Source organism: Lathamus discolor, chromosome 1 (genome assembly GCF_037157495.1).
Source record: "Lathamus discolor isolate bLatDis1 chromosome 1, bLatDis1.hap1, whole genome shotgun sequence".
NCBI lineage: Eukaryota > Metazoa > Chordata > Aves > Psittaciformes > Psittacidae > Lathamus > Lathamus discolor.
In genome coordinates this window covers 50,370,379-50,648,069 of record NC_088884.1, presented here as the reverse complement: position 1 = coordinate 50,648,069, position 277,691 = coordinate 50,370,379, and the positions used below count along the sequence as shown (strand labels likewise).

At 43.0% G+C, this 277,691-nt stretch overlaps 5 protein-coding genes and 1 long non-coding RNA gene across 19 annotated transcripts; 2 read left to right on the top strand and 4 right to left on the bottom strand.

Annotated features, from left to right (window-relative positions):
• Positions 1-86,491: 86,491 nt before the first annotated feature.
• Positions 86,492-170,577, bottom strand: CRADD (CASP2 and RIPK1 domain containing adaptor with death domain). 2 transcript variants are annotated; one of them, XM_065670338.1, is made up of 3 exons: positions 170,392-170,577; positions 166,282-166,587; positions 86,492-87,009 (listed from the first exon to the last, which is right to left on the bottom strand). In XM_065670338.1, exons 2-3 carry the CDS (start codon positions 166,577-166,579, stop codon positions 86,714-86,716), a joined length of 594 nt encoding a protein of 197 aa, XP_065526410.1. In that variant the 5' UTR covers positions 166,580-166,587; positions 170,392-170,577; the 3' UTR covers positions 86,492-86,713. The 2 variants fall into 2 exon arrangements, with proteins under 2 accessions (XP_065526410.1, XP_065526415.1); XM_065670343.1 differs by lacking the exon at positions 170,392-170,577 and adding an exon at positions 166,975-167,064.
• LOC136009942 (uncharacterized) lies at positions 170,154-174,817 on the top strand. Its single transcript, XR_010610702.1, has 3 exons — positions 170,154-170,650; positions 172,624-172,789; positions 174,232-174,817. It is a non-coding gene; the product is annotated as an uncharacterized LOC136009942 (long non-coding RNA).
• SOCS2 (suppressor of cytokine signaling 2) lies at positions 174,659-185,707 on the bottom strand. Of its 6 annotated transcripts, none has more exons than XM_065670327.1 (4): positions 185,689-185,701; positions 184,731-184,876; positions 182,975-183,264; positions 174,659-181,959 (listed from the first exon to the last, which is right to left on the bottom strand). In XM_065670327.1, exons 3-4 carry the CDS (start codon positions 183,117-183,119, stop codon positions 181,511-181,513), a joined length of 594 nt encoding a protein of 197 aa, XP_065526399.1. In that variant the 5' UTR covers positions 183,120-183,264; positions 184,731-184,876; positions 185,689-185,701; the 3' UTR covers positions 174,659-181,510. The 6 variants fall into 6 exon arrangements, with proteins under 6 accessions (XP_065526399.1, XP_065526371.1, XP_065526381.1 ...); XM_065670299.1 differs by having other exon boundaries at positions 185,036-185,693; XM_065670309.1 differs by having other exon boundaries at positions 184,731-184,873; positions 185,036-185,693.
• A 16,072-nt stretch (positions 185,708-201,779) lies between these two features.
• MRPL42 (mitochondrial ribosomal protein L42) lies at positions 201,780-209,171 on the bottom strand. Of its 4 annotated transcripts, none has more exons than XM_065670354.1 (7): positions 209,066-209,171; positions 207,915-207,990; positions 207,372-207,556; positions 205,521-205,584; positions 204,513-204,597; positions 203,145-203,308; positions 201,780-201,895 (listed from the first exon to the last, which is right to left on the bottom strand). In XM_065670354.1, the coding sequence occupies exons 3-7, from the start codon at positions 207,451-207,453 to the stop codon at positions 201,850-201,852; spliced, it is 441 nt and encodes a 146-aa protein (XP_065526426.1). In that variant the 5' UTR covers positions 207,454-207,556; positions 207,915-207,990; positions 209,066-209,171; the 3' UTR covers positions 201,780-201,849. The 4 variants fall into 4 exon arrangements, with proteins under 4 accessions (XP_065526426.1, XP_065526444.1, XP_065526434.1 ...); XM_065670372.1 differs by having other exon boundaries at positions 207,372-207,534; XM_065670362.1 differs by lacking the exon at positions 209,066-209,171 and adding an exon at positions 208,841-208,908.
• Positions 209,172-223,310: 14,139 nt separating this feature from the next.
• On the top strand, positions 223,311-244,829 carry UBE2N (ubiquitin conjugating enzyme E2 N). Its single transcript, XM_065670269.1, has 4 exons — positions 223,311-223,636; positions 240,127-240,373; positions 240,561-240,701; positions 241,314-244,829. Exons 1-4 carry the CDS (start codon positions 223,607-223,609, stop codon positions 241,352-241,354), a joined length of 459 nt encoding a protein of 152 aa, XP_065526341.1. The 5' UTR covers positions 223,311-223,606; the 3' UTR covers positions 241,355-244,829.
• Positions 244,830-248,069: 3,240 nt separating this feature from the next.
• NUDT4 (nudix hydrolase 4) lies at positions 248,070-277,193 on the bottom strand. 5 transcript variants are annotated; one of them, XR_010610680.1, is made up of 6 exons: positions 276,825-277,187; positions 263,318-263,428; positions 256,051-256,095; positions 253,566-253,653; positions 251,467-251,726; positions 248,070-250,191 (listed from the first exon to the last, which is right to left on the bottom strand). XR_010610680.1 is itself a non-coding variant. In XM_065670246.1 (5 exons), exons 1-5 carry the CDS (start codon positions 276,921-276,923, stop codon positions 251,524-251,526), a joined length of 405 nt encoding a protein of 134 aa, XP_065526318.1. In that variant the 5' UTR covers positions 276,924-277,193; the 3' UTR covers positions 248,070-251,523. The 5 variants fall into 5 exon arrangements, 4 of the variants coding, with proteins under 4 accessions (XP_065526318.1, XP_065526293.1, XP_065526308.1 ...); XM_065670246.1 differs by having other exon boundaries at positions 248,070-251,585; positions 276,825-277,193; XM_065670221.1 differs by having other exon boundaries at positions 248,070-251,726; positions 276,825-277,186.
• Positions 277,194-277,691: the final 498 nt, after the last annotated feature.

The following is a 277,691-nucleotide window of genomic DNA, read 5'->3' as shown; positions in this document are numbered from 1 at the left end:
GCTGACTAAGCAGTCTGTTTCTCAGGCTTGATGTCTAAAATAATCCATATGTACATCATGGACTGACTGATTTAGTTAAATAGGTGAGGCCAAGCTTGTTCTAGTTGTCAAGAACAGCAACACTTCCTAAGGCTGCAGACTTCTCCGTCTGCCAGAGCAGTGTTCTGCTTCAAATTTTGCTTATTCTAGGACCTGGGAAGGCTGAACTGCATACAGCTCATGTAACAAGAAAACAGTATAGTTGTATGGGGTAGCAGGTACTAATACAATGAGGTGGGGTAGGATGGGATAGGAGTCTGCGCCCTCCCTGTCCCAGGGACAGCCATTGGAGTCCAATTCTGCAGGCTCTTCCCTGCCTGCATCACTTTTCTGTTTCTGTTCTTTCCTCCCTCTTCCTAGGAAAGCAGTACCTTGGACCGAAGCCTCATCTTGCAGTGTTTAATTTTGCTCATGCTTCTGGAAGCCACTGAAGCAGCTTTGCATTGAGAATTAATGCATGAAGTTTTTCTCATGAGTGGCCCAGTTCTTGAAGTGGCAAGGTATTCTCAATTCCTTTCAAAGCCCCTGAAGTAAATAGGAGCTCCTCTCTTCAACCCCTTCTTCCAGAGATACTCATTAGGATTCCGGAAGAGTTGAGCTTCTACGGTTGTTATGGAAATAGAAAGGGAGGCTACAGGTTTATTTTATAATGCTTCGGAGTATAGTATTTGTTATTAATACAGCAGACCAGAAAACAGTGCGATCAGTTCATGATGGAACTGATTCTACGATAAACTGTCTGCCTGTTAACATTGCACTTTATGGAGCGTTGCTGCCTAACTGGCACTCCAACCAAAATATCTAAGAAAGCCAGGGAACCAAATTGAGCTTCCTTCACCATCCAAAGTGAGCTTTATATATTTCAGCGGGGCGTAAGAGATCTGAAGTTAGAATGTGAATCACAGTAGGACTTGGTTCTACACATACAGTTTAAAGAGCTCTCATTTAGATCTTCATCAGTGTTAGGCAGAACACATCCTGAATTAACTTACGATTGCTTTCCAACTGCAGTTCATCTGCCTGCTTCCCTTGTCCTTATTTCTCATCTGCTTGCTAAATTCCTGTGAATTTATGACTCTATGGAGAATGACAAAATATTACTCAGTAAATGAGATTTTCGTTTTATGTTTCCTTTATTTAGCTTAACTTTGGTATTTTCCCTGTTTTGAAGCTCCAAGCCCAATTAAGTTTTGATTTGATTTATTTATTTAATGCATGTGGTTACTTTAGCTTGGTTCTGAAATGTTTTTTTTCTCAAAGGGTAAATAACTTTTTGTCCACAAAGTAATACTAGGTAGCATGAATGTTAGCATACATTTCTCCTCAGTGTAATATTTGAAATAACTGCTTTTCTCATTATATACTTAAGAAAATTTTATACTGTAACTAAATGTTGACAAAATAAAAAAGAAATACCGGGCAGTTTTTCAAAAAGCTTTGCTGAGATGGATTCCCTTCCTGGCAGAGTAAGTGCATTTGAATGCTAAAACTGACTTTGCAGATTTGGATTTCAGTTCTGCTTTTCAGTTTTGTTTGTATGCATCATTTAATCTAAAAGTCACTGACCTGTCTGCATTTTTTCTGGTGGTCTTCACCATGAGGAAATGGCAAATTCAAGAACAGGCATTTTTGTGACCCTCGAGAGGAAATTCTGGTTGCTATTGCAAATACTGAGCAATTAACTGTGAAAGGTCTGCAAATAATGCAATTGGAGGTAGAGGGCGTTGATCTGAATTCATGAACGTACTACCCATGTATTTGTCTATGTTAAAATATTCACAGGTACTAATGCTTTCTGTATTGTGGGAGGGAGAAGGAAAGAAAGAAATAAGGGAGGCAGAGAGGAAGAAACAAAGGAAAGAAGAAGGTTTTAATCTTATCTCCATTCTAAACGCTATTAAATTTTGGATAAGAAATCAGGAAACCACAATTATATATGCAGAACACATTTTTTGAATCACATTATGTTTCCTTTCTTTTCAAATGTGATGGTTTTGAGATACAATAGCAATGTGACAGAAGAAGAACTGGGGAATACACACAAAGGAAAAATATACTTTGCTCTTCTCTACATTGAAAGATGTTCATAATGTAAATTAAAGTGGCACTGAGAAGGTTGATTTTTTTATCAAGAAATATAAGCAGGAAACCTGAGTTCTAGATAGGCTGTGCCACAAAATTCCTGTATAACACTGGACAAAACAAATCCTTCACTAAGCCCCATGTTTGTCTCCTCTACTCATGAAAGCAGTAAAATGACTTACCTTCCAAGGAAGCTCTGGGAATCCACACAAGTAAAGGCATTGTATGCATGGGAAGTGAGATTATAGGATTACAGGAAGGCACACTTGTCATACAGGTAGTATAACTGAAAATAATGTTTTTCTCATCCTCAGCTTAGCTTTCAGAAGTGGTATATATCAACAGCTATGTTTTACCCAGGATGTATTTTCTTTTTATTTTATTTATTACAAAAGTTTGTCTCATGGCATTCAGCGAAACAATATCTCCATGAATTAAATAAGAGGAATGGGAGTTGGACAATATTAATCTCCTTTTCTTTCCTTCGCAACCAGTAGGATTCATGGGTAGTGCTGTCTGAGTTGTACCATGCTGAAGCAGAATGGTGTGACTGGATGGTACTGGCCAAACCATGGTAATATGCCTGAAACTTGTATTTGCTGGTGTATTTGCTTCTACCATTTGGATGCACACAAAGAGTACCCAGCACAGGGAGCTTTTCCTATAGTCACTTGGGGATGGGTTTAGTGTGTCAGTGTATCTTGCAGTTCAAGAACATTCAAAGCAATGCAGAATCAGGAAGGCACAAAGGTGTCTCAGAACCATGGTAGGTCCCTCCATCCTTTGTAAGTATGCACATTGTTTCATTCTTCTGGTGCTGCCTGTCTATAAAGGCAAAAAGCCCCAGTTGAAGTAAAAGGTGCCATGGTGTGAGCAAAGAAAAGCTTTGTGGGTGTGGCAAGAGGGAATGTGGATGAACTATGAGGATAATGCTAGGGATTACTGAGGGAAAGGAGCTGAACCATGGAAAGGATGTGAGGCAGCTGAGAGGAAGGGAGCAGTGCCTTTTTAGATAAGAGAGAGCAGAATGTAGCTAAGTCTCAAGAGAAGGCTTGAGGACTATGTTGTTATGACTCTTTGGGGATCTGTGTGGGGTGGCACCAGTGATATGTCTGTGGGCACCAGGGATAATGTTGATTTGCTGGAGTCCCACTGATGTGTTGAGCTACTTGCCCAAGATGATGCTCCTTTCTGATGAAACGCTGGGGCTATGTGCAAAGCCTTCTCTAACCTAGCAGAGTGCTCCAAATGCTGGTTAATGCTTCCCTTGAATGGACCAGCATGTTATAACTGAAAGATTCAGGCTCCAGTTAACTGGGGCTGGGAATTTAGAGGTGAGTTCTGACCATCAGAACATGGGTCTTGAAAAAGTTTCTAACAAGAGCAGTGCCTACAGAGAGCAGCAATACTTCTAGAGTGGAATTTCATTACTTCATTGTGGGGGTATATGACATGGAAACCTGCAGGAATTTTATGACCCAAAAGGCTCCTTTCAGTGCTTCATTCTTATGTCAAACTGGCCAGGAAGGGTGGTGCCTGATGTAACTCAAATGCCTTTAAAAGTGACCCAAACTCCAGACCTGGCTGTTTCTTCAGGCAGTGATAATACACAGTGGAGGGCCCTAAGATCTAGAGGAGGTCTGAAGAGCAATTCTGATCAAATGAGAAAAGGTCAAATACTGTATAAAGTGGCCCTCACTATATGAACCAAAACACAAAACAGAAACTTCCACACAAAGTCAGTTCCTCAGCATGAAACGAACACTCACTGAATAAAACAGGAACAAATTTAATCTGCTGCATCTAACTGTGCCAGCAGAAAAAGGAAACTATCAAGAACCTGTCCCAAACTCCTCTTCATTTTTCCCCTTTGCACCTTTACACCTGCAGAAGAGATAACTATATGAAGGGCTACTAAATCATTTCAAATAAAATCTGTTAGGTCAGCACATTTGCTGCTTAAGCTGTCTAAACCAGCCCATCCTATTTGAATAAGACAGCTGTAGGAGAGTTTGTGCAGGTTTTTCTGCTGGCAGATCTGAAGAGAAGATAAATTCAAGCAGAGGGTTGTGGTGGTAAACAGCTGGATATGGGCCAAGAAGTAATAAAGGAAATGGTGACTGACCCCCCCAGGAGTCTAGGTATGTCTCTGTTACCGTCTTGTTGATGTGAACTGAGGCTGTGGGATGTGTGCATCCCTTTCACAGATGCCCTGAGTGTTTCTTAGTTTACCTTTTTATTAAAGACTCATCAGCTGTCATTAAAAGCTTCTAGCACAAAACTACCATCTCCTGTCTTGCATCAGCACAGCCATTTGCAGAGTCGCTGTCTGCCTAATTCCTAAATGTTTTCCTATTTATGGCACCCTTCTCATATGCAATTTTGTCCTCACCCTATTTGTTTTTTGCAAACATTTAATGGATATATGAACACTTTTTAATGGATAAGTTTAGCAAAGGCTTTTAAAAAGAGCTTTTCATATCTGAATTCAAGAAATTTTCACCTAATAGGATTTGAAAAGCAAGCCTGTGTCATTCCACTAATAAGAACCTTCAAGTTGCAGAAAAGTTAAAATGCATGCTAAAATTTGTATATCAGATTTAATTCTAATTAAACTTAGAATACCCAGAATTGAAAAAAAAACAACCCAACCAAGTACTCAAAGCTGGGGAACAAGATGCTGTGATCTTCCTCAAGGACAAGCAAAATGAATGACTGCTTTAAAGAATAGCCATCTCAGCTTTAATTACAGAACTGGTGCAGGAGCTGTCATAGCATTATTGCATATTTATATGTTCCAGGATTAGAACAGGTTCTGAATGGATAAAGTACTATTTCTTTTCACCATTCTTTTCTCTGATTTCCCAAAATGATACTTATTTCTTGCAATCCCACTGCAGATGTGAGTAAACACACTTCCTGTTATTTATAACTCCAGCTTTTGGTTGTGGTTGTTAGTCTGGTCACAGCCAGTGTTTCATAATCTGACATAAAGAGACTTGAGAATTGAATCAAATTACAGATATATGTGACTGTAGCAGATAAATAGGAATGTTCGTTAACTTTAAGAGAGCGGTAGTAAAGGCTTAATTATATATAGTTTCCAAAGTATTAAAATTAACTTTCCACTAGTCCTGACAGTCACTTACAGTATGAAATATTGCTTTTGTTTACCGTTAGACCCACTTGCATGAGTTGAATCTAAGCTCAGATAGTTTTCCAAGTCTACCCTTCAGCACTGTAACACTGATGTTGCGTCCTTTCTAGTATGTGGACTGAAAGATGACAGCATACCAAACCTGCTTTGCCAGGGCAGTTTGTGTAAAAGCTGCTCCACAATCTCTCATGTGCCAGAAATTCCAGTTTCTTCCATGCATCTTTCCTCCTTTGGCTTGGGAGTCCTACCATCCTACAGCCCTATCATCCTAGAGCAAAGCCGCTAACTGTAGGAGAGATCCCATCTGAAACACCAACAGCAGCATCCTGTTGTTACCAAGAGCACAGGCCTCCGTATACCCAGTTCAGCACATAAAAATACTTACCTATGTTAGAGAAAAGTCAAACATGGCTGAAGAAAATAATATTGGATTTTTCTTTTGTAAGTAAAGATGTAAACAATGCACTGGTGCTAGATAGGTTAGTACAGATAAATGTATGGAAATGAAAGTGATTTTGGAATAAAACCCAAAATGTTTTTCCACGTATGTATTCATTTAAGGGACTGTGTAATTAAGCACCTATTTACATATGTATCTATTTCTCTTTGCATACTGACCTGTATCTTTTGAAATACTGTCGGTGAGAGAAAGAAAAATAACTGTATTGTTTCCCAAAGTTAAAGTTCTATGCAGTTATGCTGTGAAATGAATGGCTTGTCAGGGAAAAAATAACTTTGCAATTTGCTGTGTGTAGGAAGGCAATGAAAGATGTTAACTCTGCTCAGGAGGTAACGTGAAAACTATGCTGGTGTGCAGACCAGTCTTGATCTTTCACTGCTGGCGCTTGACCTTTTCCTCCCTGACTCCATGGCTGGTTTCCATGAGCAAATCTTCAAGGTAAAAGCTGACCCAAATTTAACTCCTTAATTGTCATTCTGGCAATTGTTTTTCATGTATCTCTGTCTCACTTCCCCCTTTGTGCTGAAGAGACTTTTGCATGGAAACAGGACGTTTAGAGGCAGACGAGCCAGCGCAATGCTGCAGTGCCTGCAGGCTGTGATCTACAAGCTGATATTTTTTTTTCTTCTATGGTCATCTGAGAGGAATCAAAAAGAACAGAGTGAAAGACGAGCTTGGCACGTAAAAATGCCCAATTCCTATAGAGAATATTTTTCAAAGTTGTCTGAGTAGGAACGATCTTTTAATGATGATTTTTTAAAAGACCATTATCAACATAAAAGCTGTACTTAGTTTGCTTTTGCATTGGTTTTAATGGAAGTCTGATTAATTAAGTTGGCCAAATTAATTAAGCTAATGAAATTAACCAAAAGAACTTTCAGTTTTGTGTCCAGAAGCTACAAAGATAGTTTCCATCAAATAATCTCCTCGTTGTTCTCACTCTTAGCTGATACAAGGACCCAAGATATATGCTATCTTTGCCACCAGGGAGCAGTGGAATTAAGCATTTTAATTACAACAATAATTGTTTTTAATTAGTTACGTGCAGTAAATGCCAGAGCTTGCACCCTTTCCTTGAATGCTTTTGAATAGAGGTGTCTCTGAAGGAAACAGGGACCGACATTTAATATGAATTTTCTTGAAATTGTTTCTTTTTTTCCTAATATTTCCTTTCACTGTGCTCATTCTGAAAAGGGTCTGATAGAGTTGTCAGTTTCTCAGCTTGCACAAAAAGCCTTTGAATCATTGTCTTAAAAAAATTGTATCTGCAGCTATGTCTGGATTCAAAAACACAGTTCAAGAGCTAGATCTGGTACAGAAGTGTGTGGTGGCCAGACAGTGGCTCAAAGAGCAAAGCAATAAACTTGCTTTTACACCGGGAAGAGCTGTAAGAAATACAATCTTTGCAGTACTGCTATGGATTAACATTTGCCAGCCCAGATGTCTCTTCGTTTAGAAGAGTAGTATTAAATGAAGTCTCTCCCTTTTCCAGTTACTTTGAGTCTCTTAATCCAAGCTAAGGAAAATACTTTCCAAAACTGATCCATAGGTGATGCAGCTCAGCAAAAAGTCAACATTTAACAGCTATGTTCAAAAAGTCTCCAGGGGTCATTGTTTGCAATGAGTGTTGGCAACTGCAAGGCTGGGAGGGGGTTCAAATATTTTGGAGGACAGGATTATAATTCAGAATGATCTTTACAAATTGGAGAAGTAGCCTGGGGGGGAAATAGAATGAAATTCAATAAAGGAAAAGAAAACCCCACATGATTTATTTGGCTGTAAAACGCAGGGCTGGAAAGATGATGCAAGTTCCTTGAAAGTAGAACATTCCACATGTAACTGAAACAACCAGTGTCACAGGCACAAGACTGGGACAAACAAGGAAACCCACAGTTCTATAAAAAAGGATCCATGGGCTACGCTAACACAAGCTAGAAGAGAAGTCAACAGCATCATGCTTTTATACAAAATCACAGGGAGACAAAACTTCTGTATAAGCAGAAATATTGCCTGTAAGAGCATGAGGCAATCCTTCTGCACAGCAAGGCTGCCGTTGATGTGTTGCCTCTGCTTTTGGGCATCACCCTTCCAAGAGGGAGGAGAACCAGTGGAAAGCAATGAAAACCAGAATAGGCCTTTGAAGACAAGACTGAATTAATTAGAATTGTTTTGAATTAATTTTTCTCCAGAGGAAAAGAGGAAAGGGTAAACTGAGAAGGGTTGCAGTGATCTTCAGATATGCAACAGGAAAGGAAACTGCTTGTTCCCCTTGTCTGCGGTTGATTGCGTGACAGGAAAACTACAATGAGTAAGGGTCAGATTTGACATTAAGAAATGTCAGGAAAGTGAAGTCTCAAAGGGTCAATTGCTGGGCAGTACTTAGGAATGTAAACCTAGGTTAGGAATGACAGGCAGAGTCGCTCTTGCCTGGGTAGATCCACAACATCCCACCAAATCTGACTCTGTCTTGCTGAAAATAACTGGCCTTGAGCAGACATGAATAATTAATAATTGGAAGAGGGAGACGGCTGTGTATGTATGTATAGGGATGACACCATTTATTGGGGAAGATGTGTTATGCATTCATGTTTCATATCCTCATCCCGAACTTGGGCCAGTAACATTCTGTATGATGATAAGATGGCATTTGCTTCTCTCTCTCATTCTTTAGCAGTTCCCTGTATTTATCATTGCTTCTCCCCCTTCAAACTATTTTCTGGTTGTAGGGAGAGTGGGGAAAGGGGCTCTCACTCTCTCATGCTATTGGAACATCCTGCATTTTACAGGGATTACGAAAAATCTCTTGCAAGTCCACCTGGGGATGTTGACTTCTCTATTACCACTGTGAGAATAGGGAAGGTCCCTTGTTGTATGACAGCTGCAGGGGCCACTAAGCTTGAGTAAGGCAAAATAAGGTCAAGATTTTGCAGGCAGGGCATTTTATAATATTGCCTGGGAAAACTGATGAGAAAATATTTCACTAATGCATATTTATTAAAGGTAGAAGAATTATCTCAGATATGAAAGGCAGCAGTTGCTGAGGCATGAAAAAGGGACATGGATCCTCTTTTATGTCTTGTATTAATCAGTACTTTTTCAATTGACCACAACTAATCTGAAGATATTTTTGTGTATTTAATGGACTTAAGGCAGGATAAGGATACATTTGCTACAAGGAAGCAGCACTATTCTTGGGGTACTGGGTTTTTTTTTAGTTGGGTTCTTTTTGGGGGGGGGGGGCGGGGGTTGGGGATTTGTTTTTTTTTTTAGTTGTTAGGATTGTAATCAATGAGCAGGTCTGTTCATGTCGGTCAGACATCTCTAGATACCGAAAATTTCAGCCACCACCAGAGGTCATACAATAGGGCTCAACGGTACTTAAAAGATCTTTCAGTCCATCCTTCCTCTCATAATGGAGAAACAGCTACAAGTAAATAAATCTCAAGAGATTTTTCTCTCTCGTCTTTTAAGAGTCATCAATGGTGAAGAGTTCTCTGCCTCCCAAGACAGGCTATTCCTGTGCTTACAGGCAGAATCTAAATGGATAAGCTGAACCAGGTCTTCTCTGGCTATTTCAGAGACTATCACTAAGGGTTTCTTGTCCCATCCTGCTGTCTGAGGTGTCTGCCCAGCAGATGGAGAGTGAAAACAGAGAAAGCTCACAGTCCAGCCTGTGAAAGTACCCATGAAGGTGAGTGGTTAGAGATGGGGATGTTTCCAGCCCTTTGCTCCTTCCTGACTCCAGCACATTCCACTTAGAAGCAAGCATTTGTATTGTAGGATATTCTCTCAGCCAGTGGTTCCCAAAGGAGGAGCAAGGCACCAAAGTGAGGATCACATCTGTAACTGGTCGAGCAGTAGGCATCTTTCTCTCCAGTGCTTCAAATCTGGCATGGTAGGAGGGAGACTGGCAACTAGGAGAAACAGCTAGAACAGAAACCAGGTTGGAAGCTCTCCCACCAGGCTTACATCTTGGTGCAGCAGAGACAGAACAACGTAACACCTGCTGGTGCATGGTTTTAGAGCTCTCTGTGGTGAGTGTGCTTGGCAGCTTCCCCTTAAGATTCACAGATGGCTTTGCGAGGGCCGCAGTGATCTGTAGTTACGACCACAAGCCGGCAGGCCAGGTCTGGGCTGTGGTGAGCCTTCAGCGAGTTCTCACTGCCTCTCTGCATCGGCCAGCTTTTTCTGTTTTCAAACAGTGCATGGCTCTTTATGCTGCTCCTTCCCAGCTTTCCACATGTCGGGTTATCTCTCCGAATGAGCTGCCATGGGTAGCCACAAACTTGTAACTGCCTGCACCTCACGAAACCTGTGTTTATTATCTCGAGTGAAGGGGGTGTTGCTGGTTTTCATGTTGGTACTGATCTTACATTGCCTAGAAACTGCTATTTTACTTTTATGTGGTGCACTAGAAGCTCTGGCTAAGTATTTAGAAATACATTTACTACTGTAGCAAGATGTTTCTAGCTCTTACTGTCAGAGTAGGTGCCCTCTTGGACAAGCACCCACAGGGTGCCCACCACAGGGTTCAGCCCTGAGGGGTCCTGAAAGGGTCTTGGGGCTCAATTTGAAACCCATGTCTCAAGGAAGTCCATGAGAGTTTTGCCAGCTGCAGGGAAGATACATCAGCAAGAGCCTTCCTACACACACGTAAGGGACACTTAGCACATCTCCAGTTAACACAGATCGCAGCCAGTGCCATTGCAGCTCAGTTGTCCTGTTACCCTGACTGGTGGGTGAAGTCTGCAGGGGAGCATGAGCGTCAGCTGCTCTCGCGCCTAGGTGGGACAGATACATTCAGTGGGCTGGTATTTCAGTCCCAGTGTTTCCTCAACAAACACTGATTCATGAGGTGTTAACACTGCACAACTTCATGTCAGCCTTTAAATCATGAGCAACATGGACCACTGGATAATGAACTCTTGGTATTGATAGATATTCTGGGTCTGTTTATTTGTTTTCCTACAAAATACGTGCACACAAACACATATATAATTATACACAGACACGTGTAAATAGAAATTCCCTGTCAAAGATGGAATATTACAGCGTGTGCTATAGCATAGACTATATATAGCCAGGAGCTCACTGCAGATATTTTGCTTCCTATGTGCAATTATAAGAATCACGTTCCTTCCCACAAATCATTATATAACTCTCCCATGGCAACTGCAGCAGTTGAACAGGAAAAGAATGCTAGGAAAAGATGTATATATTTAGCTGTTTCAGTGAAAAAGGGCGTATTACAAGGGTAATTAGATACTCAATACCTAACTCTTTCAGTACTCACGAGAGAGGCTGGAAGCTGTTTCCCCTTGCTAGGATCTCCCTGGGCCTAGATGAAAGCATTTTATCTGGTGGACTCGAATACATTGGAATTGGTGTTGGGAAATCTCCGGGCTATTAAAAGTTGCAGTCTATATTTTGGCCACAGGGTGCCGCTACCAATTCAGTTGACAAACCCAGTTTCCCCAGCGAACTTTAACAGCATGCCTTGTCGTAACTCGGCCTGTGACACTAGTTTTTGTGGGGCTGCCTGTTGTCCAAAGGTTCATACAGTAACCCTTTTCTCGCAGTCGCCAATGGGCTTCAGTTCAGCTGCAGTCAAGATGTTTCCTCACAAAAGAACAGCTTTTTATTAAAGTGCACAAGTGAAAGGTGAGCAGAATTAATAATAAAAAGGACCTAAAAGAGAACTTTAAGAGGTATTTCATAAACATCACATGTTTATACAGGGTTAAAAAACCTGATTCTTGTAATAAGACTTGAGATGAATCTGCTGAAAATAAGCTGTGCATCTCTGCTGTTATACAAACTCATAAAAAGTATTAGTGAAACAAGATGATCAATTAATCCTGTGGCAAACTTCAAACATCTCCTCCACCATCATTAGAAATATGCTGTTTCAGATTCTTTTTTAATCAACTACAGATTTTTTCAGACTCCTTCCTCATGTTGTCCTTGGTATTTTAGTGATCTCTGTTCTGTTGGGAACTAGTGGATGTAAATGGAATACCATCAAGGTAGTCTAATGGTACATTCAGACCTGAGAACGTTTATTTGCAGTCCTCAGTGGTTAGAAAAATGCACATTTTCTAACATGTGAAAGGCATACATCTCAACAGGTATAACTACCTAGTGAGAACCTTATCAGCATTTTGCAGCATCGTCAGGTAAAGGAAGAAGATGTGCTGCCGTCAAGTCATCTCTCCAACAACATCTGGGCAGATGCCAGCTGAAAACCACTGACAGAGCTCTCAGTTGGGTCTCCTCTGAGAGACAATGACAAAAGGAGGGGAGGATGTGGGGGGAATCTTGTGCTGGGTGGCCAGAGAAGAAGAGGGGATTGGTAGTAGCAGCAGCACTAAGGACAAGTGGCAGGAAAGAAAGGGGCAACATTTTGGGGGTGGAAGGAAAAGCATATAATATCGATTTTCTCCAGTGAGCCTTTCTTACAAAACAGTTGGGAGCCACTGGCAATTCATGGTTCTGCAGGTGATAGAGACCATGTTCTCTTCCTGGAAATCATCATTTTTTTCCTGGAAATTGTGACTTCTTGAACGCTGCTGGCATCTGGCCAAGTCAGATATAATTTCACTGATCCTCTGCCTGAAATCAATTCATAATAATGCAGCATGGTGAGAGCCTGACAAATAACCTCACAGTGCTGTTGTTGATTGCAGAAAAGATTTCATATTTTTAACAGAAATTTGCCTCTATTCACAGCCGGTTGCTTTCACTTGCCTGATATTAGCTCACGCAACAGTGAGTTTCAGGCATGCGTTTCAATGTCAAGCCTTTGAAAAGAATTTCACATTTTTCTGTAAGCTATATATCACCTTGTTTCATTTCCCTGTGTTCTGCAAGATCCTGGATTTAAGAAAGTAAATAATAGAAATTAAGGGCGACTTCATGCCATTTCCGTGCAAGGTACAGGACTAATGTTCCCACAGGAAAATGGTCTGCTCAATTCCCTAAATGTGAGCTCAGTAAAAATCCCCAGATTCTCATTAAATGGCTGGAATGTGTCAGACTGTAGAAATCAAAACACTCTGCTGAAATCGTTCAGAGAAACCTCTGGCAGTCTCCTGCCTGATGTATGCATGAATGCGCGCATGTATGTCGGCATATACGTACTCCTGCCCTACTCCATGGCAGCTCAGCTGCTGCATTGCTCTTGGTATTGGATCCGAGAGGTCCATGGCTGTTACCTCCTTTTGGAGAACATGGAACAGTTTGGTATCTGTTCCCCGAAAGGAGGAAAACACCTTCCAAAACACCAAATCCTCTTCTAAACAAATTCATGTTGGTCTGGCAAGTCCAATCACCATCTTAAAACTCTTTTTTTCTCCCTAGAGAGGTGCTGCAATGGGGTTTTATTTGCATGAACTATTTACTCACAGCTTAGCTATTGCCACATGAAGTCATTATTGTCGTCCAAGAAGTTGTGTCCTGAGGGAACAGATGGCCCCCAAGACCTCATATGCTGGGGGAAGCAGCTCTTTTTGAAGCTCTAATGGCTGCTCCAGGGCTCTGTGTCTGCCTTGTAAGGCCTTTTGTGCAAGGGACTGTTTTCAGTGGTGGCCAAGATAGGGGCTGGGAGAGCACTGGCTGTTACTGGAAAAAAAGAACAAATACTCGACTCTATTTGCCAATGTAATTTGTGTTGTGTTTTCCCAGACTGATAACCATGTTCCCTTCTTAATAAAGATCCCTCTGCATCATTTCTTACCTGCCTGCTTGCAGCAGGTGTAAAGGCAGGCCAGGCCAGTGCCTTTAGCTTTTGCACAGATCTTGGGACGTGGGCTTAAGTTGCTGAGCCACTTGGCAGATGATTGACAATTGCATTCACAGCAGTGGGAAAGAACAATATTTATTTAAAGAATTAAGCTAATGAAGAATACGGCAGGAGGGTGGGTGAGAAGGGAGTAACACAACCCAGCTGCCACAGGGCCTGCCAGCAGATAGCTGTAGATAAACCACAGATACTTGTGTTAAACAAAGACAACAGTTTTTGTCCTTCAGTGTTTTTTCTACTTAGAGCACTGGTCAAACTCGACTTTGCTTTTTTAAAGAGATCTGACAGAAGCAAAAGTTCGAGTACATGGAAGGAGGCCTGACACAGTTATCCTTTTTATTGGTGCCCCATACTCCTTTTTATTGATGCCCCGTACAGACAAGCTGGCAGGAGTAGGAATCTGAGATTTCCTGAAGAAAAGGAAAAGATAATAAAAAAATAGCAGCAGGATCGTCTGTAGTGAAGACTGGAGAATAAAACAGTGAGAGATCTACTAAACTCCTCAGCAGGAGGAAGAGCCTGCCCTCCTTCACGTGGACAGCTGAACAAACACTCTGCCTTTGCTGCGATCCGAAGATACAGCTCCTGAGCCTCCTTCCCACTATTAGCTTTCTAAACACAGCACAGCAACAGCAGGCTTCAGCTGAAGCTTGCACAACTCTTGCAAAAAATCAGTGCTATTGCTTCTTGGCTAAAGCCAGTTTGGATATTCCTGAAATGCATTGCAGGAATCAGAGTTTGACTGCCTTCTGGAGAGCTTGTTCTGACTCGAAGCCTACAAAAGCTCAAGCCTGCACAATAATCTGAATGCTTCAGACTCTCTTATTCCATGTGGATGGTCCCAAAATCGGGACCTGAACATAACTGCCGTTTCAATTACTGGCTTTGGGGGAACAAAGAAGGGGCTCATTTTACTACAGTGAGACTGGCAAGATGATCTCTTTCCCAGCCCTAAGCTCCCACTGGTCCAATAATAACCAATAACTGGGATTTCCATCACTTGCATCCTCTGGGAGATGCTTATATATCACTGATTCATATTGCAAGTTTCCTTGTTGTGCGACTGCCGTAAGCCTGGCAAATCAAAGAGCACTGACAGCTTACTGAAGGAAGGGATACTGAGCAGAGCTGGACAGGAATTTTTCAACAAAACAACTGTCAACACCAAAACATTTAAAGGAAACAATAGGAGTGCCAGAGAAAGTTTAACGAGAAAAGTATTTCAGAGAGAGATGCATCCACTTCCAATTGATGGGTACGCCGTGGGAAGCGACATTATTTGGCAAGCAGGAATCTACCACTCGTTGAATCTGCTCCTGGGTGTCTCCCTTTGCCTTGACCCACTGGAGCTGCCACCTGGAGCATAAACTGTGGACATACTCCCTTTAAAGCCGGTATGCCAGATGGCATCCTCTCTTCCCAAATTAGAGATGAAGTGCGTTGGCAGAAACTCCTTGTGAAGCAGGAAATGTCTTCACAATGCTTCCTGCTCCCTTCCCAGATCTCCTCTCTGCCTCACCGCTGCCGGAATTGGCAGCTCCCAGCTCCCACTGCCATCAGAACCCAGAGCGCCTTAGTTTTCTGAAGTCACAGAAATGACTCTGTATAGCTGAGCCCTCTGTTCTCACCGTTTAATTTCCACTGTTTCAAAACCCTGTTTGATTCTGTGCTACAAAGGCAGTCTCTAATGCAGGTCTAATTTTATGTGATACAGTTATCCTTAGAAGTAAACTGTTTTGACAGTACCTAGAAGCAAAAAGCTCCACCTCTTAAAATATTCTTTTGATAAGCATCTTCCTCAGTTTTGAATTATTTGCAGGAAGGTTCCACAATGAGATATTTGGGACCAAAAGATTGTGTTTGGCAAAAATGAGCTAAGTAGATGTAAAGTAGATGTAGCATTTCAGTTGTCTGGCAGTGACATAATCACGCTTCTAGCCCAGAACAGCTCACCTGATTTCTAGAGGAATGATTTGACAGGAGCTGCTGGCCTATTCCCTTGTGGAAAGACCACCTTTCATGTATTAACCAAAGCACTCGCAACAGGTGTAAACAACTTTCCATTAGAGGTAAAGTTCCTGATACATTAGACAACATCACACTTTAACCTTCCAAGATCTAATTTAATTCCTAGGATCAATAGCTCATGTTACTAATATATTTTGCCAAAACCCTGGGATCATGTCCTACATATTATAGTAATCCTTTCCAGAAGAATTTCAATTTGTAAATAATGAAGAGCTCGTACAACTCCTTCTGTTAGCAGCACTGCCGGGCCTTTTGCCAGTTTGTAAGCTGAAGAATTTTGGTGTTTAGTGCTCCCATCTGTTCAGAAAGCCTGAGGGTGAGTAGTTATCAAAAGCAATATGTGGGCTTTTTTGTTCCATGTCTGAGATTTTATGACATACTTTGTCACAAAACAGGCCACTGGGGAGAAGAGATTTCCCTCCTCCTGAGTCTCTCAGCTTGGGGAACCTCTGAAGTCCCACATACTTGCTATTTGACCAATCTTGATCTGAACAGACCAAAATTCGCACAAATATCTAATAATTCCCATCCTGATACCTCCAACAGAAATACGGCCAAGTGTTTCACAGTTATGAAAGAATTAAAATCTCAGGCATGTGTATACTCAGCGCAGAGGAATTCGATAAACACAGCTCTGTTTGAACAAGGGCTTTGAAGGTAGCCCTGCTGTCAAGGTATAAGGAACCTTTTGTTCCCCAAATAAACACTTCAGATGTGCCCTTCTGCTGCATCATGGTTTGGAAGGTGAGGACTCCTCTCCCCATGGGGATGGCAGGATGCAGGGAGTGGGGACACAGGGCTCCGGGAGACCTGCCTGCTGCAGGGGGACTGCCTGCTGGTGTGAGCCTGTCTGATCCACCCTGTGAAACAGCATTCTTGTTGCCTTTCAGCTGGGATGCCTCAACCCTCCTGGTTTGAATGCACTCCAGCATAAAGGTTATTTTCCACAAGTGACCATTTCACTAGAAGTCGCTCAGGACACCTAAGGGCAGGTGGTTTGGCACCTACGAGCTCTCTACATGCTGTGTCAGTGGGCTCTTTGCCATCTGTCCGCTGTCCCACCATAGGGACACCCTGCTCTCCTGCCAAAGGTGCTCTTTGCTTCTTCCCCTGGCACAAGTGGGGTAGCATTCACATTGCATCTTCTGCAATCTCTGTCTGTAGAACCTGCACGAAAATAAAGGTTGTCATTGACCTCTCTGTCTGGCAGCACAGGAGATGGTGGAGATGTTGGTGGGGTGGCTCCAGGGCTGGTGGCACCCACTGCAGAAAGCGGGTGGGAATTATCACCCGCTTTGTAGAAACCTCTTCCTTGTTCATCAAATCAAGTTACCAGTGATCCTGAACTCCAGTGTGATTCCAGGGTATAGATGGAGCAATTCCTCCCTTTGCTTTGTATTTCTTTAGGATGAATTAAGAAACTGACCTCCTGAATTAAACAAAATTAACGAAAAGCTCCAAGGGGCCTTAAATTACAAGTAGATCTCTAACTTTTATTTGAAGCCTACATTTTGTGGGCACCAGCTTCTTTGGGGTTTGCTCTCGGCCTGCTTTAACTCAGAAGACTCACTGTCAAGATAATCATAAGCAGGATCCTACATGTTTACTTAAGTTTCTGATCTGTTTGTTGTAAACGTTAAGTGTTGTGAATGTTGTAAATGTTGATAGTTTTTGTTAGGTTCGTCCACTAAAAAACTGGCAGCTTTATGTAGTTTTAGCATAGCAGAAACCAGACAAAATCCAAATGAACTCTATTACCAAAATGAAAAACAGTACTAAAACCTCAGAATTCAAACATGATTTGCATTTGGAGAAGGCTGGCACGGCAGGCACAAGGTGAAAAAGAAATGTCAAAACGCGAGCCTGAGAAGGAGCTCCTAAGAACCATTTTTAAACACCCTTTTATCTTGAAACCAGCCAGCTTCCATATTTATTAGATATAGTCTATATAACTTAGTGGTAACTCAGAGTACTACATTCCACTGGTTTCACATAACTTTGCATTCATTTACTTTGCAGTATCATTACAATTATGAAGCGACCTCCACACAACCCTGCACAAGTCTATTGAACATCTGAAAGTCAGGCCAGCTAGTCTCATTAAAAAAACATCATCAGTTAAAAGTGTCAGAGCTGCTTTTCTTTTCCTTATTCACAATGCGTTCCAGCCTTAACAAATGGCACAGCAAGAGGTTTATTACCCTCCTGCTCTGCTAAGGAACAACAGGAGTCTTCCCTATTGATGCAGATCATCTAAAAAACATCTTGCTTTGTATGTGTTATCAGATCTTCTAATGCACCACAGCTAATTAAGCCTTTGTCTCCCAGACCCTAGATCTTTTCTTACTGCTGTCCTCCAGTTTCAGTTTTAGTTGGCTTGTGTACATGGAACTGAATAAGCCTGGTTTTGTTAAGTATCCTGGCTTAAGAGGGATTGTTTGGAAAATGATAAGTAGACTTTAAAATCAATACCTGAGCAAGATTTAGTCACTTATTCCTCTTTTCATTAAAGTAAGAAGCCCACATTTGAAATATCTTTGAAAGCCAAGGCCTTAAGGGCAGGAAATTGTACATTTAGGGTTTTATCCTCAAGCAAGTAGAAATCATTATAACTCCAACCATGCATGCTGCTGGGATAATGAGCAACACTACAGCCAGCAGCCAGTGGCTAAGCCATCCCCAAGAAGGAGAGGCTGCTGCTGCTGCTGGTCCCCATCCAAAAGGAAGTGCTTGGCACCTCTGGGGAGCCTGAGCAGTGGCCGCTCTGGCACCATGGCAGGTTACAGATGCTCGGCATTTGGCGAGGAGAGGTGGAGCACAGGCAAAGTCACCATGCTCTGCTGGGACCAGCAGCCCCTGGAGCCCATCGGCTAGCTGAGAATGCTGGGGAGAGCTCCCACACAATGTCTTCTACAAAGTGATGCTCTTGACATCCTCTGTGAGTGCAAAGGGCAGGGTCCAACAGATAAGGCATTGCCTTTGGCTCCTTGGCACTGCTGGGAAAGGGGGCAGGAGAGCAATCAGTTCAGCTTACTGCATGGCTGATTTAGCCAGCAGGCTGCCTGGGAGAGCAAACACATGCAGCGCTGGCATGGCAAGGTGTCAATAGGACATTTCATTTGCTTGCTTGTTTTTTGTTTGTTTTCAGAGAACCTCCTTTCCCCCTTTCTCCACAGGACTTCAGCATGGACAGAAAGCACGTCTGTAGAGCAGTGCAATGTGTCGTGAAAGGCCTTACAGAAATACACATCTCTGTGAGTGCAGTGATTAAGGATGTGAGCACGGCATGTCTTGTGGGAAAGGGGAGGGATCTGGAGGTGCAGCTCCAGAAAGAGTCTCTTTCAGCAGCCAAGAAAGCTTATCAGTATTGACCGGAAGCATTAAGCTTGTATCAATAGATTTACAGTTTAGAAAGTTTGACTTCCTGGAAATCAATTGAACATTTCTTTTCCAAATACCAGCACAGTACATCCTCATCAAGGATCCAATGGATGAATTGGCAGTGCTTGCCATCTGTGAGACCTGGATTCAAATTCTCTGTGAGACCTGTTGGCATTCAAAAAACCTAAAGTTTTCGGTGTGTTGTTTTTCCATCTGAAGATGAGCCACAGGAACTCTAAATTTATGTAGTTGAATACTAAATTAAATGCACATGATTTATTTGTCTTTGGTGCCTAATGTGTCAGCTTTAAACTTTACAGTTAACAGCTGCAAGGAGGCACAAAGCTGGAGTTCGTATTTCCCAGCCACTGCCCAGACAGCTGCAAGCTCAAACTCTGGGATATCTGTTTTCAAGAAGTTTCTTCGAAGTCTTGAGAACTGGCCTGATCCTTTCATCTTAAGTGGATGCTGAGCCGTGGTGGAGGGTGCAATGGGCTGTCCTGGGTTCAGTGAACTTCCACAGGGAATGGCAGAGTTCTCAGGGATCAGCTCATCCAGACATATGAATAGTATCTCCTAAGGTGGGTGTGGGTTTCAGATGTCATATTTAAGTCAAAGTTTTATCTGTAAGGCTCCTGGAAAGCTCCAGATTAAAACCCAGCCACAACAAATCTTTCTGAGCTGGCTGGAGCTTCCTATGCAAGGTACTACAATGTGCCAAAAATTCGCTTTTAAAGACCCTAAGGAAAGGGAATTCAACACACAGAACAAATTAATGACACCATTTTAGAGCAGATTTTTAAAGCAGCTATTAAAGGGTCACTGCCAATTAGAAAACGACTAGAGATTTATTGGAAAACTAGGGCAATTTCTTAAAACTGCTTTCAGATTTCACCTTCTAACCAGGTTTTGTGGTTGAAGCATCATATTTCGCATTGTTTTAAGAAACAGTTCCCTGAGCAGAAGACCTGATGAGCTCTGGTTACTTGTGCCTCAGTGACTAATGATACTCTTGCGACTCACACTGATGGAAGCATTTCCTATGGCTGGAAGTTTCCCTTCTCCTCCTGGGTGGCTTCCTTCAGTGTCTAGTAACAGAGCTCAGAGCTCACAGTAACAACACTATTTTAGGTCTTTCTCCTCCACCCAGTCACAGAAGGTCAGAAAAACCTGTAAGAATTCGATGTATTTAAGAATCCTACATCTCTTTGATACGGCTGCAACCGGCCAAAAGTCATTGAGAAGGACAAGGAGAAAGATGGACAGATCCCCAGGCCCTGTAATCAGGTGAACAGCCAGATATCTTTAGGAAATTCAACTGAAAATAAATTCTCTGTAAGCTCTTGCTGTATGGCTGGCCTGCCCAAGCCACAGAATATCCTCATTAAAGGACTACATCAGGAAACAGGAAAAGTGGCTGAAAGTCATGTCCAAGGTCCAAAACACACCATATAACACATGATTATTTTCCCCCAGTGTAGTCATCCTGAGTGTTGCTCGTCACTACTGTAAGTTTGGAAGGACAGCCTTGCGATCACCCTATCATCTCCTTCTCTGTTGTTTTGCTAAGGTTCCCTTTCTCTTCCTTTTCTTTAGGGCTCACACACACCTCTATAAAAGCTATAAATGTCTGTGTGAACGTCACATAGGTGACATGCTAGTAAATTCTTGGTGTCAAGTTACTATTTCCAGCATTGCTAAGAATCCACACTACATCTATATACATATACATATACATATACATATACATATACATATACATATACATATACATATACATATACATATACATATACATATACATATACATATACATATACATAAATAAGTATATATGTGTGTGTTTGGTAACTGTTCCTTTAAGGTGCCAGAAATGAGACAGACAGGGTTCAGTTTAGGCAACGTAGTAGGCTGTGTGTAGGCAGTGAGAAGCAACCTTAGAATATGAATCCTGGCTCAGCTTTGATGTAATCTCCACTGAAGTTGAGGGAGTTGCTCTGGATTTACGGTGCTATTTATGAGAGCAGAGCTTGGCACAGAGCCCTGTGGCTCAGCCTTTATAATACATATAAAATATCATCTAATTGTGCTTGCTTCTACAAGATTAACCCAGCTGGTGAGATTTCTGCATGTAAATAGCTATGAAATACATTGTGTAATCCCCGTGACTGATGTTTTTAAACACGTTTTGGGCAGTGCTGTGGTGGCTGTCTACACCAGATTCATTACCCACCGGAGGGCTGACGGTATCAGCAGAGATGCTGGTTTGCAATGCCTCCTGCATGGTGAAATCAAGCCAAAATGAACCACTTCAAAGCGAGGATGTGTGGAAGGCAAAAATTTCTGACTCACTCTCCCCTGAAGGAGAAGGTGTAATGCTGGCTCTTCTCCCACGTGCCTTCCTCTCCCCACCTTTCTTTATTGATACATTAACAAGCTTCCTGACATAAAGATAGGAATTTGTGTAACTCTACAAGTTCAACAGCTCTTGCTACTCATTCTGCAAGTAACTGAGAAGTCTCTTTGTAACATCACAGCTGCATGCTGTGAACGCGATCACAGATTAGGTTGACATGTGAAGATTTATGGCTAATGCAAAGATGGATGTTTTTAATGGGAGAGTTTACTGTGATCTTAATCTGTGCTGGTTTGTTCCCAGTTAATTTTGCATGGAGTCCCCAGCTCATGTGAAATCAGAATCGCAGCTGAATGAAAAGAAGTCACATAAGACTATGCCCTTTTCTCTTAGATTAACCTACGTTTTGAAAGCCACAAGTCTGGCCTCTTGCTTCTAAAAAACCATAGGAAGCATGCTGCAGATGCAAACAAACAAGACCATGTGAGCCTGTGATGAAAGCTGTGTTTATAACACCAGCCCAGCAACAGGTGAGCTCCATAACAAATTTGGTTAGAACTGAGAAGCCCAATTAAGCAGCAGCTGAACAAAGAACAAAAACCTCAGCTTTGTACTCATAGTGGTCTACAGAGAAAGAGTGAAGAATCCACCCAGCTCCTACCAAAATTAAAGACATATTTATAAACAGAATTGTTTCTAACAAGAAGACAAATCTCATCCTTGTGTAACTGTCCTGCGGTCAGTGGAGAACCCCAAGGGAATAATTAAAATCAGAATGTTCATTAAAGTCTTCTATGATGTGCCAGCTGGTCTTAAATGGGGAAGCACGTTAATGGCTTCTCAGCGAACATGTTGCAAGATCAGCTTCTTTTATTCAGCGATTCTTCTGTTTGGAAACTGTTGATTTATTTCTTTATAGAAATAATATTCCCCCGTACTGCTGGAAAAAAATATAATAATTGAAATCTAATACTCTTTGTATGGATTCTGAATCTTTAATTTGTGCTGGCACTGTTCTGGCACTTCCGGAACCTATGTTTTTCTCTTCGTTATAATGTGCAGAAAAATTCTTGATCTGTAGAAAATGATAAGGGTGTTTTAAGTCATTGATTAAGAAAGTTCACTGTTTTGATTAACTGTGTCTAGACAAAAAAGTCAGAATAAAATGTGGTCTTAGTCACAGTTCACTTAATCCTTTAAGCCAGGCTTTCAATGCAAGAGAGTTTATGTTTATACATTTAAAATTATTTTGAAAAGTGCTTTGCACTTTCAGTGAAAATTGCAGTGTTTCTTTAAACAATTCTCCCCAGCAAAATGTTTTGTACAGTTTGTTTTAATTTAACCCAGAAGATCATCCATAACTTCTACAGAAATCCATTAAAATTATTTTAGTAAAGAAATTTGGTCATTTGAAGGAATATTCTCACAGCTTCTGTTATTGGTTTTAGCAGCTTTAAGATATAGCTCATTATAAAAGTGTTGTATATCGATAATCCTGTGTGTGTGATTTTTCTTCTGATTTTCTTTACCTTTTAAAGAAATTAGCTTTGTTTATGACACCCTCCCAGTTCCTTCAGCTTCCAACAAAAAAAATTACTCCTGTAAAAAAAACCTTCAAATGTATTTCCATTTTAATATGTTACAGTAGCTTGCTATTTATTTTAAATCTGAGTGAATGGTGCTACATAATATTTCCTGAATTTCATCCTTAAATCTTAGATTTTTTTCTAACTCAAAGTAGAATATGAACATGAAATACAGTGAAGCTCTATGCAAAAGGGTAAAATACAAGTACCAGTGTAGGGAAAAAAGCAGCAATTGTAAAACTGAGATTTTACTCCTCCAAAACCTGAAAATTGCAACTTATTTTTCTATCTATTATCCATCTTTTTGGAAGGCATGAATAAGTCTTTAGAAAATACAGTTATTGGAAGATGTGGGCTTGTTGCATGAGGCACCACTGTAATATATGGCAGAGATATAAGAAGGATTGTAGAAGAGGGGACACCCTGCTGTACATTTGTAGACCTATTTTGTGGCACAACAAAAGATCTCTATAGAAACATTATATCCCACAACACAGTTCCTGGAAGTTTAAGAACTGGCTGCAAACCCTTATAGCTGGTTTATTACGTAAAATCATAATGACTTACTACTGACTATTAATTTTAAACTGTAAGAAGCTCTGTTTTAGGAATGTCTTGACTGGACTTCCAGGGGTTTATTTGTACAGACAGAAAGCAAGCTTCTCAACTTCAGCCAAATCCAGAAACGTCTTAGACTTGAGAGTTCAGGCCTTGCTCTTCAAAGCTGAGTATTTTACATGCAAAACCTTTTCAATATGCTGGTGGTTACATTCCTGATGGTTTGATGCAGACAGCCATCCATTTTCCTCCGTGCAGAGCCTCTCTCATTTTCGGAGTGGCAGGGTATGATAGGCAGCAGTCAAAAAGGCCTTGATCCAGTTACCAGAGATGGGAATCTTTTGTGCCACCAGTTTTGGCTGGATTTGATCAGAAGCAAAAACATTTTCAAGACCATTCAACCTTGGCATAACTTCGTTTTTCCTAACCTGTGTACTGCCAGCCTCAGAGGGAGAAGACCTGAAGACCAGTCCTTTGATGGTGCCTCTGTGGTGTTCCAGCATGGATAACATATTGTCCAGTGTCCTGTGCTTCATGGGCACCAGCATTGCTTTCCCTCTGTCAGCAGTGCAAAGACAGCAGCCACCATGCTGACACAGTGCCGACACAACTGTCCACAACTGCAACAAAAGATGTGTAAAGGGGTCACTAGAATGAATGCCCTGGAGGAGACATGGAAGGCAACATTAGGCAACACTCCACCTTCTGAAGCATGTCTTGGGGTATCTCATCTCTTAACCTCCCCCATCTCTTTCTTCCTCTTGCTTCTCACTTTTCCCATATTATCTATGCTTGTCAGATCCTCTGAGATGCCATGGGAATAGATACCTCTTTCATCTCTACATAGGCTGGTTTTATTGCTCCTGCAATCTTATAGTGTGTGAGGAAAGATTGTGAGCAGGAAAAGAGGAATACAAAATTAAGCCAAACCTCACTCATGTCACAGCATGTATCCACATCTTGGAGCCAGATATGGTGCAGGAGAGAACAAGTCAAGGAATGGCCCTCTCCTCCTTATAAACCACTGAGATGCAAATCTGAACACAGAGATACGCATGAAAGTATTTATATGAGTCCATGAAGTTAAAACAGCTGTTGGAAGCTTCATATCTAGTACAACAGCTTCTTCATCAATAGGGCAGCACCAGCACCTTGACAACACCAGAAAACCATAATGATGAGCTTGCACTGCTGCTTCCCTCAGCATCATTTTGAACTTCAATTTCCATTGACATAACTCTAATTTCTCCTTCCTAATTGGCAACCTCTCCATATCCCTTTCTTGTATTTTAGGACTAACTGTAGGTCGTGCTCCTTTACCTATTCCACCAACGTTTACATTGTACTCATTAAAAGAACACGCAATAAGCAAGAAACAACAATTTCCCTGCTACTCCTCCCTCACTCCCCCTGCCCCAGTCACTCAGTGAATTATATGGTAATTGTTTATTGGAAATGACCTCATAGTTTCCTAATTTTGTGGGGTGATCTGAAGAATAATTCTTTTACAACCACAACACATAAATGCCTTGGAAGTATTCAGCTGGAACCTACAACCACAGATGATTCCTGTGCAGTTGGCAGCTAAAATGTAGCCCACATTTGTAAGTGACAAATTATGGGATAATAATAACCTTTGCGGAGTTAGATATCCCAGAACGCATGATGCCAAGAGACAATAAAAATGGTTATGTAGGGATGGTATGGAGAGCTACTGTTTATATGAAGTGACTGTATATTCAGAAGAAAACCAAAATAAAACAGGATACTTCTGTGCTAACATTTTACAAGTAAATACTCACACAACAAGTCTATTTTTGACATTTTAGAAGTATGCATAGATTTTGCTAGCACAATCACCTCTGACTGCCCTCTTCCTCTCAACTTCCTACCTCTCTTGTTGAATGATGGGTAATGTGCTGATTTTTATCAGGAAAAACGATCTCTGGCATTTCATAAACGTTTCAAAAGGCCAGTTTTTTTGGGGGGGTTTGGGGTTTTTTTGCCACCTTTGGTTTCTTTCACCACCTTTTTCTTCATTTTTTGGTACATGGCCATGAGGTTTATTTGCTTTAGAACAGGCCCTGAATGAATGTTTTGCTGTGGAGATCTTCTAACACATTAAATTTCTGACTATTTTATAATGACACACTGAAAAGGCTGCACCATTTTGAAGACAACACTTTAGTCAATTCTTTTTTTACATCAGATTCTGTTCATCAGCCCTCAGCATCCGTCCCTGATTCCTGGTTTACTGGGCTGTGATAAGCACAGCTCTATTCTGTAAGGCATTATCACATGAGCAAGCTTTTGGCAAATAAGAGACAAAACCCTTTTTTCAATTAAATGAAAAATAGATTATTTCAGATCACAGTTTTGCAAAATACGGACAAACTTCTTGTTTTATGGATAGTAGCTTTTGACTCAAATGCAATCTGATTAGAGATTGCATCGTTATTGTCCCTTTGGAGCTTGGCTTTGAGGTTCTTCTGAAAAAGAGGTTTTCTGCAAGTGGACGATCTTTTTTCTGAAAAAGTCTTTAAATCACAAGCCTCTTTCAAGAAAACAGATCCTTCCCTCTGTTTACTCACTCTACTTATGCAGTCTACATTGGATATATAAATTTATCTATAATATTAGCAATTTTAAGTGAATAAGTAATAAAGCAAAGACTATAATTTTAAGTGAATGTGTACTTTGATTACTCAAGGGCACCTAAACCGTTTGAGCCTTGCATAGCTGTTCCTGAAGGACTCATTTAATGAGCTTCCATCATGTTTCTACCTTGCATATCCATCAGTTATGCCAGCAAAATCACTGAATTCAGAGTGAGATGTGGTAGCTTGAAATAACCCAGACCATATGTTCAATAGTAAGAGAAAGCACAGTAACATAGGTATTCTGTCCTATAGAAAAGCTTTTCATTAATAGCTTTTTTTCTAAGATTAAAATACAGCTAAAGGGGAGGAATGCTGTTCACAGAAAGTTTGTATTTCAGGTATTTTGCATGGATCTGTAAATAGTGCTTTTAAGATGTCTCACTTTCAAATCCAGCAAAGCTCTTAACATGGGCTTATATTAAGCATGTAAGCAATGTGCCTTAAGGTCAATAGAGCTGTTCTTACAGCAGAACAGTGAGTACCTGGTTGGGTGTTTTGTTCAGCTCTAAACCCCTAATCTTAACTTTTCCCTACCTGAAATTAACACTTATAATATTTAAAACACAAATATTTTTAACATAAACAGCACAAAGAGGAAGTAGCAGTATTCATAAAAGCTGTGCAGTTCTTACAAGCAATAGATGTTGAAATCACTGTGAATAACAAAGCAGGATGTTTTGATGGTCAGTTAAAGGTGAACCTAATACTTTTACAGTTTGTGTAAAACATAATTGCTGTAGCCTAAAAAAGCAGAGAGTACTGCAACTTTCATTAAATATAGCTGTCACACCTCATAGCATCGACCTCTTAAATCTCTGTAATGAGCAGCAGGCATTTCAATAAAGTCAGAAATAACTATGACTTTATGAAGTATTGCTGCTTCATGCATATATCCATTTTCAGCAGTTAAAGACACTATCAACAGTCCCTTTTTCTACTTACTGACTCTGATTTACTGGCTGACTTTGTTATTTCCTTTGTGTGGTTTATAGGACATAATTACTTCAAATGGAAAAGAGAGAACGTCTAATAGAAATTTTGCTGCAGACAGTTTCTGCTTTATATTTATTTAGTTCACCAGTCTCTAACATCAAGGAAGATGTACTGGCTTGCAGAGGGAATAAAAATGGCAGAACTGTGATGAAAATAAGCAATAAATAGTGAAAGATATATTACCAAATCATTCATTATTTCAGCCATGTAGTTTCTGTAGTATAAAGTCAAAACAGAAATTAAGCCATCATTTGCAAAATGCATCAAAGGCCCTTGTGACTGTCGGAACTCAGCACAGGATTTATACTCCTTTTAAAGCAAAGGGTCTCTTTGAGAAACAATGATTCAACCATCCAGCTCCAAAAAGGAGTGCTTTGGGGTTTTTTTAAGGTTATTTAACCCCATTTTCAAGATGCCTCCATCAATTTCAAAATGAAAATAGTCTTGAAATGAGGAGTCCAGATGTTTTCTGTTGAAAATGTTTAAATTAAGCTACCCCCACTACCAAAATCAGAATTTTCTTTGCCGCTCATGTCGCATATGTAGGAGACACAATGCTGCGTAAAGCCCGATTTACAAATTGACTCCACCTCATTTATGTATTACATAGACCATTTTACAATTCAAGTGCATATTATTTGACAACACTTAATTGGGAAGTGTAGGCATCTGAACACGAGTTACTACATCTTGAATCTTCTCTTGATGAAGTGGTTCAGCAGCAACATCAAAAGCAGGGTGAGGAGGATGAAAGAGAAATTGTCCCGGTTTTTGTCTGGAAGATGGGCACCAGAGAGCAGCAGTTCCCAGGAGTTGGAGAGTTGTCAGCCAGCAGAGCAGCTCCCGCTGCAATCATTTGTTGTGGGAAACGAAGCTGCAACTTGTGTTCTTCAAACAGGCTCTCTTAGTTAAAAAATGAGATTTTTGTGTTATTAACAACTGTGATCGTTTTAAGGACTAAAATTCTTAGTGTACTGGAGCCAGCTCATGACACCTTTCCCCCATTCCTATATTGTAGATTTCTGAATCTGTGAAGCTTCAATGTTTGAAAGGGAAATTGATACTCCATACGTTAGATAAAATGCAAGGGAATCGAAAACTGCCTGGTGAATGACTGTGGCACTTATCTTTTAATCCTGTTTCTTCATCAGTAGCAGTTTGGGCTTACGTTATTAGTTTTCCTCCTTCCTACAGCACACTCTTGTTTTCTCCTCAAACCTGCTATCTGTGCATTTCCCTGGATTGAGGGATTACTACCTTTTAACACAACAGACTTTAGTCCTGGAGAATTATCAGCTCTTTTAAGCCATTTGGAAGTATGAACCTTGCACTTCTGAGCTATTCTGAGTTTCTCCATGCACCTGAGCATCAGCACAACCATCAGTCCATCTCCCTCTTGCCTCAGCACAGCCAAATACTAAAGTGAACAAAAGCCCACAGGGAATTTAAAGACGACACCCTGGGTCAGAACAAGGGTCCATCTATCCTACCTGGCTACAGCAGATGCAGGGAGAGTCTATGAAAAACAGGCCAAATATAACCCTTACATTGTTATATTTTCCCAGTTTCTGGAAATCAGAGATTAGGGACTTGCTGAGCAGAGCCACTTTTCAACAGCCACAGATCTAACTCCATGTAGCCACCCCATTTTATTTTGAGCCTGTTTAGGTGCTAAACTTCTATGGCATCTTATGGCACTTAGATAATTTAAAGTGTGATACGTGGAAAAGTACTTTTTGTTTGTTTTAGATATGCTGTTTAGGCTTTCTGCTCAATGATCCTAGTTCTTGCAACAGGAAAGACAGAATTGTTCCCTCCTCTTCCGTGTCATTCAGGATTTGTGTACATCTCAGGTATGTCCTGTTTTGTCCTTCTTTTCAGTGTTAGCAGTCTTCATATATTAAGATCCATTTCACACAGAAGCTTCTGATCATTTTTGTTACCTTTCTTGCTTTTCTAATTCTTCTGCATTCCTTATGAGACAGAGACCAAGACAGAAGCCAACCCCATCTGTAAGCTGTTACAGCATTATTAGCACCATTATTAGCTTTTTTTTCTTAGCCCATCCCTAACCTGCTCACCTTTTTGACAGCGGAGGGTTGTCAAGGAGGTTATCTTTGGAGGACCATGTAAGTTCCCCCACATCTCCGAAACAAAATCAGCTAAATTTGAATCTGATCATTGTCTAAGTGCACTTAGGACTACGTTCCCACAGTGTATTACAGTGTATTTACCAATATCTTCCATTTTATCTTCCATTTTATCACCTATTCAGCATGATGAAACCTTTTGAAGTTCTCCAGTCTGCTTTGGTTTTGATTGTCCCCACTACTTCCAAAACACCAGCAGACTTTCTCCTCTAACTGCTGTTCAGCTTTTCCAGGTGATTTGTGGCCATTCCCAGCCACATCCCCCTGGGATTCCCTGAGTTATTGCTCCAGGAAGAATAGTGACCATTTATTCCTGCCTGCTGTTCCATCTCCTTTGAGCAGTTATTAATGCACAGCAATCTCCCCCTGACATTAGGCTTCTGTAAGATTGTTTGGGAAGGGATATTATAGAAAGGTTTAGGAATCCAAAGGTCATTTTTTTGCTGAAGCTGCTCTTGTCTACATATGCAGTGATCCTTTCAAAGAACTGTACAGCATTTGCGAGGCATGATTTCTTTATTTATGAATGCTGCTCACTATCTCCAGTAAGTTGTATATATTCACGTCTACTAATTCTGCTCATTATTATAACTTCCATCAGTCTGCCTCAGCAGGACGTAACATTTACCATTCTTTGGTTTCCTGGCTCCCCTCCGGAGATTATTTTAGAAATTGAGGCCACATTTGCCACCTTCCATTACTCTGGAACCGGGGCCAATGTAAGCGATAGGTTACACACTGCTGCGAAAAGTTCAGCAACTTTATGTCTGAATTCCCTTAGATCCCTCAAGTGATTGTTACCTGCTCCTGGCAGTGTGTTGCTACTCGCTTTCTTGATTTGCTCAAAAACCTCTCTATTGACAGTTCAATTTGACACAACCCCTCGGCCTCACTCCTGCAAATAAAGACTTTGTTGTACAAACTTCCTTAAGCCTCTCTGTGCTGAATCCTGACACAAAAAAATCCTTGGGAGATTTTCCTTTTTCCTTTCCTTTTCCTTTTCCTTTTCATTTTTCTTTTCTTTTTCTTTTTGTTTTTCTTTTTTCCTTTCCTTTTTCCTTCTTTTGTCTTTAATCCTTCCTACATTATTTCTTTTTTCTTTGTTTTTTCTTTGCTGTGGCTTTATTCCTCTGAGTATCTATTCTGTACCTTGTTTATCTGTCCAGCTCTGAGGGCCTTCCTGCTTCTGATATATTTGAAAAAGGCTTTTAATAGTTTTCATGCCATTTGCTTGTTGATTCTCAAGATCATTTAAAGATGGCCACTTAAACTCTTGCATTTAACTACCAAAATATACTTTCTTGTCCATTTTCAGCTTGGATTTTTCAATTCCAGGCAGCGTCTTTACTCCAATGTTTAATCAGAAAGGCTATTATAGCTGGGTTTGAATTTCTTTTGTAGGTGATTTATGCTTACTCAAAGTCTCTGACAAGATGCCTATAAAAAAAACCCATCGTTTAAAAGCTTCATTGGTTTTATTAATCACACTTCTTAAAGTGCCAGGATAATATAATGACACTTATTTCCTATGACAGCAGTGAACTTTGGTAGCGTAGTCACTACAGAGTAACTTTTCTATGACTGTATCTATAACTGTATCTATCTTCTATAATGCCCACAAGATGCTTTTTTCTTGTACATCTCTAGTATTCATCTAGACTTGTTGTTTGGGTTTGGTTTGGTTTTGGGTTTTTTTCACTTTTATTGAGAAAACACAGTCATTTCTGATGTCTTTAACTTTTGTCTCTGTATGGTGCTTGTAAAAACATTCCTCCATTGTCATGGGGTTAAGCAATGACTGAAATTTTCCATTATTGTTCTGTTTCCGATCCTGGAGGCTGTGATCACCACTGTGCTCCACTGATGTAAACTGTTACCCCAGTATTAATTTATAACTCACAATTTCAATCCACAGTGATACCCTAGGACTTGTTGATGTGAATGACTTAATCATGTTATTTGACTGCCAAAGCTTTCTTTGACACAGATACTCTTTCTTCACCAGCAGACAGCTATACTTTCAAACATAATCTTTACCTCAGTGTTACACTCATTTCCTTCCTTTCCTCCTAGTCCCCAAACAATCTCATATAACAATATCTTCATTTAGATCCAAGCATTTTCACCCATTTGTCTCTGGTTTTAGACCATTAATTTTTGCCTATAGATGTTATACATTTTTTTCTCTTATTCTCATTGTATGCTCTATTTGATTCTAACTTTATTTGGTTTTCAATATTGCCCAATGATTTTTCTGACTTCTTTTACATATTCTTTTCCCAAAAGACAGAGTTTTTCTCTCTTTCCCTCTGGAAAATGAATCATCCTAGATTGGGTATGATTGATTGTTCATTTTTCATCATTCTAAGTTTCCTAAATGTCTTTTCACTTGCAAAATAAAGTACTGAATTGTGTTAGGCTGATACCACTGAGACTCTATTTACAAACTGGTCTGTTCAAATAAAGGTAGAAATTGTGTTCTGTGATAAAATATCCTTGTTCTTTCCTGACTATTTGGTTGCTGAAACTAATTTGGTAACAATTCAAATGTTCTCCATGACCACTGTATGACCTTATTTAATAAAATATGAACTGCTTAGTAAAAGGCAACCCAATTAATAGCAATCACAGAGTTGAACTCCATTGGAAATGCACGCATCTTTTAGAAATTTTAAGAATGCAAGTACATGAGGGCAGGAAGAGCCGACGTAAATTACACCTGATACCACATTCATTTGGACAGCACAATCTCTTACTTTTCTTTTTTCACCCCAGAGAATCATGCTACCTAATAGAACTCCTCCTATTTTACAGATTGCCTTGAAAGCTTCACTGACTTCAGCAGAGTAGTTCCTCTTTCTGACCTGTCAATTGATCTGCTCCAGAGTAAGCAGGGTCTTCACCAGCACAGAGTCCTGCTTGACTCCAGGATCCTGGGGGAAGGTGGGCTTCTGGATTCAGATGAGTGTCACAAGGCTGTGTTGGTAAGAGCTCGTCTCAGTGCTGTTAATCTTCCTGGTGGGAGTAACTTCTCATGTTGTTTTCATAGTGCCTCTGTTCAGAAACACGAAAATTATACATAACTGCAATTTCACTGTTAATTTTCAATTGTATTCGTAACGACAAACAATGCTCAGTATGTATATGTGTAAATATATATATACACGCATATACATTTGTGGATGTAAAACATACGTGAACATGCATACATATATTTGCTGGCCCTCACACAGAGAAAACCACTAATTATTCCTTTGAAAAGGAGAACAGAAAAAGAAATAAACTTTTTCTGGACCCTTCATACTGATTCTGAAGAAAGTTTCCAGATGTCAATTTTCTTGTAACAGTTTATTTAATCTGTTCCTGTATTTAGCTCATTTTTGGCTAATCTTGCACAAATTGCGTGTACTATAAGTATATAAACACATATATATTAATTTTCCTATGTATTGTTAAGGTCAATACTTTCAGTCAATACAGCTTTCTAATGTAAAGATAAATCAGACGATGTGTATGTTTAGAGAGCTGAAGGAATGTTTTGTTTTAAAGACAATAATAACTGTTAGTGCAATACCTTAAACACGAATGTTGAAGCTCGTGGTGGGTGAACCTAGTTGTTGCATGCCTCAGGAAGGAAGAAAAATGCTGCAAAATCTTCTGTGGAAGCAGAGCTAGCTGGTAAGGAGGGGAAAAGAAGTCCAGGAAGCCAGTGCAAGACTGACAATAGAGAAGTATAAGTCACTGCATCTATAAGATTGAACTCTTATGGGCTTTGTAGCCAAAGAGATATTCTTATCTTGCTCAGCTTGCACTTGTTTAGTTGTCCTTACGTGATCCAAGTGTGAAAGTGAGTCACAAGGTTGTGGTAAGGCTGAGAAGTTTGCACAGAATTATTGTCAGCAACAGACAGGCAAAAAGCTTCTCAAGGTCCTAAGAGTCTTTGGATATAGCAGCAGGCAACAAGCTGACAAAAGCTGAAACTAAAAAAAAAAAAAAAAAAAAAAAATTGAAATTTTATATATTAAAAATATTAAAAATAAATGCATTTTAATGGGTTTAGATGCATTTAAAAAAACATCATGACCTGTATTAACTCCTGATCTTATGCTATTAAAACCTTTAGGTTACATAAGGAATACTATTTAGCCAGCATATATTTACTTAGATGAAATTTCCATGAAAGTAATTTTACTTATGAAATCACTGGGTGAGCTCTCTGAGGTGGAAACAGAATTTGCTAAAGTATTAGATTTCATCAGTCTGTAGTGTCTTCTGCTGGAAGGATATTTTCTTCTACCATAAGGTGTGTTCAGTAGCTGCTTCAATAATGTAATAGAATTTGAGAATCCAGCTGAGATTTGAAAAAATCAAGGTTTCATCTTTCAATTTACTTTCAAAAATGAGTAGTGGAGGGTGATATCTATTAGTTCAAAAATGCTGAAGAGCATGCTGATCAGAAAACATCAATTCATTTTCTATGAATTATACATTATAATTTTGTTGCAAATGTGTAGCATGATCTAATTAAAACTTTTCTTGTTCATTCAGCCATGTATTTAATGTGTGTATAGTATATTGCCTTGGCTACCAAAAAGGAAACACCAGTTACAGTCATGGGCTACTTTTATTAACAAACCAACATAGTTTAATAGCTACCAAACAGTGAGAAACAGCCTTTAGGAAAATAAATCAAAATCCAAATATAAGTAGAAAGCCAAGATCAAATTCAACAGGATTATTTGATTGATTCGTATTAAGTTATTTCAAATCATCTGGTGCTGTGCTGGCATGGGCAGCACAAGACACACCCTGTTGGCCAAGGACCTGGCCCCAGGACAGGTTCAGAGAGAGCTGATGTGCCCTGTGACAGGCTGAGCGCTGGAGAGCCTGTCTGGGACTGGGGTTTCCCTGCTTGACATGCTGGCCAGCAAAGCTTCTGAGTTTCTCTGTGTAACCCCTGCTAGCCCAGAAATAACCAGAAGATAGATGGTCAAGTCAAGAGCTGAGTTAAAGATTGTGTAGCCTTTAAAGATTCTTAGGTATTAGAAAAGTTAACTTGGGACTTCATTTTAGAACAAATGCATTCAAGACACAGATTGTATTTTATGGGATTATTGGATTCTATATTGACTTCAAAAGAGTAAGTTGGTGCATTTTATTATAGACAGCTGGCTTCACAGACTGACAGTGTGACTTGAAAGCCAAGGAGACCAGCGGTTGCCTAAATGTGTCTGCCCAGTCCCTCACAAAAGCTTTCCTTCTGACCTGCCAATCATTTAAGGGGGGATTCTTCAGCTTTGACTAAAACATGCCTTCTTCAAAGCCTTGCACTTCTGATACCAAGACATCAAGAGATGCTAACTCCATCATGCCCATGTCAGTCTGGTCCACTGTTAAACAATCTCCTTGGTCAAAATCTGTATTTTGTATTTTGCTTGAGTTTATATGGCTTCAGCTTCCAGCCACTGAACTTGTGAAGTTTCCCATTTGAGCAGAGAGCACTTTCATAGCTAGCATTTGCATCTTCTGAAAACATTTATATGCTTTGATAAATTATTTATACATGATTTCCTGTCTAATTGTCTCTTGCTAGTAGAAGCTCTGTTACAGCAGGTAGGACAGACACCGATACTTTTGTACCTCAGATAAGGATGCAAACCCCATGCTCACACATGTAGATGAGAAGCCAGACTGTTGTTTTTGATAAAACATATATTAAAGAACATAACTTTTTATTATTGCTTCCTATGCTCAAATGGAAATATTATATCAAAAGGAGAAGAGCCCAGGTGCCGTTAGGGAAGTGCATCTCCCAGGACACCTGATGCCTCTGCCTCAGACCCAGACTTGTTGCTTTACCTCTCGTTTCTGAAACCACAGATAAGAAACTTGTTCAAACAGATTGGCAGAGTCTATTTATTGTACTTTTATAAACTTCCCCCTTTTGAGCTTTTTAAATACAGCAGAATTTCATAAAAAGCCTCTACTAGTTCCTCAGTCACTAAAGAGTGTTTTCTGTGCCTGGAAAGCTCCTGCAGGATCTCAGTCCCTGAGACACTGTGGTTTAGTTTGGGGCAGTTTGATTGCTCTGCTCCCCAAAGTAGAACTCTCTCTCTGCAAAGCCATCTGAATTTGCACCAATCACACACACAGCTTGGCATTGCAGCCTTTTAGGAAAGCACATCTTAGGGCACTGAGGGACCAGGGTGAGACCCAATTGGCTGGAAGACCAAGATGTGGAAGTGTTGTAGAGGAAGGAGGTATCTATGCTGGCCTTGCTGTGATGCTGGAAGCTGGATTTAGTGGCTCCTTGAATGTCACTGAAGGTCCTGCTCCCCCTGCTGGAGACAATCACAGTTTTGGCTAGCAGATACCTTGTTTGGGTCTCATGACCCAAACATACATATATACATATATGTATATGTATATACAAATACATGTATATGTATTGCATATACATGCAATACATGATAATTCAGTATTATCATCCCATGCCAATACTTCTGAAGGATAGTCAGGAGGAGTCGCTGCTTTGAAGCACAAAAGGATGTGCTCCAGTCCCCCAGAATTTGACCTACATTTTTTTCTACTCAGTCCAAGGGTTAAGAATCATAAAAGTGCAGAAAACAAAAGGTTCTGGCATTTTTGTCCCTTAACTTCATTCTTGTACCCCATAATAATTTGAAATCCCCCTGTTTTTCCTCAAGAGTGAAAGAGGATGGCCAGTGGCAATGGAGAGGTTATTTAGGGAGAAAGTATAGAGTGGTCTGTTTTCTGGTACCCTCCAGCATCCCCAATTGTTATACTAGGGCTACTACAGGGTACCTCCCTCCCTATTTATTGTTGCTTTTATGGCTGCACCATAAACCACTTTTAACCATTTAAGTTGCCCTTTTCTGACTCTTTTATGTCTTTTTCCAAGGGGAATGTTTTCAAATCTATTAAGAGGGAAGGTGTCTCAGTACGCTTTCTTCGACATCTGCCATGGATGTTTTTAGTTTTCCTTATGAGTGACTAATTGCTTGAAAATGAATGGGGTACTCATAATGCCATGTACTTTCAAATTACTGGGTTTTATTTCCCTGCAGCATCTCCTTGACTCTAGCCAAGTCTATAATCTTATCTACAGTATTGATTTCGGTAGCATCCCTCAGTACAGTGTGTCCAAACTAAGCAGAGGGTAAGTAGCATACAGAACAATCTTTGAAGAATGAGTCACCAAATAGAAAGTTATCCTGGTCAATGCATTATCAAGGTACTGACAGTTCAGCCTTTTTTCTTAGTGCAAGCCGTAGAAATCTGCCTTGTCCTTAATGACTCTGGCTCCTGGACAATATATTAATGTTCCTTAGACAGAGAGGCTAGCCAATGTTCAGGATTTGCAAGGAGAATTGATTTCAGAAGCTCTCTGGGATTGTACTGATTATTTACAAAGAATGCAATCTTTTGCACAAAACCTGTTTCTGCAAGTGCAGTAAAAACAAATATCTGGCAGTTTCCTTGCTCACCATTTCCAAGATGACTCTTCCAGGGATACACTTTCTGCCTATGCTTTCTCTTTAGGACATGCCTTCACTGGTTCTTATTTGCTGGCTTTCTCTTGCTTACTGCAGCTTTTTTGCTTGTGATATAACTGATGCATCCTGGGCTTGTGATCAGTTGTCAGAGAATCTCTCAATTTTTGGTAGTGTCTTAGCTTCTGCTTCAGCTTTGCAGTGACGGCTAGCCATTTCCTTGGGCAATGGCTTCAGCTATCTTGATATTGGAAGGTGTTTAACTCTTCCTTCTTACAGCCTAAGGCATCTGCATGGGTTTATAGGGGTCTGGGGTCTGTGCTGACCGACTACTACCATCCACCATAGTAATATTGTCTAAAGTCTGACACATAGCATGACACTGTTTGTTAAATTGCACAAAAACTGAAGTCTACAAGCTGCTGTGACATTCTCATCTTATCTTCATTTCTTCTTATTTGATTCATTTAAAACTCCATTGTCACCGTATCTATTAAAAGACGAAGCCAGGAGATGGCCCAGTTTCCAAATGCCATTATCACATAGGAGGGATTTATAGCTCTCATGTCCTGACAAGTAAAATGCAGTCATGCAGCTGCATTAGTAATCCCAGCTCATGGCTGGGAGCAGGAAGTTTTTTGTGTTGCACATATGTATAAGAAGGAGCTTCTGCCTGTGATTTAAACATTTTCCAGGAAACAGACATGGCACTGAGCTTCAAATGCAGTTAACGACTTGTTGGAAGCTCACTGGAGTATGGACAGGCTCATTAAAGACAGAATACATCTTGCCTATTTTAGATTTCTCCAGTGCAGGCATCCACAGCTGAGAGAGCTGCTTGAGGAAATCGTGCTTGAGAAAGGATGACTCACCTGGTCTCCTTGAGACATTGCTTTTGTATGCAGCGAATATAGCCTGGAAGTTCATGTAAGATGTTCATCAACTATAAAGGGAATGCAGATCCTGGTGTCAGCTTCTGATACCCATGTTAGGGATGTCCGCATCTGGTCAAACAAACCCTAATCTCACAATAGCTGAGATTGTTTAGGCCGTGCATTGTTAATCTCACCAAAGCTTCTCCAGCCATGGTTTGAAGGGAGGAAGGTCCAGATCTCTTCCACCTCAGCTAATGGAAGGTAAATATATGGGGGGGGGAGTTAAATGTGAACACTTTCCAAACTCTGATCTCAGCTACCAAAAGTGTCAGGAGGGTTTGTTGCTGTTCAGGCCTGGGCTCTTGAGCACAGGCTGGAGAAGTAGGACAGGGTGAGAACAGAGTCCCTGGCCACGGAGTGGTGGCAATGACATCTCCTTCCCTGGGGAAGTTGGTTTGAGGGGTGGCAGCAGAGAAGCCTGGAGGAAACGGGGCTATCCTCTGCTCAGGAGCAGGTCTCTAGGTGTGGTGAGGCAGCGGTGAGCACCTCCGAGCTCCAGGGGTCCCAATGGAAGCTTTCTGGGACTCCCTGTAAATGAAGCCTCTGTCTGTTTTGCTCTGTTCTACTCCATTACGCTTCTTTTATTACAGCCTCATTACATGGAAATTGAGCGTTAAACTAGCACGAAACCACTGGAGCAGAGTGAGGAATCAGGATCCTCCCATTTTTACGCATATAGTTATTCCATGAGCCAAAGTGTGGGTTTCAGATTCTAAAGCTTTTGGCCTTAGGCTTTATGTGTACGTTGCTGTGGCATAACTATAGGTTTGATGCTGTCTCACTAAGCAGTATATTGGCAAACACAGCAAAATTGCTTGACTCTGGGAAGAGCCTATGGCAGGAGTAGAGAAAAACCCCATATAGTGTCTGATGATTCCTCTTGCGGCTGCAGAGGCTGCACCTTGTCTCATAGGTAGCTGCCAGCCCTGTCCAGAGGAAGAGGAAGAGAAGAGAAAAAGAAAGTGAGGAGGAGCGCAACAGTCCCAGGCATGACCAGGGGCATTAGTACATGGCATCCCACAGCCAGCTCCTGGGAGAACCAAGGATGCGGGTGCAAGGCCATTCCCATGGGAGAGAACTGACACTGCCTCCCGATTTCTCTGAGCCTCCTGGAGCCCAAGCACTGGAAGCTTTTGCTCCCTTCAGACCCCGAGCATTGGAGATTTGCATTTATGCAATGCAGAAAAGGAAGATAATGGCATAGGCAGTGGTGCAAGAACATGCTCCCGGGGTGGCTTTGTAGCAATGAGGAGGGTGGAGGGAAGGGCCAAGGGAAGCCACTTGGTCTGCTCATGCCTGAGGCTAGCCCTTGATGGGCAGGCACCAAAGCAGACACCTCATGAACAAGTGCCAGCAGAAACGTTCAGCGGGTTTGTTGCCTGAGGAGAGGAACATCTTTCTCAGGACATCCTGCCAGTTTCCACGGTTGGTGTTCTATGCCACCACAAATGCCCGGGGCGGGAGAATATCGTTGTGCCCTAGGTTAATTTTAATTGACATTTGAATGAAAAATCCTCCATTCCGTACCTCACTGATCCCTTTGCTATTTGATTCCACAGAGTACGTCTAAAATTAGGCCTTTGAAAGTACTTCATAGCAGGGCTTGCAAATGGTATATTTTCCTAAGCCTGCTGCTCTCAAGGCTAACGTTTTGCCATCTTATGACTTGGCTCGTAGCCGGAATTGCATCTGCGTAAAGTTGGGACACAAAGGCTCAATAGTACACTGCAACTTCAATAACACAGGAGCTGAAAAAAATCCATTAAAGCATATCAGGTTCATTTAAACAAAGAGCATTATTATTTAACCCTTAGACTTGCACTAGTCAGAACGTGGGAAATGAGCCCTCAGCAGTCCAGGATCTATCCAGCTTTCAGTGTAGCATTATTCCCTCCTGAGGATTCCTTGAGACACCAGCAGGGGCATTTTGACACATAGCATGTCATCTCAGTTCAGCACTGCATGGGTGTGCAGGACCTGCTGTCACTGTGTGCACTGGGGAGGGGGGAAACTGCTTTCTCCTTCACTGCTAACAGCCTGAGCACCCCACTTTGCCAGCATCTTCACATGTCAGCTAATTTTTTGTGGAATCTTTTGTCAATGACTGACCATTACATAAAAATAAAAAGTAGTTAACTAAACCATCTGTTCAAATAAGTTTTGTGTAGTCGAATATTTGGCTTCAGATCACATTTCAGTGGGGCATTCCCTGAAGGGCATCTTAAAATAGAGCCAGGCTATTAAAAGAAACAGAGTTCTATTTTTGTCATGGGTTTTCTAATTTTAGTTCCTACTGTGGGCTCCAGGGCTCTTGTGGGACTTGGACCAGCGATGGGGTTGATACTAGACATGCAATCTGCTTCCTCTGGTTTGGAGCTTGTTTACTTGAAGAAGCTGGTAGTGTGTGTCCTATGGGTGAATGTAAAGAGCAGCAGCACTCTCTCCTTGGACATTCATTGTGTGCGCATCTAAATCACACAGCTTTGTGCAGCTTATGCTGATCTCTTTGGTATCAGATTACACACGCTGTGAAAACCATTTGCAGCAAGGAGCAAGGTTCTTGCTATTTCTCACTCTGTGATATTCCTGCCTGTCCTTTGTCCTGCTTTTCTTGCGTGCATCACACAACAATGTCCTGTGAGATGCTATGTTAGCTCTCTCCAAGCCTGCCCATTTAGGGCCTCGCTCTGCTCCCTGCATTTTAGTTGCTTTTTACTGTGGCACAATTCTTGTCGTTCTTTCTGATAATTTTGTCTTTGAGTTTCTCCACATCCTGTCATTATGTGATCTCTTGAAGCCACAATACTCACCCCTGTTATTTTCTTTCCCTCTAAGAGCTTGTCTTTGTCCACCGTCTCAGCTAAGATAGCCACGATAATGATTTGGTGTTTACAATAACTAAAATAAGTGAAGACTGTAGAGGATTTAGGCATACCAGTGCCATGATTTCACTACCAAATCATTGATGGAAGCAGTGTGGTTTGAAAGATAAAGGCTGGCTGGAAAGGCAGGACAGTTACCCCCCGTTCTCGTGAGACCCAGGGTAATCGCTTAGCTCAGTCTCCTCGAGTTCTCCCAGTTGTAGGATGAAGCTGATGGGGTGCCGCTACACTGTAAGTGGCAGATAATTATTAGAATTGATTGCTTGATTTCAGGCCATGACATTTCACCTCTCTGGAGACAGAGGTCAAGGAGGAGGCTCATGAGAAGGAAATTCTGCATTGCTTGAAGGCATAGATAGCATTTCCATTACTAATGGAGAAGTGTGTAAAATAAAGGCTATAAAATTAAAACAAACAAACAAAAAACCACATTGGTTTGAATTGTTCTTGTGGGTTTACTTTGTTAGCTAGAAACCCACTCAGGTTTGCAGGTGCAACTTCTGTCATGTCTTGTATCACTCAGAAGGAAGGCCAGGCTTTTGACTATTTCTCTTTACTACCTCTAGCCCTTCACTGGACTTTTAGAAGATGTCTCTAGCCCACATGGGCTCTGTGTATGGACTACAGTCTGGAGGAGGCCTTACCTGCCTCTGGGCACTCCCAGGTTGGAATCCTGACAGTGCTTCTTGGTTTGCCAAGGCAGAGCTGCCCCTTGCATCCATCTCTTTTGGCTCTGAGGCTTGCACTGGAGGTGCAGACCTCTGCCTGACATTTCCTGTAGGGATCTCAGGTCCCTGCTCCCCCGAGGGCGAGTGCCACCAACACAAATGTGCCACTGCTTTCATGCCTGTCCCACCACCAGCACCAGCCCTCCACGTCTCTGTGCACTTGCAGACTGACTGACTTACACACGGGCAACTTCACACTAGTGCTTCTGGTGTGAGGACAAGGTCATGTCAAAGAGCTAAGATACTCCAGCAAGAGGGGGCCTGCAATGCTGGGAAAATCAGGCATCCTTTAACTGGCAGGGTGCTGGCGTGCAGAAGTCCTTCTGTTGTTTCCTCACGTGGAGCATGCCACATCTGCTGGTCTGATCCACCATGCTCCTGCTACATCACACCATGTGCTTCCCCATCCCAGCATCTCCAAGCTCCTGTCAGGGCTGATACACTGAGAGTAAGACACCCACAGAGGGTCAATAGATGAAAACTCACAAGATGGGAAAGACTGCACCATTTCAGGCATCCTATGTAAGGGTTCTTGGCATGTGGTCCTGCAGCTACAAAAGCAGTGCCCTGGCCTAGGACTAGGGGGAGATGACCTCTCTTCAGGGAGGTGTCATGGCTGGCTGGCCCTCAACCAAGCATATGCATGGAGAGGAAGAGGAGGTTGAGAGCTGCTGGAAACACCTTGCTGTAGGACACAGAAGTCTCTGCCTGCCAACCTGACCTGTGTTTGGGACACTGCAGAGATGACCAAGGGCTGTCTGGCCTCAGGCTATTACCCTAGCTGCTCTTCCACATAGGCACCAATGTTACTACAAGGGACTTCAAGCATATCAGGAGAGACTACATGGATTTCAGGATGCTGGCTAAGGCGTGGGGCCCTAGGTTGTCTCTTCTCAGTCTGGTTGGTGAAGAGGAACTACAACATCATTAGAGTAACAAGGACGTGCTGAGACAGCTCACACAACTGGAGTCCTCATCGCATGTGGATACCAGATCTTCACAGGCAGGGAGACAAGGTGGTGTGGATGAATGTATGTGATGAAGCCGCTCTGATATTTGGAGATCCTCAATGGGTTAGACATTAGGCTGAGTGAGAGCTTGTAGGTCAGGAGAAGGGTGAGTAATCAGTAATGGTGAGAGTCTGGTGAGAGTTTGTTAATGACCACCTAATCAGTGTGAGGAAGAAGATGAGGCCTTCTTTAAACAATTTAAAGATATTTCCGGATCATATACTCTGTCTCTTATGGGAGATTTTAACTTCCCTGATGTATGCTGAAAGAACACTAGAAAGGGATGCAGGCAAACCAGGAAGTTTCCGGAAATTGTCTGGGCCAACTGCTTGACACAGGTACTAGATAAGCCAGCCTGGGATCACACACACACACACCCTGGGCCTGCTATTCATAAAGCATTCACACTGGTTGGGAGAGTGATAGTCAATGGCAGGCTTGCTTGTGGAGACCCTGAAATAGTGGACTTAAAGATATCAAAGAGAATGAAGAAGACAAGTAGGAGACTACCGACCAAGCAGCAAAACAGTCTTCAGTGTCTCCAGCTCTGAAGGGCAAACAAAGTTCAGGAACACTGTTAAGTCTCTACTGACATCCTCTTCTAAGCACAAAACCATCCCAATGTGCAGGAAAACAAGCAGATATTTCAGGAAACTGGTTTGACTCATCAGGAAACTCATGACTGAGCTACAATGCAAAGGCTGGATGTAGGGAAAAACTTTTTCTCCATCAGGACAGTCAAGCAGGAGCTGCCCAGAGAGGCTGTGCAATTTTAATCCTTGAATATTTTAAGGTCCCAGGTGGATGAAATCTTGAGCAACATGATTTAATCTCAGACCTAATCCCACTTTGATCAGAGGGTTGGGCTTGCAGCCTGAGTGGTTCTCTCATTACATGAAATAGTTAACTTGGTAAGACTAGCTGATTCTTTATCAGTCTCAGTATGACCATTGAAGCCCAGTGAATTTACAGCATAACACCACTGAGTAAGTGTGAGCCTTTTAATGTGCACATTCTGGAAGGCATCAGCTTTGGAAAGAAAAGGTTCGATCTTGCAGATACTAATAACACTACCAAAGAATGTTGGAGTGACATACAAATACATCTACTCAATCTCTGTCTTTATACAGATGTAGTTGTAACACCTACCAATAGCTTAAAGTGATATTTAGGTTTAAAAATACAGTCACAGCATCACTGACGTTATGAACAGAAACTGAACAAAGCTGTTATTACTGCCCTCAGCTTTCTGTGTTGAAAATCAGGGCTTCTTTTTCCAGGAATAGCCCTTCATGGAGTAGTGAATATTGTTTATTTTTCAAGGATAATGGGCTAAAGCTTTGTATCAATCCAATCTTTTTAATATTTGGAGATCGGCTTATCTTACTGGGGAGGCTGCCAAAAGTGATTACAGCTCCAAAACCTCTGCATTCAAACAGGGATTTTATCAAATCACACACATCTGGAAAAAGGCCAAGAAAAACAGTGACCAGAGAGAGTGGAAATTGTGTCTCAAAAATGGGATGAGAAACTGTGGAATAATTATTCAAAAGCTATGTGGACTTACATGAACATCTGCCAGGTGACCAAAATTGCCATCTGAATAAGGCATTATCCACAGTTAGACCAGATTTAGCTAAACAAGCCATTCCACTGGGCATAATTGCACGTTTTTCCGCTCTTATAGCTTTTCTATCAAGTGTGGATACCCCAAGAGCACTGTAAATTCATACCCTGTCTTAATGCACACTAGCCTCCCTTTTTAAACAAGCCCTTAGAAACAGAGGTACCTCCACCAGTATGAACGGAGTAATGCTTGTTTAAACGCTACAAGATGAGGAAGAAGTTCAGTGGTCACCGCAAACAAATGTGAGTAAATACACCACTGGCTGTTGGAGTAGACTTTTAGTAATGAAGGCATCCATTACATTTGTTTAGCCAAAAACACAGAAATATATCCATAGACATCCACTTCATATATCAGTATGCACCCTCCACAGTCTATGAGAGCACTGTGTGCAAAAATAGTCTCTTAAGCATGACTGAAAGCTCTTTTTCCACTAATGTGAGAAAAGGGAAAAAAGATACTTGACTTTTTCCATCCCACTTGTGTTCCACAAAACAGCTGTCCACAGTTATAAGCGTTAGGCACCCAGAACACCTGGGGTCTTCCAAGGGACATTAATCACAGCCTGTCGAGAGGAGAAGCATAAGAACACCAGCGTCAGGAGGACTGGCTCCACAGGTGGGGCCAAGGGAGCACTCTTTGAAGGTGGCATGAGACCGCTGCTCCAGTGTGCTTTTTGCTAATGCTCCAGGAGGAAATCTGCACCAGCCAGAATTCCTCCAAGGATTCAGGGGCAGCAGGGGCTGTAAAAAACATGTTAGTTGGTTTCAGGCCACAGTCTGCATCTGCACAGCAAGATGCTGTTTGCTGTTTGATTCAGGATCTCTACTCCCTTTGCACATTTCAACACAGTCTGTGAGCCTGCAGAGTGAACCCTAACTGCAGATGTAGCTGGAAAAGATTGCCTTTTGAACTAACATTTCTCTTTTGTTAATTCTTTCTAGAGTGTATTGCCTGGAGTAAAGAGTTTACAAGACCCAGGCTTTCAATTAATTTTGATTACATCACAAATCATAAATTGTGATGGTGCTCAGGTCATCTATTTCATTTGCCAGTATAGCATTTCATGAATAGAGGATATAGGCTGTTTTTCAGTCGCTTGTTCACTTTAAAGGCAGTATTTGTTATACGCATCAAAAAAACAGTTCCTGTGATATTTTGGTTTCACGTAAGCCCCTGTAGATTGCAACAAGTGATCAAACTGGGACTGTGCACATAATGTTATGCAAATGCACGTAAGTGCGCATCAGGACAACCAACTAACAAGAAAGAGAGAAACAAAATGATGTGCTTTATATGCATGCGGCATGTCTACACAGATCAGTGCAGACAGATGTGTTCTCCTCTGCAGGGCATGTTAGCATGGGCACAGAGCTGCAGGAAAGTGCCTCAATGATTTCCAGAGCAGAACTGGCTCTCGCTCATTCGATCAGCTCAGAGCATGGCAGATGAGCATACTTGTCTGGGCCTATCCATGTAGGCATGCCCAGACTCACCTCCAGACTTTCAAAATATCCCTTGAATGGAAAGGAGCTTTTCCAGTTAGGACCTAAAATAGGTATTCGTTGGGATAACATGCATACTTGCTAAAGCATTTGAAGTGGAGAAAGACAAAAATTACAGTAGAAACCAAAATTAGATGATGATGAAACAGGTTGTTAAAGCAGAGGTCACTTAGCGTGATACCATGGCAGATCTCCAGCCCAGGGTCAGGTTTTTATTTCCAAAATGAAGAGGTACATGAAATATAAAGAATAAAATGAGGCAGAGCTCAAAGAAGAGTTCAAAAGGAGGAGAAAAGGCAAAAATTATTTCTGAGTTTTACGGACTGAGCTTTCTTTTGGGTACCTTGGATGGCACTGGTAGTGTTCTTCTCCTTTTCAGCTCTCTGACCTTTAGAAGTGTAAAGTCATCATGGACACTAGCATGATCATTGATCAATTTTACCTTAAGCCATCTAATCAGAGCCTTGGACCCGTGGTCTGTCCAACCAAAGTCAGTGCAGAGGGCAAATCACTTCCAGAGGCTGCATTTAGGATGGTGAAAAATGAAATTTAGGACAAATGACATGAACAACACCCCACAGTTGGTGCCCATTTCCTTCAACTGGCTGTAGCAGACGAGTAGCTTAGTCTAAATCACCTTAAGTCAAGGGAGATGAATCTCAAAGGGAAGAAGAAAAGTAGATAATGTTCATGGAGGATCCTGCACACACTGGGTCCACCTTCATCTCCAGTATAAGATTAAGAGTATCTCAGAGATCAACGAGGGTCAACATAACCACAACTTTTTTGGCTGAAAGGCTTTAAATTAATATCCTCAATTAAAGCAGAACTTGTAGGTAGCACTGTTGGAAAAGGCAGACTCACTTTTCACCAGCTCCCCGTCATGCAGTTCACATTCCTTGTCTAAATAAGTATCTAAAGCTATTGAGGTACTTCAAAGGCACCATATCTTATGCTGCTGCTAACACTCAGAGGCTTAATAGAAAATTGCAACTTGTATCATGTGTTTCCTATCTTATAGGTCAAATTACCCAAAAAACACCCACCCAAAAAACAAAAACACCTTTGCTCCTTTTCAAAGTCTTAATTTAAGCTTTTTCCATTACCTGGTTGAGTAATGATTAAAGGTCAGATTCACCTCTAGTCTTGCTTTATCAAACACAATCCGCCTGTAATGTAATCCAAGACATGCTGGTATTTGTAGTGCTGCATATTTTATAATTCTTGGTAAACAAAAGTGATGCTGGTTCTGTTTCTTACCACTTACCTGAGCATCTGGCTGGAAGAGTGGCAGATGTCGCCTTGACCCTATGATCCCTACGCAGGCTCTGAGCAAGGGCTGGACCCAAGTGTCCAATGTTTGAACATATGAGGATGAATGCACACCACAGACTTGTTTACATCAGTGCTGCTCCAACAAATGATCTCCTGATGTTAGATAAAGTGAGCAGTAATAAGCATGCTTAAAACAAAGGCTTTAATAGTGTGGTAGAGGGGCTATCCTTTCCCCTTCACCCCATAGGTTAGATAAAAAAAGTCAGTGCTATACTCTCAGGTAAGAAAAATCCAGTAAGATTGGCTTGATAAAGAGAATAGTGTAGAGAGGAAGGAAATTTGCTTTATACCATAAAGATGGTAAGTATTAGAATGCCTGGATGAAAAAGCCAATAAAATACAACCATAAGACAGGGAAATCACATCTGCAGCAGCAGAAGCTAATTATGCTGCTTGGCTGCAAAGACCTGAAGGCACCACTGTGCCTTGGGGATGAGCAGTCCAGGTCTGCGTTATGGCTCATTGTGTTTGTTATTGGTAAAGGCTGGCCATGATTAATCCCAGTCCTTGTCCACGGCTTTAACCAAGATTCTTCACTGTGCTCTTTCAAATGAAGTAAATGCTCAGCAATGAACCACCTCTCCACAGCAGGATCCAGTGGCTCTCTACCCTTGTTCCCAGAGCAACCTCTGTGAAAAGTCACCCACAAGATAACATCATGGCAACCAGGAGTATTTTAGTTGGGGACCAGTTGTGATTAGGAGATGGCTATCAGCTGAAAATCCATCAGTATTAGAATAACTAATGTTAATGTATTCCACTTGGGCTAGACCAGCCATGCTGGAGATCACTGCAGCTAAAAAAAGTAAAATGAGAAGCCTGAAGCAGTTGTGTTTCTCCAGGATCTTTTTTTTAAATGAGTGTTTCATTTATAAAGTCCAGATTTTAGTATCCTGGACAGCCACAAGACGACTAGGCCTACCTCAAACTGATCAAAATGGAATTTTTCCATTGGGTTCAGTGTTCAGTTGACTATCCAAACATCTGTTTTGTGGTTCATTCAACCTTATACGTCAATATGATGTTAATCTCCTTTATACAGAAATGCTGAAGCAGTGCCAATGATTTAACTTCCTAGGAAGACGGAAGATCCTTTCTCAAGCTGTAAATCCTTCTGGCCTGTGCCCAAAGTGAAAAATGTAAATCACCAGAGTGGAAACATGGCAAACATGATTTTCTGTCTAAACAAGGGCAGCCTTAACTTTGGAAGTTAATCAGGCTCTTTCTTAGAAACACCTTCAATGACAATGAAGGCAAATCTCCTAGAAAATTACTTTGGAAATTAAACAGCCTCTTCCTTACATATTTTTTCCAGTAATTTTCTGGGAGATTTGTCTTTGTTACCATTGTAGGTAGTTCTAAGTCAGGAAAAATCTTTTCTTCAAAAACAGAGCCAGCAAAAGCATTTGTTAATGTATTGCAAGCTTTCTCTAAGCTATTTTCTAAATAGTCCCATTCTTTTCTTTCCCTGAAAGCAAATTGTTAGTCCATGCAGAGGTGGGCTGATGGAGGGTGTAGGGGCAAGGAGATTTATAGGCACCATTCCTGCCCCGATAGCCAGACTGTCCAGCTTAGGAAGCAACCACTTGCACCTAGATCCAGTCCTGCAGACACAAGTCACTCACAGTGAGACAAAAAGCCCTTTTTTGTTAGAAAAAGATGAAGACCTTACCAAGAACAATCCTGTCTTAACATTCTTATTGTTCGCTTTCAAACTCAATGAAATTTCCTTCCCGCATCTGCAGCCCCTTCTTTCTACTGCCTTTTAGTATACATTCTATGAGGTCCTTACACTACAGCACAATTCCGAATAAATGATAAATTTAACTGTCCATGGCACCATCTTTCTTCTTTGTTCCCTGTAACTTTCTCCAATAAAATAATCTAGGAAAACCCCAGTTTCCTTTGGCTCGAACTTCTTTACCTCTGACAACTGTCATGGGCAGCTTTTGTCACTCATGACATAATGTGATGCTAAATCAGAGTTGGACAGTCTGGAGTAAGCACTGACAGACGTGGGACAGGGTCCAAGAGAAGTCTGGAGGGGCTTTGAAAATGCAGCAAGACCTATGCAGAGTTTTTTGGGGAAAATGGGATACCTCATGGGAGCAGAAATGAAGGAAGCATGGCAGTGGCATCTGCAGGGGAGAGGTGCAGGATAGGAATGGAGGAAGGGAACAGACAGTGAGCTGAGGAGAGGCGAGGGATGTGAGCAGGAGGGCAAGATAGGAGTGCAGGGAAGATGTGGATACAGAAGGGAATGTGGGGAGCACTTGATGCCATAAAGCAGCAGCTTCTGCAGAAAGGTTTGCAAGTCCAGAAGGGTAAACAGAAGTAGATGAACAACGCGGGAAGTGGGATTGTAAGTAAAAAGCTTGGAAATTGCTGCCAAAATGTGATTGAAGTTTACAGGAAAGCAGCTCCTTCTGATTCAGTTTGGAAACCTTGTGTTGTCCACAAATTCTGGCAGCAAATGCTTCAGGGAGAGGTGTAAGAGCACTAAGTGTGGCAGAGGTAAATCAGGACGTGCTCGAGTTGGGAAGAAGAGCCCAATGGCATTTCTCTGATAACTACCTATGGTAAGAAACATGCCACACAGACTTGATTTGGGGACTCAGAAACCTTCCTTAGCTCCCACACAAGAGTTTTCACCTTGGGAGAGTAAGCCATTTTAGCACCTCATGAGTCACTGTATTGTTAGAGACTGGCCTGAGTTTTGGGGAACGAGATTAATCATCTCTCTTCGGCACTGTTTTCAGTCCACATCCTATCTGGAAATGTTCTCTATGTGCAACCATGCCCCATGTGGCTTTTTCAATTTTACGTTTCAGCTAAAAACAGTTCCCATGGCAATAAATGGCCTAATTATAAGTCTGTGGAAGAAAAGGCTTCCTTTTATCTCTCTCAAATTTCTTACTTTTCACATGTCAGTGACCTATCATTACAAGGGAGAAAGAACTACCCACATCTTCTACCTAACATAAACAACCCAGTTCTCCGTTGTACTTCCGCGGCCATCAAGTCACAGAGTAAATAGAAAAGGAGAAGATTTGCACAGGCAAGAGCGCAACAGGATTTTGCAACATCAGGAAGGTCAGATGAATGCAGCTTTTTCTTAGCAACTGATAGAACCACCCAAAACACAAGACTCAGTATTAATGAGGTTAACTCCTACACAGGAATTTCCTAGAAGAGAAAAAAAAGCGGACAGAGACAGTCTGCAAGATCCTGTGATGTATCATGAGCAGCATTATTGATGCAGAGGGTGGAGAAAGCAACTACAAGAGAGGATCTTCTTCATTTGCTTCTATGTAAGAACATGGAAGTGAAGGTGATCTGTACCAGTGTGACGTGATACAACATATCCTATAACTATTAGGAACCCAGGGAGATGAAAGACCAGAATAAAGAGACTTAAGAAAGAAGTGCTCTAAATATTCAGAGATCTAGCAGGCAAGATCAATACACAAAACCGATGGAACAGAGAAAGGACTGAGGGAAGGTGAAGAGTCCCGGAACATTTGCAGTAAGGGCAAAAGTGTGATCTAACCTAGTGAGGAGGACATCAAGAATTGGGTGTCATTGGCAAATTAGCATAAACCACCAGTCTAAAAAAAGATCAACATAGTTCTCATCGTTACAAGGGAAGAAGGGAATTACAAAGCAATCATATCTTCTTCTATTTGTAGAAAAAAGGCAGAACAAGAAAAAAAGAATTTGAGGCATCTGGAAGATAAAACACAGACAAATGGTACCTATGTCTCTGTCATGTCAAATTAACATCATTTATACCCTTGGGCAGGACAACAGGTCTTGTTGGTTAGAAATAGGAAGTTAATGGCACATATCTTTAGTTTATTAAGGTTTTCAACATGCCATGCATGACATTCCCATAAATAAGCAGGGGAAAAAGGAGTACATAAATGTTAGGAAGTACTGTAAGGGGGTCAACCCATCTGCTCAGAGAGTGATGATCAACAACTCATTCTCTAACTCACAAAAGGTGTCTGCTGCGTTTCAGCGGTGTCTGTACTGTGTCCAGCACTATTCAAGATTTTCAACAGCTACATGAAAGAGCAGGCATATGCTTTTTAATTACATAGATGACTAAACTGGGAGAAGCTGCAGTGATGACAGAGGACAAGATGGGAAGGTGGAACCACCTTGACATATTGAAGAAATGGCTTGGAAGAAATAGGGTGCAACTGAAAAAAGGGTAAGTGGAAAGTTTTAATAATTAAATAGGAATAGCAAGCTCCAGAATCATAAAAGGAGAATGACCAATTAATGCAGGGTAATACAGCTTGAGAGTATATAGTAGTCTGCAAAGTCACTATTTGTCAAGAATTCAGACACAGAATAGGCGGCAGCTGTGTTATGATGGATAAAAACCACCACTCTGTGAAATACGATGTAATTTATTTGCTATATGTGGTGCTCATGAGGTTGTGTTCCATTTAGGTCACAGAGATTCGAGAGGAATTTGTCCTCTAGGAGCTGGTAGTGTAAAGGGCTGGAGGAATTTGGCTTAGTGTGGAGGAGACTCCTATGAGAGATTATGAGTCCTGAAATATCTCATGATGACACACGTAAGTTACTAAACATAAAAATAATTCTTTAAATATGTAAAAGCTAGGTCATAGGAAAGGAATAAACTGTTCTCGGTGTCTGGTGGGGGTTGGATTAAGAGCCATGTCAGGCACCACAGCAAAGAAGACAGGTTACTCGTCAGGAAAGGTTTTGCAATAGTAGGACTGTGCAGCACTGGAGCTGAGTGGCAAGGGCCTCCATCACTGGAGCTTTCCCAAAAGGATCAGGTAAGCATATGCCAAGAATGTCACGTGATAAATTAATCTTTCTCTGCTTCCTTCTTTGAATCACCTATCATTTTGTTACCTTACAACCCACCCTGATTTCCGAATGGTTGCAAACATATTGAATAACACAGGCACCAGGACAGGATTTTCTGCATTTCACTGTTTTGTCATTGGGAAAACAAACCCACTGCTTTCTGTCTCCTGCACAACGCTTGGACCGTGATAGTGCTTTGACTCTTACTTTTTCACTGTTTAACTGCTGGGTCCCTAAAGATCCCTATAGAAATCCAGAAAACTTACTCTGCTTCCAGACATTCTATTGCTCTAGTTTCAATGATATTTTCAACCAGTTCCGAGGTCCAAGTGCAGCACCACCAGACTCTCCCTTGTGCATGTGTAAATACTGGATCAGCTTGCCACTTGAAGTCCTCAGGCATACAAAAAGCTTGCTTTCTTTCAGCCCATCAAACTCCTTGAGCAGTGGAGCACCTTCCCAATCTCGGATACACTGTCTGAATACAGCAACTTGCCACTTTTTTGGCTTGCTCTAACATCTCAGTTATGATCTCAGTTTGTTCAGCAGCTTCATCTGATCCTTAGGAACAGGTCCAACATCATCAATGGTAAAAAAACCCAGAAGATAACAGTACTTCCAAAAAATAACTTTGTCTTCCTTTAGTTGCTTCCTTTGGTCTCTGGTGCTCTCACAGCCGCATGGATTCTTTCCTATGACTGTCACTTACGCTAGACTTAAGAAAACATCTTTTTATCTGTACTTTTTTTTTAGCTGTATCCCTTTGAAGCCTATGTTGATCCTTCTGATTTCCTGATATTTTATCACCTACCATAATTTATAATCCTGTTTATTGCCCTCAGTAGGGTCAGATTTCTAAATGTTGAAGGACTGGCTCAAATTACTTCTTAAATCCTGCCACTTGACATTCCTCTGCCCTGTCTGGATCCCTTTTATTCAACCCTATGCATGCCTTCTGACACTAAACAACTGGTTTGTGTAGGCAACTTTCTGGGGATTCTTTTATTTTATTTTAATGCCTTTTAAACTAACCTGTTCACCTTGTTTTTTAATGCTTACCAGAACCATGTCGCTTACCATGTTTTCCCTTTGTGAGTTTAATTATATGGTTGTCTTTAATTATTTAATATTCAGCTACTGTAATTTGCTTTGAATTAACTCCTGTGTGTTAATTAAGACTGAATGAGGAATACCTTTCCCTCTGATGTGCAAGCTCCTGACCTAGTTACTCAGAAACCCACACTTGCATCCGAGAAACTGTCTCTCTGGGGTTGCTGCAAGCTGTCCAAGCTGTGGACAGCTGCAGAACTCCCCTACCACTGACTTTTCCCTGTGGCTGGACTCACTTCTCTCTGCGCTCTCTTTCCTTTCATCTGCAGATGTGCAGCTTTGCCATGATCAATCTGGCAATGCCATTTTTCTTTGCATTCATGATGACATTAGAAGCTTCCTCTTTCTGTCCGAAGGCTCTTGGCAATTTGTCAGTAACTCCTGCTGAGTTGTGTCTGCGCTGTCCACAATTACTAATCCACCTCCTGGCCAGTGAGGCTTCTAGACCTCGGGCAGCAAGGGCAGACTGGCCACAGCGTGCTGCTGGACAGGAGGAAACCCCTGCTTCTCACATGAGCTCTGGAAAAACTTCCATTTCCCACATCTGTCTTGCAGAGGCAAGGAGACCCTGCCTCGCAGGAGGAACAAGGAGCTCTGTGGCAGGGCCCAGCCCTGGCACACGGGTGAGGAAGGACAACAGCTCGACTCACAGCGTTTCTCTTGGCCAGCAAAGAGTTCTTCAGGGAAACAGTTCACTGCTGTCAGTGATGCTGGGGCTGCCTGTGCTGGTGTGCCTCCGTTTCAAGCAGATGTGTCTCGTTAAGGGGAGAATACAGGCAACTGTTAATACATTTCTTTTGAAGACTTCTCATTTGGGGAGTTAATCTCACTAAATGCATCTGCAGCAGCCTGCAAACATCTGCTCAAGAAACTGCTGCAATGCAGTGGTGCCTTCCCCCTGGTCAGCTGCCACCAGGGCATTGTCTGTTATGCACCATCCGCAATGCATGCGTCTCTTTGGCATGAACTGATGAGGAGGATGCGCTGGGTGCACGGACACATAAACCCTCCAGTCATTGGGTTACACATTACACAGCTGTTTAAATTGTTGCAAGGCTTTCCCTTGGTGGTTCTTTTATATGGTTTATATGGTGTGAAGGGAGCATTACTCTTGAAGGGACTTAAAGATCTTGGCCCGGTTTGTCTGTGGTCTTTAAAGATCCCCTGACGCTTTTTGCGAGAGCTGCAGAATTAATCTCACTGTGCTGCTTAAATTTCAGCAGGGAGAATTATATTTTGCTTTGCTATCCTTTCTGCGCTCTGCTTTGTAGATCCGGGCTTTATTAATACCTTTTATAGCATTTTAAACACGTGCTGTGTGTGGCACTGTGTATGGAAATCTGAGGGGTTAAACTCTTGGGAAAATCAGATCCTGAACAGTTTATGTGCTGGGAGAAGGTCATGATAACAGGCAAGAGGCAGTGCTGGCAGCTAACATATGGGCATTGTGAATATTGAATAAGAAAGTACATCAAGCTAGAGCGCTGCTAAGAACATAATTTTTAAATCCAATATAATTTGATAATTATCCAAAATAATTTTGAAATCCAACATGATTTTCAAAATACTTTTTTATTTTTTTTAAAAAAAGTATATTCTTCAAAAGGTTTTTTCTTCGACATTCTGATGGAGTTCAGGGGATAACAGACCTCAAATCTGATGTAAGTACAGAATACGGTGACTAGATGTCATGAAACAACTTGGTTTATGTCAGTGTAAACAGAAGCAGAATTTGTGCTGCAGCAGCATCCACATGGCAGACTGCATTAGCTGGTTGGTTGTCTCACACTCAGATTCTTTCCCAACATAAGAAATGCCAAATTCGTGGAAATAATTTGGCTTTGCTTCACATGTACATAGTATCCATTAAATAAAAGGTGACGAAATGAGGGGAAATTAAAAGGACAGAGTTATTCAAAGGTTCAGGAACTAAAACAGGCAATGAGAAAGAAATGGCTGCAAAGGTGGGATTTTAAACCCTCAATTGATTTCTAATAGCAGTCATAGGACACGCCTGAAGGTTTCCTACAGTAAATAACAGCTGAAGACAGAAAGACTATCACCACCACAGACTGCATCTGTCCCCAAAATGGGCTTTCTACCACAAGCGGTGGTGCCTTCCTGACTCTAGGTGCTGTCAGTGCCAGTCTGAACAGCCCCACACTCTAGCTGCTGCCTGTGCCAGTCCTAACAACCACATTGTGCCACAAATAGCACATCCCAGAGGAGGTTTCCTTGCAGGCATGCCAGCCAGTGAGCCCTGAGGGGGCTGCCATCCACCTCTCCTGCCTCACAGGCCCCCAGCACAGGCTGTGTCCCCGGCCAGACTCTGCTGTCCTCCTGACCCCCTCTCCACTGCCTCCTGCAAGCCTGAGTTTGGGGAGCACATCCCCAAAGCGCCTCCCTTTACTGCAGCAGACAATGCAGGGAGGCATAGGAGATGGATTGTGCAGAAGCCTGCGTGCCAAACAACGGTGCATGGGAACCCGGATACACCGAGCACAGCCACGAGCATTAAGTGCTCTTCTGAAAAACACCAGCAAAGAGCCCTAAATTCAAACAGCACGCTCCCTCCGCCTCAGGAGAGACTGTGGTGAGAGCAGAAGTGGAACGCCAGAAATGTTATTGCTTCGTGTCTAATAAGCAATAAATGGATTTTATTATTTGAGCTAAATCATAACCCCCATGCTAGCTTTCAGAGCTGCTGCAATCCAAGATAGCCAGTATATTAGATAATATTGTGTCATGGGGAAATAATGGCTTCCTGAGGTTCAAACTGCCAAATCGCACCCAATCGCTATTGTTCAAAACTTGCGTGAGTGTTGTAAGTGTACCAGATGACACAGGGAAGCTATGTCGATGTGCTGTAGTCAAATATCATCAAGTATTAGTAATTGCACAGTGGGGCCATTCTGATTTTATAGAAGCTGGAATCAAGTCTGGAGCTGTATACCCTGATTTCTCTTTGGTTTAACATGGGCCATGACATATGTCATTAGCTGCTTCTTTTCCAGGCTGCACGGAGGAAGCCTTCAATCTAGGCAACAGGTTAGAACTCTAACATGATGCCGCTACAGGAGAAACAAACTTTGAAGTGAAGAAGCCTACTCTTTGGCATGGGTTTCAGGCTAAAAGCTGTTCTATATTTGTAATCTAAGCACACATGACAAAAAATTACTCTAATACTTGTCCTACAGACCACGGACAACATACATACAGAGGCCATGTGGTTTGCTCAGGCTGACATGCGAACGGGGAAGGGAGCTGTGTATGCAGCTTCAAGACTGTATTTTCCTGCAAGAACCAAATGAAATCTAGAGAAACAAATGCAGACATGCTTGTTCCCAAATTTGCTTTGCAGCTCCAGCTTCCTGACGTGCAACATCTGACATGCAACAAGAGGTACGTAATCGCTGGCACCTAATAGAGGGGAAGAGGGTTTGCAGCAGACTTATTTGAGCAACAGAACGCATTTCCACCCAGCGTGAAAGAGAAAACATACCAGTTCCCAAGGACTCAAAAGGAAATAAGGGATTATTCCAACATTTAGGAAACTTCCTTCGTTCACTGGAAAGATTTCATAGCTACAAACTTGACGCCTTCTTAGAGTCTTGCAAATCTCATAAGACTTATGTTCAGACACATGGGCCAACTCCTACTTTTGCACAAACTCAGCTTGCCAGGAGCAAGATGGCTCCTCCGGCTCACACACCAGCAGCCCAGGAGCCTGTGGGGGCAGTGACCAGCAAGGCACCCCAAAATTTAATGTTCCAGCACTGCTGGACATACCCAGTGACAGTGCCCGTGTACCAGTGCCCGGGCTAAAATCGGCACTGAGGTTTTCCATGTGACAAACCATTAGCTCCCTTTTCATTTGCAGTTTAAAGCATTCAGTTGTTCTCTGCAAGAACCAGGCACTGCTCACAGTCTGCTGGAGAAGACTCCAGGGACACCTTATTATGACCTTTCAGTACTTAAAAGGGGCCCGTAAGAGGGATGGGGAGAGCCTTTTTAAGAGGGTCTGCTGTGACAGGATGAGGGATGATGGTGTTAAACTAAAAGAGGGGAGATTCAGACCCAACATGGGGAAGAAATTCTTTGCTATGAGGGTGGTAAAATACTGGAACAAGCTGCCCAAAGAGGTACCGGATGTGACATCCCTGGAGACACCCAAGGCCAGGCTGGATGTGGTTCTGAGTGACCTGATCTAGTTGAAGATATCCCTGCTCATTGCAGGGGGGTTCAACTGGAGGACCTTTGAAGGTCCCTTCCACCCCAAGCAATTCTATGATTCTGTGATTCTTATTTTACTCTGTGAAAGCACGGGAGTACTTCCTTAGTACTCCCAGCACTAAAAGCAAGTCTGTTCCCCAGGTCTAAGGATCGATGGGATGCTTCCCTTGTCAGGGCAGGCAGCCCAGGACAGGTCTGGTTCTGGGCTAAATCTGTTGCCCTGCCACAATCAAAAACCCCCGGCTTACCACTTTGGATACTTCCGAACAGATTTTCCTTTAGCTTTATTCTAACAACTAAGACATTAATGACTCCTCCAGTGTGCTCTGTAGGAGTTAGAAGACAGCTTTAGAAGCATACTCAGACTGTGCGTTCAGTCCTTCCAACCTTTGCATTGTTCGGTTTTGCTAAATGCGTTTTCAAGTAAATGCTAAATGCAATTAATTTTCATTTTCTCACAAGCACCTCAGGCAGACAAGTGGAGTGCTTGTAACCTTTCCATTGTACACAAACCAGGGGCTATTAAAACTTTATTATCGTGTGTTTCGAAAAGCGCAGATGATTTCTCCATCTCCCCAAAACTGAAACATTTATCCACAGCTTTCAACAAAACCCGATTCGTGCCCTTCACTGCAGTTGAAAAATATTTGCTCCTAATGAATATAAATGAAATGTAATTGTGAGGAGAAAATGGGTTCTTGCATGCCTGCTCTCTCCTCCATGCATACAAATACGCACAGAGGGTTCGGAAACTGAGCAGCCAGATTTCTTTTAAATAGTTTCATTTGCATTTTCTCGAGCTTTTGTGAATGCTGATAGAAATTCTATAAACCTTTTGTACAAGAAAAGTCAAGATCAAAATGATGGTACCTACCCCAACATACTCATGCTCCAAATACTAATAGCTATGGTTTTGCATACCCTGTGCTTTGTAATCAAAGAAGAGAGCTGGCCTTTGTAATTTTGACTCATGGGAGCGTTCGGCTGTCTGTTGACAGTTGTAGCAGCTAATCCCAAATAATTCTACTACAGACAGGTTTTTCGCATTTGCCCCATAATGTGGCCATTAATGTTACTGTCTACAAAGCTTACTCCTACTAGAATTTAATTGATATTAGCAGAGCTGTACATCATTGTAAGGAAGTAAAATAATGAACTCTGCACTGCAGAGGACTGGGAAGAGCACACATAATCCAATAACGATAAAGTGTCCAAATGACTAATGGCAGAAATCATTATCTATCCTAAGGTTTCCTTATCCGGTGGAAATGAAGGATATCTGTGTGATTTTACACAGGAACAACTCTCCCAGACTCTTGTAGCACGGCCTGGCAGAGCTCATTGCAGCATCAGTAGAGGGGCAGCTGTGCTGGGGAGACAGACCTGGCCTGTGAGCCTGGGCTTGAAGATTAGAGGTGCTGTTGGGGGGAAGAGTTAACCAGCTGCTCTTCGAGGCAGTACCTGTCCTGGGACATATTAATGTTTCTAAACTTGTAAAGTGACTACACATCCCTTTTTTTCAGCATTTGCCTTTGGCTTAAAGTGAAAACCAAACATGAAGCAATGCTCTCCCCCTCTCCAGTGTAGTCGAGATTTATTTCATATGTAGACCAAAATCCTGGGGCATTAAAGACCTTGGACACTGTGGTTAGTAGTAAACCTTGATGCACAGTTTATCTGGTTTGCAGTCATCACCCCGCAGTGCCGTGCTCAGTGACGGGCGCTGGGGACCAGGATTTTTGCCATGCTGGCAGTGCCCCAGCCTGCTGGGTGACAGGGTGGCCATCCACAGTGGTTGAATGAGCTACGGTTTGGCAATGTGTTCTCTGCTCTCCACAGCTTGGGTGAAGCCATCAGCCAGAGCAGCACTGGTGGGTTGGAGAAGTCAGGTGCTGCAGGGACAGTGGGGGCATCTGACCCACCCAAACCTACCTGCCCCCTTCAGATATCCAGCACTCCAGCTGTGCTCCAGCAGCCTGCATGTGGGACTAAGAACCAGCCGCATTTTTGGCTTGCTTTTACTAATTCATCACAAGGTCCTCCAGGTAGTGATTTGCCCCAGGTTATCTGTCCCTGCATGACCAAAACACCCCCTTTGGCCACCCCTTCCCTGCCTTGCAGCTCTGAAAAGGGTTCTGCAGTTCAGATGGTCAGAAGGCTCAATGATGAAAAGCCATTAGTGTTACTCATCCTTCTTCCAGGCTTGGCTGACCTGACAACCTGAAGAGAGCAATAAGTTACAGGAGTTTTTAATACTTTGGCTTATGTGTGAAGGGCGTCCTGGGTTACTTTTCACTAAGTTTGCCTTAAAAACGCTCTTTATATGCTGCCTGCCCCAACAGACAGGCAGCATAAAGGCAGGAATGGGTAATGGCCATGCTGTCCTGTGCCTTTCTTCCACCTCCCCTTGCAAATACCCATCCTCCCTCTGGTCTCTTCTTGCTGGCAGGCATTATCATTTTTACAACACAAAATTAAGAGCCTTTCTATTAATATACCTTGTGAAGAGTCAGGTTCAAAATCTCTTGCTGTGTTTCACAGCATGTTTTGTAGCAGGATTAGATATGGCCATGCAGTAACAGCGCAGCTAATAAGTTATGACTTAAGGGCAAATTTTTACTAGAACACCTGTCTTAGTGATTTGTCACAGCTCAGGGCAATCTGCCCTTCCTGGCCCACAAGGGCTTCAGGCCATCAGTATTACAGCCTTACAGCTTTACCTCTGTGGGCTGCAGTGTTTCCATTTTCAGACTGCATCTGACCTTTCTGTTTAGCTTCAAATCATTGCTGGGCTTAAGGGTCATTATAAAAATCAGTAGAGCACCTGGGAACCCGAGAACTTACATCTACTCATGTTCTTACTATTTGTATGTCTACGTACCCTTGATGGATTTCCAACTTCTGCACCCACCTGTGGGAGATGGAGGAACATCCGAGCTCAAAATTTAGAGTTGCATCTCAGAAGCAGAGATCTTCAATAAGCAATCCGAAGCTGGTAATTGCAGCAAACCCCCTAAAGACTGGGCATAGTTACACTGATATCAAAGTGATAAGAATGGGCTGTGTTGCTGCAGGCTCAACTAAACTAAGGTTTCCTGGCTGGACTCTGTCCCTGCAAAATCTTGATCAAAACTGTAGGAGATGCAATTTCTGAAGGATTTCAGGTGTGTAATCTCTTTCAACACAAATGCAAATTAAAGGTATTTAGATACTGACCACTTACAGATTTTAAAGCCTATTAGACTCTTGCACACCATTAAGGAGCTGGTTATAGGATTATTTTAGGTTGATTTCCTTTAAAGTCAATGGGACTGAAGTGGTGCTGAGGATTTTGCTGTAGCCTTTCTGATGGATGGTGAAAATCTGCATGCTGTTTTCAGCAGCAGCTGCCCATTATCTAGCCCTCTTGGAATGAAAACGTTGTTAGGTTCACTGTCATCAGCGCTACCTGATTCATTGGCTTGCCAAAAACCGAACAATGCTCACCGTCAGCATGAATGAAAAAGATGAAAAGTCTTCAGGAGCAGATGCAGTTTCAACACCATTCAGAGATCTGAGCATGCTTTATGCTCAAGTACCAGCACAGAGAGTGCACCAGGAGACATACTCACTGCCATTCCCAGTTCCTCTGAGAGGGTGTGTGCCCAGGAAGAACAGGGACACGGCATTCTGTCACATCCATGTCCCCACATCCAGGGTCTCCAGCTAGCCCTTGAGCACATGAGCTGTTGCAGGTGGCCACCCAGATACACCTCAGGTGCCACATGGCCATGCTTGAGCTGCCCCCTCTGCTCAGAGCGATGTCCTATGGCATGTGTGGCCACGGCTCTGAGCAGGGGCAACCACCCCAAGCACCATCCCCACCAGCTTCCACCATTGCACCCTACTACACAGTTGGGGTGCTGCCTCCTCTCCACACTACAGGGCAGGATCAAGGGTGGACCTTTTGGAAAATGTGTGAATAACAGCCCCTGTACTCCTCCAAATAAACGCTGTACAGGCAGAACCTTTCACTTTGGGGGAGACCAGCCCTAGAAACACAACCTCGCTGGTCCTCACTGCTCTCCCTAGCACAGCAATCACAGTTTAGGATGGCAGCTGGACTGGAAGGCAGTTAAACACTTACCATATTGTGTGAGGTGGGGTTAGACTGTAAAGATGATCTCTGAACGAGTGCACATGGCAAGTTTATATCATCAAAAGAGCGCTTCTGGCATGCAGACCTGCTGCAGAGGGTAGGCAGAGCTTCCATGTGCTTCCCAGAAAACCACACATGCAACTGTGAGAGGTGCACAGTTTCACTGACTAATGGGCAGAGCTCATAAATTAAGCCGTGTACAGAAGTGGATGAGCTTTAGCTACTGAGAAATGGATGGTGGATGCCGAGCATCCATGTGGGTCCAGATGGGTTTGGAGCTGTTGGAGCCCTAAAAGGTGATGGGACTCGGGCTTCCTGAGAGGGATGGGGCTGCTCTTGCTATGACAAACAGCCTATCTGTGGGCTAGGAAGGGAAAAGGCAGGATGGCACCCACGGCTTGAGAAAAGCTCAGCGGTGGAAAACCACACACCATTTTTTTGCTGGGGAAAGAGGCAGCAGGGCTGTTTTGGGGCCAGGAGCAGGCAGCTGCTTCAGGATGCCACCTGCTTTGCCTCACTAGCATGAGCTTTAAACAGAGGAGCTTGTCTGGTGAAAGCATCAGTTTTTCCCCACTTCCTAAAGGGATAAAAAAGTTCATTGTGTTTTTGCATAACTGATGGTGTTATCTGAGAGGATAACTGTAGTAATAGCAAACATTCCTGTTTTCCACATAGCCAGCAGGTTTTGGGTATGAATGGGGAATTCTTGTTCAAGCAGTTACTCCTGATGGGTTCCATCTCCTTCCCTGAGGCAGGGCGCACTGTATGCCACACCAGCTTGGGACCTCTGTGTCTCCTAAATGCAGTGCTCGTTTCAAGACTCTTCCAAAGATCAGCAAGACCACAAGGCAGTGGTAGTGATCCCCACCTTCTCCTATGTTAGTATTTAACCAGTGTGGATTATTTAATTGTGGTGAGGACTGTACAGAAAAGTTTAGAGACCGCCCTACACATGAGCTACAAAACCATCAATATGGGCTTTTCCCCCAAACACTCAGGTTGTTCCTCAAGCCCTCTCTCAGACCTTTCGACCTCCGCAGACACAACCAAGGGGTATCACTTTGCCACCAGCCCAGCCTGGGTGGAAGCAGAGTCAGTAGGAAAGGCGGTTGGAAAGGCAGCAGGGCAACAAGTCCTCTGTGCCAGCAGTCACAGTGTGTATTAGGTTGCACGCCTGCTCCAGCCCAAGTTTATCAGATGAGCAGGTGCAGACAGATTCTGGCTCCTCTGCCAGTGTGCTGCAGGTGTGAACCAACTCAGGATCAATCCTGTGTTAGCACAGTGATGACCGCAGCATATTAAGCTAGCAGGAGCACAGTGACACACCATTATGGTAGCAGGGCTTCGGGATGAGGACATGCTTGCATCTGTTTGCCCCTGACTGCGAAGACACGCACTGGGGGGGGGGGGCATTCTGTGGGGTGAACTTTGCTTTTCTAAGGTTTCTTGTTCTCTTGTGTTATGTCCTGACAGCTTTCACGGGATCACAGCAGGTTTCCCTCCGCCGCCCGCAGCCTTGGGCAGGCGCAGCCAGCTTGCCAGGCTGGATCACCTGGTTGTTATTTTTTCCACTAGCTACCTTTTTCCTTGTACGATTGCAAAAGCAGGATGGGAGCATGAACTTTTGGCTTCTTGCTTGATAAGGCTGTCAAAACTGCTGTGTTCCCTTCCCGGTGGCTGGGAGCACAGGCAGGCTCCTTGCTGAGCACGTGGGAACAGGCAGTGAGCACTATAAAGAGCCTTTGTGCACGGCAGCTTCACATCTTCACTGGCATAAGCATTGCCCTATATTATCAGCTGTACAGGTGTCTGCAAAGTTGGTTAGGACCCTTGAAAGTACAAAGGCTTCTAGACAACTGTTCTGACTCTGCAAAGTCGTTGCAGCCTACACCTTACCTGGGGAAAGGGTCAACCTTTGGTGAAAGCGACCAGGTGGCTACAGCCCAGCGTGTTCCCCTGCATGGATCTGTTCCCTCTGCATGGTCTGCATGGATCTGAAGGGTCTATCCATACATACGGCTATGGGGAGGGAAGATGCATCGCCTGTTTGGCAGGAGGAAGGACTGTGAGCAAGTGAGACACAAAGAGCCATCTGCACAGAGAGCTTGCAAAAACTTCCTACCACCGTCCTGGCATGTGTGTTTTGTTTGCGAAGGGAGCAGTTATTGCTCTTTCCTTGTGTGTTGTCCCTGTCTATCCTGTTTTAATTTATCCATAACAAAGCAAAGAAAGACTCAATTGTGCAGTGTTTCCTGTGCTAGGTACCTGCTTCTGTGAGTAAAGGTGCGGATTTTGTGATTTGTAAGTAAGCAGAAACTCAACAAGTGTGAGCAACGGAAGAAAGAAACACAGAACCCTGTTGCTGGGCACTTGCAAGGTAAGAGAAGGAGAGGAACAGCTATTCTGGCTGTCAGCAGTTTGAAGTGGGAAGATACCATCTTCTTTGGCCACAAAACGCAAGGGGTCTGGGGATGGAAACCAGAACATACCCCATGTATTTTTCAGATAGGGCGTCTGTGATTTTCTGCTCCCGTTCAAGGTAAGATGTGTGCACCACTCAATAATACAGTTTCACAGAAAATCCCTCTGGCAATGGGGTCCCCCGAAAATCAAGCAGCAACAGCTTCAGGACTCACAGGAGTCTCCTTCAGCAGCCATCTCATCACAACATCTTCCACATCAAGCAGTAGATGATGGAGGCAGGCAGAGAGGCTCCAGCCCCAGCAATGTGCCTGGACAGGCGCTTGGTGCTGGGCCCCTGGGCAGGACGTGTGCTCCCCATGCTGCTCACCTTGCTCCAGTACTGCCCACAGCCACTTTGTGCAGAGGGTGGGTGGGTGGCCAGGGTGAGACATCACACCACAGCACTTCTTGGGCCCTTATGCTGTCCCAAACCACCAAGGGCTGTAAAGCATGCTGAAAGCTTGAAGTCATTGTCCCAGGTTTTACCCCTGAAGCCTCCTCTGTGATCTGGTCTCATTCCAGACTCAGACCTTGTCATGTGTGAGGTAACAAACACTGAAATGAGTCTCAGATTGAAGCACTTTTTTCTTGTTGACAGCATTCAAATCTCTCTGGGTTTAGGCCAAGCTTGGCGTGGGGTTTTTTAAAAAACACCTTTTTATTATTAGCACATCCCTGCAATTCTTTCTAAGAAACTTCAAACGGAAAGTCCTCATGCGCATGTGCAAGACAACTGCGTTGCAAAATTACCCTTCAAGCCAACCACATAAAAAAAACAGAAAAAGAAGGGATACCAGGAAGACAAAAATGAGTCCTTGTTACACAAACAGGCACGAAGTTGCCATTTGTGCTGCAGTCCTTGGCTCTTACGTGAACCCAGCATGCTCCAGCAGCGGTTTCAACCCAAGTTCTATTTGATTAGGAAGCTTGAATTAAGTGGCTTCTACTTCAAAAGCAGCCTACCAGACCAAACTGGGGGATTCTGATTAAGGCACTTCCTGATGAGGAACAGTAAAGGGCACTGGGGACAGCAGCCGTTTAATGGGTTAGATACCAGGTGAGGGCCAGGTCTATGAAGGGGCATTGGCTGGAGGTGCCCTGGTCTTGCCCTTGCCCTCCGCCATGCAGGCAGAAGTGTTTTGGTGAAGGAGTCCTGGCCACACCTGCTGCTGTTCTTGCTGGCTCACGTGCAGCGCAGGCAAGTCTGGTCTTGAGAGCAGCCCTACAGCAGCTCACACCAGCCAAGGCAGACAAAACTGCGATGGCCCGGAAAGGGGCAACAGTACAGGTAGAAGTGTCCTCTTCAGCAGAAGTAAGGGAAACTGCTGGTGTGCGTGAAGGAGACCTTTCTGGCACGTGGAACTAGAGCAAGGACTTCATGAATGTCGCAGACTGCGTGAAGATGGGTAAAAACTTATACCCATGGTGTAACAGGATAGGGTATGCAGGTAATTTCCTGCCAATGGTAGCTAGGCAGAGGTGTCTGGAAGATGATAGCAGACTGTGCTAACAGGAGGTGAATAGATTGTCCTCTGACTCAATGGTAAGGCCTATGGGTCGTTGCAGCTTGGTGGGGAGCAGGTGAGGAGTGGAAGATTAGTGTAAAGGTTTTTAGAGACACATGTTGTTCCAGGTGCATCAGAGTGGAGGACACGCCACTTCCTTGGGGATTTGTGTTCTCTGTCCCTTCCGTCCTCCACCTTTGTCCTCTTACACTACAGCAAATCTAGTTCGCATCTTCAAGTTCCGATTACTGCCCGTGCTACACGACTTTCAATTCCTCCAACACCTCCTGGATTACTCACTTCACACATACCCTTCTCCCCTCTCTGTATCAACTACTGCCAATGTCTCTCAGTTGCGACGTGGGCAGAAGGCAGCACGTACTATGCTGTATAGAGTTATGAAGATTAGCTAAAATAATTGCTCCACTGTATAGAAGCTTTCCTCTCAGAAAGGCCATGAATTTGGGTCTCCTTCATTTTCACAGCTGCCTGCTATCCCAAGACTCAAGGTCCCTTCCAATCCTAACCATTCTATGATTCTATGACTTGCAGGATCTTTGAGATTTCTCTGTCAAATATGGTGGGATCTAGTCAACCTGGTCAAATCTATGAAGAAGGGCCTGACAGACACATAGGGACAGAGCAGTTCCACAAATGAAATTATTTTAGGAAAAAAGAGCTAGACATAAAATGAGATAAAATGAAGACCTTGGTTCCCTTTGCAATCCGTCATTTATTGTTTTCTGCAGGGAAGATTCTGATAAAGGATTGAATTCCAATCAGAGGCGTAGGCACAATGAAAGAATTAGACTACTCCTTTAAAGGATGTGAAAAAACACACTGGCTTAGCCCAGCAGACTTGTACAAGGAAACAATTTTCACATCTGTGCTAAAATAACAATGATACAGTCCAGCTTTTTAGTATACATCAGATGAGGATCTCAAAGTGTTTGGAGCTCAGCGAGCAATCCTACCCCCACTTAAAATGCACTATCTTTTGAGAGATACACAATAGTTGTTCTGCACAAGAGCTGGCAGGAAATACGGAAGACATCCATATCGCACCTTTCCTAAGTGGGGATTGATTAATATACTAAAGGTAATGTCTTAGACAGTCAAGAGAAAGGCTTGGGACATGGGTGTTATGCTTTGTGGGTTGCCTCTCATGACCTAGCTAGATATGCCTATACATCATTTTGAATCACAGAATCATAGAATAGTAAGGGTTGGAAAAGACCTTCAGATCATCTGGTTCCAACCCCCCTGCCATGGGCAGGGACACCTCACACTAAACCATGTCACCCAAGGCTTCATCCAGCCTGGCCTTGAACAGGGCCAGGGATAGAGCACTCACAACCTCCCTGGGCAACCCATTCCAGTGCCTCACCACCCTTACAGTAAAGAACTTCCTCCTTATATCCAATTTAAACTTCCTCTGTTTAAGTTTTAACCCATTCCCCCTTGTCCTATCACTACAGTCCCTAATGAAAAGTCCCTCCCCAGCGTCTTTATAAGCTCCCTTCAGATACTGGAAGGCTGCTATGAGGTCTCCACGCAGCCTTCTCTTCTCCAGGCTGAACAGCCCCAACTTCCTCAGCCTGTCTTCATACGGGAGGTGCTCCAGTCCCCTGATCATCCTCGTGGCCCTCCTCCGGACTTGTTCCAACAGTTCCATGTCCTTTTTATGCTGAGGACACCAGAACTGCACACAATACTCCAGGTGAGGTCTCACAAGAGCAGAGTAGAGGGACAGGATCACCTCCTTCGCCTTGCTGGTCACGCTCCTTTTGATGCAGCCCAGGATACAGTTGGCTTTCTGGGCTGTGAGTGCACACTGAAGCCAGCTCATGTTAAGTTTCTCATCAAATTTAGACTGCACACAGCAATCCCATGCTGCTCATGAGGATTTGGCAATTTCATGTCACCAGATGGTAGAACTGAGGACTGAAAGCCAGGGTATGTTGGTGGTGACCACTTCTGTCTCCCAGGATGGCTGTTTCATCACCCATGGGACACAAGCTGTTGATGTCAGTGCAGTTCTCAGAGAATAAGTGATCAAATTACCAATGCTGTCACCAAGGTTAGGAGAATTAGCTCCCTTGCTGATTGCTTCAGAAATTAGCCCAAGGGTTGTCTCGACCCTTTCCCCACTTACAATCTCATCAGCTTAAATCTAAACCAGACCAAAACCTGGAGACTCCTGGAGGGCAGGTGTTCCTGTGTCCTTAGGAAGTGGCTGCTGAAAGAATTTGGAAGTATAACGGCAAGCAGCCACCAATGCTGATATTCACCAGCGCAGTCTCAGCCTTGCTCCAGCTATATCTGAATGGGTACTCCTCCTGATCTCTTGTGCAACTCTCACAGCTCCCTTTTGCCTCGTGCTGCCCTGCTCAGAGACCCCTCACACATGCCCAGCAAAGGGCGGATGTTCGGCCCAACTTGGACCTGCACTGGGGAACACAGAGCCTCCTCAATCCTGCCTGCCCTGGAGAACTGCAGAGAGAGGTGGAGCAGGGCTCTGCCAAGGTGAGGATCCGTGCTCCAGCACAATACCCACCCTCAGCCTCTAGGTATCACTGCTCCTGCCCTGCATGATCCAGTATGCCATGTGCACCCAACAGCTGCCTACAGCTCCTGTTGGTGGTAGTGAGAGGGGTTGTAGGCAGTTTCAATCAGCATAGTCTTCTCAAAAAAGAGTGCAGGACTCTTTACACACTCATGGGTTAAGTTACTGGCCTACTTTGATCATGCTTTTCCAAAATAATTGTATTACTGTTGAAGAAATTTTCCTGTAACAGCTTAATTTTGTACTCATGGCTGTGGCATGTAAATGACAGCCTCCACAATAAATTTCAGTAGCTGTGCAAACCCCATTAAGCTTTTTGTCCATCAAAGGGCTTATTTCCTTTTGTCACTGGCACAGGCACATAGATGATTGTCTTAATAGAGCTGAGATCTATCTATACACCTTGCAGCACCCATGCTTTGATAGGCTTTTAGGTTTCCAGTTGTTTTCTTTATTTACCATCACTGGTCTCCAAACCCATCTAAGCTCCTGGTTATACTCTTCCAAAATTTATCCCAGTTCATAGTGCCACACATAAATCTCTGTATTATCTAAATAATATCTGCACTCGATACCCAATGGCACCTTGAGCACTCAGTGCTTGAAGTGTTTGCAAGTGCTCTGCTTTATTCTGTGTCCAGCTGAAACTGTTTGCACATAGTAACTAAAGGAGTTTCTGAGTGTCTCTGGGAAAGCTGTCCTTCAAAACAACAGTCCCCTATGCTGCAAGGCAACTGTTCATTAACACCATTTCGTTGCTTATGGAATGAGAACGGAACCCGGTGGGGAACCAGAGGGGTAAAAATCTCTGTGTGTTTAAAATCTCTGTGTTCATGCCTAACTCCTGCTCTTGCATCACCTTTCATCTCTCTGATTTTCATGAGCAGGTGCTAAAGCTGAAGGCTGGGTCCACAATAGATAGCCAGCAACTGTGCTACACAAGAGGAAGGGGTGGGGGCAAGACTTGGAGACCCCTCAGAAACCTCCTTACTAGGAAAACTAGAAGAGCAAGATCTAAATGCAGCCCCTGTTAGCAGACACCATGGTGTGTGAGTTAGTCACACAGAAGGACACTGGCACGTCAGCCAGCAGATACTCACAGTTCAGTTTGTTCATTTAGTAAGGAAAGGACCTCAGGCCCTCTTTTAGAAGAACAATAAATTCAATGATAATAATATTTTAAACCCCCCAGAACCAGACTGGCAAAGCTAGCAATGCAATGGAGTGAAAACTGTCAGCTGTGACAAATCACCGCTGCACAACACCCATTGATGAAAAGCTGTCCTTGTAGATAAATTCCTTTATAGATCCCTGACACACTGATGTTTTCCACCGCCCCATTTTAGACATGAGTTTAATGGCATTCCTCCCTCCCGGTGCCCTCTGCCTTGTGCTGAAAGTGTCTGCATGTAAACGGGACTGAGCATCAAGCTCCGGGGCTCTTTGGAATCGCTACAACAAACTGCAAATGATTCGACCCGATGGTATGAAGTGAATAATCCCTGCAAGCGGCATGGTGTGCTAGCCTGTTTGCTGCATTAGTCAGACACACGCTCCAGCTCTGCAGAGCGCTGCCAAAAATCCTGACCACACCCAGCAAGAAACATGAAAATATTCCTCCCAGGAAAACAGAAAGCTTTTTTTAGCCGATTCTGAGAGGAGCTGGTGGCCAGCTCGCTGCATGTGACACAGAAAGAGAGGGAGAAAAGCCCCCAGCAGCATGACCCTCCTTCCTCACAAAGGAGCTGTAAATCATTCAAAGGGCTGTTTCATTACCGGGCCACTACAAAAACGCAGACAAATGCTGGGTGTGCGTGAGCGTATGTAAGTGCATGTGTGAATTTAGGAGTAGGCATGTGCAGGGTCCTAGACAAGCGCACTGCACATCATTAATGTCCCCTCTGAGGGTTTCAGAACATAAGAATGCAAGGGGGAAAAGAAGAAGAAAGATCCCTGTTAGGTCAAACATAGACCGGGCCAGCCTGGTGTCCTGACTCGGAGAGCTGCCAGTAACAGATGCGTTGGAAGGAATATAAGCAAGCAAATATAGAGAGATCCCACACTTCCAGCAGTCCAGCAGGCACTATGGGGACTTTCTAAGTTGGAGGCTACATCTGGAGCCTGGTTTTAATAGCTGCAGAGACGCTTACTGCTCAGGTGGTCTCTGCGAGCTGGGGAGCTCTGCTCTGTAACCAGCAACTGAGGAATGGCCCCAGGAGGCTGACCTGGGCTGCTGCAGGAAGAACCGCCACCTGCCCCCACTTCTTCTCCAGGGAGCCCCCACTTTGGGGCATAGCCAGCCCTTTGCTGAGACAGCCAACAAAGGTTATGACAGTTAATATGAATTGTGGTGATGGACTCCCCAATTCCGTTCAGAGAGGCTATTACACTGCTGTTAGACTGCAACAAAATGTGGCCACTACTCATCTAGGCTGGTTTGAATTAATGACCTAGAAATTAAAGACTCTATATCCTATTAACAGTCTGCCAAGCCATGCCAGATCATAGAATCATGGAATGGTTTGGGTTGGAAAGGACCTTAAGATCACCCAGTTCCAACCCCCCTGCCGTGTGCAGGGACACCTCACACTAAACCATCCCACCCAAGGTTTTGTCCAACCTGGCCTTGAACACCGCCAGGGATGGAGCACTCACAACCTCCCTGGGCAACCCATTCCAGTGCCTCACCACCCTTAAAAGAAAGAAATGATATCCCATTACTTTGGTTTATTTCTGACCCATCAGAAAAGACCCAGTACAAATCCATCTGGAGCTGATCCAAGGCAACTCCAAAAGGTACCTCTGCGATCTCTCTCACATGGCAGAGCAGAGTCTGCCTGTTTTACCCAGCAGCGGGGAAATGTTCATTTCCACAGGGTTTTGTTCACCCAGAAACATGTTGATGGAAAGTGACCGGTGAGATGTGAAGAGGGACGTGGACCCCCAAAAGCCATCTGCTGCACTGGTACCACATGGTGACATGTTAATGCAAGACAATTACCTTACATTTCAGCTCTGGTCCTTGTGTGACCCAGGTTTGTTCTTTGCTGGCTCCAGCTGGCAAAGGAGGGCTGGGTTTGGCATTGGCGGAGGTGCAGGTCAGGGCATGTGCTGTGGGGACAGGCTGCAACAGGTACCCCATTGCCTGCAACTTGCAACCACTCTCCCTGCCAGCTGGTTGGAGCTGGTGGGACCCCCCAGCTGTCACAGAGCCACCACAACAGGACTTCCCAGAGCACATTCCAACCCCTTCTCCACCCCATCACCCATGCGAATGTTGGTGTTGGTAGGGAAGCCCCAGCGATATATTCAGGCTATTGTGTTAATTCCAGCATCAGAGCGATAAGCGAATAATATCACACTGGGAGTGAGTTATAATTGTGGGAGCGTGTGCTAGTGTGGGCAGCTTACGCTAGCCATTGCCTACGGAATAGCCCATGCAGGTTGTGTGCCAGCTGACAGCCCAGTCACATGCGGCACTGCAGGTTTTCCTGTCTGCTTACTGCTGGAGACTGCGAGTGAGGATAAACATATCAGTGAGCTGAGACAGCCGCGGAAAATAAAGTCACTCCTTCCCTCCCTGTCCTTCCTACCTGATGTGAAAGGAGGAGGAGAAGGTGGAAAAAACACAGCCCTGACCCACACCCCCCGCCTCCCCACTGCATCAACATCACCACCTCGGTGTCTGTCTGCAACCTTGATCCAGTCCAGGCTTTCTGCAGATCCCTACTGGAAGAAAGCCATTTGTCTTGAGTGTATTTCCAAGAAACAGTTGACAGGCTTGGCACAGCTATTCCTGGAAATGTTCAATAGGTCATCTTCTGGAAGAGAGTGCTGACTGATGGAATTGAACAGATCTTGTTCTGCATGCTGCTTGCTCCCTCTCTTGCGATGGCGTGGTGTTCACCTTCACACCGTGCCCGGCCCCCCCATCCCAATACCTTGGCATCCCCCCTGCCCCAGCCTCAGTGCTGCACCAGCCGTGCTCTCACTGAATGGCCTGCAGGATTCAGCGTGCTGCAAGCTGTGGCTGTCCTGCACTGCCAGGACAATTGCTGCCTGAAGGTGAATGACCCCAGACTACAAACGATGTTTCTGGCCCTTTGCACATACACATTGGAGCAGTGGGAATCCTGTGCACGTACACACACACATGCGGCAGCCGGGATCGTGGCAATACAGGCTGCCCAACCAGGCTATCTCTGCTCGTCCCTGGCCATCCCTCTGAGCTGAGGCATAAACCAGAGACAGGCTTTTAGCTTTGGCAGCGTGTTGCTGTTTGCCAGCAGCAAAGAAGTGCAGGGTGAAGTAATGTTAACAGAAAGTGGCTTAAGGTGAGGCACGCTGGGGAGGAAAAACACCCAAGATCCACGCTGGGTGGTTCCTTCTTCGGCACTTCTGCTGCCTTTAACCTGTTCCTGGTTGCAATTGCCCTGGCGAGGTCTGTTTCCTTGGCTGATTTGGGGACGGATCCTGGCACCTCTTGCTAACTGAGAAAAAGGTCTTGGACAGTGATCACTGCCCAGCCTGAGCCAGGGCAGGTCAGGATGCCTCGCTGGCACTCCCACGCAGGGCAAGGTAGTGCTGCCTTGTGCCAGGACAGCCGCAGTGGCGGATATGTGAGCAGGGGAAATGATCTGGCATACTAGGTTCTCTTTACCAGTTTCAGTATGCAAAGGGTGCTAGGGGTTGTGTCCTCAGGGCACCAGACAGGGAGGAAAGCTGCTCCATTTTAGTAAAGCACACAGATTTGCTCCCATCAAAGTGCCATAGCCTGGCTCTGCAGCATCCCATCCCAGCCTGGCTGCAGATGAGAGCTCAGGCCACCTTCTGTGTCTTAGCTCCAGGGTCAGGCTTGCCCTTCTACCCACAACAGACACTTTCTCCCCATGTCCAGAGAGATTTAGCATGGCTGGTTGGGTTTAATTCCGGCTTAGATAGCTCCTTATCATGTTAAAGGGTCTTTGTCTCTGTACCAGCAGAGGCCAGCAGGTATATGCCAACACCACCAGCAGCAGACACATAACGCTTCCTGCCTGTCCCACGAGAGGAGCACGATTGTAATGTCTGTCCCTAGCAGCATGACATGGATAAGGGCCTGAGGGACACCTGAGGTGCTTAGCTGGGATGTGGTACAATGAGCCGCCTCTGTGGGTGGGCTGTGGTGATTCTGCAGGTTAAATGCTGTCTGCCCTGAGTCCCATGAACTTTTGCTTTCTCTTTTGCAGCCTGTGAATGCAGCTGCTCACTAAAATCACTTTTAAACTATGCTCTACAGGTCCTGTGTTGTCCCCCTTCAACTCTCCCCACTAATGATGTACTCGCTCTCTGCCAGGAATTAAATTTCATCCATATCTGTAAAAACATCGAGACAAAACACACTCGTCTCAGACAGTTGCCAGAGCTGGCACCAGACCCGCTGGGTCCCCAGGCTCCAAAGAACCTTCCCTTTCCCCGTCTCACATTGTGGATGCATTGCACTGCTGCTTGATTTCCCCCTTATTGCCTCCTCCTTGATTCCCAGTAGCCTGGAGTTCATCTTCTCTACTGAGTGCACCCTCAGCAAGTTTGCTGATGACACAAAACTGGGAGGAGTGGCTGACACACCAGAGGACTGTGCTGCCATTCAGCGAGACCTGGACAGGCTGGAGAGTTGGGCGGGGAGAAACTTGATGAAATTTAACAAGGGCAAGTGTAGAGTCTTGCATCTGGGGAAGAACAACCCCATGTACCAGTACAGGTTGGGGGTTGACCTGCTGGAAAGTAGTGAAGGGGAAAGGGACCTGGGGGTCCTGGTGGATAGGAGGATGACCATGAGCCAGCAATGTGCTCTTGTGGCCAAGAAGGCAAATGGCATCTTAGGGTGCATTAGAAAGGGAGTGGTTAGTATGTCAAGAGAGGTTCTCCTCCCCCTCTACTCAGCCTTGGTGAGGCCGCATCTGGAATATTGCGTCCAGTTCTGGGCCCCTCTGTTCAAGAAGGACAGGGAATTGCTTGAAGGAGTCCAGCGCAGAGCCACAAAGATGATTAAGGGAGTGGAACATCTCCCTTATGAGGAGAGGCTGAGGGAGCTGGGTCTCTTTAGCTTGCAAAAGAGGAGACTGAGGGGTGACCTCATCAATGTTTACAAATATGTAAAGGGTAGGTGTCAGGATGATGGAGCTAGGCTTTTTTCAGTGATATCCAGTGATAGGACAAGGGGCAATGGGTGTAAACTGGAACATAGGAAGTTCCACGTTAACATCAGGAAGAACTTCTTTACTGTAAGAGTGACAGAGCACTGGAACAGGTTGCCCAGGGGGGTTGTGGAGTCTCCTACACTGGAGATATTCAAGGCCCGCCTGGACAAGTTCCTGTGTGATGTACTGTAGGTTACCCTGCTCTTGCAGGGGGGTTGGACTAGATGATCTTTTGAGGTCCCTTCCAACCCTTGGGATTCTGTGATTCTGTGATTCTGTTTAGCATACAACTGCAGAGGTATTTTAGGACAGGAAAAAGAAGGACTGGAAGGTATCCCTTGTGCTTTCAATGCAAACAGAGGTGAGCACACAGCGGACACTTGACCCCTGCACGTCTGGAGCAAGCACACTCCTCATATCTTCCCACTGGCTCTTAGATTTCGCAAGTCTTCCCCATTTGAAAAATTGGAAGTATTTTTTGGAAGGAGAAAGTAAAATCCCTGCCCCTCTTCATTGATGAGTGGAGAGGTCTGAAGAGGGGCTACATGAGCTCACAGCTGCCAGGACACCCAGGCCACTGGCTCCAAAGTGGAAGCCTTCAAGGAGGACCCTGGCACTCGTGGCGGCTCACCCCACTCCAGACACAGGAACCAACCATGAAGTTTAACCCAGAACAAGGACTCTGCCCAGGGCTGAAGGAAGGTAAAAAGTTCAAAGGTCATTTTAGAGAAACTGTCAAAGGAAGAGAGTTGTAACCCTTCAGAGCAGAGAACGGGAACACACCTTCACTCTTCAGGATTTACCTCCAAAGCATGGGACTGAGGAATGCTTCTTCCATAGACACCTTCTTACACGTGGGTGCAGTTACCTGCTGCAGCACATTGGGGTGAGAGCTGTGCCCATGGCTTTCCTCCCTCCTTCCCTTGCACCATCACCCATGGGCCCTCTCATCCTCTGAAGATAACCCCAGGCACACACACACCGTAGACCTACTGCTGTATGTCTCTAAATTGAGCTCTCTGTGGGATGCACCTGCTATGTAACCCTGACAGAGCTGTGTTTCCCAAAATCTATGCCTCCTATTCCTTCTTTGAGGCATTAATGAAGACCTCAAATCATCATTTGTTACTGACTTAATTACTGGTTGTCACCAACCAGCAAGTATTTCAAAGAGCTGACAGTGGGAAACACCCTGTCATGTGCAGTACACAGGATGAGCTCTTGAAAATAAGATGTCTAAAATAAGTAAGAGTCATTCATAGTGACACTTCTGTGGGTCCTTGCTTCCTAGTGGGTGGACACGCAGAAAAATGTGCAACAAATCTTTTATCCAGCATTTATTCATTCATTCATTCATTCATTCATTCATTTATTCATTCATTCATTCATTCATTCAGAAAAAGCTTCTCAGAGATTTTGTTTAATTTTCAGAGCCTCATGGATGCTGGTGGGACTGGTTGCTGTGCCTTCCCTGGGGCCTGGGGCTTCCACCCCAATGGGGGAGGCTGTTGCTCTGTGATCCCCGGGCTAGCTCAGTGTAGAACAGTGGAGGACCTCCTGGCGCTGGAGGGCTTTGCAGGGCTGTGTCAGGCTGAAGAACACAGGTTTCACCCGGCCTTCAGGAGACCACTTTCTTTAGTGTGAGACTTGCCAAGTCTGCAGGAAAAGCCACCTATGGGTAAACACAAGTAGGCTGGGATGAGAGTGGGGAAGGGGTGCAGCAGAAGGGGACAAGTTGTGGGGTTTTGAGCAGCTGTGGGAGAACTCACGCACCTCTGGCTGAGAATGAAAATCCTAGCTTAAAGTTTGGGATAGGATTCACATGGAAGATAGATAAATCTTTTAAATCACACAGTGTTTATTAATAGAATGTGCTCTCCTTCCCGAACCTAGATAGCCTACAGCTTGCTGTTGCTAACAGGCAGCTAACAGTCAGTGTGGCATTGTCATTTTCTGTTCAGAGTGATGGGGTTTTAGCAGCTATTTAGAAACATCTCTTCCCCTTTCCTTGCCTGTGTATCTCCCCTTGGTCTGGCCAGCTTGTGGCTGATAATTCTCAGTGACTCACCGATAAAGCCTATTAAAAAGAACCCCTAAGCAGTGACGCACCAGATGTGCAGGGAAATTTTAAAACCATGCTATGACTTTTTAGGAATACATGCAATTAATATTAAACAGATGCCTGACGTTTCCTGCACAGCTGTTTCTCTATTACGTGTCATGACTTTTAATGGCACCGAGGTGAGGCGCACAGACACGAGGAAATGCAAGACTGTTCCAAACTCAAGCTTTTAAAATTCTAGCAACAAAGAGCAGGGTGGGGAAGAAAGCAAAACCACCAAACCTCTCACAAAGCGTGAAATGGAACGGTTTCGCTCGGGTGCTTCACAAAGCAGTCAAGTATCTCAGTCAAGGCAACATAGCTATCTCCTGATTGGTAGTTTATCACCTTTAGTAGGCACCCTCCTCTTTACAGGCTTCCTCTGATGTGCCTGGTTTTGTAGCAGAGACCCACTCTGCGTTTATACACAGCTAAGACTAGAATTGGATTACAAGGCTGCATTTTGTTCCAGAATCCCTCTTGCTGTGTGTGAACTGTTCATACAAACTGAGTAGGTCTTTTTCCAGGGAAGCTTTTCTACCAAGTTTCAATTTCCTTTCATTGGATACCTGAGCCGTTTATTACCCCCTGAATGGCCCCCCTGAAACTCACGTTGTCAGGACCTCCATGGCTGGTGATGTGGCAGCATTACCTCAGGGACCATCAGCATTGGCAGCCAGAACCATCAGGAGCTGAAAACACCTTGTCTCAAAAATCAGGACTCTGGGGTGGGATTGATTTCATCTGACACAAGGGAAGGTTTTCATCTCAAGGAATGAACAGCTGAGCTAGGCATCAATTTTAGCCACTGGGATGTGAATTCATCTCATCCTAGCAAAACCACGAGGAAAGGTAGATGAAATGTACCCAAAAGATGCCTGCTTCTCTCCCTGCACTATAAAAGGATGTGACAGGGATCACTTCTGATGTAGGTGTCTCTACAGTAAAGTTGGATGGATCCTTCTCTGGCTTTAAATGCTAAATGGTTGGCCAAAGCAAGTCGCCCACATTCCCTTGACAGCCAGTGGAGAAGAGATCCCTCTAGAAGATGTCCTCCACACCGGCCTGACAGGTGGCCCGAGCTGCCTGCCAGTGGTGCCCACCTTCATTCTGCTGTTCATGGGAGAAGCATAGGATACGTGCCTAATCTTTACCTGGTGAAAGCTAGAAGGGACGAAGTCAGGTCTCCGTCTCATAGGGTTATTTTGCTTAAGGATCACACCCTCATCCACAACCTCAGTAAGGATTCGGCTCATCTTTTGGCTGGCATGGTGCAAACACGTCAGTGCTTTCGTGTTTCCTCTGGTACCTTTTCTGGCTCCAGGGTTAAGCAGAGGGTTAAGCAGTTAAAGTGAAACAAGAAAGCCTCTGGATGCTAAGCACCTCCACCCGGGCACCCTACAGGCCCTTACCCAGCCGTTGGGTGCAGTACCCCTTCCACCCATTGCCCTCCCCCCCATGCATGGGGATCTCCTTCAGGCCCCATATTCCTCCAGCAGCAGCTGCTGTCACCCCCTGTATCCCTTTGGAGGCTTGTTATAGTTCTGATATTTGTTCTTTTGCTATTCATCGTACCTTCTGTGGGGAGTCACAGCCAGTTTATCAGCTACCAGAAGCATGCTTTCTGAGCTGAAAAGCAATTTCCTTTCCTCCTCTTATTGCAGGAGCCTAAGAAGGGTTTGATTTATGCCATCAGTTTTAGATTTAAAAATCTTCAGCTTCACCTAGGTACATTTCCTGGAGATCGGCAATGCTTACTATACTAAGCATCTAGTAATGCTTAACAGATGAGCAATTCTGTTATGCCATATGATCATCTCTTGCACACGAGGTCTGGATTTTTCCTGCCATGTTAGTTATAACCACTGTCAAATGGTGCCATTCATCTTTCCCTCTTTTTCTTACCAAGCTTATGTCCCCAGGAGAGTTCACAGCAGCGAACATGGCAAATCTGTGTTGCTGCTTCTGATCAGCTGCACTTCTGGCTTACTTTTACGCAGCACTCCTATTTTGTTGCTGTAATGGCCCTTAGGAAACATGTTTGACAACATGCTCAAGTACAGGAGAACACTATGGCAGTATTTGAGAAATGGTGGCTTTTTAATGACAAACACTGCTGTTTGCCAGGGGAAGTGGCATCCACCACTGCATTGCTAGCTCAGACACAGCAGGCCACACTCATCATTGCTGGATTTCTGCTGGGCTCATCAGGAGTGTGAGCCACCGTGGTCCATCCTGAGGGCCCATGGAAGCCCACGCTGAGGATGTCCATGGTGGGGGATGCAGCACGGGACTGCCTGTGAGCATGGGTCGAGCTCACCTTGGACATGTGGTGAGGGGGCAAACAGGAACATGGACCTCAGTTTTGAGCTTAGCACTCACTCATTCCTCTTCTTGGAAGAGGAACAGGCTGGCCAGAGAGATGGCAGGTGCCCCATCCCTAGAAACATTCAAGTCAGGCTGGATGGGGCTCTGAGCAACCTGATCTAGTTGAAGACGTCCCTGCTCGTTGCACTGGATGGCTTTTAAGGGCCTCTTCTATCCAAACTATTCTGATTCTGTGATTCCATGATTCTATGATTCCATGCTCAAGATGCTTTTTTTATAACACTTCAGAGAACAACCTGCATTTCTGAGACACTTGAGAGAGGTTTTGAAGCAGCCGATGCTTCTGTTGACTTATTTTGGTTCCCAGGGAACCAGTTATTAAAGTTGCCAGTTTCTTGAAGCAAGGCTGTGTATTGACTCACAGTCCTGGACCAGAGCCCCTTGCAGCTCAGAGCAGCAGGCAGGTTTCTCCAGCTGATGGAGCCTGACCTTCCCGTGACACCCTCCAGCTCCACCAAAATGGGACCAAACAGCTTGGGCAGTTAAACATGTCCCCAAACTGAGGCCCAAAAACCAACAGAAGACTTTGGATGGAGCGGCCAAGCCTCATCCTCCAGTCAAGCATGCTCCATGTCCCAGCACTGACCCAGAGCTCATGTCCCTGGCTCACTGCAGGGATGTGGTGGTGGCCGTGCACCCCTTGGGCACCGCTGGGTGAGTGGCAGCTGTGGCCAGAAGTGGTTACTGTCAGCCATGGCTAGCCAGGCGCCTGCTGGTGCTTGTTCTCGATGGCAACTTAGCTTCAGTCGCATGGCCTGTTACGATGCCAGGATGCACACCTCATGGGATTAGCTTTTGGAAATCGCAGCTGCGTGCCCTGTGAGCAATGTCCCTTCTAGGAAAGAACATGAACGCTGGAGCCAGCCCGTCAGCTGGGTTTCAGGGTGAAATCTGATGTGCCACTTGGGTCTGCCTGCGAAAAGGAAAAAAAGAGAGAAAGGAAAACCCTACCTGCTGTGGCATCTGCTGGCGTCAGAAGACACGTCTCCTGCCACGTGCGGCCTCATGGCAGGGATGGGAAGCCAGCAGGCAGGGACCTGGGTCACTGCCAAGGATGGGCAATGGTGGGAGCGAGCCCTTCAGGAGCTCCAGAGCTCATTCCTTCCTTTCCCAACCTCTTTACTCTTGCCCTCATGCACACGTGCCCCCCTCTGACCTGTCTGCTGTTCCCTGTCTGCTATACCCCTGTCTGCGCCAGGTTCCCTGAAGGCTGACTCACCAGAACCCCAAGCTGACATGGAAGCGGAGAAACCGACAACCCCTGAGATGGAGCTCAGTCTGCAGCTGGAACAGAAAAATCACAGTCCTCAAATTCACAACAAACCGGTCAGCCAGACTCAGGGCTTTGTTTCCAGTCCCAGGTTTTCTTCCCATCTTTGCTATTACTCTTGCCAGCTTCTGTGATGTGGCTCTTGCTTTAGGGAGCCAGTTTCAGGAGGGGTTTTGTTTTGCTGTTTTGTTTTTTTGTTTCTGAGAGCTGCTGGGTGAGAAAACCTGTGTGTATCACAAGGAGGAAACCCTGTGGATGCTTCCCCGAGGCCTGTGTTGACACGCTTTGCAGCACAGCTCCTCAGAGGTCTTCTCTGCTGCGCAAAGGTTTCAGTGCTGCACCCTGCTCGCCATGCAATGGCCGCTTGCTCATGCAGCAAACCTCAAGTGTGCATTAAATGAATAATCTCAGGCTCACTGCACCTTCATCGCACTCTGTTCATCAGAAATCTGCATCACTCTGCAAGTTGCAGCCTGAAGTGGTTTCTCAAACATGGCAAAGTCAGGACCAGCAATGGAGAGGAAGAATATGTAATTATTGAGGCTCGTTTCACATTAAGACATCAGACGCAACGGCAGAGCGAACCCAGTGCGAGGCAAGCGGAATGCCTTCGGAAGGCTTGAATTCCCAGGTCCCTGCGTGGCTTATTTGTTAATCCTGAGATTTTTCTCAGAAGTCTCTTTTATCCAGAACAGGGGTGTGTGCTGTTTGCACACTGCTTCTTGGAAATTACTGGGAGGCAACTTACCGGGAGGTAGCTCTAGATGGGAATCTGAACAAAAGGTGTTGCTTAAGCATTTTGAAGAGTAATTGAGCACTTGCTATGCAGTTTGCTTAATAACCTGAAAGACAGATCCTTATCCAGAGTCTCCACATGCTCTGGTTACTCAATTGCTTATTTAAATAAGCCTAGCAAATGTGCCTATAAAATCACCCAATAAAAGGCAGCATCTCTGAGGTGAGCCTGCTTAGATAGTTGAAAATTATATTTTCCTGTTAGTATGTCTTTATATACTTTCTTTACAGGGCTGTTGGGTGACCAGTAGGTTTCAAGGGCAATGGCTGTGCCATGCATCCCCAGCGCCATCCCCGTTAAGGTGCCATGAAGGCAAATACGGTTGTTAGTTCATCCCAATTGGCCTCAGCCAAGTGTGAACACTCCCTGACCCTTCCTTGATTTCACATGGTGAAGCTGGGAAGTATCACCCTCCTGGCAGAGAAAGTATCACTGAAAAAGTCAAAAGGAACACCAGAGGAGTGCCCACATCTGCTTCCTAGGGAATGGTGTTCAGCGTGCATGCAAAAAACTCCACCCCATCCTAGTTTGCGAGGGTAATCCTTCAGGATAATCCAAGCTTAATGGTGCAAAGATGCAAGATTAGACTCAATACCAATAAAACAGCTAACAATTGAAACCACAGTGAACATGCAGGTGTCCCAGGTGCTAGGAGAATTTAAGAATTTCAGAATTCAGAAGGGCTAATACTGAGCCCCATGCCTGAGCTGCATGCCACGGGGCAAACTCATGTTACAGCTACTGAATGCCCAAGTGCAAGCATACCAATCACAGGTCAAAATTCACTCTATCAGCACTGAAATCAAACCAGGACCAGCTCTGAATTTAAGAAAAAACAGGTATTCTTAACCAGAAAATAACTCTGGTAATACATTTTCAACTACACATAGATGGGAGCAGTGCTCCAAGCTAAGCTGCTGTCCTGCCCTGCCCTGCCTTAAGCCTGGTCATGGAGGGGACTCTGTCATGCAGAAACAGGACTTCGGGCAGTTAAATATTATGCCTGGACACACATTCCTCAGGAAGGGCTATGATAGCACTCACAAAAAGAGTAACAACTAGCCAGCCAGTGAAAACAGCCTCTGAGTGTGTGCTGTTAAGGACGTCTCTGTGCGTCCCCTGTGTGTGAATGAGCTTGCTGCTGGTGGGGAGAGGTCTGGGTCACAACCCAGGAAGCTGGTGGCTTCTCTGCACATGCCATGTGAACATTAATGTCAGCTCTGGCCAAGCATATTATCCACTTTACCCTCCCTGGGCAGAGAGCAGTTCAACTACTTAGTTCATTCAATCCCCTCTGCCCTTTTCTAAGACTGATAGCAAGGGCTGGTGCTGTGTAGATCAGATGTGAAAATTGTGAAGACAGAGTAAAGAAAATGCACAGGCTGCCATTAGGTTGCTTTGCTTTTGGATCAATAGTGGCTTTGGATCCTTGATCTTGAGGTGGAAAACACTATGAATGTATAAGCAATCTCCTGAGCCATCAAATCCCACCTCTTAATGGGACTGTTCACATTCCAGAACTCAAAATGATCTTGGTTTTGGAGACCTACCGATATCTTTTGTTGAATGGCTCCACTCCTCTTTTTTTCCCTTTCTCATTATGCTTACTTTGAAGCGAATAGTGCAAAGTAGCACTTGAGGCAGTGAAAAGAGGACCCCATAACCTAGAATGCTTACTACACCCACAAAAAACCCTTCCCTTTTTATTGTCCCAAATCCATAAAGCCTGCTTTTCAAAGGGAGGTAGTAAAAGTACCACACTTCAGCAGGTTCCAATTAAAGAAGGCCTAATCCAAAGCGCATTGAAGTTAACAAGAGACTTTTTGTCTCTTTGCTGTTGGGGCTTGGACCAGACATCAGTGTCAGAAATGGTATCTGCAACATGTGCAGGCATTTTAAAGCAGTCCCTGCTGCAGGAGTGCTGGGAGTCTTCCTGAGCCATTATCAGCTCTTCTGATCATCCAGCTCTCCCCAACAGCTTCAAAGGGAAATTGCAATTTGTCTTTTTCCACAACCAAAATGCCAGGTTCAGAAGTGAATTCTGCTAAAGCACATACTTCTTTTTTTTAATCTGGAAAGATATTTTGAAAGATTATTTCCATTTCCAGTGAATGTTCCTTTTTCTCAGGAAATCCGTTAAAAAAGACAGTGTATTCAGGCCAAAAAAAAAGCCAAATCACTGGACTTATTTTTAGGTCTATTTATCAGGTGACAGAAAGACACCTTAAAAGTCAAAATTCTTTTCACTTAGTGAAATCTGGACAAAGCTTTTGAACATTCGTTGCAAGTACACAAAGCTTTCTGGAACTGCGGTTTCAGCTCTACTACTACGCCTTGACATTAGTCTGTAGCTATGAATATGGAAGCTTAGAAAGAGATTACTTCTCAGAGACTGTTTTTATTTCCAGTAAGAAACAAAACTGGCAGCATACCACATTAGCATCAGATGAGTGTGCCTTTGATGTTCTTCGAATATAATACAACTTTGTTTATTTTCCCAGCCTTTTGCAGAATGTTTTATTCCATAGATCAACAACTGTCATAATAGATGACTCAAGATGGAAATTTCCCCCGCATCATCTGGGTGAAGCAGCTCAAAGATGACTGCATTTTCGTTTTACTGTACACTCCAGCCACTCTTCAGTGCCCTGTAAAGCCTCCTTGACCTGATTGTGCCTTGAGGAGATCCCTCCTTTGTGAACATCCATGCCACTTTATATAGGTGGGGAGAAAGAGTGCTCTTAGGCCTTGCCTGTTGCTATGCTAAGAGTCCACCTCTACTTGCAGAGTTCAACAGAGCTTTTGTAAAGCATACTTACCACTTAGGAGAGTTAATGGGATCTCCAAGTCCCCTTTACAGACCAAGGAAGAAAAATCAGTGGCTACTTTTTCCAAAGACTAGAAGTTAAGCCATCCATTTCGTGGAAGGTCCAGCAGGGGCCACCTTTAAGCTTTCTTCTCTAGGGGCTCCTAAACACTGTCACAACTAAGTAGATGGCAATTATACCATTTTCACTAGAAAGGCATTTTCAACATCAGTTAAGAAACCTAAACACATCAGAGAGCAGTTGTTGCTGGCTAACCTTTGCCCCTGAGACCACACGCTAGCCTGAAGCCTAGAGTGGCCACACGCCCCACTGCAAGTGATGAGCAGTGGGAGAGGGATGAGTCCTTGCTGGGGGCTGCTCCTGGCTGTCAGCTTGCCCTGTGCACCAGTCCTGGGGGCATGGTGGGCAGGGAGGACAGGAGCCCCTGTGCAAGCCCCCTGTCATCACCCAAACCCAGTGGCGCAAGGGAGTTGAGGCCAAGGCAGAGATGGGGAAACTCGTTCACTGAGTTGCCTCACTCCTGAACAATACTCAAGTTGCAGGCTTGTCTGTGAGTGAGATTTAAATAAATAACATTTGCTCCCAAATTAGCCAGAGAAGAATAAACATTTTAAGACCTTTTGGCTGTCCTAAGAGAGAATAAGAGGCCTTGCTATACATCTGAAGAATTAAATTGTCTTAATTACATCCTTGTGCAAAATAAAGCATTACATACAGAAGAAAAATATTTCTAAGTGGATGGAAAAATCCACTGGGTTAAAGGAATACTACTGTCAAGTTAAATGTGTGCCTGCATTTGTGTGGTGCAAAAAACAAGCTTTAATAAAACTGAAGAGTCTAATAGGAACATTTCTATGAATTTAAAAATAACAGCAATGGAAACAATCTCATAAAATAAGTAAACCTCTCCCTTCAATATTTGCAACTCAAGTATTACAACATTAATTTTGGGCCTGGGAATGTGAAAGTAACCATAAATTATGAATTAAGTGCTTTGTTCTACAATACGAGAGGCCCAGGTTTTAAATTCCTTGTCGAGTCGCAGCTCCTATAATTTCAGTACCACTGCTGGGAGGCAGAATTTAGCCCACTGGAAGACAAATTTCAGTGGAGAAATTACGTGATATGACGCTCACCCACCAGGTTTCCAGTGGCCCATAGGAGATACACAGAAGGATACCTGACCTGTAGGGAAGTCTTCTTTGACATGACACTTCATACCTACGGCAGGCTGTTTTCTTAACCATTAAAAAAGACTCTAAATCTATTAAGATGGCATTGATGAAGAACATGAAATGCAATGTTTACCCAAAGAAGAAGGTACCAGGGCCCCATGAGTGTGCCCATCATACTGTTTTACCACCCAGACTGGTTGCCTTCCTGGAGCTCTGTGCTCATGCTGGGTTGAATGGGGATGACTCCCTTGGAGACCAGTCTGTCTTTGGACTTGGTTCATGCTGGCTCAGAACAAGATAAGATATTTGCATTTATGTCACTGGGAGCCTGCTTCCTCCTCTAAATCATGTTTTCAGTAGCTTCTCCTGTTCCCCATCTCCAGCTTTTGCTCCTCCAAACTGCTGCCAGGGACACTGCTTTGCACCAGTTCCCTAAAACGCAAAACATGTTTAATGATGGCATCAAAGCATCAAGAAACAGAAAATTAAATATATTCCAAGGCCTAAAGTGATTTGCATTGTTTACTTGGCATCTGTTGATAGACTTAAACTCTGTAAGGAGCCATAATAGGATATGATTAGTTAAGATCTGAGTAAGGTATAACAGGATCATGATTTACTGAAGGCCATAACTATATACAGACGATTCAAACCAAAATACCACTAGACTGCTTCAGGACCTGCAGGTGCTGACCTTGCTAGGATGTTTTCTATTTCTATGCTCCTGAAAAAAAACAAGGCAGACAGGATTTCCTTAAAACCTCTTTGTCTTTCCTAATTGCCCAGATGTCCTCCAAAATCTGCATATAAGAATAATTAAAAAAAAAAAAAGAAAAAAAGAAGAAGAAAAAAAAAAGCAGCAATAATTCTTACCCCAATTAAGACTTTTGATGAGGCAGCTCTTCAATCATATGAGGCAGATCTTGGAACATCCTACAAGATGTTACTTGGCAATGACTCCGTAGTCTACTGTAACTTGCTCATAAATACAACTGGAAACCCTGTATCCAAACTTTGTTCCTCATTTACCGTGCAGCAAACTGCTCAGGGAGTTAAAACATATTCTGCCTGTTATCATCAGGCCTCAGAGAGTAGCTGGTCACTCTCATCGCCTTCAGATACATACCCTGTGGCCTTATCCCCCTTTACCTGGTCAGCAAAACCTCAGTGGTGTCTTCCAGTAGGAAGAAAATCTTTCAGACAGAAGAGGAAGAGAAAAGCCAAGGCTTTACTGTTCCTCTGGATAAAATCTAATTCTCACAGGTGGTACAATTACATCTGGCAAAGAACTGGGGACAGGAGACACAGTTATGTCTCCTACTAGATTCAGAAAACCTCGTAGAACTCAACTGAGCCTAAGCTGAAGGGAGAGCAGTGGGGAGCTCATCTTGACCAGAAAGGACCTGCAAGCTTCCCTGCCCTGTTGGGCATGTGGTGGCCAGAGGAAGATGACTCTCAATACTTGACCTAAAACTTTTGTGAAACAAGACTGCCCGGATCCAGAGCATAGTGCAAGACTCAGCAGGCCCCAGGCTGTCTCCCAGGTTATTAGTGGAGACAAACATGGACAACTGAAAGGTTGTCTCATTTTTCAGGCCTCTTTTCACTCTGTTTGCCTGTTTCTGCTGATCTTCTGGTCACTTTTCTACTGTGTGTCTTCCCTGAGAACTCCCCAGCTGTCTATGCCAAGAGATGGCATAAATGAACAGTGCCAACCTCCTTGCAGATACACCCATTAAATAATAACAGGAGAAACCCTCTTGGCACACCAGTTTCAAAGGCAGACTAAGGTGGCAGCCATTTACCCTAGAAAGAAACTCCATGTGCTAAAGCTTTTATAAATGTGAAATTAGCCTCTTGCAATAACTGTTGTAAAATTGTTAAATTAGTAACAGTGATCATTCTCATTTCTTGCTGGGGTATCAGGAAACCAGCACAGAATAGCAGCAAAAAGGACTCCTCCAGCAAATAAGTTAAACCAAGTGTTGCCCCTTCAATGAAACCAGAAACCTTGCTGAGCTCACTGCAGGGGCGCCTGCTTACAAGCAGTTTAAGTGTCACCCTATATCCCCACTGGAAAAGTATAAAAGTGAACAGGAAAGAGTGATCAATTTTTTAATGCTTGCTAAAAATTAATCTGGCATGAAAAGAATTACAAGCCACAAGATGCCACAGGAAACTGGAATGTTTAAGCTTAATAAAACCTTAGTTCCCAACCCATTTTCTTCCAGTTTAAGGCATCAGATCTTCAACATGCATTTCCATGAACTCTCTTTATCTAATTTAACGAAGTACTTGAAAGCTCCCGATCAATAGCAAGGTTTCACTCAAGCATATACTGTATCACAGAAGGATCCACCTCTTCTGCCATCAGACTGGCTTGCAGACTTTGGATTGTTGCTTTTTTCCCCAAGCGCTGTCTCCACAGGACAAATGCAGCTACAATCTGTGACTGCAGGTTGTGGGGGTGATTGACTTTACATCGATAGATGTCAGTATGCGACAAACCCAAACACAGAACTATATGCTCCCATTCGGGCCCCAGTCTCCTCGCAAGCTTGTTCAGCTGCTGATCTGTCGGTGAAGTCTTCAAAATAAATGGTGCAATTTCAGTGATATCTGTAAAGAAAAGAAAATGCATACACATGTCAGTAGGTGATGCTGCAAATATTAATGTAAGGCCTTGAAAAAGGAGGGCATAAGCAAAGCTGAGGTGAAAGGATTAATTAAAGAAACGGCTTATATACTCACCTAGAAAAATTAATGACATACTCAACTAGAAGATTAATTAGAGGAAAGCTAATGCTCAGTGGCCCATACTAGGGAGCCTATCCTGACATTCAAATATCAGAATTCTACTCCAAAGCCAAGACTTCCAAAAGTAATTACAGATTTCAGGGTAGTGAACACGAAAGATTTTCAAGGAACACGTCTCCAGCAGCCATCGCCATCTGAAAATTAATCTGCTTGCACCAATATGATATAGCGGCGAATGACGAATGTGGGACCAGTAATACCATATTACTTCTATTCTGGGTCTCTGTTTATACACTTTGAAAATAACTTTTGATGCCTTAGTTACTAGGTATTATCCTATTTATTTTTTCTGTTTTGTTTTGCTGAGGGTTGCTCCCAGGAAATTCTTCAGTCTCCTAAGATGCTACTTGCCCTTTGCGACAGGAAACTCACCTTCAGGAGACCAGCTTCAGGTCTTTTCTTATACCTGAATGAACCCATAAGCATGATCCAGGTGAACCCAAATGAACAGGGCATCAACGTTGTTCCCAGTACCAATTATGCTTCATTCCATTTATAGCAACATTCCTGAAAACAGGCATTTTTGTGCTACAGCTCCATTCATCTGGCCTCCTTGAGGCTGTTTTCAGGACAGTCCTATGTTCCCTCAGAGATTTCAGCCCTATGTCCCTTAGTATCACCCGAGCACCCAACATGCCCCCAGCAGTTTATCTGAGAAGATGTTCAGCATCAAGCTAGTACCTGAGTCATGGAGGACAGGATCAATACAACTACCAAAACAGCTTTCACAGGAAGCATTAAGGTAGCTGTAATTAACAGTGACAAAAACCTCCTGGGGACTGCACCAAGTATTTCTTACAAACACAAGTGATATCTTTGTGTATTCCCTGTGGCAATCTGATCATTATATTTAAAAAAAAGCATTAATACAAACAGCATTAATAGCAGAGTGAGAACACAGTACTATCCAGAAACATGCTGTATGGGATCCATCTCACCTAACTACAGGTAGTCTAATTACACTAGGATTAATTATCACCAAGGAGAGAAATAGGCACTTCTAGAACACAATCCATCTCACCAGAAAGATGTCTAAAATAAGCATATTAATTACTCCTCTAAACATGCACATTTCCCTCAATTGACTATAAAAGGAGCACTAGGTATAAGCTCGGCTGTTGAAGTTGATGCTGTAAACACTCAGTGATGGTGAAACAATTCTCTTGCTGCCTGTAAATGCAAACCACATACCAGTTGCTTTAAAAAGGTGTCTTTAGAAAAGCAGCATAAGATATCTATAAAGTACATTTGCTCTTCAATACCCTTTGCAATTACAAGCTGAAATGAAGGGTCAGCGCAGCCTGCAATTGCTGCTCTACTTTTGTTGCTGAAGATACTGCATCAAAACATCAAAAATATCCCCAAGAAAAAGCTGATTATAGCCTGTCAATCTGAAGCAGCAGACACCCTACAGAAGAGCCGCTTTGCAAAATCTAATTTATAGCTCCAATATCATACTCTCAGCCTCCACTACAGCAGAACAGCAACACTAGAAAGCACCACTCCTTCATTTTATCGAAAGTAACTGGTTTTGCATAGAATATCCACAGCCTGCAAATGTTTGTACGATTTAAGCCCAATCATACACAAGTACTAGACAAAGCTGCTTTGAGTAAAGGGAAAATTGCTTTCTGAAGAGTATTTAGGTCCCTTTGATCTTTCTGTCTCCAGATTGCCAAAGAAACCTGGGGCAAGTGGCTGGTTGCAGGACAGAGCAGAGGATGCTCCTGAAGGAGGCTGAGCAGTACCGGTGGGGCAGCCCTGTGCTGTCACATCACACGTGTTACCAGCTCCACAGGTAAGTCAGGACAAGGGACTGCTTTTCATGAATGCAAATATTTGAGAATAACTAAAATTTTAAATATAGCTACACTGTGCTGTCGCCAGCACTGGTTTTTGATATTAAACCATTGACTTGGCTTATGGTCAGCTACTAACCATAAGGCAGTGTGCACAATGGAGCGCTACCTGCCAGCCCAGGCATTTTACTCTCACACTAGAATTTTTATACTTCATGTTCACTAGCAGAATGATTTTATGATACTGAAATATGATCAAGCAGGGAGGCCTAACTATAATACATGTCAGCTTGTCCATCGAGCCTTTGATATTAGGCAGTTTTTTGCTGCAACAAGTATCTTGCCTTCAGCCTGTTATCAGCCCTTTAATAAGAATAAAACCCATCCAGGAAATCTTTTCATCTTATGCTACCATCTGATTCTAATATGGACATGGAAAATTCTGGGACAGAAGCCAAATGTTAAATTTAATACAAAGGACTGTTATTTTAGTCCCATTTTATTTTCTGTGATAGCTCTTTTTCAGATCTGATACAAAGTCACTGAGGAAAATCTCAGACAAGTATTATATGATGGAAAATATTATTCACAGGTATAGAGAAATATTTAGCAAGAAATTTCAGTTATGACAAATGCAAAATCAAAAAAAATTTGGATATGCTCTTGGATCAATGCCACTCTTAATTTAATAAACATAATGGCATTTCAGGTAAAAGGGAAATGAGTTTTCTGTGCTCAGCACCCAAGCCGCTTTGAACACATTGCAAAAACATTAAAGATGCCTTTTTAGTTATGTTTACTACAGACCTTCTCTTATAATCTCCATTTGTCAGGAACTGCCTGAGGGAGGTAATGAGATTAGAGCAAAAGTTTCAATTATGCAGATCCTGCAGTTGTATTTGAAAGGTAAGTTTAGGATACTGAGACCTCAGGTTTTGCAAAAGAAATGTGAAGCTCTTTTAGCTTGAGGTGGATCTGATGTGGAGGTGTACATGGTTACGTTAGGTATATGCTTCAGATTAGCAAAACAAGGACTGCATTGTTAGAAACAGGAAGAAGCGGGGCTTGGGGCACCACTGGAGGGTGTTGTGGCCTTCCCAGGAGATGGCAATTTCAGTGCCTTCACCTCCAGTGAGCACACCAAGTGAACCACCATGGACAGCTGTGGCCATGGTCGATGCCACAAAGTGCCAGGGCTGCATACTGCAGAGACAGAGAGGCTGAAGCCTCACTGATCGCACTGAAGCCACTAAGTCCCTGAGGAATGGGGAACCAACCACTTTGTGCTGGAGAGCGAGCCAGCCTGGTGCAGAGCTGCTCTTCTGGGTCTGCTAGCCAGATCGCTGACATGGCGCTTACAACCCTTAAAATCCCCTTCCTCCTGGCTGGAGAGAGGTAGGACACTCTCCACCCTGGCTTTGGAGCTGAAACCGATCCAGAGAAGACGCTCAGCTCCTTCTATTCAAAGCTGCAGCACGAGGAAACGTTCTTCTCCCCATCTCCTGTTCTCGCTGGTCAAGGAAGCTCATCCACCCTAAGCCTTTATCCTAGCTGTCCCAGTTGAAAAACAGGAGATGTTGACAACTCCTGGCTTGTGTGTACATCTGTGCTTCCAGATTGCCGCACAGACTGGGAGATACGGTGGTGCTGGTGAGTGTGGACAGGAAACAGAACTAGATATAAATAGACAGTACCACAGACAAAACAGAGTAACTCGGATACCAAAGCTATATATGGGGCAAAGGCAGCTGGTCACCACTTTAGAATTTCTTTTTCTCTAGGACCTCTCCAGCTTTAAGTAGGAGACTCCAAGAAGATATTGCAACAATGAGGGGGATGGAAAATAAACCCACCCTAGCTCTGTCCCGCTTGGCACAAGTGGGAGGATGCAAGATAAAATCCAATGAAAACGGACTTTGAATCACTTAAAGACTTCTTTCTGCTTTTGCTTTCTCATTACCACCTCTAGGTGATGAAAAAAAGCAGAGACCATCTCTTAGGCTGACTTGCACCATGGGAAAATCTTTATCAGCATCAAGGCACTGACCTCCCACTCTGTGCTGCTGGAACACAGTGGGGAGCAAGCAAGCTTGGCTCCAACACAGGACACAGGGGCAAAAAGTGCTGAGGCATTTTTGGGTGATCTGTAAAATACCCAGCTGATTCCTCAGAACTGCTGGCAACCCCAAGTGCCTTATGGTTTTGTCTAAAGGACCCCTCTCCATGTAAATATGACTTCTCTGTGCACGACCAAAAGCATCTCTTGGAGGTCAGGGAGCCTTATCAGTACACTTTTACACAGTGCAACACAAAAGCAACTGGGAAGGGTCAAGAATGCTTCCCAGCCTCTAGAATGGGGCCTGGTGGCAAGAAAACTCTCCTGGGAATCAAGGGATATGCTGAAACAGAGCAAAATTGCATGCAAGAACCCTTGGCAGAAACAGTGCTAGGCAAATGTTCAATTTTTATATAATCACATCAGAAACAGGTAGGTGATTCTGGGCTTCAGACCCCGCATAACTGGAACTGGACTGCAAAAAGGAGTAACTGCTTAGGCATACATGTGGCCTCAGCATCTCCTACTAGTAGGTGTAAAGAGTGATCCTTCAGTGATCTGGGCTGAAGTCACTATTGCTCACTTGACCTTCTTATAAGATGCTGCTCGTAATTTCTGAAGAGTTCAAAGCAATTATTTCAGAGTCCTCTTTAATTGCCTTTCCTGGCATCTGGAGTACAGTTCTTCCCTGAGAAGTGCTAAAGTTAGATCAAGCACTTCCAGAAGCAGCAAACCAAAGCAGCCTTGTTTCCCCTGGGTGTGAGTCCTACAGTCGACATGCTTCAGGACTTCTCTCCTCCAGCTGCTTATTGATACTCAGGACAGTCACGAAATTGCTCCTCTCCACAACAGCAAGAAAGCAGAGTTCTTGAGGCTGGCCAACAGGTTCTGGAGCTACTAGGTGTACATGCATACACACAATGGCCCACAGCAGAGGAGCACACAGACTTGGTTACTGTAAGAAATTATGCTAAAAGGGACTTTGAAGCTCTGCAGAGCCATTGTGGCTAACGTGCCAGCAGCCAGTAACATTTGGGGCACTTCAGCTAAAGGAAAACATATATATGACAAAGAACCTAGTTCCAGGCTCTGCTTCACTCCAGTCCCCTTGGAGTGTAGTGCACTTGACTTCAACTAGTCTGAGCCACAGACCCAGCAGTGGGCACTGAAAAGGCATGGTCATGGTTGCCAAGGCTGTGAGCTGTGTGTTTTGGCAGCTGTCTTACACTCAGTAAAGTATTTAATGACTGAATGTCACAATAGGAAATAACTTGCACATAGCCAGGTATATTTACTTTAAAGTGAAATCCCCTTGGCCTGAACACAACAGTAAAGGTGGGTCATGAAGCAGAACAACACTTGGTGGATCAGGTTGGGACAGGCTTTCAAGAGCTGTGTGGTGGGGTTGCAGGATCCGAACTGGAAGGTGTGTAACGCTCCCACTAATGGAGAGATCAGAGACTTTGAGAGCTGCAGCCTCCCTTGAGCTGCCAGAGATGCTGGATGAAAGGGAAAGCAGAGAGTAAGGATTTTGAGGTATCCCAGTGGGTGCCGTAGATCACTCAAGTCAAAGACAAGATCACGATGGATGTTCTTGAGAGAAGAGTGCAATAGGGGTGCTGGGTAACTGCAGAGGATGGCTTGGCTTGATTTGTTAGGAAAGGGGGTGGGAGGTGACAGTGGACCTCCATTTGTACAGCTGATCTTCTGCCTTCTTGTTCAGCTGTTCTCTCCCAACCCAGTCCTAACAGGCGGAACTGCAGGCAAAGGCCTGCCTTCCTCCTACAGCACATCCAAATTCATGAGCTCTAAGCCAACCTGCAGCAATGAAGGACTAGTGTGCCAGATGGGAAAGTATCATGCCGGATATATGGCATTTGGCAGGCCTGCATGGAGAATGAAGCACTTACTCCCTCCTGTGCAAGTTAAAAATGATCATGAAGTTTATTTCGTTGCTGTGAACTTTACAACGGTCTGATTCAGGACCTGTTTAAACACAAGAATCAAGCTCAAATGCCTGATCAGTGAAAACAGCAGAACAGACTATCCAGAAACTAACCCCTACTATGTAACCTGGGTGTTGGGTTTTTTCTTGTTGTTGTTGCTGCTAATTAAACATAAGACAGATTCAAAGGCTGTGAAGGGAACATTAGCATTTTGCAACGGCTCCAAATAATCGTGCTCCACAGAACATGGAAGAATATTTCTCTTCTATGTATCACCATATATGTATCTTTTCTATATACCTGCAAACAGCATGGATCTCACAGCTCATGCAAAGTCTATTCAAAATAACCAGGTCCTAGTGGTCTGGTCTCAGTGGGTTTCACCTGGTCTTAATGGGTTTCAAAAAGTGTTTGGCCAAGGAGCGGTAAGAATTGAACTGTAAATCCTGTACCATTTGAAGACAGATAACTGACGCCATTATAGATATATTCCCCTATATGAAGTTAATACACTCAGATTAAATAACCTAAAAGATAAATAACTCGAAGAAGATGTTAAAATAACTTGGAGAAGCCTTCTGTGGCTTTTAGTATGTGCATGTTAATCCTCTGTTTCTTTCTTTCTGTCTCTCTCTCATGAGTCACATAAATCGCTGTGAGATGGAAGACTGTAGAAGCTCTTCCACTTATCTTCAGACTGCCTACTCTGTAGACTTCTGCTCATAACCAAAGAGATGCCCACCTCCTTCATCCCATTTGGGGCTATCAGAGAACACCACTTAATGATGACTGCCAAGCAGGCATTGTTCTCTGCTTGGGACTCCCACTTCTTCCTCCCACGAACCTGACTCAGCACAGGGAAATCCTGGTGATGGAAAACCTGCACCTTTGTAGGAACAACAGGCCCAGTTACCTTCCCAAGAATATCTTCTCTAATGCACTCAAAATCAAATCTTGGTCAGTTAAATATCCAGACTAAACTACAGCATGGAATCTGTACTGTAAGTTCATTAAAAGAAAAACACCTAAACTAAAGGTTTAGAAAGTGGCACTTTTTTTCTACTTACCACAGTACAGTAAAACAAATTTGACAGAGAATTTTATGTTTATCTGAGTTGAGTATATGCTGCACTTCTGCTTCACGACTGCAGGATTGTAAAGTTTCTGTAGGTTGTTAACTTCTGATCTGACGAATACAAAGCCATTAATATCCAGAATAGTATCAACCTCTGTCAATTCCTGATCATAACATACTTACTCATAAGTGTATTTCTGTCATGGTAACTTCCATTTCCATGTCTCGTAATTTAATTATGAAAGGCACTAATCAAAATAAAACCAAATAGGAAATGAATTTTTAAGATTGGCTGCATTCTTCCACAACATGCTGGTTTTTATGACTTGTATTAAAAGATAGGAAGTTCTCGGCCTTATTTTAAATAATTTGGAATCTAATACTATGACAGACAATGTGCAGAATAAATTGTGGCCATGATCCATGATAATCAAATCTATGGCAACTTTGAACGGTCTTGCTCAGGTGAAGCAGAATCCACCCATGGTACAATATTCAGCTCCTTCCTGACAAAAGCTTGCTGGGTGTCTGAATTACTGGTGTTATTAAAAAGTACATATATCTTCATTTGTTGACAATCTTGTCTCCTGTGTGAGCTCTCAAGCACCATGCTTTGTGACATTAAATACATTTTTGGTATTATGGTAGGAAAAAAAGACAACATATAAGATTTTGTAAACCTACAGGCAATTTAAAAATGCAGATGCTTCTGTTTTGGCTCAATACCAGCAGCTAATTTGTATATTCTTTATCACTTGCCAATGACTGCCTAGTAGCTGCAGATGTGGCAGCAGACTGCTAAACCTGAAACAAAACATTCGGATTTGATGACAAACGTTTTCAACTGTATTCCCACTACACAGTTCCAGCAGCTACTCAGTTTTCCTGAACTTTCTCTTACTCTGTCTTACAGGTTTTGTACCTCTACAGATCTCTGCTATACTGATGGCCTTCAATATTACTCTATATTAAACAGATTGACAGAGAAGTCGCTAAATAAATTCATGCTATCATAAATTTTCACCCTTTTCAAGCCATAGGGAGCAATCCCTGGGTTTAGGGAGTTGAAAGAGATTGGGGTTTCACTTTTTCATTTGCTTGTTATTTGGGAAGAACAGGGAGGAAGTTTCAGCAGTTAATAGTGTGGATGTTACTCTGCTTCTCTAGTATTTCTCTGCTGTTACATACCATGAAATCAAATAGTTAATTTCTTAAATAAAATGGTGACTATGGATGCATGCAAGGAAAAGAATATCTCTGCAGAGAAAACACAAACACAACATACCAGAATATCTGCTCTCTTTGAAAGCAGGATTACCCTGCATTGCAGACAGGAATGCACTTAACTGTACCGTGTTTTTAGACTTTCTTATTTCGAGCAGCATTTGATGCTGCTGTAGCACTGAAGTGGAAGTAAAATTTGCTGGATATTTCCTATTGATTTCTATATTGTTATACATAAATAACCTATACACAGCTAACAGTGGCATCATCAAATTAATATGTTTCATATAAGTGCATGAACAGGCTCAGCATACAGCATTACACTAAGGAAGAAAGAAATACCTACTCAGCTGGGAGGTTCTGAGGAACACCTGAGCTGCTAGGAATTATCTGGAAGAACTGCTTGAATACAGATACCGAGCATTCAGACCCTGGCCAAAGATTTTTTCCCAAATGAACAAATGTGATTTGAAAAGTCAGATGGAAAGAAGATGTATGACTATTTTTTGGAAGCCAGAGCAGCTAATTGTGAGACAGCACAAAGCTACCTGACAGCCGGAGAGAGCAGAGATGAGAGCCTCTGGTTTATATGCTGGCAGTCACACCAAGAGCCAACTCTAGAAATAATGCCAAAAAAATCATATTCTGAAGTATGCCAGGGGATTTCTGCATACCTTTGAATGCTCTGCAGGTTCTTAGCGAATTCAATGGAGTTTGATAATACAGCACTTTCAACTATTAATTGTTGGTCTGAAGCACACAGAGCCATCAATTCCCTCAGTCAGGTTTCTCCTCCATGCTATCACAAATAATAATTAACAGAGGATGGGTGTATGAAGTCACAACGATCATAAACTACATTCAAATTTGCAGTAGGCTTCTCATGGTTTCACAGGAGGCAAATGTTTACTCATGTGGGCTGGGCAGCTCTGACAGAATAATTCACCCACTCTAAGTGCAAAACAAAGACGACTGGAGCAATTAATGATTGTTTTGTCAGCTAGATGACAAACTCATCAGGCAACTTCTGTCAGGGGATTGGAAGTTAACTTCTTTGACAGACCCTACTTGAGTGATTATTTCAAATAGCCTGAGCTGTCTTTCAAAGACCTGAGGCAAGTGCTAATCCTGCTCCGCCTTTGCATGCAACAATCACAGCAGAGTCCTTGCGCTTTTTATCTGCCTAGTACAACAAGTGAGTCAATTTTTTACTAGCAACTTTCCTACCCAGAAATCTGTCTAAAGGCAGCAGCAATTCAACAATAAAATCATGTGCTTGGACTTCAGCTATCGATGTTCCTTTCACCCAACAACAAAAATCATACTGCCAGTCTGAAGGATTCTTTTTTCCTGTAAGACAACTAATTGCACGTTTCCCTTACAGAACTTAAACCAAGTATGACAACAAGGCATTATATTTAGCCTTGATAAAACTGTTCATTCCTCCCAGATACTTTTTTTTCTTTAAGTTGGCTCTTCTTTTTTCTTTGGCTCGAGTAGTTAGAAATATCAGAACCGAAGATCTGTGCAACAGATGGAGCTCGGTTGAGAAGAATGCCTGTAAGGATCTTTGCCTGGCAGGTGTCAAACCAAAATTAATACTGCACATATTATGCTTTACCGAGCTTCAGATTTTAGCAAAGTGAGACTGCGTTCCTTCCTGACCACAAACATATTAATAGAACAAGCCATGCAGAGCAAGCTAAAACAGTACTATCATTATGCTGAATCCTACACTGCTTGGCATTTTATTTAATCATTTACACCCATGCAAAGCGAGTAAATAAAATGCAGTGGGTTAGTTGAGTGTCTCTTTACAGACATTTTGCACAGGTGTAACAGCCTTCACAAGATGCCATAAGCAACATGGACTTAGATCCCTCCTGGCTTCTTTTTCCCCTCTTTTTCTTGTGTCAGTGCCTCAAAGGCTTACGAACTTTAGAAGACTTTCTGACACTTGAAAATCCACAGGGAAAACCAGGTACTGGTGCTGAAATACACAGCTCAGCTACAGTCAGTCGCTACGCCTGGCTTGCCAAGTGGGATTCATCAGCCTGAGTCAAAAGGCAGCGCTTTCCATAGGTGTCAGGAAGGAGAGCTTCAGGTGTCATCATCTGCTTCTCTCCATTTCCACACTAGTGGGAGGCTTAGCATCACAACCAGCCCTATCAAGTGCCAAGTCATCTGGAATCTCATGGATGGTTTGATGGATCAGTCCAAAAGCAATTTTAGCTGACCAAAAGGGAAGTCATTTTAGAAGGTCACAGTCACAGGATTTTAAAATCTCACATTTGTAAAACAAATGTGAAATTATATTTGTGTGTGTATACATATATATATACACACATACATTTCCAAAATCTTAGCTAAAAAAAAAAAAAAAAGCCTTAGATATCTGCAAGGCAAATTCATCCCCTTCTTGAGTTCATCCCTACAAATTCAGGTTAAGGAAATGTCACATCACCCTGTGAGAAGAAAGATGAAAATGGGAACATAGGTGAAGTAATTTCTTAAACAGGTCATAATTCACAGAGCGTTTTACACTACCGTGGGTTTGATGAGTAGTCCTTTCCCCTCTGAGTCAGCACTGACCTAACATCCCGTGTGATGTGCTCACTGGCGTGGCTCGTGGCTGCCCTGTGACACGGCTCGTACCGGGTGACACGGCATGCTGACCAGCTGCAGTCATAACAGATCCCAAGGCAGCACTGAAAGTAATGAGGTGACTCACAGCTGCGGACCCAATCACTCTTTTACTCACTCAGGAGTAGAATTTTGCCAAAGCGACTGAAGCCAGATCAAAATCAAACAAGCTATTAGCAAACATTTGTATTACTTACGGTATTTGTAGAAGATTTATGCTAGCATTAGTGGGACAATCAAAACACAAAACCTAAATATCTGAAAAAATCTTTTGCTTAAACAATTAATTTTCATGTCTCACGCATAAAGAACAATGTTTTCCCTCATAGTTTTGTAGTCTAATAGCTGCCAGATTTTGGTCCAGAATTGAAATTTCAGTCATACTGGCATTTGTATATAGCAAATCAGAAATACAAATGTTTTAACATCAGAAATGAAAAGGCTGGAAGATCAGACAGACCATAACAGATTTGTTTTACTTGGTTTGGGATTTTTATACAGCCATGCCTAACCAAAGCAAGACTGAAACAAAACCAAAAGGCAAAACAAAAAACTGAACAAATCTGTTCTGTCCCAGAGATGCAGAAATAGAAATGATGCTTGTGTCCCTGGGGGAGCCAAAATCTGAAATCCCGCTCTGAACAAGAGAGAAGGGCTCTTATTTCCTTGACAATTGTTCCTGACATCCCAGCTACCTCCTACAGGTAACAATGGAAAAGCAATCTTACAAAGCAGTATTTTTTTTCCCTTAAGCAAACATCTTTTTAGTTGTACAAACTCAGAAACAAAAAGATCAGGGTTTTTTTTTATAATGCTGAAAATTTTAGTGCCAGAACTGTAAACATCAGTATCTTTCTCTCCATCTTCAGCTATAACTGTTATGCGTTGGTTGAATTTAATAAAGGGATCAAACACACCCTGCAATGAATGTTTTAACTGACTTCGGTGGTAGACAGGACTAAGTATTTTGAGCTTCACAGTCAATGTGGTACCTAATTTTGTGTATGCGCTCATCAGAGAAGAGCCAAATGATCTGGTGATGTGAGGTTAACACATTCTGCCAAAGTGGCCTCAAATTTCCATCAGCAGCAATGTGCCATACCACATCAGCATATGCAAACCCAACTTTGCTATGTGCAAACCACACAAACAGTGCCCAGCTACCTAATCTGACCTTCCACTTGCGCTTTAGTGTGCGTAAATATGCTAACAACAGGCACAGAGAGCTCATGTGAAAGTTTACAAGTTCAAGTGCAAAAGACAAATGAAAATCTAGCTTCAGTGCTTTGGTTTTCCCTCATTTTGGGAGACTCCAGCTATCTAAGTCTGTTATGCAGTACAGGAGTTGCTTCCTAAAGCCACAAGACTGGTCTATTTAAGTATCATTATTCGGTTTTGTAGATTGAAAACGAGGGTTTACTGTCTGCTCAAAGAGGTTGACAACTCAGACTTTTCAAGATGCATTATTTACTAGATATTACTTACTGATATTAATACTGCATTTGAATTGTTTGAGAACTCTAGGCATCCCATGAAAACTCCTTGCCTGAGGCATAATGGCATTTAAAGATTTACAAAGGTTTTCACATCCAAAATTGCCAAGTGAATGGAGACAGTCAAGCTGAAAACTGTAAAGACCCTCAATGTTTTCAGGAAGCTCTGTGCAGGCAGATTGTGAGGCTCGGAACAAGAAGCCACTAGTAGTTTTTAAACAACCCAGGTCCAGAGCATTCGACAAGGAGACTCAACAGACCCCTTCTGTAAACCAAGCAAGGAAAGCAGAAGCAATTTTTAATACTGTTCTTTGTGTCAGGCAGTTATTTCCACATGCAAGTAGAGAAACTCGGTCAACCAAAGACTCCTGTGTCTGTAAGTGCGGTAGGAGCACAACTTTTACAGGGAACGGAAGTATGTTTGGAACAGCTGAACACAAGCTTAATGAAGTAATTTCAAGCAACGTATAAAATTGTCTTAGATATACAACTGTAAAAAATTTGTAGCTCTGTAAACCCACGGATTGCTATTTTAAAGACAGTTTCATTAAGAAACACAGCTTGAGAATATCTATCAACTAAGATCAGAGCTACATGCGGGGACAGCAGGAGGCAGCTGAAGCAATCTGTAGCACAGTTCTGGTGCTCACTGGTCTCTGACCCTGAGAAAAAATATCATTACTGCATGAATGCACATAATGGACCAAAAGAGAAAGCCTAGGAAAAGACAAAACTCTACTAGAAAGAGATGGTGAGAACTCCTCAGGTTTTATGAAATGGTCTACAGCTCTGTACATACCAATCCGATATACGTTGTCAGACTGACAACACAGCTGTGGCTTTTCTATGGGAATCATTAAATACGACACACTTGTCCTGTTCAACAGAAAAAACAATTCTGCCTCTACTTCTTATTCCTCTGAAGCCTTAATTTAATTGTGCAACATTTGCTTTAGAAACATATTTGAAGATGTTTTAGATATTACTTCATTTGTACACCATCCCAGGCTTTCCAGGAACTCTGAACCAACAGCCTCCTAGCCTTTCTTAAATCTGAACTACTGTATCTTATGGCTTCCACACTGTACTGTCTGGAAACTCCCTGTGAGACTGGCCTGTTAAATATAAACAAGTAGGGACGAGACACTGCCGGAAAGTTTGCAATCTCAGGCGTGGGTTGTGAAAAAGGCTTTCCATGTATTAGTTTATGTACACAGAGATTGCTGTGAGTATGTTCAAATAACTCCAAAGAGCTGAGCCTACACAGGTACAAAAGGAAAAGCACCAGAAGAACTGACAGCCCAGCAAGCTCATCCGTGCTGGATTTCCTACTCACAACCGCTGCTTTCAAAGGTGCCTATTTCAAGATGCTGACAGCTATGCCTCTGCAGCTTTAATCAGAGAACCTAATTTACCAAGTCCCAGAAATGTAAAATAATAAATTGCCCCAAATAGTCTCAGTATGGAATTGAGCTTACTGGACTTTGGAAATCCACTGAGGTACTGATAACCAAAGGGAGCAGACAGCCAAAGGGGTCAGTGGCTATTTGAGCTAGAAAGGCTGAAACATTACGGAGACAAATATACACACATGTGCCTGGGACAAGGCTGGGGCTCCAACCTCACAGACCTGTGCAGAGTGGATCTTCTTGAAGCTTCTGAGCTGCAGAGCTGGGAAGGCTCCACACAGAGGAGCTCCTATGCACTTAAGATGGAGACAGCAAAGTTTTGCCCTGTTCTGTTTTCAGTCAGCCAGTGACAACAAGTAACTCATTAAAGTATCTGAAAATATGTCCTATCTGTGCTCTCTGCTCATGCAGGTTCTGCCATGACAATGTCTCAAAAATTCATGAAAAGCCACACCAAGACTGTAGCTGATCCATGGTCACTGCTTACCAAAACATCCTCCATCTGCACCTCACCTCTATTCTGTCAGGTGCTTCACATGGAATTTAAGGCATTGGATTTAATCTGGAAAAAAAACACCTTTGAGTCAAATTCTGATGTCTGCATTTACAAAAAGTGAGATTTTCCCAGACAGTGTAGATTCCTTCTGGTCTCCCACTCTTAGCACTGTCTCAGTCTATCCCCACCGTCTGCCATCTCCTCCATCTCTCTTCTCCTCCCTGCCTTGTGCTGCAGCTGCTGGAGGACTCTGCTGCTGGAGCAGTGTGTTATCACCATGTCCCTCCATCACAGAATGGCAATTGGTCTGCCTCTTATCCCACGCTGGGCAGGCATGCAGACCTCCCACCGGATGGGTGGATTCAGCTGTGTCAAAGGTATGCTGCAAGTTTTTCCGTAACAAAAAACCCTCCTACTTTTAAATAATGAAATTGGTTTCTTTTCTTTTCTTCTTCCTTGTCCAGCTTTTTCTCTCCTTCCCCACCCACTTTTTGAAGCAGGAAGGAAAGTGACAGGGAGAATAATGATTTCCTCAGCTTCTGTTGGAAAAAAAAACCCACAAAAATTTTCCACCAAACAGATTTTTTTTTTCATTTTTTTTTCAGTGAGGTTCAGAAGCCATTTTTTTATTTAAAATTTCCTAAATAAGTGTCCAGTTAATACTGGCATTTGTTGTGGAAGGTAGCAGAGAGCTTGTACCTCTGCTTCCTTTAGGATAGATCCCTGCCCTAAGATTGACAAGAGATCAGCTTGATTTTTTCTCTTGAATTGTATCTTTGCAAACCTCTTTTCAGGGTTTCAGCTCTGTAAGTCAAACCCCATAGCCCATTGCAGACATACAGTTTGTGATGCTTTTCTTCTGCCAGTTGGCTTTGCATGCCCCTACTGTTATTCCCCACTGCCTCCACATTTGGGAAGGGGGGAGAAAAGCACTGGTGAGCAAGGAGAGGACAAGAGCAGCCAAAAGCCAGGGCAGACTTCCTATGCATGGAGAGTGTGACAGACATCAGAGCAGCCAGTAAAGGAGAAGAAAATAGCACAGAGGCTATTGATTTTCCAGTGGTGTTGATGGGCAGGGGTCTGAGCAGGTTTGGGACCCTGCAATCACTGATGAGAACGGCGTGCATGTACACATCGCATGCTGCCTCTGTTTCTGCTCAGTAGTCAACCTTGTTTAAGGTGTGCTTTGTCTGAGCAGATGGCAAAGCATGACTGCTGCTGGGTTAAGATTCTGCTGCCAAACCAGCCCCTGGCTGTTTTCAGAAATAAAGACTGCTGCTCTTTTACCAATGCAAAAACAGACATCTCTCCAATTCCCTCTTTTTTTATGTACCACAGGAGAACATACCTAGCCAGGCTACATAACTACCTTTACACAGTATTTAATTAACTACCTGCAACAATCTTCCTGCTTTAACTGGTGGTGGAGGGTTGTTGGGGGTTTCAGAGGCTACTCCAGCAGAGCCTCCAAGGGTGTGCTGTGGTCATGAGGCAGCATGGCTTCCTGTGGATATCTCCTCTTCCAACAGTGCGACTGGGATCACTGGCACAGCAAGACGTAATTCAGTGCTACCCTGTCCCAGCAGCAGGGTGTTGGCCTCCTAAAACTCAACAACTACCTACAAAACATGAAGTAAATGGAGTCCAGTGACCATCATTGGCACAAATAAGTTCCATGCAAACCAACACAAATAACAGCTCTTGGAAACATGACAAGTTCTGGGGACAACCAGCCGCCATCCTCTTTCCTCTGTGAATCTCAGCATCCTTGTACCTGGAAACAGGAGTGGAAAAAGCACCCAACCACACACATACACAAACAGCTTCTCAGCAGACCACCAGCAATTGTTGATCCAGTGACAGCAGCTGAAAAAGAGCAACCCTACACCAGCGATAAAGTACTGATGGGTCAGACTTTATAGTGTCAGCCCAAATTCAGTATCACAGAGCATGCATTGGCCAAGCCAGCTGTTCTCCCTAGCTCCAGTGAGCCTTGAGCTGCACTGTGTGGAACTGCTGCTTTCCACATGGAACATCTCATTGAAAGCACTATCTGCCACAGATACTGCAATAGCACTACGCATTTTTGATGTGATAAGCTGAACTTAGAGTGGGAAAGAATTGCTCTGTGAGCTGAAAAGCAAACCAAACAACAAGTGATAAAGTCTGGAGCTTCAGGCCAAAGGTTTTAATATCTGGTGCTGGTCCCATTTCCCAAAACAAAGGACACGTTTATGCACACTGTAGACATTTTCTGTCTGGAGCAATGCTAATACATCACCTCTTTATTTACACTGCACATGAAGTGTCCTGCACCCCCACCCACTCAATGGCCTGAACCTGGACCCACCCTGTTCTTGTTCTGGGAGGAAATCTAGGTGTGTTGCAGAGCTGATGGATCCTGATATTCTGCAACAACATCAGTCAGAAAAGACAGCGTGGGCCCTTCCTCACAAGACTCCAGCGGCTGCCCAGACTGATTTTAATATCGCCTGCGGCAAGGAGAGCGGGGAATGGCAAACAGATCTGGGGCAGAGCTAAAGGCTCAGGATTTCTGGCGTCTCCGTCATATGCCATAATTGCAAAATCAAGCCCCCTGTCTTCCGCATACACAGCAAATCTTTCTTCTCCCTTCATCGTGGAGGGGGTGAGATGATGAGGAAACTCCCCCAGGCTTCCCATACTTTGTTTTCTTCTCTCATTTATCATAAAATCATAGAACCAACTAGGTTGGAGAAGACATTTAAGATCATCAAGTCCAACTTTTACCCCAGGACTGCCAAGTCCATCACTAAACCATTTCAGAACCTTACTTCAAAATAAGTTCAAGCTACTGAACATGGTCTGGACTTTTGCTTCGTTCTTACTTCTTCATAGGAAATACTTCTTTCACCATGGAAAGGACCAACGATGGGATAACCGTGCAAGTCACCCTATTATGCAATAGAGGGAAAAATTATTTGTGCTGGTACACTGTGGTTTTCATTCCTCTGAAAGCTGCCTTCCTCCAGGGAATTCCAGTAATTGGACTAATTGAAGTGTGTTTTGACAAGTTACAACAGCCCAGTAAACCCACCTATGAAATTACATCCTGGTAGCATCTTCCAAAGCAAACTGAAATCTCGGTATCACAGCTCATCTGGGAAGCTACTATGCCATAGCTTTCGTTATGAGAACATAGCTTGAATTTTTGTTTGTAGATAACAGGTGGTGTTACACCAAACGATGTGGCTTAATCTCCCCTGTCTCAGGCTTGTGTACTGAAAGAGTGCCTATGGATCATCTTGTGAAACTTCAACCGGAATAAAAACATATAGTCTTAATTTATTCTCATTTCATCTACTTTCTGTCACTTGAGGTCACTCCCTCACAAAGCCATCAGCCTACCCCTAAGGTTGTCTGTCCATCCCCAATTAACAAAGTAACCAAAGAAAATCAGAACAAGCTGCCAGTGTAGATGCTGGCCTGTTGGCAAAACAGGGACGCTGCCGGAGTACAAAGGAACAAGCAATGTTATACTGAGAAAGCCTTCTTACTACCAAAACCAGCTATGCCCATGAGCAACAGCCACATACCACATGCCAGGCATAGCATATGATTCCCATCACTTAGGTCTTCTTGGTTTATTCCATTACTTCACAAGCCTATAGGTCTCATGCTGCCACTTCTTTACTTGCCACTGCCACAGAGAGAAAATGGTGGGCTGGGGAGAAAGCTCTTATAAATTTAGAATTTAGGATTCAGAGAGCAGAAGCTTTAAAATTATAGAGGTTAGAACATTTTGGAAAGTAAGCCACAAGAACTATGGATGGACCAAATCCATCCCGGCTCCTGTGCTCAGCTGCAGCCCGGACAACTTAGCACATCCTGGAGATATCTACCAAGAAGACAAAGGAGACAGAAGCAGTAAAAAGGAAGGAAGTCCCAGACTGAAATATTTCACTTTTCCATATTTTTCTTCCTGCATATCCCAGAACAGAAAGCAGACAGATTTTCTGCAGAAGTGACCAGGATTTATTAAAGACAGGATATTGATATGAAACATTCATGACCCTCAACTTAGCAGTATTTCTCTTGGATGGGGTAACGAAGCAAATTTATTACGTATCAGTGCCAAGAAGCTCATAATAAAAATAGAGATTATAGTTCTCAGATTCGTCAACTCAAACCAGATATATTTGAAAAAACACTCCAGCAGGAAGAATGTAAATCTCTTAAGAAACTTGGGCTACCAAAGCAGCATATGAAATACATATTTTATTCAACAATTGGATACAAAGTAAATGATTTGATTTAAAACCCCTGAAACAAAGGCAGTCTGTGGAGACATGAGGAGACCCCTTGTCATGTTATTCCAGGTGTGAGGATGATAGAGATATATGTTAGACATAAGCAAAGCAAGCAGAGATTTCATTACACTGCAAGTTGATGATTTTATGACTCTTGAAATAAAATAATAAAGCATGGATAAAGCAAGATAGAGAAACAACTGCAACTTCTTGGGAAGCCAGGCTTCGGCAAAGGTTCAGACAGACTACAGCCACAGCAAACCCCACATCAATTCTTCCCTGATCATCTGGTCCCCTCTTCCCTTCTGTTTCTGACCTTCAGTTCTTCCTCTACTGGGACATATCTAGTGGAGAATCAGCCAAAGAGGACCCACTTACTAAACTCCTAATAGTGAGCCTTGAATATTTCATTCTGCTTCTGCCACACTCCCTGTAAAAATGAAAGACCTCTCTTCAAAACACTCCCAGAGCCTGCCTGTGTTGCATCTGCATGATCTGCGCAGCTTCAGGAAGACCTAACACGTCAGCATGCTGTTAAAGAAGGAACTCGTATGTTCTTAAGTATGACTGAAGCATTGTCACTACTGAAAGTTTCCATCTATCAAAGTGTAACAGACCAACTCTTTACTCGTCTCTCCTAATTTCCAGAGATACTAGGGAAAAACACTGTGATTTTAGCAATAAGGCTTTCCAGGGTTTCCAATTCCTCACTTTTCCCAGCCCCTCCTCAGGAAAAACAAATGAAAAAAATCCTGCTGAAATCCCAAAAACCCCAAAGCAAAGAAAAATAAACCAAAAAAGTCAGTACCACAGTGTTTTTAATCACCTTCCAAAATACAACAAACACAAAAAAAGCATTTAAAATGGCTTTAGTTTCGGGAAGTTACTAATCATGAGATCTCTAGTGCATGTCTGTGTTTAATAGAGAATGTAATGGAAAAAAAAAAAACCCAGAACATTAGTGACCATCCAAGAAAGATTTCATGAAAAACAGGGTGGAAGGGAGTTTGTTTGGATTTAATGTTTCCCCAGAAGCATCTCTAGTCCAAACATTACAACACAGGTCAAATGGAGGGGATCCAGAAATTCAAACACTTTAAAAATAGCCCTTAAAAAGGAAAGTGAAAGTGGCCAGTCCAGTTCCACTTTTCATGACCATGAAATGAAAATTCTGTGAAGAAAACCAAGTTTGGGCTCTGGTACCACCACTCAATGTCAGTAAATACTGCAATTTATGCATGGTAAGTCCAACAGGAAAATATAGGTCCAGTTTCTAAAATTCTTCCATACAGCAATTCAAGGTGGTACTACTGCTTGTAAGTACGCTCACATTAAAATATTTGGAACTGACAGTTGAAAATACTGCAGACTGTCCTCAGCCCCCTGACGCAGCCCTTCCAAGCAACCTCCTTGCAGATGGAGAACTCAGAAAAGCTCTGCCAACTGCCACCATGATCATAAAAAGTGCCTGGGGCGACTGTCTTGGTAATACTTCACAGCGGTAAGTTTAGTCTTGCCAGTCTGTTTTACACATTGCAATACTCAACTTTCCTTTAGAAGCTGCTTCCAATTGAAGGAAAGTTACCTTTTCCATGTTTGGTAGCACTCAGACTTTGCATCCTGATGCTCACGTAGGCTCATTTGCCCTTTATAACATTTCCCTGGGCCTCAAGGTTGAAGATGCTGAGGGAAGAGAGAAGGACGGTGATGAGCATTACAGCACTGGAAAGCAGTCACATCATCCCTAGTAGATTCTCACAGACAACCCCCACAATTCCTCTCAATGCCTCTCAAATTGGCAAGATGGCAAAATGTCTGTAAGGCAATTTTTCTCTCTTCTCCAGCTCTCTTTGAGAGAGAGACGTGCACCATTAAACAGGGAACCAGAAGGTTAAGCATTAAATTGCCTGAAAGACAGTGCACTTGAGTCCCAAACAAGCTGAACATCTTAGTCTAAGAAAAGGCAATTCCAAATTTCTTGTCAAGCATCATTGAGAAAGAAGTGATCTTACTCAAGGATGAAATGACCAGCAGCCTGCAGCACTGAAGCACGAAATACAAGCTTTGGGAGAAAAGTCTGACACATTCTCAGAGGATGCTGACAAGAGCTTGAAAAGCTAATCTCTCCTGAGGCTCATGAAGCTGAAGGTAAACCCCCTGAGAAGGCGGGGGAAGTGATACCTATCTACTCGTCATGTCATCTTGTGGGAAAAGCTGTAGCCTCAGAGAGTAACAAAGAAGAAAAACTGAGAAAAGACAAGTTCTGTAGTTTGGAATGCGCCCAGAGGGGGAAACCTGCTCCAATACTGCAAGCAGAGCACTTCAGGTTTCAGAAGCAAGCAAGCTCTGTATTTCTTCAGAGAAACAGACAAACGAAAACGGCGCTTCAGGGAAAAGACACTGATGAAAGGTATTGTGCTGAGTGCTTAAAAAGAGAAAACTGCTCCAAACAGTTAAGGGCCCCACAGAAGTCTGAACAAATGAAAAGCGGGAAATGCAAACTTGCAGGATTTCAAAGACTGGATTTCCATGGGACCTTGAGATGTCTTCCTGAAGGGCTGAGGCTCCCTCTATGCTGTGGATGGGGCAAGTGAGACTTCTGAGAGCATGATCCACAATAGCTGGCAGACTGAGCAAGAAACAGAGAAATGAGAAATGCTGACCCATACTCCTCTCGATAACGTGAGAGACTAACACAGGATGTATGTCTCCATTCATGGTTCTCCACCTAGAATCCTCTTCCAGAGCTGGATAAATCCTTCGTTTCAAAAGTAAGCAATATCACTGTCTCACAATGAGATCTGAGGACTAGTGCTATCGCTGACCCACTTCACTCAACATGCCTAGTCACCCACAGTTCACTTCTAAGGAGGTTTGAATTCACACCCCTCAGTTCCTGGAAGACTGCTCTAACCTCTTGGTCCCTCCTAGTGAAGCTGTTCTTCTGGCTGCCCTCAGACAACAAAAGCATGAAGCATTCTAGCCTCCGGCCTCGATGTTCACAACCAGTGGTTGCTTGAGGGTCTGCAAAAGACTAGTGAAAGTCTCAGTCTGAGCTGCAAAAGGAGATGAGTCTTGAGCAGGACACAGGAGAACTTCCTGTCCCAGCATGGCAAGCGGAAGCCAGGGAGGAAATAGGAAAATTGGGTCAATTGGGGAAGCAGTTCTGGTCAGGAATGTCTTTGGTTTTTAAAGAGCCTGAATTAGAAAGGACGAAAGAAAAAAAAAAAAGGGGGAGGGGAGGGGAAGGAAAAATAAAGGCTGTGGTAGAAAAAGCCCAGTCAATCAATTAGCCAGTCATTTCCAGTTCAAATATTTCCATAAGTGCTTGGCAGTGTTTTCTATGTAAGCGATGTCTACTGCTGGTGAAAGATTTTTAGATGGCTGAGAATTCCTCTTGATGACAAACTCTCCTCAGACAAGCTCCAGTCTGGGCAATTTCCCTTTGGAAGCCCTCACAACTTGGTAATTTGTTCAAGCATTCCAAGTCTTCTTAAAAGAAAAGTCAGTTGCCTATCAGTTGCATTTCCAAACCTGATACACTGAGAGAGACAATGCTGAAGTGTAGGAAAACTCCTAAATTTAAGACACTGCGAGCATACTGTGTACCTGACCTAATAATCCACCTTCACAGAAAACTTTCACGCAAATCCTTGATATGTCCCAAACAGGCCTACAAACAAGCTGTGTTTAAGAATAATTTTGTCTGTTACTGAAATTCAGCCTCATCTGAATTATAGCTTGGCAGCTGAAAGCTGGCAGCTCTTACGCAGAAAAGTATACAGCTGCAATAAAGTGAAATACTGCAATATTATCTATTCTGATAACCTAAACTGCCCCTGAAGTTCTAAAACCTAAATAATATGAGATTTGGCCATGGTTTCAATTGAGGCATTTTTTCTTACAGAAAACATTGTGAGCTTTCAGTCAGCCACGTGAGCTCGGTAGAGATTTACAAGATAAGGAGTTTGTGATCTGGCTCTGCAAGCAGGCAGCAGTATGGTCTGCTTATTAAAGCTATTAAAGCATATATGAACATCCCAGAAGTTCTGCCATCTTCTGCTCTGCTGCTGAAGGGCTATGTCCTTTGAGATGACCTGCTATACTTTGCGTGTCCATCAAACTGGCCTTGCAGGTTTGCTGAAAAACCTGAAGACTTTGCCAGGAAACCAGAAGCTGCTCTCCCCAGTCCACATCTTCCCTCCAATTCTTCACCACAGCCAGCCAGCTGCCTTACAAGTCAAGCAATGCACATATGAACACAACACGCTTGAGTCCAAACTGGAGAGCAGGGCACAGCCAAACTCTGATGACTATTAATCCTAGATCAGATCATATTCCAACAAAGGGATGCACAGGCCAGCCAGCACAGAAGTAGGATTATGAACACTAATGAGACAAAGGCAAATTTTAATTATGGTGCATGATGGTGACACTTACGTACCATAAATGTCCCCATCATGCAACAATATCTAAAAATACCTACTCATTTATTCCCAAACTTCAAAAAGTGCTTACAATGCCCGTAATGGAGGATCTGCGATCACAGCATTTGGTGGCTTTGTGTTATTTTTCTTTATTGGTTATGCCGGCAACTCACATATGAGGATAGATGATAAATATCCTCATTCTGGAGAATGCTCTAAAGCTTTCTTATAAAGAGGTCTAAATGATGCTATTTCTCTTTTTTTTTTTTTTTTTGTTGCTGTTGAGGGTTTTTTTTCCCACTTTGAAATGGGAAGTGAAGTGCTCATCAGCTGCCAAGTACTACTTTAGTATTACCCATGCAACAATTACCTCTGCAATAACCTTCATTATATTAAATTACATGCTATCCTTCCTCAACTCAGTGTGAAGACTAGCTGAAGAATAAACCCAGGAAAAAACAACCCACTGAAAAGCCATTGTACAGTACTGTGCCTACGCAACTAAGGTGAATATACTTCCTGCAGGGAAACTAAATACCACATAAGAACTGCCTGTCTTCATTTGAAATCTTGAATAAAACCTAAGTGAAGTCCCCTCAACTATTTCAATGTTGATTTCACTGCAACGATCTGGTGCTGTTGCTGAAAATGCATACATGTTACTGCGTAATTCAAGAGTGTTGCAATATGCAGTCATGAGGAGTTAAATAGTGAAGAAAATTTTGTTTTCAGCATTTTCTTTATTTTTAATAACTTTTAGCAACCCGAATATTCTCATGAGGTCTCTTTCAGTACAGAGCAGTTTATATATTCCATTACTTTCTCTGAATAACCAGCACTAGTTTGTTTCTTTCTATTCCCTTCTAAGGATATGTCTATACTTGCTGGCTTTTAACAGACATTTATCTACTGACATTCTGAGGTTTTAAAGTGAAATTTATTCTCAAAAGCGTCTTATCAAAATGACATTAAAATTCCGCACCCTTTATGTCCCAGTGCCTTCCAGATAAAATTAATTCCATTTACAAAGTATAGTCTTGGGGAAGTATTTTGGTGAAGTCTTTTCTTAACTCTCAGCCTTACTGACTGTGCAGGAGCTGAAAAATTAGTTGCACTCTTTGATTCTGCCATTAACACTGGTGGTAAGAACTATGCAGGACAAGACATGCATTCAAGAGAATAAGACAGTGTAAGTAAAGACAGAATGTAAAAACTCAGAAAAGAGTTAATTCAGTGACAGCGAATAGAAAACAGTCCGTAACTGTGCAAAAACAAAAAATCATCACTTTGAAAAAAAGAAACAAAAAAGGAACTAGTGTTTCAAGATAGTGTGGATAAGGCAAGTTCCTTGTTGATGGATAAGTCTGTAGCAAGGCCGAGAGCAATCACAGCACCATGACCAGAGGCAGAGAAAGGCTGTACAGCAGAGGAATGGACTGAATGGAAAGGTAAACTGTTCTGATAGGGGATCTGCAGGCCCAGAGCACAGCTTGAATACTGAATGACCAATCTCCTTCATGTCCTTGGACAGAGAAGGTCGGGTGCAGGCTCTCCAGTAGGAGCTTTGTCCATGGTATCATCATGCCCCATACTGGCACCGTGCTGAAGGAGCCTTGGGCTTGGATTATCTATCTAGTTATAACTTCATGAAATCCTGGTTAAACCGGACCAGTAATGATGATCATATGTAGATCCAATATGTTTGCTGGAAAGAATGTGGAACTGCTTATGCTCTTTGACATGTATTTATGCTGTGAAGCAATCACCAGCTGCTTAAGTCTCAATAGAGAGAGGTTATTGCCAACTCTATCTCAGCCAGTTTGGATCTCTGAAAGTGGTCATGGCTTTCTCTTCTGCCTTTAGAAATCTTGTTGGAAATAGGGGGAACTGATTGAGAAAGAAAAGGAGACCACAAGCAACAGACAAGGATCAGTGTCCCTGAACTCATGCTCCTGGAATTAAAATATTGCTATTGTTAACACTTTTGGCAGCAATGGGATCCATCACAGGAAGCCCCACTGGTGTTTATCAGCTCTCAGCTTCTCCTGAATTGCCCTCCTACTCTGCAAGTTCACAGATTTAATTTTACTTCCTGAAAGTGTCAAGTTAACAGAGATATTTCACGCTAAGAGCATAATTCGGAGAGTTTGAGAGCTCCTGTATTTCCAGAGAAACAATGGATGGGCATCTACTTGATTTTCTTGTCAAGCATCACAGAGATAATGTCCATTAGGGTCTGCGCTGTGGATTTTTGATAAAAGTGAGAATAAAGTACCATATTTATGGTTCAGAGTTCCAAAGCATTCTTAGGATGTGATGTTTTCTAAATACCATATCTGAAACTACCTATTCAGCTAGGCTTCCCAAAAGTACTCTGGAAACATCAATGATCAATCCCTCTACTGGGGGGCTGGTGAGCTAAGGAAAACCTGCTGTGGGAGTTTAACTCAGCTGTCAACCGGGAGGACACGAACCAGCACAAAACCTTTTCTGTGTATTTGCTGTTAAAATAAGGAACAGGCGCACAGAAGCCAGGGCTTTAAGAAACAGACAATGTCTAGCAAACAGCAGCACATTCATGAACGTGAAGGTATCTTTCAGCACAACAAAGTGTATTTAGATTGTCATAACTGAATTTTATCTCAGGCCAGGGAGCACTAACAAGAATACTTTGTAATCTTTGTGTTTATCATAGCTTCTGTAAAATTTGTCATCACTGGTTGCAGCAGAGATGACATTACTGTATTTTCTTTAGGACACAGCACAAAACCAAGGAAGTTAACATATTCTATGCTACTTGCAGTTTCTTCTATTTCCTCTTGGGCAGAATTTCCTGTGTTGTGAGACAGTACGAATTTAACTGTATTACATTTGAAACCATCTTGAGGGATCATACACCAAAGTGTACTGCAGAGAAGTTGATTAGTACTTTATTTATTTGCAACATCCAAAAATAAGCAGACAAAAGGAGACAGGAGGATAAACTTTAATCACCAAACAAATCTAGAAAGGACAAATTTGAAGTCAGTTAAAAATAATTGGTTAGATACATGTCAAGGTCCATCTTACTATTACAGAAAGAAAAGGGTAGCTGTAGTAGAACCACATTTGCTTTCATCTTTCATATTCTCTTTGGAAAGACAAGCAGGCATGCAGAACATAAGTGACCCTGACAAACAATACCATTAGAAAACCTTTCCCAAGTTGACACATACGTACTGAAGGATGGGACACTGACACATACTTAAAGAAAAAACAATTTGGCCTCTGCCTTCTAAAGGGGCACACATTATGCACTGAACCTATCTTTATGCAACCTACATGCTACTGATGCTAACTGCCCTTAACACACATGAAGCTTGCCACAGACTGGCATACACAAATGCACCTTGGATGAAATCTTGACGTTATCTGAAGGATCCTGTGATCATAGAATAATCTAGATTGGAAGGGACTCCAGTCCAACCTGCTACTCATAGCAGGATCAGCTGTGAGATCAATCAGGACTTTATCCACATGAGTCTTGAAAACTTCCAAGCATGGAGACTGCACAGCCTCTCTGGGCAACCAATGCTTGACCATCCTGCTAGAGAAAAAGTTTCTCGCAACATCCAGTCTAAACCCCTCTTGTTTTAACTCATGCCTGTTGACTCTTACCCTACCACTGTGCGTCACCGTGAACAGCCTGGCTCCCTCTCCTTGATCACTCCCATATAAGCAGTAAGGGGCAGCTATCAAGTCCTTCTGAAGCCATCTTTTCTGCAGGCTGAACCAGCCCTGGTCCCCCAGCCTCTCCTCACACGGCAGGTGCTTCTGCCCCCAGCCCACCTTGGTGGGCCTTCGCTGAACTCATTAAGTTTATCGATGTCCTTCCTTGTGCTCAGGGGCAAAAACTAGCTGCAATATCTACACTCATCTTGATGAGTGCTGAGGGAGATACAATCAATTCCCTTGATCTACTGGCTCTGCTCCTCTTTTGTGCCCAGAATGCTGTTGACCTTCTCTGCTGCCAGGGCACAGTGGTAGCTCATGATTGCTTGCTGTCTATCACATCCCTACGTTTACTTTCAGCACAGCTGCTCCCCAGAGCCAGTCCCCAGCCTGTATTGCTTCTTTCCCAGGTGCAGGACTTCACATTTGTCCCTGTTGAACTTAAGGTCCCTGTTGACCCATTTCTTCCGGCTTTCTGACAACCTTGTGCTTTAGCATACTGACTGGTTCCCCCAGTTTGAGGTCTTCTGTAAACCTGGTGAACCTTTGCCTCCACCCCTAGGTCACTGATGTTAAACAGGCCATGTCCCAGCAGACTCTGTGCTACTCCACAAGTCACAGGCTTCCAGGTTGGATACAACTCGTTAACCTCTAAAAGAGACCATGCCAACCTCATAACACCACACAACAACATGAGACTGAAAAATGGTGTGTTTTCACCACAGCAATATCCCAAACTGCTTTATAGGCTACAGCAAGTTTCAAAGGGTCATAAAAAAGGTATGTTCCTTTCTTATTTGAAACTGTGTCTGAGATCACTAAAAAGCCACCATCTGTGCAGATATAATCTTCTTGAAAAGATTATTTGTCCTCATACTCCCCATTTGGTAATAATTTTTTATATTTAGTACCTATCACTATGTCAGCAACACTTGCTGAAAACAAAGGAACAGAAAGACAGATGCAAGCCATCTTTGAGCACAGGTGCTTACCACACATACCTTAACAGGTTGCTTATAAGTAAAGAAAGAAGTAGCTTCTTTCCTCACCCTACAGGCTGCAAACTCACAGACAAAGGATGTTCTAGAGGCTGAAGTAAAATTGGGTTCAAAACAGATTAGACAAATTCAGATGATGAACAGTCTCCAGTGACTACAAAACACAGTGACCCAAATGCAGCCCTTGGACACACCGAGGACATACCTATATGTCTCTATCAGTATATCCTTATCAGGCTCTTTCAGAAAAGCAATACCATGCTAGGTAGGCTCTTTTTCCAAGCTAGTCCACAGCTTCTAACAGGTCTGTCTAACAAAGAGAAATGATCAAAAATAGGGCCTCCCACAAAATAACCCAAACAAACAAACAATCAAAGCACCAAACTTTCCACCAGCTGCCTCAGAGTTTTCCCTTAAGCTCTAGCAGAAAGATCCTACCATTTATCTCAGCTCTCACAGTACTCCAGGTTAGTGCTAAATACCCCTACAGGGTTATCATGTGATATTAGGCACTGTGACCCAAGAAATAAATCAATCCAGAGATCCAAGTCCAGATCATCTGAATATCTGAAGTAACTATTAAGAACACTTGCAGAACTTCTAGAAATGGGTATCTCTATTAACAAGTTAACATGCCCCATCCCTGGCAGTGTTCAAAGCTAGATTGGATGGGGCTTTGAGCAACCTGGTCTAGTGGAAGATGTCCCTGCCCATGGCACAGGGATAGGAACTGCGTGAGCTTTGAGGTCCCTTCCAACCCAAACCACTCTATGATTCTATGATTCTGTGTTACGTCAGCATCTTCTAACAGACATTATCCATTCCTCTAGGAGCTGGCTAACTGGGAGAGAAAATCTGTCACTTGCTTCAGATAATCTTCTTCCAACTTCTTCTCCAAAATTCTCCTTTGCTATGCTGTCTACAAAATTCAGCAATATTCAGAGCATGGAGGTGCTGAGTTCAGTGCATACCACCTTGCTGACAAATACCACTTTAAAATGCACTGTGGACTATGGTGGTTGGTTGGTTTGCTAAGTAATTGCAGTGGTGTAAATCAGGGCTGGGGTTTCTGAGAGGCCCAGCTGATTAACATCTCTGTTGCCCAGCCTAAAAGACAAATAATTTGTTTTTCCATAACTCAGAAGAAGGAATTATTTCCTACTAATTAGGTAAGAGGCAATTAAATGTGTGATGTGCCAACTGGTCAGCTTGGAATGTATTGAGAAGGTGGGGAAAATAATGTGATATGGGATGATTAAAGTATTTACATATGACATTATGAAATAAAAAGTTTCAATTAGGTATTTGTAAGGTCATCATGATTATATTTAAAATTCAAAAGCAATATAAATGTCATAAAAGCAGCATTTATATAATAAAAATAAATCTGATGGTTTTATTTATATGATCTATAAAAGCCTTCCTCCAAAATGGTGACTCTACCTCTATCTCAACAGAATAAGATGACCAAAATGTAAGTATGAGAGTGATCTCAAAGTGCTGGTGGAGTTGCCCATTTTAAGAGTACCTCTTTGATTTTAGTAACAAAGAATGTTTCTGCTTACACAAACTAATAACTTTCCTTTAAGTATCAAATGATTTATTCTGTGCTATGACAATTCATGTCAAGTATGACTTGCGCAGGAACCATCTGCAAACTGAAGATGACGTTTTGTATTTGAATAATGATCCCTGGTTAGTCCCTAATCCTATAATAAAATGCACACAATAAAAATAACAACAAAACTACACCACTTAAAGCAGTGTTTCACAGTAAAAAAATAAAGCTCACAACAAATACCAATTTCCCAGCAATGTGTTGCTTCCTATCGTCTTTTCAGCCCTACACAGAAGGCTCAGAGCTGTTCCCGTGTTCTGAACACCAATTCCCAGGAATTATAATGGACCTATTTCTGAAATAAACTGTAAATGCTGGTTTTATTTTTAGGCAAACATATAAAGAACTTTTTCATAGTTGGAGATACCAGCAGGTAATCTGCTTGGAAATTAATGTCTGAGATTTCCAGGGCAGACTAGTGGAGTTCAGTGGGAGCTGAACCCCAATGCACCGACATGCATTTGGAAGTCTCAGACTTGGTTCACAAAAGTCTGTTATTTCTGATTCATGGGACAACAGATACAACTCAGCACAACACCCAACACTGAATATCACCACCACTGTGATTTCAGTGGGAGAATCATAAGTGGTGAGAGAACTGTGACCTAGCTACAGGAGTCTGCGTGCATTTTCTTATTTATAAGAAGATAATTCCACTAAACTATATGGGTTTCTTAATTGCTCCACACATTATTAATTCATAGCTAACTCATCTTCAAGGCTTTACACATGCCCAGGATCACCAGAAAAAAAAAAACATGCTGTATTTGTTGTACCTTCCATCTGAGGATTAGAGGGCATCCTATCTACACAATGCCTTTGTGAACCAGCCAAATGTTTCCTCCATTTTATAAATGGACATGTTGAGCTACAGTACTACTGCTCCTTGCCCATCCTTGCCTTGCATTATTTTTCCAGAAAAGTCTGACTGAGTTCAACAGAAGTTATGAGGTTCACAGAATTACCGTGTGGAATACGTGAGCTATAATATGGCAGGACAGGCTAAACAGTGCCTTGAAACCCCCCACTTCCCCTGCCAATCTCACCCTTAAAATTGCATTGACAGGATCTTTATCTTTTAGCTTTCCTTCCTAGGTTTTAACAGAGGACTGTTTTCTACCTCTTAAGGGGAGTTTTGGGGTTCTTCATCTCCATTCCTATACGGTTACACTATGCCAGTGATGAGAACTTTCCTGGAGCATTTGGTACAAGTTTATTCCAGATTTTCCAGTCTTCAAATTTTGACTGTGGGTAGATCACCTTGTCTCTCTAAATGATCTGCCCTCTTCAATATTTTCTGTGTATCTAAGCCCAGACTTGAAGCAGACACTATACAAGTGTGAATTTCAAGGGCAAGTGCTGGAGGGATTTTGCAGCGATACAGCTATGTTCCCAAATACTGGGAGTGTGATCTGAGGGCAGATTACCACCGCCAGAACACTCTCCATGGTGAAACCCCAGGACAAGACACAAAGTGGTCTACAGGCTGGGCATTTGTATGTCTTAGCAGAAGTAGCTATTAGCCACAATCTTCCCAGAGACATGCTACTTTTCACCCCATCTCATGATGGGTGCTACAGCAACAGAGAGCAGCAGGCTGGATGAGGGGCCACATGTGATCTAGGGTTAGATGCTGAACCTCCCGGTCCCATCTAACTTTTTGAATTATCACAGGCCATTTTAGTTCAGATTGTTGCTCTTGTACTAGAATCATAGAACCATAGAATGCTTTGGGTTGGAAAGGGCCTTAAGATCATCTAGTTCCAACCCTGCGATGGGCAGGGACACCTCACACTAGACCAGGCTGTCCAAGGCTCTGTCCAACCTGGCCTTGAACTCTGCCAGGGATGGAGCATTTATCAGTTTCTGGGCAGTCTGTTCCAGTGCCTCACCACCTGCACAGTAAAGAACTTCCTTATATCTAACCCAAACTTCCCCTGTTTAAGTTTGAACCCGCTATCCCTTGTCCTATCATTACAGTCCCTAATGAAGAGTCTCTCCCCAGCATCCTTATAGGCCCCCTTCAGATACAGGAAGCTCTATGAGGTCTCTACGCAGCCTTCTCCAGGCTGAACAGCTACAGCTTCCTCAGCCTGTCTTCATAGGGGAGGTGCTCCAGCCCTCTGATCATCCTTTTGGCTCTCCTCTGGACTTGTTCCAGCAGCTCCATTGTCCTTATGTTCAGGACACCAGGTTCAACTGTGTTTGAATACAGGACAAATTTATGTATGGCTACAGTGCATTTTCCAGAAAATCTTTTAGTCTTTACTAAAAAAAATGTTTGTCAACCAGTATTTTCCTCCAAAGGTCAGCACTTCTCATTAAAAATATGAACCCTGTATCTAATTTGAAATTTTCTTTCCTCAGCTTCCAGACACTGATTCCTATTATGCCTTCTGTTCCTGTTAAAGTGACCTTTTAGTAACCCCCTATTTTAGCATCAAGTATTTTCTCCCCATGAAAGTACTTGCATGTTACAAATGACCAATGCTCTAATTTCATTTTAACAAAAGACCTCAAACTGTTAAGTTTAACTCTGTCCTTAAGTAATTGGAGGTCATGTAAAAACATATCTTGTTTTCCCTCATTTCTTCATTCTCTTAATTAGAGCCAAATGTTAGAAATATCCTTAGAAAGACAGAAATAGGCAAGACATCCCTGCTTGGCCTAGTTATACAGCATGACTCAACAGTGGCCGCAGAGTTGCAACACATTAAAACTTAGGGAAAAAAAAAAAGAAACAGAAAAAGCACTACTTATGCAGGCAGTAAGCCAAAGTTACTCCCTGTGAATCTAGTATAGTATTGAACACTTATAAATTATTAACTAGCACAGAGTGAAAAAGTTAAACAAGAGAAAAAAAAACATACCAAAGACTCCAACTGGAACAGCAAAATGGTAAACAAAATTGCTAACTCCAGATTTCACTCTGATCTAGCTTACAGGATGAAAAATATTCAGTCACATTTGAAAAGCTGTAATGCAGTGTTATGTGGCCTTCTTCCCTCTAAAGCCTGAAGAGCTCATAAATTATTATTTACTAACTTGCTTCATCCAAAGTTCAAGAATAATTTTTGCAATGATTTTATGTCTTTTGTGCAACCACAATAATAATAATACTAACTTGAAAAGTTTTACTGATTATTTGTTAAATGAAATTAAAATATATTTGTCCACCTCAAAAGTAGCCAGCTTCAGTCTTAAAACTGCATCTCAGTTTCACAATGTATTGAGATTTCAACAGCTAGCTAGCAAATTCGGTACCTGAGAAAGTAATCCAAACGGGTATTAGCTGTTGCTTTTATCCTCAATCATAGAATCAACGAGAGGTTGGAAAAGACCTCCAAGATCATCAAGTCCAACCATTACCCCAGGACTACCAAATCCACCACTAAACCATGTCACTAAGGGCCTCATCTACACTGAACACTTCCAGGGATAATGATTCCACCATGTCATGCGGAATCCTGTTCTAATTCCTGATCACCCTTCTGGTGAAGAAATTTTTCCTAATGTCCAGTCTAAACCTCTCCTGGTGCAGCTTGAGGCTTTTTCTTGACCTATCACTTGTTACTTGGGAGAGGAGACTGGGCACCTCCTCTCTGCATCCTCCTTTCAGACAGCTGTAGACAGCATCTTTCTCCCTGTCTCCTTTCCTCCCTTACCTACATTTCTTTTACCACAACACATACTTTTTTTAATACAAATACCAAAAAATGCAGCAAGCTGAAAGGGCTTCAATAAAAGTTCTCAAGGAATACTTACAAGCTGAGAAGCTTCTGGAGTTTATTTCCATTTTCTAGCATTCATGACTTTAATAAATGGCCAGAAAATATGACAGGACTACAATCTAAAAGCTAAGAAACCGCAAAACCAATGAAAACGGCTGAAAATGCTTTCTGAATTATGATTTTTAGTGAAACACTGTAACATTTCAAAGGGTACTGATTTTTCTTTGCATGTGTGAGACGGCAATACTGCTTAATGATCAGTAAGCATAAACTACAGCAATTACAAATCTGCAGTCGTAACAACCCTGAGGATTTCAGTTGTAACATACTGCTGATCGTTAAAATACAGTGTTTGTTTGTACAACACCCCTCATATTAAGCAGAATGGCAAAGGAATTTTCAACTTCTGCAACCCCAAGAAGTGTTTTGCTACAGTCTTCAATGCTTCCCGAAGCAGAATGTGATGTGTTTCTGCTTTAATATAAGCTGACAAGCATAGAAAATAACGGCATTCTCACCTGGTTTTTCTGTTCCAACTCTTTGACTGAACTTTGAAGTTTTTGCAGCTCCTGAACATACACAGCTACCTCCTGAGGTCCTTTGGCAAGTTCAGCTCTCAACTGGTTAATGGTAGCCTGATCAGACAATCCTTTCATGGCAACCTGATTGATAGCCTTATACAGTGAGATGACTGCTTGGTGAAAAAGGGAAAGCAGCGGATGTTATCTTGGCTTCAGTAATAAAGTCAAGATAAGTAACTGACTTATCTTGATTTCAGTAATGCCTTTGACACTGTCACCTGTAACATCCTAGTAGACAAGCCAGTCTACTAGGTTCAGCCTAGTTAAGCGGACAGTGAGGTTGACTGGAACAAGCTCTTTGGGCTTCGAGGGCTGCAGTTAGTGGCATAAAGTCTTCCAGCTAAAGGCAAGTCACTAGTGGTGTACCCCAGCAGAAGATACTGAGGCCAGGACTGGGAAGAGAGTCTGAAGACAGGGTCTTGCTGCCACCCAGAGCTACCTGGACACGCTGGAGAAATGGGCCATCAGGAACCACATGCAGCAAAACGAAGGGAAATGCCAAGTCCTGCGCCTGGGCAGGAATAACCCCGGGCACCAGCACAGGCTAGGAAGCAGCTCCCCAGAGAAGGGCCTCGGTGTCTTACAGAATAAGCTGGCCATGAACCAGCAATGCACCCCTGCAGCAAAACAGGCCAGCAGCCTCTGGGACTGCATTATGCAGAACGCTGCCAGCAAGTTGAGGGAGGTGATCCTCTACTCAGCCCTGGTGAGACAGCTGCAGGGCTGGGGTCCAGTGCTGAGCTCCTCAGAAAGAGACACACACAGACATGCGGGACCAAGTCCACCAAAGGGCCAGGAAGATGATGAACAGGCTTGGAGCATCTGACCTCTGAGGAGAGGCTGAGAGAGAGATGGGGGTGTTCAGCCTGGAAAAGAGAAGCTCAGGGAGCTCATATGCATGCGAATACCACATGAGGGGAAGTAAAAAAGATAGAGCCAGCCTCTTCTCAGTGGCGCCCAGCAACAAGATGACAGGCAATGGGCACCAATTTAAACACAGGAAATTCAACTAAAGCACAGGAAATAATTTTACTGAGAGAGTGATCAATCAGTGGTCCACACTGCCCAGAGAGTTTGTAGTCTCTGACCTTGGAGTGCCTCAAAATCCGATGGGTCACAATCCTGAGCAACCTGCCCTAGCTGACCCTGCTCTCAGCAGGAGGGTTGGACTAGCTGATGTCCAAGGTTCCTTGCCAGCTTTAACCATTCTGTAATACTCTGACTGTGCATGTGAAAGTAGAAGTTCTTTTCATCAGGGTGTCCTGGGTTTAGCAGTAGCAGTTATTTTTCTCCTTCTTAGCAGCTGGTGCAGCACTGTGTTTTGACTTTCGGCCTGAGAACATTGCTGATAACACAAATGTTTTAGTCTGACCAAGGACTTTCTGAGCCTCATGCTCTGCCAGGGACGAGGGAAAACCAGGAGGAAGCAGAGACAGGACACCTGACCCAAACTAGCCAAAGAGGTATTCCATACCACAGCACGTCACGCCCAGGATGTAACGGAGAGTGACCCGGAAGGGTTGGGACTGCAGGGTTGGACTAGGTATCGGTAGGTGCTCAGTCGGGTGGGGTTGGGGGAGTTATCAGTTGGCTGGTGGTGAGGTGTTGTATTCTCTTACCTTGTTATTTCCCTTATCATTATTACTATTGGTGGTAGCAGCAGTGATTTGTGTTATACCTTAGTTACTAAACTGTTCTTATCTCAACCCGTGGGAGTTACATTCTTTCAATTCTCCTTCCCATCCCTCTAGGAGCAGGGGGAGGGCAAGAAAGGGGGGGGAGTGAGTGAACGAGCTGTGTGGTTGGGTTTAAACCACGACATAGGGGTATCATTTTGCAATTTTGAGAAGTCACTTGCCTCTTGCTACAAACAAATGTGTGTTGAAACTTCCATGCTCTGTACAATTTTGTTCTCTTAGTCTTTTTGATAAACATTACTTCTTCTGTGCCTCATCCACTCTGTTAAGAGGAATGAAATCCTTCCAGTCTGAAAGAACCTAATGTGTTTGAGGGGGTGAAAAAGCCGGAAGAGGAAGATAATACAGGATGAACAGTCAAATATCACTTCTTATGCTATCGCAAAATACAATAGGCTATATTTAGAGAAGTCAGCAAATGGACTCTTGGAGCTGGCTTTGTCAGATAGTGGAACTATCTGTATGCTTGAAGTTAGGGTTGTGATTAAGAACTCCATTGAATAAGAGTCAGAGTATCAAACAATTAAGCACCTTGAATCCCACTCAGCATATGGACAAAGTTTAGGGCAATAAAATCAGCCAACCAAGCCAGACTAACTCAAACACAGACATATCTCTTGCTGGCTTTTCAATCATTGACCCTAGTATTGAGGATAAAGTTACACCTAATTTAGTTGTAGCTTCTATGCCACAGATTCCAGTTCACAATCAGTTTGGTCTATGTTCATAAAGCTGTTAAGAAATTATTTCCATTTCAAACTCCTAGCCACAAGTCATTAGAAAAAAGACACTAAGTTTCCTGAACGTGTCCACATAAAGCCAAAATGGCAAAATAGCTTTGCTACCAAGAAACTAAGGTCATTCCCAAACACACACATTCATGCCTCACCATGCAAATCATCCTGAGATATCCACTGATGTGCACCACAGTCATACGATGCACAGAATAGGTCATAATACACAACACATACAACATGACATAATGGAAGTCCTTTTACTCATCGTAACGACATTTTAGCAGAAACAGGGCCCCTGGGGATCACAATCATAACATACTCTAATCTCCATTGTGCAACATAATATTGGCTCTTAAGGCCAAGAGGACTGCAGGAAGGAGGACAGGAAAGTTCTAACAGTTTTAGCATTGCTCAATAATAAATCATCTTGGCAACTTGTTCTCATTCTAATTTCAATATTCTGGGGGGGAAATAATATGACAATTCAGGGATAGTAAATTTCAAAATAGGTAGCTGTGTTATTCTGGAGTTCCACTCTAGCTGCAGCTTGGTTTGGAGAGTTGGATGTTTTGGGTTTGTTGGGTTGGTTTGGGTGTGCATGTTGCTTTTCTTACAACTCTGAGAGAAGTACTTGAGAGCTGTTTGTTTTTATGCTGCACAGAAAATACCAATCCCTAGGGGGCTGCTGAACAAATACACCCTAACCACACAGAGAGAGCTCTTCTTTATTATTATCATGAGCAACACTCCAGTCACAGAATCACAGAGTGGTTGAGGTCGGAAGGGACCACCAGAGGTTATCTAGTCCAATCTCCCTGCTCAAGCAGGGTCACCTGGAGCACATTACACAGGATTGTGTCCAGGCAGCTCTGAGTATCCCCAGTGAAGGAGACTCCACAACCTCTTTGGACAACCTATTCCAATGCTCAGTCACCCTCACAGTAAAGTTCTTCCTCATGTCCATGTGGAAATTCCTGTGGTTTAGTTTACGTCCATTGCTTCTTGTCCTATTGCTTGGCACCACTGAGAGGAGTCTGGCCCCATTCTCTTGACACCCTCCCTTCAGATACTTATATACACTGCTCAGATCATCCCTTGAGCCTTCTCTTCTCTACGCTGAAGAGAGCTCCCTCAACCTTTCCTTGTTTCAGAGATGCTCCAGACACTTAATCAGTCTAGTAGCCCTTTGCTGGACTCGCTCCAGGAGCTCCATGCCTTCTTATGCTGGGGAGTCCAGAACTGTGCACAGTACTCCAGGTGAGGCCTCACCAGGGCTGAGCAGAGGCACATTTACCTCCCTCAACCTGCTGACAATGCTCTTCCTAATGCAGCCTAGGATACCATTCGCCTTCCTGGCCACGGACACATGGCTGGCTCATGGACAACCTCAACCTGTTGTCCATGAGGACCCCCAGGTCCTTCTCCACAGAGCTATTTCTCAGCAGGTCAGCCCCCAGCTTGTACTGGTGCATGTGGCCTGCACTTGCCTTTGTTGAGTTTCAAAAGGTTTCTCATTAGCCTGCCTAGATCCTTTCGAATGATAGCACAACCCTGTGGGGTGTCAGGCACTTCTCCCAGTTTTGTATTGTTGGCAAGTTTGCTGAGGAGGCACTCTGTACCTTCATCCAAGTCACTGATGAATACTTAAACAATACTGGACCCAGTAGTGACCGCCTGGGGGACACCACTAGTTACAGGTCTCCAACTAGAGACTGTGCCACTGGCCACAACCCCGAGACCTGCCATTCAGCCAGTTCTCAATCTACCTCACTGTCCACTCATCCAGCCCTCACTTTCTGAGCTTGTCTATGAGGATGTCATGGGAGACTGTGTCAAAAATCTTGCTGAACTCCAGGTAGACAACATCCACTGCTCTCCCCTCATCCATCCAGCCAGTTATCCCATCATAGAAGGTAATTAACCATGATTTCCCTTTCATGAATCCATGCTGACTATTCCTGATCACCTCCCTGTGTTCCATGTGCTTACAGAAATGGCTTCCAGGATGGCCTCTGTTCCATGACCTTTCTAGGGCTGGAGGTGAGGCTTACTGGCCTGTAGTTTCCTGTGTCCTCCTTCTTGACCTTTCTGAAGACTTGGGTCTTTGCTTTCTTGCAGTCCTCAGCCACCTCCCTTGACTGCTATGACCTTTCAAAGATGAATGAGAGTGGCCTAGCAATGATGTCTGCCAGCTCCCTTCAGCACTTGTGGGCGAAAAGCTCTCTTATCATTATCTTGAATAGAAGAAATATGAGAGGAATCAGTTCCTCCCTCGCTTGTTTTCCCTCCTTCACATAAAAAATAAGCTCCAAGATTATTTTTACTGTTTAACACACAAATTCAAAAGCATAACTCAGGTTCCTTATCAAATGCCAGTAAATTCTCTAAAGGACAGACTGATCAGCCTTCCCCACCTTCCACAGGCATCAAAGGACACCAAGGGGCCTCCTTATACTCTGATGAAAGCAAACTGTAGCTCAGAGAAGAAAAAGAGATGCTTGGTATTTTGGCCTTGATACACGGAATGTATTAAAACGAGCAAACAAACCTCAGGGAGAAAAGAATTACCAGTAATGGGGGGATGCTCTGAACACTCAAGCCACCTGCTCTAGTCTCTCTAACCTCAATGACTACACCTAAGTTTCAAGGATTTCTTTACTAATGCTGGCTTTAGAAAGCTCTGGTTTATTACAGATAAAAAGTATTTTAAATCACTTTAAAAGCCTAACAGTACAGTAAAAATAAAAAAGCAAAGAAGCAACTACGGCTGACAGTCCCAGGTTTCTGCAAGCCCTCTGCTGTTTGCATCACTCCACCAAGCAAAGCTCACACCAAATGGATGTTCTGGCGGAGGTCCCAGATACACAAGCCACCAAGTCACAAGCAGCTCACTTGTGACTCCTACTAATGAGAAAAAGTGAGCTACAGCAGCAGTTCTTCAACAGCTTTCCCTCTCTGCTCTCCCGGGATACATTCATTACATCCTATCCTGCCTTCCCCAGTCAGCTGGAGAACTGATGATCCCAGGAGAGATAAGGAAGGGAGAGATGGGGAACTGCAGACTGTGTCCAACGAGGAAGAGGCTGCTCTCAAGGAAAGGCTGCTCTCTCTCGCGGCTCCAGGAAAGCCTCAGTGAGGGCAGCTAGCAGAGACTGGCCAGGGGTGGCAGTATGTAGGCACAACTGACTACAGCCAGAGGTGGGTAAGGCTGGGCAGCATCTATGATGAAAGACTGAAGCTGCACTGGCCACTAGCTACCAGGTTCTGCTTATCTGCTTGCTGGGTTGTCTGCCCTCCTCCTTCATCTCCCCCAATCAACTGAAGACCTTCCCAGCCCCCTACCAGCCACTTCTTCCCAGGTACTCCCTTTTCTCTGCTCCCTGAAGCACATCACGGCGCAACACGCCCTGGCTTCCCCCATCAGACAGAGGTGTGTCCTGGCTTGGCAAGCCACTGTGCTGCATCACTAGGAAAGGAGAACAGCAAAACATTATATGGTGTGAAAAGCTGCTTGGATGGGAGGGTAGGCAGCTGGTATGTGAGAGTAGGAAGAGTCAAAGGGAAAAGTTGCAGAGCAAAGCCAAGCCCAGATGAGACACTGAGTGGTAGGCACAGTAATAGCAGGAGAGAGAAAAAGTAAAGACAAAGATCTTCCTTCAAAAGAGCTGGAAAGGATTATGGAGGATTGTGACCACATCTTTCCTCAACCATCCAGGCCTGCCTTCCAGCTAAGCAGAAAAAAGGAGAGCTCATTTTTTATTATGCACAAAGACACCATGGGAAGCTTCTTTTGAGAAGATATCCCTCATTCAGGGGAGAAGAAACAGATTTTTCTTCTGCAGACTGCTTAAAGCACTGAGATAATACAGGTGCTGGTTTCTTCCTGAAGCCTGGGAAGAGCTCTAAGCACTTAAAAAGCATTCATGAGCAGTTAATTCCAGAAAGCGATAGGAAAACAGAACAAACAGATCCACCAGACTGTGACAGCATTTGTACATGCTGGAAAGTGAAGTGGAGGCTTTTGGGAGCAGTCAGAAAGGGAAGCAGATGAGGACAGATGCCTTGGCCACACTCAAGGCCCAGAGAACATCTAATAGAAGGGACTGAGGGTTTGGAAACCTGGGAGTGAAAGCATGAACAGCTTGAGGTTTCTAAGAGGGAAATCACTAAGAGAATCATGACTGGGGAGAAATGGAGAGAGCTCTCTAAGGAAGGCACTGAAACATACATATATCCATTACATCATTGTCTTCCCCTCTAGGGAGTTAGGACCTCTTCTCTATGCTCCATGCTGAGTACCTGGGTGGGGCTGGGGGTACACCATATCACCAAGAGGGGGGATCCAGCGTGTCACTGACCAGTAGAATCCACCACAGCCCTGAAGCCAGATTTATCATTCTGCTAAATCATCCTGATAAATCTGGCTTCATACATACATACATACCCACAAACAAAGCAAAGACACAGGAAGAGGAAGATCATTTCTCAATGCTGGATTGGGGTGTGATGTAAGCTACACTATACAGCCTTGAATCAGCCTCTCTTCTGATGGAAAGAGGTCCCTCTTCCCAACAGGCCCACTAGCTGAAGGGACTGAGAGATGAACTTGCTGACACAGTCTTGGGGGTAGCGGTAGCGGTAGTGGCCACTGCCAGAGCACTGGCAGCATGAAAAATCACTGGGCATCTCTGGGTTATGAGATTTTGGATGGTTTATCTTATCCAACCCTGTGGTCAACATTGCTGAATGGGAGAAAAGGTTGTGGTGAGTTCCAAGGGTGGAACACTGCCACATTTTCCTAATGGATGTGCGAGCCCAATGAAGCTGTGGCGATGTCAGCCAGCACTGAGTCCCGTATGAGGTGCTCAGGAGTGGTACAGCTTCAAGGATGCAGAACACCCGTCCCTTGAAAGATGTTATGCAGGTTACATTACATTTAAAACACATTTCATCACTGGAGCATAAATCTCCTTTCTTATTTTCAGTTATCTACCAATAAGTCATTTGAATGAAAAATTACTCTCCAAGACAGCACAAGCATTTACCACACCCAATTTCAATGCCTGTTCCCAGTAGTACAAGCATAGGGACATTTTATGGAGGGATCTTCTGGGTTTTCTTCTTGTTGTTTTTACGTATTTCAGCTGGTTAGAGACTTCTGACCAACAGAATCATGATCAGTGAAAAAACTCTTTTTAAATAATTAACCTTAAACATCAGAACCTGATGGGAAAAACCAAAACCACAACTGATAGCAGCATTGTAACTAAATCTGCACTGAAAGGCCAACTCTTCTGTTTCTTGGCAGGGAGAAAATTGCAGGTTAAGAAGAAGAAATGCCTTGTTGCTTCATTCAAGTTGCCTGTTACAATGAAGTGAGAAAATGGATGTTACTCCTGCCACCTGTAACTGCTACAGAGTGGACTCAAGGCAGTCTCTACACACACCTACAAGTGCCAACATGTCATGCATGCTTATCAACAGGATTGCAGTTTCCTCATCACTGAGAAAACCATAATTTAGTTTACAATGGTCGACAGAAAGCAAACACCAGCTATCAGAAGGAACTTATTAGAATCTACTGAAGAAATTCAGATGGGGAAAAGCAAAAGCTTTCACCCAGGAAAATGCAAGTAAAGAAAATGAAGAGCATGACTGTTCAATGACAGTAAGATCAATTATATGGCGCATCAATCTCAAAGAGCAGCATTAAATCTTGAAATGGGTAATCATGTATCTGGTTCTGAAGGTATGCTGCAGAACCTCAGAAAAATGCAGGCATATGTACTGCTTACTTAGGATTTGTATGGTTAACAGCACACAACCAGTATATGCTATAGTGTTTGCCCTCAAATGCGAGAAGTATGGAATGTATCCCAGGATGCACACCAGGACAAGAAATAGGTATGTATTGGTTTGGAAGGCCAAGCCCTAGCTTTTTAAGGGCCTCTTCAGGGAGGCAAGATGCGAGCTTAAATAAGCAGCCTGTGTCTGCTGGAGGAGAAACTGCTGAGACACAGGTTTGGTGCAAAGGGAAACGGTCAGCCCTCTGATGAACTGTGGGAGAGCTGATTTTGCTATAAGTTGTTGTCTGTTCAGACATGCTTTCCTCCTACAGACTGCTGGAAAAGATCCTCTTTGCACACACCAGTAATTCTTACTCACAAAATAAACCAGGACTGTGATAAGTGAAGTAGCTGTCGCTGTGCAGTGACTGATTGTTAAGAGAGCACTTGTATTCTTGATTGACCACTCAATTAAGCTGAACTGAGTCTTTCACATTATTCACTTCTCTTGGATGGCAGAATGTTATAATCCCAGGCAGGATTAGTGGAGCTATATTGTTTTACATTATGTAGGAACCAGGCCATTTACCATACAGTATATTTAACTTCATAGGCCACTTGTTTCATCTTTTCCCAGGAGTGATTATCATGACCCTGAAAAGAGAAGGAGGAGAGTTACACTGGGTATTAAAACTCAACAAGTCAGGTCTGGCAGCTGAGACACACATTCTGAGATCACAGGGCATGTAGATTTCAGTTCCTAAACCCAAGCTTGAATTCTGCTGATGTGATACCTGCTTGTGTTTCATGTTTACCAGCCTAGAGCTTCCTTCCCTCTCTTTTTTTTTTTTTTTTTACATTTAAAATGATTTTTAAAATAGTAGGCATTAATAATACATTTCTGCTTGCAGCCTCCAGTACTGATGACTATGAGAGGGACGTCTTCTACTCTTCCTCACAAACAGGTTGGGACCTGCAAGCCTAAGGAAAACACTGCTGTGGTTTCCTCTAAATATTGAGCACCACTGGACTTGGGCCCTGAGCAAAACAAGGATGAGGGTGGAGAAAATATGGAAAATACAGAAAAGGACTGAAGAAAGTATACTTCTAATGGAATAGCTGGAAAAGCAAAAGAACACAATGTGAGAAAGGTCAAATTTTTGCATGTTTAATGTGAAAACTAAATTAATAGGAAAATGAGAGGAAACAAAGAACTTCCTACTTTCACAGAAGCCAGTAAGAATAAAAAGCAAGTATGTTTAATTCAAGCACAGAAAAGAATGGCAACAAGCTATTGCATAATTCCTGTGTTTAAAAAAGAAAATAAAATTATTATTTAGTGACTTCTCCCTTCCTTTCTGTTTTGTTATTAAAATTGCCCTCTTTCAGAGAGCAATGTTCGTTTGTTTAACATAGCAAGAATGCATCTGCAATTACTGTTTGTGGTTTTTTTGCTCCATGAAGTGCAATTAAATTCTATTAAACAAGTTTACAAGATAGCACATAGAATAACAAATTAGGAACCTCTATTTCACTGCTTTCCAAACTTAAAAACAAACTCACTGAACTGAAGGCTTTATGTTTTCAAATTCTAAGTAGACCATTTCTTAGTTCCAGAATTCCTGGAAAACAGTGAGAGTAACTGAGAAAAAAACCTAGGAACAGCAAAACCTCAATAAATAGCAACTGTAACTTAATTAAAATTTACCTAATTTCATACTCAGCTGCAGGAAACACCTGCAATTGTAGCAGAGGTTTTGGTCTCTTATTCAACTGTCAGACTAAAATAATCTATTAATATTCTGTATGTTAATATGAATTTAACATAGGTTTTGCTGGAGAGGGAGGATCATCCACTCATTTTTCAAAAGCTTTAAATTGTGCTGTTCTACAATAATAATAATAATAATAATAATAATAATAATAACAATAATAATGAAGCCTCAGTTGTCAGAAAGAATGAAAATGTAAAGCCCTGACTGTGACTATAAGATGGGCCAGAAGGACGATCTGGGGAACTACAGGCATGTCAGTCTGACCTTGGTACCAGGGAATATTACGGAGCAGATCATCTGGAGTGCCATCACACAGCACATATAGGACAACCGAGTGATCAGGCCCAGTTTTATAAACCCAGAATGGGTTTATAAAAGTCAGGTCCTGCTTGACTAACCTGATCTCCTTCTGTGACAGGGTGACCTGCTTAGTGGAACAGGGAAAGGCTGTGGATGTTGTCTACTTAGACTTCAGTAAAGCCTTTGACACTGTTGCCCACAGCATTCTGCTGGAGAAACTGGCTGCCCATGGCTTGGATTGGTATACAATTTGCTGGGTAAAAAACTGTCTGAATGGCCAGGCCCAAAGGGTGGTGGTGAATGGAGTTGAATCCAGTTAGTGGGCAGTTCCCCAGTGCTCAGTACTGGGGCCAGCTCTTACTGATATCTTTACTGATGACCTGGACGAGGGGGTCAACTGCACCCTCAATAAATTTGCAGACAAGGAGTGTTGATCTGCTTGAGGGTAGGAAGGCTCTACAGAGGGATCTGAACAGGCTGGATCAGTGGGCCAAAGCCAGTTGAAAAAGATTCAACAAAGCCAAGTGTAAGGTCCTGCACTTGGGTCACAACAGCCGCATGCAACACTACAGGCTTGGGGAAGAGTGGCTGGAAACCTGCTTGGCAGAAAAGGACATGGGCAGACAGCTGAACATGAGCCAGCTTGTGCCCAGGCAGCCAGGAAGGCCAATGGCATCCTGGCCTGTATCAGCATTGGTGTGGCCAGCAGGGCCAGGGCAGTGATCATCCCCCTGTACTGGGCACTGGTGAGGCCGCACCTTGAATCCTGTGTTAGTTCTGGGCCCCTCACTACAAGAGAGACATTGAGGTACTGGCTTCTGTTCAAAGAAGGCTCTTTTCCAACCTAAACAATTATGTGATTCTATGAAAAATCTCCCAGATAAGGGTGATTGTGTAAGCAGAGAATGAGACCTACAAGCAGTCGAGGGAAAGGGAACATGAGGAAAATAGCATTACAAGAAAAGAACAGAAACATCAAGGGACTAGATGCTGACATTGTACTGGAGACTGCACCTAACTCAGCAAGCAAGATGCTACACTGACAGAAGAAAGCATGGAAGAGAAAGGATTCAGATTCATACCAACACCAGGCAGAGGCAGAAGATACAAACAGTGGGAGACCATCCTAAAGAAGAACTGAAAACCTGTCATCTGACTGGATCTACAAATAAGAATAGCATATCGATGTATATAGGATATGTAGTTAGGTTTTAAAATGGTCCTAAAAAATCTTGCACTTAAAAGACATGGCTATAGACAAATGAATGTCAGTGAGTAAAAACTGAGAAAAAACAGATGCAATACTGCAGAGTGCAGCAATTGAGAAGAAACAAACTATTATGCCTAATCCAGTAAGGGAAATGAATGTGGTTAATGAGAAACAAGTAAAATGTTTGTGTACTAGTATTTAGGCCATGGAACAGAAAAGAAAAAGTGGAATTTTAATTGCTGGTGCAAAATGTGAAGCAATATGTTGTAGGAATAACAGAAAATGCAATCAGGACCAGGACATGACTGTGTTTGGGAAATGTTAAATCAAAAGTAAAAATGATGGACAAGAACTAAACATGAATAATATTAATGGCAATATGATAAGTATTAGATAAGCATAGATAATACAAAATGCATTTTGGAGAAAGACACCTACAATAGACTCTCAGTTCCTTTGCAGCAGTTTTCTTCCATTGTTGTTCAAAGAAATTTTTACCTGACACTCAAAAGACACAATTCATAGTAGAAAACAAGAATTTAGATGACAGGATACAGACACCAGAACAAATGGATCTAGTAACTGCAAGGTCCCGTTAATTCTGGATACGTGATCCTATGTATTTCTTTACCAAACACTGGTTAAACAAGAGGGCCTGTGAGTATTCTTAGGGTTGACTTTGGGAGTAGCAAAAATATCTGGAATACAATTGCATTAAAAAATTAATCATGAGTTATGAGAGTATTATTTGCTCTTTTAAACTAAAGAGAGAGAGAAGCAAAATACCTGTAATAAAAGTTCAGGACTTCAGAGGGGGAAGTTTCATAAACTGAAAGAAAATAGATTATTAAATAATTACCTGGCCTGATGAGGTATCAAATAGGAAGAACTATCTGAGCATGAGAAGCACTGCTGTAAAATGAAACTGAAAAAGCAAGATCATGAACAAAATGACTGAAAGCAAAACTTTCTGCTGTAAACTGGAAACTCATCAGCTAGAAATGTCAAGGAAGAAAAACTCACAAAATCACATAGTCACCCTGATATCATCATAAAAGGCAAAGACACAGCAGAAGTGTATCAGATGTGCTTCTGCTAGGCAAAGATCACCGCAGCGCTCTTGCTCTATGAAGCAAGAGCTCAACTGGAGCACTGAGTAAAGGTTTTTATTACTGATATTGAAGGAAACTGGCCTCAAACTGGTGCAGAGCAGGATTACTGGGGTGGTCAAGAGGACAGACAAGCTTTCCCTAGAGGAGAAGGGAACCTGAGGAGCTTGGCTCACTTAGCCTTGGAAGATGTAGGCTGAGCGGGCTACAAGATTTGTTTCTATAAATATATTGCAGAGGAAGTAAAAGAGCTATTTAAGCAAAATGACAATGTTAACTCAAGAACAAGTAGATATAAACAGGCCATGATGAAATTCAGGGTGAAGTTGGAAGAAGGCTTCTAGCCTGACCGCACTGAGGTTTTGGACCATATTTTTAATGACAGTAGTGAAGACAAAGAACTTAACGGGATTTTGATCATTTTGCAAATGGCATAGCAGGAGGAGGTTGCCTGGAACAGTACACGAACGAATGCAAGGTTCAGAAAATCTTTTCCATTCCTAATTTAAATAAAAATTTGTTCACTGAAACTTGGCAGAAGTTATTCAATGCTGTCTTTTAATGGCTGGCTTTGCTACTTCATGAAATGTACTTAAAAGGACTGTTAAAAGGAAAACCTTTCTGTTGAAAGACAGCATGGTGGTTTTATGATGTACAAACAATAAGTATCCTGGAATCCTAGCCAGCACACTGAAAGCCATTAAAATAAGTTGCAGCAAATTCATTATGAAGAGTGATAACTATAAAAATGAGGAATTATGGAAACATCTTAAAGTTCTTGCATTCTGGAGTTATGTATTTTGGTAAAATTACCCAAATCCAATTTCAGATTCCAAGTAGAAAATTCAGTGCAAATAATCTGATACCTTTTCTTCATGCCCACTGGAATCTAATGTTCAGACACGTACAATTGTGTTGCAAAAGAATTTCACCTTTTTTTTTAACACATTCATCTCTATGCCACCTACTCTCCAAAGAGAAGTAAGCCCCTGGATTTACAAGGAAGGAAACAAGAACAATAGGGAAAAAAGGTATTTCGAGCTAATATAGGGTTGCCATCTTTCAGGGATTTAAAGAATTATTCTAACAGGTTTTCTAGAAAACATACACCCTGATGGTTTTAAAATACTACCTCAAGTAATTCTCTGCAGGGGAAACAGCAATTTCTCTCTTCTTTTGGGACTATGGAAGAACTCAAAAGTGAGCTAGTAGGAAATTTTAATCTCAGAAGTTAAATTCCTGCATGTTTTAAAGTAAAATAGGTACCAGACATTAAAACACCCGCAGGTTAAGATGGACCAGTTCTGTCAGCTCTGAAGTATCCCTGAGAAACAGCCTTGAAAGCTTTCAAATTATTTTGTTTCATTGATGATAGGAAAAACCATCTGTGGTTAGGACAGTGAACTGGGACTGGAACTGGTTCATGAATCTGCCGTAAACTTTAGGGAAACCATTCATTTTGCTGCTTAATTTGTTAGCTGTAAAAGTAAAATAATCATCTTTTTTTTCCTTGCCCTACGTATCCAGGCCTCCACACCTGGAGATGGTGACCGCCGAGAACAATGGGGTTGGTTCTCGTTTCGTATTTCTCATGGTACTGCAACCAGATAGTAGACCACACTATGGGGATGGATGCTGGCTCCACTGGCTTATTCCTACTGTGCCAGTGTCTAGCGACTGACCCGGCTGCACTTTTACAAGTAAAATCACACAATGACCTGGAATCCAACCACATCAGAACTCACACATCAAGCATATCAGGTATGTAGCACCCTGAAAGATCAAAGCTCTGGATTGTAAATGAATTATATGTGAATGAAAGGCTATGCAATTATAATGACACTTGACACAGTCACAAACCCTCATATTAATAACCCCTAGTCTTCAAGTTCAAAGGTCAAATTCAGTCATACTGTTAACATTAAAAATGTACATTTTAACTTCATCTTTAATATCTTTTCACAGAATATATTCTAAGGAGTCTCCAAAAAAATGCTAGTTTTATTCAACTTCAGTACCTCCCAACAACATTACAAAAGGAAACAGTTCAAAACCCAAGAATCTCAGGGTGAGCAGAAAACCCCGCTGCATGTCTGAAGAAGTTTTTATGAAAACAAGGATTACCACATTTGCATGAAAGTTGACTAGTTTCAATACATATTTTGTAATGGGAGGCCTTTCTTAATTTCCTTGCTGATTATTATTATTATTATTACAACCTATAGGGCAATACAGAAACCCATTCTACCTCCTGTGAATTAAACACCTACAAACTTTCATCTTCATTTAGAAAAACCCCAGCAGCTATGAATTAATAAGCACTACTTAATACGAAGCAGGGCAAATTCTATCTGTCTGGTATGCAGAGAGCACAGTTTTATTATCTTCCTTCTGACTGCCAAGAAATTCAGTGAAGAGATGAAGCAGCAGAGTAGATGGAGCAGCTCTTTCAATAGATCTGGAAGACAGCCCACATTAAGCAACTTCCACATCATGGCACATGGAATTTCACATTACTGCTGGACAACTACACAAACCGCGCAAGTAAATCCTATGCAGAAAAAGAAATAATCAGTGTGGAAAGTTGTGCCAGCCAGAAGGCAGCCACTTGTAGTAACACTGCTGGGGACTGTTTTATACAGGGAGAGAGAGACATTGCCCTTTTGCATGTGAAGCTGTTTTGTCTTGCATAGCACACCAACAAAAGGAAATACTCCAATCTTTGTGTGAGGCTTTATGTAAGTAACACCAAACTGACACCCTCGGGCAGTCAGATGGCATTATTCTTTATCAGAAGCATTTGTCAGACTATGACATTCTCACTGTGTAACTCTAGAGAGCAAAAAAGGCTCACTTTGGTCTCTAGGAAGAGCCATGGTGAATGGATAGGAGGCCCATGGAGAAAGGGTCTTCCTGCATACACCACTTTGTAGAACTGGAACTTGCCTTTGTGCTTGAAGGTCGGCTGGAGACCAGTAATGAGTGGTGTCCCTCAGGGATCGGTGTTGGGACCGGTCTTGCTCAACATCTTTGTCACCGACATGGACAGTGGGATTGAGTGCGCCGTCAGCAAGTTTGCCGATGACACCAAGCTGTGTGGTTCGGTTGATACACTGGAGGGAAGGGATGCCATCCAGAGGGACCTTGACACGCTTGTGACGTGGGCTGATGCCAACCTTATGAAGTTCAACCACGACAAGTGCAAGGTCCTACACCTGGGTCGGAGCAATCCCAGGCACAGCTACAGGTTGGGCAAAGAAGAGATTCAGAGCGGCCCTGCAGAGAAGGACTTGGGGGTGCTGGTCGATGAGAAAATGAGCATGAGCCGGCTTCAGTGTGTGCTCGCAGCCCAGAAAGCCAACCGTATCCTGGGCTGCATCAAAAGGAGCGTGACCAGCAGAGCGAAGGAGGTGATCCTGCCTCTCTACTCTGATCTTGTGAGACTTCACCTGGAGTATTGTGTGCAGTTCTGGTGTCCTCAGCATAAAAAGGACATGGAACTGTTGGAACAAGTCCAGAGGAGGGCCACGAGGATGATCAGGGACTGGAGCACCTCCCGTATGAAGACAGGCTGAGGGAGTTGGGGCTGCTCAGCCTGGAGAAGAGAAGGCTGCGTGGGGACCTCATAGCAGCCTTCCAGTACCTGAAGGGGGCCTATAGGGATGCTGGGGAGGGACTCTTCATTAGGGACTGTAGTGACAGGACAAGGGGTAAGGGGTTAAAACTTAAACAGGGGAAGTTTAGATTGGATACAAGGAGGAAATTCCTTCCTGTTAGGGTGGTGAGGCACTGGAATGGGTTGCCCAGGGAGGTTGTGAGTGCTCCATCCCTGGCAGTGTTCAAGGCCAGGTTGGATGAAGCCTTGGGTGGGATGGTTTAGTGTGAGGTGTCCCTGCCCATGGCAGGGGGGTTGGAACTAGATGACCTTGAGGTCCTTTCCAACCCTAACTATTCTATGATTCTAAGATAGATGTTCTTGGTATTGGCCATCACAGGCTACATCTTCACTGAGATTATACTGCTCTCTCTCCTTCAAGCCAACCACGTCTGGGGAACAGAAGTGCATCAAATGCAATGGAATGGGAAAGTAGGTCATCTCCAGGCACCAGATCTTAACAAACTCAACTCATTCTCAGATTAAGGGAGAGAAAAATCCATTAAGGGCTATACAACACCAAGAAATAAATTGCAGCTGATGAAGCAGGAAGAGCATGGCACGTAGCTACTGCTACAGGCAGGTCCTATTCTTGCAGCTTTCCCTCAGCCACTGGGCTAGTGATGTTAATCAGAAACAGGTTGCTGAGACAGATGGACAGATGGCTTCATATGGCAATCCTTAGATTATTTTTACATTCATTTTTTCTCAAAGTCTGTTATCACAAAAAAATGCACACACAAGATGCTGTTTTAAAGGGTTAACACATGCATTAGAAGAAATCAGTGGTGCTTCGTACAACACTGCCAACCTTGAGAAACTTACTCACCAGGATGACAAAAAAAATGAAAACTCTGGAAATAGCAGGGATAGAAGAGGAAGTTTGTTTTGCAAATTTCTGACTAACCAATTGGTTTTCCAAAGTTTGTTTCCATAATTGGTAGGGCAGCATTTTGACATTATCAAGAATTCTTTGCAGGATTCAAGTACCTTTGCAAAAGGAAAATGAAGCAAGAAGCTCTAAGACTGCTACACATCTGAGCAGCACAGTATTCAGCATGTTAATACCCTCTAAACCCAGAACTTACTTGCTCTTTTTTCTCTCCCAGCACTCCTCAATACTAGTTCATCTAAAGCACACTGCAAATGCAAACTCACCTAGCTGATTAAATGGATGCAGTGCTCTCCCTCCTACATAAACCTCAGGAATGGTGGTTTGGGAAGAAAGTCGGGACAGCGCTTTATCTACCACAGCATGAGACATGTCTCCCTCCGCTTATATGTGAGTAACAGCTGTCCCTGAAAAAGTTTACCAGGGTATTTCCTTGATCTTGGGAAATCTCTGGAGCCCCACGACATCCTACTCTGGCGTTGATGCCAAGAACTGCCTATTTCACAGCCATAAGCCTAAACCATGAGCATGATTCCAGGGGAGCTGCACCTGCCCTGTCCTGGCAGTATGAATCTCAATGACGCACCCAGAACTGTTTGCTAAATTTTCTTTCTCAAACTGTATGGCACCAGGGGTGGGGCTGGGACCAAGAACAGATGATGCAGGGCAATACTCTTCTGCCAATTATCTCTGCTCCCACCACATGAATCTGAGATCCTTTTGGCCTGCTCACGGACTAGGAGAGGATACAGCTCAGCCTTTTATATTCTCCCCCCCTTTACACGGTAATGAAAAAAATCAATGACTGGAGGGAAAGGATCAGTCTATCAGGATGTTCTGTACTGCAACCAGAACAAAATTCCTGAAAATCTCCTCCCTTGCCAGGCAAGCTACAGGCAAAGACAGAAGAGCCTGCTGCTTATAAAGCATGCTATTAATTTTTGCTTTTCCCTTCTTCTTGCAGGCAAAACAGTCTCGATTCCAAGAATTTACTCAATTCACTTTATTGCTAATTAACATAAAGTGTTAATTATTGATTCAGATGGGGGGGAAGGGCAGACCAGACATGAACCTCTCCCCCTTCCTAGCCTCGATTTCCCTTGTTTTCCCCATGTGCCATACGCAGTCTGTGGGAGGACAGGCAGCTGGGGTCAGACAGCTGTTCCTGCTGTGTCTCCCTTACTCCTTCTCCACGCATCCTGTTCCCCCCTGCCCCTCTGAGGACAAGCAGTGGGTCCCAGCCATGTCCCCTGTGGTGGTCCCCTTCCACATGTCTCCTCCTGCTCGCTGTCAGCGGCTGCTTGTGCCCCAGCACATGCGGGCCAGGTGGCGGGGGCTGCATAGAGACCAGCAGCAGGCACCTCACCTCTGGCCAATCCCCGCAGCCTACACCCCAAACCTGCACCACCAGCAAAACCCCAGCAGACAGGGCTGTTGTAACTTTGGGAATCACACTGCAAACCCTTTCCTTCTGAACCAGCAAAACGAGGAAAAGAAACAGCGAGAGGCCAAAACATGCATCACCCAGGCATCTTCTAATGCTGCAGCAGCAGGGCTGTGAACAAGCACGCAGCTGACATCAGCCAGGCTGGGTTTTTGCAAGCAACTCATTCTGGTGTTTTCCTCCAGACAAAGTCAGTTCTAGCTGCAAAATCCAGTTGTCCAAGTGGGTGTCTATTGTTTGTGGGGAGGGAAGGGGTGTTTGAAGCATGGGGAAAATGCACTGGCAGGGTTCGGGAAGGGGCTGGCGATGCATCTGCCGGGGTTGCAGCTGGCGTGGCCACACCAGCAGGAGCGTGGATTTTGTGCCAGAAGAACTTTCAGGGTAATGCTCCAAAAGTAATAGCTGTAAATATTTATCTTTTATGCTTAAAACCCCTGGCTGCACAGAACTGTGAGATGCTGGTGCATGCACTGGAGAGTCAGAAGGAGGGGAGGAGAGTCAAGGCCCTGAAGGTTGCCTGCTAAGCTCCTTCTAAGGTAAATTTTCTGTAGCCGGTTCGCAAGAAATTATCCGCCTTAGAGAGAAGCACGCATTGGCGTGTTTTGTTTTCTCAGAGAAGTGTGGAATTTGAAGCCAGGTCCTTTGGCTTATCTGTTGTAAACCATGACTGCTTCTCAGCGCCACACCACTCAGTATTTCCTAGAGAAGGGATTCTGAGAAAAAAGAAAGAGCCCCAGTTCCCTAGAAGCATTAAATTAACACAAGGGATCTGTAAACGAAACAGCAGAGGTTTGAAAGCCTTACCCTTTACTGTTTCCTGCTTTCTTGGAAAAATCTCAGTATTAAAACAGATTGGATTACATTACAGGACTAGTTGCTGCCGAAGAATTTTATTTTGGGTTATAAAACACAATGTTTGCTGTTTTTCTAATTCAATTTGCTTTTACCTTCATTATGTCACACTGTTACTAAGGTTCCTGTGAGAAAATGCAGGTTGTTATTGCCTGCAAACTACCTCAATTATCATCTGCTCTGACTTCACAAAGTCGTCGTGGGTAGAAACTAAGTAGGAAGTATAATGCTGACCTAAAGATGTCATAATTTCAAATCCGTTTACAGCTTTTGCTTTGGGCATATATAAAAGAAAATACATTAAGACCTCCTTTTGCCACCACCCCCCCCCCCAAAAAAAAAAAAAACCAACAAAAAAAACCAACCCAAAACACAAACTTAGAAGGTTAAACACATCTCTAAATTAAAACAAATACTGACCATAACACTACCAAGGAGTTTACATCCCTGAATTATAAAATGTAAACAAGTGATCTTGCAAACTTTGTTTTCAAGGGCTTGTGCCTTTGTGGTGAAGTTTTCAGCTAGAATAACAACACCAGCAGCCTCGCGTGGGCTCAGAATAATTTCACCACGAAGAGCTGACTGTAACTCCAGCTCTACTCCTGCAGCCCCGTCATAAGGAAGACTCAGATTTAATACAGTGGGAATTTTTGCCAGATGATAGCCATAGGATCAAACTTCTTGGGTAGGATAAAAATCTAAAGCAAATTTTTACATTCACATTTAAATATTTTAAGTAGGTGAAGTGAAAATTCTTGGCACTCCCAAATGACATCAAAGATTGAGGGAGGGAAAAAACCCGAAGATTCTTGGTAGCAATATATTTAGCACCTTTCTTGGAATGTAATTGTTACTGGAAACTTTGGGGGTGTATCCATATGCGTTAACCACTCTTGTACAGTAAAGTTCAGTCTCTGAACTCATAAAAGTATTACACAATATTCTTAACTACCTCAAGAGGCCTGATAATAATCATAAAATCATAGCATTCCACAATAATCCTGAAGATAAAGGGAATAATTAATTTGCAGCTGGAAAAAAATATGCTACTGTGTGTTCACTGCAGTTACAATTTCTCTGCATACTGCAGTGATGTTTCTGACACAGCAAATAAGAACAGAGTTACAAATATAAAAGTGGCAGGCCCAGGCAAACAATTGACTCTGCCAAATTTATAGATTCATCTAAAAATTTGATTTAACCACGTTTTTTGCCAGGTATTCATGGGCTGTGTGAAAATCAGGGGGTCAGGAGGAAGTTGCAGTGAAAACAAGCGACGTAGGTCAGGATCAGATCGGTTTCCCTGTTGTCTTTTAATAATATTCATCTGTTTGGTTTAATCTTCCTACTGCCACCTGTATGCTATAACAGTGATGTTTTAATGAAGAACATTTAATGATACTATAATGCTTGTAATCAATATATCCTCTTGAAATGGCACAGCACAGCACTATTAGATTTGAGAAAGAGGGAATTGTGTGAATGAGAATCTATAGTCACTGCCTAGGCTGTGAACTTTTTTGTGTTTGTAAGCAGTTTTGTTGAAAGGTAAGGGAACAACAGGATGGTCCATCAAAATCTCCTATACATTCCTCTTGGCAAGTATTTTACTACCACCACCACCGTTATATCTAGAAAAGAAATGTATTAATCCAAAACTAGACTGTAGAGCCATTTTTAAGCTAGACATTAATATAAATGACATGAACTAATGAAAAGGACATGACAGCCCTACAGATTTTTTAATTACTCTTGTTCCCTTTTACATATTAATTTCTAGCATTATTATATAATATATACATATTAGTTTCTAGCACCATGAGCAGAAAATATAGACTCTAAACATACAGTTATTACAGTATTAAACAAATACCTAGGGTCTAAAGTATTCTGCATTTCAAACTGAACTACTGAGATTATTTTTTTATTCAAAAAGTTGAACACAAAAATTATGGCCCAGACCTGCCTACAATTTGCAGGTGACTTAAAATGACCTGAAACATAAATTTAAATACTGCGCATCCAGATGAATCCCTAGTTGAGTATTCAGATCAAACAGCAGCAAGAACAGTAGCTTGTATCATCTTTAGGATATAATTTTTTAAACTCAGTCACAGAACTGTAGCAATTTGGACAGCACAAGCAATATAATTATGGTTTACACAGAAGCCTTTCTGTCTACCAACTTCACATGTATGTATTATGTTATAGTAAGGTAAAAAGGTACTTGCTGAAGGGACAAAATATTTTAATTTATTTTTGTTGTTCCATGCACAATATTCCTGTTCAGCTCTCAAGACTTTCAGAATCATTTTCTTTTAGCTCATCTCTCTCAGAGTATATTTACCACTGACCATCAGATTTTTTTAAGTGCTGCCACTGTCTGCCTCAGGACAGGAGGGGTGCTCCTTATTTTAATAATTAAGCCCCAACTACATAAATACAAGCACATAAAACAGCAGTGGACTAAAAAATATTCTAGGCTGTCAACCAATAAATATTCATGTCTGGATGTTTTTAAAGGAAGTTAATGTTAAATCTAGGTACTCTGTTTGAGCCACAAACATACCCAATATAGTGCAATTCAAGGAGAAAGGAAACAGCCCGAATTCTTGCCTCTTCTACAATGCAATGTCTACCAACTTCTGGGAAACTCGATTTCAGGATAACCAGATCAAGGTTACATGAACACACTGAATTTTATGGCAAAAAACAAAACAAAACATAAAAACTCCACAATTAAACTCCCTGTAAGGTTCTACATCCATTTCTTCTTTTTGTGTGTATATATATATATATATGTATCTGTGGGTGGGTGTGTATACACATCTATTTTAGACATCTGCATACATGTGACTTCTCCAAAAATCTTAAATATTGATCACATATTATGTGATAACCATGAAGTGCTCGGCTACCCACAGCCAAGGACAATAACAAAACTATTCCCAGAAAATATTTTTCTTAGGTTCTTGTAATATCTGCAGAAACAGTTCTATATTATTAATATTTATAACTAAATGATATTCCACAAGCAGATTTGTGTGAAAAATACAGACATATTTAATATTTGGTACAAGTCTTCAGAAAAATAGAATTAATGAGCATGGTATCGGTTATTTTATATAAATATTCAAATTCTGACACCATAGTACACTTTTTTTTGGTTGTTGGTTTGTTGTTTTTTTAAGGGGCTGTGCTAGCAAATAGGCTTTAAGAAAAATATATTTCCTATAGAAAATTTTATACTTGGAGGAACATACTCCTGATTTAAATGTGGATATGACAAAATATTTGCTTTGAGGAAAGGGAGTGACAGAATTAGAAAAGCAAACTCATTCTCTCTGAAATATTTAAACAATTTGGTGAACTTCCTACTCTAAATCCTACTCATGATATTCAATATGAAAACAAGTTAATATAGCTTGATAGCAAAACCAGAGGTAGTGCTGTCACTGGCAGCCTTGGGTGCAAAGGAGTAAGTTGCTTAAATGCAGAATTAACTGATAACTGGTTACCTGTGCGACAGGTTATCAGCTGATGTTCCACTGGTTTAGCTGCTTTCAGTGGCACTATGACAATTTAAACCAGGTGAAGGGCTACCCCACCATTTTGTTGCTCAAACAGCTCAATAGGATGTCTGCTTCAGGGAGAAAAGGAGGGCAAGATTTCTAATAAAATTTATACCACCACCTGATTTTGTGTTTTCTGTATTTTTAAAATAGGCAGAGTTCTAAAAGTCAATAATAATATCACATTGTAGATGTGGGACTAAAGTCAATAAGACACAGTAAATTCAGTTATGGGAAACAGCTTTGAATGGTTTTAATTATATTTTCCTAGAAAGGCTTATAGAATGTTATTGATATTTGACCTGGATAGTTCTGTTTTCTATTACAAAGTACATAATATCAATACAGCACCATATATGTCTGCATTCAGCAGTCCTTAACCCTTTGCAGGCTCCGGATGAAAGGAGGGGCAGGTGGATATATATATATATACACATTTTTATATATATATATTTTATTTTTTTTAATTTGAGAAAAGCCATCAAACCTGTCACCTGTCATTAAGCACGAAACCTTAGTCGAAGTAAAGAATTAATGAGGTCTGAAATACCATCACATTTCTAGCACGAGGAAGAAAGAGAGCAGACTATTCATCTCATGTATGGTGTTTGTATGTTAACTGCATTAGGTATCTTTTACTTTACAGCTGTCTCATTCTTTCTCTCTCCTAAAGCCAGCTCATGCTCCTGACCTCCTGTGGAAGCCTCTGCTGTCTGTCACTTTTCCAATGTGTGCATTCCAGCTGATTGAATTTTTTTATTAAATTTGATAACCCCATTCTGAAAAAAATAAAAGGAAAAAAAAAAGGGGGGTGGGGGTGGGGGTGGTAGGGGTGGCGATGTGTGAACCATACAGTATGAACAAAGGAATCCAGTTTCTCAGAACCATAAATTTCAAATCCATCTGGCCTGGGAGGGGGGAAATAAAAATATACAGCAAGTGATTAAGAAGTACTCTACAGTACCCACTGCAGCTAGTTGCTGCAGGTCCCATGGGTCCATCCACCCTGTGCACTCATACCACAGCTGAGCAGCTCCAGGAGGTGCAGAAATTAATATCATTGCCTCCAGTGAACATAAGGGAAAGCAGACCCACCAGTCACTTGCCCAAGGCTACACTTTAAATCAGTGTTACAACTGGGAATATAATTCCCAAATCATTCTTCTTTCCTGGTTTAGGCACTACTCAGTGGATTGCAGCATAAAAAATACCAAACAAGCACACAGACAAAATTAACAGTTTGGTGTAAAGGGAAAGTTATTTCAAGATAGGAGCACTGTGATAAGACTAACAGCAACCACACAACATGAATTTGGGCTCAATCAGAGCTCCTCCCTGCAACAGGAGCACTGATAAACCTCAAAGAAAAGTGGGTCATTTTAGGAGGCCTGGGCATTATCAGCACACCAGTTCAGGAAACAAGCAGGATTGTTACACACTGCAGCCAGCAGTAACCACCACACTACTTACAGTATATATGCTTGTAGATACTTATACATAGAGACAGAAGATGGCTCTCCATGTAAGGTTAGAAGTGAAAAGGAGCTGCACAGCACTTGATGTGATGACAGAAACAAGCAGAGACAGCAAGGTTCAGATGTATGCCCCGTCAGATATCGGCAGGATACAGAAAATCAGAGCTACAAGTTTGACAGCAAATACAGGCTAGAAATACATGGGAGTGACTGGTGGAATAGGCCAAGGCAGTTATTTCAACACCCTGGCATGCTGCTCAGAATGATCTTTAAAATACATTAAAGGGAGAATAAACAGTGAGAGTGAAAAGCAAATGTGAAAGATTAAAGAAAACAACCTCCTGCCCAATTAATGCTCTGCACTGACACAGCACCAAAGTGAAACCAAGGGGGCACCAACACACACTGCAATTTTCCTTCCCTTTTTCTTTTTTGTTTCGAGTATCGAAACAAGCTTTCCTGTTAAATGCAACCACTAACCCTAAGAAACCAGGGATGGATTTTTTCATGGGAAAGGTTTTATTCACAACCCAATAATATGGGGATTCTTTCATGTTTCTCAAGAAGCTCTAAAACTAACCAGCCTGATATTATTTGGATGGATGGCACATCTGGGAGTGCTTTGACGAAGCCAGCTACTGAAAATGTAAGCAAATGGCTCTTAGGGTAGCTTTCTGACACTTGAGGAGGAAGTCTTTGGAGAGACCATATACAGTGATTATAAGGGCAGGGAGTAAATTCAGCAATCTTAAAGGGGGAAGGGAGATTACTGCACTCAATCTACAAAAGAATTGATCTTTGGAAGTGTAAGACATATGGCATTCGAGTAACTGCACCAGATCAGGCCAGAACATAAAACAAAACATAGATGAGAGGACATGGGGTGTTCAGAGACAACTCAACAACAGCACATGAGGAGACCATTTGTGACCTCCAAGATGGGCAGTAAAAAGGCACAGTTAAGCCTGGGTGAGTAAGCCAAGAATCATGAATGCATGAGAGCTACCAAACTATTCTTTAAAGAACAAAAGTCCTGCTCAGTACTACAAATAAATGGAAATCTGCATGCCATGGAAGGCACAAACTGAACAGGCCATCTGTGCAGGCCTGCTCTCCAGGCTGGTCTCCAGGCCATGATGTCCACAGCCCACCCTCACCTTTGCTACCGACCCAGCACAAACAGCTCCTTTTCCACACAAACACCACTTCTTGCCGTTTTACCTAAATGCCCTGCTCCTGGCAACATTTTGCCAAACACACTGCCCTTGGTTTTCATGGAGAAAAAAAACCCTACGTATGTCATGATGGAGGGAGGGGGAAGACTTGAAAATGTTAACTCTCAAGAGTTAGAAATGAAAGCCATGTGTTGCCCCCTTCGCCTTGGCTGCGGCTGAGGGTGGCATACTCCAGCTACCCCCCAAGACACCCCGGGCAAAGGGCAACTGTTCTTACGCATGGCCTCAGGAGACAGCAGATTTTTGGGATCTGGGTTTGGCATCCAGACAAAGTTTAGTCATGGTCCAGATCGAGACCAGAGTTCCTCATTTACGTATCCCTTCCACAGGCACAACTGCCATGTAAACAATCATCTAAAAGCCATTTTCTCTGGTAACATTTTTAGAACAATAAGATGGCATGTGTGACTGCAGAGCATCTCAGCCACCCACAGGAGCGGAACAGACAGTTACATTAACTTTTTTATATCATTCTTTGCTATTGAGTTGAAAGGGGAAATTCCTTTTCCAAACAATTTTTATGGGTAGTCAGCGTGTCCTGGGCAAAGATTAAGATCCATGTCAAGTAAATTACAGAACATTTTGGGAAGTTCATGTGTCATAAATCACTCAGATTAGAAATTCTGAGAAAACAGCATAAAGCAGCAATGACGCTTGCTGATAAGAGCAAACTGAACCCTTTGAAAGAGCAACAATTCCTGAAAAGCCAATTATGCAGTGCCATTTTTAAAAGTAGTCAAGTTGAAGCAGAACACGACAATTAACACACCAGACGTTACCAGCAGCAAACCTTATCTCAGTCCCAGGGGAGCAGGGCAAGACAAAAACATTAGGTTATGCGTAACATCATACGATCAAATCAAAACAGGTTGAGTAAAGGAAAATTGAGGTTTGTGCAGCTACTGAAACCATGAGCTCAGTCAAATGACAGTGTATACTTTAGACCGGTTTCCTCTTATCTTCCAAATGCAATCCAAGGTGCTGATCACAGTCTGCCGAAACCCTAAAAAACCTGAGCTGTAGTTAACAAAAATGTCTCCCATGGTAAGTTATGAATACTTGGCACTTCTAGGCACCATTAATTATGTACTAAATTTCCCTTCCAGCAGCAAGAGACACCTTGCAAGAAAAGTTCAGCTCTTCAGAAAGTGCATCCTCTGGAACACAGTGCTACAGGGCCCCTGGGCCCTAAGGATCCTCAGTATTATACCAGTCAGCTCCATCTTCTTTTTTGAGTTTTAAACATGAACTACTGTAAAGGCTTCAGGGCCTAAGAGTGAAGTGCCTATGTGAGATCAGGACTTTCAAGTTGGGTTTTATTTATTTATTTATGTGCTTCTTTAAAAAAATATATCTCATTGCTAGCCTTTAAGAAGCCTGGGAGCTTTGTCCTTAACAGGAGCTCTCTCACTAGTTCCAGTGCCTGGTGGGAATATGAGATGTTTCTACTCTGAGATGCTACCTAACACTAACTCGGTTTGAAGTTCAGATTTTCCCTGCATTTTCCTTAAGGCAGACCAGAGAGTAGACCTAAAACCTAGCACCTTCACCTTGAGATGTACGTAATACAAATCGACAGGTGATTTAGTGACTCCTACTCCACAGACTAAATTCTTTACAGCAGTTTAAATAAATTATTAGCAAATTATATGATTTTTCATGTCACTGTCTAAAGGTCCTACTATATTTTTTTCTGTACAGATTACAGCCCAGCTGTTGAACCACAGTAAGAACAAAAGAGCCCCCAAAAACTTACCATGGAAAGACAAACCAGCGACGAAAAAGACAGCCTTGCCTAGTTCTCAGGAGTTAGCTGGTTTACCAAAAACTTAGCAAAATACATTCTACCTGTGGTTCATGTTTCTCATGGTCCATAAGAAAACAAGAACTATGAAGTAATATAATGCAAAAACACAGAATGGACAGGACTTCTCACATCAAGAGCACCTTTCCCTTAATCTTTCCTGATACTAGAAAAGTTCCTTTGTGCTCAGAACAAAAGCAAGAAACAAACTAAAACTTGAATCTTCAGCTTGTAGGAAAAAGAGCTGGCTTTATCTCTTAATGGGAATGATCCTTTAAAGTTCCACTTCAAGAATTTGTAATGAAACTAGACCAGTTACTAGGCTTTGAAGATTAATTGAAACTCTACAAAACAGCTGTTGACAAAAGGCAATGTTCAGCTTTCCCTCCAGCTTAAGTCACAAAGAAAACTACCCTGAAATTAAGTTCTGGCATATTTTACAGTATAAATGTAACACACACAATTTCTGTACTGGGGCAAAGCTCCAGCTGCTACATACTGCTTGTTCAAAGCGCAACAAGCTTTTCTGAGGAGACTTTGCTCAACTGGGTGCTGTCTAAAGCAACTTGTATGGAAGGAAAAAAGTAAGTGATATAAAACAATTCTAAAGACAAGCAGGGTAGCTTTCTTCTGTACTAAATATAATTCGGTAATGTTGTTGTCCTCACTAGAAAACACAAAGAACAGCGACAGATTCAGCTGGTCTTCCTCCCAAGTCTACAGGTTCACCATCCAGCCTTGGGTACACTGCAAAGTGAGAGAACTGCGGTCTGCCAGAAATACCAATTCTCTTCTCAGCTACCTGAACTATTAAGGTATGTATGTATATTCTGAACTCAAGCTACCAAAACAGGGTGACCCACTCAAAGCTGAGAATAGCTCTCAACACCTTCTCATAACCTGTAGGCAAAACTAAGCATAGAATAGGTTGTAGTTCTGTCAAATAGCTACATCCTCTTTGGCATTCCTAAAGCACCAACTACGTTTGTGTGCAGACGCCAATACTTATTTTATAAACCTGGAATGGTGGGGGAAGATTATCTAATAGTGCATTTTCCGTATCTTGATCCTAAATCATACCTTGTTTTGAATGATTGCCTTCTGCCTTTATGTCTGAGGTAATTCATTTAGGTGTTCCAGACCTGGCATATGCGCTTTCTTCAGGTATGCGCTGTATTATCACTTTGCATTAAAATAATGATGACTGTGGTGTTAAAAGACAGAACTTTGATAAGCTACCTACAGTCAAATAAAAAAAAACATCAAACTGAGTCCTAAAACCTATGCCTAAAAAGGAAGCCACTGAAAACCCTGTAATTAAATGTTCACTCTCAGCTTACACTTTCCTGACTGGCTTTCCTACCTGAGACAGGCATCAGAAGGACAGATGTGGGGAAACCAAGAAAATGACTGTATATGGCGATCAATGAAAAAAGAGAGAGGGTTGAGAGTCAAGGGATTCAAAAAATGTAAGAATGGGGGGGCCAAAGGAGAGCCTCAAACAAGGCATCTCTGACACCACTTCCCAAAGACATATTAAGAAAACAGCAAAAATGCCACCTGGCACCTCTCTGTCTGGAGACAGAACAGAAAAAGAGAGTGGAAAGAGGTCCTACCCCACTGTTGGGACTCCCCCAGTCAAGCTTCCTTTCATGGTGCTGTGGCTGTACAGCTTGACAGAGCCTGGCAAAGGTTAATGATGAGTTCCTTGATGTGGTGAGTATATTAAGCAAGACAGACCCAGCATGGCTGTCCTTTCATCATCACTCAACCCAGTGAGTGTATTAGGGAAATGCTGAACAAAACCTCAAGCATCTCTCCTTTTACAGCTAAGATTTCATAGGTCAGGAAGTTTTCTGGGCAACTGCAAGACTACTATAGGAGAAGGAATATTACTAATAACATAATGGATCCCACACATGGTAGAAAAAAAAACCCCAGACATCAAAGCATATATGCTCTTACAGCTCAACAGCAAAGAACCATGGCAAGTTTGTAATGTAGGCGATGCAAGGATAGGATAGGATTATGAGTAAGTCTTCAGAAAGCCCCTTTTTCAAAACCAAGGTGAGAAAATCTATAAAGCATAGTATGAGGAGCAAGCCTATCAGCTGAGGTCAGGAATCAGTGGGTGTCTGCTGCGCAGCTGCAATGATTTAAGGACAAAGCACCAATCACAACTGTACATTAGAATTTATATACTACAACCTGGAAAAGATAAAAGACCACGATCACCAGCATGAATGTTACCACTGCAAAAGAAAGATGAACAGCTTTTTGTAGAAGAAAGACACTTCAGGGTCATTTTGGTGTTAACAATTTTTAACACAAGGAAGAAATTATATCCAGAAACCCAAATTTCAGTGTCACGCAGAAAATAAGCATTCAGATAACTCAAAGCAGTTCTCCACAGTGAAGGAAAGCAGTCGTTTCCTCACACCTTATATATCCTATGTGCCAATGGTATGTTTTTTAACCTTGTGATACCATTGGACTCAGAAGCTGATAAGAAAGGACATGAAATAGTAACATACGTACTTCAAATATCATGACAAGGGTAGGACATGCAATCCTAGAAAAAGGTCCAAGAAATAACTTTGCTTTAAGAGCTTTAAAGAAGACGTCGTTTGATTTGTTCACAGAAATGCTATTAAACTCTTCTCTGGTATGTACAATCAATGGGCTTTGCATCTCAGAATTAAATCAACTATATGTTATAATGTTAACTGATCAGTGAAAGGGTTATGCATATGGAAATAGTAAATTGAGAAGAAAAAAACTATCCAGACTGGGGAAAAAGCTCAGAAGGTGTGTCTCAGTCATGACCTGGAACCAGATAAGGAGAAAGGGGGACATTTAAAATTGGAAGATTTTGAGGGCCATTTAAAATCAGAAGATTGAATGGAAGAGGACTGAATTGAATTGGATACCATTACAAGGGGGAGGCTTTCCCAGGGATTTTTTTTATACCTTTATGAGCTTATTCAATAAACCAAAGGACTTAATCTATGGAGAGAGTAACTCTTCATTAATAATATGACAATATAAATGCTTTTCTTGATGCGTAAGATTAACTTGGCAGTCTGAGTAACTAAATAGTGATAACTCTGGGGGAAGAAAAAGAGGACATGGCAATGACTTGTATAGAAACTAAGCAATAGAAAGAGCAAAAAAGCCACACTTACAGCATAGAATAGAAGAGAAGGACTTTGTTTATCACTGCAAAGCCTAGAGGTGTAAAAATGTTACCTGGTGCCAAATCAGAAGGCAGTACAGAATCTCTTGCCACTTCACTCTCCCCACCAGGAATAGGCATGCTTTGGGACTGTGCCTGCTCTGATGTTCCCGGATTAAAAGTTATTAGATCCCCACATCCAGGACTTCTGGTACTCTCCAGCCTTGTGTGGAAAGAGTTCATAATTATCCCATAGACAGTAATGCAAGACAGTGATGAAGTCTGAGAAGCTCCAGACTTGTCTGGATGTGCATATCTCAGACAATATTACTGACATGATGACAGTTTCCCAGAATCAACCTACAAGATAAGGACAGCACACAAAAAAAAATAGCACCTGTACATAAACTGGAGGGTTTGCAATTTTAACTGGACAGCATACTATCTAGTACAAGAAGCACTAGCAATGCTGTGACTTGCACAAGTAATTAATATCAGGGGGAATCAGTTGATGTGAAGACAGCATCAAGACATGGACATCCTGGATATTTCCTCTGAAGCTCTACGGACAAAAGTTACCCAATATTTGATAGTATTCAACAAAAGACTGCTGAAGTTGAAAAACCAACCTGAAGAAGTGTACCATGGTGAACTTCATCTTGGGGGACACTATCAGGAGGGCTGGATACTAACAAGTACACACAGTCTAATGTCTAAGACCAACATGAAAGGCTTATTCACAAAAGCAAAAAGCTAGTTCTGCCTTTCCTAACATTTACAGGTGATTATAGAAGACTTGCAGGGAACCTCATGGGATTACTGTTGCTGTCATTAACAAGATTTTTTTTTCTGTAAAAAAGTCCCAAAGCATTTCAGCACTCACCAAAGAGGTTTTGAGTAGAAAGTGATAGTACGTTTGTGCAGGCAGAACAAGAGGAGGGAAATCCAGTGCATTGCTTTCTTAATCAGAATGTAATCCCTGTCAACAAAAACACCCAGTGATACAGCAAGTATTTTACCAAGTGCATGGGCTACCAAGCAGCTGAAGTGAAAGCTCTTAGATCATAAATTCAAGGCTGTATATCACATTTCCCTTCTTATCCAGCTTCATAAAACAAACAGCGAGAAATCTTCTAAAGCAGAGCCTGGTATGCTAAGAATTTTGTATGAGGGTTCACATACCTCACACAAAGGCAAAATGAACACTGCAGTGGACATGTAATCACACTAGGAATGCTTCTGATCAGCGTTAGCAAGGAAAACACTTTGTCATGCAGCAGGCTAGAGCATGAAACTTGAGTGAACAGCAGTTTACACTTCCATTCTTCCTGATATTAGTCTGAATGAAAAGGCACCACACTACTGAGATTCTTTTTTTCTCTAAATTACTTGATGTTTATTCTTTACACTACTGTAGGTGGCAAATTGAAAACAAAAGAAACATGCTAACAGAACAAAAATACACATACAACCCTGCAATATCCCCCTGTGCATCCACCAGTGGAAACAGTTGTTTTCACAGCTACAGACTCTGTTTATACATTATGGCACAATCCTGTGGATAATTAAAGTATCCACATAATCCAACAGAGGCCAAGCATGATAACCGCATAGCCACACAAATAAATGTCTGCAGGTTGAGTCTGACAAGAAAAATACATTATCTCAGGCCTCTTAACTAGCTATTCCAATTAAACAAATTTTAGCAATACACGTTTCCACTACTTGAGATATGGTCACCATGTAAGATGACCATCACCTTCTGAAGACTGAGAAGCTCCTTTCAGGCCTTTGTTTTGTGCAAGATATCAGATCAACACAGTGGAACAGCAGCAGCTGACCAACTTAATTTTATCTAAACAGAAGTATGGTAACAGCCTTTTAATAAAACGGCAGACATTTGTGCTAAATAGGTATTACCCATTTCTTTCTTACCTGTATTTTACACAGTGGTCATACTGGAAGCTGAAAAATCCCTAACACAGGTAACAACTTTAAAGAGACAAGCGAAGTGTATGTATCTATCCTTTGTATCCGAAAAGGAAAGTTACACACCTAGTTGAACAATTTAAAGATACACTAACACTGCTATATGTCAGAACTAGGATAAATGAAATATATAAACAAATAGCGATAAATGAAAACTAGACTCCCAGAGTCAATTCTCCTTCATTCAGGTGCAAGGCAGAGACATAGGTTTATCACCAATCCCCTTCCTGCAGAACAGGTCTGGATTATTTCGCTAATATCCATGCACCATTTCTGGGGAAAGTTAGGGGCATTAAGAAGGGGATTCAGAGAGGCCTGTGTGCCAACTGAGAAGCTGCCTCAATTAGCCCAGATGAAACAAGGAGGAAAGCAACTCCAGCCCTATCTTATCTCTTTCTGGGACTTAGATACATTTTTTTCAACTACTGGAAGGACTTCAGTCAAAATTCAAGATTTGAGCTCTCTCTTGGAGTGACACCACCAAAGATTTCTAAAACACAGCTGAAGGGCACCTCTCATATCAACTGTAGATGTGTGTCCAAGACGTCAAGGTGACACAAGGTGATATCCTCCTACCTGTTTGTCTGTGGGGTCATATTAATATTAAACTATTCCATGCAAAGAGCTGCACATCACTGCCAGCTGCTGGCAGGGATGCAGCCCCATCCAACCTGTGTGAACCCATAGGATCCAGCCCCGCAGGTAAGTTCACAGGAGGAATGCCTGGCCGCGTGTCCTGATGCTGGTTGTGACAAGGCGCTGTGCTGCTCAGCACTGTTGAGAGGCAGGCAGCCTGGGACCTGCCCAAAGCAGGCTTTGAAGTGCCTAGAGAGTGCCAATGGCAAAACCTGTGGTGCCTGGGGACCTGTCTGTGAGCACAGCCAGCAGCTCCATGGGGAAAGATTTAAGCTTTTTGGACCCAGGCGCCTGCAAGAAGAATACCCCAAGAACCCTGAGTTAATTTCTACTGCAAACAGCTGGCTAGCAGTTCTAGATATAACCTGACATTTCTTTTAAAACAAGCATTTTGCAGGTGAACTCATCAGATCCACCGTGAGCACATGAACAGAGGGGATGATGAGAGCATTTTGCAACCCTAACTGCAGCAACTGCTGTTCAAGGATATGAAGATGAAACTAATCTCATGGTGGGTTGTGGCAGAACTGGAACACAGAGAAATACATGACTTTTTAATTAAACAGAAGAAGAGTAAGAATAAAGAACGTCTCATCGCTTTGAAAAGCTGAGCAAACACAGCCATCCCCTACAGTAAATAAAAGCATATTTAAAGAAATACTTTCTTCACACAGAAATACTAGAAAGTACTGGGTTTCCTTTTTGTTCCAGCCTTCCTTTCTCAACAGTTATTTTGCTGAGGATTCATATGCTCTTGCTTAAAGGCAGCACCAGCTACCCGTAGAGGAAGCCTACCTCCTACCAGAGCCAGGAAAAGACCCCCAGGGCCGGCAAAGGGCACAGTCAACCCTTTACCTGTGTAAAATCCTTTCACCCAACCACAGCACATGTGTTATTAGAGAGATCCAGAGACTGAAACAGGCCATCTGTTAAAGAGCTCAACATATTAACTACAAATGAAAGCTAAGACTTTGAAAAGCATCAGCACAGGACTAAAATTGCCTTTTTTTAAAGTCAAGGGGAGCTTACCCTTGACCTTAAGGGGAGAAGGGTTGGGTAAGATTGGGTTAACTGTTAGTCCTTTTGAAAATCCCAGGCAAGGTGGTGAAACACTAAGATTAAGAAGGCTGCCAGAAGAAGTGGTGCATTAATGGCAATTTATTCCTCTTGACCCAATGCATTAAAGCTTATTTCCTGCACACACAAACTGTATAATATAAATCAAATCAGCTCCTTCTCTAAATGTAGATTGGAAGAAACACAGAAGCTTTGCTTCAGGTCACAGCAGAGGTGTTTGTCCAAACATGTGTACAACTTCTTGCCAATACATCAGTGTTATGAGGCAACACAAATCTATTCACAAAGCAAGAGCATGAAGAAAAACTTACAAAGAAGATCAGGCATTATACCGAAACAATGGTCTAACGGCTAAAGAAGCAACAAGACTGGTTTTCTGTTTACATAGACAATTGCCAAATAGATAAAAATTGGCTTTAAAAGTCTTGTATACAAAACCATAAAGATAAACTAACAAGATAAACCACAGCTGCTTCACTCTGAGGTAACAACTAGCGATATTCAGGTGCTCTAGTTCTCATTCATACAAACATATACATGACCATAAACAAATTTGTAAGGAAAGCTTAGATGCATACGGCAACACAGGCAGGGCTTTGAGAAATAATAACCATACACAATTAACATTTCAGTCATCAGTGGCAAGACCTTTGATCTGTTCTGGTCAACCAGAGTCTGCTTTCTGACTTTACTGGAGTTGGACTTGCACTGTGAGACACTAGTTAACATTTTTACTGACTCCGGATGGCCATGCAGCCTCCAGAACACGTTCAAGTTAAGGTGGGTGTGTGTTTGCTGCTTGGTTGTGGGCTTTTATAAAGAGCCAAATTTATTCAGAGGCCAAATTTATGAAAGACAATAGATTTTGCCCATGAAATGGGAATACTAAAATTAAACATTTTCAGATGGAGCTACAAGGCAATTCTGGAAGTGCTAAAAGAAGGGCTGGCCAGCTCGGAAGGACAATGTTGATGAAGAAAAATTTCACTAAAAGAATTCTACAAAGTCTTAACTAGAAGTTCTCTCAGTTACTCGGGAGCATATACTAGTGTTTATCTATGGCCCACAAGGACCATTAATTAGTATCAACAGAATGTCTATACTGATGACATAACGCAAAAGTAACAACTGCATCTTGCTTTTTCATGCTTACAAGTGGCTTTATCATATTGCGGGTCAAGTCCTTACAAGAAAGTTTTACAGCCTATTCCAGAAAACAATTTTATTGTCTGTACAAAGCTTTTTCAATGGTTCCTTTGCCACACCCTGAGACAAGACCAACAGAGGGAAGCTGGCAACAATTAACAAAAGATGTCAGGGATCACAGAGGACTGCAAGTATGCATGGTTTTGGGACTATAAGACACGGACATGATTTTATCATACTGTGATGCAAGTTGAAGAGGAAATTGAACAGACAATTAAGATATTTTGTCTAATGGAAAACTACAGGTAGTGAACTCTGTAAGCTATTTAGAATGAACATACCCCAAGATGAGAAACAGTACTATAAACTTGGGGAAATAGAGGGACTTAAATAATAATAAATAAATTAAAAAAAAAAAACCCGCATTTACATGCATGCAACAGCATCCCTGATATGATGCACATCTACATCTATTTTGTAGGTGTTTATGGACAAAACTGCCTCATCCACTGAGCAGAAAAGAGTGTGTCTATATTAGCAAGCAATACAGAGCAATAGGAGAGACCCTATAGATGACACAGATGGTACTAAGAATCTGCTGTTCAGACTCCACAAAGCTGGAAGGCTTCAATTCTAACTGGCTCTAGTCTATGGACTCCATGAACACCCAGAGCACATTTTCCTGTTTAGATTCACCCGAAAAAAAATCTAATTCAAATACTCCAATTCACTTAAAAAGCATATTCATAATCTGAACTGGAAGTCATGCATACATAGCCAAAGTGTCCCATGTCAGCACTAGTTGCATGTGGATTAAAATCTCACATACTGAGTATGACGCCAAGTTTACAGAATCACAGAAAAATTCAGGTTGGGAGGGACCTGCAGGGCCAGCTTCAAAGTCTGATCAGGTTGATCGGGGTCTGCTACTGTTGAGTGTTGACTGTCTCCAAGCATGGAGATTTCACAGCCTATTTGGGCAGCCTCACTTGAGCTGCAACCCTGGGTGGCCAGTGCTTAACCTGGCCTTGTGATACCTTTTTTTCCTTATATTCTTATATCAGAATTAACCTTGCTACTACTTGTGGCCACCACTCCTTTTCCTTTTGCTGCACACCTAAAGGAAGACTCTGACTCCACCTTTTCTGAGTTTACTTGGCCTTCTCTTCTCCAAGAACAAATTCAGTTGCCTCAGCCTCTGTGTTTCATGTTAAACTAATCACTTCAGTGCTGCTCCACAGGACTGTAGTTTGTCAATCTTTCCCTTGTACTGACACAGCATTTAAAATACAGACCCCTAGTACCAAGTACAAGGGAATAATCACTTCCCTCAGCCTGCTGGCTTTGCTCTTGCTGATGCAGTCCTGTGTATGGTTAGTCTTTGTCATCACACTTGCTTTCTATCAAGACATCCAACTTCTTTTCTGCAGTGTTGCAACCTGCCAGTCCGTGTCCATTTTGCATTATACTGTGGGAATTCTGTATCCCAAGTGCACGGCTTGACACTTCTGAACATCATGAGGTTCTTGCTGGCCCATTCATCTAGCTTTCTAGGATCCCTCTGAGAGGCAGTGCCACTCTTATGTGGCAAATGTTCCCCAAGGCCTGGAGTCATCCTTTGCTTTAGGCACAGTTCAGAAGATCCCAGAACACCAACTGACGAGTGTGCAAACAAAGTTAATTCACCTAAAAGCTTCCTGAAGATGCAGTTCCTCCCGTCACCCAAGCCACTGACAAAAAGGTTAAACAGGATCAGTACCACTGTCAGCCCTGAGGAACTTGACTCGAGCTAGCCTTCAGTTAGACGGATATGGAACCACCAACCACCCATTCAGCCCATATCTTCCCAGCTGGCCACAAGAATGCCATGAAACTGTGCTGAAAGCCTTGCTGAAGTCAATTAAATGACATATTTTATCATAAAAGGCAAGAATCAGGTTGCACAAGTCTGATTTATCTGTGGTAAACCCAAGCTGGCTGTTCCCAGTCACGTTACTGTACTTCATGCATCTGGCTTACCACAGCCTAACAAACATGACAGAAAACAGCCTCTCAAAGACATAGGCTGGCTCCCTCAGCACTCTCAAACACATTCCATCCAGCTCTGTGGATTTGCATTATGTCCACTCTATTCAGGGAGTTCCTAACTAAATTACCTTCTACTATGAACATCATCTCCCTTATCCAAATTCCACTACTAGGCACAGACACTAGGGCCAACACGGAGCAGACTTCACATATGAAGACCCAGCCTTTTCTACAACCTTATTCAGGGGTTGCCTTAGTCTTCCTTCCACTGTCAGTGTACCTGTAGGAGCCCGTCTTGTTGCCCTTCACATCCTTGAATGGTTTCAAACTCAGATGAGCTTTTCCCTTTGTAACTCTATCCCTAAAAGCCCACAAAATGGTTCTACATTGCTCCTGGGTAGTCTGTTCTCACTTCCACCTCCTAGACAATTCCTCTGTGAATTTCAACTCAACTGGGAGTTCCCCTTTCAGCCAAGCTAGTCTCCTCCCATGCCTGCTGCTTTTCTGGTACCATTTTTGTGCTTTGATGAGGTTTTCCATGACAACTAGTTAAATCTCCCTGGGTGCTTTTTGCCTTCAGAACTGTCTCCTACAGTGTCCCATCAACTAGTTTTATGAACAAGCAAAAGTCCAGGACCTTTACACTGCTACTTGCTTTCCTCTCTTCTCTATTTTAAACTTGAGCACTGCATGATGACTGCAGCCGAGACGGATACTAACAAACATATCCCTAGACAGCTGTTCCTTGTCTGTGGGTACCCAGGCCAGTAGAGCACCTCCCTTAGTTTCTGCATTGTCCTGGGTTCAGCAGTAGCAGTCATTTTCTCCTTCTTAGTAGCTGGTGCAGTGCTGTGATTCTGACTTTCAATCTGGGAACAGCGCTGATAACACCGATGTTTTTAGTTGCTGCTCACTAATGTTTAGTCTAACCAAGGACTTTCTGAGTCTCATGCTCTGCCAGGGAGGAGGGGAAGCCAGGAGGAAACAGGGACAGGACACCTGACCCAAACTAACCAAAGAGGTATTCCATACCACAGCACGTGATGCCCACTGTATAAACTGGGGGCAGTTACCCAGAAGGCCCAGATCACTGCTCAGTCAGGCTGGGTATCGGTCAGCGGGTGGTGAGCGGTTGTATTCTCTTCCCTTGTTATTTCCCTTATCATTATTATCATTGGTGGTAGCAGTGGTGATTTGTGTTATACCTTAGTTACTGGACTGTTCTTATCTCAACCCGTGGGAGTTACATTCTTTCAATTCTCCTCCCCATCCCTCTGGGAATAGGGGGGAGCAAGGGAGGGAGTGAGAGACTGCGTTGCTCTGAGTTACGGCTGGCTTAAACCATGACATGCATCTAAGACTTTCATCAAGATATTGCCCTTTCTGCTTTCCAGAAGCCTCCCTGGATTGCTGTACTATGTCACACTCCCAGTAGACACCAGGGCTGTTAAAGATTTCCTGAGAACCAGGGCCTGCAATAGCAGCACTCTTTTAAGAAGGCTTCATTGGATCATAGGGAAATTCAGGTTGGAAGAGACCTCAAGAGGCTTCATGTCCAACCTCCTCTTGAAAGCATGGTCAGCTCTGAGATCAAACTATGTTGTTCAGTATTCTATCTAGATGGGTCTTGAAAACCTCTATGGATGAAGACTGCTCAACCTCTCTGGGTCCTTGTTCTGCTTCTCGATCCCCCTTATGATGAAAAACTCTCCTTAGAGCCAGTTAGAATCTCCCATTTCAACAAACACCCTTCACCTTTCATCTTCCCACTATGCACTGCTGTGTAGAGCCTATCCTGTCTTCTCTTTATATCCTCTTTGTAGGTACTGGAAATCTGCTATCTTCCCTTCTCCAGGCTCTACCTCCTTTCAGTCGGAAAGCCCTATAAAAGATGCCACCACAATGTCTCTCTTATGGAGCGCCCTTCTGATCCTAACCCAAAAGTTCTTGATCAGCCTGTTGCTCAGGGAATAGCAAATCCCTGTGCATTCAAGACACTCCACTGCAATGGCATCCTTGTCTAAGAACCTGAGGCCACGTACTACGTCACTGCAGTTGTGTGAACTATCCTGCCATGGCTCTGCAAACCCAATGACACCACAGTGCTGCAACTGTGCAGACCTCCTGGGCAAGACACTTTTGCCCCCCACTATTGAGTTGATCCCATTTGTCCCCAGCAGTCCCCATTTCTTGAAAAGGTGAAAAAAGTCCCATGGTCATAAGAGTCCAAAGAGTTGCCATGACACCAGGTGCAAAGACAGATGCGAATATGCAGGATGGAGCCCCCCTGCCCAGGTTTTTCCCCTTGAATGGCAGAATGGAGAATACTAATTGGGCTCCATGACTTCACATGGGATCTCTGAACCCTGTAGTCATCCTTAATCTGCTGAAGTACTACTGGTGCCCACATAAGAGTTGCAAAGTCTGATGCTTGGCCAGGCCTTGGCATCCTCTGTGATATCCTGGATCCAGTCCCAGGGGAAACAACAAACTTTGGAAGTCATTAAATCTGGCCAGCAGATGGATGTCTCCATTCCCTACACCAAGAAGTCTTCAATCCCAGTTACCCACTGTTTCCTCTTCGTGGCACTGGTTATGAATAGTCGATCAGGCACAGGTGGCCCAAACACCTCTCTTGCCAGAACTCACTCCTCCTCACCTGTTTCCAGGGACTGTATTTTTACTATTAAATCTATACTGTTACTAGCCTCACACATTTGTATTACTGAGGATGACACCAAGTATGGTTGTATCTTTCTATTAGCTTACTTGAAAGAAACTGCTTGAGATTGGGCAGGAAACACCACAGTTCTTAACAGCGATGCCTGAAATTTGGGCTTCTCAAAGTGAAAAACATAGATGTAAGCAGCACAAACACAGCTGCTTAGTAACACAGTGAAAAAGCAACAAAGCAAATATTCTTTAACTGTAAAAAAAGGAGAAAATCTTACATTCATACACACATTAAAACCAAAATACATACACAGAACACTCTGTAGAACCAGAGAAGTTAATTACTTGTCCATGTCATGATGCATGCTGTTAATATTGAGTGTGGACACAAACTTTCAATGCCAGACTTCACAGATCTTGCTGCAGTCAGAACACAGCCACAGACATAAATGTAACACCCAATTTTCAGGGAAGATGGGAATGTGGAAAAGAGTTTGGGAAATTCTCCTATGAGGATGCCTTTGAATCTCTGCAGAGAACATTTTCTATAGCTTCCAGGACTGGGATGTGGCACAAGGGCATTCCTTCATCTCCAGGTCTATCCAGTGTGGCCAGGGCTGCTAAGCCCATCCCTTTCCTTCAGACATACACAGCAGGAAACTCCCCCTTCTGCCACTGGACTATACAAGAAAGGGGAGGGAAAGAGAAGAAAGAAAAAAAACACTGTCTTCTGCCACCATTTTAGAGAAAAGGAATTCATCAGCTGCTCTCCTATCTGACATCCAAATGGAAAAGGCAAAGACCAGGCTGTTTCCTCACTGCATTAGACATGAGAGGAAGCAATACAGGAAGAGGGCAGGAAGCAGCCAACAAAAGGTAAGAGGAGATGCTAAACTTTCCCATGTCCTAATGCTGTTGCATTTGAATCTTAATTCTTAGAAACCTACAATCCAGCTGCGTAAAAAGGACTTTGAGAAAGCAGGGAGGGGGGAGGTAGTGTGTGCTTTCTCAACAGAAGTACATATTTTGCTTTGTTTTGTATTTGCATACTTCGTCCAAAGTGTTACACAATACAAAGCTTTATATAGCTATATGAGAACACACGCTCCCCACACATCCAGGGAATAACCCCAAACACACCAAAACCTGTTCACATAAAAAGCCTCTCAGAAGTTTAACAGGACCCTAATGCAGACTGCTGATGAGGCACCACAACAGCAGCAAAATCATGCATTAGAAAATATTCCTTGCTTAGTTGTGAGAGAACAGCTTTTTCCAAGACAATTTCGTGTAACTCCATGCCCCAAATTCACTAACTTTTCCCAGATAGCAATAGCTACTGCAGGACTCCTTTGGCAAATGCTGTTATCTCAGACTTTTCCTCAGTATGCTGCGATTTCCTGCGGAATGGAGAAATCATCTAAGCTACGAAGAGGTGCAGTACTAACACTTTCAGAAGTAAATAATTTTACAGCAACATACAGTACAGACAGAAATAGAATAATTGGGCAGAGACATTCCTGAGCAGAGAGAGATCAGAAAAACATTCTGAGTAAGAAACACCATCGAAGCTTGTATTTTTTTATTCAGTGCAAAAAATGTTGGGTAACTGCTTGCTGTTCCTAGAAAGAATGGGATTCTGTTGCCAACAGCTGTAGTTTTTCATAGGAATTATAATACTAGATTGAAGATTTATGTTACTGACAAAGGCATAAAGTTATCCAAACTAGGGCAGAAAAAAAAACGAATAGTCTTTTCCCAATGAAACAGACCCACATTATTTTTGTTAACCCTTACCATGGCAGAAGTTTTGATCTTCGAAACCAGGAACTCATGCTGTGGTTGAGATTTATAGCGATTAAGTCTTGCAATGGACAGGGTGAACTGTTTTATCATGGGTTCTTAGACAAGTAAGAAACACAATTTATCATCTTGAAATCAAAGTCACAGATACTTACCTCCAAAAAGCCACAACTTTAAATTTTCTTCTTGAAATTTTGGGGTTTGACAATGATGCTTTCCCTGCTTTAAGAAAAGGCTTCCCCAGAGCTCTGCCCATCGGACAGATCCATATGAGATTGGAGAAAGATGACCCTAGGCAAAAGACTGTCTTGTGCGTAAGGTAAATAAGGAAGGGGAAGGAATCTTGGGTCTCTTTGCTGCAATTACACAGATGAAAGTGGCCCCAGCTGCCTGCACGTCGCTCTCCTGGTTCCCATGGAAAAACTATTCCTCATGCTCTGCAGGGTTAGGGTGTTCTGTGTTCCTTGGAACTACAGCAGATAGCAGTATACAAAATACTTTTAAGTCAACTAACGTTCAGCAACAAGACTCAGGATATCGCAGGTTTTAAAGTGCAATTACTTACACGTAGCCAAACAGCACACTTCAGATTGAATCCTGAGCCAATTTACAGTTACATTCTATGCTGCTCCACGAACATTACACCGAGTTACAGAAGTTAGGAATGAATAAATACATTTCCTCAGAAGGGTTTGTCCAAAGGCTCCCAGTCAGTCAGTGGCAGTGTCTTGTTTAGGTCTCAGACTTTGTCTTCCATTTTGCAGCTGCTTGGTCCATCAGATCTGTTTACACTACATCAACAAAAATGGTTTTATTTCTGTCCTTCTGAAATCCCTGTTTGTTTCGTTCAGTTGGTTTGTTGTTTGGGGTTTTTCTGGTTTGGGTTTTGGGGTTGTTTTTTTTTCTACTAGGGGAAGAAAACAAATTAAAAGCTTCTCAACAATTACAGTTGTGATTTATTTTTTTGTAACTGGGAACCAACAAACTGTATTTCTCAGCTGAAGCAAAGACAGAAAGCCTGATTTCTTTGAACAAAACACACAATAATCCTAAGGTCTGCATATAACAATCACTATGCACGTGCCAGTTTTCACATTCAGATACAGCAAACCTAATAGTCTACTTTCACTGACTTTAACAGTCTTACGTGTAGCCAGTGAGAAGTGAAAGACTACAAAATAAAACCTTCCTTCACAGAACAACTGCCATGAGTCCTTAGTCCTGCAAAAACTGAGGATATTTCGCTTGAGTAACCAGAATTTTAATTGAGATAAACAAGTGAACAGCAGGCATGCCACTGCCATAAATATGCATGATTCAATGAAAAAAAATAAAAAAGATTTAAAAATCTGGGGCCATAAAACCTACTTCAATTTTAAAGTTTTAGGGTCTAAGAAAAAGGTAAAGTGTATGTGGCAGGCTTCTTTCAATACAAATGGATTCTTGAAAAGAAATTGACACTGACAAATCACCATTTGTAAGAACTGTTTCAAATAGGGCAGAAGTTACCAAGCATGGCACTAAGGAACATATTTAATTTAAAGTATGCTTATAGTTTTGTTAGAGCCAACGGCTTTTTCCATGCTTAAGGCCAAGCATTTGCTCAAGTATTCTGCCTAGACAAAAGCTTACAAGTTTGTTGTTTAGAATGCAAAGCGAGGCTTTTTATCCCAAACCACATTTCCCTGCATGTAATCAGCACTGATGATGCAGCCGTAGTTTCCAATTCATTCCAGGGTGCACTCAGCATTTATTAGGGCACAGATGGTGCTCTCTTTCTTTGGCTTCTAAAGAACATGCCTAAATATATAGAAAAGAAAAAAAAAAACCTTGGCAAGCTGCCTCTTACCCTGTTCTTACACTCTGGATTGCCACAGTAAACGTAAAAGTAATCTTTGATCTAATCTGGAAGCCTTTTCTAATTTACACACAAAATTTGGCAATAGGATTATCAAGTACAGTCAGCTCACTCGAAACCAGAGAACCTGATAGACATAAATCCAGCACATTAGCCACAAACAATCAAGAACAGGAACAAGTAATCCACACAACAACCAAAAGAACAAACTCAGAAGCCTTTTTTCTAGTAACAAACTAATACTCCATGCCTGTGTTTGCTTTTCTAGAACTGTAAGGATTATTCAACAGCTTAACCAGCAATTAGCAAATGAGCAGCCTGATTTGTAAGGCAAATAAAGAGCATTAGCATGACAGGATTTGCCATAACAGCCTGCAAGGTCTTTTCCAGAACACACAAGTTTGCATTGTGCTGAGAACTTGCAGTATTTTCCCGTATGGGCAGGACAGGACATTTATTTCCCAAACTCTGAAAATTATTTACCTGTTGCCAAGCAAGCATAAAGCTACCTCCACAGAGACGCAACAGGAAGAGAAGCTGTCACGATAGCCCACTAAAAATGTCCTAAGGCAGGATAATGTCAGATTTGTCCAGCAGATCTTGACAAAACGTTCCTGAACATGCAGCTGAGACACAGGTGATGGTCAGTGGGTCTTAGTCACCCACCGTCACAGGCTTTCAGTGCCACGCAAGGAACATTGACACTGGAAAACCACACGTCATATGTGCATCAAAATGCATATGACCAAACTCAATTGGCAGCAGGTGGCGGGCTTGGAGAAAGGCTATTCAGACTGCTTGGAAATCTTGTTCTCAAGTGAGGACTATTTTGCTATCTCAGTGGTAACATGAAGTTAGCAGCCAGGGCATGCTGCCAGAGTCTAGGGCAAGAAACGTGCATTTTAAGCAGTCGCCTTTATTCCAAAACAGCCCAACAACTGCACACACAGATCGGTAAAGAAATCACTTCTGAACAAACATCAAGTCCAGAAAACTAGTTTTAGAAGTACATGTAAATGTCAGAAAGCCAGAGACTTGACTAAATTAGATTATATAACACCTACTAAATTGGTTAACTCCTAAATTTGTTTCACAACCAAGCAATAGCTAGTAATTTTGGAAGTAATGATCCTAGGTATTTGCAATGTGTTAAACATCATAAATTAAATAAATCTAAATTAGCATACAGTACTAAATCAAAGCGACACTAAAATCATAATAAAAGTAAGTAAATAAAAATTCTGATAATATGAACAATCCAGAAACAAGCCACTATAAAGCAAACATTAAACAAGCAATAATCAAGTGTGGATGGTGAAAAGTCTGTTCCGCAGCTAGTCAAAAAACTACCTAGTCTATTCCCTCTGAGGTAACGGAGTCTGTGTCCTCCTACATCACAGCCTCTCCCACGGCAGCCTCTCCTGTTATCTCCTGGTCTCCGGAAGCTCAGCCTTGCTCACTCCCCAAACTTTGCAATATTTCCTGGCATTTAGCTGACTTCCAGGAATGCAGTTTGTCCTCTTTTCTTGGTATCATGCTCCATATCCACACACCACATAACTTGAAGTTACTGGTACGTTCAGTACTTTCAAATTTACATCTTGAGAACAAGCTTCAAACTACCAGTAAAAATAATTCTGGCCTTACCTGCAGGATCTTGGACTGTTATTTCTTTACGCTTCATCACCAGCTTGTCTTTAACCCATGGGAACTCCTGCAAAGAATCCAAGAATGCATCAAAAGCCTTGGGTCCTCTGGTGGGGAGAATATCAAGGAGCATCATAGTTTTCCTCTGACTGGTGGTTTGGGCTTTTATTTCTTGAACATGACTGTCCATGAGAATCCCTTCTTGGTAGAGATACTGAATAACAACTCCATCCACCAGCACCTCTGTGCAGAGCTCCAGGCGCAGGGAGCGCAAAAGCTGCTTGTCTCTAGCATCCATCTGACAACCTAGAGCGTGAGAAAAGGAGTAAGGAAATGCATGAAGGTGAAAATATTTCAACCTTTAACATCCAGAAGTGATGTTTAGTACCTGGCAAACTTTAGAAAGAATGCCAAACTCAGAATCATCAACCTGGGAAAACCATTAATGATCCCCAATCCCCACCATCTTATTTCTGCTCAGATTTCACCATCTCACAAGCTAAAATTCAGCCATTTCTAGGAAGTATGAGACTGGAAGAGAACTTCTGGAACTGTGAAGACCAGTTCTTTGCTGGAATAAAAACCATACCAAATAACCCCACTTACTAAGTGGTCAAGGTCCATACAAAGGGCAGCTACAGTATCTGCCAGTCCTTAAGAGACTACCCAAAAAAAGTTAGAGAGATGTCACACCTGACTTCTGTTACTTGTGGCTCTGATGCTATTCCTGTTACAGCAGTGCCAGACATCATCAGCAGTCAGCAGGTAGCTTTGGCCTACGCAAGGCATTTTAATTTCACAAGAGGTAAAAATGTCCCTTACGCACCAGGTCATTCTTCCCCCTGACTCATCCAGGGAGGCAGTTCTGGAACAAGACTGATCTGATGATGAGAAATTTTCTCTGAATTTCCACCTCAAATTTATCCACTTTCTATTTATAAGCATTTGTTCTGCCAAAACTGTTCTTTAGCTTAAGTAGCTCTCCTCCCTCCCTGGTATTTACCCTTCTAATGTGTTCACAAGAAGCAATCCGATGCCTCCTGCCAGCTTCCATTTCTCTTGACTAACACTCTGACTAGCCAAAAGCTGAAAAAGACGCATTTTATAGCCACTATATAGAAGAGGAACCAAGCTCCAGAGAGAACAAACAGCTCACCCAAGACCATGACTGGAGCCCATGCCTGACCCATGAACTGAATCAAGATGTCTAGTCCAGTCCTTAACAACAAGCATATCCCTAGGCTCACTAATGGCACTTGTAAAGGAAAATGACAGAGTAATACAATTAAATACTTTCTGATGACTAAATAATGAAGTCAAAAAACTGCAGCAGGTGCTGAGTGCGATTACCAAGAGAGTTTCTGATTATTAAACTAAAAGCTGCTGTTTGAACAGCTAGACCATGCAGAAATGGCACTTCATTCAGCTCAAGGGTACAAGGAGAGGCAGAGATTTTCACAGCTTCTGTAAGACACCTTCTGAAGCCTTTGTATCATCAGAGGTGCTGACTGACCCCCAAGGCCCCATCAAAGGTTGGTTGGTTGGCCTGGTTGTTGAAATCTGAAGTAGGCAACCAACAGAACACATAGGCATGTAACTGGCATCTTGCACAGGACGCAAGAGCATAGGACTGCAAGAGCATAGGACCACAAGAGCGGGACAGGAAAACCCTCTGACAAAGCCACTTTACAAAAACACTTCCCTTGAGTGCTGAAACATTGCTGGATGACACCTAGTAAGTTTCTCATATACCAGAGTGAATTTTGAGGTGCCTGCCATGTGTCTAGGGGTCACTTGGGAATCAATCAAAAGCTATCCTGGAACATGTTCTTAAAAAATGCTGGTTTGCTAAGTACTGTTCAAACAACAAACACCATCACAGAGTGAGATGAGATGAGATGGCTGCAAGCAAGGAGACCGAAAAAAGAGCAAGCAAGAAAAAGAACTGTATTTTCCCATTTCGTACAATCATAGAACGGTTTGGGTTGGAAGGGTCCTTAACGACCATCCAGTTCCAACTCCCCTACCACAGGCAGGGGCACCTTCTACTAGACCAGGCTGCTCCAAGCCCTGTCCAAACTGGCCTTGAACACTTCCAGGGATAGGGCAGCCACAGCTTCTCTGGGCAACCTGTGCCAGTGCCTCATCACCCTCATAGTGAAGAATTTCTTCCTAATATCTAATCTAAATCTCCCCTCTTTCTGCTTAAAGTCCTTCCCCCTTGTCCTGTCACTACATGCCCTTGTAAAAAGTAACTCTCAAAGATACCTTCTAGGCCCCTTTAGCTACTAGAAGGCTGGTATAAGGTCTCCCTGGAGCCTTCTGCAGACTGAACAATCCCAATTCTCCCAGACTGTCTTCACAGAAGAGGTGCTCCAGCCCTCTGAGAATCATTATTTGATGTTAGGATGCTCATTTTGGACAGATGAAGCTGAAGATTCTGTAACACATTACATTTACATTACTGTGAGCAATCACTCGGCTAAAGCAAAATTCAGGCAGCAGGTCCCCACTATTTCTCCCTTCAGGGATTCCCTGACTGCCCCGGAGCTCCCAAAGCACTTGCAGAGTTCAAGGCAGGCTCCCTGCAGCAGCTCCGAGGGCATTATCTCAACCCTGACAGTAAACTGTTTCAGCTGCTATGAGGCTCTTGCGCTTCACATTCTCAGGGGCCACCGAGAATCCCCATTCAGGATCTTCCTCGCCCACGTGCCAGATGAGGAACACTGACTTCTCCAGTCACTGTATAGCACGTGATGAGCCCCTCTTCTTCATGACCAAAGAGGTCAACACTTTTCAAAATAAGGCCCTTTCAAAGCATCTCCGTTTGCACCTCGAGGCACTAGAAAATACCTATCAAGCCATGAATCTGAAGGGGGAATTTCTGCCGAAACAGACCTCTGGCTCCCTGACTGCAGAGTGAGTGCAGCTGAGGTTTTAAAGCCCTTAACGCCAAGGTCGCTGGCCCAGTAAATTTCCAGGATGGAGTGTTCTGATTTTTAAAGATATTTTTTTTCAAGTCTTTTTAAAGATTAAGCCTTTCTTTGTGTGTGTGTTTACAGTGAGAAGGAAATGTCTGAGTCAGGAACTAAGCAGCCAGATATGGAAATGTATCAGGATTTTGGTGCATAACAGCGTAGGGACAGAGTACAGCACAACACAGGATTAAATTAACTTTAATCGCAGCCTGTATCTAGGGACCCAAAGTAAGCTCTAAACTGAATTTTCTCTAGTAATGCTGGTGCTAAAGTAAAAAGATGAGACTATTTACCCAAAACATGTCTCAAACCTTACCCAGGCCCTTCTAAAAACACGTATCTTCCATTGTAGAGACAAACTTGAAACAATACACGCACACACACACCCGCTGAACGAGCAGAGTCCTTGACTCATCACCACACCAACACAGGCAGGTCTGCATTTTTCCGCATCTGACACAGAATCTGTCCACGAACAGGGATAAAACTTCCTAAAGCCTTGACCCTAAAGAGACCCCTTCTGATCCTAAAAAGCACATTCCCTTAGTTCTTGGCTAGAAACACGGGCATCTGCCCGCGCTACAACTGCACCGGGCCGCTCATGACTGCGAGCGCGTTCCCTTGCGCCTGCTTTGCCACGACTGAGGTGCCCCTGCCTAACCAATCGGTGCGTTTGGCTACGGGCTAAACATCTCCCCAAGACCAAGTTTTGCTCTCAGCTTCTTCCCCGTGGCCGCGGTCCGGCAACTGCCGCTCCTGCAGCGCCCAGGGCCCGACCGCCCGACCTCCCGGTCCCCGAGCCTCCCGCCGCGGCCCCACCGGCAGGCAACAGCCCCACAGCCTTCCCCGTGCCTTCCTCCCGCCGGGCACAGCGGCTGCAGCAGGGGCGGGCGCTCCCGCCGCCCCGCGGAAGCCCGGCCCCACAGTGCCGGGGCCGCGGCCGTACGGCCCCTCGGCACCGCTCGGGCTGACGGCTTCACTCCTGCTGCCCCCCCGGCGGCGCCCGGGGCAGCGGGGGGGGGTTCCGCGCCGCGCCGATCGCGACCGCCAGTACCGCCCCGCGGAGCAGGCGGGGGAAAGCGTTCGGGGCGGCGGGTGCTGTGAGGGGAGAGCACCCTCGGCCCGTACTTACAAGAGGGAAGTGGGGAACTACACGGGGCACCCCAGCGCCCGCGAAGCCTGCGCGGGGAGCACCATCTTTGTTGAAGGCAAGAGGGCTTCGCCGGAAGCCGCCGCCGCCGCCCTGCTGCGGGCCGGCCGAGGAAGGGCCGCCGCTGCCGGCCCCGCTGAGGACGGGGCGGGGAAGGGGGGGCGCAGCGGCCGCCATGTCAGCTGTGGGCAGCGGGGCAGGGACGCGCGGCCGCGTCTTTCCCCTCCTGCCGGCCGGGAAGGTGGGCCTCGGGCGGGAGGCCTGCGGCGGGGAGGGCTGCGCGTTAGGGTTCGGGGGTGCGGTGCGAGCTGCCGTGGGGCGCGGGGAGCGGACCGCAGGCTGCGTTGTCCGCCGGCGCTTGGCCTGCCCTCCGTGAGCCCGAATGCGGGGTCGCTGCCGTCCCCGCTGCCTGTGGGTGTGTGTGTGTCTCCGCCAAGGGGGCTCCGTTGCAGGGGTGCGGAGGGGCTGCTGTGAGCTCCGCGTCTGGGTGGGTGGTTGGGGGTGTCGTTTGTTTAGCGAGTGCGGCTAAAACTGAATTAGAAATTACGAAACCCCTGAGCTTTCGCGACATTAGAAACTGCTGAGTTCGTTCCTCTATAGGGACGTCGCTTCCTAACTGCATGTATGTGCTAAGCGAGGCTTCATACAGGTGCATCATATCACACCCAGAGCAGTGTTATGTTGAATGCTGTCTGTATTTAGCTCCGTTAATCTGCACAGCCTAAAAATGAAGAAACTTTCACCGGTGAAAACGGTGTAGTAAAGTAAGATCCAGCCTGTGCCTACCGCGGTGCTGTGGGCATGAGTGCACATTCTCGTAGATTTATCCATCTACTGTTGAATACAAAACCATCTTGTTCACATCGTTTTTTATGAATATTTGAAACCAAAGTACTGCAGATGAGAGAAAGCCGTGATTCATAGAGCTGTAACAGTGAGGCGGAGTCATCTCCTCTCATATCATCGAAGAACTTTTCTCGATCCTCACAGAGGTGTCGGGTGGCACACGGGCTTGAGCAGGGTCAGCCCTTTCCTTTCCTGTCCGGATCGCGGTAACGGGAAGAGGGAAAAGCAAACGCCAAGGTGCTGCAGTGATGGAACTTTGACACTACTGCAGGCAGCACCAGCGAGCCAGCCGCGGTCTGCTCTGCTGGGGAATGCCTTCCCTCTGGAAAAGCCGGGAAGGTGGTGGCTGCGGCTGCTGCTAGAAATGTTGCCACCGTGTGAATCCCATTTGTAGAGTCGCTTCAGACTAGTGGTACAGATTTGGGAAGATTTAAGGGTATTTGGAGGTTAGCAATGGAGACCTTTACATGCCTTCCCTAGATACCGTACGCGGGAAATACTTGCCATGGAAAAACGTTAACTGAAAGTATTGCTGGTAGAGCTCACATACTGCATATGCTTAATATGGTGTTTATCTACAAGATTTTACATGAAGACACACACTTAGTCATACTGAGGGAGCTTAGGGCCTTTTATTTTCCTGTGGCTGACAGCGGAGTGGAGAATTTATGTGGGTGCAGAATGTAACAGTGCAGTCTTAAGAGCAAAGTTTGCTCGCTGAATTTAAGACATGTCAAAAAAAAAAAAAAACCCACCCCAAAAACATTTAATATGTGGCCAGCCTCTGCAGAAATGCTACTTATTTGGCAATTTTAAAGCAATATTTTTATTTAATCAACATAATGCTTTATTTAGGATTATTTCCAGGCAATAAATTTGATACAAGGGGTTTAAATTGCTTTTGAATAATTGATAAATAATATCCCAATACATCTGTTAAACCAAGGCAAATGTTGATTTTTTCCTCAGGCACACACGTTAGCCTTCTAGGAACACAGACATAAAATTAAATACTCCTATGGGTTGTTTCAGGTCGATGCATTAGCATATTTACTATGACCTTGACGGCACTGGAAACCACACAAGTAACTCATGATCAGTAACTCTAAGACATGAAGTATGCTGCTGTTGCAGCAGCCAAAGCACAGCTGAGGCGGTTTTACAGTGTCATGTCGCAGATAGTTTTGTAGTACCGGTTGTGAGAAAGTACATTTGTAAACAATGCAAACAGGCACCAGGGAGCAGAGAGCACCAGAGACCTTCTTACATGATCATTCCTCAGCGCAGCGCTGCACAGCTGCGGGGAGTTTCCTTTCTGTGCTTCCTCTGTTGCTGATTGCCAGCTTTTTTCCCTTTTTTCTTTTTCAGTCACAATCTAAGCAACTGTATTATATCTGGAATTGGAACGGCTAGACTTGGAGACTTAAAAATATCACATCATTGTAATCCCGACAGCTGCATTTAATTGCAGATGATGTGCCTACATTTTAAAATAGAAAATGAAGACAACCAGTTACATCACATTTTTTGCCAGGTGAGGCAACTAGGTTTATTTATTTTATACTGTCCAGGAATATCTTGGAAAGTTAGAAAAATGTATGGATATGGACAGAGCAGCTCCGGTTCCCACTGGAGTAAATGGCAGCAGTACTGCAGCCTGTGTTTAGTCACGTCTTTGCTTACAGTCTAAATAAAAGAAGGAAAGCAGTGTAAGGGAACTGATAAGCCTGGTAAGGCAGAGAGTGGGTGACAGCAGAGGTCCAAGTCTGATTAAAGGGACAATGTGTTTCCTTTTCCTTCCACTGGTTTATACCTAGTGCTGCAAATTCCCTAGTGGAAACTATAAATGTGCTACTGATGTTTTGGATTCATGTTCAGCTGAACACCCCAGGTGCTGATGGTACTCTGCATTTACAGAATAAGGGTGCACACAGGTAATACTTGAAGTCCAAGGAGAGAAGCCCTTAAACCTTTTATTGTGGTTCTGTTTGGGTTCAGCCCTAGCTAAAGTTCTCTCAGTTCAGTTCTGGTCTGAGTTCAACAGAATTTCAGGAGGATGGTTCAGTTCTATTCTAGGTTTAGGGACAGACGTGTATAAGTGAGCCAGTTTGGGTTCAGCTCAGCTCCCCACAGTCAGTCCCACACATCAGTATCATCAGACTTTTTTAGACTTAAAACCTTGCTCTCTCTGGTTCTGTGGACTGGAGAAGCACCAGTGGTCTCCAGGCCACAATTCTGAGGACCACTGAATTCAGGGTAGCAAGTCCAGATCTGTGGGAACCAAGTGAAGCAGCATCTCTTCTGACAAAGCTCTTTTCTTTACATGTGGGTTATTCCAGGTCAGAACACCAGATTTTAAAATTTAAAATACAATTATAAAGCTCACTTAAAAGTCCCAAATCTTTTTAGAAACTTTGTACAAGTATAATGAGATTAAAATAAAACCCGACCAAAACCCCAAAACTTTTGAGAGGATCTTTAATGCTAATTAGAGTCAAACTGTATCCTAGCATGTATGTATTTTCTTTGTTTTCTACAGACTAATTTGTTTCTGCTGATAACAAGAGCCAAAATGTGTTTTTAAAACTAGTGCAAGCAGATTTAATCTATTAGGACTATGCTGTTTTCAATTGTCTGTAGGACAGCATTCCAACTTTAAGGACAAAAGAAAAGAAATATGAGCCTCTAGATTTGTTTATTAAAAACACATCTAATTGGTTAAATCTCTCACAAAACCTCTGAAATGAAGATGGAAAAAAAAAAAAAGAAACATATTATATGGTTGCCTGTCATTTTTAGAAAAAGAAGCACAGAAAACATTTCTGAATGTGATGCATCTCAAAACCACTTTAAAATACAAGTCAGGCTGGCCGGAGTGGTGGCCTGAAGACAAGATGAGGGTCTTGTAAGCCATTGCTATCCACTGCTGTCTCAAGCGATCATCCCTTCCTCCCTGTCCTCTTCCTCCTCACCCAGGTCCCTGCTGCACACCCCTTTGCAAGCGTGGCCTCCCTAATGCCAACACCCAGATTTCTGTGCCAGCCTCTGAAAAACAGGTGGATGCCAAGAAAGGAAGGCTTTGGTATGGAAAGGTTGCCCGACCTGTAAACCAAGCTTTGGCGTGCTGCTCTGGTTGCCGGCAGGGTTCGAGGGTGCTGGGCTGCAGGATGGGAGTGTCTGTCACTCTTCAGGTGGCATTTGCAACTCCAACAGGGATTCCTTATCACTCCTGGGAAAGGGTGGCAGGCAGGGCTGAAGTGAATCATTGAAGGGGAGTAGCCCCTGGGCTGCCTCTTAGGTTGTTCTGATACTTTGTAACTTTCTATTCACATAAATAATAAAGGCTTTAAATTAAATGGGGTTTGAAGAGAGCAATGAATATAAAATGTGACACGTCCTGAAGTTCTTTAGAAGTATGATTTTATTAAAAGGCATGCCCAGCATGGAGGTAAAATACATCACAAAGAGTTTCAAAACATCTTAAACCATGGAGTGTGAAGTAACTGTGTAGCACCTATATATTTACATTTGTTTCAGTAATAAAAACAAGTGTTTATTAGCAGTGCTGCAGTGAATTAAGTCTTAATGCTGTTTACTTTGATGAAAATAATCTGTAGCCGAAAGTTGAATGCAGAATAGTTACAAGAAAAAGAGCAGGCATCAAATGTGAAACTTTTGTATTCAGTACAGAAAAAAAGCAAAGAGAATGTCTGCAATGAATTGCAATAACCCCCCTGCAATTAATATTTACAAAATGTGACTCGGTATTTCTCAGAATTTTTAGTCCATTTTCACTAAATACATGAACTAACGTAGTTGTTCTTGAAGTTTAATTTAAAGATGCTTTGAGGAGACAGATGAAATACTGCAACCCTCTACATATTTATTCCTGACTTATGAAACTGGTTTTTTATACGAAAAACAACCACTTTAAATGCGAGAACAAAGAAAGAAAATTCACAAATTAGCCTGAAAATCAAACATTGACAAGTAAGTAAAAGGAATTTCAGATTCAAGGTTGAAACCTTTTCACAAAACCAAATTATTTTGTTTGCAAATCACAGCACATGAAATGGTCGTCTAGCATTTTAGGTAAAAGACTGGAAGGTTGGTTTTATTTAGGAGAGTAACTGTTGCTTCTTGTAATCTTCTGTTTCTTTCTCAGGCTTTGAACTTGACAAGTTATATACCTATGTATATATATATGTATGTATATATGTACAAGTTATATATACAGTATTTATATTTTCAAAGGTTCTCACTTTCAGGTGAAGCATTTCAGGAGCTGATAATGGCTCATGGAAAGTTTAGACAGGTAGCCTAGCAAGAGATTTCCCACTGCTTATACTTTTTCCGTACATCCTGTTTTTAAACAAAAAAGAACTCGCCTTCAATTAAAAAATTACTTACTGTATTTTGTTGCCTTTCAAAATGAAACCTGCCCCCATGGGTGGTTACAGTGGCTGGTTCAGCAGTGTGCAATAGGCACTCCATCCTCCACCAAGGGAGTTAAACACATGGGTTGTGCCAGAGAACAGTTAGGTTCTCACAGGCAGTTTCCCTTGCAGACAACACGCGGCTGAAGCACTTCAGCTCACGCAGGAGCTGCGGTGCCACTTCCACTGCAAGCTAGGCAGACAAGATTCTCACTTTCCTAACTTTGTCTCTAGCAATGCAGCCAGTCAGAAGTACTCCATCACTGCAGCTAAAGTTCCTGTCAACGTCAATTGAAATATGAGTGACTTTTCACCCCACACTGATAAGTTACAAAATGTCAAGTCCATTTTACAGATGAGTAAATTGCAGCTGATACAGGCTCAGTCTTGTTTAGTATTTCTCTTCCTAAAAGAAAACCTGCTGAAAACCCCATAAATGATGAGCTGATGCACAGCTTACTCTGCCCTCTGGACTGTGTCAAGCTGCACACTAGGTAAGAAAAAAGCCAATGTGTGACATGTCATACGGGTGTCCAGCGCGATCCCTCAAATTTGGAGATGCCCCCTGAGACAAACTGGGTGTGGGCACAGAGGCTCGGCAGAACAGGACTGCAATCTAAAAGAGGTACAATTACATTGTAACAAAGCATTTTGAAAAGGGATTTTGCAGCCTTCAACTATCTGTCTTAACAACTGTTTCTTACATAATGCTTGCTATCAATCCTGATCCAAATAATCTCAATAAAGTCAAAAGAAGAATTTGGGGCTTTGAATCTTTTTCCACATTTTACATACCTCTGCATTTACTATTTGTTAACTGACTTTGCACCAAATTGCAGTCCTCAGCTATGAAACATCAGTTATGGAACAATTTGACTGAAAACAAAAGGATTTACTTACGTAAACCCTGCTTGCCAGTGAAAGAAAAATTAAGGCAGGAACATGGAATTTTTGGAGTTTGTTTTCAAATTTTGTTCTTTGCAGCATTCAGCACTGAACTTTCCCAGGGTATTATCTGTTTGAACTTTCTCCTGCTAAATGCCAGCTTGTTCATTAAGCTAGTATAAACAGCTTTTGCTCCTGCATTTTATTCCTCCTTTATACCATAGAAATTGATGGTATTATTTTGGTATTTCGGTTCCTGGAGAATTAATGGCTCCAATTCTAGAAGAAAACAAACCAAAACACAGGTGCAATCCTTTTTAAAAAAGGGATCTAAGTTGAATAAAATCCATAATTTATCAGGCAGCCTTTATCAGGCAGCCTAAACACCATCATTATGGTGCTGTGTTTGCACATTTCCCTCGATTGTCTTAGAGGCAATGGCTACTTCAAAGCCCTGTAGATAACCTGATCAGTAAACAACAGTTTTTGAGCACTCCTCCCCTTGGCAACCCTGGGACCAGGACAGACTGATTTTGCTAGACACTTATTTTTTAGTTCCTGAAATTCAGTTATCCAGCCAGACTTTGTTTACATGTGGTTGAAAGTGTGCTGATATTAGCTACTCCCCTGGACCTAAAGGCATTACCTTAGCTCTACTAATACACCTTTCAGCACTGTACTAGTCCTGATGGTTAGTTATTTGACACACCTTGTGAGAAGTGCCACCTCTCACAGGAGGTGTAGTCCCTTCTCAGACACCAAAAGCCAGACAGGTAATTCCCTCCTCAGCAAGCAGAGTAACTTCTTATCTGGTTTCCTGGCAGCTGTGTTTTACCTGGCTTGTAGCATGATGTCTGTCTAAGCAGGTGAGGACCAGCAATGGTCAGCAGTGATGCCTTCGCAGCCCCTGGCAGCACCAAGTCTGCCTCCCAGTTCCTGTGACTGATGCAGCTACAGAGCCCTGTACTTCCTATAGTATGTAGATTGTTTGCTTAAAAAAGTCTCAGATTTTAAAGCTCCACAGTTTTCAGTGAGAAGTACATTCAGAATGTACATAATACAAATTATGTTTTTATTTTTTTAACATAAAAACCCCTCTGCCCCCATATTCTAGTGAACAATTTTTCTTTCTTGCTAATAATTATATATTGTTGATCTAGAATGCAGTTACATAAAATACAATTGGGAAAATATTAATGAGATGAGATTAAAACAAAATTGCTTCTGATGCGCTGGGCGCAGCTGCTTGGTTACATTCCCAGTCTACCCACCTATCTTGCACTTGAACCCTTTTCTGTCTCTGGTGACAGAAAAGGCAGCAGGGAAATGCCCATACAATTAAAACAGAGTCATAGTTCATACTTCTGCTGGGCTTAGTGCTAAATTAAATACAGTCACCAATTCCATGTTTATCATTCATCTCACAGTTGTGTTTTCATTACTTTTTTTAAGCATCACCTTTTCGGATTGTGGGGCTCTCAGTTGTCCTTTCATTATTCAGCAACTAACATTCCAGGAATAAACTGGAAAATCTGAAACCTCAAGACTCAAAAATGAAAAAAACCAAACCAATACACAGGGTAAAGAAAGAAATAAAAGCTTAGGATTAGAGTCTTTATCATGATTTTGGGTTGACTCACAGGCATTGAACCTGTGAAACTGGCTTCTCTGAACACTCTGTACTAGCAATTCAAGATGACATATATCAGTTAGAATTAATTTTTGGAATCCAAAGGGGCAGCAATTTAAAAGCTACTGCTGCAAACAAGCCATATCCATAAAGTGAAGAAAAAAAAAAAAGAAAAAAACAAACCCAAAACCCCAGAAAGCACTGGAACTCTTTTTAAAATGTTTGGACAACATGATAGTGCCTGGAAATTCATGAGGTCTACATGCAAGATTTTTGCACCACTGTAATCTAATCATGTGCTATCCTTGGATTTTTTTGCACCAGAACAAGTCATTCCTCTGTGCTGCGCTAGAACGAAGCTGAGCTTTCAGCAAGCTATGGCGTGGTTTAGTTTTACTAGTGCAATGCATCACCCCTAGGGCTGGCATCCTAGTGAGGACAAGAACTGTGCTTTCATACAAAGAGGACTAGTTCCCCCTCCAGTCAGTTCAAAATATTGTTCGGTGCTTTGAGCACGCCCTGGCTACAGCCCCTATTTTTCCTCACAGTAACCAACACAAACAATACAAAGTGTAAGTCTGTATGCTCAGTGTTTGGTGATTTGATTCCACATCACAGTAACTACTCTGGATTGTTAACAAGAATTGCCACCTTTCACTTTACTAGCACTCCTTGTCCTCAGCCTGCCATTCGCCCTTGTGCTTTGGAGAGCTGCCGACAAAAGCCCAGCGTGCTGCTCTGCATCTGCCCCACATCATTCCTCAAAGCTTGGCTCTGCTCTGGGGAACACCTGGCCTGCCACTGCTTACAGTAGGCTGCCAGCAATGAGCCAAAAATCATTTCCTGTATGTACAACACAACTGGCTCACTGCACCCCAAAACTCTTATCTTCCCAGTCTGCTGGTTCCAGCATTGGTGTTCATGATTCTAAACCTGCAGGCCAGGGGCTAGACTGGAGTGAACTCATTTTAAAGGACCTTAGTATAATGTGTTCACCACTGAGACCCCAAGCACATCACAGCTAAGCATCACCTTGGCTAAAAATGCCCCCAGTAGAAAGTTAATACAGCAAATTAGAGCATTTCTTACTGTGACAGAAGTTACTCTCTGTCGCAGCTATCTCATCTCAAGGTAGAGCTAGACAAAGACTGTAAGAGAACAGATTCATCAGAATGAAAGTGCTTCCAGAAATATGGTTCTTTAACAGGCACTGCTCATAGGAAAAGCTCCTCAGCTTCCGGGTGGCAGATCCTAGCAAGACGGATGACAAGCACAGAAAAACTGTGTGATTATGATGCATACCTGGAGTACAAGAGCTCTTCTGAGATGGGAACCAGAGGGTGGTTGTCATGTGATGTGAAAAACTTCCAACAATCTGCTGCACTTTGGCAGGGCATGGGGAAAAATTATACATAACAAAAGCTTTTGTTCTGTTTTTCATCAGAAAACTCACCCCATCTCTACACTAAATCTTACATTAAAAATGGGGAGAGAGAATTGAAGATGCGGAGAAAGAAAAACCACCTCTTCCATAGAGAGAACAACATACCAAGTATTTGCCCTACCAAGGAACCATCCCTGTCTGGCTCAGGTTCTCAGTGTCTTCCTTATCTTAATGACTGTCCTACTCATTTCTGCCAGCATGCTAACGACAAAGCTAAGCGTGTAACACTGGGAGTTTAGATGCAACAAAATAAGCTGGTTGGTGCTCCAGAGTTTATGAGAAGGGACAGAGCATAGTGACAGTACTACAGAATGGATAAGGCATGAAGAAAACAAGACAATTATTTCATATTGTTTCTGTTTTGGCCTGGGCAGGGCTACATTACAGCAAGTCTTGACAATCCTCCTTGTTCAAACACAGGTCTACTTGCTTTAATTAAAAAGTAAGCTAGGGAAAGAGTTAAAGTTAACCGAGGATGATGCCCTTGTTTCTGATGCCCTTGCTTCTTTCTTTACTGCTCCCTTATTACTCTCATCTAGGGTATTTTTTCCCTTAAACACCTTACATTTAGGCTAAGGAACAGGTACTGAGGGTTTCAGACCCTTCTTCCAATTTGGAGGACTGCTGTAACAGAAAAGGCAATGTCCTATGCTAATACCTAACTACAGGAATTCAGCAGGCAGCCTCTAAACCACTAGCCTCAACCTAATCCAGCTATTACTTTGAGCAGCACCATAAAGGCAAAGCAGGGATATTCTTCCTCACTGATACATGTGCATTTATCTGAGTATTACCCGGGAAATTATACAGGTTCCTAAGATAACTGTTTCCTGAAAAACAGTAGCAAATCCATACATACAAGGATTGGGAGATTGTTGTGCAATTTGATTTACTTTATTGAGTAATAGTCTGATAACTACAATGGTGAATTAGAAAAGAAAAAAAAAAGGCCCCAACCCCCTAAAAAACCCCAAACATACTTCCCCACATTTTGGGAAACAAGCTGAAGAAAACATTCTACACTGTAGAAGACAGCTGTAGCTGCTGATATCCATGTTTCAACATTGGAACTGAGTAACTGCAAGTCTGCAGCATACAGTCCTAAAGCCTCAAGCAAAACAGGCTTACTAGTAATAACATGGATATATCACCACTGGGAAGATGTTAACCATGTTGAAAATTCTGGGATACCAATCTGGTATAATCCACAACATACTGGGTTCCTATGAAAGATGTGGTATTTCTCCTTAAGGTCAGCTTTTAGAGAACTTTGAAAAACTATGTTTTGAACTTCTTACTTGCAGTGCTCCTTTGCTTGCAGAAAAGCACGAGAATTATAGTTCAATAAAGACTGAATACAAGATCAATTTTTTGACTGGATTTGATTAATTGCATACCTTTGGCAAGATTACCACTGCATGATCCAGTTAAGCTTCAGGATTATATGAACACCAGCACCAAATTAATCATGGAATCAGACAACTGAGATATTTATGCACTCTCATACGTCTTTGACCACTTCTGCAGTCTCTCCCAGTCCCACTGCTTCAGTTAGCATTTGATAATTAGTGCAGTATTTTATGCCATTGACAAAGCAACATGATCTGGACAGATTCCTGGCTTCTCTCTCCTTGCAAGAATAGCATGCCACCTTGTTGAACCCCCGAGGATGCAAACTGAGATTATTCTACATAAAGTCTCCCTTTGTGGCATCTGAAATTAAAACCTTTCCCCCAGAACTGCCACTGTTTTGATAGTGAATTCCATGCCGATTTGTTCAACTGGTTACTCAGTTCTCTGGCTGATTTTAAGAATTGCATTTAAAAGTTACTCTACATTACAGGCATGTGGGAAATATATTTATACCTGGTATTGGTACTCTTTCAAGTACTCTTTTAGTCTTGTTGGTAATGGCAGCTCCCAGATCTGATTTGTGCATTTGTTTATAGCTATTCTGCAGCGGTGTTGCAGAGATGGAGTGGATGTATAGAGAGGTTTGTTCAAGTAAAGATGAACTGTTCCATTTGACGGTGTTTCTGTTCTGTTCTTGCACATAAGAACATAGTACTCAATCAAATGCACAACGCTGTTGAACTGCTTAAGTCTAGATCTGACACATGTGATAGAGTCCAGTCTAAACTTGCCATCTTGATATTCTATACGTAGGTTGGTCGGTCCCGCTGACGTTTTTACCGAAATAGTCAATAGATACTCTGAATGTGAACTATCCCTAACCAAGAAGGTCCCTTCGGGAGCATCCTGCAATCTCTCTTTAGCTTCAGCAACAGTCATGTTGCCCCAGTACCATCCTGTTAAAAGAGAAGAGATAGGGTTTGGTTTTGTTTATTAGTGTTTGTTTGTTTAAAAAGCTTCTCTTTGGCTGATCTACTTGTAACAACCCATTTCCTTTGTTGTTTGAAAGTCCTGCAGGCATTCTACATTTTTATTTGAGATTCAAATTAATTTGCTTCACAATGCGTCTCGGTTTGACAGAGCCTTCCAGATCACTGTTCATTTTCCTGTCTATGCATACACGCGCACAAACTTTCCTAGAGCGTCCTGAGAGGCTAACACCGAAGCTGCCGACACCACGGGCTGCCCGTAAGGTAGAAGAGACGCTGCCCGTGAGGTAGCAGAGACGCGTTCCGCGGCTCCCCGCTGCGCACACGCAGCGACGTCCGCACTGCACACGCTGGCAGCACGCAGAAAGCCAGCTTTGGAAACTCTAGGTAGTCCGTTGTTGAAATGTGCTTTGTCTAGCAATCGGAAGCGGAGAGCTGAGGAAACAACTTCGGCGGTGCAGCTGCGGTCCCAGCAGGGAGCAGGGGAGGCGATGAAGACCAGAAAGCCACTTCATCCGCCCGCGGCCAAGCCCCGCGTCGTGCGGGAACGGGCGAGCGGCCGCCACGCCGGCGAGCAGAGCGCAGGTACGCGGCGGCGAGGGGATGCGGCGGCGCCGCCGCCCGCCCGGCACGCCGCGGCCGCCCCGGTCGGCAGCAGCGCCCGGCCCTCACGCGGGCGGCGATCCCGGGCTGCCGCCGGGGCGCGGCGCTGCCGGCGCTTTCGCTTCGGCCGCCGCAGCCCGCGGAAGGTCGGAGCCGCCGCCGTCCCCCGCCGCCGCGGTGCCGCGACCCCGCAGCTCTGGGTGGCGCTGGCAAGCGTCGCCCCGCGGTCCGCTTCCCCCCTCGGCCCGGCGGGGCAGCCCGCCGCCCCGCTCCGCCTCCCCCGGGTCTGTGGCGCGGCGGGCGGCAGCGAGTCGGGCACCCCGGCGAGTGCCGCTTCCCCCGGGCGCCTCCCCCTCTGAAGCCGGCAGACCAGGCTTACCTGCCCGCCGCAGCTCCTCCATAGCGGCCGCCAGCTGCGCCGCCTCACAGAACTCCTCGGCAACAGGCGCCGCCGTCCCGGGGTGTCCCCAGCGCGCCCGGGAGCCCTCCGTGCTCTCCAGGGACTCGGCGGAGCGCAGGGTCATGGGGGGCGGCGGCGGCGGGCGCGGCCCCGCTCGCACGCAGGTCGGGGGCTGCCTGCAGGGAAAAGGCTCCGCTTCGCCGCCGCCGCCGCCGCGGTGCTCAACGCCGCGACGGGTGCATGGCCCCGGCCTCCGGGCCGGGCGCCGCCTGGGAGCGGAGAAAGCGTGGTTAGCGGCGAGCCCCGCGAGAGGCGCTCCCGACGCAGCCCGTGCGTTTCTAGCGCTCCCTCTTCGGAACTTCCCAGCATCCAGAGGAGGGACCCGAGGCGAGAGATCACCTCCCGGCGGAGCGGGGGAGGGACATCTCCTCCCCCCGACGCTAAGCCTGTGCCCGACTCCCCTTCGCCGGGGACGAGGCGGCGGACCGCGAAGGTGGTCCCGCTCTACAGCAAGGGCAAACCGGCTGATGCGCCGCTCCCTCGGCAGGGGTAGGCGAAGTCGGGCGGCAGCTCTGAAGGGGGGGGAGGCTTTTGGAGGGGTAGGAAGTCGTGGGACTTTATGCTGGGCACGTAAAGGTACGAGCAGGACTGGTATGGGGGGAGGAGTAACGGGGAGCGGGACAGGTCCCAGAGCCGGCACTGCCCGGCTTGCACGCTGCGACGCGCAGGAACAGGTCGGTCCGCCTTGCACTAAGGTCACACGCGAAGCCGTACCTCTAGGAACGGGAGCAAGGTGCGGTGCGTGCTGCCAGGGCGGGAGTGAGGCCCCCCGGACAGCGGGGCGCCCAGGGGGCTGGGGGATGGAACGCGGGCGGCGCCGTGGATCGCCGGCCGCTCGTGTACGGGAAGGGACAGCGCGGTGGAGGACGTGATATATATATAGCGCGGGGCAGGAAACATGCTTTTCCCGTTCCATTAAATGCTGCCGGTATTACAAAAAAATTTTATCTTTCCGCTGAGCTGAAGCGAGCGGGGGGGAAGGGAGGGCGAAAAGAGCCTCTGGCTCTCCCACCGTCACACCGGGAACGACACGGAGCCTGGCAGCCGCAGCGAGGGGAGCCCCGCCGGCTCGGCCTGGGGCGAGAGGGGGCTCTCGGGAAAGGCTGGGCTCCCAGCGGTGCCTGCGGGCCGGGCAGAACGTCCGCCCCGCGGTGCGCAGCAGCCGCCGCCAGGTGAGGGGCTATGCCAAGGTCGCTCCTCCCGTCACAAGTTTCCGCTGCGGAGCTCGGTAACTTCCAGATTAAACTTCAGCGGCAGCTGATGGGTCGCTCTGCCGGGTTTCTATCGCAGCACAGGCAGGCACAAGCACGGCAACTCCGGCAAAAGCCCACCCCCGTCCCTCCCGCCGCCAGCTCGGGGTCCGGGCGCAGGTGCGCCTGTCGCCGGGGCTGCTGCGGGCGCGGGGCTGCCGGCCGCAAACCCGAGCGCAGGGAGGAGCGGCCGTGCCGAGGGTGCCCGGGTGCGACCCCTTGCGAAGGGGAAGCGCCCAGTCGCTAAGTGCCGCCGCCCGCGGGAGCTCGGCAGGGACGGAGGGTTTGCGAGACCGCGGCGGTTATCTGCGGCGGGGTGTCTGCAGGCAGGGATGAGGAGCGCCGGAGCAGCTTGCCTCCGGCTCCGGAGGAGCCTGCATCCCGGCTGCCCGGGAGCGGGGCGGGAGAAGGACAGCGGGACTCACCCAGGCTCGGCCGGACGGGGTTGGGGCCGCCGCTGTCTCCGCCTGGAGGTGGGGTGCTCAGGTTGTTGCCGCTGCCGGCGGCAGCGGGGAGCACAGCACCCGGCGCCGAGGAGAAGCGTCGAGGCTGTGCTGGGGCAGACAGTCTGCTGGAGGAGGAGGAGGAGGAGGAGGATGGTGCTCCTGGGGAAACAACACCCTCCGCTCCCCCCCTCTCTCTCCCCGGCGCGGGCGGTCTGTTCGCCTTTGATTGCGAGGCGAGGGCATCCTGCCCCCGCCGCTCCCCCCCTCCCGGGATGGCTACATACAAAGGCTGCTTTCCAGGAACTTTCCAGGAACCGCATCATGTGACAGGACCCGCTCCGGCGCCTCCACCGCGACTCAGCGGCCAGCCGGGGGCCGACGCACCGAGAGCCGCCGCCCGTTGTCACGCCGGGGCAAGCGGTCGCCTAAAAGCTTCTCCGCTCACCTCCCCGGTCCCCACCCTCCGCCCAACGAGGGGCGGCAGAAGCGCGGCGAACCAGGTCAGTGGCTGAGGGCCGCTGAGGGAGCGGCGAGCGGGGAAGGCGCTGAGGGAGCCCGGCGGCGGGGGCTCCCCAACGGCCGCGGGCCGCGCGGCACCTCCTGAGGTAACCATGCGAGCGCAGGAACGCGGGTCCCGTATTTCAACCCCCCCCCTTCCTTCCTCCTCCTCCTCCTCAGTGATGGCGGGGTTGAAAACGAAAGGAGAGGGGTGTATGGTGTGTGTGTGTGTACCCTGCCTTCCCCAGCGCCTGCAGCCGCGGGCACCTGAGCTCGGCAGCGGTGGCGGGGCCCGCCCTTGGAGCAGGGAGCGAGTCAGAGGAGGGGAGAGAGGACCGGTGCCAAAGAGTTCCGTGCCAGGGGCTTGCGGCGGCCGGAGCTCCTGGGACACCCCACCCTGGTCTCCACCTCCCCCCCTTCACCCTCCGGCGCTAAATACCTCGTTGCTACAAACAGCCATTACCCGACGATGCGTGCGCCGCTCCTTCCCCCCTCCCTTTCCCCTCCTCCCCCCCCCCCCCTTTCCCCTCCGCGATTTTTCAATTTATTTATATATTTATTTTTATTATTAAATAAACCCGAAGCTGCCGGTTGTTGTTGTTTTTTTTTCTTATTGGCTTAAAGATGATTGATTGCACCATGGGTGCTGTTCGTTAACCAGCCGCCTCCCGCCGCTGCTTGCGCCGACTTAGAAAGACCTCAACACTCCCCCCCCCCCCCAATATCTATATGTATATATAAATAGGAAAGAAAACAGGGAAACAAAGCCAAAGTAGCCTTATTTGTCCCATCCTGGCTGCAGGTCAGGGCTCCCTGCAACGGACATGTTCGGGAGGAGTATTTTTCAGGTTTGGAGGGAGGAGGAATAAGGGCTGTCTTTTTAAAGGTCTCTGGGGAAAAATTACTATAAAATAACACAACAAATAATCTCTTTAAAAATCGGTGTGTGTGTGTGAGAGTGGGAAGCCTTTGTTATCTAAGGGATAAATGAATATGTATTAGACTGGACGGTCTAGCTGAGGGAGCGGGGCAGCAGCGGCACGGCAGCTCCCTGCACAGGGAAAGCTCCCACAGGGACTACTCCTGCCTTGGCCGCACTCCCCAGAAACTCCTGAAATGCAGTGTTTCTTTGAAAAATACAAAAATTAAACAGAACGGGAGACCATGGAGGACAGCTTCTGAAGGCTTTTGTAATAGCTATTAGAATTTATAAACATCAGGGGGTGAGGGAAGAGTATTGGGAGTTAATAGTTCTCTTAAAAGAAACAAAAACTGTAGTTAGTAATTAAGCAGATTCATCTGAGGGGGGAAAAATAATAACTTTGTTAAGTGAATTGGTCAATATGGTTTAATCAGTTTGTAATGCCAAGGTGCTTTTGAATTTAATTATTTAGTTTATTAAAAAAAAGGTAGTTTTAATCACTGACAGCACAGCAGATTTCAGATGAGGTCTGAATAACAAACATGGGTTTTCTTACTTAAGCATTCTCAGAAATGGTTTAAAACAATTTAGGTCTTAAAGGTCATTCTTGTTCCTGTTTTCATCTGTGCAATTCAGATAGCCTCAGATCAGCCTTCTGGAATCCCCACTAACTTTTCACTGGATAGCTTTGAAGAGAGGAGAAAATATGTCTGTGTCCTTTGAAATTTAGTTTACATTTCTGCTACTGACGATGTGAGACCTTGTATAAAATCTAATTTAATATTTTCAGAATTGCACTGACTTCACTATGTTCAGAAAACAACAGCAGCAACAACAAAAAAACAGGAATATAAATCGATTTTTATTACTAAAATAATTCCAGATACATATATGCAGGCATAGAGCTTTTGCTCAAAAATAAGTTATTTTGATATAATGTTCAAATTAGAGCTATTCCTTCAAAGTTCACTAATTCATCTTCGAGAAATGGAATGCATCTTTGTCCAGATGCAAAGCTGCCTTTTTACAGCTTTGCTGTAGTTCTCTTTCCCTATGTTATTTATTAATGGCATTTTTATGTGGATAGTATCTCAAGACTTCCTTTGCTTCTGCTGTTTATTCGTCACTTGAAGTCATAATAATTTGTTTCTAAAACCACAGCTGGCTACTGTGAAGGCAGAGAGGAAGACCGTGATTTATGTGGTGAATCAGTAACAAGAACAGAGGAATGTCATAAAATATTTGTTACTTAAAACTTCAGATATTGTTATGAAAAAGGTAGCATAAAAACTAGGCAGTACATCAGCAGGATCTTTCCTATACAGAGTTCTGTTTATTTATTTTGTTTTTTCCTGAGAAGTTAATGCATTTTTAAAATAGTACTAAAGATCTGATAAATTTACAAGAGCAATGAAATTCAAACTTAAAAATCGATCTTTAAATGACACTTTTGGCACCTCGTAAGAGTAGAGTACTTAGGTTCACAGTTACCTTTATTCTCTGGTATGAGACTTCCCCAAGTGCCATAGGCTCGGTGGAGTAAGTTAGTATTTCACTGTTGCTTTCAACAATGTTAGCAGGTTCTCTCTGTCTGTGTGAGTCTTTGACAGTCACAGAGGAGAAAAAAATAAACAATTTTTAAGGGTAAGAAAAGGTGATTAAATTAAATTACTTTTGGGATTATGGGCCACATGTGGTGCATGAAACTACTTTAAACTACTTTTTAGCTTTTTTGGCATTAGGATGTTTAATACATGCTTGGTCTGCCTTAAGTGTTTAACTCCATAAAAAATTAGAATTGAGTAGGAGGGAGGTGTGAAATGGAGAAAGAACCGAAGCAGCAGACTGAAAACTTAGCTTTTCATCAAGTAAATAAAAGAAGGTTTCTAATTGCCAACTAACAAACAGTAATTCTTCTAAACAGAGCCACTGATATGAAAACTAGTTTGTGCAAATGGGGATTTAAAATTTGTAAGTACAGTTCAAAGCAAGTGCTTTATTTTTAGTCTGTATTTTGGGGTATTAGTTCTAGGACAAATATTGCCTGTATGTATATGGTTATGAATGCTTCCGAGCTAGTTCTAGAGGTGTAGCATCCAACTGGACATGAAAGGCACAAACTTAAGGAATCTGTGATTTCTTTTCCAGATACTTTCTACTGTGCATGAACGTTTTGGTTTGGGCAGGGTATCTTCCATCTAGCAGATATTTTTAATTGAGATATGTGTTAGTAGTGAAAACATAAACAGTAAGAGTTCTTGAAAATCACAAGCAGAATAGATTATATTTCTGACTTGTTTTCAAACATGTGTGCTCAAAAAGAGAAGGGGAGGGACGAGTAGATTTATTTATTTTTCCTTTAGGCAAAAACCCTTTCATGACCAATGAAGGAGGCAACAACATTTTTACAGTAGTGCCTGTTGCTAGAAATGATTTTCACTTTGTTCCTGAAAAGTATGCCAAATTCACTGGAGAGCTAGCATGCTGATTTATTTATGTAATATGACGTGAGCCGGGGCGGGGGGGGGGGGGGGGGGGGGGAGAATTCATTTTTGGCCCAGCTGATTTTGCTAAATTTGCTTTGGTCTGCTGAAGAGGTTTACTGGTTTATTTAGCTAGATTTATCTAGCTACCTGAAAGAATACAAGGGGCCTTTCCTTGTTCTCTGCACCCCCACTTCCTGAAAATGCAGCACCTAATAGCCATTATCCATGACATACCTTTTGGTCAGATAAAATTTGCTCTACTTAAAAGGTCAACTATTGCTGATCGCTTATATCTATTTATGACCATATTTTGACAACTGTTCACCTGAACTGAGCTAAATAACAGTGTATAACTCCTCCCTGCCATGTGATTGCAGTGGCCAGGCAGCATGTCTGGTTCTCAAGCAGAGAAATATGACTATTTGAGCCTTTATCTCAAGCAAATTAGAACAAGTTAATCGTAGCTCCACACCACAAACAAGGTCCGCAGTGCGAGCCCTTAGAGAATTTCTCACTCAGCGGTCAGAAGAAAGGTTTGCTTATTTCACAAAGAGTTCCTAAAACAGAATAAATACAGCAGAGAGACAAGCTGCTCTTTCCAGCTGCCTGAGGAACAGAATGTTTTGATGAAATAAATAATGATGTATACCAAACAATTTTACTCTTAACCAGCTGCCACCTTATTTCCTGCCATTTTTATCTACTGAGAGGTGAATGCTTTAACTTTCTTGAGAATATATGTTTGGTAAAGGAGAATAATCAAAAATTCAGTGGATAATAATTCCTATGAATCAGTGGTGTTCTAAAAGAAAAACAGCACTTGTGATTTAAAAGCAAACCATCAAGAGGTAGCACTAAGAGAGCAGTACTTTGAAATAACATCCAGATTATTTTCTTTCAGAGACAGTGGAGAAGAAGAAGGATCATTTTCTTGCAGTTCAGTGGATAGGTAATCACTGGCAAGCATGAAACTCTGACCATAAAAAAAGGTGGCATTTAAATCCTTCTCTCATCTCATCAAGTGCTTCAAACTATTTAAAGCTTACAGTAGCATCTAAAGGCCTCAACTGTACTGAGTAAGAGGTTATTGAGCCACACTTAGGATCTTTAATTAAAACCAGTAAATGTGGAGCTTTTATAGTTTCTCTAATTTACTATTTACAATTTAAAGTAAAAACAAAATAACATAGAAATAATTTGATTGCACTTGTTAAGGAAAAGTGGAATGTGGTGACAGGGTACTAAGTATATATATGTATATTTAAAAAACTATTCATTTACACATCAGTTTTCACCTTATTTTGTGATAGGCTTCTTTATAAACAGCAGAATTCAGGTATGTCACTTTGTTATTTTGTGAATTGTCTAACTTTTAACTACAACTAGCTACATATTGCTGGAAGTTACCTGAGGATAATTTGTAAATATAGACCCTTTGACACCATTTTCATTTTCTTTCCTATTACAGGTCCTTTTCAAGAACACGGTAGAAAAAAATACGGCTGGCAAGAACTGTTTTGATAGGCATTTTAAACAGCTACTAGGAGAATATTTGCTGTGGATTTCAGTATTCAGATTATAGTGTAAGATGTGGCTGTACTATTTGTTTCCCTTCGGTTTGGGGCTATAAAAGGGTGTATATGTCTGAGAAAGGGTGTATAGGTGTATATATACACATACACCTATACACACACATGTTCACAACCACACTCTTTGAAGTTGTGGGTTTTTTGAGAAATGTATACTCGTCTTTGTCTTAGAAAAATCCTAGAGATAGCACAGCTGAAAGCACTGTGAAATCTTGCATTCTCGTCCTAGATGCTGCCAGAAAAAACAAGCCTTTTATGCTTGAGGAGGCTCGAGATGTTTTCCTGCCAGTTGCGAGCTCTACTTCTCAAACTAAAAGAGAGCAAGTAATGTCTGTGAAAAAGTTTTCCTGACAGACGGCATGCAAGCAGCTCTCCTGTGCTCTGCCAATCCCTAAGTAATTAAAGTTTCTTTGTTGGCGAAGAGTCAGTTCTGAAGCTAATAAGGAAAATTAAAACAGGTGATGCAGTGGCTATCTTCAAAGGGGAGAGTTTTGAGTGCAAAGTATAATGAAGATGAAGAAGAAACTGGGTTATATGTCTCTGAATAAATGGTCTTCCATCAGAAAAAAGATTAATTTTAAATTACTGTTCTAGTTCTTATATTAAAGATGGTTTAATTCTTCCAGAGCTATTTGGCCTGGAGAATGAATTCCTACAATTAAGTGTTTATGATTGAAAGTGCTGCCATGGAAAGGAGACAGATGAATATCATTTCAGGAGTACTGTGAATCATTAAATGAGTTGTAGAACCTTTTCCTGGGCATGAGCCACTTTTAAATTTCAAGCTAAGACTATAATAGACTTCAATATAAGGCCTGATGTGCTGCTGTATTTAAGAGTTTGAATAACAGAATAATCAATGTGTACTAATGTGCTTATATAATTTCCAACTTCTTACAGTTAATTGAAAATATGCTACCCATGGTATAGGTATGTGCTGCTCAGATGAAACACTCTTTTCAGATGAGTGCATTGTGAGTATGAGGTAATAAACTTAACCTGCCTCTGACGTGTTGGCTTCTTTTGGTTCAAGACAGGCATGGCTGCTTTCCCCACTTCAGTGTAAAGACAGGCTGGACGTGGAATGTCACACAAACCTGGACAGTTGACAAGAAAACAGTGCTAGCTGCCAGCTACCTTCTCTCTCTTTATTTGTCATGATTAGTGCTTGGTTTATGTCAGGAAGGCTCAAGGCATCATCCTGTAACTGACTGGCATGTTGGGAAGTTGTAAACTGAAATACAGGCCAGCCAGACAGACTGGCATTTTTTGGGCTCAGCAGAGGAAGCAAACACAAAGCTTCCTGGTTAGGGAAGGAGCATTGGTCCACAGCTTGCCTTTTCTTGGCACGGCCTGTCCATTCCCAGGATTGCTTACCCCTCCTGTAAGCAGTTTTGCCAGGTATGTGGAAATTAAAGCTCCAACAGTAGTAGATGGATAGACTAAATTGGATAGACTGCTTGAGGCAGTTACTGTCTCCTCTTGTGCTGTACCTGAACCATCCTTCCTGGGACTCCTACAGAGTGCTGCCTGCAGTACGGATGAGAAATTAACTCATACCTCTCCTCTTAAACAACTTCAGCTTTTGATTTGGTGTGATAAGATCAACCCCAGTTTCAGGGCAGCTCAAAACTGCAGTTGTTCAGGAGCAGCTTCGTGAGCTGTTTGGTCCTGAGGTAGCAAATTCTGTCATGGAGTGGGGTGAATGGTTGGGGGTGAGAGCAGTAACTCCTTCAGCCATCTGATTTTAATCCCTTACCATATGTGACTAGAAGTCCTTAGATGCCCTCTACTGCCATATACCAGAATTAACAGATGGCTCTGTGTAACCAAATTCAGATTTGCTGAAGTCTGTTATTATCTCTGTCTTTGTAAATGAACGGGGGAGGGGAAATAATATCCATAATTACTACAAAATATGCAAAGCCTTTTATAAAGTGTGAGTTTGGGCTAGACATCTTTTCCAACTTTCAATGTCATTGCCCTGTATTTCCAAATTTTAACACTATTTTTAGCATTCCTTTCAGAGCTCACTTCTCTGATAAATTTTCCCTCTGGGAATAAATTTGATCCAGAAAGATGCCTGAGGCACAGCAGAATTTTTACCCAGCATGAGAGGCCACATCATGCTAGACAGAAGGAAGCTGCAAAACCTGCTGCTGTATATCAGACCCTGTTCTGTGAAGGAACTAAAGGATGTGTTTTGCTATTTGCATAGGATAGAGCAGCAGGCAAGAGTCTGTATCTAAAATGGAATGACATTTCTGTCCCACGTTTGCCTGTGTTATGACTGGTTTGGTGTGCTGGCAGGCAAAAAAGCAATCCCAAGTCAAACAGAACTAGTCCTGGAGGGAATCAGCTCTACAGGCTCTAAGAATCAAGGTTCCTGACGCTGATTTGACTGAGCGGGTTTGCTCCAAATGAAATTAGCAGTCACATTTTGTGTTTTTAAACATGCCTGCCCTTTTCTGAGGACAGTCTATTACTGTTTATTTTTTCTAGATGTTTGCCAGTGATGTTACCAATAGAGGCAGGCATGGCAGGAAGGAGCACGAGCTTTCCAGTAGAACACGTGATGGCGGGGATCTGCTGCAGGTGAGTGAATGGGAACATATACAGAGGCCATGTAGCAGGACCTCTGTCAGGCCAATAAAAAGATAAAGCTTGGGTTCATCAAAGGGGTGAGCTTTCACACTACACTTTCCTTACTTTCCAGCAGTCCCCCACTTTCAGGCACACTGGTCTAGAATATGTTACTTACATTTTTCAGGAACTTTCATAATTTTTCCAGAACATAATCTCCAACTAACAGAAGTCCATAGCAAAATCTTGTTGCGAATGGGGGCTTTGTTCTGTGAGGCTATTTCTGAAAATGCCTGGCTCTCTGTTAGCCATTGCACAAAAGGCTGAAACATTAATTTATTCATATGCTTTTGTTTTCAGCGTGTTCATTCCTTTAACCCTTCCCCCTCCTTTCTCCAAGAAATACACGAAGCTCCTTCTGGCAGGTGGGCTACATACTTTGTGGTGGCAAACCTGCAAAGGTATACCAGTTTATAGCCCCCAGCGATGTGGTCCATTGCGTATATTTTTACTAGATCCATGTTTTTCCAATTTCCTCATGTTCTTTCAATGGCTTTTTTTTCCCCTTTTCTATCCATCGGGGAGTGGAATCCTGTGTCTAGGGAATGTAAATAGCAGCTGTTTCCACTCAATTTGCATTTATATACTTAACACTTCAAAATAGATTATTTCTAGAAGCTTTCACAATCTAGTCAAAATTCCTACTTAGTCAGAAGGACTGGTGAGATGTTAATGAAATCCCTTTGGACTGGCTGATGGAAAAGATGCAGCAACAACAAAATTCCCCAAACGACACATCCGTTATGCTTCTGACAGTTATACTTCCAACAGTCAACTGGAGCCTATCTTTTAATCTCCTGCATTTTCAGGATCAGTTCCTTGGGCTGTTCTAAGGGGGTGACAGTATGCCAGGTAAGGAGATGAACTGCTAAAAAATATGTGCTAAACTGCTACTGTATTTCTAGCAAAATTAATTTAGGAGTATACCTGGAAAAAAAAAAAAAAACCAAAGCAACACCTGGCAAGCTGTTGAAAGTCAACAGCTTATTTGCCAGTGTCACAGATTTTTAAATAAATGAACCCCTTCTGTCCTGAGAGTAACTGGAAAAAAAAGCCAGCTCTTTGGGTTTTATACCGGTATTTTCTTTTGTTGACATTTCATTTAGTAATCAGTAAGTGAAGATTTCAAGGATTGTGTCCAATTATTGTTTGGGTCTTTTTCTGCAGAAGCCTTTCACCTCATTATTTTTCCAAATGCCATAACTTGAACCATTTCTTGAGATTTCTTTGAACCTCTGAAGGCCGAGAATTACAGAACATTAACATTTAGTGACCTTTGGTATGGTTCTTTTACTCTGATGGGGACTGCTGAAGAAGATGCTTGCTCCTAAATCTGTATTTTGTTGGAAGTTACAAAAATGCATTTTTCTTCTCTGAATATTTAGTTTTGTTTATCCAGAAGAAAAATACTTTCATTTTTACAGGAGTGTCAACTGGGGCATTTCTGGACTGGACAATCTTTATGACTCGGGTTGCTTACAGAACAGTTGTTATGCATGGGAGTTGCTAGTTTTGACTGTATCACCAAGTCTGTACCACATTGATTCAGGCTTAGTAGTCTGAACAGACAAAACAGTCTGAGCTCAGGCTGTCTGTAAAAACAATGGTCCCAACTACCTGATTTCAGGAAGCATGCTTGTATTTCTAAATAAAAAAAGTGCCTGATGCCAAGAGGCTTGGCTTATATCCACACTAGCTAGGCCTAGTTCCCTCTAGAGCAGACTCTACTCATATCCCACATATCCCATATCCTTGGACTCTTTCTGGACCTATGGACTCAACATATAATTCAGATTTTTTTATCTTTCAGTTTGAAGCATCTGAAATGATGTTAAACTGTACTGCAGGCAGTGAGACTGGTGCTTTCCTAGGATGAAGTGAGGGTATGTATTTCATGTTCTGGATGTGGTAATGTTTGAGGGTGCATGATCAGCTTGAGCAGTTTATAAGAGCACGTAGGGTAAAGTCAGACAAGATGTGACCTTGGGAGCAGCGCTTGGTGTGAACTCTCCCCACAGGGATTTGGAGCCATTGCTTTAAAGAGGGCTAGATGGAACAGAGGGAAGTAACAGGTGTGAGGACTGAAAGCCAGAGCTTGCTCCTCAGCACGCAGCAGTTAAGGGCATGCTCAAAGGGACTCAGAGTCTGCAGCTGGGGACCGTTTCTGACCAACATAAAGGGTAGACCATAGGTATTTTGACTATATGATTCACTCTTAAAGAAATATAAGGCTTCTTATACATCTTTTCCACAAAATCATGAGCTAAAATCTTGGTCATTGTCCTGAGTTCAGCTGTAACAGTTATTTTTCTTCCTAGTTAGATGGTGGTGTGCTGTGCTTCAGCTTTATTCTGACAACAGTGCTGGTAACACACCAATATTTTAGTTGCTGCTAAGTAGCACTTACTGCAATCAAGGACTTTTTAGTCTCTCATGCCCTAACAGTGAGGAGGGGCACAGGAAGCTGAGAGGAAGCAGAGACAGGACACCTGACCCAAACTAGCCAAAGGGGTATTCCATACCACAGCACGTCATGCCCAGTATAGAAACTGGGGGAAGTTACCTGGAAGGCCCAGATCGTTGCTTGGGTTGAGCTGAGTATCAGTTGCCAGCTGGTGATCACTTGCATTGTGCGTCATTTGTGTTTATTGTTGTTTGTTGGGTTTTTTTTTTTCTTTTTCAGTTTATATTCTGTCCCATTATTATTAGTACTAGTAGTTTTATATTATGCTTAAGTTACTGAACTGTTCTTATTTCAACCCATGGGGTTTACATTCTTTTGATTCTCCCTCATCCTGCCTGCAGTGGGGGTGGGGAGTGGGGAAAATGGGTATGTGGCTCCAAGTTTCCGGCTGGGCTTAAACCTCAACAGTCATATTGAAGCAAAACACTCATACGGTTCTGAGTTGAGATTTTGTCCTTGGGCTAAGCAAGGACTGGCTAAGCACTGTGTAGGTACTAATCACAGCTGCTCTCAGTCAGGACCACCACTGCTCTTCTCATATGCCCTCATGTCACCTTTCAGCCTTTCTAGTGGCCTGTTTGGGCTCATTTCAAATCTTTTTCTTCAACAACTGTGGCCATATAAAGTCAATAAATTGTAACCCATGCAGCCAACATACAGCATGTTTATTTTAGAGCTGAGTATACAAATATGTGCTCTAGAAAGGGAATTTCTGTGCTGATTTTCTTATCTGTGCTTATGGTGAACTTACCATGAATTCTGATTTTTTTTTTTCCCTCTACTCTGGATAGGAAATCCTTTTTCTCAATCCAGTTCTAAAATCTGTGGAACTTGCTGCCAGTTTCCCCATCACTAATGCCAAGATTTTAACTGTATGAAAAAAGTGTGGGGGAAAGGCAGTTTTATAAATATATAAGATATTGTTGGAAAATGACAAGTGATCCCATACTTAAGCCAGTCAGGATTAAAAACTACAAAATAACAAAAAAAAAAAAAAAAAAGAAAAGGGATGTGGAGCCTTGTGCTACTGAATACCAACTGTTAACTAATTGGGGGTCAAGGAAAAATTCTTCCTGGCATTAGCTTATCACTCAGTTGAAAACCCCACTGTCTCTTAACTAAAGCAGAAGGTGAAGATGACTGCTGCAGCACAGCTCTGGTCCAGTGTAACTCCTACAGATGCTGACTTCAGAAAAATGTCACTTAGCTTATTATTTGTTTAAACAAATACATTGTATGTTTGAATAATAAAGACTAGCAGTATTTAAGAAACACTAATCCTTACATGAAACTATAAAGCTCTGTTAACATTTGCTAGTAGGAAATAGATGTTTGTACAGTAGAGTCATGCTTTAAGAGTTTAATCTTTTACTTCAATTCATTTTTATTCTACATGATAATGGCTTAATGTGGTAGCTTAGTTTAAGTCACTTTTCATCACTCATTTAAATATTCTGTGATACTTACATGGTTAAACTTCTACTAGTTTTGGCAGAGGAGAAGCTAAAAAACAGCTCTTCCATATTTTTTTTCTTTTTTCCTATGATACTCATATTTTGCTGGTAGGGAGATTCTTTTGCTGGGGAATTGTAAACTTTGGTAGCAGTCAAAACTGGCCATATTTAAAGCGATAAACTGCCTCTGGCCCAAGACTGTTTTTCATCTTGACAAGCAGTAAAGCTGGATATAAGCAGAACTGTTTTCCGTATTCATTACTTATTTGATTTTTCAGAAGGACTAGCTGGCAAAGTCTGTCAGTTCCATTGGTCATTCCAACCTCCTGTGGTGCCTTGAGGTAATGAAAAACTCTGTGATGCCTTGACTATCATTTCTCACCTACATCAAGACACTTAATAAAGTGGTACTCAGGGCTGTAAACTTCTACTTCTCTAGAAGCCATGCAATGCAAAATTGTTGAACAAACAGGCTGTTCGATGCATGCAGCTTCCACATAGCTCCTGCCTTCTGACGTGCAGAATCCTAACAGCTGTATTTATATACAGTGGAATTAACAGGCTGTGTAGATAGTATTTAAATTTTCAGATAATTCTGTGCACATTGCCCAGTACATTATCATTTATTGTGTTCACTTTTCTAGAAGTACCTACAGGTAACAGTTGTGATCATGAGCTCTTTAGAAGAGGTGCTGTAAAACACATAACTATCTTACTTCTCCTCTGACTACACACTGAATGAAACAACATCTTAAGTATTATCTTTCAGCATTGGAGGGTTGATTAAATATAAAGAGGTGAGATTAAACTCCTATATACAATGTATTCAAAGTTACAAATTAAATGTGTGTGAATTGCTCTATGCAGTAAAAACATGTACTCTATGCAGAGAAAACAAGAGTCCCTATGTATGGACTACATGCTATTGAAGGCTAGCAGGAGCAGCATTGTTGCCTTTATCTTAAGTTCAGTATTTTTCTTTTACATATATGATAAAGTCAAACTGCTTTCATTGTTCTGATGCAGGCCTCTCACCCTCAACTAAGTTTCATTCCCTGTTCATAGATGAGAAGGAGAAAGCACCTCCAGAGAACAGTCTCTGACATTCTAGGTAATAAAATCTTAAAGATCAACTGCCCTGGGTAGGTATTTTATTTTCCCCTGTCAATTTACTATAAAGGGAGCCTACAAAGACTTAACGCAGGCTTAGAGGTCTAACTAGTAGCTGTCTCAATCTTACAGATGAATCAAACTTATATCTACATTAGGCACACAATTTGTATGACGTTTATTCTAGTGACTGGTGAGCTTGCTTTAAGCCAGTTTTATTATATTACAGCATTAAAACAAACCTCTATTACAGAAGAGGAATGCAGTCAACATGTTTGATCTCTTCATTATATAACTTTGTACTGCTTTTGAGGGTGGAATGAGCATGTCAAATTACAGCTGAGCAGCTGCTAAAACTTGTAAAGACTGCAGTAACTGAGAAATGCAGTGTTGGCTTTAAATATGTCATTACTGTGACCTGTAACAGAGCTGCAGCAGCAACTTGTTCTAGTATAGCAGAATTTAGACATGGCAGCTGAAATTCGGACCCACTACAACAGTACAGGGACAAGAAGTGAACTTTCCTATAGGACTGAGTAACTGAAGGGGTGGGAAGGGATGGATGGACCACTCCTCCCTCCATTAATCATCACAAGGAGCTGAAGCAAAGACATGAAACTTGTCACACAGGTGTATTTGGCAGTTGGGTCCTGTTACAGCCCCACTGTTTTCAAAACCGGCAGGGTCTCCCTCTTTTTGCTTGAGCATACATCTCTGCCACATGCTGCAGACGTAACAGGCAAATCTCACAAAAGAACCCTTGACCCTTTGAATCCAACCACTTTCAGACTTGCTAGGGAGTTCCTTTTTGTTAAATACTTACAAATTTAAAGAAAGGCTAATGTATGTCTCTTACAGTGTTAAATTTGATGACATACCTAAATCCCGTTTGGTTTCGGACAAATCCAGTTGAGTAACTGTGCAAGACTGCCTCCTGGTGGTAGTCCCAAGCATCTGCAGAACAACATAATTTGCACATAGGAAAAAAGGCAAAAACCTGCTTTAAAAGCATGCTTCCTTTTTTTAAATTCAAGTCTAACTAAAGAAAGACCTTTCTTTTCATTAGGATTGAACTTCAATTTTAATGGTCTGAATCGATATTACTAAAAAAACCCCAAAATCAGTAAGACATACCAAACTGTGTACTCATCAACAGCAATGAGCCTAGTAAGGTCTGAAACACTTGGTAACTACTAGACACAAACCAAATGGCTAAGTGCCTAAAATTGGCTACAGAGACACCAAAGCAGACTTAACGTTGTATATTCTAGGCAACTAAGGTTTTCAATTAACTGACAAGTGCAACAGAAAACAGCCCAAACTAATTTTGAAATGGATTATCCTTTCACATAGAAGTGGGACAGGAATTAAATGGATGAATTTCTAATTCTAAGTGAACTGAAACAGATAAAGACGGTTCTACACAGTTGTTCGATATCTAGAAAAACTGGAGGACAGCTTGGAATTACTGTGAGAGCTGGATTTTTATTAGGTCATGCTTCAGATGACCCAGGAGAAAGATCAGTGGAAGAGAACATAGAAAGATTTAGAGTGGCAGCATGAGAAAGGGAAAGATTTTGAAGTATCAATTTTATGAATTAATGTAGTAACAAAGTGGCAGAGGCTACATGTGAAAGTGTTTTAGCCTCTGTCCCCAGTAACTGGTCAGAAGAGGAAGTACTTTAAAACAGCAGCCCAGCACATCATAGGTTTTTAGCCCTCAAAATACCTGAAAAGCATCCAAAAATGTCTGGGAAACATTGAGAAATCCAGCATTTCTACAGTGATTGTGGATGTTTGATCATAAACAGGGTCTGACAGGCAAGAACAGACAAATGTGATAACAGGAGGTTTCTGTAAAGCAAAATGTCTTAATAGTATTACACAGCACTAAGAAAAAGTATCAGGGAGAAGAAGGGGGAAAAATAATTCAAAGTTTAAATTAGTCCAAGGATGTCTTTTTCTTATGCTGGAGTAAAGTCAAGTGGTGACAAATCAGGTCTCAGCTTTCAGTAAATAAAGGGGGCTTGATTTTTATACAGTGGGACATGAGCAAAACAATAAGTATGAGATGGAAGCTGCTCACAGATGCACCAGTGTCAGTACCAGGAACCATGAATTGATAAAAATACTAAAATTTGTTGTACTACATATTACTAAAAACTATTTTAAAAGTTGTATTTTAAGCAGAAAAAAAAATGAAGTATTTTAACATGTCTGAACTTGCAGAGTAAGCAGTGATCCTTTCTCATAGACACAACAGACATTCCTTCATGATAGCATGTTTGTTATCACGTGAGCAACACATCGTATAACACAGAGCCAAAATCGCTTGGCTGGTGGAGGCTTAAACATGGACTCGGATATCTTACAAACATAACAGAGAATAAGCAAAACTATTTCATGCTTTGCCATCATAAACCACTATCAGCTAAACTGTCACTTGGATTTAAAAAATGCATTTTTAAAAATAATACCAACATAACAACTTCGACTAGCGTCATGTACGATTTTCCAGAAGCATTTAAAGGGAGGCTTTTACACACACCCAACATTGCCTTCTCTCATCCCCCCCAACTACAGGAAATTCAGGGAAAAAAGGTTATTCAGTAGTAACTTTAAAAAGTGTTCTTTGTAGTAACAATGACCAAGGTGAGAGACTATATGGTACTCGTAGCAGAACCTGTAGACAACACATGCTGGTAAAATGACACTAGACTAAAGCAAAGAAACAAGAACCTTCCTAGATTATCCAAGTTGCTTTGGAAAGGAAATGCAATCAAAATGTATGACATACATGGGATAGTTATTTTCTGATTATTTATAAGGATCTGCTTATAAATAATGTTCCAAGCTGACCCTTTCTATCTGAAGGCTGATGCCTAAAAACCGTAGACCAGAGTAAAGAATCTCATTTTCCTGAGGAAAATAAAAGGCTAGATGACAAAATATTATAATAGCAGAAACATTTAAGCACTACAAATTGCTAAAGCTATGAAGTAGAATAAAACAAAAATTTCTTTAATTTAAAGCATTTTATGTCATAAAGGGCAAATCCTTCCCCCTGGGTCAGCAAGAAAGAGCTGGGAGTCTTCACTAATTACCTTCCCGAGGCAAAGAACTTTTCCTCCCCTGAACTACAGCTATTCTGATTTACATAGGAACACAGCATCCTCACTGAACGGTAAACAGGGTGGGGTATAAAACACAAACCCAGCAACATCCTGTCCCAAACTATGAATACACACAGACATTCTTTCAGCTATTTGGGATTCCTGGGTGATTTAGAAAGGTGAGTTGTGATGCCTTGGATGCTAAAATGTAACCAAGATGGCCAGTTTTCAGTACCTGACAATAAGCCTTAAATACAATCACTTGGCTGATGTCAGATTCAACATGGAATCAGGTATCTTACAAGTGTAATAGAAGCTGCAAAACTATTTTTTCACTCTTCTCATAAATACCTCATATAATATTTTTTAATCAATACTCTTTAAGACCTCAGTGTTCAAGCTCACCTGCATTTCAGTTATTAGATTTCTAAAAACATAACTATCCTCCCAGAATAACACCAAACCCTAATGTGTCCAGTTCTGGACTTCCCATTCTGACACAAGACTTTATGCATTCACTTTACCAGTGATAAGCCTCTGACCAAGTTTAATCAGAGCACTCCATCACCTGCTGCATGCAGCTCTAAGACTAGGTCATGGGCTAACCATGCTTGTACAACAGCCGCACTGAACCCTTGCTTCATTAGTGCCATTTTGTCGTTTTTCTGTCAACTTGCTGAAGCAGAATAAGAATCAAATTTAGCTAAGCATGTTTTTGCTACAGCACTCGCACAGAACTGGCAAACATCTCACTTTCTGTAATTTTTATTTCCAGTAAAGGTTACTAGTAATGTGCTGATGAACAAAAAGTTGTCTCAATTATCGGTCTTTGGGAGGATTAGGATTCCTGCGTCTTCTGTGATACCTAGAAGAAAAAAAGGCTGCAGTGAATGAAAGCTTTGGACAGTCTTGGATTTCCCTCATGCTTTCACCCCCAGCAAGTGATCTCATGTTAGACAAGTGAAACACAAGTTACACAAGCACAGCCTATTCACCACTCATTAGATGTCATCTCTGTTGTTTGTGGAGTTACATAATGCTGATCATTTCTATTGCTACATCTGCTACAAGCATGCAATAATTCAGTCAGTTCTACAGCTGAATAGGTACAAAGACTGCTGTTTGTTCTTAATCCTTTGTCTGAAGTTAATTTTATTACACCGTCAGGTTTTCCTCTGGTTAAAGTGATTGCTACAGAACAAAGAGACTTGATGTTTAAAGGAGTGGTGCCAGACTGTACATTAAATAGTGTAATATTTTTGCAGACAAACTAAAAAACAAATTCTGACAACAAAAAAATTATCCCTATTTTTCCCTCTTAATTACTCACCCTAAATGAAGGAAGATCCTGTTTGAAGCTCATTAAAATGAGAGATACCCTTCGGACATAGAAAATTCTACCATTTCATTCATTTTATCTACCCCCAAAGCACAATAATTAAAGTTTTCTGGGGATAAAATAAATAAATAAATATTCTGCCTGTATCAAGCCTCCACAGCTATTAAATTAGCAACTACCAAAAGATGCAGTAGCAAACTGGGAAGAAGTAACAAACCAGAATGCTGGGTATTTTCGTGGGTCTACCTGAGTGTATATAGTTCCTCTTTAAGCTGTCCTGCACCTTTGCAGCTCTCCTCCTCCCAGCTTTCTGAATACAAGGCACACAGAGGTGCAACCTTCACCATTCAAATGGGAAATCTCTACTATTCTGAAGTCTGAGAACTGCCCTATAGATTTTTTTTTTCTGAAGAGTCATTAAGAAATAGACAGTGCAAGTTTCCAGGCTGTATCTGGTCATGTCCATTGAGGGTATTTTACCTACTAGATTCTTTTATGCAACTTTGATAACCATCTGAACTAGTAACTACCTAGATGGTATGAGAAATTTCTCCTCTGTGACATCTTTCATAGTGGCAAAGGCTACCAAAAGGGCAGCATTAAAAAACCCTTATGGAATACAGTTTTCCATTTACACAGTGCTGCATTTAAGATTTCATGCAACAGCCCACGTACTAACAGTATCCTGTCTCACATGACTTACCCCAGGTTGAATCTGGTCATTAAGTTATTCCTCTATTTCCCTCCAAAAGGAAGAAACATTGAAAATACTTACTGTCCCACAGGATACCAGCGATGTTTTGTTGTGTAAAACATTTTGCTGAGCTCTTCGATTGTAGGACCTTGATCGTTCTTTAGCTCTCTTTCATTCAATCTGGATTTCAAAACTTGATCGAGGTTTTCTTCTTTATTATTCACTGGATCTGGCCGCGGTATGGGCTATAAAAACAGTAGTGTATATATATTTCCCTTTTCTGAGAAAACTCAAAAACCAAGCTACACATATAGCATTACTCTTGACAGCTGAAGCCAAAGGAATACAGAAAAATGCCTGCAATTGTAAAAGCTGTTCACCACCCCCCACCCACCCAACCAAAGCACCAATGTGGAGCAGATGTCTAGAAAACTAATCACCCTGCATGCTACAGCTGATTACACTACCCCTAAAATCAGCACTGCTGTCATCATTACTGCTAACTTGACCCTTAAAATTCACCTGCGGAATCAAAAGCTTCACTTCTACTAATCCAAGAGTATTCATATTATTTCTATTTAGAAATTTATTCATAGTGATAAACATCACCACTAAAAAAGCTTTTACATGATGTGTACCTTGGAGAAGAATGTCACTTCCCAATTGTTTGTGCATCTGCTAAGACTAAGATGTTTGTTCTCAACCTGAAACCTAACTCCTAGCACCATTACAAGCATTTTTCCTTGGTTTAGTCTTTTCCAGAGACATATGCAACTGATAAATTTAAAAATACTGGTATATAACTTGCTGGCAAAGAGCGCTAAAATGTTTTAAGTTTTCAGTGGAGAATTTTCACACTGGGTACTTCAGCAACACGGCTACCATTTGTAGTGTTTTACTAGCATGAGAACTGGAAATTGAAACAAATAGTACACACTAGAGAAGCTTTTCTAAACTTACTTCCATCTGTGTAAAGAACACACTGTAAGTACTGCCGATAGATAAAAATTTGATAAAGCTTTTTTGTAGTGTTTATAAGCCAAGAGTACTGAAGAGAATTCAGAGCTTCAGTTGAAAACGGCAGCATTTTGTTATATTCTCTTGCCCAGACTGCAGCATCTGTACATCAGGATGTGTGAACTATAACCTGCATTCCATACATCCTCTTGAGGAGTACACTCACACAGACACTAGTTTTCTCTGAAGTGCACAAGTATCTGAGTACCTCATTTAATTCTATTTGAGTTACTATGCTATCTGAGCATTTCTTTCTCTGCCACTTTCCCTCAGTTCACCTAAGAACAAGGTCTTCATGGCAGCAGCTACATTCATTGTTCACTAACTTCACAGACATGCTGATCACATGCTAAAAAGTATCTCAGTATTTCAAATGAAGATACCCTCAAGACTCAAAATTATAAACTACTTACGCTATACATTTAGACCTACTTTTGTATGCTCATATGGAATCTCAAGCGATGGGTGGTAGCAGACAATTGTCTTCAAATCTGATGTCACTGCAAGTTCCACTTTGCTATAAAAATAAAAACTCAAACATATGCTTTACAATTTTCAGAAACACTAAACAAACAGCCCAAGTCCCCAAGAAAACTAGATTTGCCCCTGCATTTATGAATTCTTAAGAATCTTCTATAAAATAAACCCTTATAAATTAACAGTCACAAATACTTGATCTGAACCTCCTCTATTCTCACCACCATCTTCATGTTTCTTTTTTGGATAAAGAGGAAGAAAGGGCTAAAAGAAAGTAACTGGGTTAGGGAAAAAAAATCTCTAACGCTTCAGATAATTGCATGTAAAACTGTATCAAGAAATGGGGAAAGATGATGTCTAGGACAACATGCCTTTATAAGAAGTATAGCACTTACAAAAAAAAGAATAGGAAATAAAGCTCTGTTTGGGGTTCCAGTTTTTACACCTGGTACAAGATGACGAGCATGATGAACAGACACTACTCAGAGGTTCCTTGAGGAAATACGACTTTTTTCACCTTCCTTCCTGTTCCCATGACACATTATCTTCCTAAAACTTTGCAGGACTCGGATGCTGGTGTTTCCCATTATGCTTGTATTGTCTTTCATGGTTTCTACACAACTTTCTCATGCAGCAGACAAAAATACCTGGACTTTGTCTTAACAACAAGCATCAATGAAAACAACTGCTTTTAGCTATTTTCATAAATAAAACTGCAGGGGTACTGGGGTCAGCACCATGTTTAGAATGAGTCCTGCATGATTTTTCATTATGCTTACTTTTTGAAATACTGACTTCATAACTGTTACGATCAGAAACAGTACGTTAGTTGAAATTATTACGGATATCCAAAACTGGCAGAAGGTGTATTTGATACCAATATATGACAACTTCACAGCAGAGAAAATAGCCCTGGAATAAATGTCACATGAAAAGGCCACACATGAAAGCACATTTAAGTACCAGTTGTAGTCTTCAGGGAGAACTGAATATGTAGATTTATGACAAGCACGATACACAGCTCCATCTGGAAAAAAAAAAAAAACAAAACAACAAAAAACCCCAACAAAACAACAAAAAACCCCACAATACTACATGTAAAAACAAGCAGAGCTGTGCCAAGTTTAAGAATATTTACATTTGCATTCTAAATCTGAATTGGGGATTATAATAATTGTCAGTTTTCAATTAACAAAACCCAAATACTTCCTAAACAGACATTCACTTTACTGCACAGATTTATAGTGCAATCAAAAAATACAGTATCTAGGTAGCTATGGTCTACATTTACCTTTCCAGTTTTATTGTTTTTTTAAGGAAAACCACTATATGAACAAAATGCCTATAGATTTGACCATTAGAGCATATTCTTTATAAAGAATATGCAAAGAACATTACCTTATGACTTACATGCACGATCGTAATTTCATTCATAGCAATATTTATTATAAAAATAAAAAGAAAATTTTTACTTCACTGGTGACTTCTATATGTGCTATACAAAACACAAAACTATCATGTCTTGGTTGCAGTAACCCCAGAGAACTTTACCCCTTTCCCCAGGTTCCTGCAGCTCCAGTCCAGGCAAAGAAATCACTAGTAAATTACAAGTAGTAAAGAAAGCCAAAAGCATCCAGGACTGTACTAAGTGGATGGAGGGATGGGATTATCTCCCTCTACTCAGCACCTGTTACACCACATCTAGGTCCTATGACCAGTTTGGGGTCCTTTAATAAAAGATGAACTGGCACGAGTTCAACAAAGGCCCACCTAGATAGTCAGGGCTGCAGCACCTGCTCTGCAAGGAGAGGTTGAGGGATGGGAGCTGGCTCAGCCTGAAGCAGAGGCAGCTTTGGGGAAACCCAAAAGCAGCCCCCAGCAAGTGTTTATGATGGTTGGGGTTACTGAAGCAAGGGAGCCAGTCTGTTTAGCGGTGCACAGTGGAAGGACATGAAACACCACCCTCAATTGAAATTAAAGGCTCTGGCTGGATACACAGAGAAACACTTTCCTCATGAGGCCAGCCAGGCAGTGGACTGGGGCCCAGCCAGGCTTGCGCAATCTACTCTTGGAGACTTCAAAGGCGAAGCTGGACAAGGCCTTGGGCAACCTGGTGTGACTGCAGAGCTGAGCCTGCTCCGAGTGGGAGGTTGGACCACACACCACCCAAAGTCTCTTCTGAGTTTTCCCACAATTCCATTCCCATTTTCTCATAGAGTCATTTAGGTTAAAAGATACTTTTAAGATCATAAAGCTCTGTCGAGATACTGCTGCAAATAGTTCATATCTCTTCCTAGGATTCTTACTAAGATTTCTTTCTCCTCCTTGCCCACTAACCGCTAAAATGTAACATGTCCATTATGTTTTCTCAGTTCCTGTCTTTTCTACTGCCTTTACTACCTCCGCTGCATCTACCTATTGACACTCAAAACACACATAAAAAGGTAAGAAATAACATCGCTTTTTTTCACTTCGCTGTTTATATTGAGTAATGAGATCTTGCTGTAGCCTTTTTTCTCACCACCGTTTGAAAAAAATAGATTTAATTAAAATCAAACAGTGGTAAGAGGAGTGGTATTTACAAGCAAATTAATAAATTAGAGAAGCACCATATGCGGACCACGGAAGCTTTAAGAGGAAAAAAAGCCAAAACAAGATGCCCTTTAATTATCAGCAGAGAAGATGGAATATCAGACTTGACTGTGTTCAAATAAAAACTGACTTCCACACTTCCATTACTTTAAGCAGCGCAGGAAAGAGGCTCTCAAAGAACAAATTTTAATACAGGATTTCTACAGTTTTATCAGTACTTACTCTGCAGCAGGGCCTGCTTACAAGCTGCTACTGAACGCATCCAGAAGAGGCTGGGCCACACAGTTCTAAGTGATGTTGCCATGCTGGCAGCAGACAATGAACCAGTCCTGGACAAGATGGAACTCAAATCTACACAGTAACCTTTTTTCCTGCAGAATACCCTCTGAAAGAAACCAGTTTCAAAGCTGTTCAGGGTAGAAAAGACAAACATTTTAATTTCTTGAATATCATAAAGGTAAATAAAATGCATGCAGTAGATTCTTCATTATTTATCAGTGGTTTAGAAGTAATTTAGTTAAGATACTCACACCTGCCTCCCTAATAGCCAACGTGGAACACGACTTTATTTGCTGAGAGGTACTCTTTGAAGGTACATCATCAATGTTACAAAAAAGGTTTCCAAGCTTTGGTCTTCTCAGTTTTTAAACTAGTACTTTAGTTTTGCATCCCTCCCTCTGCATATTCCACAGAATTATTCCCAAAACATGCTTTCCTTGTTTGCGATGTAAATACCATTGCCACTATAAAACCAGAAGTACTTACCCTCAACACTTGCTGTAGTTACAAACTGGCTAGATGCTGCTGCCTTCATCCATCTCAAAAGCTATACACCTAAAAGCTACAAAATACCATTTAGAATACGTCAAATGTTACCCGAATGTCACAGAAGCAGAAAGACACATAAACAACTTAAGTTTTCATTTGCTACAGGGGAAAAAAAAATGTTTTGAAGAGGAATGTATAATGATGTCTAAAAACCACATAACTGGAGGCAGTTTAGACACACTCATAGAAATATAAACAAGAAATGAGACCTCTTTAAAACTACTTCATATTTAGTGCTTCAGAACATTACCAAAAGTGTGCACTTTACAGCTGCAGCAACTAACTGTTCATCATTTTCTTTACTGGTGACAAGTGCTGCTGAGTCTAGAGAACACTACCCTAGTGACGTGCTTTTAAAGCTCATTAAGAAAAAGGTGTGAGAAATGGGGTGGCTCTGGACCACCTTGTTCCAGGATGGGCTGTGACACCTGCCTGTCCTTGCCCTTGCCTCAAGGACTGTCCTCAAGGACAGTTCAAATCTGGGTGCTCCTGCCCCCGAGACAGCACACATTAAACCCTTAAAGGGCTGTCGGCAGCAAGCAGCAATACAGAACCTGGCACTTCTATTAAAAAAAAAGTCAACTTGTTAAAGCAAGCAAATGAGTGCCCATTATAAAACCAGATCTGCAGGCTATTAAACGGAACCATAGAATAGTCTGGGCTGGAAGGAACCTTAACTATTACCGAGTCCCAACCCCCTGCCCTATGCAAGGATACCTCCCACTAGACCAGGTTGCTCAAAGCCCCGTCCACCCTGACCTTGAGGATTCTAGCGGAGACTACAGACCACGGCACTTTAGCCCCCTGAAAGCACACGAACCCTGTTCCCCCACCGCAGTTCAGAGGCCTGCCCTGCCACTCGCCTGGTTCAGCCGAGCACACACAGTCACTAACGACAAAACCCAGGGCGGGCGGCGCGGCGCGGCGCGGCGCGGCCCAGCCTTGCCCCCCCGCCTCCTGGCTGCTCTTCCCGACCCGCAGACAGCAGCGCTTCCCCGACGTGCAGCTCAACAGCCGGGCCCGGCAGCCTCAGCCAAGCGGGAACAACGACCGTCCGCCTCCGTCCGCCACCACGGCGCGGCGGTTACCTTCGGCATGCCCTCAGCATCCCGCGGCCGCCGCGGCACAGGAACCAGCACCGAGCACCATTCCGCTTCCGCCGGCGGCCCCCCCCGCGGCACGCCGGGACGCGTAGTGCAGGCAGCCCTGTGGGCGGGGCCTACCGCGGGCGGGGTGCGCTGCCGCTTCCGCGCGTGCGCAGCGCCGTCCCGCCCCGGTGACGAGCGCTGAGGGGTTTAGCAGCCGGCTGCGGCGGCGGTAGGGTCGCTCTTCGGCTGGCCGGGCTGGCCGCTGGTGGCGGCGGGGAGCAACAGGCTGAGCCGGGGGGCAGCGGGCGGGCACCCACCAGCCCTCGCCCTCGGTGCTCCCTGGAGGTCCAGGGCGGGTTTCGGGGCAGGGCGGTGCTCAGGCGCCCGGGTTGGGGGTGCTGGGGTTCCCCGGGATCGGCTGTTCGACTCGGGGAGAGGGCTGGGGTCCCGCAGCAGGCAGCAGCGTTGATGTGGGATGCGCTACAGTGTTGTATTAGCTGTGGGGTGGCCCCCTCAGTTCCTGTCGTCTGAGCCATGGAAACAGAGTCGCTTAGGTTGGAAAAGATCGTGGAGTCCGGCTGTTACCCCAGGACTGCCAAGTCCGCCACTAAACCATGCCCCGAAGTGCCACATCTACACGGTTTTTGAACACTTCCAGGGACGGTGATTCCACCACCGCCCTGGGCACCCTGTTCCAGTGCTGAACAACCCTTTTGGTGAAGAAATGTTTCCTAATATCCAGTGTAAACCTCCCCTGGTGCAGCTTGAGGCCGTTACTGCTTGTCCTATTGCTTGTTACTAGGGAGAAGAGACCAGCCACCTTGCTCCATCCTCCTTTTAGGTATTTGTAGAGGGCGATAAGGTCTCCCCTGAGCCTTCTCTTCTCCAGCCTAAACAACCCCAGTTCCTCCAGCTGTTCCTCATCACACTTGTGCTCCAGGCCCTTCACCAGCTCCATTGCCCTTCTTTGGGCCCTCTCCAGGACCTCAATGTCTCTCTTGTAGTGAGGGGCCCAGAACTCAACTCAAGATTTGAGGTGCAGCCTCACCAGTGCTGAAGGGACATCCCTGACGTTATTGGTTATTTCACATGCCTGTGAGCACAACCTGCTTGCTTTCCAGGTTACATTACACAGGGGTTGCAGCCGCTCCCTTTATTCAGCCTGCCAGACTTCACGGGACCTGTAATACCTTGTCACAGGGAAGGCCTGAGCCTTACGTACATGAAATAGCACATTTCAAATGTTTAGGGCATGCAGAAAACTCACATGAATGCCCAGGCACACTGCTCTGGGGCTATTTGCTTTGCTTCTTACAGAGTCATGAAGCTATTTGAAGACAGTGTTACATTTGCGCACATTGATGAAGGACAAAGTAGAGACAAAACCCAGTCATCTAACCTGCTGCTTTGGTACCCGGAGCGGCTCAGGCACCATAAGCTTCCGTATGCCCATGAAGCGTCTCTAACTCACATCAGCCAACTGTGTCACAGTTGCTTTCACAGAATGACTCTTTCAGAGAGTCTGGGATAATGTCTCCTGAAGTGGCTGCCACCTCTTCCAGAGGTCTTCATGGCATCTTTTCTGGTCATAGGCTGCAGTGCAGCAGTGTCACACAGTCGTTGCTGGAAGCCTCATGATTTCAGCGATGTCTAACTTAGTTCTGTTGCTGCAGAGCTATAGTTACACTGATAACTTCCAGAAGTGTGGCAGAAGTATAGCCAAAAGTCATGACTCGAGAGCTGATTGTTCTCATTAGCAGTACCAAAGGTTCCTTTTTTAATTCATTGTTTTCCTGACTGTGGGAGATGGAAGATCTCCATTCTGAGTTTTCTTGCAATATTAGGCTCAGTAAGCTACAGAGAGAGGGGGCAGATATGAGCCAAAATGTTTATGTACTACTGGGAGAGATACAATTGAGGTGGGAGATCCCCTCTCCACTACAAGTCTCTGCCACATTTGTCTCTGTCATTCCCACCGAGTTTCTGCATTCAGCTAGAGCAGAGTCTGGTCCGGGCTCAAGCATCAGACTGAAGCAACACATTCCTACGTATCTTCTGTCGTGTACCAGCTCGTTATTCCCATGAGGAAATCATTGTAGTAGGGTGAGGGCAGTGCTTGAATGAAGAGTGGCCTTTTGAAGCTGAGTACAAGCAAGGTAGTGGTTATGCTGGTGGGCAGAGAAAACATGTTCAGGATTTTAAGCTTATCCTCATTTCCTAGGCTATATTAAGTAAAATTAAGGCTTCCCTGACTTATCTTGAAGGTGCTCATGACTGAGTTGTCGTTGCTTCTTTAAAAGGTTGCCGAAGCTCAGTGATGGTGACGGCTGTGGTTGGCACCTCTGATTTTTAGATGCGTTATTAAAAGGATATTGCTCATCCACACAGGAGACAAAAATCCTTTGCTGTTGAGTGAAAATGTTGACATTAACTCCCTTCACAGCTGGAGACCACTGCAAATCACACCTGCTTCTTTCTCTCCAGTGTAAGACACGTTGGTTTTGACTTATCCACTCTACATTGAGCAGCATCTATTGGAAAAAGTATTTTAAAACCTCTCTCTAGCTACTTACTTAGAAAATTGTCCTCTCGATATGCTTGGGTGTGGAGTCATCAATATAAGCCTTCTGTGGTGCTCCTGCATTACTGTTTCCTATACCCTGCAAAGTCCTGCACCTGGGTCAGGGCAATCCCAAGCACAAATCCAGCCTGGGTGGAGAATGGATTGAGAACAGGCCTAAGGCGAGGGAACTGGGGGTGTTACTCAATGAGAAATTGAACATTACCCAGCAGTGGCACTTGCAGCCCAGAAAGCCAACTGTATCCTGGGCTGCATCAAAATGAGTGTGACCAGCAGGTCGAAGGAGGTGATCCTGCCCCTCTGCTCTGCTCTTGTGAGACCTCACCTGGAGTATTGTGTGCAGTTCTGGTGTCCTCAACATAAAAAGGACATGGAACTGTTGGAACAAGTCCAGAGGAGGGCCACGAGGATGATCAGGGGACTGGAGCACCTCCCGTGTGAAGATAGGCTGAGGAAGTTGGGGCTGTTCAGCCTGGAGAAGAGAAGGCTGCGTGGGGACCTCATAGCAGCCTTCCAGTACCTGAAGGGGGCCTATAGGGATGCTGGGGAGGGACTCTTCATTAGGGACTGTAGTGACAGGACAAGGGGGAATAGCTTTAAACTGAAAGAGGGTAGAGTTAGATTAGATATTAGGATATAGTTCTTTACTGTGAGGGTGGTGAGGCACTGGCACAGGGTGCCCAGAGAAGCTGTGGCTGCCCCATCCCTGGCAGTGTTCAAGGCCAGTTTGAACAGGCCCTTAAGCACTCTGGTCTAGTGTGAGGTGTCCCTGCCCATGGTATTGGGGTTGGAACTGGATGGTCTTTAAGGTCCCTTCCAACCTGAAACATTCTATGATATCAATTTATTTGCTTTTATCGAGACATTGTTTTTACTCATCAGTGCCCTGTGTGTGTTCAGAGGAACTGCACACACACACTTACTCACAGGTCTGTGCGCTCTCACCAGACACAAGTTTGAAAAAGCAGAGTTTCTGATGCTGCTGCTGAACATGACCAATAGGTCTTCTAATGGTGGGTTTTCTAGGCTGGTGGTATTCAATTGTTAGCAGCTAAGGAGCTAACTCATCAATGAGGTTGTAAAGAATAGCAGAAGATCTTGAATGTGAAGGGGGTTTTGTCTGTTTGTTTGTTTAATAAATGTTGCACCACATTCCAGTCTGTACTGTTTGGTTTCAATGACTGTGGGGTTTTTCCCCACATAGCAAATGCTGCATGGCTCTCTGGAGGGAATTTCTGATTCCCCCCAGGAGAATCAGCCACCAGGAGGACTACTGGTACCTGTTGCCTGCTGCTCGTGCATCTTTAGTCTTCACTGCAGCAGAATATCACTTGTAAGGTTCATCAGAAATTGCTAGCAATCTTCTGTCCCTTGTGTGAACTCACTGGGAACACTTGATAGCCCTCTGGAATCCTGATTCACAAAACAGCCTTCACTAGATTTTTTAGATTCCCTGGCTTTATACCCTTGTTGCACAGCTAGCTTTAAATTATAACCCGTGGGCATTTCTGTAATGATTTCCTTCTGGAAATGTGTGCTTTCAAAACACCACTGTATTGGCAAGCCTCGTAACTTAAATCCTGGTTCTAAAAGTCTGCAATTGAAGGTGCTGCAGAACTTGATTTTTTGATACCTAAACCACAATGTCTGTTGAGCTTCCAGGCTATTTTTAGATGGTTTCTATAAAAAGATTCTTTTAGAAGACGGTGGGTGAGGTCTACCCCCTCCCTGATGCATAATGTTCTGTGAGTCTATTCTTAGAAGCATGTTCTGACAGATTACAACTTTCTGGTAGGGAGAGGGGAATTGCTTAAGGACAGCTTAGAAGCATGACTACACACTTCTCCAGCATGTCTGGAGATGGGGTTATTAATAACTGCCAATGGCCTTGCTTGCTACAGCAGGTTGTAGACAGCAAAGAGGAAACTGCTCACTCTGTATTGGCTCAGTGGAAAGGAGGTTGCTCCCTCCATTAATGGCAGAGATGCTGTGGAGGCTCTTATGGTCACCTCTGGGACTTCACGGCTTCAAAACCCTGGAAAATTTTCTTTCTAGGCTGCTGTCTCACTGAAGGAAACCCATCCCCTGTTCGTACTTGAACAGCTGGTTATGAACTTCTCCAGGAAATGGTAAAACAGTTGAGCTATTGTTAGGCAACAAGTGCTATACAGTAATGAGGGCGGCACTGCATTGAGTGGCTCTGTTGTACAAGAACAGATCTATAAATCAGAGCTGGCACCTGGCTTAGTGTGGGTTTTGTGTAAGTAGTTGCACACACACATGCACCTCTTCTGGGAAGTGGAACGTTGGGACTTGGCTGTTCTAGCTCTTTTGCTGCATATGTAGGAAATGGTTTCTCAATAGAATTGTTCAGACTGTTCATTAGCAAACTGAATATAAATATTTAATTTTTCATTGAAAGCAATGTTTCCAGGAATAAGCTTTTGGCTTCCTTTGTTTCCTTTAAACATGGAGTAGAAAAGGTACTATATAATCACACCTACATGTGGAATTGAATTTGTGAATGGATGGGTTTATTTTATTGCAAAAGTGGGGTCTTAACAATGGATATGGATGAGCCTTCACTCCTGGAATGGCACACTTAATCTTTGTGAGGTTATTCTGTAAATTTAGGGTACAAATTTCTAATGAGACATTGTAGTTTAGTTATGGTATTAATTCTCAAATCTTCTCAAGTTATGCTGTAGCCAGACAGATTTCTGTAGTTTAAGTCAATCTGTAAACACCCAGAGTAAACACTAAGGCTCATATCAGTAGTTTATCTTCATCCTTTAGCAGATCTCACACCATCTCATCACTGATCCATCTGGTTACTGATAAGAAGTCAAGCAGCAACTGTAAATAACAGATGACAAAACTAAAATGCCTGTAGTGGTCATATGCAGCCTGAGTAATTTCTGTTCCTGTTGATTACTGTAGTTCAAGTAAGCAATATTATGCCTCCATTCAAGCAGCCACTTGATGAGAAGCAATTAAAGGTTATTTGCTACAGTGAAGGCTCCTACTTGTAGCATCCTGATGTCCTAAGTTTGTAAAACATGTAACTGGTGGGTTTGGTGGGTTTGTTTCTTCTCTCAGTACAGTTTCACCCAGCACTGCCAGTTAAGATCATTCAAAAATAGTCCAGTGACTCTTACACTTAGTGCTGAGTGAAAAACACTGCACTTCTGTGCCTCAGTTTCACCATTTGGATGTAAGGATTGTAACAACTCTTGCAAAATACTCTGTGATTTACTGAAGAACATTTCAAGATAAAATCTAGATACTACTATAAGAATTCATTCTCTATGTGTACATACAGACATCTGGTTTTTGCTGTTGAACAGATTTTCAACAATACTTGACAAAAATATCACACTGCTTTTATGCAAAATAAAGAATCTGGGGTTTGAAATAGAGCTGTGATTGCAGTAAGACTTTTATAAGATTGCAAAGGGGGTTAGGAGAAGGAAGTAAGATTAGTCAGCCACAGGCTCAGCTGGCCTGGATGCACCCACTCAGTGAGTAACTTGATGACAGCAAAAGCTGTCATAAGAAGATGGTCAGCAGCTGTGTTGAATTGTTCTGGGAGTATTAATTGCATAATTGCAACTATTTCATTACCTTTCTGCCTATAGTGACATTATAAAGCCCTTTGTTGGCGAATAACAAACTGCTCTATAACATAGTTGCCTAACTTTGTTCTCAGAGAACTGCTGTAATCCCAGTGATGATATGATCCTTGCCCAGCAGTAGTCATGGATTTGTGAGAGAAGGATTGTGCTCTCCCTCCTGGCCTTTGCATCGGTGTGGTGGGATGAGATAAGCTCAGCCAACACCACAGGTCACTGCTGCAGGAAGGAGTAAATCTACATCTGCCACAACTCTGCTTTCTATTGCTTCTCTTGTGTGAGCTCTGACGCTTCAGTGGGCTGGCCAGAAAGGTAACTCAGCCAAAAAAATTAAACCCCATACCTTAGAGCTCTGTATCAACTTACAGAGGGAATCAGGAGCATAGGAGAGAGCACAGGGAAAGGGAGCAGGAGCCCTGTGTTTCCTGCAGCTTCTCCAAAAAGTTAAGAGGCACCAAAGCTGGGTTAGCAATTCCTGGATACTACAAGGGGCAATTGCATTTCCACTTGTGTTACTTATCTGTTGTTGTCTCTAGTGGTTGCCAGTTTCTGGTGCTTGTTAGGACCTCACTGTAAGCCAAATCAATTCACCAGTCCAGCAGGCGGCCAAACTAAACGTCTGGTTTTCTGATAAGTTAGTGCACTGAATCTGCTCAGCAGCCTGACATGCCCCAGGGCTGAACAGTGGAGGAAACGCTGCGCATGAGAAAGGAGAGTAAAACAGTGAGGTGGGAAGGAGAAGTAAGAAGTCCTCTTTTTGCCAGATTGACTCAGCTGCCTGGTATAACTTGACCTCAGATGTGTGGTTTCTCACTGTCCCTAATGCAGTGGACTGTAGGCAGTCCCCTTCACACACTTTAGGTATGGGTTCCTGTCCCCTTTCCTGTGCCAGGCCTACACAGCTGCCTGACTGCCCGCTGTTCACATCAGCTCAGGGCTCACGCTTTTGATCAGCTCATCTGCCATGAGATCATGATGTGAGCTGCGGGAGCAGTGGTGTTTGGCAGGGGAGGGCAGGAACCATCTTTAGCAGCAATGCAAATACAAAGTGGTGTAACCCTGACATGCAACTACACCCTAAATAATCACAGTGGAGGCAAGCTTTGGTGGAGCTGGGCTGTAGGAATGAACTCTAAATAAGGACTACAGATGACACCAGTCTTACTGAACACTGTTCCTAAATTTCCTCTGGAATGCAAATATGGATGTTGCTTTGTATAAGTCAATCAGCAGCAACTGTAGAGTGACAAGATGGCTTTTCTGAAATGAACCTGCACTTTCAGGTACTCTGAACTCAGAAGCAAAGAGAATCAGGGAGCAGCAAGAGTGGCACTGCTCCGTCAGGGTGGGTGAGCTGGGAGCTGAGGGCACCCCAAGGAGAGCCAAACCATGACCCAACAAAGGGCACAGCCCCACTGCAGCACAGGCTTAGCAGGGGGACTTACTGCAGTCGAACCTATCGATGGTGCAGGGATCATCAGGCAGGACATGGTAACAGGCCAGGTCTGAGGCTGGTCCGTGAGCTCCTGGCAGTCATGTGGGCACAGCTGAGGTGCTGCTCAGGAAGGACCGAACACCCAATCCCACCAGAGGGTGAGGGTGGAGGCCCCGATGAGGCCAGAACAGCAATTAAAGTCTATTTGTGCAACCAGTACCCTGACACAAAGCTGTGGAGACAAAATAGCATCTAACAAAGCCTTTACTAAGTGCAATACAACCATACAGAGTCCTTTATGATATCCTTGAACTGTTTATCAGCATATATCTTACAAAATACAGGCATACCCCACATCTCCTCACATCCTGCCTGAGGTGCAGGGTTTGTTTCAGGATATTAAGGGAGCAAACAGCAATTGCCAGTGCCAAGGCAGCATCAGACAGAACTCCAGGCAGCGAGTCTAATGAAAACTTTCAATTGAATTTAAACAAAAGTATCAATCTAAGTGACTTCCAAACACACAACATCTAAATCTTTCAGCCTAGCAAAAGAGAAATGCCATGTTGAGTCAGGGAGGGCAGCTGTCTAAATGAGGATTCATGACTTCATTACTTGCACTACTAGGTATGAAAGCAGAACTTTTTTTCCCATTAAACCTTTATTTTACTAAAACAATCAAATAAACAGGCAAAAAAAAAAAAAAGATTGCTGAAACACTGCAAGTTTTGATAAACTACACATGTAGCACTTTGGAAAGCTAGTTTTTGGGATCTACTTTTTCTTCTCCCCTTTTCACCTCTCTGTCCCCCCTCCCATGCCCTCCAAGAAAATGTGAAGGTGTTTACAGGTGGTTTTAATGGCATTGTCATATATTTAAAGGTATATGTGGCTTTGAAAACCTGTATGGATAAAAAATCCCTGTGCCATACTGCTCAAAATAAATAAGCTGGCAGAGAGGAATAAATACATTTTAGCAACAATGCTGAACACCAGAGCAGGAGTGCTGAAGTACTGTTCTACCCAGGGAAGCAGAAAGCACAAGTATGCTAGGCTGGATCCCCTGTGGTGCTTCTCCAAGGATGCCTTCCAAGACACATGCCAAATGGAGGATATGCACACAGGGCGGTGCAGGCTGAGGTCCAGAACCCAGTTACTGTGGCAATAAGGACTGAGTGGAAAATCCTGCAGGACAGGGGTGAACACTGGAAGGTCATTGGGTTGGGAAAGTGCCTGGAAGATGCAAGAAAGTCCAGGGAGTGTCGCTAGCTTGAGGAGACCAACCTCCGTGGCACGTGTGTGTCTTGTTCCAGCTCTCACCCAGGGGATTAATTTGCCTCCTTTGGGAATTTGAGAATGCTGTAGAAGAAGGACACTTTTTTACTACAGCTTCTCCTGGAAGATATCCCTTGGTAGAAAGTGAGTGCAAAGAAGCAAAATCTAAAGCCAGTATTCTGGAGTAGCCAGTTTGGATGGCTTTTCCAATACCTATATGGAAACTTGGGGATCTCTGAAGCAGTCCTTGTAGGAGGTACAATGGATAAGGGGAACAACCTAAATCTTTGTAGATATGACAACAGAAAACAACGGTTTTGTTCAATGCCATCTCCTGAGCAAGTGGACTTCAAAAGCCTCTTCCTAAGAAGAGCCAGAAAGAGAGGTGTCATGGGGACTGCAACTTCCAGGATATGGCAGGCCACTTGCTGAGCAACAAAAACATAGTAGCTTGCCAGACTGACTTGCTGCAACTTCAGACTGAAGCAAGATTCCTGGTCTACAACGCCTGAAAGAGGACACTGAAGGCAACACTAATAAATTCAACATTCATTCGTTTGAGCCAGCTGTGCTCCACTCCACTGTTGCATCTCACAGACATAGGGCATGATTCACAGAGCAGAAGTTCCAGCACTTTCAAGAAGCTGAGTAGCATTTTACTCACTTTTAGCCTAAAGGCATCCTTTGGTACATGTTTTCTTCCACTCATGAAAGTCTTCTACAAACAGTATAACAAAATACACCGGTTTCCAATTTGGTCTTGAGGATATGGTCTAGTGAAGAGTCTTTGATGTCTAATGAAGTGTTTGAGTCGTGGAGTCTTTCTCCGAGTGGGATTACCAGCAGCATTATTTATTTCTTTTGTCTTCCTACTTTCTTAAAACTTGAAAGGAATTGCTGTCTTTCACAAAGAATTGCTTCGACTCTTGGGCTGTATCTTCATCTTTGTTTGATGATGGCCATACAATGCATACAATGGTTACTAGCATGGGACAGAAGGGTGAAGAGGGATCATTTGGTTTAGGTACAGTTTCTGGTCTTGGTTCCTAAACTGCCTGTTGTATTATGTGAAATTTACACAACATGGAGAGAACAATTATAAATATAACCTAAATATTTGCATTCCTTCTATGTATGTCAGTATACCTGCTAACTCAAAACGAAGGCTCCTAGTTATAACTGGGTGTCATAGCAACGTGATTACAAATATTTTCAGTTATTCAGGAAGTTTCAACACCTCAGGGATCGGTGTTGGGACCGGTCTTGTTTAACAGCTTCGTTGCTGACATGGACAGTGGGATTGAGTGCGTCCTCAGCAAGTTTGCTGCTGACACCAAGCTGTGTGGTCCGGTTGATACGCTGGAGGGAAGGGATGCCATCCAGAGGGACCTTGACACGCTCGTGAGGTGGGCTGATGCCAACCTCATGAAGTTCAACCATGCCAAGTGCAAGGTCCTACACCTGGGTTGGAGCAATCCCAGGCACAGCTACAGACTGGGCAAAGAAGAGATTCAGAGCAGCCCTGCAGAGAAGGACTTGGGGGTACTGGTCGATGAGAAAATGAACATGAGCTGGCTTCAGTGTGCGCTCGCAGCCCAGAAAGCCAACCGTATCCTGGGCTGCATCAAAAGGAGCGTGACCAGCAGGTCGAAGGAGGTGATCCTGCCCCTCTACTCTGCTCTCGTGAGACTTCACTTGGAGTACTGTGTGCAGTTCTGGTGTCCTCAACATAAAAAGGACATGGAACTGCTGGAACAAGTCCAGAGGAGGGCCACGAGGATGATCAGGGACTGGAGCACCTCCCATATGAAGACAGGCTGAGGAAGTTGGGGCTGTTCAGCCTGGAGAAGAGAAGGCTGCATGGAGACCTCATAGCAGCCTTCCAGTACCTGAAGGGGGCCTATAGAGATGCTGGGGAGGGACTCTTCATCAGGGACTGTAGTGACAGGACAAGGGGTAATGGGTTAAAACTTAAACAGGGGAAGTTTAGATTGGATATAAGGAGGAAATTCTTTCCTGTTAGGGTGGTGAGGCACTGGAATGGGTTGCCCAGGGAGGTTGTGAGTGCTCCATCCCTGGCAGTGTTCAAGGCCAGGTTGGATGAAGCCTTGTGTGGGATGGTTTAGTGTGAGGTGTCCCTGCCCATGGCAGGGGGGTTGGAACTAGATGATCTTGAGGTCCTTTCCAACCCTAACTATTCTATGATTCTATGATTAAAGATTATATGAATGTTCATTTCCTCTTTTCACCAGCCTTCTGTCCTTGTTCTTTTTTTTGATCAAGACTCCCTAAACCAAGTTCACTGGAATCCCCTCCTCAAAAGCAGTTAAGAGTCTCTACCGCACGTGTGTGCTGCTCAGTGGTAAGCAGTTATTTATACGGAGGTCATCACTGCATTGGGGTCATCACTACATGTTGTTAATTCATTTACTCCAACCTCGCACTCTCCCAAGTGACAAATGATTGGAGAAGGCATTACTGTATTTACAACTTGTAAAACGTACTGCAAAGTAAGCCTTCAGTTGTGAAGATCTGAGGTCTAGAAAAGGGCACTAAATACTGCCCCAGTTCTTCCAATCTAACAAGGATTGCTCAAGAACAGTTTTAGTACCTCATGGGTTCTAAACCCCTGTATGAACCCAGGGCTGATGTTTACATACAGAGAACATCTTGAATAGCATACTTTCCATGTAGCCTATTCGTTCCTGGAGAGAGGCGGGTAGCTGTGCTATAGTAATTCAGAAGAGGTTTCACGTCTCTGTGTGTGTGATCTCACCTACCTGAAAAAAACCCAAACAACAGAACGCAAGCCCCAGAGCAACCAAGTAGAAAATCACCAAGACTGCTGGCACCAGAATCAAACAATAAGGCATCCTCAGGAGGGGAGGCCTATTAGTCCAGATTATTTATTCTAAGGCACCAGATATGCTATAGATACTTCAAGGTCTGCAAAGCTAGGAAAAACAACAGGCTAACATTCAGCTGTTCCCTACAGCTTTATTTTTTCTTTTCCCTAGAGAACAGCATTTCACCTTTTTAGGTTAGATGGTAAGCACTGTGAAGGTGCCGAGTATACAGAAGTATCCGTTTTAGTTCACTAGTAGCAATAGGTTGTAATTAAGCAAAAAGAAAAATCTACAGTTAAAGAATAGTTCTGTGTGTAACTAGCAAGACCAGATTTTGCTGAAGGACCATATATAAACCGGGCCATTTCACATGCTAATGTATGCAAAAGAACTCACACATATCCACTGCAGAAGAGAGGGTGTTATTGATGAACGCTTTACACCACGATTCTGCAAATGTGTTTAATGCATTCTTGGTGTGTCCCACTTCATTGTTGACTTGACTGACTTCAGAGAAAGTTACATCCAGAAAGCTGGGACAGCAGCTGAGCGCTTAAAGGGCTAAGGACGTACACAAGAGTTCACAGGGATTATGGGTTTTCATGGGTTTAAGTGAAGTTTGGAATTACTGGTGTGTCCAACTTGAGCTGAGGATGTAAAATACTGTTGAACAGTGCTGCACTTGTTAGTTGCCTTGTATAGTTCCAGAGGCTTGGTGAGAAGGATAGAGAGGGAAAGGTAGGTAAATTTTGAGGAAGTGTTGTGGGGAGGGTGAAGGAGGAAGGCTGTCAGGGTCTGATTGGAGAAAACCTGAAGTGCCAGACCCTGTTTCAGTTCGTGATCCCAAGAGTGAAATTAAGACACAAACAAGGTCAAGTACCGTAATTGATCAGTTGGTTTATCACGAAAAGACAATTATTATGCAAAAGGAAAATTATTGTAATAAAGGGGATAGTGATAGATTGGAAAAAAAGGTAGAAAATGAAGAAAGGATTTGGGGTGCAGAGAGAGCAAGAGAGCGAGAGTCACCACTGTGGATCCAGCGGTGTCCTGGGGATCTGTCGTTGTCGTCAGTGGTGGGAGTTCTTCAGGGTTTGTAGGCGGTATCAGAGCAGAGTGTCCCCCAAGTGGCCATCAGAGGTGGGTGTCCTCATGGAGGTGTCCTTCTGGAGTCCCCTTGGAGGTACCCCGTGGAGTGAGTCTTGTGGAGTTGCACTCATGGCAATGTCTCATGGAGGGTGCCCCTCAGGGTCCATAGTCGTCTGCGGAAAGTGTCCTCATGGAGGCGTCCTTCTGGAGTCATCCTCATGGCAATGGCTCCCTGGTGATGTTCCTCTTGGTGATTACCTTTTCCCCCTTTTATAGTGAGCTGGAGGGAGTACCTCTGTTCTTCATGTCACATATTACATGGTCCTGATTGACTAGTTTCCCTGGTCTTGCAACCAGCTCTTCAACTGCACGTCTCCACACACGTGTCTGCAGCAATTCTTGGGAAAATGGGTAGCAATTCCTCACACCAGTCCTCGAGGTAATGGACAGAAGAGTCTTACCTCAGCTCTTTGCTACTCATCCCTCAGGCAATGGACAGTGGAAGAATCTCAACTCCTCCCACCCATCTCTGAGACAAAGATAGGTGGAATCCCATCTCAGCTTCTCATACCAATCTTTGAGACTATGGGCAATGGAGTCTGATTTCAGATCAGCCTCTCACAAAGGCACACCTCTCCTGACACATGCTTCATGTTATTGTAACCATTGTGTGATAAATGCTTAAATTTTAGCACATAGAATGTGTTTGTGGTATCTGTGATAGGAATGTCTCAGCAATTATGTAGTCCAGATTTGCCAGTGTCAGAGAACTTTCCATTCTACTGGAGTGTACGGAAATTACGTAGATCATCTTGAAGTCCTGTTTTTAAAGTGGTAGAAAACACTCGACAGCAAATCATGTGTACACCAGGTTTCTGCGCCTGGCTGGGCTGCTAGCCTGCCTGGCAACCTGTGGCGAATAGCTGCATCGTTCTGTGCTTTCATTTCCCCATCAATAATGACGCACAGTGCTTGATGTTACAATTACTGTGCAGCTGTTGTAACATCCTGTGAAGCTTGTGTGACAATGATACTCTAATTTCTACAGTACTTTTCTTCCTGCTGGAAAGCGAGGAGGTTCACCAACCCAGTATTACTGAGATAAAGATGTTCTAAGATACCTTTGTGACAGGTTTAGCAACAGTCACTCTGCTTAAAATCAGGAAACGGTGCATATACCATTACAGTGCACAGCACACACCAACCAGGTCTTCATACTGCCCATGCCCAGCCACGTTTCGCACTTGTTCCAAACGTGTTTCTCCTGCCTTTGTAGACAGCCGGTGGCCATCACGGACCGGGTACCTCGCACAGACCATACATAAGCAACCCTGGAGGCTCGTACCCTGTAGCACTGGGAGAAGCGGGTGACTCCCCGGGCCCTCGGGTTGGCTGCCCCGGCCCACCTCAGCTTGGAGACGTGAAGGGAGGCGGCGGGCAGCGGCACACCTCGGCCGTACTGTGCGCAGCGGGACTCCGGGAGGGCTCTTCAGGCCGCGGGGCTGCCCCCCTCCCGCAGAGCCGCTGGCTCCGAGCAGCCGCGATGCGCACGGGCGCGGCCTACATTGCCCGTCGTGCCGCGCAGAGGGCGGACCCACCGGAAGCTCGGCGCGGACCCGCTTCCGGTTGTGCGCGAGCCCTGAGCGGAGGCGAGCCCGCGAGCCTGCACCCCGACGAGACAAGATGGCCGGGCTGCCCCGCAGGATCATCAAGGTACCGCCGCCCGCCCCGCCGCGCTCCGCGGGCGCTCGAGGGGCGCCCGGCCAGGGGCCCGCGCCGCGGGCAGCGTTGGGCCGGGCCGGGCGCTGCTTCCGGCGCCCAGGAGCCGGGCCGGGCGGGGGCAGGGCCGCTTCGAGGCCTCCTCCTTCCCTCGCGGGGCGGGGGGCGACCCGCCTCCAACGGAGCGGGGGGCAGGCTGGGCCGGGTCCCTTCGCCGCTTCCCCTGGGGGCTCCCGCGCCCGGCGGCGAGCGGCCCGGCCCTCCTGACTGGCGGGAGCGGGCCCGCGCCTCTGACGGTAGCGCCCGCCCGGGCGGCGGCGGCGGCGCCTCACGGCCCGCGTGCGGCCGCCCGGCGGGTCCCCGCGCGCCCCTAACGTGGCCCGGAGCTCGGAAGGCACCGCGCGCGGCCCCGGTTCTGTCCCGTCGGCTGCGCTGCTTCTCGCCCCTGCCCCGCTCCCCGGGGCAGCGCTCGCCGTGTCTGGGCTGGGGGAGCGAGGGGCTCGGGTTCCCCCTCCCGTGCGAGGAGGGGCAGAACGCGGCAGCTAAACCTGGGCTGCAGCCGTATGTCGGGGGCGTCCTACCGGTCCGTGCCGGGCCAGCCTCGGTGTTGCTGCATGCGCTCGGAGCTGTCGGCCCCGTACAGTGTTAGTGCGTTCGTGCTGGCAGTTCAGTGTCGTGCTGCGACTTTCATTCATCAAGCTTTGTGAGGACTTCTAACTTCGGGGTACTTCCAGCTCGCCCTCCGAGTACTGTTTCTGCCCAAGGCTTGGAGTCAGTCAGCGATATGGCAGGGGGGTTGGAGCTAGATGATCTTGAGGTCCTTTCCAACCCTAACTATTCTATGATTCTGTGATTCTATGATACAGGTAGCTTGGACTTGGAGCTAGCGTGGATGTTTGTGCAGGGCTGCTGTCTCCCACTCGATTTGCAGTGATGTGAATTGCAGCCTGCAAATTGGCAATCACTCCCTTTACAGAAGTGATTCCATTCAGATTCGTTAGCCCTTACATGAAGAAACAGCACCCTTGTTACTTGTTGAAGTGAACGAATGTCACAAATAATTTATGATGCTGTGAAGCTCTCTTGGTTGAGTGCACAATGTTGGCGACCACTGTAAAATGCTTGAGTGTAGAATATGTTAAAAAGTGGATGAAAAATAAAACTGTTTTCTCTAAAATCGTGTTATCTAATAGGTGACAGAGAAGATAAGGTAAAAATAAAGCAGGAGTAGCGTTTATCTTGTGTGAAACAAACTATGATTCTTGCCCAGAATTGTAAACAGTAAAAATAACAAAGACAAATCTTGCAGAATGAGTTGGACACTCATCCCACTGATATCTCAGGTGTGAGAAGGAGCACTGATTCATAATACAGTGGAGCTGGTATTCATCACAGAGCTGTGGTAAGAGCTCAGTCGTGAGCCTGGTGCCTGTGTTAAATTTTAATAGCTCTTGACAACTCTGAAAGCAACCAAGGAGAGCACCCACTTGTGAGCTGGTGCATTAATTCCCTTCTTGGTGCTTTTGGTTTTTTTATGCTTTTCTAGAAAAACAAAATGGAGCAATTCACACATGACTCATATCAAAGATGTGCGATGGGATAGGAATGTTCCCTTTCCAGTAGGAGAGGGGATGTGGAGAGACCTGGAAATTACAGATTTCCTCTAGAGGATGGCCCCTTGGAGTTTTGGGGATTGTTATCTGTTACAGGGTGGTATGCATGGGAGGTTGTGTGTTTCCACGTATGCATTATAGGTTGTCTGCAGCCAGTCCAGAGCTTTCAAGTCTTTGATTGTTTGCTTTAGAGGACCAGTTCTTTAGTTCCCGTGCTGTGTATAGATTAGGTTGCCATATGTGCATGTAGTCCAGGGCTTTAATCTGCCTAAACACTTAGAGCCTCAAAAATGTGCAAAGTCATATTTTGAAATATTGCAGCTGCAGAGATGCAGACCTAGAAATAATGCTGCTTGAGTCTTCAGGAGTCTCGAGTGAGAATTGTTCTGACCTTTTCCATCCTGCCAGTCTTGAGTCAAATTTCCTATTGCTGGTTGCCTTGGAGGGAAGGATGTGTTGCTGCTAGTGAGAATTTGAAAGATCAGGGAAGGAAATGGAAGAGAGGAAAGAGTTATAGAAAGGTGAAGTAACTCCATTTACAAGATCTGATTTTCTTTATGCATAGTAACAATTTGATGATAATGGCTTAGGTTACAGTTAGGAAAATACCTTCTCCCTTTGGCCCACATGCGCCCTTTGTGTTGCCATCTGAGGGAGACTGTTGATGACTGGTGGGGCTAAGAGTGCATGTTTGGACTGTAATGAAGTCCAGAATCTAGCTAACCGCTCAAAATGCAGTTGGCGTTCCTCATCTTGACCGACTGCTGGCAGATGGCCTGGCTCTCAGGTTGACTAGCGGCCCTGTACTCTTCAGCCTGCTTCTTTGCTATGTGCAGGCCGTCATCTAGCCCAGTGGGAGAGCACTAGCTTTCCTTGTCTCAGCAGAGAGCTCTAGATTTCCAATACTTTCCCCAAATTCAATTAAAAGGTGACAGTAGAGATGCTGCAAAGCAGTTTTTGCAGACGATATAGAGTTACTCCTGGCTTGCTGTCCTCAGTTTGCTTGGAAACACAGACTTTAAATGAGTGTGTGTGTGTGGGAATGATCTGTAAGCTCAAGAGATGACTTGCTTTAGATTTATGACTTAGTGTTAGCGCATCACAAATGGCAAGTAGAAAACTATTATACAGTTTTGGATCTTTAAAGATATAAACAGATTTGGAAAACCTCTCTTGTGAACAGAGAAGAGGTATTTTTATTTGCTTCAGTAGTCCAAACCCAAGGATCACCTACGAATCACCTTGAAAAGAAAATTTACTAATGTAAGATAAAATAAAAATGTGGTACTGCACATTGACATAGATGTGTGCATTTGGTGCTGTAAACTCTTCCTACTATTAAAAAGTATTTCCAGTATTTAAAAATAAGCCTTTGCAATATACACAAGAAATAAGCCCAGTGGTTTTTACTTTCAAGCACTTACTACACCAATTCTCTCCAGCGTTGCAAAGTCACGTAGCTCCAGGAATTGAATTGCATCTGATTTTTTTCTTTTTTTTTTTTTTTCTCTTGGCTGACATTCAATCTGCCTCATTGCTGTGTCAAGTGCAGTTGGTAGATCTGAATGGGACAGGCAATGCTGCCTCGTGTCATCTTTTCAAATGTGTTTTTCTTCTGCTGTTTTCACTGCTGCAGTGATCTCATCATTCACGATTTGATGTCCAGGTCTACGTGTTGGCTGTGTAGCCAGTTGGTAGTAGCACTTCTGTTACAGTCACTGCAGCTGCTATTATGAAGCAACCATCTGAAGCAGTATATAAGACTCCTTCAAAAACACTTTTTTTTTTCTTTATTAATGAATTTATCAGTGTTAAATTACTGAGGCTTTGATTTCCTCCCCTGCACGGGGTGTGTTGCTGGCTGAGATGTTCCTTCCTTGCTGTTTCCTGTAAGAAGCTATTTCCACAATCCTCCTAGTGAGCTTCTGCTTGCTGTAGCTTTTTTTTTTTTGTTGAGAATCTGGGTAACATTTGGACTGCTGAGTTACAAAATGTTACCTCAAAATGTAAGATTCCAGGGGGAAAAATTACATAGAGTCTCATGGTGTATGTGATGATAAGCACCTATAGCATTCTGTATTAGAGATCAGTATAACCAGCTTTGTATCTTATTTAAAATACAAATCAGGTATTTAATCTGCAACTTCTGAAACTTTCTAGAAGTTCTTACACAGTATTACTGCAGCCAACTTGGAGATTCTTACTTTGTCTTGAAAGCTATGGAATTCCAGGGAATGGACGTCTGTCTCCACATGAGTATTAAAGTCGCCATTGCTTTTTTTGATTTCTCTGCCATTTCTGGCCTTTTTTTTATTTCCTAAATAAAAAATAAAAAAGACTGGAGGTAAACTTAATACCTTTTTGTAGTATGTTATGTTTGTTTGAATGGTGGTTATGCATGGAAAATGTTCCTTCTGGACGGTGTTGTTCCTTGGTATTTGTCAGAGAACCTGTGTATTTATAATGGCTTTTTGTCCCTTGCATGCTGTTTGAATCTTGTGGATAACTTTAAACTTGACAGATGGGTGAAAATTTGATGAATTTTCAGAGGATTTTTTTGGCCTATTCCTCTAAAAAGCACCTGCCGCCTGTCTCCCCAACAATGTAGGAAGGTGGGAAGATAATACATATGCTCCTTTGTGACCCTCATTGAGTCTTTTTGCAGGGCAACTGGTACAGCATAGTCTGGCTGTGGTAGTGGGAGGGGTATATAGGCAGGTGCTGGAAGCCTGAAGTTTGGTAGGACACATGCTTTGTGGAGGTGTGGGGGGGAGGCTGAGAAGAAGGCCCAGTCCCAGAGGGTAAGAAAACTTCCAAGTTAGGTCAAGGTACCAGTTTTAAAAGGAAAAACGTAGAGTCTTAAAAAAATAACTGAAAGAGAACACTGATAACTACCTTTCTACAGCCTTTTCCTTAAAGAAGGTTTCAGTAGACACTAGAGAATCAAAGCTGGGGAAAAACAAGGAAATAATCCAACTAAACACGGAAGTTCCTGTTGCGGGACCACCTTTTGGTATAATACTGCAGTAATGTTGAGGTAGTACAAATCTGTAGTACCCCAAGCTTTCTAAGACTGATGCTGACAGGTTTTTATTGCTTTACATGCAGTTGTTTTACACTGGAAGCCATGGAAGTGTTAACAGACAAGTATGGTATATAAGAAAAGTTTGTTTTGTGTAACAGTACAAAACAAACCCAGAGTTTCATAGTTAAATGTGACTGGTGGGTTAACAGAAGAGAGTGGCAAATTTTGCTGTAGATGGTGTGATGGGTTGATCCTGGCAGGACACCAACTGCTCACCAAAGCTGCTCTATCATTCTGCTTCTCAGCTGCCAAGGGGGAAGAGCATACAATGAAAGGCTCCTGGGTCAACACAAGGACACAGACAGAGATCACTCACCCGGTACCACCATGGGCAAACCAGACTAGACTTGGGGAAATTAGTTTAATTTATTACAAATCAAATCAGAGTAGGATAATGAGAAAATAAAAACTAAATCTTAAAACACCTTATTCCCACCCCTCCATTGTTCCTGGGCTCAACTGTACTCCTGAATTCTCTTCTTTTCCCTTCCCCCTATGCTTCATGGGGGACACTGGGAATAGGGGTTGCAGTTCATCACATGCTTTCTCTGCTGCTCCTTCCTCCTTGGGAGGACTCCTCACACTCATCCACTGCTCCAGCGTGGGGTCCCTCTCATGGGAGACAGTCCTTCATAAACTTCTCCAGCATGAGTCCTTCCCATGAGCCACAGTTCTTGACAGACTGTTCCAGTGTGGGTCTCTTCCATTGGGTGCAGTTCTTCAGGAGCAGACTCTTCCAGTGTGGGTCCCCTGTGGGGGGATACCCGTCCTGCAGCAAGCCTGTGCCAGCGTGTGCTCCTCTCTCCACATGGCCACAGGTCCTGCCAGGATCCTGCTCCAACATGGGCTTCCCACATGGTCACAGCCTCCTTCGGGCATCGCCCTGCTCCGGCGTGGGGTCCTCCAGCAGCTGCAGGTGGAGACTTGCTCCACCATGGACCTCCATGTGCTGCAGGGGCGCAGCCTGCCTCACCGTGGGCTGCACCCTGGGCCGCAGGGGAATCTGCTCTGGTGCCTGGAGCACCTTCTCTCCTTCCGCACTGACCTTGGTGTCTGCAGAGCTGTTGCCCTCACATGTCTCACTCCTCTTTTCAGCTGCTGCCACACAGTTCTACCCCCTCCTTCCTTAACTATGTTATCCCAGAGGCGGTACTACCATCACTGATGGGCTCAGCCTTGGCCTGTTGTGGATCTGTCTTGAAGCCACTGGTATTGGCTCTGTTGGGCATGGGGGAAGCTTCTGGCAGCTTCTCACAGAAGCCACCCCTGTAGACTCCTGCTACCAAAACCTTGCCAAACAAATCCAATGCAGGTGGTATTTGGATATTTGGAAGCTTTGTATGAATTACTGTTTGCTTTAACCAAACTTTGGTAGTTGACACTGCACTGTGTGTTAATGCAAGACTAATGCAAATGTGCTCCATCAGTGTGACTACAAGAATGGTTTACACTGTTAGCTTAGTGAATTTAGTTATGCCTCACTTTACTATAGCTGCAGATGCACCATGAAAAGCTGGATCTGTGCTAGTACATAGATAATCCTCCAGGAATTTGCATAGGATCTCAGCTTCACAGTTCCAAAATCCTGTAATCTGCTATGGAAAATTTGAGATCAAGGTCATTCTCAGGGGAGAGTGATGCTGACCTTAAAAATGCCTCTCTTCATGTTACTGTTGTTTGGCAACAGGGTTGTCTTCCAAGAGTGGGTGGATTCTGGTTTTGTTTATTTATTATATACTTATTTTCTGGGAAGGTGCAGTTATGTGAAATACAGTTGTCTTTATCTTGCTCTGAGTGACTTCGCAGTGGTGATGGCAACTGGGGAACTAGAAGTGTGTGAGGGAAGATTGTGAGAGGTTAAGAGTTCACAGTGATTGCTTAGTAGAGCTGTAGTTTCAGGTTGCTGGATAGTTGTTCATAGATTGAGTGCTAGTTAATGGTTTCTAAATCTAATGTATTGCTGTTCTATTCTTGCTTTTTTACAGCTGATGCCTTTGATACATTGACACTTGGAGCATGAAATTGCTTTGTGGGGTGGGTGGGGGTAGATACCGTCAGGGCCAATAGTAGGGTCTGGAACCTGCAGGCTGAAGAAAGCATTAATGCACAGAGATGTTAACCCAGTAACAGGTCCAGGAAGTGGAGCCATGTGGGATGCTGACACTCAGGGATTATATGGCAAGGAAGGCAAGAATTCATGTGGAGGCCAGCTACTGGAAGCCACAGGTGCAGCCTTCTATTTGTGATGTTTGACCTTTGCTGTACAGTTTAATGGGCATTATTGCTAGTTCTTTTCTTTTTTCTTTTCCCTAAAAGGCAGACATTCTTTACAGAAGATTTTCCCCAATGTAGTTGTTTTAAAGTGGTATAATTGTAACCTAAACATGCTGAAATCTCTCTGACAATATACATCTGCTTAGGTAACCAATTTATTTTCAGTAATGCTGGTTATAGCCAGTTCTTTACATAACTGTAGCTAATGAATTGATAGACCCTGAAAGAATTTGTGCCAGAATGTGATGCACTGTTGTAAAAAGTTTTTGAATTAAGTCTTTGTGGTTTTCTGAGGCAGCTTTATCCCTGTATGTAGGAGACAGTTTTGACTGATATGTTTCACTTTCTCCTACTGCCTCCCCCTCAAAAATCAAAGCAAAAACATACATGCGGCTTACCTTCTCGTGTGCAACTTATCAGTTCTTGGTGAAGGAGATCAGTGTGGTTTTTTTCCCCCTTATCCCAATCTGACAGAACAGCAGAGAGTTGCCATTTGGCAAGTAATTATAACTTGTCTGTGTGCCAGTATGCAGCTAAACCCTTCAGTTTCCATTTCATACCCCCAAATTAATCCAAACTATTAGCTGTAGTTGGAAGATAACAGCACCAGCAGCTGGCAAGGGTTTTCTGCAATCAGAACAAGAATATAAGGCAAATGTATGCTGTATGTAGTCTGAATTGAAATGTTAAAGTTGATATTGTATGTCTGTGTTTTTTGCAGGGAGGCAGCAGAAGGTGGAAAAGTTACTGTCTGGTTAAGTTAGATTAACAACAATTTCTCAAGGTGATTGGCCCTGTGGTTCATGGTGAGCAGCCTTACTCTATCAAAAGGCTTTGTGCCTCTGTGTTAAACTTGGTCTGAGGGGCTGATTTGACTCAGAACTCTGCAGTGAAGATTATTTCTTAAGCCAAATCAGTTCTGTGATCTCGTTTGTTATTTGATTTAGCAGACAATTGGGCTGATGGAAGGGGTGTATGGGATTGTGACTGTACAAATTAGCACTGCTGCTGGGAAGTCAGAGCTTCCCATTCTGGCAAACCCTTGCCTTCTTTGACGAAAGGAGAGGTGGAGGTAGTTACAGATGTGAGTGAAATTACGAAAGGCTGAGAACCAGGCTGAAGTGGTAGAAGCAAAACATTTGGCTCAATTGTGAACTCAGTAGCTGAAGCCAGTTAATAATGAGATTAAGTACTTCCACTCTCAGTGACTAAAACTTAGTGCAAATTAGGTGTAACTTTTTTGTTGTTTTTTTTTAATATCTTCACTTTTTGCTATTGGTAGTGGCTTTTGATCTGCTTTAGAAGTCTTCTGGGAGGACTTGGCAGCAAATACTTTCTCTCCTCTGGGAAGCAAATATTGAAGAGACTGATGAACAGTCAGTTAAACTGAAAGATACCTCTTTTCTCATCGCATCTCCCACATAAATTGGTATGTGTGGTACCCTCCAATGATAAGTGTTATCATTTCACCTATAGCAGAAAATGGAGCTAGTGACTTTCATTTTAAACCTGTCATTCCTTTTTTGAAAAATTCTAATTGCAGTGTCATCTGTGGAGTTTGTCTACAGCATCCTTTATAAAAGTATTTCTGGGTACAACAGTTCAAACACATTTCAGATTAAAAGTTACCTTGTGAATTATGCTGTAGTGGCTTGACCTTGGCCAAATGCCCATCCAGCCATGCTCTCACTCTCTGTACCTCAACCAAGCACGGGGAGAAAATAAGATGGAAAAACTCATGGGTCAAGATAAAGATAGGGGGAACACCTACCGATTACCATCATGGGCAGAACAGACTGGACATGGGGAAAATAAATTCAATTATTGCCAAGTAAACTAGAATTGGATGGTGAAAACCAAAATTAAACAAAATTAAAACACCTTTCCCGCCCTTTTCCAGCACTCAACTTTAGTCCATCCCTCCCAACTCTGTACTTCCTCTGTCCCTGATGGTTGCAGGGGGATGGAAAGTAGGGGTTTGTGGTCAGTCCATTACAGCTTCTCTCTCCTGTTCCCTCCTCCTCACGCTTTTCTCATGCTCTGGCATGGCCCTCTCCATGGGCTACAGGGAATCTCCTGTGGTGCCTGTAGCATTTACCCTCCTCCTCTGACCGTGCTAGTTTTGCTCATAGTGTCTTCCCCTACACTCCCCATTCTCTGTGTGATATTTTCTATCTTTTCTTAAATGCATTTTCCTAGATGAGCCACCAGCTTGGCTGATGGGTTCAGTTGTGCCCTGTAGCAGGTCTGTTGGAGCTAGTTTTGTCTGTCCTCTGCTAGACGGCAGTGGACATCAGTCAACCTTTTGGGGGTTAAAGATCTAGTTAAGAGTGCCCAGCTCACTTTTCCTAAGTTGAATTGGGAATGCTGACAGGGTTCACTTTCTCAGGAGATTTGCAGGATGGTGATTTCTGGCAAGGGGGCAACAGTAAGCACTGGGAGGTGAGCTGTAATTCCTGTTGCAGTTTAAGTTTTTGTTAAGACAAAGATACTCATCCATCATCTGTCTTTCCTGATCTGTTTGGAGTAAAGGCACCTAGGGTTAGCTGAACCTACAGGTAAAGGTGGATATTACTTGCATTCTTTCACTGTCTGGCCTAGATTAGAGAGGGCTTGTACCTTGCCTTAGCCTGACAAAGTTGTAGGAGGGTAACCTCCATCTTACTGGGTATTGTTGAAGGTAAATAATTTGACTGCTGCATAGAGAATTAAGCTAGTAAATGTGCAGCTGAAAATGGCAAGGAAAGAATCATTCCCCTGAGACGTTGCATAAAGATGTGGTACTGTGCCATTTAAAATATTTAACAGCTCTAAGGCCTGCAATATTTTCTCCTTGTGTAAGAGGCTTTCTTAATGTTTTCTGTTTTCAAGTTTCAGAATAATTTTATCACAGCTATGCTGACCTCAGAAAGTCTTACTGGTATCTCTCTTTTTTTTTTTTTTAAGGTACTAGCATAAAGCTGCTAGTCAAGGATGCTTTTCTGTAGTCTAAACACTATAAAAGGTTGCTAGATAACTGTTTATAACAAGTGTTGAAGAATTTTGTAGATGGATGAGGACTAATTTAGCAGTTTACCATCTGTTACTGAAATTAGCCCTGTTGGTAGTTAAGCTTCTTCCTTTGGAATGAGGCGGTAGCCTCCGAGTTTCCTTTTTAGGTTGGTTACAGAACAGTAATCTGTTACGCTAGTATCTTGCTGTGATTAACACTGCAGGCTCAACTCTTCAAAACATCCCTTTCACCCAAACCAGCAGTCTGTGCCCCCATTCTTCTGACAACATGTGTTTGCACCCTCCTTTCTGCTGGCACAGCTGTTTGTGTGGACATGTGGTGAACTGCATTAGTACTCTTCTCTTTTGCGTGATTTTTTTTCTTTTCTTCTTCCAGATCAGCTGCAGACTGGGTTTCACCATGAGGTTGAGACAGAGGCATACAGGCAAATGTGAAGGTGTATAATAGGCTGAAGTGGAAAGGCAGCATGGCTTTTTCTTTCCCCAGGGACTGTTCATTTATCAGATTAAAATGCTGAGGGTTTGTTTTAAGGTCTTTCCTGAGCCTTCTCCAGGCTGAGCCAGCCCAACTCTCCCAGCCTGTCTCCATAGGAGAGGTGCTCCAGCCCCCTGATCATCTTCATGGCCTCCTCTGGGCTCACTCCAACAAGTCCACATCCTTCTTGTGCTGGGGACTCCATAACTGCACACAGTACTTCAGATGGGGCCCATGAGAGCAGAGTAGAGGGGTCAGAATCACCTCCCTCGACCTGCTGGTCACACTTCTTTGGATGCAGCCCAGTGTATGGATGGCTTTCTGGGCTGCTAGCGCCACTGCTGGGTCATGCTGAGCTTCTCATCACGAATCATATCACTGAACGCTACTGTATTTAACTTGTGGATTAATATGCAGGTTTTTTTACTTGTTGAAGCTAACTGTATAGCAGTAATATTGAATATGAAATAAGAAAACAGCATTTTAAGGGAATTAAGCAGGCAGACAGCTGAATTACTAAGCAAAGCAAATTTGGCTGAAGACATGGAGCTTGGATTTCTTTTTTGAGCTACTTTGTGCTGACTTTGCAGGCAAACTTATTTCTCAAATTCTGGTGGCCTCCATACAGTAGCCTTAAAGCTCCTGTATTTTGTAGGTGATAGATATTGATTTGTTCTTACCTTTTTTTAGCTGCATCCCTTGGAAGGCATAATGAAATCTGTGGTGATTAACTGTTACCATAGTACAGGGAATGGGCTTGCAATTATTTTTCCAAGCAAAGAGCATCCTTTCTAAAAAGCAGTGAAGAAGCTTTTAAAATTGTCTAATCCCATGCACCAATTTCTTCCCTTGCTACTGGAGTGATTTCTGTCAGGCAGGAGAAGCTTTAGACAGTTCAGCTGCAGTGGCTCTGCTGTATAAGAAATGAAGTTTGAGGGGTCTTTTTGCAAGCACTTGCATACCTGAATTTTCTACCTGTAGTTATTTGCCAGTATGGCGGTGTTTGATTCTGGCTTAGTCTGTTGACAGCAAGGAAGACTTCTGAAGTATCTTTTTTCAGGCTTTCAGAAACACTGCTGCAAGACTGAAGGTGGTTAAAATAGTAGTGTTATTTCTAATGGATTAATTCTTTGTATGCTTGTTCATATCTTTGTGTGCACTAGCAATGGATTTTTGTGCATGTCTGTATGGAAGCATCTTCTATCTTCTGGGTTGTTCAGCTCACTTAAATAAGGGCTCTGTCCTGTATATGGACCAGGAGAATCCTGGTGGTTATGTCTGCTTTTCAGTAACTTCTTTTTCCCTTCCACTGAAAGCAGGATAACCAAACAAAAGCTCAAAGAATGAAACCTATCCTCCTGCAAATTATTCTCTTGTGTTTGTGTAGCTTCCCTCAGTCTTGGCAACCTGAAAAACCCTCACTCCCACTGGCTGCTCTGTTGGCCTCTTCTAAAGATCATGGCACTCTCTCTTCCTGAGCCTTCTTGTCTTCACAGGTTACTGTAAAAGCAGGTTGAGGGTTTCTCCCCCCCAAGGTACAATTAGTTTTCAATTTAATGTCTTCATAGAGCATAGCTATGCAGAATGTCAGCTACACCATCTGTCCCATACTTATCATCTGTCACTCTACTTCAAGCCACCTGTGTTAATAGGGAAAGCTTTGCTTTGCTTGTCAAAACACCTTCAACACTTCTGTGTTTTTTAACCACTTAAATAAAAATAAGAAAAATAAAATTGTGGGGGCCATAACCAGTTGTGAATGACAGTGTGTTGTTTTGGTTTTAAGTACTAACTGTATCTTTTGGGTTATTTTGGGTTTATTAATTTTCTTTAGTTGATGGAAATCATGGAAAAAGTGAAGTAAAAGCAGGAGCAAGAAGAGATCTCAATCTAAAAACACTGCAGAGTCTGACAGATAGAATTAACTGCCTACAGCACCATGGGATACTTCATTAAATGCTTTAGAGCTCAAAACATGTCCTGAAATCTCTTCAGTGAACCTTGAGTATGCTAGAGGACAGCTAGCAAGAAACACTGTTAAGTGCTGTTCTGGAACACTTATTTGATGTAAGTTTGTATTCCCATGAAGACAAAACTAACTGCTGTATTGTAAAAATATTTACTGTGAGCAGCAGGACTTCAAAACCTGTTTTTCTGTCAGTCTGTCCTTTTTCCTCTATAGCATGTGAATATCTGTGTGTCCCACCTCTTTTTATCTTTATTGGCAATTTTTGGGGGTATTGTTGCCAGGCAGGAATAGCACATACTTAGGTGGGATAAACTGGCCAAACAGCGTGTAATATGAGAGTTCTTCACGTGTTTCTCTTCAGTGACACTGAGCTTGGTTTCTGGCTTAGCCACTGCCAGCTTACAAAACATACGGAAAAGTTGAAATTGGACTAAGGGTTCAAAGGCAGTTTTGGGGAGGAGAGGGGCAAGTAACAGTTCGCACAAAACTCACTCAGCTAAAAAACTGGGGAAAGTAATATAAAATTACAGCAGAAGATCAACATATAGTTGAACTTTTCCTTGCTTGTGGGTTGAGTCCACACACCTTGTGGGTGACTTTTACAGGGTGTTTTTTTTATGTGGTTTTGTGTGTGTGTGAATGTACACTTAAAAAAAATCATCTCACGGACTGGCTTGGGTTGGAAGGGATGTTAAAGCTCATCAAGTTCCAAGCCCCTGCCATGGGCAGGGACACCTTCCACAAGACCAGGTTGCTGACAGCCCCATCCCTGCATACTGACATCTGTTTCTCTCAAATATGGCATACGTCTCCAAGTCTTATGGCAAATCAAATTGATTGTCTCTAATTGGCCATCTTGGTGTAAAACGTGAAAGTCAAGTTCCTGATATTACTTTAGAACTGGACTTACTTGGATGCTTAAGCATTTTACATACTTAGACCTTAAAATGTAACTTTTTGATTAATTTTTCCCTTCCTGTTCCTTTCCCATTGTTTTCCCCCAGATGCGTTGAAGAAATTATTATAAATATCTTCATAATTGAAAGGCAAAAGCCTTATTTGCTGTCAGAATTTAGCAGGTGGTGTTGATGTATTTAAGCACAAACATTTCATGTTCTTTCAATAAATGGCAACTTTCTTGTGGGTTTTTTTGTAGTCTAACAAGCTTGTCAGTGTTCTAAAAAGATGCCTTTTCTGAACCTAAGGTGCTTCTCAGCTTTTGTGTAAAGCAGTAGTGATGTATGTTCGCAGGAGTCACAACCTGTCATTTTGTGTGTGTCAGTTTAGCCTGGTGCTTGCTGTCTTGGCATGGTGGCTTCATCAGAGCTTGGTGGGTATGAGAGATGAGAGTTGACCAGTTACCTCAGATTTCTTGCAAGTATTCCTCCTCATCTCTGCCTGAAAACAGCTTCAATTATGCTGATAGTGGTGGAGCTCCATGCACAGTGCAGGAAGTGAGGCATGATTGCTTAAAGCGTTTTTAATCTAATATTGATGTTCCACAGGGGGCTTTTAGGAGCAGCCTCAGCACTAGTGTAGCTGTATGCAGCAGAAATGCTTTTCTTTCCTCTCCCCTTTTCTGTGGTGTTTTATAGCAAGATTACCACGTCCACATAATGTAGAGGCATAAAGGGCTGTGTGAACATGATGACATACTAGCAGCAGTATAGCCCCTTCAGTATAATGCAGTACCTCAATTAAAAGGATCGTTTTTCCCATACGTGGGCTCTCCCATTGTTTACTGGGAAATGGTTATTAGTGGCAGAATGTGCAGCTTGCAGCCAGGCATTGCTCCATCAGTTATGCTGGCAGGTAGAAGTGCTGATGCTGCTGCCAGACAACTGCTGATTCCAGGTTATTTTAAGCCAGGATTGGCTGCCCACTATGGTTACAGTCAGCATACTGTATGCATACTGGTATAACTAGAGAGGCAGTCTGGAGACCAGAGTGATTGAGTGGAGGCTAGGGACTGCTGAGATCAGCCCAGCTATTAAAATGTGTTACCCTTAATATTTAAGAATAATAATAGTCTTAAATCTGAGCAGGCCCATAAGGCCCAAAACCACACAAGTAGACAAATTGTGGATCTGGCAAAGTACAAGTGGTAGCAGCTGTGAAGAAGTTTAAAAATGGGATCTTTTCATGAAGTTTGTTCTTTTTAAATTTGAAGTTGGCCGGCTGTGTTAGTTTGTCTTTTCCATAAGGCACTGTTTTGTCTGCCAAAACTGTCAAACTGCTTCAGAGGTGGAAATCCAAATTGTCACACTTACCTGTGGCAGCACCCACACTGAAAACTTGCTGGAAGAAATAGAGGATGTTTTATAGCACGTACAGGCATCATCTATAGTTTTACTTTCACGCTGCTGAACTAAAGCTTTAAGCATTCATTATAGCTGCTTTTCTAGACAATTACTGTACAGGTAAATAGCAGAATACAAGTTCTGAGTACATTATAAATTTGCGTAAATTTAAAATAAGCTTGCTGAAGTGAGTGTAGACAGCTCTAAGAAGCTTGGATGGCCTTCCTGTAAGGTGTGTAAGTGGCATTGACAGCTAATGCCTGTGCAGATAAGTGGGCAATATGTAGTCATAACAAGGAATTAGACCAGATAAATGTATTTTTATGTTTGTGTGTCTACATAGTAATAACTTTAGTATTATGATTTGTAGGACCTTGATTTTGAGACAAATAACTGGATTTTGGCATAAATTACTGTGACTTCACTTCTTTATTTTTCGCTAAAGCGATGTGTTACTTAGCTGCATTAAGGCAGCTATATCACTTACATGCTGTGTAAATTTATTTCTGCAAAATGTCGGTATTGTAACACTCCTGTTATGTTTGAAGAATGGATTAAGCCAAGTAGAGGTAATCAGTCCACTTGTTTTTGTGTTAATGCTATTTATAGACAATAAATATGTGATAAAACTAGAATAATAATATTATACCTACCAGTTACCATTTTCTGTCAATAGAACTAGGATAATTTTTCATTGTGAAAGCCAACACAGAGATGGTGAAAAGATTAACTGTATGTAGTAAAAACAAACTAGAGGAAGGGCAGGAAATGGGGCTAAAATTACCTGAGGAAATGAGGCTTCGGCAGGATTTCTTGTCCCAGCCTAATGTCCTCTTGCCCATTTTGGCCTCACATTCCTTTTTTATAAGGAGAAGCAGAATGGTGCCTAGAATACTTGTGAAGGCTGGCAGCAGAGGAGAGGGAAGGTGCACAGGACTTGGTCAGTCTGTCTGCTCAGTGCATTAGTGGGATGGTCAGAACATGGGCAGCTCTTAACTATGGTCATAGTGTGGTGTCTGAGGCAGGGTTTGTGCTGTAGGCAAAAGAAAGGAGCACGAAGAATACAGATCTGTGTAGGAAACCAGACTTCCCTAAGCTTGTGGCTGGCAGACCAACTTGCCTGTCTCCTACTGCATGTTAGGGTGACTTTAAAAGTGGTTTATATGTAGGCTGAAGGTGCTCACACCAAGGCTATTTATGCATACATGTGTGTAAATATATAACACATCCTTAAAAACACTGTTAAGTGTTGCAGCAGAGCAGTACTTTAAATTCCTCAAAGCCTGGATCTAATTCCAGTACAAATGTTCATCTTAATAAACTGTTGTTAGAGTAAACCTTGAACACTTTCTGTGAGTGATTAACCCCTTCTTTGACTTCTCCCATAATGCGATTTTCTCTTTAAGGTAAAATGGGAAATGCTTTTGGTGTTTTCATTGTGGTATATTGAAAACAAATAGCAGCTTGGCAGTAGTTTAATCAAATGTTATGAAATTTGAGGACACTGTTACCTGTTAGCTTGTGCTATAGAAGCATGTGCTGTGAGGGGTCTGAAAGGAGTTGCATACCAGTTTACCACATTCTTATCTTTCTGCAGATGTTTTTTGACTTTAAGGTGTCTATCTAACATTGCTTCTGTGGCTGTAGGCAAATAGCTCATAATGAATACTCGTTGTTTTGAAATAGTTTGTACAGGTTGCATTTATTTTAAATCTGTTGTATTTGTTACATTGCCTCCTCTTCTTTTGTCTTCTAGGAAACCCAGCGCTTGCTGGCAGAGCCAGTCCCTGGGATAAAAGCAGAGCCAGATGAAAGCAACGCACGTTATTTCCATGTGGTCATTGCAGGTCCACAGGATTCCCCCTTTGAGGGTGGGACATTTAAACTTGAACTATTCCTTCCAGAAGAATATCCAATGGCAGCTCCTAAAGTACGTTTCATGACCAAAATTTATCATCCTAATGTAGACAAGCTGGGAAGAATATGTTTAGATATTTTGAAAGGTAAGTGCTACCTTGTTTTCTTTCTTCTGATTTTATTTAGTACAGAAACCTGTAAATGGACCCTGAAAAGAGATTTCATTTGTTAGAAGAATGCCTTGCGTATTCTTTAATCTGGGAGAAGAAAGCTTGCTTTTGCTGTAGGCTGTGGTGAATATGATGTTTTACACTGCTGTAAATGTCTCTTCAGATAAATGGTCCCCAGCTTTGCAGATTCGTACAGTCCTGCTATCAATCCAGGCTTTGTTAAGCGCTCCCAATCCAGATGATCCTCTAGCAAATGATGTAGCTGAGCAATGGAAGACCAATGAAGCCCAAGCCATAGAAACAGGTGATGTATATTACATTCCTTTCTATCTAGTTTTAGGAAGTAGCTGATTATTCATTGGTTGGGGATGTAAATCCCAACCTCTTGTTTTATGTTCGCAACTTGCAGGAATAATTACTGCATACAGTCATAGTCCAGCTGTCCTGAATGTGTCTACAGTGGTCTGTTTTCAAGTCTATGATGCTTGCTAGAAGAAAAGCTCTCTTGATCTGTTTCACCTTGAGTGTTCATGTTGCAAAACTTGCAGGCATGTCTAATTTGGAGTTGTGGTAAAACAAAAATATACACTACTGCTTTTCCTCTAAAGCTTAAGGCACAGGTATCTAGTTTCAGAAAGTATATCTCTTCCATACCTGCTTCTGTTGCGTGCTGTTATGGACTGAAAGATTTATTACATTACGCCTTTCCACTTCTGGATCCAGTGCAGTCAGGCCACTTCTGTAATATGAGGAATTGTCAGCTGCTGGAGTTCAAAATTGCGCTTAAATCTCCGAACTGATCTATTTTGCATACTTGAACAGTGGCATAAAGCTATCTTTCAAAAGAAGTATTTAAAGTTACTCTAATAGCCCTAAAAATATGTATTTTCTTAAATGTGTTTCCTTTTCTTTACAGCCAGAGCATGGACTAGGCTATATGCCATGAATAATATTTAAATGCGCTTTGAACATCAAGTGTGCATCACTTCTCCTGTTCTGCCAAGACCTCTTCCTTTTTTGTTTGCATTTAATGGACACAGTCTTAGAAACATTACAGAATAAAAGCCCAGACATCTTCAGTCCTTTGGTGATTAAATGCACATTAGCAAATCTGTGTCTTGTCCTGATTCACTGTTGTACCGCATGAGCAGAGGCTAGAAGTTATCATCTGGATTGTTGTGAAATTGTTTGAAAGCAGCAGCACATCTCTGCTTTTAATCTTTTTTCCCATCATGGTTTTAAGTATAAGCACTGTGAATGAAGGTAGGCAGGGTTAGCTGCAGGGCTTTTCGTCTTAATTTTGTGGGCTCCTCCTCCCTTTTTATGGTGATGCTAATTGCATTGGTAAAAGCAGCTAACCAGTTATACTTTAGAATATACGCTCTAGCCCAGTCTAACTTAGACGCTGTAGATGGACAAGCTTCATTGTTTGAACAAAAAAAAAACGGGAACATTAAACATCCATCACCTTCACTAATAATATTGTGATTCTGCTGTCAAGCGTAGAAAAATCCCCCCAAGAAAAAGCTTGTGACCATTTTGTATGGCTTGTCTGGAAAATCTCCTGTAAATCTTATGTTTTAGTAAAATATTTTTTGTTATTCTACTTGGCCGTTGTACAGTTTATTTTGCTGTGTTTTCATTTCTCTAATGTGACAATCGTATTTAAAAAAAGATGGAAACCAGAACTACGATTTGTCTTCACCAGTCTGACAGATTAAACAGAGAAGAGAATTCACAAGATTGTTTCCTTTTTGCTTCTGTTTGCTGACTGATTTTTATTAGCTTGTGTCATGTGGCTGACCTTACCTGGCCAGTTCAATCTGAAATTGAATTTGGAGTGACTTTTAGAAACAAGTCTCTGATGTAACCATTATAACCATAATTATAGCAGTGCGTTCATATGCATTTTCATGGAAATAACCATAATCAAGCAGGAGGTTGAGAGCAGATGACAGCGCTAATTGTGAGTATCTGCATAACTTCTCTTTGCTGGTTGTCATCAGATGCTAGGCTACACAGTTTTCTAACTTCTTGAATTTTGCCCTCTATTAACATGTAATATCAGCGTGTAGAACCACGTTATGGCCAGCTTGTGTAGTGACTGATGTTTGCTTAACCACTTCCAGCTAGCGCCTCATACCACTGGTTTTCTCTACAAGCCTTATTAAGCTACTTGCTTGAGCAACCAGTCTGCTTAAATAGTAGCAAAGCTTCCCTATTGGAGGGGAGGAAAGTTATGAAAAACTTCCTTCTCGTCCTTGTTTTTGGTGTATGCATCTTGTCTGAGAGTCCAGCATTTTTCTTGGCCTTCATCCATCTTACTGCTTCCCTTAATTTCTTGTATCCATATTCGCTTTCCTTTCCCCAAACCTTCTCCCTCACACAAAAAGGGGGGAAAAAATGCTTAAAAGCTTTTGGCAAGGCCAACCTGAAGTGTATAAATGACAGCTTGTAGTGTTTGCATAGGGAGTGTTTTGTCATGCAATTCAGGGGTACGGTTATGTAGTCTGTTGGTATTCTCCCTCTTTCACCTCTTCTTGCTCCAGTGTCATCTGAAATTTCTATAGAATGTGGTGTATTTATTGTGCTCTTCTGTAAGATGAAGAATATCTATTAAAACTACGTTTTCCAACAGACAGTGCTTTCAGTGGTTAGTAACTGGTGTTGTCCCTCAAAGTATTCTTTGTAACATGGTTGAAGCTTGGTTCAGAATTCAGCTTGATCACCAGACTGACCTATACAAAAACTGTTCTAAAACAGCTAGTTTCTGTGTGGAATGTAAGCTAAAGTTGCATTCAGGGTTTGTAATAAATTTGTTTGTTCTTCAGAGTGGGTAAGCGCTGTTAACCCTCTCCTCTTGTTACAAGTGAGCATGTGTTTGGGTTTAGTGGGCATAAAACCTATGTGTGCTATTAACATGGGTAGCTTTCATGGCAGGCAGCTGCGTGAGCTGTCTACACCCTGGATTCACCTCACCTACTTCTTAATGCTTTACTTTACACTACATGTACAGCTTTCCCTAGCTCTGCCTCTACTCCAGTGAGGAGCAGCACCCCCAGAAGACAGTCAGACCCACCTCAGCACCCCCTTTGAACATGGCTTTCAATAAACAGGACCTGGCCTGGCACTCAGGCAGTTGAACTTCAAATGAGGTAGGATGAACCCAGACCCAAGGTCACTTAGCAAATGGCTAGGTATTTGTGTGTTCAGGGCTTAAAACTCAGCTCCAGTTGGCAGCTAATCAGAGGCTATAATTAAAGATAAGTTCTTAATGGACTATAGTTACTGTATTAATGAAAAACATCCTCTGCCTCCACTTGCTAGTGACTGAATAATGTAGCTCATAGAACTGTTCGAGTACGCAGCAGCCAGTATGTGTGATTTAAAACCCTTTAGAGTATTTTCAAATGATAGCTGTAATGAAGGAAATTTTAAATGGGCTTCCTAAAAGCTAAAATCTTTTTGGTGTGGGTCTCTTCAGGCATATTTAAATCCTTTTGAAGTGGTTTATATGTATTAAAAGGTAATATGTATTCAACTTTTAAACCCAGTTTAAGAGCTCTGTATAAAGCAGAGTTGGGAATTTCATTGTCTTACACTGAGGAAGCTTTTTGGCTAAATTCTTTGAAGGCAGTTACATTTAACCTTTTTCCTCAGTTAAGTAAATGTATTTTCACAGCCACTGTCTGAAACTCAGTTACTTCTGTTACATCTACCTTCACGGCTGGTTTGCAAATGCAGCCATCTTTTAGGGAGCACTAGTTTTTGCTGGCTTTAATGCCTCTCCACTGGACAGATTTACACTAAATGTAAAATAAATGGGTTTCCTTCTGCATTACTGGTGCTGTGTGCCAAATGTCCTGAAATCCTGAGCAAGAGCGGTAGCACTGCACGTTATTATGGTGGAGGCTGGATAGTAGCTGTTGGGCCTGGGTTAGCACATGGGCTCTGAAACCTCACATGCAGAACACTTCTGCAGTAGTTACAATACTTCTCTTTTAGATGGAGAGGATTTGGATGGCTTTATTTTTGCATAACCCTTCGGGGGTGGTGTCCTAATGTGTAGCCATGTTCTGGCATGGATGTGAGGTATGTTGCCACTGGGATCTGATGGGACAGGTTGTTTGTATCTTAGATGACTTTAGACTAAACCAAGTGAAACGTTGTTTCTGTAGCTTTCAAGAAAGTGTATTTCTGCACATTGAGTTATTGTGAAGCATCTGAATGGACTAGTAACATCAGCCATTGTGACATCTCGAACTAATAACATCAAAACCTGTGACATCTCAATTTGTGTACAGTCCTTGATGGGATTTTTTTTCTTTTCTGAGGGTTACACTTAAAGTGAAATGTCTGGTAGGTTTTGTCAATAACATGTCTTGACTGTAATGTAATATGACACTGAAATAAAAGGAAGAGTGATTATTCATTGCATAGACACTGAGCTTCATTTGACTACAGTGGGCTGCTGTCAGTGTGCTGACAGTTCTTGGCATCTGTTAAAACAAGGAAGATGAACACTGAGAACTTCTCCTATAACTCGCTTCCCAATTGCTGTGGCTTTGCTTTTTTGCCTCTTGGGTGGGGTAAAAAGAGCAACTCCTCTGTCCTAAAGCATCAGAGGGGGCTGCTCTGGTACACAAGATCAGAAGATGCTTTTGTGTTCTTTTTTTGCCTCACTGTGTTTAAATCTGCTTGTTTTAGTACAAGTCTTTCCCGTTTACCTGCACAGTTCAGATAATTTCTAGTGCAGTGAAATTGACAGATGTATTAAGCTTTGGTAAACCATGTTATGTTATGAGCATGGTACAATGTTAATTACGTGTCTGCTATGATGGGTTCTGTACTGTGTGTTGCAGCATTTCCTGTCTCAGTCTGCAGGAGGATTTTAAAGCAAACATCTAATTGTTGCACTGAAGTTCATTAGAAGAATGGTGTCAAGCAGCGTGAATGCTTTACCTGTGGTGTCTGCTTTTGTAAACTCCACTCAAGGCTTACTATAAGGGGTAAGGTGTGAGCAAGTTTTCTCTTTGTCTGCAGGGCAGAAAACCAAGGGTGAAAACTGCTCTGTTTTGGAGGGTTATGGTGGTGGAAGCTGTGGGCTGAACACTACCCGCGGGATGACCCGTTAGGAAGGGGAGTTATACCCTACCTTGTTGATAGGGGTTATCACCCTGGATCAGTCCATCACTGGTTTGAGATCCTCCTGGAGGTAAAGAGCAGTGGGGGTGCAGCGCCTGCGGTTCCTGTGTATCACACAGTGTGAGCCTTCCCAGGTAAAGAGGTGGATAGCAGTGTGCTGTCTAACAAAGAGTTTTGTTCAGCCTGAAGGAGGCTCCAGTTAGACCTTAGAGCAGCTTTCCAGTACCTAAAGAGGGGCTTAAAAGAAAGCTGGAGGTACTTCTTACGAGGGCATGTAGTGACAACACAAGGAGGAATGGCTTTAAACTGAAAGAGGGGAGATCTAGATTAGACATTAATGAATTCTTTACTGTGAGGCACTGAACAGGTTGTCCAGGAAAGCTGTGGCTGCCCCATCCCTGGCAGTGTTCAAGGCCAGGTTGGACGGGGCTTTAAGCAACCTGATCTAGTGAAAGGTGTCCCTGCCCGTGGCAGGGGCGTTGGAACTGGATGAGCTTTAAGGTCCCTCCCAGCCCAAACCATTCTGTGATTATTATTAAATTGGGAAATACAAATTACTTCACACGGGCACTCGTCTCTGACAGAAGTGCTTGTTGCAAAATTGTGTTTCAGATGCACAGGTGTACACTGGGCTCATCTTCAGAGCTGCTATGAGGGAGTGTTTTTGGTTCAGGCCTAATCTGCAGCTCCCTGCCTGGCAGGTCCCCCAGCTCACATGTCCCCGGTTTCTGTAGCCACTCTTGCAAGGTCAGTTAGGAAGGATTTCAGGTGGTGGTCAGTTGTTGCTTGCTGTAGCAGGCGTGCTTAGGATGGGTACTGATAAATATATGGAGGGGTGTCTCTGGTCCTGTGCCCCATGCTGAGTTACTGAAGGCAGGCTAGTAACAGTTCTTGGCATCTGTTAATCTCAGAAGAGCAAGACACAGTAAGGTGATTGTGATGGTGTTCTTCGATTGCTGTGGCTGTTTGCCTACTTTGTTCAAGGCCAGGTTGTGCTGGTGGTATACCCAGAACACAAGGAAGAAGGAAGTATTTAGGGGCATTAAGCAGGTGAGTGGCAGCGGAAGGTACCTTAGAGCAAGGGCCTTGTTACAGTTGGTATAACAGGTGCCAGGCCACAGGTAAGCCACCACCACTGGAAGTGGATAAAGGAATGGTCTTTGGCCAGTAGCAGGTATTGCTGTGTGTGCTGTTTCCCCCTGGCCGTTGGGACTGGTGGGAACAAATGAGGGAAAGCTGTTGGAAACCAGCACTGCCACTCAGCGCTGTTGAAAGCTCAGTGTAGGCCATCAGGTGAATGGCAGCTGATCACACAGCAGGCTCAGTCAGTGGGCTCTAGCTTTCCTCAACAGGCTCTTTGAACAGCATTTCCTGCTGATTGAGGGACAGAAAATTAGGAGAGCATTATGTTATGGGTGGTGTGTTGCCCATTGCACTCTGATCACCATAAGCTGGGACATGCCTGCAGGGGCTGAGTTTCCAAGTGAACAGGCAATGCCATTCCTTAGGTCAGCATTGTCCTCCCACTGTGGATACAGAGCGTGTGGCATCATTGCTTGGGCTGAGCGTACAGTGCCTAGTGCAGTAGTAGTACAGTGCCTTAACAGCAGTACTGAGGCCAGAACAGTGTTGAAAGCAAGGGGTAAGCTTAAAAGAAGAAACCAGATGCATTCAACTTTAAGAAGCTTCAAGCTTCGTGAAGTCTTCTGACTCTTGGAAAAGTTGGTCATGTCTTTCCCTCTGCATGTTGTGGGTTAGACACACACTCAACCCCTGCTTGCATGCTTCAGCTTCATATAATGCATGGCAGATTGTCTGATTGATAGGTGCCAGACCCAACAGTAAAACTGTCTTAAATGGGGAGGAGGAGGTATGGTAACTGTCCACTTGCCAGAAGTTGTTCTGGGAGGGAGAACAGAGTAACTGCTCACTGTCAAAGTAATGCAGACGGAGCCAGGTTCAAACAGCAAAGCACAAGGAGGTGGGTCTGCAGCAGCAGCACTCTCCAAGCTGGGATGAGCATTGGAGACCTAAGTGTTCAAAGGGGAGCTGTGTGATACCAAGTTCAAGGAAGAGAAATCCATTCCCATAACAGCACCATGAAACAATGGCTTAAAGTGTTCTGAGCCACAAATGGTAGCAGACAGAGGGAGCACTTGAGGCAAATACTATTCTGTTGTTACCAGTTCCTCCTGGCACTGCTGGAAATGAGGCATGAGGTGGATGGACCTTGGGTCTGATCTGAGGCAGCTACTCACGGATGCTGTGCAGAGATTAAATACATCTCTGTACTGCCGCTGGCAGGCACGAAGGTAACAGAGCAGTTAGAAACCTCAGTGGTACAGGCAGCAGTTACATGGGAGCAGCTTTCCAGAGGGCTCTTCCATAGCACTAGATGAAGCTAAGGTGCAAGGATGAGGCAAGCAGTAGGAAACATTAGATGAAACTAAGAGTATTTTTGATGGGATTCAAGCCTCTGGCACCAATGCTGCTTTTGCAGTGTTTGCAATGGAATGACCACATAATCCACAGGACTAATTTAGATTTTATTCTGGTATTTCTCAAATATAAAAAGTCAAAATTCTTACATCAATCTTTAAAGAAAATCCATGCAAGCAGGTCAAAATGTTTACAACTCAGTTTGCCCCCTCCCTCCCCCCACCCCTTCCCTCCCCTCCTCACTTCACAAACCATGTTGGCAAGTAAAACAAGTGTTGGCCTCAGGGGGTTTTCACAGCACACTGTTAACAAACCAATGCTAGGCTAAGTCAGGGGTGCAGTAAGCACCAAAATAAGATTTTGCACTTTAACAGCCTGGCTGCAATACCTCAGCATCTCCTGCGGTGGTTAAAGCCACCTCCGTTTCACCCAGTTCTGGCTCCACGCAATGTTAAACATTAAGGCTCTTTCTGTTTGATGCCACCATAATCTAACTCCTGATAGTCTCAAAACGTCACAGCCAGGAAAAGCAGTACAGACCAGGCTTCTAGAGAACTGCAGTTCATGACCCATCTCTTCCCTCTCTCTTGGGGAGAACCAAATCTGGACACACTGTACATGGTTTCTGTCGAGCAAAGTCCCAGATCTGTTCTGTATGAAACAGGTCTGGCCTGTCTGAAGAGATACATGTAAAACCAAAATGCTGCTACATTTAAATTGGTAGGCAGCAGAAATAAATAACTTTAGACTTCCTCTGCTGATTTTTACAGACCCTTTTGGTTGAAGTTCAGTGTCAAGATTCCATCAGGGCTGAAGCTGTACCACTGCCTGGTTACTACAGTTGTTCTCTGTAGCATGACTGAAGTGTTTTCAATTTACCTTTTCAATTCACAAAAGGTTTCTCTTTGAAAGGGAGTAGAAGTCAGACTAAGCAATAGAGCTTCATTCTGAAGGTTGCATAGAGACTGAAGAGATTTATACAACAAATGCTGTTAAAAAAGAAAGATGTCTGGCACTATTGAACAGCTCAAATGTGTGTGACCAAAAAATAACCAAAATATTTATAGGCAATCAACTCAGTTTGTTAGCAACAGCAATACTGTACATTTTTACATTATTATCAAATACATAATTCAAGAGTTACAAAATAAGATCATGCATTACCACTAAATCTCATACAAGCTTGGACTGGTTTCATTCCAAGAATCTGAAAGGGAGACAGAAGCATTTTGTAAGAACTCAAACGCTGTATTCCTGTTTTAGCTTTCACAGATTCTATGTAATCTTGTTACAAGAAAGCCTGTACAAGTTTGCTCAATTTAAAGTGTTAAAATCACTACTGAACAAAAAAGTGAGCAAAGTGATCAAGAAAGAGAGCTAAATGATTCACTCTTTTAAAGGCAGCTTCAGAGCCAGAGGTACCCATACACACTGGGGGCGTGATTTTAACAACAATTAGATGTTCTTCAATATGCCTAACTCCACCTTCTTTTTCACCTGGCAAAACAGTGCTTTTGATCAACCATTTCATTTAAAGAAGTGCCCCGGTGTGAATGTGTAAGGTACACACGTGCTTGTGTGCACTACTGAAATGCCAACGCTCCTTCCCCAGCCCCACCTCATACCCAAGCGGATGGATAAGCTGTTGGCAGTACTTCGACCCTTAGGTGCACCTGAAGAGAGCTGCGTGTTCTCCTCAGTGCTAGAAGTGACCTGGAATCAGATCTGCAGGGATGGAAAGCCGCACCCTATGTGACATTTCAGAAGGCTTCAGCTTTGTGGCTCATGCCTCTTGTCAGTAGTATTTACGCCTCTTCAAAGAGAGCAGCATTAAGAGATCAGATCATCTGTCTCCCTGGTTTCACTGCATTTACATATGGCACAAGATCGGTTTTCTAAGGAGTAACTTGTGGCAACAACATTTTTTTCCCTAAAAAAGTGTAACAGCACAAAAAAATTCATAGCAGCATTTTACACAATTTGTGTTAAAAAAGTAGAAGTTAACCATTTGTGTATTGAGTAACAAAAGGTTTAAATTACATTTATTTTCCATTTTACACTCACTATTTACGAGTTGGACTATTTACAAAGGTTCAAATGTTCTGTAAGAGTATGAGCGTTACCCAGAATAAACTTCACATGCGAGGTAATGGTCTACCTCAACCTCTGTTTTGGCTGGCTATAGAGGAGGTACGGTCAAGGTTTAGATCCTAGAAAAAATCAGAATTAGGATTTCATATGAATTAGATTGTGTTCTTGTAGGAGAAACCACACACGCACATACACAGAGTAATCCTATGGTAAAAACATTAAGACCAACAGTGGATTTACTTTTCATCTTTTTGGCTGAAAAAGAGGAGGAAAATAAGTTATTAGCTGTACCTCATTTAGTCCAACTGACTTTTCTATCAAGAGGCCAGCTTTTAATTCAAGACACTAAAGTGGTGTTAAACCACTAAAACTTAAAAATTAACTCAAAATAGGAGTTTTCAGCTGTTTTCCACTTAAGACAGAGGAATATTATTTCTGCATTGGTGTACCAGCCCACCTATCTCCAAGCCCAGGAGGCACCACTGCTAGCTTGGGCAAGACACCTCCACACATGCTTGCTAAAAGGCATTGACCTTACCTCTGTAACATAAGGGTGCCCGACCCCTTGGGTAAGTCTTACTTTCCCCTAAGCATTTTTAAATGGCAACCAACTGCACAAACACCATGCAAGATGCTTCTCATTGAGGATTAGGAGGTTTTGGAACCTGCAGGGTAATTATACGGTGAAAAAAACACATATCACAATGCTAGAAGGAAAAAAATGGGGAAGAAGGATCTACAATGATTCTCATTTAAGTCTTCTGACAGGTCATCAGCTGACCAAGTGATGAAACAGAAGTGCAGTGGATACTTCTGGTAGTTGCAAGACGAAGTTACTGTTCTTGCTCTAGTTACACATTACGTGAGGACTGCATAGGACAAGGCAACCTTTTTGATAACTGAGGCAAGCAGTGCTTAGTGTCGGTATCCTTTGCTCTCAGCAGGCTTAACATGATTTAGTTTTCTATTGTCTCATGCATCTCTGCCTCGTAACACACCCATTTCCACAAATACTGCCACCTTAAGATCTTAGCGCTTCAGCCAAGGATACCAAATCAGAGTTTAGTAGAAGTCTTATTTGCTCAAGCTTTTTTGTAAGCAAGTACTCTTGCTTAGAACTACTAAAACTGAGAAGTCTTAAATAAGCTGAACACCACTGAGATGCACATTTTATTTCAGAAGATATGGAAATTTATATACCCAAGTTTCTTTAAAAAGAAAAGAAAAATGGCCTATTAAGGCATCTTAAAAAAAAAAAAAAAAATCCTTGTATGGCTTTGGTTTGCTGAGATACTCTTTTACATTGTTAAAAAGGAAAACCATGTTCAAATAAATTTGACATTATGACACATTCACATATTTCACTTAGAACTGACAGTTATACAGATGCCTACATGTGATCACAGATGTCTCCCTTTGTGATGACATGAATAAAAAGGTAATCCAAATGTTTATCTCACAGTAGAGGGCAACCCAGAAGTCTGTGCAGCAGTGACGTATAAGGAGTTATTATCTGGAAGAGGGGGAACCACAGAGTTTCCATTAGTGGGTGAACAGCTCAGTTTCAGTTTTTCCAAGTACTCTGCATGAACAGGCTTGTGACACTGGAGGACCTTGATGGCATCTTCTACTTTAAACCATTCTCTTTTCCTTCCTGAATGGGTATAATCCACAAAGAAAAACAGTGTTACAAATCTGTAACAGCACCATTTGTTGCTATCTGATTATTCACCTTCTCCCATTTCTCCTACTTCAGAAGTTCAAGTTGTCAGGCAAAAGCTAAGCGTGAAAAGACCTTGAAGGAACACAAGCGATTCACTCAAGCTTACTGAAACGCAGTTAATATTAAAGCCTTTCAGCTAACTTTTGAAGCAGATACTGGGCAGAAGCTCGTATGACTGTTCATACGCTCCAAAAGCTACATCCAAGTCCCTACAGAAAATGATGTTATTGTTTACATGACTTACTACTGCTCTCCTAGACTGCCATGCCAAGCAGAAAACCAATCTGAAGAATGAACATGCATGCATGAAGTTACAGAAGAATTGCTTGGTCTGATATAGAAAGCAGCGTTCTATAATGAAAATGTATCCATGTGTGGAGTTGCTCAGATTAGCCATGTTTTAAAAGTAACATACCTTATACTAGACATGTTTAGGTAAGTTGTAAGACTGTCTTACTAGAGATAAGACCATCTTTCTATACAAGTCAGTCCTCTTAAATTTAGAGGCCTCTGAAAACACTTAGACAAGGTAAAGGATAATATTGTTGAAAGTGGGATTAACTGTTTTTCATTTGATTTTACAGTGTTATAGGTACTATGCTTGATATTAAGACACCTATAAACCACTTGTTTAAGACCAAGGTATGTGGCCCCACCAGAGTCATTCATCCACTGCCAGTGGCAGCTCCCCAGAAGGAAGCCAGCAGTAGCAGGAACAGAATAGAACTGGCCTCATAGGCCCAATACAGTTCCAGGTACAAAACCCCCTTAAAACAATTCCATTCCTGCCGATACTGTTCCTTTAAAATAACGGACTGATCAGTGTTGCTATATAGGGAAACTGACATGCAAGTAAGAGGGTGCACTGCCACAGCTTGATAGTATTGTAACCAAACCATTCTCTCTCCACCTGAAACTGGGCAGTTCTGAAGCCACCCTTAGTTCAATCCAGTCACTAACAGACCAGTGGTGCTAGGCTTATGAACGTAAACACCTCCTGAAAAGCCCAAAGCATAACTAGTCAAGGTAGCACGTAATTTACTGATACCAATTCTTGGTTAACTAAAACTTCAGCTGGACCAATACACTGAATGAACTAAGCTTCTAGTACCTTTACCTTCAACATGGAGGAGCTATACATCACAAAGGATGTTAATCTAACTAAACTGTATGACAGTGGTATCTGTATGACATATACATACTATATATATGTATATACATATATATTATATATACAAATATATGTATATATAGAGGAACAGATGCCTCAAGGTCAGCACTATCTTTGCTGTAAAGTCAGGCTATGGTGAAAGTGAGTACTAGTGATCCCCCCTTTGCCCCAAGGACTCAGGGGAAGAAGAACCTCACCAAAAATTTCCAAAGATTTTTCTTGCATTTTTCCAAAGACATTTTAAAAACCACCCTGGAGCATCAGGCAGCAAAATATTCTACTCTATAAGGAAAAAATAATCAGTATAATATTTGGCCTTAAAAAAAATAAAGAGCTGTATCAGCAACTACTAATGGAAGTTTATTCCATCATGATACTTGGAATACCCTAATCAATATAAGAGTAACACTATGTTGGAAGCAACCCTAGCTCTATGTGTACAAGAGTATGGAAGAACAGCATCACAATTTGCAGTAATTTCAGTTTCTAGAACAGAATTAGTGTTCTCCCAGAATGATATGAATTGCTTCAGAAAATGAAAAATGAAGGCTGCTTAATACATCTGAAGCATATCACGTGAGGACAGAGAATGGGTTTACCTATATTAACTGAATCCTCCCAGTCTTCCAGTATTTCCGTCACCGTAAGAACATAAACGTATGTCCTGTGCTTCCGATCCTGGTTCTGCTTGAATGTTAGAAGTCGATATTTTAATTCTCAGTAAAAACAAAAACCAACAAACTTTCAGACTTACCACAACTGTAAGATCAGCAATGACTCACCTCTGAAGCACACTTGCCAGTGAAACCTGATTCTTATTTTCACTTCTAGTGAACATCTGTACTGAGTAGGCCCAGAAGGATGGGAAATCCCAAGTTTTATTTGAAACAACTATTTTATTTTACTAATCTAACCACCACCCAGAAACCAACAAACCTAAACCAGCCCAAGCAAATTTGAAGATCGTAAAGTTGTGACCAAACTATGTTCTTGGTCATCCAGTTTAATATTAGCAGTTGTCCATTAGCAACTGCCCATTACTTATCTTTTAGGTATGTTGCATATTGCCCACAGTTTAGTGCATTTGCTAAAACAGTTTCCACAACTCATGTTCCTAAATGACAGGTTATGAAAAAACCTTTGCAGGATGGAACTGCTGCGTCATGTGGCTAGATCATCTTCACAGTGCTGGCTATAAAGTTTCACTCAGCAAGCGAGGCAAATTGAATAGCCTATGTTTGCAATCATGACAAACGAACAAATCATTACCATCTGTTCACTCGTCAGATTTGCCACGTTTGCAGCACTAACCAACTATTTAGAAAGCACACTGTTTTCAACAAGGCAAGTCAAATAAAGAGCCTGACAGAGGCAGCCTGCTCAGGGTAGGGTCACTGTGCCACAGCCAGCCCACCCGAGGTCTGCGTAGACATTACTCCCTGCTTGCTCCAAAGCAGGCTAGCAGTGCACTGTGAAAAGTGCAACCCGACTAAGCAAACCACACTGCCCCTTGGAAAAGGGCTATGCTCCTAGAAAACCCAGGAACATCTATGGTTACAACTATATTAAGCACCAAGAGATGTTATGCCCTAGCTCCCCTTACAAATGGTTTTATCCTTGTGCCAATAACCATTCGTACTTAACTCTGTTTCACTACACTTAATATGAACTGTTGCTCTTTACTAGGAAATAAAAAAATACTCCAAGACAGTTCTTTGTCAGTGTCAGTATTAAATGGAGTAAATTCATTTATAACATGTATCCTTTCTGGCTGTACTTCTGGAATATGAGGACTCAGCAGCAATGCAATTTCCATCTTAGCTCCATCCCCAGGTTGCAGTATGTGGCCCCTTCAATGTACTATTAACTGCTTGTGGGGCTGTGTTGTGAAACTGAAGTAGGGCCTTGATTTAAGTTAGAAGTAATCTAGAAAAATGCCACTGAGATTTTTCTCTCCTCTGGTCTAGACAGCAGCAGACAGCTTCAGAAGAACATACAGCATAATCATCAAAGCATCATCATCCCTTGCAGCCTGTTTTAAGGTAACAAGATGCTAGGTATCCCGTCTCATTTTGATCTGAGCTAGAAAATACAGAATACTTCTGCAGACGAACCAGCAAAGTTAACGCAGACACATTTTAATGTATAGGACCATCCAGGTGAACTCATCATAAACCCAAAACAAATCAGAAAAAGGGCAAGCACTACTAACTACAAACATGGTCTCCATACTTCACAATGGGAACATGTTTAGCACTGTATTGAATAGTCATACATGACTAAGTCATTTTTCACATAGGAAATCCCTATTGGGAATGCACTGCCTCTGAAAGTTGGTTTTATAATTGAACTGTCAAGATTCATACCTAACTGCTGGACTAAGCGACTTTCACCCATCATAGAGCACAACACAATTGATCTGAAGACTCACACCTACATTTCTATCTACTCCTGTCTAGACCCTGAGCAGAAGGTGCCAACACCAACACTGAAAGAGAAGTATGTCTAACACACATCCTCATACTGTCACTAGTTCAGCATCTGATGTTTACTTCAGAACACAAGCTTTGAAGCACATACTATTGCTAAAGGTCAGATTTATGTTATCCAAAGCCTTAGCTTTTTTTTAGTGAATCAAAGCCATAATGAAATATTTCATACACAGCGTAATGACTCCATCAATTTAGGTGTGGGAAAGATGACAAGTAACTTCACCAAAATCCGATCAGAGAGGAAAAGCCAAAGCAGTGCCCCCAAAATGCACGTGTGCTATTTCAGACATCCTACACCTTTTAACGTTGGTTTCACTTTTTTTTAAGCTTCTGGAAGTTGTCCCAGTACTAATTCAATCTTTCCAGGGAAGTCCAAAGTACTTTGAAATCTTCCTATTCAAATCTTTGCACATCACATAACAGCTACAGAAAGTCACCTGTCTGATGTAGCATTTCCAGCAGCATGGCAAAATGCTAAGCAGGTAATACTTAAGAACCCAAGTCTGATGTTGTAGTTTATCAAAGCTCACAAAAAACACCCTCCAAACCAACCACAAAACACTGTTTTTAATAGATAAAAGAAATAGCTCACCTCAAATATCCCAAGCAGTCTGCCCAGCTTTCCCTTTACTCCAGCCTACAAAACAAGAAAAGGTGTTAATGCATGCTTTTCATTTCAAAGTGTAAGATACCAGTTCCAGCCTTCTACATCAGCATACTCCTCCTTGTTAGGGTTATTTAACCTAAGTTTTAATTAGGCAGTGTGCATTGCTTCTGGAGTTTTGTGTTTTAGAGTACTTTTAGAGTATTAGAGCACAAAAGCTTGTCTTAATGAATGGATCAAAGAATGCATAAATCTGTAAAGTTTTCCACCCAGACCAAAATCCTGTTTTATTTGCCACGTTCTTTGTGTACTATATTTTATTAAAGAGATAAATAACACCCAATACTGAAATAATCCAGGGAAGTAGATAGGACAAGATAGAATTTAAAGTAGTACAATAACAAATCTAGAGAAGGAATCATTAAAACCCCATTGCTACTTTATGCAGAAACTTAAGTCCAGTCTTCAAAGACAGTAACAAATTAAACTGTAGGTTACTGGGTGGATCTTGCAGCATAATGACTTCATGTACCCTAGTTTTCATACAGAAGTGGAGCTTTTGGTATGTAAACTTAAACCCTCATTTTCATCCCCAATTCTCTACCAACAGTTTGAACTGTTTTTCTAGTTAGTAACATTACAAAAGGCTCTAAAGTCAGAGTTTTACACTGACTTTTTAGAACAACCCTTACGTGTATCAGCACTTACTGATTTTTCTCAGCACAGTAAAGGTAGTTGTTATATTCTACTAAGACTCTAGGGGTTTACCCCACCTCCACTCCCCAAAATAATATTTAACGCCTATTCCAAGAGAATCAGTTTTGGATCATCCATTTATTCTAAACAAAGCTTGGTCCATCCATATGCTTGAAACCTAAAAGCGTATGTAGTCTACTGGTAGAGAAAGCCGTATTTAGGTTTTATTTGTCCTGTTGTATAACCCACATTTAAAATAGGCCTTAGCACCAAGATGACATTTTCTGCCTTTCACTCTTTGTTTCCAGCATTAACCAAAGAAGGTTAATGATGTCTTTATATAAAGGACCATGTGGATCAATTACATTTTAATGAATAACTCTGACAGACAACTGGGCAGGCTTTAGCAATAACTCTGATCAAAGATCTTACAAGTGAACGCTTTCTGTGTCTTTTTAAAGAAAGCAGATGGCTGGGGTTATTTATTAAGCAGTTTTGATGAAGGAAGTATGATCACAGCCCATGCAACTCCACAAGCATTTTGCTTATCCAGAACAAGAGCTAGACCTAAAGTTACTGCAAAACTACATAGAATATTCTTCTGGTTGTTTGCTGTGACGACAGAGATACCTGTCAGAGCTCATGAAGTTGAAACACATAACTGGATGGGCTGGATAAGTAATTAGGCAGTGTATTCATTATGAAAGAGGCAGATCCTTATTTTGGTCTGAAAAGGTCAGCTATGCCGTAACAGGTACTCAATAAATATGTGGCTTTTCAGCATGACAGAGCCCATTACAGGCTCTGTCGGATTCTCAAACCTTAAGAAAAGCTTTACCAAGTACCAAGGAATTGCTCTAGAGGGGACTATGCTACACCAGAGGGAGAGAAAAAACTTACTTCCCCCCAACTCAAAAAGCTTTCAAGATTTTGTAACTCTAAGCAGTCCTAGACAATGCCTTACTTACATTACAAAGATATCTTAAAGGCAGGTCTATGGGCAACAGGACTGTTGAAGGACAAAATCTCACCATCAATAGATGCAGGAGGGCTTGTCTGAACTGCTAAGTGGGAGTCTGACATTCAACTGATACCCAACACATGGCACAAACACCACAGCCAGGTATGTTTACTAATACTGAATAGCCTTCATAGAGATGTTTTTTTAACTTACTGGTACTCCACAGTTACGATGTGTGATGTTGCTCTAAGTGGAATTTACTTAAAAGCATCTCTGTTCTCTCTCCAAGCAAACCAGTGGTTTAAACAAATCCTCATAAGCTGAATAATTCTGAATGAAGCAATTAGAAGCACTCCATTACATTAAATGTAAAAATTCCCACACACTTATAATGAACCTTTTATGCACCAGATGTTGCTATGTAAATGTGATTACTGTCTCTGACGACTTGTTACTCTCTAGGCAAAGATATGTGCTTCCAAAATGTAGCATCATTCCTGCAGAGTAGCGTCTTTTGAAAACCACTATACCCCAAAAGCACAGAACAGTGGTAATTAGTGTCATGAACTTCCTCTGAAAGCAATATATTCAACTGAATCATCTTCATAGTTAAAAAGTAACAAAAGTATTTCCTCCAAGTTATCTTCCTTTAAAAGGTGTCAAAATTAAGTACTAGAGGACCAAGAAATGATTTGGCTTTTTCCCTAGAAGGTCACCTGGAAAGTTCCTACTTTCCCAGTTGTAAGCTTCTATATACATTCAATACACTGACTATGTTCTGGACTTAGAACCACTTTGTCTCTAACAGCTTTCTTCCTTTGGCCTTTATGTATCCGTGGCTGTTAAAATGCAATTCTTTAAACAGAATCACACAGGCTACCACAAGCGTGCGAGTCTAAACTGTGGGAGAAAAGCCTGAAAAATCCCAGGCATTTCTTTTGACATACAAGCTGTTGAATTAAGTGCTACGCGTCCCAGAATGATTCCCTAAGGAACTCTATGAGTACTGTGTAGATAAGGTCTCAAGTCTTAACTTATGCATATATTTTAGTATTAGTCTAAATCCAGCCAAAAGAGGGAAAACCGTCCACTTCATCCCATTCTGCCCTGGAGGTCATTCACTGTTGGCAGCTCTAGGCATACTGCAGTCTCAGATGTGCAGTCACACTTGCTTTTTGCTTCCTGTAGATGGAGCAAGAGTCATGCTGCAGTTCAAGTCTTCGGCTAACAGTCTACCAGGGCAGAAAGTTCCTTAAAATTTGAAAGATTTGTGTTATTTTTAACTGTGGAATCTGTTGGATAGTACTTTAATGGCTACGCTTCTGAAGACACAAGGCAAGGCTATTCCTGCCCTTTCTTTCAAACTCTTCTAAACCCCAAAGGGTTTCACTGTACCTGCCACAATCTTTCAACTGAAATGCTGTTTTCTTTACTTTCTGAAGTATCTACCTAGTCCTAGTCTGTAACACTCTATCATTTTTCAAATACTTAGATGCTTACTGGAGCAGATTCCTCTTATTTCCTGCAGGAGGTCTTAGACAGTATTACTGCCATTTCCGCTGTTGTTGTGGGTTACCCTTCAGGATCAGCCTCTTCTTCTCAGAAGCTGTATTTACGCAGGTCTGGGAGGAATTGCATATTTCTTGGTAGGCATTTCAGTACATTAGTAAGTTCAAAGCAAGAGTCTCAGGTTTTCTGTGAGATGGAGAAAGGAAAGGGAGTGGGAGGGTGCTCCTTCCATTTAAGAGGCTGGACATCATCAGCTTGCCACCCTTATTACTTGTATCATATTTCTCTTTGAACACCGTGTATGCAAACAACTTTTATTTCCATCTTTCACACTATGCAATTAAAGACTAAGCTCCAAATTCATTAACAGAGCAGCTCCTCATTTAGATGAGGTTTAATACCTTTCTGGGATTGCTTTACATTGTAACTTCATTTTGGAATTCTACTTTCAGGTTCGTAAAAACTTACTGTACCCGAGGAGCTTGACAGGTTATCTGCATTGCTATAGCCTGTGAAATGGCAGGCATATTTACATGAAACATACTAAAAACATTTAGTAGAGGCTAAAACTCAAATCACTACCATGAGCAAAACTAAAAATTATATCGTGGTGCCACATAGGCAAACTATGGAGCAACTGCAGTGCAGATAGATTTCACTACAAAGATGTTTGTTTGGGTTTTAAAACAAAGACTACTAAAACAATATACTACTGTTGGTGGCAAAGTGAGGGATATTCAGAGCCAGAGGGCTACACATTGTGAGCTGTTACCACTCCTACCATTAAGGAATGCCATTATAACTCCCACTATCAATTCTTCCATTTTAATAGACTAATCTAAACCAATGCTTCGTTTGTGCACGGCCCAATACTGAGGAAACACAGTTCAAACCAGTGCCACAGTGTGCCTCCTTTGAAGTTTATTCATTCACAAAACTCTTTAACAGTTCACTGTACTGTAACCAGCTTGCCAGGTGACATTGACCTTAGTTTAAAAATAGAAAGGACATCCATCTCTAGAAAGGTTAGTATGAATTTCCATGACTCAAATCAAACCCCTGAATACTGCTCTGGCTTTTCTTTAAAAGTGGTGCTTTGCAATCTTGTGGCAGCACGCAAGATTCAGCCTATAACTTAAGAATATTTTACTTTGAAGCATAAGCTTTTAACACTTACAGCTTAAACCTTAGACACTGAAGCTGTAGAACAAGTGCCACCAAATGACTTTTCCTTATTAAAGCCCCTCACCTTCAACAACTCTTTATGTATTTGCAAGCACAGCTCAGAACTGAACATGGCTGGCAGTTTGTGTCTTACTCCAGAACATCATAAAAAAATATACCCAAAAAGCACAGCTACTGTAGCATAAGTGAATAAAAATGGGTTTACCTTCTGAGCAAAACACCCCTGTGCTAGCACCACTCAAGAACTGTTTGCTGGGTTCCCTTCTACCTTTAGAAACAGTTTCTTTTGTGGTATCTAAGCACTGATGATGTTGACACTTTGAGTCATTTACAACATGCAGCCTCTTACTGAAATCCTCATGACAACACATATTCTAAGCAGCTACAGAACAGCTTAACATACACCACACTGAAAGGTATTAAAAGCATTTGCCTAAACCACGTAACTGATTTTAAGATTAATTTTGTGTGATAACACTTAAGTAAAACATGGATCAAAAGAGCTTTGTATGAGTGAAGGAGGCTGGCCTGTGTCTTCAGGACTCAAAACAGCCTGGGGTTGCTGAACAATGCAGTTCTTGATCGGAACCACCATGATGTGTGAGAAAATCTTGCTCTGCCCTGAGATAAAAAGTGAGGGCAAGAACAAAACTGAGCCATGGAAGAACTTCTTCGCATCATCACAGCAGGTACTCACTCCTGTTCTGCTTTTTCTGATTTGCCTGCTGATGCGAAAGCACACCCAAAGGGAAAAAGATCGTTCAGAAGTAACCAACATTTTGGTATGTGTATGAACTAGAGAAGCTCACAGCATATGGGCAGTGTGTGCACTCTGATTGGGCATTTACATTAACAGAGAAATTTGTACTAAGTTTATACTACATGATGTATCATCCAGTAATATTCCGTACCAATTCCTTAGCTTAACCTTCCCCAGCACTCATGACCCATGCACTGCAGAAATCTGCAAGCAGAGCTACAGCAAAGCCAGGCCTTAGCAGTGTTCCTCAGGAGATTCCTAGGGAATAACCATGTGAAGCAGAAAACTAGTTATCAGGCCCCAGATCACAACTCTCACTGGTATACTATTTTGCTATGAAGTCAGGCGGAGCTTTGTGTGTAGCACTGCATTCCCTGCAAGCTGAGAAGCTAGACCACTCGGGCAACTTCCAATAGTCAAACACCCAGCAGCTTTTGTGACATACTAACTGCAGACAGCTCCCTTTGAGATCATCATTCCTCACCATGAAAGAAAAAACAACCAAACATATGACTACAGTTCAGTCAGCTCTAGTTTGACATGGAGATGAGATTTTACAATCCCTCATCTTGGACTGTGCCTTAGGTCAGATCAACAATTAAAACTACCAGTGTTCACAAGAACACTGAGCCAATGACTGTGCTTTTTAATCCCACCCATCAACAAGTGACAATGGGAAATACCAGGACTTTCCCCAGAGGTGCTATCACCTGGAAGCCTAAATCTTTGCTGACTCATTCCTAGAAACCTGTACCTTTGTTCCTTAGACTACCTTGTGGCTGACTGCTTCCTTTACTTTAACAAATACACAAGCACTTATATTTGAGTATGTCTTGTGCAGCTTGAAATTGGCTCCTCCCGCAAAATGGCATGGTCAGAAAGTCTGGAATAACTTTGTATCAGTATGGCTTATTTATACTTAAACCTTGCAGCATGAAGGCTGCCAAGAGCATTGAATACTGAACTAATCTGCTCCCTGTGTAAGAGGGGAGGAGGGTTACCAACACAGATCACAGAAGATCTCATTTTGACACTAAATAGCAGGCAGCATTTGGTACAAGTTGATCTATATCAAGTTCCAAGCCCCTACAACCCAGCAGTACCAGTCTTAAGGCTAAGCTAGCTACACTACTAGATAGCACAGCTAATAAAAAAAACAAAACACATTATACATACTTATTAGCAACAATATTAATGTGTTTTGTGAATAGTAGTGGTCAAACTGGGACAAGAAAACCGTGTAAGACTAGCAGAAATCCTGAAGTTCACTCACTTGCCAGGATGCATCCACTTTCTTCAAAACCTTATACCTTCTATTTAAGAAGTATGCTATAAAGCATTAAGAGTTAATCAGTGGTTGCTTATGCACTGCATAATTTCTAGCTAAATCAAGTGACTGAGTTCTCTTGAAGTTTTGTTTGGCCGACAGTCCTGGCTGTTAGATACTGAAGTAACGTTTAACAGTTTGCCCAGGAAAAATAAATAGCAAGTTAAGCCCCAAACGTCTGAAATTGAAATTTAAGTGCTATACTAGAGTGGGAAACTGCACTAACTCATTAAGACTTAAAGCTCTGTTTTGCCTACAGGTAGGAGCAGAGATAAAAAAGGCAGACTATACTTAAGGTGCTTTCTTGATAGATAAACAGCCTTAAATATACTTAACAAATCATTTTTATTGTTGAGTTCTCAACTGCTCAGATAGATCAGCTTCAAATCCATTTAGTTTGGAATCTTCTCAAAGGTCTGTTTATTTCTCTTTCTTATGTAGCTACACATTAATGGTTAATTCACCTTCAGTCTGTTCCAGAAGAGCTGCGAGCCTAACATTTTTTGCACAAACACAGAAACGCTACACTACTATAATATGTCATTTGGCATAAAGTCACAGTTCCACTTCTATTAAGTGTTTATAAAGGCAGATAGAAATTTAGCTATGAAATGAAAGCGTGCTGGGAAGCAAGCTAATTAGTTCACCTCACCACATTATACCCCAATTCTAACACACACTGCAGCTCTTTGAATTTCAAAACCATAGAAGTCACAGTCAAATCCTGGACAAAGGAGGTAGAATTCCCTCTTTCATCTTGGTTCCCCTATGAAGATAGCAGCAGCAGCAAGAAACTAGATTTCAGTTTTATTGTTACCTCTTCATACACCTCTCTGACGGCTGCTCCCCCTGGTTCTTCTTCTGGTTCCATTCCTCCACCTGGTACAATCCACTGATCTGGGTATCGGCTACTGCTTACCAACAACACCTGTAAATAATAGCAAATGGTCATTAAATATAGCTCACAAGTCAGGAATACTGGTACTATCTATTTTTCCAGCAATGCACTTATTCACCTACCCAGATGGATCCTAGACTGTAGAAATCAAACAAAACAGAAAACCAGGAGTTGCAAGAAGTGGAAAAAAAAAAAGCGAAATTATTAAACCCCAGTCTTTTTAATACAATTAAGTCAAGGTGATGTCACTGTACTCTCCCTACACAAACACTTTCATCAGATGCTTAGACACTGTGAAAAACACACAGTACAATACACTCAGGAATGAAGATGTACAACAGAAATCTAATAGCATTATTCTCCATTACTGAGTAAAGTCCTAGGGTCATACAGACCGTGAAGCATGAAAATTCAGACATTTTCATCACACAGAAGTTAAACAAGCTTCTTTTCAGTTACTGAAGTGTTATGTTAGTAAGGTACACTTCCAGTATTGCATAACTACATTATAAGGAGAGTACCTGGCCTGTGTCCAATTTGGTTTCTTCTAACATTTCTGCAAGAGGAAAAGCTGCCACACACTGAATTTTAAATTATTTCTAAATTTAGTAACTTTCTTCCCCAAGGCAATTTAATTTCACTTAATTTGACTCTGTAATCTGGAGAGATCATTGATACATACCAATTTAAAACCCACTGTCTATAGGGCCTGTCCCTCATAATATTCAGAGCTGAGATTTTAGTCTCCAGTCCAAAAAACTAGGATGCCTCCTATTTGGAGTAATTTGCTGTAGAAGCTGACAAAAATTAGACCTTGGACATGGAAATAAACAGCTTAACTTGTATCAGAGAGCCATCCTGGTAAGTAAGACATAATCATCTGTGTAGCAACATGCTTCATATTCTAGGCAATACTTACCTAAGCCCTACTCTGAAGTCAAATGACAACTGTGGGGAGCAAAGGCCAGGGTCAGTGCTCAAATCTTTAATAGCAGTTAAAGACTAGCAACAAGAACCTCAGTCTAAAGTATTGACTGGTGTCAAATGGCTGAAGTGACAGCCTAGTCTTCACCAAACTTTACTGTCTTTAAACTCGTCCTCTGTTGGATTAAGCAGGAAAACAATTCCCTGATGAGAGCAGAGAAATGCTTATCACTTACACTACATCCCTTTGGCATTCACAGAAATGCAGTGTAAGTTCACCTACAGGAACTGGGAGTGTTAATTAAGATGACTGCATGCTTTTGTGAATGCAACAATGAGTGTGTATGCTGAGGTGCAGCTAGCAGAACCTTATCCAACATGTCTTCTTTATTTGTTTTTTTATTTGCAGTCAAGGTTAGTGGTACTGTCCACTGTAAGAGAGTAACACTATCAGGATTAGGATTCTCCACTATTCTTTTCCCCCAGATTTTTCCTACAGCAGAGCCCTCATTTAGCACAGAATAGTTTTTAGCCTCCGATTTAAATGTTCACATTTCCAGTCAACATAAATACTTCTTTCAGTTATCTAAAAAACCTAGAATAAGTCAGTAAAGGCAGCAAGGTCAGACACAAATGCATCTCAACTTGATCTTTACAGCCAAAGGTTTTAGTTTCCTAGGATCCTTTGACATTAACAGAAGATTAATGCATTCCCAGAAGGTACCCAGCTTTACTAGATGTAAAAAAAGTTTTTGAAACGTAGGTGGATCTATATCACTACAAAGAACCACCACCTCAGCAGTACTTAAAACAGCAGTTGTAAAACTCAAGTTAAGAATTCACTTGTGGGATCCCAGACATAAGCATTACACATTATTTTCTGCTGATGAAACTAACACTCACTGCAGTCATGTGGAAGCTAGCAACAATGATGAACAAAAGGATGATTATATCACATGAAATCATTCCCAGCTTAGCAGAATGGTTTTAATCAGCATTCTTTGTTTAGTTAAGGCTAAACATAAAATTCTTAATTACTACTAAGGGATAAATCAGGTTGCTGGTTCTGGCCGTGTACCATAAAGCCAGGAATTTTTTATGCCTTCCTATGTATATAGTATAGACTACTGCTAACCTGATCAATAGTCTACTGAGCTGGGTTTATATATCTGTTAGCTTTAAATTACCCTTTTAAGAAGCAGAAACAATACACATTAAAATAGATCAGCTCTGGTAGATGGGCTTCACATAAGATAAACTTCCAAGCATCACAGCTTGGAAGCTCATTTTGGCAGTTACCCAAGTCTCCACTAACCCTGGAACTGAAGCATTTTCTTAAGCATCTTTCCCTCTATGCTTTATTCTCCTGTAACCCCACTGCTTTTACAGGCCGAATACAAGGGACCACACTAAGTTATATCCCCAAGACTTTCAGGTGCACAATTCCTTCCACCCAGTAACATTAAGATTTAAAGCCACAAGGGCACGAGGCATCCATCACTGGGTGTGCTAGCAAAAATGTACTCAGTGGTAATCAGTTTCTATAAGAGCCAAGAACCAATAGCTAGCAGTTAGAAGACTCTGTGGTACAGCTGAAAAGAATTTCACACAGATTCTTTCAATTATGGTAGCAAACAATCTTGCACTAAATAGCATATTTTTGGGTTTTGTTGTGTTGTTCTTTATTCCATGTAGTGGATGTAGTTTTCAGGTGTTTCCATCTCTAAGTGGTGAGAAAATGCATCTCACATTACCTGAATGACTAGGCTATAAATCTAAAGATCACTTAAAAACGAGGACACCAAAAAGCTGTGGTTAGTTGACAGTGCACTCATATGCCAAAGAGGTGCAAAATCAACAGCAAAAAGCCAGCAATTCACCTTCTCTTAAGACAAGATAATCAAACCAGGAGAAGAGAGATCTAGGTTGCCTGGACACCCAATCTTTTCTGAGGATGTTCATGTTCACACAAATTAAGTACTCCACTGCAAAGCAAGGCTGCAAAATCTCATACACCTACATATTTTCTGGCCTATGCACACCAAATTTTACATCATAACCTCATTAGGCTCAGAACAATGGAAGTACTTCCCCTGCAGAGAAATCTGTGTCTGTATCTTTGAATGCAGAGAAAGGAACGAGATTTGTGGTGCATTACTTGCTCGTGATCATGTCTCTGAAAACGCTTTACTCTTGATGACTCCTGTTCAAAAGATTTCCAAAGTACATAGTAATGGCATCAAATCTGCTTGCCTAGTTATATTGTGAAGTTCATCTTGCTTCAAAGACTAAGGTAAAGCTATTATTTCCGTAAAACTGCCAACCGAGGAAGCAAAGCTGCAGAATTCAGCTAAGAGAAGAAAAATTCTTCCACTAAGACTTACTAGCCAAGTTTTCACCTTGTTTTCAATTCCCGGAATAGCAATGACCTTTTGAGTGCAGTGAGGAAGAGAAGCTGTTAGCCAGCCTACTTGTAATAAGCACCTATCGATATGCTTAACCAAGACGTGGTTAACCAAGAACCCAAAGGTAATTACAGAGCACATGGCACCATGGGACTTGCTCTCTATAAATGCCAAGCCTGAAGACAAACAACTGGACATTTCTAGAGAAAGATGCCAAAGTTTTGGCCTGTTTAGTGTTCTCAAGTCAAAAGAAACTTGTGAAACAGTTAGCTGCCATATATTCCAGAAGACTAAAATGGCAACAGCTCCGAGTAATGTAAATTATAACCACAAGTTATTCCTCTCTGTATTATTTTTTTCCTCCCCATATCAAGCACTCAAAAGGTAGAAAATGGCTTACGGTTATACAAAAATATCATTGTTTTCTATCTTCCTTAATTGTAGGGCATTGCAGCTTACCAAAATAATTGTATTAAAATGCAGGTTATGTTGAAAAGACAAGGCTAATGTTGAACCTTGCTACACAGAACAAATGCCCACAGTTGGATTCTTTTGATTTCAGAGTAGTCATCCACAATTTGAATGACGCAACAGCAGCAGAAGCCACTATAACCAGCTGCAAGGTGTTTTTCTATAGCAGATATATAACTTGCAAGGAAAAACTAACTTACAGTTGAAAAGATACCATTCCAATTCCACAAAAATTTGTCATTAGACATCTTTAAGCTCTACCCTCCCAGCCTAATCACATCTATTCCTCTCTTCCCCACTGCACACCCCATTTTCTTCCGTCATCATTCCCCCTAATCCACTAGCTATATCCAACTTAGTGTTTCTGTTACCTGATGGAGATAGCCAAGTTTGCCTTTTTTTATAGTAAAACTGGCATAAAGGAACAACTTTCAAGAGGAAGGGAATCAACCTCTCACCTCCAAAAGACCACTGAGCATGTGTGGTTCAGTTGCCAAGAACACTGTATTGCTCAGGTGTACAACTAACCACCACACAGAGAAGGAAAGGAGGAGGCAGGTACATGGAAGATAGGATTTAGCTCCCAAGCTCTATGAACAACTTCAGATGTACCAGTCTGAGTTACAGGAAAGACTGTAAAGGCAGTAAAAGGTACCTCTCAGGTACAAAGCAGTCTTGAAATGCTATCAGAGATAACATATGTCCTGAATGTTGTCACAGGTATCAGGAAACATTAAGGAAAAAATCCAACCCTACTTAGGAAAGAAAAAAAAAAGTCAACCAAAACCCAGGATCCATGTTGATGGAAGTTAATATAGCATAGCCTAGCACAATCTGTATGGAAGCTTCAACCTAAATGGTTGTTCTGCCAAAGCTACAAGCACCTGAAAGGATCACAAAGCTGGTTTAATCCAAATACAGCCGGAACAGTCAGTCAAGCCCTATGTTTTGTTTAAAAGTGGCCATAAGCAGATGCTCAGGGAAGACGACAAGTAGAAAATATTTTATTACTCCACAACACTTCCAACCTCCAATTGTTTCCAGCTCAGGAGCTTCCTTAAAAGTACTGGGAAACAACTCTGAATGCTACAATGGAGATTTACTGAGGAGCAAGAAAAAGCACCTCTTACAAACCCTGGATTGTATTTGCAGGATTCACCCTATGAATGAGCACCTCTTACAAACCCTGGATTGTATTTGCAGGATTCACCCTATGAATTCCTAGGCAAAAGCACACATCTCCAATTAGACAGCACATGTCAGCCTGCTACTGTAGTTAAGAGATTTCATTTATCAAACACTTTCTGCTATTTTATGAATCACTCTCTCATTTCAGTAGTTCTGAAACAGCTTCTCAGTTCCCCTACAGGTTACTGGGGTATCCTTGTCCTACAATGTCATTGTCTCTCTTTTCAAGTCCATAAAGTTGAGGAATGCAATAGAGCTTTACAACTTGCAGTGCCAGACAGGTAGCGTTCAGTAAGAAACATACTTCTGCCTTCCTGAAAATATTCTTGAGCGACTGCTGACAGTCCTCATTCTTTACTGCAACCATTTTCAAAATGACATTACTATTCTGCAATAACTCTGTGCACATTGCATCTCCAGGTTAAAGAACCTCGGGGTCAGATTTGACAGCATTTTAAAGCTATTAAAGTCAAGGCTGCAACATCTTTACTTTCTCCCTTACACAGGCACAATGACTTCAGGAAGCTAATCTGGCTGAAAATTAGCTTGTACCATTAAAGCCTAGTTTCCAGCCTGCACATGCTCAACAATGATCAGTACAGAGCCATACGAGGATCAGCACCATACAAACTGAGGTGTGCTTCACAAACAATAGAGTGAAAAGGAGTCCCCAGCTATGAGGAAGGTTAAAAGAAGATTTCGTCTCAGTGAACAGGAACTGGCAGAGCAGCAGAGAAACGGCATAGCTAGCAGTATGTTAATCCTAACACACATTAACTTCGGCACAGCATCTTGAAATCAACCCAGAAAACTTGGTTCTACATAATATACTCGAGAGTCTGAAATATCCTCCCAGCTTTAAATAAAGATAACTTCCTAAAGCAGCAGCATGATGCTTGGACATCAGATCAGTACAACTTTATCAGCATTCTGAAGATGAATGATAAACATATACATATATTTTGATAATAATTCAAAATGAGACCTGGAAACTATTTTTCCTTTGAGATCGTCCAATTTTAAGGCAATATATCAATAGAGAGAAAAACATCAGCCTTTTTCAGAAGAAGTTGTACTTTAACTTGTAATTAAAATTTTATTGTTATATAGATCTTATTTCACCTGAAATTCACATGTTTGGCTAACATGCTGTAGTGATGCAGAATCCAAGTACCTTCCTCTGACTATTTAAAGTATTTTGTTTTGTACTTCGACTAAAGTGCTCATATCAGGAACAGACAGCACTATACTACTATGGCACACCAGTCAGATCACATTTCCTCACCTCAGCAAGTACTCAAGTCACCTGTAACATCAGATCTCCCCCTAAGCTTTAGTATGGTTTGGACAATCAGATGTGACAGGTCTCACGATGTAGAGTGAAGGGTGTGGATCTTCCACCCAGCCATATGGCAGAAGGAGATTCCTGGCTGCAAAATATCCTGCAAACAAACAAGAAACCCCCTGCCTAGTGTCTATAAAGGAAATTTTACTTCTCATGCTGGATCAGCTCCCCAGTCCTCTTAACAGTACATTCTTCTTCCCTTATGCTTGTCAATACAGACGAAGAAAGAAAACACAGAAGGCAGTAGAAGACCTAAAATTCACACTGTTGCCCATGTCTTTTAACTTTAAACCATGGCCTAATCCTGAGCAGGAGAATTTGGCTTTACCAGTTACTCGGCAACATAATCTGTTTGACTAAGGGATCAACTTCCAAGCACTTGTCAGAAACAAGAGTGCCAAGTCTTTGAGAACCTTTCAGCTCCAGGTAAGACATGACATCGTTATTCCTTGACAAGCACCAATTACCTGTTAGCCTTTTTTGCCTTTGAGATACTTGAGAAAACAAAGAAACATAACTTTCAAGACAAAATTTGTTGTAAAATATTTATGTTTATAGGACTGATTTCACTGAAGTACTTAAGCACCAAGTCAGCTTTTTAAGTGTTCTACAAACAATACTGGAAAAGCTACATAACAACCTGTGGTCTGGGAACTCACATACCTGCAAAAGATGTTTTAGAAAACGGGGCTTCAAATCCTAGCTAGACACATCTGCGTATAGGTGTATGTATTTCTGCAAAGGCCTGCTACTCTGCTGTTTTACAGAAACTGGTGACCTGGAAGTTTTGAGCACCACGGAGTTAACTGGGGCAATTCAAACAGAAACTTAACCACCCATTCAAATCATCTTAGGTTTACTTCAAGGGTGCGAGTAAGCTAGAAAGGATATTCTCTCAAGGATCTAAACACTTACAGATATTACTAGTTCAAAAAGACAGCACCTCTAAACAGGGCAAAACACAATATGCTTTGTTTCAGGACACCTTAACCTGATGTTGGACAGGTAGAGCCATGTTTCCTTCTCCCCTCAGCCCATTTTAGGTAACTATCCACCCCATTAAACACATTTATATGGCACAGACAAGGAATAACATAGGTACCAGGAAAAAAAAAAATAATCAAGACTTCACAATATAAACCAGCTCATGGGTGACTGATTTCAGATACTGCAAAGGCATGAGTGAAGACTGAAGCTTCCTGGTGTGGTGGACAGCTGAATTCCTACGGCTTTGCTGAACTTGCAGGCTTCTACTGCTCGCAAGCAGCAGCAGTTTGTCAAAAAAGATCCCAACATGAAAGCAAGATGCATATTGCATATGTCTGCAGAAAGCTATTATCCCTACTTCCATAAACAAGGCACATGTCTTACAAGTTTGTTACCTCATATAAATCCTACCACAGCAACCTAATATTCAGTTATACTCCTGTATGTTTAGCAGGGCAAGGACATGAGATGGAACAATTCAAAAACACAGTGCACCTTAAGTTTGTATTGAAACATGTATTCTCTGGTATTTTAAAATATGCCTATATTCTATTAGGCAATCACAGATCAAGCTAAGTAACCTGAATCAGCCCAGGTTTTGGAGAACCTGCCAGCCTTAAATATGGTGCCATGGTTACTACACTTCAAATTATATCTGAAAGCACACATTATCTGTGCTTATACCCGAGAGCTTACGCTGAAGGAGAGAGAAGTGAAATGGCAAATTCTGAGTCAAGTATGGAAGATCTTTCATCACTACACAAGTTTATTTACAATTCCTAGAATGCCCCATTTTGCCAGGGTAGCCAGGTGACACTTCTGGGCCCTGGTTTCATATATCAGGTTACATTACAACAGGTCTTTCTGGTTTTCGAATGATCTGGACCAATGCAAATAGGAATAACATTATTTTTACTGCACTATCCTTCCTAAAACCAGTGCTAACATAAAGCAACAGCCATATGAAACTGAAAAACCCCACAATTTTTTAAAACAATGAAAGCAACCACCAGAACAAGGTGATTCTTACAGAAGTGTTTCTTAAATCTTGATATTCTACAGCCCAAGCAATAAAAATTCTCTAAATCAGACCAAAAAGGAGATACAATACTAGGAGCCTATCATTTTTAACTCAAAGTTACAAGGCAGCAATTCTTACGCAACTGTATGCCTTGCTGCAGGAAAAGCCATAAATCCACATTTCTCAGAGCGTGTGGCAGTACAGTTACCCTCACTGCTGTCTCAATAGTAACAAAAAACCCCATCTATTTTCAACTCTTGTACGAGGCTTGTTGTGTAACAACAAAAATGACAAAATTAAAAACCGAAAAGCTTCAAGACTTCTTTTTGTGTATGAAACTATTTTGTTAGATCTGCCAGTAGCAACTGCTGGCTGAACACTAAAGTAGGGCTTTCAATGCTATATTCAACTGCATAAAGCAGTGTTCCAGACGCCAAAATCATTAGAACAGACTCAAGTTTTATATTCAAGGTATTTAAAAATAACTGCTCATTTACTGGTACAATATGTAGTTGATGGAAGAAAAATTAAACTAGCTTTTAAAATTGTTTTAGTTACCCAAATGAACACAAATATGTTTATTACTATTTGCTTTTCCTGCTTTAAAGGCCTGCCTCATTTTCTGCTTTGAGAGGCAGGAATTTCCTTGCCTACCCTCTGCCCAGATCCTAGGACAGCAGCATTTTATGTAAAACCAGTTTTTGCACAATGCATAAGCAATTCCAACCCACGGAAGCAGTTGGTCCTCACAGACTGACAGAGGTTCTCCTGCAGGCTTATCCCAAAACTTCCATCCACATCTAGTTGCTCAAGAGAGACTTGTATATCCTCATATACAAGTCCACTAGCCCATCCCAGGTTGCTGAATATCATCAGCTTTTGCACACACCTAACAGTTTCCTGCTTGTTCAAAGAAAGAGCCTGCAGCCCCCCCCCCCCCCATTTCATGCCACATAACCTTGCTTCATTTTTCATGGGATTTTTCCTGCTTCATTTCCAGATTTTTTTTTTCCAAACAGACAGTGCCTGCAATTACTGCTTCATTTCCATTAAGAACAGAAAGAGCCAGCACTTAAGCTCTTACCCAGCCACCTTGCTCTCTCTTCAGCCCAAGTGACAACACACAGAGGCCAAAACAAGCAACACTTTGATGATAATAGTCTAAGAGATCTTCTAAAACACTAGAAAAAACAAAACCCAAATTCCAAAGCTATTGGCCACGCTACTTGTCTATTTGGGCTTCCTCCAAGATTTTTTATTATGCTTAAATCATACAATATTACAGCATGAAGGCTAATAATTCTAGACCAAAAATTGCTACACAGCACTAAATCGGCATATGTTGAGTCACCTGAAGATAGAAAAAGGAAGGGAGGATTTCTGCTGTGGTGCACCTGGACAATCATCAGTCATCTCACAAGTAGATGCTTTCATCTGCAACACCAGCTCTCAAGACAAAGCAGAAGCTTTTGACAGGTTGCAAGACTGTGGGCAAGCCCAGTTTCCAGACCGTAACACCCAAGAGAACTGACTCAACAATTTTAAGTCTGGGAGCAAAGACTGCTGGTAAATGTAATTGAACAGGGTGCGATAGCTGCAGAGCAGGATTACAAGGGCTGTGTTTCAAACTGTCTGCAGGGACCACCAGACTGAGTTTTGCCTTGCAGTATTCTATAGCCCACCTGTGCTTCAAATTAAGAAAAAGAAGTGAACAGAAAACAAATGGAAATACAATATGGTTTTACCAAAAACATCCTTTGTTACTACAGTCTTTTTCATGTTGCTTCACAGTCCATAAAATTCAGCTGTAACACTGGCTTCAACAAGGCCATAAAGGTAGAGCAAGAAGTACAACAGAGATAGGAAACAAACTAAGAAGCCATAACATACAGATTTCGCTAGATAATGGTTAGCAATAGAGATATTAAAAGTTTCTGTGACTGGCATGATTTTCATTGGTTGCAAGCACAAAAAGCTGTAACTGAAATTTGTAAGTCTCCAAATTGAGATGCAGTGTCTGTAAGCCATGGTATTAACAGGAAATTTCATGCTGAAGTTGCAGAACAAGGATTACAGTTGCTTAAGATGGACATATTGCAAACCTAATGCCCAGGATGCTAGTCCTGGTACAAATTCAAAGTTCACAAGGTGGGACCGAGTAGAGACTTAAATACCACCACTAATTACAAGATGACAACATGATAGCTTTAAACCCATGGTAAAGACACGTCCTATCACAATGTTTTCTCCTAGTACAGCTGGAAAAGTATTAGTAACCTTTTAAACAACATGGTGAGATGCCATCTACAGCAACCACAACTTCTGCCCACATTAAAAAACTATGGCTGTCAAACTGAGGGAAATGAAAGAGCTGCCATGACAGTCAGAGTAAGAGAAAACTGGTTTTAGGAGATGAGGCTTTAAGACTTCATCAAAAAAATGTTAAGAAAGGAAAGACTGCTACAGATGAAATTGCTAGAGATGTCAGAAAGCCAAGTGCAAAGAAGGAGGAAAAAAAGCTAAAGCACAAGCACAACCAGATATGGACTGGCCTTTCAGAAAGACAGAATGAAGTAGGAAGACAGGTTAATTCTAAGATTTGTATCAGAAGATTGCTGCAGATACTCATTCCTCCAGATAGAAACGAACCAGCTTCAGCTGAAAAGCAGAACATGATCTGTTGAGAGAGTCTTAGAGACAATACCTCCAAATAATAAAAAGTTAGCTTCTACAGGAGTTCAGTGTTTCCCTCTTCTTCCAATCACCCAGACACTCCCTTTGTGCTCCTTTACAGCAGACAATTCCTTGTATTTAAAAGATCCCTGGAGATGTAGGTCAGCTGAAAATCAATCGTACAATCTCTAGAAAATTAGAAAGGAAACACTGAAGACATTCACATGGAGTCTGAAGTAGACCAACACAAAAACTTATTAAGACAACAGGTTTCAAGAACAGAAACATGCCTCATCCAGCCAATTCAGGGAATGTGGCTGGTGCTACAAGTTAATCACAAACAGCAGTCAGGCATCAAACTTCTAATGAATAGGTTCTGTATCGATATAGATGGAGGTAGCACTTGGGAAACAGCTCATCAAAAGCTCAGGATACTGCCACTGCTTTTCTGGAAACAGCTTATCAGAAAATGATTTAAACTGCTTCCTCACTTTAATCTATGTCCGAAATCTGACTTGGTGTTATCCCATTCATTTCATCCTCAAGTGTGCCTACTTGCACAATGCCAAAACCCAGCCTGATGCTAGCCATACAGGTAACTCCTGCCACAACACCACGAAATGCTCCAGGACAACAGGGTTAAAACTTAAACAGGGGAAGTTTAGATTGGATATAAGGAAGAAGTTCTTTCCTGTTAGGGTGGTGAGGCACTGGAATGGGTCAAACAGGGAGGCTGTGAATGCTCCATCCCTGGTGGTGTTCAAGGCCAGGTTGGACAAAGCCGTGGGTGACATGGTCTAGCGTGAGGTGTCCCTGTCCATGACAGGGGGGTTGGAACTGGATGATCTTAAGGTCCCTTCCAAACCAAACCATTCTATGATTCTACAAGAAGTGTCAGCATCCACTGTTCTTACTCAGCCCAGCAAAGCTACTACACCACTATCCTCAGCCTCAGAGGGTGCTCCTACACACAAACGATTTTTTGAAGCAGCCAGTGGTCTCACTGGGATGCAAGACTGAAATAGAACACAAGTAATCACAGCAGGAAATAAAGAATGAATGAAAATCATTGACAGCGCAGACCCCAACCATGAACTTCCAACTACAGTTTGGTGCAAGAAAGCCGTAACAGCATCTCAGGTGTTTCAATTTTAAACTGGAATAGCATCCAAAAATACCTAGTTAAGACACATAAATGGAAAAGCACACTGAAGTATCAGATATGTTGCTGAAACCAAAGAAAAGCTAGACCAATAGCAAAACAGAGCAAGATTCCTGCTGGGCACTCATCTTTATAATATTAGGAAAAGATGATCAGTGTGGTTCCAAGGTTGCATTTATACCAGAAAGGGAAGGGCATATACCAGAACATCATACAACATTTTTGCTTAAACCCAAGGGCCCATGTTTTGAGACAAGGTCTCTCTCTGCTGTGTTACATTGCTTAGCAGATGTTTAAGCAAGAAGTTTGCCACACTGGCAGCTCAGGCATACAGACACTATTTGCTGGAAGAAGCTAAAGGGGTGTGTGTGGGGGGGTATGAAACTCAAATCCTAACCATTTTAGTTATTTTATAGCTATTAACCAACAAAATGAAAACGGAAAACAGTATGTTTCCAGCCTGGGATAGTCTGTAAACGCATTGTGCAATGAAGACATCAGCAAAACGGCCAGTGCAGTTGACCTTGGCTAGGCACACAGGACAACTTTGTTGCCACCTCCGATTCTGCTGCAACATAAAACCCTGGCTCAGCGCTAGTCTCCACAACCAAACCCGCGGCGCCAAGCCCCCTCCCGCCCCTGAACAAAGCGTTTTTAAGCACCATTTCCCTCTCTTGGTGGGAAAACGGGGTTTTCTAAACGCAAGGATTTCCTTAACCCATACTAAGGAACGGCGGGGGTCCGTCCTCGCTGCGCCATTACACAGGGACCCACGCTGCGCGCGTTACGACACACAAAGGATACCGCAGGAGCCGCAGCCGGGGCCCGATCCCGCCCGGGCGCTGGTGCCACCTTCCCGCCCCTCAGCCGGAGGGGCGCCGCCCGATGCGCACAAAGGAGGGCGCCGCGCACGTGGGCCCGCGCTCGCCGCACCGCCCCAAGATGGTGGGCGACAAGCGAGCCGAGGAGCCGCCGCGCCCGCCCCGCCCCACGGCCGGCTTCGCGCAGCCCGGCTCGGCTCGGCCAGGGCACCGCAGCCGCCCGGCCCGGCGAGCAGGGGTCCCGCACAGCCGCTCCCTACCCCGGCCCCGGGGGGACTCTAGCGCGACTGCGCGCTGTGGGGTGCCCCACGGGAGGCGCCCGCGCCCCCCAGCCACACAAAGGGAGGCAGCACCGGCGGGGGACGGTGGAGCGGGACCCCCGCCCGAGCCGGGCCAGCCCCGGCACCCCCACGTGCGCGGCGGGCTCACCTCGTCCTCCCGCTCGCTGCGGAAGCACAGGCACGCCGCCCGCTTCTTGTAGCCCTCCCGGTCGTACGTCCGCGTCTGGTTCGGCTTAAATTTCATCATAGAGGCGGTGACACGCCGGCTGTCCCCGGCCGCCGCCGCCGCCACGGCTCCGCTCTCCGAGCGCCGCCGCGTCCCCGGGACGCCGGCGCGGGCCCCCCACTCAGGAGTGGGGCAGGAGTAAGACCGGCGCCAGCCGCCGAGCTCCTGTCACAGCAGCGCTGTACCACCGCCCCGGGAGCCGCGCCTCGCCATGGAGGCTCCCCCCGCCGCCCCGGCTCGCCCCTCTCCGCCGCCGCGGCGGCCGCCCCTGCGCCCACTATTTAACTGTAACACACATTCCTGCGCCCGCGCGCGCCGCGCCGCACCGCGCAGGCGCCGGGCGCGGCAGCGGGCGGGCCGGCCGGCCACGGTGGCGGGCGGGGCCGCGGAGCGGGGCGAAAGGCCGGTCACGGGGAAGCGGTTGGCGTGCTTAGTCACCGGCGGGGGGCCCCGGGGGGAGGCTGGGCCCTCCGCCGCGGCCCTCGCACCGCCTAGGGCTGGCAGGTAACCGGCCTGCCGCGGTGCGGGGGGCTCAGCCTCCAGTGTCGCGCCGAGCCGGGCGTGTATGAGGTGATGGGTGCGGTGGTGCCCCACGGGCTTGTGCTACCCGGGGTCCCAGTGAGGAGTGAGAGGCCCCAGATAGGTGTGCGGCTGCCGCAGGCTCCGCTCCACCGCCTCCGGGCTGGTGCCTGGCGCGGCGTTCCGGGCGCGGCTGGGATGCGGCCTCGCTGGCAGCTTCTGTGGCAGGGAGCCCGGCGAAGGTGTGCGAGGCGGGCGGCTTCCAGCTGC

What these genes read in the sequence shown, in the direction of transcription:
- CRADD (XM_065670338.1), bottom strand. Translation starts at nt 166,579, where the DNA reads ATGGATGCTAGAGACAAGCAGCTTTTGCGCTCCCTGCGCCTGGAGCTC. An exon ending in AACAGTCCAAGATCCTGCAG is followed by an intron (nt 87,010 to 166,281) that starts GTAAGGCCAGAA and finishes TTTTCTTTACAG; the next exon opens with ATATCACTGAAATTGCACCA.
- SOCS2 (XM_065670283.1), bottom strand. Translation starts at nt 183,971, where the DNA reads ATGGAACGGGAAAAGCATGTTTCCTGCCCCGCGCTATATATATATCAC. An exon ending in GGAGGAGCTGCGGCGGGCAG is followed by an intron (nt 181,960 to 182,974) that starts GTAAGCCTGGTC and finishes CTCTTTTAACAG; the next exon opens with GATGGTACTGGGGCAACATG.
- MRPL42 (XM_065670354.1), bottom strand. Translation starts at nt 207,453, where the DNA reads ATGGCAACATCACTTAGAACTGTGTGGCCCAGCCTCTTCTGGATGCGT. An exon ending in CTCCCTGAAGACTACAACTG is followed by an intron (nt 204,598 to 205,520) that starts GTACTTAAATGT and finishes TTATTTTTATAG; the next exon opens with CAAAGTGGAACTTGCAGTGA. An exon ending in TTCCATATGAGCATACAAAA is followed by an intron (nt 203,309 to 204,512) that starts GTAGGTCTAAAT and finishes CTGTTTTTATAG; the next exon opens with CCCATACCGCGGCCAGATCC.
- UBE2N (XM_065670269.1), top strand. Translation starts at nt 223,607, where the DNA reads ATGGCCGGGCTGCCCCGCAGGATCATCAAG. An exon ending in ATGTTTAGATATTTTGAAAG is followed by an intron (nt 240,374 to 240,560) that starts GTAAGTGCTACC and finishes ATGTCTCTTCAG; the next exon opens with ATAAATGGTCCCCAGCTTTG. An exon ending in AGCCCAAGCCATAGAAACAG is followed by an intron (nt 240,702 to 241,313) that starts GTGATGTATATT and finishes TTTTCTTTACAG; the next exon opens with CCAGAGCATGGACTAGGCTA.
- NUDT4 (XM_065670221.1), bottom strand. Translation starts at nt 276,923, where the DNA reads ATGATGAAATTTAAGCCGAACCAGACGCGGACGTACGACCGGGAGGGC. An exon ending in GCAGCGAGCGGGAGGACGAG is followed by an intron (nt 263,429 to 276,824) that starts GTGAGCCCGCCG and finishes TATTATTTACAG; the next exon opens with GTGTTGTTGGTAAGCAGTAG. An exon ending in GACTGCTTGGGATATTTGAG is followed by an intron (nt 253,654 to 256,050) that starts GTGAGCTATTTC and finishes CTAACATTCAAG; the next exon opens with CAGAACCAGGATCGGAAGCA.